This window comes from Balaenoptera acutorostrata, chromosome 3 (assembly GCF_949987535.1).
Source record: "Balaenoptera acutorostrata chromosome 3, mBalAcu1.1, whole genome shotgun sequence".
Taxonomy (NCBI): domain Eukaryota; kingdom Metazoa; phylum Chordata; class Mammalia; order Artiodactyla; family Balaenopteridae; genus Balaenoptera; species Balaenoptera acutorostrata.
This window is the reverse complement of record NC_080066.1, coordinates 37,647,282-37,935,639: the sequence shown is the minus strand read 5'-3', so window position 1 is coordinate 37,935,639 and position 288,358 is coordinate 37,647,282. Positions and strand designations below refer to the sequence as shown.

Below are 288,358 nucleotides of genomic sequence, written 5' to 3'. Positions count from 1 at the left end.
ATCAATATAATGCCATACCTGTGCTCCTGGAGAAAGGTGAACACAGTGAAGATCGTGTTGCAAAGATTGTATGTGGTGGCAAAACTGCTGAGGTATCCCATGCCTGGAAAAGGTATCTTGTGTCCTTTCAGAAGTGAAGGCAAACTGCAGCTGAAAGGCTGTTGAAACAGGCATGCAAGAGAATGCTTTTAACCAAATTTATAAGAGCAAAATATTTATTAGCTGGATAGAGTCTGTAATTTTAATAGTATCGGATATTGGGTATGGGGGCCCTAATGGCTGGGACCAGAGCATTAATGTTGTAGTAATCCACCATGAGGCACCTGTTATGGACTGAGCGTTTGTGTCCTCCCCAGATTTACATGTTGAAGCCACAACCGTCAATATGACTGTACTTGGAGATAGGGCCTTTATGAAGGTAACTAAGGTTAAATGAGGGCGTAAGGGTGGGCCCCTAATCCAAAAGGACTGGTGACTTTAGAAGAAAAGGAAGAGAGAAATACCTCTTCCTCTGTCAACCATGTGCAGTCATGGCAAGAAGGCTGCTATCTACAAGCCAGAAAGAGAGGCCTCACCAGAAATTGAATCAGCCAGCACCTTAACCCTTGACTTCCCAGCCTCTAGAATTTTTTTTTTTTTAATTTATTTATTTTTGGCTGGGTTGGGTCTTTGTTGCTGCGCATGGGCTTTCTCTAGCTGCAGCGAGCAGGGGCTACTTTTTGTTGTGGTACGTGGGCTTCTCATTGTGGTGGCTTCTCTTGTTGCAGAGCACGGGCTCTAGGCACACAGGCTTCAGTAGTTGTGGCACACGGGCTCAGTAGTTGTGACTCACGGGCTCTAGAGCGCAGGCTCAGTAGTTGTGGTGCATGGGCTTAGTTGCTCCATGGCATGTGGTATCATCCTGGACCAGGGCTCAAACCCGTGTCCCCTGCATTGGCACCAGCCTCTAGAATTTTGAGAAAATAATTTTCTGTTGTCTAAGTCACCCAGTCTGTGGTATTTTGTCTTGACAACCCAAGCTAACTAGTACAGCATCCTTTATTTTTTCCCAGCAGAAACAGGCAAAGTTGGGCTATCAAACGGAAAAGCAGTGGGAACAATCACATCTTTATTAATTAGGTTTTATATAATAATTTTTAATCCTTGAAGGCCCTCTTTTAACTTACAATGGGCCATATTAACTATTTTAACTAAGGGGTCTGTGGAGTCCCATTGTATCAAGCCAATGTGCAATGGCCAAAGATTTAATTTTAATTCAGTATTCATTGTGTTAGAGTGTGTGTCCCCAATGTGAGATATTTTTAGAGCAATAGGTATTATGACTATGGGAAACTTGGGTAAGGCTGTAGATAAAGGCTATTTTTTTCTCTATTTTATGTTTAGTCCCTTTTCTAAGATTATAGGGGGTACAATGTTGAAATTTAGTGGGATTCCCCAGGTATAATTTGAGCCCCAGTATTGATTAAGTCTATAAAGTTTTCTCAGTTGATACCTTTTAGCAAATGCTAAAGTTAATTTAGAACCAAGGTTGCAGATGCACAAAAGCCAATCAGCACCCTTTTTTATCTTTTTGTGATAAATTCTTTTAATATATACATTTTTATATATAAATTTTGGATTTCCAATTGAGTCAAATTAAAGACCTGTTTTAATTTAGTTAGATGTCATATATACATATATATCTATTATGTATTAGTTAAAATATTTTATATATATATATATATATATATATATATATATATATATATATATATACAAAAATTTTTTAGTAATCTTTAATTTTCTCCTCCTGTTGTCTAGGGTTTTGTTTTCTTTTCTCTATTCCCTGCTCACCCTTTTTTCTCCTGTTTTAGGCTTTTAGCTCCCTGAAGCCAGTGGGTTTTAGTTTCTGCTTTAAGGGGAAAGAGGGAGGGAAAGGGCCCAGTGCCCCTAGACAGCAGCCTCCTCTGTCCCCTTCTCAACATCCCCTACTTTTTCCCCCTCTTAAACAAAATCTTTTAGAACAGCTGAACAGCTGTATCTTTAGGTGGATAAAGTCCCACTCGCCATGCTTTTCTTTGTCTCCTGTCTCTGACCATTTCCCCCACTTTTTTTGAGTGTTTACCTGATAAACTCCTGGTTTGAATAATTCCAGCAGGATTTGGGGTGTAGGGGTGTCCCTAGATGTCTAGGGTACCTGGCCCTGGGTTGACTCAGGGAAGGGGAAATATTGACATGGTGTGTGGGATTACATAAAGGAGGTAGTTGTGGGAATGGATCCGGGATTGGTTGGAGGATTTGTTATACAACTTTACCTGCTCGCAAAAGCAGGATCCCAGGGCAGATGTAAAGAACTTTGGCTGTTAGTTTGGCCCTGTGGTTAATAGACATTAAATAGACAAATACAGAATCTAAGAAAACAGAGCAGCCCCTCTTCACCTTGCGGCATTTTCCAATTGGCCAGTGCTAGGAGCCATGTGTGGCCTCAGCTATACACGTGTTAGGCATAAAATAGCAGCTTCCAGGCATGAAAGAGCCAAAAAAACAAAAACAACAAAAGAGCACCTTTTGCAGTAGACATCTGCTGCTTTCAGCTGTGAAGGACCTTCCACTCATAGCACCTTGATATCCCTTTGGAGAACCACCCTGCTTCCCAACTCCTGGTCCATGTGACTCACGCCATTGTCGGACTGACTTCTCTCAGCCTAGGGATCCAGAGGTGGTCATGTGACTTGGACCTGGCCAATCAGCATCACCCTCCCAGCCTGGCCTCAGTGATTGGTTCAGAGATGGGTCTGTGATTCCAGCTAGTCCAATGGCAGCTCTCCCTAAGACTTTTGCTAGGGTTCACTGGGAACATGGCCGGTACGCCTTATTTGGTGGGGTTATCAAACTGTCAGGATGTCATCCTGAAGCTGGGACTGGGAGGGAAGCACCATGTGGAAGAGGGGTGGATGCTAGCCTGAGAGTGAAGCCACCACAGAGGAGAGTGCAGGCAAGACTGGGAAAGAAGCTGGGTTGTGATATGATTGTCTGAGGCCCTGGATACTGCAGTGCTATCAGCCATGGACTTTTCAGTTACACGAGCTGACAAATTCCCTTTCATGTTTGAAAAAAAAAAATTGCAAAGTGTAAAATAGTAGGCATAAGGCTTCCCTGGTGGTGCAGTGGTTGAGAATCCGCCTGCCAATGCATGGGACACGGGTTCGAGCCCTGGTCTGGGAAGATCCCACATGCCGCGGAGCAACTGGGCCCGTGAGCCACAACTACTGAGCCTGCGCGTCTGGAGCCTGTGCTCCACAACAGGAGAGGCCGCGATGGTGGGAGGCCCGCGCACCGCGATGAAGAGCGGCCCCCGCTCGCCGCAACTAGAGAAAGCCCTCGCACAGAAACAAAGACCCAACACAGCCAAAAATAAATAAATAAATTAATTAATTAAAAAAAAAAAAAGAATTTAGGTGAACCAATTTAAAAAAAAATAGTAGGCATATTATACTACTGTTTGTGTAGAAAAGGAGGGGGAAATTGTGTTTATATGTATCTGCTTGTGTATGCATTTGAACTTTTCTGATAAGTAAGAAACTAATAATCATGGATACCTGTTGGGGAATGGAAACCGGTGGATGGGGGAAGAAGTCATGGGAATGACTTCACTATATATCCTTTTATATCTTTTTACATTTGCACATTTGGGATTGTTACCTATTCACAGTATTAATTACATAATTTTTTAAAATTTTATTTATTTATTTATTTTTGGCTACATTGGGTCTTTGTTGCTGCGTGCGGGGTTTCTCTAGTTGCTGCGAGTGGGGGCTACTCTTCGTTGCAGTGCATGGACTGGACTTCTCATCGCAGTGGCTTCTCTTGTTGCGGAGCACGGGCTCTAGGCACATGGGCTTCAGTAGTTGTGGCACGTGGGCTTAGTTGCTCCCCAGCATGTGGGATCTTCCTGGACCAGGACTCGAACCCATGTCCTCTGCATTGGCAGGCTGATTCTTAACCGCTGCGCCACCAGGGAAGTCCCACATAATTTTAAAAATACAAAACACTAGAGTTGCAATGGTATTTTATAAGCCTTAGTAAGAAAAAATCCTATTATACCAAATACATTAAATTTTCAAAGTATGTAAGATAAGTATATTTACACTCCTAACCACTCAGGAGCAAAGTAAACAGAACACAGTCAAGAGACCAGGTAGATGGGAAAAGATCTCAATTAAATTTAAAGTTATGCATAGTCTGTCTTTTGTTATGTTTGCTAAGAAGATGCAAGAAGCTTTCTGAGATATCCAGTGTTAACTACAAAGTTCTTTCTAGAATATTCAATGTAATCCATAAAGAACTTCTGCTTCTGGGTAGGATGTAGTCAGTATCAGTAGGTCTTCATTTGTGCTGCAACAATTGGGGGAAAAAAGGGATAAATTACAAAAACTATATTTTAAAGGACATCAGAGAGCAGTGGGAGCAGAGAAGGAAGAGCTCATTCAAGGTGAGCTGAGATTGTTGGTCATTTTTTCCTTGGGTCATTTGTGAAGTCTGGGCATAGGCTGAAGATTGAGCTTAGTTTACAGAAACTGTTGAGGCCACTCAAGCTGCCATTATAGACTAGAATCTAGATGCGAGGCTCATTTTTCCTATGGGATACTTGCTAAGTGCTGGGGTAGACTGAGGGGTGGTGATGGAGGGGGTAGGGCCTGTCTGGGGGCCTGGGCTGGAAAGGCAGCACAAGATCTACATCTTTTGGTGTTTGGAGGATGGAGTCTCACTGGGGAGAAGGGCCTGCAAAAACACAAGATAGATCTCACTCTCAAGATAACTAAAAACAGAGGTGTACTGAGTCCAACTAAAGCTGCAACTCACCTCAACTCAGCTCAATTCCTGATTGGATTGAGGCATCATCCCTTTAAGATATATGTCTAACAGAGGATAAGTAAACCCTCTAGGGGAAAATATGACTAACCTCAACATCTGTGATTCTTTTATACACAATATTTGGCATATGATAAAAAATTACAAGTCATAGAAAAAGCAGGTATGGTAGCCTGAACAATATCCTCCCAAAGATGTGTCTGTCCTAATTCCTGGAACCTGTGAATGTAGTGACTTTGCAGATGTGATTAAGGATTTGAGATGGAGAGAGTATCCTGGCTTATCCAGGTGGGCCCAATAAAATCACAAGGGTCCTTATGAGAGGGAGGCAGGAAGGTCAGAGTTAGTAGTAGATGTAAGGATGGAAATGAGAGGTAGGAGTTATGTGAAGAAGGGGTCACAAGCTAAAGAATGCCGGTGGCCTTTAGAGCTGAAAAAGACAAGGAAAAGGATTCTTCCCTACAGCTTTCAGAAGGAACCCACCCTGCTGACACCTTGACTTTAGCCCAGTGAGACTGATTTTGGACTTCTGACCTCCAGAACTGTAAGATAATAAATCAGTGTTGTCTGAGACCCCTAAATTTGTGGTAATTTATTATAGCAGTAGTAGGAAACTAATATAACAGGACAATGTGACTGATAATCAAGAGAAAAAAATGAGACAATAGAAGCAGACCCATACCTGATTTGGATGTCAAGGACTTTAAAATAACCATTTAAGGAAATGTAAACTGGTGCAGCCACTATGGAAAACAGTATGGAAGTTCCTCCAAAAACTAAAAATAGAGTTGCCATATGATTCTGCAATCACTCTCTTGGGCATATATCCAGGAAAAATATATAATTCAAAAATATATATGTACCCTGATGTTAATTGCAGCACTATTTACAATAGCCAAGACATGGAAGCAACCTAAATGCCCATTGACAGATGAATGGATAAAGAAGATGTGGTACATATATACAATGGAATATTACTCAGCCATAAAAAAGAATGAAATGATGCGATTTGCAGAAACATGGATGGACCTGGAGATTATCATACTAAGTGAAGTAAGTCAGAAAGAGAAAGACAAATACCATATGATATCACTTATATGTGGAACGTAAAATATGACACAGATGAACTTTTATTGAATAGAAACAGGCTCACAGACATAGAGAGCAAACATGTGGTTGTCATGAGTGAGGGGAGGGTAGGAGACAGATGGATTGGGAGTTTGGGGTTAGCAGATGCAAACTATTATATAGAATGGATAAACATCAAGATCCTACTGTGTACCACAGGGAACTATATTCAATATCCTGTGATAAACCATGATGGAAGAGAATATGAAAAAGAATGTATATATATATGTATAACAGAATCACTTTGCTGTACAGTAGAAATTAACACGTAAGTCAACTATACTTCAATAAAATAAAATTTAAAAATAAAATAACCATTTAAATATGTTAAAGACAGTACTAGGAACAATGAACAAATGGTGACAAAATGTGGAATTTCAACAGAGAATTAGCCAAATGAACATTCTAGGATGAACAGATAGAATATCTGAAAGGAAGCATTCAGATGGGCTGAGCAGCAGACTAGACACAGCAGAGGCAAGAGATTAGTAAACTTGAAGATGGGCCAATAGAAAATTCCCAAACTAAAGTACAGAAAGGTAAAGGAATAGAAAGAACAATGTTAACTACAAAGTTTTTGTTTGATGTCTCCCCAGAATACAATATTTAGCCAAGAAGATTATTCATTTCATCTTAGAATGTTTGTTGTAGCAGATATAAGGGAATTTGTTTATTTAAATTGTAAGTAAGCTCACTTTGTAAATCATATTGCTGATGCTCCTATTAGACTCTTGGATCTAGTTTTCTCCCACGGATTGCAAGAAATACAAAGTAAAGCTTCTAGTGGGTTTGAATCTAAAAACCACAATCATTGTCTAACTCTGAAATTCAGCTTCCACATTTGTAAAATGGAGGTAATAATATATATCTCATAGCTCTAAGTATGAGGATTAAGTGACAGAAGGCCCTTAGCATAATAATGCCTGGCACAGAGTAAATGTACATTTTTATTACCATTTTTTCCTCAGGCAGGTATAACTGTATGTTAGAAGAATCATCAGAGGGAGTATGAGGTAATGGACTTTCATTCAATGAGATGAGCTTAAATGAGATAATGGATGTAAAGCTCTCCATAAAGAGATATAATGGTGCCCTTTACTATTATAGCAGGAATCTCAGTTTACTAACTCAGGTGTACCATAAATAGTATTTTATTTTTATATAATAATTTATTTTTTGAGCTCCCAATCTGCTAGAGTGGCAGCAAGTTAATCTCGGTAATTTGAGGTTTCTTTCCTTTCTGCTGGATGGCGTCTAAGTTCTAGGGGCTCACATTGTGCAAGGTATGGGTTGGATCTTTCCTCATCAGTCACAGAGGAGTACCTTGTTCCTGCACCTACTTCAGGTCAGTGGACTCTGTCCTCAACTTCCATTCCCAGTTTGGGGGCCATGGGAATCTTTCTGCTGCTTCATTGCCAAACAAGGGCATGGAAATCTTGGACAGGCTGGGACATGGCTTGCCTGGACACCCTAGACAGTAGTGCCATCTCTACGACCATGTTCCCAGGGATGCTGCCCAGGAAGCAGGGCCCCAGGCCGTTCTTTCTTGAACCCACTTCATCACTGCTATTAGAAATCAATCTTTCATTTCTCTGTCTCCTTGCTTAAGGGACTTTTATCCAGTCTCCTCAGAGAACGCTACCTTCTTAATAGGCTTAGGTTTTTGGAATTATATTTTGGAACTATTGTTTTTCTACTTTCATTACCACTTCATCTCTCCTCTGAACCAATAAACACAGAAATGGCTTAAGTGGATGAAGAGGAGGGGAAGGGAGGATAACAGAAAGAAATAAAAGTATATCAGGTAAGGAAGGGGTCCAGCTATGATGTAATCCTTGGGACCAGATTGGCCTTCTTGCCATAAACAACCATAAAACTGGACAAAAAAATGTGAGCAACCATTCTCAGGCATTGGATAATAGGCAGTACATGACAGTGATCCTTGAGAGAAGGGGAACTCATGAGATGTGCCCCAGATTATTTTGGCTTTCTGCCGGGGAACAGTTTTCCAACCATAGCACAGCAAGCTGGAGTTCTAGCAGAGTAGGGCTGACTTGCTGTGTGGAAGAGGCAGAGATCAGAGCTCAGGGCTGCTGAAGCAGCTGCAATCTACAGGTCATGGCACTGGAGAGGATGCAGCTGCATGTGTGGGAGGCAAAAATCTATGTGGGAGGTCCCCTTGTGAATCTTTGGCTCAGGGCCGGGATGCACACGTATAGGGGAAGACCACCCAAGGCTTTCCACAGAGAGGCTGCTACAGAGTTGAGGGTAAAATAGATACCAGAAGTCAAGCAGATAACAGAATCTAGAGCCTCTACAATGTATCATCCACAATGTCCATTAAACAATCTAAAATTCCTACATATGTAAAAACAACAACAACAACAACAAGGAAATGTATCCCATAGTAAAGACAACCACAACAAAGTGTCAAGAGTCAATAGAAACTGACCTCAAGATGGTCCAGATGTTGGATTTAGCAAAGACTTTACAGAAATTATTATAAATATGTTCAAAAATCTAAAAGAATATGTGTTCAAAGAATTAAAAGAAAATATGGCCATAATGAGTAAAGTAATGGGAAATGAAGCCCAAAAGTATGCAGCGGGTAAGGGGATCTAGGGATTTTTCAAACTGCTTTTGCCCAATCCTCATTATTTTATACACTCCTTTACTCCCAACTCCAGAGATACCTGGTTCTGTCAGTGGTTGTGCCTTTTTAAGATTCTGTGGTATAAACTGGGATGGTTTTCACTTTTGCCCACTACTGGCTCAGGAAATGTCTCTTCTTGGATCTGCTAAAAGTCAACATTCCTCTTCTGCTGTCTGGCTTCCAAAATTTTGTTAGTGCTGTCTCCTCTGTTCTCTCATTTTTGTAGATTTATTGTAGTTTTTAAAAAATCACTTTACTATGGTTTTAGTAGGAGTTTTAGAGGGAATGAATCTAGATGTGCATGTGTAATCTGCATTTTCAGCCCAGAACTCCTGTACTAATTCTTAAAAGTGATTTAAATAACATAACATTTCCTGGAAACTGTTCTCATCCAATATATTAACAGCCTTCTGTTGGCCTCCTCACTAAAAGGCCCAAATGAGATTTCTTAATCTCCCTTTCTTCGTGTGCCCTCAAGGGCCACAAAGCCTCTAAAATAAATTACAATTATGCCTGTCGTAAGCCCATTAGTTGGACATGACAAATCAGTAAAAAAGAGATACTCATTTTCTTCTATGGAAGTAGGTTGCCTCAAGGGACCTGGGCTCACCATAATCTCACAAATGCATACCTTCTTGGACATGTCTGGCTTTTGCCGACAGTAAATATTAAATTATACCTCAAATATAAAACTTCTACTGCATCTAATTCAAGCTAACCCCATTAAATGATTACCTAGGTCTTAAAATCTAAAAGGCTTTTTCTTCCCTTAAACAAGTCCTGTCAGCCCCAACATTAGGTACCCTTGCTTCTAGTAAGCACGTCACTCTTTTTTGCCATTAAAAAGCAATATTTACCTTTGCTGTACAAAGACTAATGGAGACAACTCCCCATTGCCTATTATAATTCTCTTTGCAGTTGGTAGCACCAGATGTGCCTCCAGCCTGTGTTCTGTGGCTAGGACATCTATCTCATTAGAGCCTTCTTCTGTTTTTGTCTTGGCTGCCCTCTGAATGGGGAGCGGGCTGCTCCTCTTCAGGTATAGCACTCTTTCTAAAAGCCAAAATACAATTCCTATCTACAGTCCAAGTATATTAGTATTAAATTTTACTCATCTTGGATGGTCATATTACCCTTACACATTGTCCCCAGGTAAACCCAGCATCTTCACTTTCAACTCCAACATACTAAAAACCTCTTATCTGTCTTCCCGTTTTTGCACACACCCTTGTTTGCCTTCATACAACCTTTCTCCAACTCTTTTTGTTAACAGAATCTTGATTTCTTGCAGATGTCTATACACATCTCTCCTCCTCTAGAGGCTGACGCTGTCCCTGGTTCAGGGGCAAATCTTGATTAACTGGGTACCATTCCCCTGAGCTGAGATTGGTCCAGTATGGATACAGTTCTGCCAGTGAGGCATGGGGAAAAATCTCCTGGGGAAGCTTCTGAGAAAAGATTCCTCATTCCCCAAAATAGACCCCCCCACAGAGTCTTTCTCTTTTGCTGATCACGTTGGGCCTGAGTGTGGCTCCTGGAGCTGCAGCCAACTTCTTGTGATTGTGACAGAATCTAGCCTGAGGAGGGCAGATGAGAAAGACGGAGGGACTTTGGGTCCTCCATGACATCTCTGAATACACCAACCATGGAGCTGCCCCACCTCAGGATATCTTGTTAAATAAAATACTCTTAATTTTTTAAAGACAAATTGAAGTTGTGTACTAGATTTTTTTCCATTTCGCCCTCCAGATTCACTCTCCACACCTCTCTGTGAACCAGGAGGTTGGATTTGGTCAATGACATGCATCAGCAGTAGATCAAAGGGTGGGAGTAGAGAGCCAGGTCATGGTTCAATAGTGGCTGCATCCTTTAACCAAGGCCATATTTCTGAGGTTCTAATAGCCACTCCTTCCCTTTGCCCTCTCAAGCATGGGGGTAGCTTTCCTCTGTTGCCAGTTAGTTCCATGAACCCTGCCCATACTTTTGTAAATAATCCCTCCATTAACCTCTCTGAAATGTCCCCCCTTTTTTCCCTTCCAGTTTCATTGAGATATAATTGACATATGGCACTGTATAACTTTAAAGTGTACAGGATAGTGGTTTGATTTACATATATCATGAAGTGATTAGCACAATAAGTTTAGGGAACGTCCATCCTCTCATATAGGTACAAAATTAAAGAAATTAAAAAAAATTTTTTCCCCTGTGATGAGAACACATAGAATTTACTCCCTTAACAACTTTCATAGATAACATACAGCAGTGTTCATTATATTTCTTGTGTTGTACATTACATCCCTAGTACTTATTTATCTTTTAACTGAAAGTTTGGACCTTTTGACTGCCTTCATTTTCCCTCCCCCCACACCTTGCCTCTCGTAACCACAAATCTGATCCCTTTTTCTATGAGTTTGTTTGTTTTTGAAATATAATTGACCTACAACACTGTGTTAGCTCCTGGTACACAACATAGTGATTCAATATGAAATGTCCCCTTTTGAGTGTGCCATCTCTTTTCTGCCAAAACCCTGACTGATACATTGGGTTTTCAACTGATGGGGTTCCTCTCCACTTGACTGAACCTGTATTGGTCTCAGACATCTTACTGTCATCTTTTACACAGATGGACCTGTTCATTGGTTTCAGTGTTTGTGAGGTAAAGTAATATTCCTCTTTGGTGTCTGACATCTGCATAGGTGATGAATTGATTGCTTTCTTCAAAACACATACCCTTCAAATAGATCTGCCAATATTTTTATTGGTTCCAGATGACTTTTGGGTTGTTCATATTTATGGCCAACTGGAAAACAGTGAAGTGAAATAAGTCTCCAAATGTCTTTAGATTAATGACTTTTCATGTCTTATAACTATCTTCTAAAGAAGCCTTATGAGATACTCCAGCTAAAAATGCTTTGGCTACTGCAATCATTTTCTCTCTTCCCAGGCCATGGCTTTATTTTCCTCACCCATCAACTAGGCTCCTCTGACAACTTTAACCTTCTTGCATGTTGCTCTGCTCCAAAACCAGGCCCCAAATTTAGGGGGAAATCTGTAGTGGCCAAATGGTCTTCAGCCAGATTACCTTAGGTATTCCCCAGATGGCCACTTGAGGGCGCCCAAGGATCTTCTTCACTTTACTCACATGATGGGTGGGATGGCTCATGTGAATTAAGCTGGGTATGATAAAGGAGGTCTGATAAAAGTTATCGATGTGTTCCAACATGTTCCATTGTGGGTCATAGTACTGTCATGCCGGCCACTTTTTAAGCATATAATGGGAGGGCACAATCCACAACAGGATTATTTTGTTTAATTTCATCCAGATGAAGAAATACTGATCACATAAATAGAAATGTATGTTCACAAGATATATAGAAATATCACCAAATGCAAAATATAATATACTACCATCATCAAAGAGCTGTGAAAAGTTTTCACACTCAGATTTGAAATACCGTTACACTTTAACATAATGGGACACACACTTTATAGGTCAAACTGGAAGTCTCTCAGAAACAGCAAGAATTTCACTGTTGACTTTCACTGTAGATTCATCAAGGGGGTAAAATGATAAAATAGAATTTTGAAAACTAAGTTGGCCAAGATATATGCAGAAACATGAATCAAATGGCCTAGATCTTGCCCTTAGTTCTTGCAAGTATAAGAGACAAGGCTTTCTCATCTTGAAATATTAATAGGTTGGCCCATGAAATTTCCCACTATGCTCCCAGAGGCACTGACTTAAAAGAAATCGTGTATTAACTGACATTCTACTAAAGTAGTACAAAGCACTTTTTTTTAAGTATGTCAAGGCCTTCCCTTCATAACTGTCCTACCAAAGCAAATGCTGTTGATGGTTCACGTATATCCCCTTTGATCCCTCTGATTCGGATTCAAATTCTTATGTTTTTTTTTTCCCACACACCAAGAAATTCTCCCACACTAGCTGTGTGTCCTATAATTCAACTCAATTTTGATACTACCTACCTGGACATAGATGACCACAGGTTAAGATTTAATCTTACAAGACTGCTCCCCACCCCAGATGCCAATCACAATTTCAGGTTGTCACCTGGGTTTCTGCCCAACCGTGATAGATTGGCGGTTCCTATGACCCCCTCCTTGGATGTCATTAATTTGCTAGAGCAGCTCACAGAACACAGAAACATTTTACTTAGTAGATTACCAGTTTATTATAAAAGGGTATAACTCAGGAACAGCCAGATAGAAGAGATGCACAGGGCAAAATATGTGGGAAGGGTGCAGAGCTTCCATGCCCTCTCTGAGCACCTCTCTCTCCGAATTTCAAGATGTTCAACCAACCCAGACGCTCTCCAAACCCTGTACTTTGGGGGTTTTATGGAGGCTTCATTACCTAGGCATGATTGATTAAATTATTAACGACTGGTGATTGAACTCAATCTCCAGTCCCTCTACCCTCCTTGGCGGTCAGGGTGTGGGACTGAAAGTTCCAACCCTCTAATGACATGGTTTGTTCCCCTGGCAACCAGCACATCCTTAGGTGACCCAGCAGCTTCCCAAGTCACCTTATTAACATAACTTTATTTTTTTACTATTATTTTTTATAAATTTATTTATTTATTTATTTTTGGCTGCGTTGGGTTTTCATTGCTGTGCATGGGCTTTCTCTAGTTGGGGAGAGCGGGGGCTACTCTTCGTTGTGGCGCGTGGGCTTCTCATTGTGGTGGCTTATTTTTGTTGCAGATCACAGGCTCTAGGCACGTGGGCTTCAATAGTTGTGGCTCGCGGGCTCTAGAGCACAGGCTCATTAGCTATGGCGCACGGACTTAGTTGCTCTGAGGCATGTGGGATCTTCCCAGACCAGGGCTCGAACCTGTGTCCCCTGCATTGGCAGGTGGATTCTTAACCACTGCGCCACCAGGGAAGTCCCATTAACATACCTTTAAAAGACACCTTTATTGCTTTCATCACATAGGCAATCCCAAGGATTTTAGGAGCTCTATGCCAGGGTCAGGGACAAAGACCAAATATATATTTCTCATTATAAATCACAATAACACAATCCCTTTCGCCATTTCCATTTTGTCATCCTCCAGCTTCTGTGCCCTGGGTTTCCAGTGGTTTATAACTGTGACTTTGTTCAGAGGCTCTCCCTTGGGCTGCTGGGGCTACTTTGCACACCAGCACGCAAAGGGAACTGGAATTGCCTGGGAGTTTGTGTGCCCCTCCTCCCTGGATCTGTGGCTGCTGACTGGTTCAGGAGTATGGAAGCCCAGGTCCCTTGTTTAAGGAGGGATGAACTACAAGTTGTAATTTACCCTTCAGAACTCCCCTCTGGATCAGGCTGAGGTTGGGGCTTGGCCAACATCATACTCTTCCTGGCTTCTTACCTTTTTATACTTCTTTTCCCCATTCCTTTCCTTATTTTTCCCTGGAGCACTTCCTTAATAAATCATTTGCACATGATTCCTGTTTCAACATGTGCTTTTAGGAACCCAACTTAAGAAAGCAACCATCCCTGATAAACCATGCTGCCATGTAAGGCTGGGATACACATCAAAGTTTACCAGCAAAAAAAGTCACGGAAACGTTGCTAAAAGGCTTTGAATTCATTACTGCAAGAAGAATTCTGCTTCAGCTAGGCAGGGAGGGGAGTGTAGGGGCAGAGTAATGGTTCTTACAGCTTTGCTCCTGACAAAGATACAGGAACTGCCTGGGAAATGCTCTCTGCAGCCATTTGTGCTTTGGGAGGAGCAGTCACAGGGGCTGTTGGTTGTGACTGTCCTTCCTGATTCCTATGGAATGGTCCTGGGTCTCTGTTTTAACTTCCTATTCAGTAAAAGATCTGCAACCCCAAAACAAAGATATTTTGCCCATCCAAACAGGTTTTTAAAAACCCAGTGTCTCCTGAACTATTGGCCATTCATAATAACTATAATTTTCTCACTCATCATCTCACCAGAAAGAGAAAACAATGCTTTTCTTTGACTGACATACCAACATACTAAGGACTTGTGCATCTTTTCTTGTTGGTTCCCCACAGTTCCTCCTGAAAGCCATGACATGAAATATAGACATTTGCAGATAAGCAAAAACTGAGAGTATTCATCCTTAGCAGACTTGTACTACAAGTACTAAAGGTTGTTCATCAGGCTAAAGGGCAAGGATATCAGATAGAAACTTGGATCTACAAGTAGGAATGAAAAGCATCATACATGGGTAACAATAAAAGATGATTTTTTCTTATAATTCCTTTAAAAGACAACTATTTAAAGCAATAATAATAATAATTTATTATAGGGTTTAAAACATGTGAAAGTAAAATATATGACTATAATAGCACAAGGACAGGGAGAGTAATAGAATTATTCTCTTTTTAGGTAATGAATTTTACAGGAATTGGTATAAATTAATTATAAGCAGAATGTAATGAATTAAGAATGTACATTGTAATCCCCTAGAGCTAAACTGATAATATTATACAAAAAGGTGGAGGAGCTTCCCTGGTGGCGCAGTGGTTGAGAATCTGCCTGCCAATGCAGGGGACACGGGTTCGAGCCCTGGTCTGGGAAGATCCCACATGCCGTGGAGCAACTAGGCCCGTGAGCCACAATTACTGAGCCTGCGCATCTGGAGCCTGTCCTCCGCAACAAGAGAGGCCGTGATAATGAGAGGCCCGCGCACCGCGATGAAGAGTGGCCCCCACTTACCACAACTAGAGAAAGCCCTTGCACAGAAACAAAGACCCAACACAGCCATAAGTAAATAAATAAATAAATAAAATTAAAACTTAAAAAAAAAAAAAGGTGGAGCTAAAAAGCAAATAGAGGAAATAAAATAAACTACTAAAAATATCTGATTAATTAAAGACAGAAAAAAAAAGAAGAACAAAAAACAGGTAGGACAAACATAAAACAAATAGCAAGATGGTAGATTTAAACCAAATCATGTTAACAATTACATTATATGTAAATGAACTAAACACTTCAACTAAAAGGCAGAGATTATCAAATTGGATAAAAATGACCCAAATCTCTGCTGTCTTAAGAGATACTCTTTAAGCATATGGACACTGATAAAGCAAAAGTAAAAGGATGGAAAAATACATTATGCATATATAATACAGGTAATAAGATGAAATATATACAAAAATAAGAACACACAGAAAACTGGTGGGGTCATGTTAATATCAGACAAAGTAGGCTTCAAGATGTGGCATACTACTAGACATACAGAGAGAAAAAATGTCATATTGATTAAAGGGTCAGTCCATCAAGAAGATTTAACAATCCTAAATACATGTACTTAGTAACTATGTTAATTTGCTAGCACTGCCGTAGCAAAGTACCTCAGATTGGGTGGCTTAAACAACAAAATTTATTTTCTCACAGTTCTGGAGGCTGGGTGTGTGATATCCTAGTGTTGGCAGTGTTGGTTCCCTCTGAGGGCTGTCTTCCCTGTGTCTCCACATTGTCTTCCTTCTGTCTATGTCTGTGTCTAGAACACTATGCCCAATAACTGCAGAACACAGATGTTTCTTTTCAAGGACACATGGAACATTCCCCAAGATAGACCATATGCTGGACCATAACATAAATAAATATTAAAGGACTGACATCTTATGGAGTATATTCTAAAAGAAATCTAGAAAAACCCCAAGTATGTATTTGGAAATTAAACAACACACTACTAAACAACTCATGAGTCAAAGAAAATATCATAAGGGAAATTTTAAGATATCTTAAACTGAAAGATAATGATAGCACAACATCTCAAAATATGTGGGTTGTAGGTAAAGCTATGTCTAGAGGGAAATTTATAGCTTTAAATGCTTATATTACAGAAGAAGAAAAGTTTTGAACAATAATCTAACTTTCCACCTTAAGTAGCTAGATAAAGAAGAACAAATTAAATCCAAAGGAACAGGAAGAGATTGACATATACACACTACTATATGTATAAAATAGATAACTAATACAGACCTACTGTATGGCACAGGAAACTCTACTCAGTACTCTATAATGACCTATATGGGAAAAGAATCTAAAAAAGAGTGGATAAAAAAATACATAAATAAAAAAGAGTGGATATATGCATATGTATAACTGATTCACTTCGTTACATACCTGAAACTAACACAACAATGTAAATCAACTAAACTCCAATAAAAAGAAAAAGAAAAAGAAAAAAAAAAAAACAAAGTAACAGGAAGAAAAGAAATAATAAAAACAAGAGCAGAAATCAGTGAAAGAGAAAGCCCACAAAAAATAGAGAAAACCTAAAGTTGGTTCTTTGAAAAGATTAATAAAACCGATAAAATTGGCAAGACTTAGAAATAAAGAGAATGAGAGGGAAAATAAAAGTGAGACCAGGGTAAGGGCTATATGGTGGTTCCTTAACACTGTTCTTACAGGTTTTCTGTACATTTGAAATTACGTCAAAATAAAAATTTAAGTAAAGTGAGCGAAATGTACAAATTGATAATATTGAAAGATTCAGATTTTGGTCAAGAGAGATTGTCTTTTTCTGCTGAAATAAAGATAGGAGTGGGGAAGGTGTGGGAAGGAATAAAAGTTATGGTTGAAGACATGGGAGGGCTAAGTTCTTAGATGCATCAATGATGCCCTTAACTGATTAGGCTCTAGTGCACTGCCGTTCTAACCTAGATCCCTGTAGAGGCTGTGCAGTGTCTTTGTCATATGCAGTTTTCTGAGCTGCATCAGGTTTCCAGCCAGTTTGCATTCTCTCCTTGATGTTACTTGCACTCGACACCTAAACTCCTCTTGCATCTTTAACCTAAACACCATTGTGAAGCCAAGGTTTTTTTCTACAGTGTTATGGGGAAGAGGATTAAGTTTTACAGAGGGAGAAGACAGGCATTTAAATTTAGACGTGGATGAAAGCAAATTTCATACTGCATCTGAATCAGAAACGAGGCAGTCACTTCTTTATTCTAAAAGCCAACAGCTGCTCAGAGACAAGCAGACTGAACCACTTCCTCCTTGCTCAGAAATTCTCAGAGAGCACACACACACACACATTTATATACACATATGGTTAGAAGAACAAAGAAAAGGAGCACAAGGAAAAATAATTCATTGATGATGTCATTTGCAACTTCAGCGCACAGTTATATGTTTCATATCACATGATTTCCTGCAAAAAGCATGTTCATGAGTCCAGGCAATTCTCTCAAACCAGGAGGTTAAGGATTACATTCAGATAAGCACTAACCAACCAATTAAGACAGACTAGTTTTTTTTTTTTTAAGAAAGAGATATAATTTCTTTTTTAGATTTTTATTATGAAAAATTTCAAAAATACACAGAAGAATAGTGTAACGGTCCCCTCACATACTCATCACCCATACTGGACAACCCAATTACACTGAGTTGGAAGAAATCATAAAAGAGGAAATCTGCAGTTTGGGATACAGAGCGGGGCACAGTTAAATTTAGCTTTACTGGGAGCTTGCTCCAACTTGATTAATCAGCTAATCAAAGCTCTTTGTTTAATTTCAGTTTCCTTATCGTCATAAAGAAAGGCTATTCACAACTCACCAGCTGCACCAAGTTTCTGTAGATCTGGGTCGAATACTCAAGCTCTGTTAATTGATTAATTAATTAATTATATTTAATTAATTTATTTTTTGGCTGCGTTGGGTCCTCGCTGCTGCGGACGGGCTTTCTCTAGCTGCGGGGAGCGGGGGCTACTCTTCGTTGCTGTGCGCAGGCTTCTCATTGCGGTGGCTTCTCTCGTTGCGGAGCACGGGCTCTTGGCACACAGGCTTCAATAGTTGTGGCATGCGGGCTCAGTAGTTGTGGCTCGCGGGCTCTAGAGTGCAGACTCAGTAGTTGCGGCACACAGGCTTAGTTGCTCGGCGGCGTGTGGGATCCTCCCGGACCAGGGCTCGAACCCTTGTCCCCTGCATTGGCAGGCGGACTCTTAACCACTGTGCCACCAGGGAAGTCCAGAGACTTACATTTTTTTTTTTTTTTTATAAATAGCATGGTTGTTAACCACACTCAGCTATAACTTTTATTTATTTATTTATTTATTTATTTATTTATTTATTTTTGGCTGTGTTGGGTCTTCGTTTCTGTGCGAGGGCTTTCTCTAGTTGCGGCAAGCGGGGGCCACTCTTCATCGCGGTGCGCGGGCCTCTCACTATCGCGGCCTCTCTTGTTGCGGAGCACAGGCTCCAGACGCGCAGGCTCAGTAGTTGTGGCTCACGGGCCCAGTTGCTCCGTGGCATGTGGGATCTTCCCAGACCAGGGCTCGAACCCGTGTCCCCTGCATTGGCAGGCAGATTCTCAACCACTGCGCCACCAGGGAAGCCCTGAGACTTACATTTTTTAACTACAATCTGCCATGTTTGAGATGGTGGCAGGGTGTCTGCGTGGAGATGACCATTGGGCAAATGGAACTATAAACCTGGGTGTTGGGAGAGAGTTCTGGGACTGGAGATCTGTTGGAAGTGGGAGCCGACGTCAAAGAAGAAGTGGGTGGGGAAGGGTGCCGAAGTCCCTCGGAAAGAGGCAGGAGAAGGCCACGGCACAAAGACTATGAGGCAGAGATAAAAATCTAATTTCTATTCAGCACGTCTCCCCCCTCTCCCCCCAACCCCTCCCAGTCTCTTCCACTTCTGGAACGCCTGGTCTCTGGGGGGAACATTGTCCTTACTCCTTTCCCCCAATGCTTTTATTCCCTTCTTCTTCCTCCTTCTTCCTGGACTAGCTAATTCCTACCCATCAATTGGACGTCAGCCTCAAATATATCTTTTCAGACCTTCCAGTGAGATCAGATCCCACCATCACACACTGTGTACTTTTCCTCTATAAAACATCTAGATTGTCATTGGGTACTTTCACGGCTCTTTGACTAATTCCTACTTCCCCAAATAGATGGGTAGCTCCATGAGGGCAGAGACCATGCCTGGGTCCTTCAAAGTGTAACACAAGTGTCCACCTCCGGGCCTGGCTCAAGCTGTACTCAATCAAGACAATGAATGAATGAGGGCAAGGAGGTGGGGGCACGTTCCCAGGACTCAAGGCCAGATGTTCTTTCTGATACAGCTCAGAAGTTCCATTCTATCATCTGCGGTTCCCACTCACAACTCCGGGTAACGCCAACTGTCACCATCCCCTGCCGCTGCTCCCGTGGCCAGTGTCCTGAGTGGGGTCAGGCCAGCATCCTGCCCTCCAGCCTCAGCTCAGCTCTGCAGAGATCGCTGACCATGTCAGTGAGAGCTGTTTCAGGGGACTGATAAGGGTGGAAGCCAGACTGGAAAGAGTGGGAGGTGAGGAAAGGGAGACGGTGGGTGTAGAGAGCTTTCTCACTAGTTTGGCTTTGAAGGGGAGGAGAGAATTAGAGTGGTAGCTGCGAGGAGCTTTGTGGTCAAAGCAGTTTTATTTTATTTATTTATTTATTTAAATGGGAGCGATTTAAACATGTTTAAATGTCAGTGGGAAAGTTTCAATCAGGACGAGAGGTTGAATAAATCGAAGTGAGAAAGGATCCTGAGAGGAAGAGAGAAGGCAGTTCTAAGGGGCACATGGATGTGAATACAAGCTCTTTCTGCCTCACAGTTGGCTGAGGCCCCCGCCAAGAGAGGCAGCCACTCCCCGATTCCAACGTGGGATCCTAGACCACCTAAGCAGGACTGGGAAGGGAAATGTCTGAGAACTAGTTCTGAGTCATTGTATTGACCGCCCACCTCCAGCTTATAAAGAGGATGGACGGAAAGCCCAAGAGAGGACCAGAAACTATAAAGGAGATTTCTGGAGGAGAGGCTTGTACCATGGAAAGAAGGGGTGTGGGGGGTGCTTCCTATTTTCTCAAATCAACTAGGGGGGCCAAATAGGGAACTCAAAGGGTGGTCCCTAGAGCCAGGGGAGGAAATCTACAGGGGAGGCTTGGCTGTCTGTCAGTGGCTGGGCTTTTACAAAGTGCTCTATTTGAGAGGTAGGTGAAGGTTGGTCCCATGTGTGCACTTCCCATGGATCAGATGTGGGCTACAAGTTTGAGACAGAGCGGCCAGAGGTTGGTCTGGGTCAAGAGTTCTCACCGGTAGGGACTTCCCTCATGGTCCAGTGGTTAAGACTCTGTGCTCCCAATGCAGGGGGCCTGGGTTCGATCCCTGGTCAGGGAACTAGATCCCATATGCCGCAACTAAAGATCCCACGTGCCACAACTATGACCCGCGTAGCCAAATAAATAAATTAATTAATTAAATTAAATTAAAAAAGAGTTCTCACCGGTGACTTTATACACCAAGGGACATTTGGCAATGTCTGGAGACATGTTTGATTATAATGTCTAGGGGGCATTACTAGCGGGGTTCATCTAGTGGACAGAGGCCGGGGATGTTGCTACACATCCTACAGTGCATAGGTCGGGGCAGGTTAGAGGGCAGGATGGTGTAGGTTTGGTGTTGGGAAGTTGAAGGGGTCCCCATATGATGGTCTGAACTTTTTCTGTGGCATAAGAAATTCACCTTCTGCTGGGAGTGAGGGGGATGGGAGGGCCATGGAGATTTCAAAGAATGAAGAATTGAAATAGTCATTGTAGGAGTGGGGGAGCTAGGCCACACATAGTAGGGTTGCCAAACAACATGTAAGAGAATGGAGGGGTCCAGAGGCACAGCCCAGACAGATTCCTGGGGGCCACCCAGGGGTCCCGCAGCAGAGCCTGCATGCCCAGGCCCCTCCACAGAGCACTGCTGAAACCTGGAGTAGCACCGAGGGGCTCTCTGTTAACAGCTCCATCTTCTTTTGGTGCCGTAGGGCTTAGCTGTCCATTAGTCCAACTTCAGCGTCCCTCACTGGATCCACATTGATGATTCAGTTCCTTTTTTTTTTAGGTAGAAAAATCTTGACGAATATTTTTAAAATTTTTATTTATTTATTTATTTTATTGAAGTAAGTTGATTTACAATGTTGTGCCATTCTCTGCTGTACAGCAGAGTGACTCAGTTATACATATACAGACATTCTTTTTAAATATTCTTTTCCATTATGGTTTATCACAGGATATTGAATATAGTTCCCTGTGTGATACATTAGGACCCTGCTGTTTATGCATTCTAAATGCAATAGTTTGCATCTACCAACCCCAAACTCCCAGTCCAACCCTCTCACTCCCCTCCTCCCCCTTGGCAACCACAAGTCTGTCCTCTATGTCTGAGTCTGTTTCTGTTTTGTAGATAGGTTCATTTGTGCCATATTTTATCTTTATTTTTTAAAGCATTTTAGAATTAATTAATTAATTTATTTATCTTTGGCTGCGTTGGGTCTTTGTTGCTGCACGCGGGCTTTCTCTAGTTGCCGCGAGTGGGAGCTACTCTTCGTTGCGGTGTGCGGGCTTCTCATTGCGGTGGCTTCTCTTGTTGCAGAGCACGGGTTCTAGGCGCGTGGGCTTCAGTAGTTGTGGTGCATGGGCTTAGTTGCTCCGCGGCATGTGGGATCTTCCCAGACCAGGGCTCGAACCCCTGTCCCCTGCATTGGCAGGCGGATTCTTAACCACTGTGCCACCAGGGACGTCCCTGTGCCATATTTTAGATTCCACATATAAGTGATATCATATGATGATTCAGTTCCTTGATCAGTGTTGACACAGTAACTGCGGGGAGCTCTTGGCCTCCATTGCTCCCATTTTGCCTTTACTGAGGGGAGACCTGACTTGTACCTTGTGAATATCATCGAGCAGGGCTCTGCAGCCCGTCTTCCCGGGCTCCTGCAGTAGTCTGTGAGGTATGGAATGGGACACGCAGCTCTCAGTGCCTCTGGCAGCAATGACTTGGTGCTGAGGTGCGAAAACAGACACTGACCTTGTCGCAAAGGAAATCCATTGGAAGGATAGGGAGTCCCTCACGCAATAAAGGGGAAACTGGAAGAACCTAGTCTGCAAAGGACAGGAATCAGGGAGGCCTTGGGGACCCAGAAGCAGGAACCAACCGCAAGACTCATCCAGCCACTACGGGGATGTGTCAGCCGCCATCTCTTCTCTGCTTTTGCTTCCCTCCATTCAAGGGTCAGAGGCCAGGAGAGAGTGCCTAGGTGGGCCCACCCCCTCCCACCCCAGGGAGGACATACACCATTTCTGACTTCCATAGGTAATCGGAGTGCTGTTCCCAGCAACTGGGGAGCAGAGGCAGGACTGAGAAACAAGTCTTGGGGATCTCCCTGGCTCTATCGGGAGAAGATTCTGGATGCTTATTTTCTGGAAGAGCCTCCACAGTTCCCAAGAGCCCCTCCTCCACAGTAGAGATTCCTAAACTCTGAGTCTCAGATACCCTTGCCACTCGCATGGAGGAGGATTGCATAACAGTTTCAGGGCATCGCTGGACTCCCAGTCTAGGGCCCCTGATGTCCAAGTCTCACCTCCTCTCGCCAGCCTCTGTCTGGCTCAGCTGCAGGCCTCATACACTGTCTTGCTGAGGACACGCAATTTAACCACCTCATGCCCACAGACACGTGTGTTACACAAGCAGGGCCTGAAGCCTCGTCTTAACCTTGTAACTTTTTTTTTTTCTAAAAGGGCAAAACACTATTTTAGTCACTGTTTTGTGGGGAGAAAAAGTCCTGTTTGTCCTTATGATTCATTTTGGTGGTTTTTGGATGATGTTATATTGATTCATGACGACTCACTCAGCATCTGGTATGAATTGAATGGGACTTTCTCTTGGTGACAGTAAAATGAAAGCTCTTAAACAAGGCTGACACTAAAAAGAGGCCTGGTGGGAACACGAGAGTTTGAGTAATCTTCAGGACTTGAGTCAGTTCAATCAGAAGCTGTACCATCTCAGCAGAGTTAGCAAAAACCGACATGTGGCTTCGGTGTGGTGCTGCCTATGACGTAATGTCTGCTCCTCACTTTCACGCCGATGAGTCTCTGCAGGTCAAATTGCTTCCCACAATGTGCTGTTTTACCCTGTAGCCATTGTCCCAATAGACACACAGGGAAATAGAGGCAGGAAGCTGTCAAGGATGTTGCATCATGGCCAGAGTCTCTCTGGTTTGTTCCAGGATGTTTTCCACAGAAGCCACAGGCCATCCAGTGGTTCTTAATGGGGGATGATTTTGCCACCCCAAGGGGCATTTGGCAATGTCTGGAGACATTTTTGGTTGTCACAGCTGGGAGGGTACTACTGGCATCTAGTGTGTAGAGGCCAGGGACGCTGCTAAACACCCTACAAGGCTCAGGGCAGTCTCCACAACAAAGCATTTCCCAGCCCCAAATGTCAACAGTGCTGAGGTTGAGAAACTGCTTTAATCCAAAACCACCCTAAATCCCAAGTGACCTGATGATTTCGGGTCATTAACTGACTTGATGAAAAGGCCACTAGTTACGGTAAAAACAGATCTTTTGAAAACTCATGTAATTTCTGTGTTTAAAAAGTGTATCTATCTTGCCTAGATCTTACTCTCTAAATATCATTCTCTGCTAAAAGGAACCAGGGCTCCTGAGAAACGGCCGTTCCAGGGCTGGGACAGATGAACAAGGAAGGTATCAAAGTCCATGGGGTCAGATTAAAAGGACACAGGAGCCGACCTGAAGAGGTTCCCTGTGGTCAAATATGGGATGATTTGAACATCGAAAAGAACAATGCAAATACGCAAAAATTCATATCTGCAGTTGTGTAGCTTTTAGAGGTTTTCTTTATTTAAAAAATGGTATTTCCATTGCTTATTAAACCTAGGTGTTCTCATTTTTCTTGAGTGTTATCAACAGTGGAGGAAAGGAAGTTTGTATCATCTTGGCTAAGGTCCTGTAGTAAAGGGAGCCACAGTAAGAGTACAGAGCGATCACACAGTCATCATCAAACAAACCATGGCCCTTGTCTGGGATGGTTGCAGCTTTTGTGTGGGAAAGAAAGTGAGAAAGAGAGGATAATGTGTCAACAAGTGATTGCAGAATGGATGGATACATCTATGGTAGGGTGCTTCAGTTGGAATCATCCTCTCATAACCGAAAACCCAACTCAAGTAAGTTTAAACAATAAAAAGAAGTTATTGACGAATAAGCAAGAGATCTAGACAGTGCTACTCAAAGCATGGACTTGAATGGTCCACAGTGAGACAGAACTACACTGCTGAAGCAACTACATGCATGATCATCTGTTTGGCTGCACCCCACAGGCCTGAAAGTCTTGTAATTGGCCAGCTGCAAGATTGAAGAAAGACCCCAGAGACAGTGACAGGGACATCGGTGATAGGTTGGACAGGGGATCTTACATGTCCGAAGCAACATCCTGGAGTGACACCCCACCGTGTACAGCAGACGGCAAGCAGGACACAGCAGCAGTCTTCGCAACTCTATGGGGAGAAGGACGTTACCAGTTATAGGGGGAATTCACATCAGGTTGGCTCATCAGTTACCAGGGGAACCAGCGGCTGGGGCGGGTGGGGGCGAGCACGTCGGCAGTTACTATTAAAGCCCTATGATTAAGAGGATTGGACAGTCATGTGAGTAGGGTGTAGGTGAACCAGGGACTGGTCAACAGGGGATGTACAGAGAGCAAGAGAACAGCCATCTTGAAAGGCCTGACCCTACATCATCTTTCTACAAACTTCCTTTCCTCCATTGTTGATAATGATAAAGAATAATGAGAACACCTGAGTTTATGAGGCAATGGAAACACCACTTTTTATAAGGGAAACTTCTAGAAACCATATGGTTCATTTTCACTGTATTTTACAAAATGTTACGGTCAATGGGATAATAGAAATATAAAACTGGAAATGAAAACCAAAACTGCCTTTATCAGTTTGAGAAACACTGCCCTAGTGTGGTGATTCAAAATCCTGGCTACTCCTTAGACTCACCTGGTGAGTTCTGACAACTAGTCATACTGGAGCTCATTCCCAGAGATTTTGATTTAATTGGCCTTGGGTGGGGTCCAGGCACAAGTATTTTTAGAAGCCCTCCAGGTGGTTCTAATGTTGAGAGAGTTGAGAACCGGTGGAAGGACCTGTGTTCTCATAGCACTAAATGCTTATATTAGAAAAGAAGGAAGATCTCACATCACAGATCTCAAACTTCTACACTAACAAACTAGAAAAAGATGAGTAAATTAAGTCCAAAGTAAGGAAATAAAAGGAAATAACAAAGATCAAAGAGGAAATCAATGAATAGAAAACAGCAGAACAACAGAGGAAATCAATGTAACCAAAAGCTGGTTCTTTGAGAAAATGAATAAAACTGATAAACCTCTAGCCAGAGTGACTAGGAAAAAGATAGAGAAAACACAAATTACCAATGTCAAGAATGAGAGAGGGGACATCACTACAGATTGTATAGCTATTAAAAGGATAATAAGGGAATATTATGAACAACTTTATATCAATAAATTCCATAACTTAGATGATATGGATAATTTCCTTGAAAGACTCAAACTATTAAAGCTCATTCAATAAGAAATAGATAACTTGAATAGCCCTATATTTATCAAAGAAATTGAATTTGCAGCTAAAAAAACCTTCTCACAAAGAATACTCCAGGTCCAGACGGCTTTACGGGTGAACTCTACCAAACATTTAAGGAAGAAACAATGCCACTTTTATACAAACTATTCCAGAAAATTGAAGAGGAGGGAATACTTCCCAGCTCATTGTTTGAGACCAGCATTACCACAATACCAAAACCAAAGACACTACAAGAAAATATATAAAAATCCTGAAAATCCCAACATCTACTAAATAGACACCCATTCCTGAGATATTCATCACTTGTTGCCTGCCCCTCCATAGTTCTTTTGAAAAGAAGTTATCCTAACTCAGGACCTAGCTCTTAAATGACCTTGAACTGTACTATGGCCTTCTTCTTCCTGGTTCCAGATGTTTGGACCCAACGTTAGCCATTTAACTTGCACCTGGAGACTGGCTTAAAGAGGTGTGCTGGAACCCAATCAAATGCCCTTCTCAGGAGGCTGACCTAAGAGACACAAAGGGAAGGAATAGTTCATGGTGGAAGCTGAGGATGGAGACTCATATTGACTAAGCAGCTGTGGTACCCATATTAGAACGATGAGGAAAAAGGAGAGGGAATGGATCCAAAGAGTGGAATGGGGCAGATGCATAGGCATAGGCAGAAACTGCAAAAGAGAGAGAGAGAGAGAGAGAGAGAGAGAGAGAGAGAGAGCTAGTAATGAGGGAATACCCCAAGTTTCTGTCCCTTGTGAGGCCTAGCTCTTCAGATTCTTTGGGATTCATATAAGACACTTTATACTTGACACATGAGTGAACTTCTGTTTCTTATAGCCAGAACCACCCTGACTAACCAAAATGCTCAATAAAAGTTAAGTTCCTTCTCTTCCTACAGGTTAAGTCCTTGGTGTCACTTAGCCTAAAGACATCAGAGGCTACCTTCTTCATTCCCAAAGGCCTCAGAACCTTAATTGGATTCTCTTTTTTGTGTGTGTGCTCATTAAACAAAAATGTTTTTATTGAGGCATAACACAGTAAAGTACACAAATCTTACGTATATACATCAAAGAATTTTTACACACACACACACACACACACACACACACCCCTTTATATAACTACCACCCAGACACAGAACATTTCCAATGCTTATAGAAGGTTTACTTTTTCTACTCTCTGTGGAGTCGCAGATCAGATTATGAGCAGTTGGTTGGGTGTCCATGTGCTATGAACTGAATCGTGCTCTCCCATAATTCATATGTTGAAGTCCTAACCTCCAATGTATGTATTTGGAGATGGGGTCTTTAAAATGTAATTAAGTTTAAATGAAGTCATAGGGTGGGGCCCTAATCTGATCGAATTGGTGTCCTTATAAGAAGAAGAGACAGCAGAGCTCTCTCTTCCCCCTCCCCCTCCCATGCACACATAAAGAAGAGGTCATGTGAGTACCCAGGGACGTGGTGGCCATCTACAAGCCAAGAAAAGAGGCCTTAGAATGAAACCTACCTTGTTGGAATCTGGATCTTGGACTTCTAGCCTCCAGAACTGTGAGAAAGAAGTTTCTGTTGTTTAAGGCACCCAGTCTATAGCATTTTGTTATGGCAGCTCAAGCTGTCATACCATGTGACCTATATCAAGAACAAAGAGAGGAGAAAGAAGTTTTGAAAAGAAAACTACCCTTGGTAGGAGCTTGGGCAGTTGACCCTACAATGCAAGCAGGAGGCCTGTGCCCAGCACGGGACAGGGTTGGGGGGGGAGAGTGCTGGCAGCACAGCCTGGAAAACAGGCAGCCCCTCGGGCCTCCAAGTCCAGTCTAGTTCCAGGCTGATGTGGACATATTGCAAGGAGACGTTGACAAATTTGGAACTACAGTTAAATGTCAACCAACAGCCTCTCGTTCATCTGTCCCTTAGGAAGTGCTCCAAGACGGCCCAACAATCCATTTTATTTTCCTGATCCAAATGTGAGCCTGGTGGGTAGAACCATCTGATCATTGACTTGATAAGAAAAACTAACCCCTCAGCACAGAATGGACTTAGCGCAATTTAGCGGCCAGATCATCCTGGACCACCTCTGAAAAGCCAAGCTGTGCTGCCACTTCCTTCTGCTATTAAACGGTCGCTACTCCTCACCTGGATATTGGGGAACCCTTGGCCAGGAGTAGCTGGGAGGGGTCAGTCCTGGTCCAAGCTCCCTAACTTTGTCATTGCCCTGTGGGTTGTCCCCTCATAGGCTTCTGTGTCCTCACATGGCCACTCACTAAAATTGTCACTCCTTGTGTCAGAGCTTTTGTATCAGTGACAGAGAGCTTTTGGTCTCTGCCTCTGAAACTACTCTATTTCTATCTCTAAAGGAGAGTTTTGTTGCTTCCATAATTTATCTTCCTATTTGTGATGGCAACGCCGCAATGCAGCCCCTTCACCCACCTGCAACGTGACCCGTCACAGACGGCTGTCCTCTCTGGGCTCCCATGGTGGGGAGCAAGGGAAGGATACACCCCAAACTCGAGGTAGCCGGTGCCTCGAGGCAGGGGGAGGGGATGCAGTCAGAGAGGGACACTGGGGGATTCACCTCTGTTAGTACGTTTGTTTTTTTTTTAATCAAATTATCTCATTTATTTGATTTGTTTCTTTATTTCTGTGTTCCCTGCTCTATGAGAACAGTGACCCCAGTGAAGAGTGTTTACTGGTGTATCCTTGCCATCTAAAACCGTGTCTGGTAAATGGTAGTAGGTATGTGATATTTGTTGAATGATCTTGTTAATCCAGGAGCAAGGCTGGTTCTCAGCTCTGAAAGGGAACACGATCTTTGATAATAATCATGAAACCAAATGCAAACACAAGGAAAGACATGGATTCCAATGGAGATCTCTCTGAAATCAAACCTGACAAGCAATCTCCTTTTCCCATGATTATCTTTATAGCTCAAATACCATAAAGTCTCTGCAGCAACTGCCACCCCGTGAAGTGCATTTAAAGAGGGATAACACAGAGGGATACATCTATTTCTGCAGACGAGGGGAAGTCTGTGTAGTCTCTGCCAGGCTGAAAGGTGGAAAAGGCACTAAGGATATACATCCACTTTCTCTACCTCTTCTCTGTCTAGCTCCTACTTGGCTTTCAGGAGTCAAGGGAGCCTCCCCCAAACCTCACATTCAGCCGCATCTCCCCTGAGCTCTCACATCTCCCGGGCTTCGCTACCCCAGAGTAAATCCGGCTTATATTTGTGGGGTTACGTGGCTGTCTCCCTTGACACACTCTGGGCTTTAGGAAGGCAAGGGCCTGGTGTTGGTCACGGCCATGTCCTTGGCCCAATTCATGGCACAAAAAAAGCTGCCGGAATGTTTGCTGACTGCATGAGGGCGGCAGCCGCACACCACCTGCCCCGGAGTGCCTAGAATCCCACCGTCTGTGACCCTGACGCGCAACACGGCACAGAGGCCAGAGAGCCAGTTGGGACCCACAGGCCCAGGTTTCCCAGAACACTTTCTCTCCGGAACGTGGGTCTTCCACCTCGCTCAGAGTAACGGGGCAGGGCCTAAGCTTCTGAGACAGACGCCGGCCTTAAGAGAGAGGCAGTGCGAATCCTCTGTTGGCCTCTTTCGGGAGGCCTGAGTCTGTGAAGGCGCCAGTGAAGCCGCCGAGCAGCCTGGAGGGAGACTCCCCGGGTGGGAGCTCTCTCCAACTGGTGCGAAGGGGGGGGCGAGGGCCTGTCCCCCTCTCGGAGGGAATTCCCTTTCTCTGGACGATGGGTTCTGGGGTACTCCCCTCTAAATTCTGGGGGTCAATACGTTTAGGGGTGTTCCGCAGTGGGGGACGCTCCGGGGGTTCCCCCCCCGGGGCCCCGAGACCCCGGGACCAGCCGTACCCCTCGGACGCTCCCCGCGGCCGCCCTTACCTGCCGCCCGAGGAGGAGGGGCCGCTGCCCCCGCCCCGCCCCGCCAGCTCAGCGCGCCCGCCGCCGGGCCGCCCGCGTCCCCCGCGCTCCGGACCGACCCCGCCCACCCTCCCGCCCGCTCGCTCCGCGGTCGCCGCGCAGTCCCGCAGCCCCGCGCCCGTCCTGTTAGTATGTTTGTGTTGTTCTCCTAACGCCGGGTGACAGGGCCGTGGGTGTTTTGTATTTTTAGGCCTTGTTGTATGTCCTGTTTCAGAAACGCTGTGTAAAAAATATTAACACAAAGGAAAGTCGGCATACATGAATATTACCAACAGAGTGTGGAGCAAAACTCGCCTAACGGAGCTGAGCGGCCTCCTTCCCTCCCAGCCGAGCCCCGAGTGGCGCCTCGCAGGCTGGGCTGTTGATGGTGCTGGAACCCCTGTGTAAGTGGGTGCAGGGTCCCCGTAAAGCCTGGATCGGTATTTAATGCGCACTGCTCGGGCTGCAGACACCAGTCTCTCTCGGAAAGTGTTTTGGGGCTACTCCAGGATCTGGAAAGGAGGTGCGTGGTGGACATGGTCGGGCTAGGGAAAAAACAAACAAGCAAACACACAGAAACAAAATCCCAACCCTTGTTTCTGGCCCTTGGGTGACCATTTAATCTACCACCGTGAAAGAAGGGGGAATGGTTGCTGGGGGCCCCCAACTTCCTATCCCGACACCCCAACCTATCTCCCTGGTCAGCTCTTTTCTCCCTTTGCCCACATCGGCTTTTCCAAACTCCACCTCCACCTCCACCCCCATCTCCCCGCGGTGGCTCTGAGCACACACCCTGCCTGCCTGCTGCACGGAGCAGAGAGCACGCCTGCCTCGACAGGACTTCTTTCAACCTCCTTCTCTCCTTCCCCCAACCCCTCACCAAACTTCGCCACGCCCACACCCAACTTTTTCTCTCTAAGGCCAGACCTCCCGAGCTCTCAATCCATCCCCTTCCATTGGTTCTGCAACCTCAAAACCTTTCATCGTCTTCAGCCTCTTTCCTCTCAACTGTGTGCTTCTCATCAGCCTTTAAACAAGCTCAAGTCCTTCCCATCGAAGTCTCCCCCTTGCCTCCCCTTCCCCCTCCGGCTGCTTCCAATCACTCTGCTCCCCTTCTACATAAGCAAGAAGGACCTCCCTTGTCTATGCTCAGCCTAATTTTTAGTCCTGTTAAAATGAGAAATGAGGTGAAAATATCTAGACACCAAGAAACCTAGAGACCTGTCCAAAAGGTTTATTCTACATTCTCTTTTCTCTCTAAACAACATCATGCAGGTTTGGTTGTGACCACACTGGTTTCCGTCTTCTCCCTGGTGTATTTAAAAAATAATCCGGGGAGAATTGGATCCCCTAACTTTTAGGGTAGCTGCCCCAGAGTGTCCACAACCAATCAACCTGTTTCAAAGGGAAGGGGGAGGTCACCTTCCGATCAAAGCTCCATTTCCTCCTCAAGGCAGGCCCCTCTCTGTTGAGTAATTGGCACAATTTTGGGACGAGAATTTCCCTTGGAACTTTTGAAAACGCTGCATACTCATTGTATACCAATGATATAAAATATGTCTTTGTGCGAAAGGGAAACACAGATTTTGGTGAGACTTTGAATCATAAACCGTCACAATTTGCTTTGTTTATCTTTTTCTCCAGAAAGAGAAGAAATCAATATGGCTCAATGGTGGTGTTACAGGGTTTTCAGGCCTTTGGAAGAGAATTTAACCACGGGGCTCCTGGAACCTCTTTGAAGCCAAGATTCTGGAAAGCATCGTCTACCTATGTGCTTTACTTTCTCGTTTCCTGGTCCGTGCGCCTCTTTTCTGCCGGGCCTCAGCCCCCACTGAGGCAGCGCTCTCTGGGGCCTCCCCACCTCCCTTGTCACTCCATCGCTGGAACCCATTCAGTCCTCAGCATTCTGGCTGCTTCTTTGGTTCCCCGACATTTAGTCACACCACACTGTGCGGTTCTTGGGCTTTGCCAAAGGGTTCGGTGGGGGTGTTGTACTAAGTCAGGGGTCACGTTAGCCTTGCCTGGCCTCCCGCCATCTTGCTTTCTCGCCATCAGCTCCTCATCCCCTTTACCTTTCATTTTGCCATGGCAACAGCGAAACCTACCTCCCCGTCATCTGAAGCCTCTCCCCCTCCTTTGAATCTTGAGATCTACTGACACCCAGGCCCTCCCGGGAGTGGGTGTTTCACCTTCTAAAACAAGCCCTCAGCACGATTTGTAACAGACATGCTGGAGCCAGCTGTTAATTAGAAAGTATTTATCCACCTGTTCCAGCGCTGCTTTCTTCTCCTAGCTCCAGACTCACGCAGCCCGTAGGCACCTTGAACTCAGTATGCCCAAAGGAGAGAGAACGCATCACCCTCCCTTCTAAGCCAGCTTCTCCTTTTCTCTGCTCTCATGATCGGCGCCCACATCCGACCAGGTGTCTGTGTTTTTCCAGACTGCTTCCTGCAGGCCAGTGCCAGCTCTTGCCCAGATAAACGGCTTCTGGGCACACCCCTTCCATCCGTCCTCACAGGGCAGCCACAGGCATCTTCCTAAAATGCAAATCTGATCCCGACACTACTCTACATCAAATTCCCCAGTGGCTCCCACTGTCTGCTGACATCGCAGCTCATCTTCCACTGCTCCCTACCCCTCACCCCACGCTGCAGTCCACTGAGCTCTATCGGCTTCCCCAGTGGACTACACTCTCCCTCCGTCTCTGGGCCTGTGCATTTCCTATCCAGGCTCCCCTGTCCCCTTGCCATCTTAGGCTTCATCTTCAAGTCTCGCTTTTATCTATTACTTCTCCCAGAAATCTTTCCCTGATCCCTAACTTGGAGTTAGGTGCCCTTCCTATGATGGGCAGGGCAGTAATAGCCTCTTCTATACAGCCACTATGGAGAACAACATGGAGGTTACTTAAAAAACTAAAAATAGAACTACCATACGACCCAGCAATCCCACTACTGGGCATATACCCTGAGAAAACCATAATTCAAAAAGAGTCATGTACCAAAATGTTCATTGCAGCTCTATTTACAATAGCCAGGACATGGAAGCAACCTAAGTGTCCATCAGCAGATGAATGGATAAAGATGTGGCACATATATACAATGGAATATTACTCAGCCATAAAAAGGAACGAAACTGAGTTATTTGTAGTGAGGTGGATGGACCTAGAGACTGTCATACAGAGTGAAGTAAGTCAGAGAAAAATAAATACCGTATGCTAACACATATATATGGAATCTAAAAAAAAAAGAAAAAAGAAAAAAAAAAGGTCAGAAGAACCAAGGGGCAAGACGGGAATAAAGATGCAGACCTACTAGAGAATGGACTTGAGGATACGGGGAGGGGGAAGGGTAAGCTGGGACGAAGTGAGAGAGTGGCATGGACATATATACAGTACCAAACGTAAAATAGATAGCTAGTGGGAAGCAGCCGCATAGCACAGGGAGATCAGCTCGGTGCTTTGTGACCACCTAGAGGGGTGGGATAGGGAGGGTGGGAGGGAGGGAGATGCAAGAGGGAAGAGATATGGGAACATATGTATATGTATAACTGATTCACTTTGTTATAAAGCAGAAACTAACACACCATTGTAAAGCAATTATACTCTAATAAAGATGTTTAAAAAAATAGCCTCTTCTGCAGTCATAATAATATAAACACTATTGAGTTAGTTAAAATTGTGATGAACTGTCTTGGGAAGATAAGGAAGGAAAAGGAAAGTATAAGGTGTGTGGGTGTGGGAGCATACAGGCAGAGAGGTGTGTGATAAGACAGCTTCATCTTCATCTTCTAGAATAGAAAGTTGGAAATCAGCAGATGATGGTTCAAAGTGAAAAAAAATCAGTCAATAATCATATAAGCATATGATTGAGAATTAGGGAGGTAAATACCAAAGGAACTGGCTTAAGAGTTTGAACTTTGCAGGGCTGGATTACGGGACTGTTGCTATTTAACCAATATTTATTGTACAACTGACCATATAAAAATTAAATTAGGAAAATAAATAAAACAGGTCAAACCAGAGCCTCTCTGCTTGCGCTAGGATGGCAGAACTCGGCTCCAGCCCATCCCTGGCACTCTCACAGCATAATTCGAAACTAGACAAACCATGGTTTCAAAAAATTCTCAGGAAACAAGAGAGAACCGCCAAATGACTTGGATGAGAAACAGCTACTTAAACAACAATTAATCTCTCTGTGATTCAGGAGGAGAGAATTTTGCTGTGTTTAGTTTCTACAGAGAAGCTAATGCAGGCATCTCCTTTCTGTAGTTTATTCAGCACGCAAAATCTAGAAGAAGCTAGAGTAACCCCCGCCCCGAAGCTAGAGTCTCCCCCGCCTCCCAAGCTTCTCCTGGCTGAAGATGTGCCTTTCTGGTCCTTCACAGAGATGTGAGGAGGTCTTGATAAAGCAGGTAGGGAAAAGCCCTGTTCCCAGAGTTGTCTCTGACAATGTGTAGAATTTTTCAGACACAATCTCGGCCAGTTTAAATCAAGGAAACTGCATATTTTGGTTAAGTCCTTCCTGGGCCAAGTTTTTAGATAGATTTCCAGCAATGTCAATGCACGGTATATAATTATAGTATCTTCAAATTAGGAAGAGGCTGCATGAAGATGCTAATGCAACCTACTGCATTTAGAAAACCTTTCAGCCTGAATCACGTAGAACAGGGATGTATTTTTCACTATCTTATTTCACAGTCACATGTGAAATATGTCTTTTTTAAGCATTAGGAATTTATATATTTATAACATCTGCATAAGAGAACATTACACGTGGGGTCTGCCCCGAGGATTTCCAGGAACACCTCTTTCTGTGGGGTTTGTAACACAGAATAATTTTTTGAGGTGTGTCCCCAGGGTTTGCCTCTTTATCTGAGAACTTTCACACCCGTGGCCATTCCCAAGAATGGGCCCTGCCCTACACACACACACACACACACACTCACAGAGCCACAGAACAGAGAGGTGGCCAACCCAGAGGAAGCACTCCAGAGGCGGCTGAGCCAATTGCCCTCCCTGGCCTGGGGATTAGGAATTGGGTCACCTAGAGACGGGTCAGTTAGTATAGGCACCAAAGTTTAGGGTCATGAAAAGACCAGCTGTGTTTCAGCAGAGATGAGAAAGCCAGTCTGCAGGGAGAGAGAAAGAGAGAAGGGAAAAAGCAGATGTACTGGGAAGCAGAGATGAGAGATCTCGTGTTCTGAGAGAGACAGGTCATCGGGCAGAGACCAACAGAGGCCAGGAGACAGTGACCAAGCAACAGAGTGATGGACAAAGACACAGAACACAGTAGGAAAAAAAGAGAGACAGAGTCATAGACTGAAAGACAAAGGGACAGGGCGATGGCACCGTGGCTCCCCACATATCCCTCCACCCCTAGCCTGGCTGCTCCTCGGCCCAGGAGGTAAAGCACCACTTTCCTGTCCTTTTCAGAATAATCCGAAATCTGGGTGATTCAGTCACCAGACAGTGCTTGGGATTGAAGGGAGCTCGGCTGAGGTTTTGTGTCTGTTCTGATGATTTATTTTTACCCTTTTCGGGGGAGGGGGCATTCAGTGCTTTTTTTTTTTTTTTCTCCAGAGGGAAGGGAATTAAGCATGACAGTCAGTATAACAAAACTTGCTAAATATGTCTCTGTTCACACAACGGTATTTTTTCTCTAACTGCAGTCATTAAGTCAATGCTGCTGTAGGTGTGACACTTAAGTGACTGGTTTTTTATTTTCGTCCCCAAGGTAGAAAACTCTTGCCTACTTTCTTACTGTGCACTGGTTGGGTGAGGTGTCCAAGATTGTTCTGCAGCTTCAGAGAGCCAGGAACGGTTGATCCATGTAGGGCTCTGCCTTTGTCATCCCTGTGGAGTAAAAACCCCGCAACAGCAGGTTTTGAGACTGTTCTGTCCACCAGCTTGTAGTGTGTAGGAGGTACTCAATAAATCCTAGAATGGACAATAAATCCTGGAATGGACAAGGGACACACAAACAAGTGCCCATGGGTATAACCAGGGCCGAGGAATGGGAGGAGGAGAGCACAGGGTGCCGAGGTCCTGGGCTTCCGGGGTCTCCCCCATTTCCAGGTGGGCCCCAGTGGCCCCTTTCCTGCCGTGGGGCTGGCTGTGACGCTGCCTGGATGGAGTCAGGGCGGGTCCTGGGTTATGCCTGCCCTGGGACAGCTGAGGCTCAGGAGGAAGTGGGAGCGAGCAGGCTCACTTCCGGTCTGGCTCACGGCAGAGGAATAAAGCCGGCTCCAGGGTGGAGCTCACGAGGGTGGGAGCCACAGGGATCTGAGAGAGGGACCTGGGCTGCCCTTTTCTCATCACAACGAACATGCTAGGCTGGGCTCCGATGAGGCCGCTGCCATCTCCCCCACCCGCTCCATTTCTTCCTGTGTCCCTGCCTCAATTCTGCAGGGGCAGGGGGGAAGGGAGGGTGCCCAGCCCAAGCCCATCCCGGCTGTGCAGAGGGATTGCAGGGTCTGGGAAGACTGCCCCTCTGGTCACCACCCAGGTGACCTGAAGTGTCACAGAGCTGCAGTTGCCAGTGGTGGGCTGGGCTGCAACCTCCCCAGCTGTCCCAGGGGGAGGGTTGAGGCTGCCCCCTCCAGCCCCGCCAGCCCCACCAGCCCTGCCAAGTTAAGGCAGCAAGGCCAGCGCTGCTCTCCCAGTGTTGATTCAGTCGTTCCTTCACTTGTTCATTGACTGACTGCCTCCTCCCATGAGAACCCAAGGCCCGGTGGCCCACAGAAGGTGCTCCACAAGCATCAGAAGCAGGACGAAGGGCTCTCCCTTTTCAGGTGTACTTTAGTCTCTGCATTTCACCAAAGGCTGGTGAGTCCATTTTCCTGAGTTTCCAGGTCCGAGATTTCCTTTAATTTTCTTCCTGGCTTCGGGAGTCCTGGGGGGCCCTTGTCCCCTAAGGATTCTGTAGTTTTCACTCTATTGTCTCAGGCAATGACTGTTGCCACGTGAGGTTCAAAGCTGTGCTGGTTATCAACACTTTTGAAAGTCATCTGACTTTGTTTCCTCTGCTTGAAAGTTGGGAGAAGCCTTTATTTTTTCATCAAGTTTAGGAATTTCACCAGAATATATCTTAGGCTCTGGTTGGCTTCTCATTTGAATTGGTACAAGATGACCCATCTTAGTTCATTGTAACAATTTAGCAAATATTAAGGGCTTACTATGTACTAGGCACTGTTTTAAGTTCTGGGGAGACAGCAGTGAAGAAAACAGAAGAAACTCTCTGCCCTTGTGTGTGTGTACCTGTGTGTGTGGGGGGGGGGGGGAAGGGAGGGAGAGGGAAATAGGAAGAGAGAAAACGAACAAGTTTTGATTACTGATTCCGTTCCATTGATTTATTTAGAAACTTCAGGAACTTTTCCCCCCCATATTAAATCTTCACACTTTATCCTAAATGTCCGGCACTTTCCCCGAGCTTTGCTTCCATCTCTCCATTAATTTCCCCCATTTGCCACAGAGGTTTCTCTTGCCTATCTCGTTTAATAATCCAATCTCCTCTAATCCTATTAATCACAGCTTCCAGTGACAAGCTAATGTGACGGGCACCCACTTGCCCTGCACTGTCCTTGTCTGATCACCCTGAGAATTGGTAATAGCTGTTTTCTAAAATCTTCTTTCATTTCACATGAGACATCCTTTTCAGAGAATAGGATTATCAATACAATTTCACTGCTTCTTTTACTTCTGTGCTCGGGGCTTTCTTACTGAGATCAGATTAGTTTTCTTCCTCTTATATTCAGACTTCCTTGCAATTCATGTGTAGATCCAATGAGAGCAAGTGGATTTTTTTTAAAATCATTAAACCTTGTAATATGTATTCGTTCAAAAGGGAGAAGAGAGAGGAAATCGGGAAGGAGAGGAGGGGAGGGGAGAAGACAGGACGATTTAAATAGGGCCTCCCCTTCTACTCAGAGAGCACATGCCCCGCAATGAGCAGAGATCGGAGATGTGATGGGAACCTGTGGTTCTCTCCGTGGTCTAGGGTCCCACCTGCCCCTTATATGTGAGCATCTCATCATGACTCTAATATCTAAAGATGTGTTTTTCAAACAACAAGACCCATAAGGTAAACCAACTACTTCATCTGTTCAACCAAAGAAACAGCTGTCTCTTCCCAACTGAAGGGAAAACTGGCTGAAGTGGATTTTCAATAGATGGTACTATACAATAGAGAAATTTATGGGTAATTTAAAGGGTTTTCATGAGTGACTCTGACTATATGGGATAAAGTCTTACATGGAGATTTTCGAATCCAATCCGCAGGTAAGATGTGACCCCATTGTACTAGACGTCTCAACCGCAGTGTCTGGGATGCCATAGCCCTTTCTGATGGCCAAAGTGGGCAGACCCCTCTCCTCAGAGACCCCAATTTATAGGCACCCCCCTGACAATCTATGGCTTGGTACAAAATAGGCAACATGAGCCAATCAGATTCTCCCTCTCTGAACCCTGAAATTGGAACCACCAAAGAAGGAGGCTGCTAGCCATGGCAGCTGAGGCTTGAAAGTCACACACTGCCACTTCTGCAGTTCCCTACTGGTCACACAGGTCAGCCCTGTTCACTGGGAGGGAACTTCATGGACACAATTCACTAACTTAACATTTGTGGGTACCTGTGACGTGCCAGGCACTGTTCCAGGTTGTGAGGATATAGAGATGAACAAGGTCCTGGCTCTTATAACACTTACCCAGAGGGCTGCTCTAGGCAAGCAAGAAATAGGTACATGAGCAAGATGGTCAGAGAACAGCAGCAAGCCCTGAGTTTTGGAGTGAAGCCATGAATTTTCTCTGCAAGTAACTATTTTCTTTTTGAGGAACAGCTCTCAGCTTTCTATTGGGTTCTGTTGTTGTTTGTAAGATTAAGTATGGAAGAAGGGTTGACGATGAGGTTAAGTAACTAAGGGGGTAGACTGTGGAGGATAAACGTCATCAACTCACTTTGGCTTCAAAACCAAGGAACACGCTTCCTATATTTTGAGAATTCCCCACCCAATGAACTCACACCTCCCCATGGCAGAAGCCAGATCGTTTCTCAGCCTCACTTGCAGACGGGGCAGAGCGTGTGACTTAAGACACCACCAATCTGATGCACTTGCATGAGGCTAAGTGTCACTGAGAAGCAGGTGCCAAGACATCTTCTCTAGAGAGGATGACAGCAGATCCAGCCGGCTCTCAGAGGCAGCAGGAGCAGGCACCCCAATGGTGGTGTCCATCATCAAGTGCACCCCCAGAGCAAACGACGGTGTGAGTGCAATGGGGGTTATCCACACAGATGGCCTCCATGCCTGGTTCTCTGTTTTCCTGGAGATTTTATGAGGTACCTAATATCCTTTAACAAATGCCTTTCTAGCTTAGACCAGCTAGAGAGGAGTGTGTTGCTGGTACAGGAAGGGAGAGCAGCAGTAAACGAGATAATTTCAGAGAGAGGTCAGTGCTAGGAAGAAGTTAACACACAGTGATATGGATGGGCACCCCCTAAGGAAACGCAGCATGACATTGGAACTGACTGCGTGGCAAACCATAAAATGCAAATTATGTATCATCACTCACGTAGTATCTACAAACATGTAACAGTGAACAACAACCAAAAACACAAGGTGATGTGAAAGAGAGTGACAGGCTAGGGCAGGGGCTATTTTTGATAAGGTGGTCAGGGAAGCCTATCTGAGGAGGTGAAATTTGAGCTGAGACCTGAAAGATGAGAAGGAACCAGGCACGCAAAGATCTGGGTAAGGAGAATTCTAGGCAGAGGGAGCAGAAAATATAAAGGATGAACTTGGGAAGTTGAGGGATAGATGGAAGGTTGGTGTGTTTAGTGGGTAAAGAAGAACATGATGAGGGACTTCCCTGACGGTCCAGTCATTAAGACTCTGAGCTTCCACTGCAGGGGACACAGGTTCAATCCCTGGTTGGGGAACTAAGATGCCACAGGCCGAGTGGCACAGCCAAAAAAAACGAAGGACATGATGAGATTGGACAGTAGGTAGGGGCCAGTTCATGCCAGGCTTTGCAGGCCATGGCCAGGCATTTGTATTTGATTCTAAGGGTGGTGGGAAGCCATCAGAGGCTTTAAACAGGTAGTGATATGGTACTGTGGTAGCCAGTCTCCAAAATGCTCCCATTGATCCTCACCTCCTGGTATTTACACGCTTGTGTAGTCCCTCCCACACAGAATATAGCTGATGAGTGTAACCCTAGAATACTGCAGAAATGAGCATGTGACTTTCAAGGCTAGGTCATAAAAGACATTGTGACTTTGGGACTTCCCTGGTGGTCCAGCGGTTAAGACTCTGCACTCCCAATGCAGAGGGCCTGGGTTTGATCCCTGGTCAGGGAACTAGATCCTGCATGCCGCAACTAAATATCCCACATGCTGCAACTAAAGGAGCCTGCACACTGCAGTGAAGATCCCTTGTGCCACAACTAAGACCGGTGCAGCCAAATAAATAAATAAATACTAAAAAAAAAAAGACATTGTGACTTTGTCTTGCTCCCTGAGTCACTCCCTCTGGGGAAGCCAGCTGCCATGTTGTGAGGATGCTCAAGCAGCCCGATGGAGAGGCCCACTGGTGATGCACTGAGACCTCCTGCCTACAGCCTTGTGAGTGAGACACCTAGGAAGCAGATCCTCCAGGCCCGGTCAAGCCTTGACTTGACTACAACTCCAACCGACATCTTGACCACAACTTCATGAGACACCCTGAGCCAGAACCACCCAGGTAAGCAGCTCCAAATTCTTGACCCATACGTGTGAGTGATCATAAACATTTGTTGTTCTAGGCCACTGAGTTTTGGGATAATTTGCTACCTCTACCCATTGTTATGGCTGGTGTCTGTTCTGCTTGGCAGATGCCCATGCTTTAGTAGTTGTTAGGTATCTTGACTATTAGCCCTGAGTAGGAGTAATGACACAGAGAGGAGGTAGAGTCATGAGTGAGAGGAGACCAAACGGTGGAGGCAGAGAGAAGGGCAGCACCCTGGGGAGGGCTGGGTCACTCGTGCTATTTGGGGGAGGACAGAGCAAAGATCTGCATCCAGGTTGTTCTCCTGGGTTCCCAAGTCTGTGTCCTCACTGTAAATGTCCCACGAGTTCGGGTGATACGGGTGAGCTCTCTTCCTTGTTCCACTCCAAGCAATTTCAGACCTGAGGCTGGAGGATGGGGCTGTTGTCCTGGTTCCCTCTCTTGGGCCGCGTAGAGCGCTCAGTCCAGATATGGGCACCGGCCACCGGCCAGCTTCCTCCACACAGTTATGACCGCATACTCACCGCACGTCAGCCTCTCCAGCCAGGTGGGAGAGGGGCTGTGTGAAGGGAATCCATTTCTTCATCTCCTCCCATTAGGAGGGGCTGGATTATATGGACTCAGATTCTGAGCTATGCTCCTCTTTAAAAAAAAAAAAAAAAATTTGTTTATTTGGTTGCGTGGGGTCTTAGTTGCGGCAAGCGGGCTTCTTGGCTGTGGCTCGCCAGCTCCTTAGTTGTGGCACTTGGGCTCCTTAGTTGTGGCATGTGAACTCTTAGTTGCAGCATGCATGTGGGATCTAGTTCCCTGACCAGGGATCAAACCCGGGCCCCCTGCATTGGCAGCGTGGAGTCTTATCCACTGCACCACCAAGGAAGCCCCTGTTCCTCCTTTTTTGTTCTGGCTGTGCCTGAGGGTTTGTTGGGGTTGATTTCAAGGACATTTTAATGGGATTTAGGGATGGGAGGTGCTGGAATTTCAGCTCACTCTAAATAATTTCTTGAAAATCAGACACATGGCATTAATTTAAAAAACACTACATAGAAAAAGTTCAAACAATACAAAAATATAAAAAGTGAACTCCCCTTACTCTTCCCACTCTCTGATTATTTAGATTATCTTTGGTTTTTCTCTAATACAAATAGTTCTGTGATACACATACTTGTTCACATTTCCATTGAGCAAGTATTTCTAAGGAATAGATTCCTAGAAGTTTATCTGCACATTTTACATATGCTGATGGGTTCTCCCCATGGTCCTTCAAAAGACTGTACCAGCACAAAAGCCCACACTCTATAGGAGCACGCTTTTCTTCTTTCCAACGTTAGATATTATCACTTTAAAAATTTGCATTTCTCTGATCCCTAGTGAGCATAAATGTCATTTCTCAACTAGTGGCCATTTGAATTTCTTCTCTTGCCAATTGCCTGTTCTTGTCCTTTGACCATTTATGTCTTGGAAAATAAAGCTTCATCCTTTGATATGAAGGGACTCTGCATATTTCAGGTTATTATGCATGTTGTACCTAATGTCTATCATTTGCCTTTTATCTTTGATATGGTCTCTAGCCCTACAGAAGTTTTACATTTTTATGAGGTCAAATCTGTCCACTTTTCCCTTTAGGGCTTCTAGATTTTGTCTTGCTTAGGAAAGTTTTCCCCACTCCAAGAATATAAAAAATATTTTATCATATTTTCTTCCAGTGCCTTAATAATTCTGTTTGATGGCTGATGTCAAATTGTCCTCCAGAAAGGTTTACCAGTTTACATCCCATCAGCCGTGTGTGTAAGCCCTTCCCCACACCCTCACCAGCCCTGAGCATCCGCAATCTTTTCAAATCCTTGCCAGGAGTGAACAGTTTGTATCTTGTTGTTTTAATTAGCATTTCTTTAATTATCAGTGAGATCCAGAATCTTTTCATATGGGTATTAGTTATTTGTATTTCTTTTTCTGTGAACTGCCTGATGGTATCTTCACCCTGGTTTTTCTGTTGGCTGTCAGTCTTTATCTTCTGATAAAGGGCTCACTGTTCCTTAAGGAAACGAGCCCTGTGTCTGGCCCCGTGTGGTAAATAAGGCCCCCCAGTTTGTCCTTATTTCTCTGCTGTCTGCTAGCAGCATCCGTTGCCAGCTGCTTGGTGCAGTGGGGTGGGGAGGAGCCACACGCCCCCAGTCACCTTGTCAGCCTGGGCCTCTCCTGCTCCCTGTGCCCGCCTGCCCTGCCCTTGGTGCACCCCAAAGGCCAGCCCCTCCCTTTACAGAATCCTCTTCTGAACATTTATGGCTAGATTTTCACCTTCAACTCAATTCCAGCTATTTGCCTTTCACTCTTCAGCATCCTTTACTCCTCATAATTTCTGATAATGAGGATATCCCTTTGTAGTTTCTAGCCCTATGATAGATTTTTTTAAAATATATATTTTTTAAATTAATTAATTAATTAATTTTTGGCTGCGTTGGGTCTTCGTTGCTGCGCGCGGGCTTTCTCTAGTTGCGGTGAGTGCGGGCTACTCTTCTTTGCGGTGCGTAGGCTTCTCATTGCGTTGGCTTCTCTTGTTGTGGGGCACGGGCTCTAGGAGCATGGGCTTCAGCAGTTGTGGCACGCAGGCTCAGTAGTTGTAGCTTGCGGGCTCTAGACCGCAGGCTCAGTACTTGTGGTGCACAGGCTTAGTTGCTCCATGGCATGTGGGATCTTTCTGGACCAGGGATCAAACCCATGTCCGCTGCATTGGCAGGCAAATTCTTAACCACTGCACCACGAGGGAAGTCCGTTTCTTCTGGTTTTAAACTGTATTTTCTCCAAGATTTCAGGTCTAAAATCATTTGGTAAAATGTTTATTTTACCCAAGACATTTTAACAAGCTTGCATTGTCAAGCCACACTCTCATTCACACAAACCAGATGACCACGGAGACCTTTTTGAATTGATTAAATGAATGAATGAATGAATAAAATCACCTCTAGACCAGAGGCTGCCAATCAACCCATCCTGGGCTGGGTGCCCGGTAACCCTGACCACAAGGAGGTGGAAGAACACCAGGGGGCGCTCTTTACACGCCACAGCCCCTTCTCCAGTTAATACTAAAGTCTCAGGTGTGGCTTCTTGGGCAGTCATTTATTTGTATTAATATTGGCCATCAATAGATGTAATAATAATATCCCTGAATTGGTCAGAGGCATCTCTCAGGCTTCCCAGAACCTGGGCCCACTGGATCTTCCATGTTGGAAACCCTGGGTGCCCTCTCATCCTTTTCTTGTGCTCTTTTCTGTGCTCCACCCTTTCCCTTCTCCTTCTTTGGTCCTCTCAAAGTCTGATTCTCCTGCTCTCATCCATCTCTACCTGTCTCCATGCCTTTCCCTGTGTGTTCCACAGAACATCAGACTCACAAGATGGTCCTGACAAAAAGGACTCAGGGGTCGAACACATTTGAGCAATGCTGACTTAGTCAACCTCTTGGAGGCGGGTTGGCACATGAGGGCCCCTTGTGAAGTCCTTCAGTGAAGACAGCTTTTCACTGTGCTTAAGCAGCCAGCACCCCAGGCCTGCAGGAGCACTGCTCTGTGCATCCCTTATCAGCATTCTGCAGAACTAGCATTTGCCAGACCTTGCCATGGGGAGCGCTGGTTCTCAGGCCCCCGGGTGGGAAGTGATTAAACAGCGCTGTTTGCAGTGGCTAGAGGTGTGTGCTGGTGTAACCGTGGAAGCCCAGGGAGTTCTTTCTTCAGAAAGAACCTGGAGCCAGAAGTGACACGTTTCACCAACTCCCACTGCTACCGGCTGATCTGAAAGAGAAGGCAGAGTCAGAAGCAGGAGCCCAGATGGCAGACCAGTCCCCCGGGCCGGGGAAGACACAGAGCTGCAGAGATTCCCAGGCTGCTTCTTGGGGAGTTCAGCCTCACAAGCTGGTGAACTGAAGCAACTCTTCGCTCCAGGGGACTTATGAGAAAGTTAGTGGGGCAGCACACAGCCTGGGAGAACTGCTGAACAACCAGGCCTCCCGATGGCAGAATAATGGCCGCGCAGGGGCCTGGGGAACCTTCTCTCCAAGGCACTGCCATTAATGTGGCTCAATTTCACTGACACCCCACCCCCACCCGGCTCTCCCATTCAAGCTTCAAAGTCCTGGGAGGGAACATCTGATTGGCCAAGTGGATCAAGCAAACATGCCAGGGGACCCTGTGTGCGCTGACCTGGCTTCTGGGAGGGGAGGGCCCAGCAGCCTCCAGTTTGCCTGGCTCCTCCTGCAACCAGTAAATGGGCCCCTGGCAGTGTGCCAGGCTTGTTGGAGGGAAACCAAGGCCCTGCAGAAAGCAGCTGAGGAAGATTCAGTATTTACAAGGCCAGGTTTTGAGCAGGTGAAGAATAAGCATCATCTGAGGTTAGTCCTGAGGCTCCTGAATCAGGAAAGCTGGTGCGTCCAGAAGATTCAAGTTTGGCTGCGGGTGCCCTGGCCAGACTGGTCAGTGTCAGTCACACCAGCTCCTTAGAGAGGAGGGTGGAGACTCCATAGGAGCCCTCTGTGCGTGGTGAAACTATTCAGGGCTCCTTTCAGAATGTGGGCTTGCTCTTAAGAAATCCTTTTGTTGTGTTTCTGAGATCTAGCAATAAAGGACCCATTTAGTGAAAAGAGTAACAGTGAAAACAATAGCTAACATTTAGGAAGTGCTTACCAGGAGCAGGCACAACCCCATCGTCTCTATTTTATAAATCAGGAAACTGAATCACACAGAGGCCACTCGCTTGCCCTGGCTTCAGAGCCACAAAGAGGCAGATTTGAACCCAGGTCTCTTAACTCTGGAGCCTACACCCTTGGCCCCTGAGCAGTACTGCGTCTAGGTCTTAGTCCTATACACAGGCTGACCATATGTCCCTGTTTATGCTGGTTGCCCTGGCACAATTACTAACAGTGTCTCCTTTCACTCACCAAAGTGTTCTGGTTTGGATGACAAATTTTAAGGAAAGTAGGGTAGGTGGAACTAGGATTAGCATCACAAGATGCTGATGGGCAGAGTTTGGAAAACCCAGTCCACAGCTGCTCTCACTGTGCCAGAACTCTGGCTCTCCGTACTCATTCTCCCAGGGTGGGTCTGTATTATATTAGTGACATGGCCTTCACTGCCCCTGGATACTCGGGCACTTTGTAAGGAAGGCTTCCAGGATTTCCATACCCCAAGGCTCTTTGTTTCTATTTGGACAAAGAGCTTAGTTTTCTCCCTGCTCCCACACCCCTACATCTACTTACCAGGGTCTTCTCCCTGTTTTCATACATTACCTGCCTAGGAAAGCAGCCACTGTGGTCCCTGGTGCTCCCAGGTAAGGGCAACTATGCCTGAGTGTTTTCCCCAGCGGTGGGTACCGAAGATTAGGGCTTTGGAACCTTCTTGTCCATACTTGCAGGTGAGTCCTGGAAGCATAGGCCTGGGCTCTCCACTTGGACTTGGCTATCCTGGACAGAGTGCCGATGGAAAGAATGATATTGGGTGCCATCTAGCTGGGCACTGGGGAGTCAGAATTGAATGAGATGCAGTCCTTTCTTCAAACTGTTCACAGGCCAGAGGGAGGGCAGACTGCTACAAAATCAACCCTACAGTTAATAAGTAAAGCTGTGGGCACAAAGTGCACTCAAGCACAAAAGAGGAAATGAACAGAGAATGTGTATCGGTCAACTATTGTCACAACAATGCTGCATAACAAATGACCCCATAATTCAATAACTTACTGTTACAAGCATTTATTTCTGGCTCATGTGTCTGCACACTGACTGGGGCAGCCCTGACAATTTCAGCTGGGCCTGGTTAGACTGGCTCCTGGGCATGGATTACATGGAGGTCTACCCTGCCTCTCATTCTCCTGGAACCACTGGGCCATGCAGGGAAAGATGTGCTCGTGGCAATGGCAGAAACACGAGTGGGCGGGCTCTGCCACCAGCTCATGACAAGGCTGTACTCCAGGTCTCGTCTCCAAATATCTCACTGGCCGAAGCAAGTCACATAGCAGAGCCCAAGAGCAAAGGGGCCTGGAGGTATACCACTGCCAAAGTGGGAAGGCAGAGAAGTAAATATTTGCCAAGCAATAATCCAGAACATACAAAAGGCTTCACAGAGGAGGTGTCGCTTGACCTTGGTCTTGAAGGAGAAGTTGGGTTTTTCCAGGTGAATATGGACTAGGGCACTGCTATCAAAGGGATGAAGTGTGTGTGTGTGTGTGTGTGTGTGTGTGTGTTGGGGGCAGGTGCTGTTAAGGTAGTGGTGGTGGCCTGGTCATAGAGGCCCCCTGAGCCAGAAATCTGGCATGTCCTTTCTTTGAAAACAAGGGACTTCCCCGGTGGTCCGGTGGTTAAGACTCTGTGCTCCCAATGCAGGGGGCATGGGTTGGATCCCTGGTTGGGGAACTAAGATCCCACATGCTGCGTGGTGTGGCCAAAAAAAAGAAAAAAGAAAACAATACTCTCTGAGTTCCCCACCCTAGTCATTTTCTTTATTTCCAAATTCTAAGACTTCAACTATGTGCCACCAAATACAAGTTGAAGACTCTTTTCAGCAAGGAGTCATACTGGAAAGTATTAGCGCTTGTCCCTACGTTGGGGATTTATGCCAGTTTCACTGGGCATAAATCAGCCAATTTTATAGTCCGCCTACCCCCTTTTCAGAATTGAGGTCTCCAACTTTGCTCCTAGCAGCCACCCCTCTTGGCTGTGACCACCAAAGCCCTCCCTGAACAGACTTCTTGGGGACAAGTCAAGTCAAATATGAGGTGAATCAAAGTAAAGAACTCAAGAATGGAGGGCTGGGAAACCCACTCTAAAAGGACTGGCAGTGAGCAGGGGACCCGCGCACGCACAGAACAGGGGCCAAACAATGGTGGGAAGGATGGTTACAGGACAGGATGCAGGTAGTTACAAACCTTGACAATGTAAAAATAAGAACTCACAACATTTGGGAGGGGGGAAGAGATAGGAAGTGGGTGAGCTCATTTCCTCATCCTAAATCCGCAGGCTGTCAAGAGATGCCATCTACAGTTGAAGCATATTTAAAGAATGAATTCAGCCTCTGGATATTTTTCTTTCCTTTTAATTATTTGCAGCTTGGCAATTTCTTTAGTTACATTTAGGCTTCTTCTTTTTTTTTTTTCCTTTCTGTTGAACACTTTTTCCAAAAAGAGCATGCACTGTGTGAACACTTTTTGGTAAAAATTTCCATCAATCTACCTGTCCTTTTCTCTGAATAGGTGCATAGACAGATGTCTCCATCGATGCTTCTGGGGGTGCTGGCTTTCCAGAGCACTTGAAAATTTTCTTTTTTGTGCTATTCAGTGTTACTGGAAGTTCTTTCTTTTTATTTATTTGGCTGCTGCTGGGTCTTAGTTGCAGCACGCGGATCTTTTAATTGCTGCATGTGGTCTCTTTTAGTTGCAGGGCTCTTTTAGTTGCAGCATGTGGGATCTAGTTCCACCACCAGGGATCGAACCCGGGACCCCTGCATTGGGAGTCTTAACCACTGGACTACCAGGGAAGTCCCTTGAATTTCTTATAATGTGCGTGCACTATTATTGTAGAAGCAAAGCCTTTTATTTAAAAACTGAAAATACATTTCTGGAAAAGAGAAAATCGGGCGCTCCTTTCTGGTTTGTGCTTCCTGCGTGCGCTGCCGGACAGTCTGGTTCCCGGGTGGGTGAGGGGGGCGGTCCAGCCCCTGGGAGGCGTGGGTGCGTGGCCCTGGCACAGGAGGCCCGGCGGTGCCGCTTCCCCAGCTCCGCCAGCACGTTTGAACCTTGGGGACCCGGCCGCGTGCAGGGTCTGTGCTCCACGTGTCACCGGGTGACTCTGTGCCGCTCTGGGCCTGCTTCCTCATCCAGAAACCCGAGAAGCCATCCTTGGCCTGCCTCACGTCCAGGTTGCTGTGAGGGATGTGTGATGTGTAGGGTCTGAGTGTCCACAGTGGAGCGGTCACTAGAGAGACATTAATACACTCTGCCATCATAGGATTCAATTCTAAGCCACGGTGCTGCCACCCCAGGCTAAAGGTTAAATTGGAGAGGAGAGGGTCAGGTGGCACTGCCGGCTGTTTCCAGGTCCCAACAGCCACTCTATGCTGCAGCTCCATCTAGTGTCCACATGGGGACACAGGCCCATATAACTGGCTTAGGGTAAAATTTCCATACTTGCAAATGGTAAAGGGCTCATTAGGCAAGCAGGACCTAAATACAACCAGTTTAAAACACTCCTCCCCATACTAAGGTTTGGAATTTCAAAGCAAGCATTATACAAATTCAGCACTTATAAAGATGTGTGCATCCTTTGTTTGAAAGGACAGCGAATTCGTGCAACAAATGATATTTATAATATTTATTTATTTATTTATTTATTATTTATTTATGGCTGTGTTGGATCTTCGTTTCTGTGCGAGGGCTTTCTCCAGTTGTGGCAAGCGGGGGCCACTCCTCATCGCGGTGTGCGGGACTCTGACTGTCGCGGCCTCTCTTGTTGCGGAGCACAGGCTCCAGACGCGCAGGCTCAGTAATTGTGGCTCACGGGCCCACTCGCTCCGCGGCATGTGGGATCCTCCCAGACCAGGGCTCGAACCCGTGTGCCCTGCACTGGCAGGCAGACTCTCAACCCCTGCGCCACCAGGGAAGCCCTGATATTTATAATAATTGACATTTATTGAGTGTTTATGATGTGCTTGGCACAATTCTAAGTGCTTTCATTATGAGTTCATTGCACCCTCTACAAAGCTGTGAAACCAGGGTGGGGTTGGAAGTACTTATTGTTTCGCTTTAAGATAAGAACCCTGGGGCACACAAAGATAAAAGTAAAACCTGTCACTCTGCTAATTTCTGAGGGGAGGCAGAGGCTGCCTAGTGGGCCAGAGAGGAGGAGGGAGCCAGATGGGAAGCTACTGCCAGGCTCAGGAGAGGGAGAATGGGGGCTGAGACAGTCCTCCGGGACTCAGGCTGGACCTGAGGGGAGGAGGAGAGCTATGCGGAAGGGCTCGCTCTCCAGCTTGAGCTTCAGGGTAGTTAGAGGCTGTGATCCGAGAGGGCGGACAGTAGTTAGCAGTTTGAACATATTTACAGTAAGTCCCCTACATACAAACCTGCAAGTTGCGAACTTTCAAAGATGCGAACGTGCATCCGGTTGCAGCAAGGAAGCTGTGCCACCAGCGTCAGGCGTGAGTGAAACTGCAGCTCGCCCTCCGTCTCCTATTGCTGACGATCCTTCAGCTCTACCATCTCCCACCTCCTCTACCTCCTCCAGTCAGTAACTCTTCTTGCCTGTTCACTCGATGCCAGCCCCTGGGTGCCAGCTGTTGTACTATACTACTGTACTTCTCAAGGTACTGTACTGTAAGATTAAAAATGTTTTATTTGGGCTTCCCTGGTGGTGCAGTGGTTAAGAATCCGCCTGCCAATGCAGGGGGCACAGGTTCGAGCCCTGGTCTGGGAAGACCCCACAGGCCGCGGAGCAACTAAGCCCGTGCGCCGCAACTACTGAGCCTGCACTCTAGAGCCCACGAGCCACAACTACTGAAGCCCGCGAACCACAACTACTGAGCCCGTGCACCCAGAGCCCGTGCTCCACAAGAGAAGCCACCGCAGTGAGAAGCCCGTGCACCCTGTGCTCCGCAATGAAGAGTAGCCCCCGCTCGCTGCAACTAGAGAAAGCCCGCGCGCAGCAACAAAGACCCAAGGCAGCCAAAAGTAAATAAAAATTTTTTAAAAGTTCTATTTTTGTGTGTGTTTTTAATGTATTATTTGTGTGAAAAGTATGATACACCTATTACAGTACAGTACGATATAGCTGATTGTGTTAGTTGTGTACCTAGGCTAACTTTGTTGGACTTGTGAACGAGCTCTCGGAACTCGTTCGTATGTAGGGGACTTACTGTATTGAGCACCTACTACATGCCAGGCACCGTGGCTATAGAATTCAGGTAGAAGACATGGCCCCTGTCCTCGTAGAGTCGAGAGCCCCGTGGAGAAGGCTGGTGTCCAAGGTGATGATGAACGCTTGCCGGTGTCCACAGATCTGTGAAGGATGGTGCAGCGGGCCGCACAGGGTGGAGTGTGGGTGGGCCTGCGCTGACAGGCAGGTGGGGTAGGAGGCTGGATGTGGGAGGTCATCAGCTTGGAGGTGACGGCCTGGGGACAGTGTGTCTGAGAGGAGATGGCAGTGGAGGAGGGTACGCATAGGAGATGGATATGCCCTGAGAGAACAAGGGGAAAAGGATTTACTGGAGCCGGAGAGAGGACCTGGGGGGAAAGGGAGCGGCCACAGGGCTCAAATGTCAGGGGAGGGCCAAGGAGGAGAGGGACTGGACAGGCCAGAGGAATTGAGAAGGGAGCTGAGCGTGAGCGACTCTTCCAGGAAGGGAGGGAGGGAGGCAGGGCTGTGGTTGGAGAAGAGTGTGGTTCCACTGTTTGTTTTTAGCAAGGAGGAGACCACCTACAGGCTGAGGGGAAAGAGCCGCTGGAGAGGATGGGAAGGAGGCGTGGCGGAGGGCAGGGAATCCTTGGAGGGAGCACAGATCAATCACACATGAAAAATGAGAACCAGGTAAGGCAGAGGGGAAGGCGGGAAGGATGGGTATAGATTTGGGCAAGTTTACCAGGAAAAAGGATGGAGTGGGGAGCAGGTGGGAGCCGCTGGGACGCGGAGGGAGCTGCCCCCTGAAGGCCTGGAGCTTCTGGTGGTGAGGAGAGCAGGGCCCTGATGAGGGCCTTGAGGAGAGGAGAGGTCTGGAGTGCCCCTGGATGGCAGGAGAGGGATGGGGTTAAGGGACAGTGTGTGGTGGTTGGTTCTGGTGGGACTCCTGGCAGAGAAACTTTAAGGGTCAGAGCAGGAGGAGGGCTGGTGAGGGCGTCATCAAGGCCTCTGACCCAGTGGGCTAGGCCGGGGAAGGAAGGGACAGGAGAGGACAGGCAGGCTGAGAGGAGGCACAAGGAACAGAATCCTCGGTGGGGTCAAATAACAGGGTGTGTGTGGACCAGAGTAGAAATGGTGGCTCAGGAAGTTAGGGTCAGAGACCGGATTTCTAGGATTTCAGAAGAGTCACCTTTATGACAAGCCCTGCGTGTGGCTGGGGAAGTGGGTCTCTGAAGGCAGCTGAGGCTGTTTGCTGTTGGATAGGCCGGGGCTGTGAGCCCTGCTGGGACATGGGGAGGGGCTCTGGGGGTAGAAAACAGAGTCCAAGTCTTTGGTGAAACGGGAGAAAGGGCTAGAGACCCGGTACATGAGGCAGAGTAGCTGGGGGAGGAGCATCAGTGGCCTGAACCTCAGAAGGGGAGGGGTTTTAGGGGAGGGCAGGCGCGGGGTCTGGAAGGGGCGCCAGCAGGGGGAGCAGAATCCTGAGCCCCTACAATGATGTCTCTGTCCTGGGTCCACGCGGCTTCAAAGGAACAGCGTGCCTCCACTTCCTTCTGAACTTCTCTCAGGACTGGGCGCAACAGCAAGTATTAAGAACACGTGAGAAGCGGGCCACGGACCAGAAATCTCTAACTGCAGGCTGAGCTGAGCGAGGAGGGCTCTCCGCCAGTTCACCTCACCCGAGGCTGAAGAAAAACACCAAATGCACATACAACCTTATTGTGCTGCTTTTAATTACGAAAGATGTAAAATGATGCAGTATAAAACTTGGAAGCTACTTTATACAAATTCCAATCTTTAAATATTGTTTAACAAGGGACCTGGGAACTAGGATACTGGCGGGAAGTCTGATTAGTTGCTGTGATGGTTCCATCACGAAGCAGTGGAAGACACACGCTCGGAACCGTCTGTGCATGAATCAGAAGAGCCGATGAGAGGCGGAGTTGGAAATGTCTTCAAATATGCAAATGGACTGGAATATAGATTTCAGCTCGGGTAATATACAGTAGACTTAGGAGAAATGAAACAGGACAATGGAGAATTCATGTTGATCTTGACATGATCAAAGTTTCTCCTGACACTGTATGTCCTGAAAACCACAAACGTACAGAAGGGAAAAATAGAAAATACAGATAGGTTTTTAGTGCTATGCTGTTTAACTGCTAGTAAATGAGAGTAGTACAACCATCGATTTCTTGTGAAAAACTAAATATTGAAAAATAGTTTACTCTGAAGTCTGCAGCCACTTCAGATGCCGAGGACCACGCCTGCTTTGTTGCAAAGGCAGCAGTGAGAAGGTCAGGGCGACCCCTGTCCATGGGTGTCCTTGACACCATGTAAGCAACGTGGGTTATATAATGCCCAAAACCTTTTCACAGGAAAAGATGGGACGGATGGACCTCAGGACAAATTGAATTCAGTGCTAAACCTCACTGTCATCATTATACTACCCCAAACAAGTCACTTTTCCCAGGAGCCTCCATTTCCACGAGTCCCTGGCGAATGCCCAGGGGGAGCACACTTCGTCCTGTAGGTCTCGGGGTCTCCAGCTGTAAGACTGCGCTGCTGTGCAAAGAGAGTTGGGACCCTGACACTAGTGATCCCCATGGGTAAGGCACTGTGTAAAAAGCAAATTATCCTGGAACCTCCATTTTTCAAAAAAAACCTCCCTGTCTGAAAGGCCAGATCAGATTTGGGGGTCTCTGACACAGGAAAGGCAGCCAGGATCTGGCTTCTTTTGGCACACTGGGGTGCTGTGTACGATGAAAGGCCCTTTTACTTTAACAACAACTCACTGCCCTCTGAGATCGGGAAGTTTAACTGGGAATATGGCTTCGAAGGGGAGGCCAACTGCCTCTCCCTGAGCCAGAGCTCAGGCAGGGAGGACTCTGGTTTGACTTCCTAATTCAGTAGCAGGGGTTCAGGGTGAACGTGAGGTGGGAAGCCTTGGGCTCCACAGTGAAGATGGAGCAGTGCACGGTCGAGGTAACTGGAAAGACTGGAGGGAAGGGATCCCCCTGAAGACAGAAGGAAATGGGACAAGGTCTGGAGAGGTTAACAGCCCAGGACCCTGTGACAGACCCCTCCGGCCACCAGGCACACGTGTCAGATTCAGACCCACAAGATGCAGCCTTGCTTCTTTGGGTGGGAGCAGTCTGGACCCTTCAGCAACACCCCTGGTGTCTCCTGGAAGGACACCGGCTGTCTGGGCAAAGGCTCCGGCATCTTCATCCCTCCTTCAGTGTGTCTGTCCTCTCTGTGCTGTCTACCCATGCCCGCATTCGGCCCTGTTGCCCACCCTCCTCCCCAGACGGCTTCCAAACCCACCCATCAGGTTTCTGGTCAAGGGCTGGCCTGGACTAAGTCAGAGGGGGCAGGTGGTGGTGGAAATATAGTAATACTGTTTTGTGCTAAGAAACTGATGACTAATGATGGTTTCATAAATTAGGCCTTCATTTTACTATAGACTATTTCTTCAACCTCAGAGAATGAATCTCTTCCTAACGCAATCGATAGCAAAACCTGGGTCTGAGAGGGAAGATCTTTTGAGGTGGCCAGGACCCCTGAGGTCCCGGCAGGTGGGAGGCCTCAGTTTGCTGAGCCATTCTGGATGCACTCAGAAGACAGTTTCCACCTACCTGCATACTCTGGAGGAGAACAGGGCGTGCAGTCTAACCGTGGATTTGGTCACCTAGTGTTAAAAGCATATTAAAGTGCGTGCTTAACTTAACCACAGGCACAAGTGTTAGAAAAGCTGAAGCTCTGAGAAGATTTGGTAAGGAATAGGAACAGTGAAAGATTAGACTGCCTCACAGCAAAGCAGATTCATTCATTCGTGCATTCATTCACTCATTCACGTGTGCATTCAACGCACGGTTCTGCAGCACCTGCCCAGCGCCAGGCACTTGTTAGGTGCTAGGGGTTCGATGATGACTAAGGCACAGTCCCTGCCCTCAAGGAGCTTACGGTCTAGTGGGGTTACATGAACCACCTCCATTCCACAGAGAAACAGCTTCCCTTTGCTGCTGCGCAGCTGCTGGGTGGGCCCGATCCAGACCTCCAGCCACTCCCTCCAGCTGGTCTGTAGAGAGGGAGGCCGGTATGGTCCAGAACTTGTCTGGAGGACTTCGTGTGTCTCTGAGATACCTGCAGCCCCCTTTCTCTCTTCCCCAGCCTCCAAGAAGAAGCACCGTTCTCTTCAGGCTCATCTATTACCAGGGGATTTTTTTTTTTTTTTTTCAGTGACTGAATAAAATAGTCTTCCTTTTCCTCTTGTCCATAGGAAAAGGGGTTCTGAAGCAGCAGAAAAGAGATTACAAACTGGGGCGGGGGGGGAAACAAATTAGAATTCAGTTTGCTTAACTCAAGTCTGTTCTTGGACTTGTGGTAAAAAGCCCTCTTCATGTTAGAATTGAGGCCTCTGAGAGAGCCCTGGCCCTCCGCTCTGCCCTGGAACATCCTGCCGCCGCTGAGGCACGACGGCCGGATCAGAGAAGGCATCGTGGGGCTGTGGTACCGTTGCTGGATGCTGAGCCAACTTCTGAAGGCCTGTGGCCCCTAACCGCCCCCCACTCCGGGTCCTTTCTTCAGTGTTGATTGAGATCAGTGGTTCTGAGCACTACACAAGGCTACTGAGGCCTCTCGTTATATTTTTACACATTGACCGATTAGATGACCAGTAAAAGATGTAACGGTTGTGGTGACGACCAATTCATCGGAAGCCCCAGAGCAGCCTGCCTGCAGCAACAGGACCTGTGCCGCAGGCCTGAGGGGCGGCGCCCAGCTCTGTGGTCTAGAATGAGCCACGGCGTCTGAGATGGGACCTCGTCTGAGAGCTGGGAGCCAAGGAATTGGTTCCTTCCGTGTCAGAAGCCCGAGATAACTAAAGCCCAGGGGTGTAGCTGGCTCCGTTCTATTCCGTTCTGTTTCAGCTGTTTCAGAAATAAGTCCTCCTGTTCCGTTCCCTTCTGCTCACAGTCGGTCAGCTCGAAACGTCTCTTCAATAGAGGGGTCGAGCAGGCCCAGGCTGGAATCACTTAACATGCTAAGTCCGTCCAGGCTCAGGGGTTCGATCTGGAGCTCTTCTTCCAATGGAAACGGAGTGTCCACATTTAGGCTGACCTCGGGCATGCCTGCCAGAGCACTGCCGAGGTCTTTGAACAGGCTGGTGCTCGAGTCTTCTGGAAAGAGCAGTGGGAGGGGAAAACAATGCGGATTAGGAGGTGTGAGGGCCCAGGTCACTAAGAGGACACAACTGATGACAACCCCCAAAACGCCGTTCCTGTCACCTTCCCAACCAGGACAGTCATCACCTGTGTCCCAACCACTCCTGGGCCTACGGTTTTGCTCTGGAATCTATGTTCTTTTCAGTCAGTCCCACAACTCCCAGTTTTGCAGGTTTTCTCCCTTGGAACAGTTGTCAATCACGGGGAATTAAGTAGTTCGGAAAAGGCTTGGGTCACCAGGCCCCTTCCCCACTGCCTCACAGTCTCTGGGGCTGGACACCTGCATCTCAGAAAGGTAAAGTTGAGCTGCAGGACTTTCATTTTCTGCTTTATATAATGTTATGTTGTTTAAACTATCTTACAGTGGTATCTGTAGAAACACAGTGAAATAAAAGCAGCAGCACTCACCTGTCAGGATGGTGTTTGGGAAATTCCCACAGTTGGAATACAGGTTTGGTCTCAAATGAAAGGAGTCCTGTGGTTCTCGGGGACCTTGCTGCACCAGGGGCACCTGGAAGCATCAAAGGTCACGTTGTAAGGGACGGTCTCTATTTCCCAGAACAGAACAGTGCAGTGTGCTCCCGGGGCAAAACCAGACGTGAATGCTCTCTTACAGCCCCTTCTCTCTAGGATCCCAGAGTGCCCGGCCGCTGCGACATCTGCTCAGGCAGGGGGTGCTGCGGTAGAGGAGGGGTCCCTGAGGGCCACACCTGTCCCTGTTTGCACACTGCCTGGCCCTCTATGCCAGCCCAGGAGACACCACTGGCCATGGTTTCTGCGGGCCCTCTGGTCTCAGCCACCTCCCCTGAGGCTCAGTACACAAAGGCCTCTGGAAACGACCACCTGTGGAGCCCTTCAAAGGCCCTGTCTGTAACCAAGGAAGTGATGGGCTCTTTTCCTCTTTGGTTTCTAGAAAAACGAGAAAGCAGAACCTTCTCCTTCTCTCACGCAGAGGGAGGAACCACAGGCAAGCCCCTCTCTGCAAGAAAGCCTCTGTGAGGGTGGGTTAGAACTGGGACCTACTTTATTTATTTTTATTTTTTTGTTAATGAATATTTATTAACTATATAACCTTTGAGTACCAGAGAAACTCCAATATGTACAGATCACCATGAAGTTCCCAGTTTCTGGAGCCTACTTTAGGTGCCGTTCCTGAAATTATTATTATTTTTTTTTTTCTGAAATTAATTTTTAAACCATTTAAAAAAAATCTTTCAAAAGTAGGAGTTTCCATCATTTTTTCAGAAACACACTGACTCACCTAGACTCAAATGGCTTCTTTAGAAATTGGGGAGGCAAGGACTATTGGTTCTTACCACGAGGCTTCCCCATGGCCTATTCAGGAAACATCTGTCTTTATTTATTTTACTGTTATTATTATTATTATTATTAAGTTCTGGAAAGTGCTCTTTCTTCTCTCCATAATATATCCTGGAGCCCAAACCATAATTATTGAATACTATTAAATCTAGTGATATTTAAAAATGGTCTGTGTTAGGGAGAAACTAAAAAGAAAAAGAAAAAGGCTGAATGAAAGTACCTTCGGGATTGACCCCTGCCCCAGCCAGGACGAGCTCCCAGGAGGCCACACACTGTGCAGGGCACAGCAACTCAGGCCGAGGCAAAGCTCCTCCCTGGGTCTGAGTCTCCTCAACACGATAGATAGATCTGTGAATTGCTACGGTTCCTTTCAGCATCCGTGACTCTACAATTCTATGGCTAGAGTGTCATCACAAGTCTTCTACCACTTGTTCAAACAGGTCCTCTGCTGAGGCCTGACAGTTAAATAAGGCAGCCAGCACCAGCCTCTAGGGCTTGGGGCAGTGCCAGGCTCTCCTAGCCGCTGAGCACACCGGAGGTCAGAGAAGTGCAGTACCGAGTCTGTTTGGTGTGGGTTCCATGCACGGAAGAGGCCTGACTGTGGCAGTTCCTGCTCCGAGGAAGAGGCAGGCCCCGGCGACCACTCACCTGCTGAGTAAAGGCTGGGCCTGGCCTCATGGACTGCTGGTCAAAGCTCACATCTGGGAAGAAGTTGGTCAAAGATGAGCCCTTCAGGAAAGAAGGAGGGGACCATTTAGCTTGGAACTCGGGGCGACCTAAGCGTTCCCTCCTCCTGGTGTTCCCGGTGGGACTCACCTGGGCTGTGAGGAGCTGGAAGTCGGACTGGGGCAGCGACGGGGCTGCCTGGGGCTGCTGAGCAGCGGGCTCCTGGGCATGGGGCTGCTGCAGCAGAGGCTGGGGGAGGTCCTGGGGCGTGGGGTAAGGGGGCGGGGGTGACACTTGGGCTTGAGCTTCTGTGGGCAGGAAGGAGAGCGGGCTTCGATCTGAGGACACCATCTGAAAAACAAAGCCACCAACTACTTCGCTTCTGAGTTTCTAGTAGTAAGTCCTTTATGATTAGGAAATGTCAAAGTGAGGAAAAACCCTGAGCTTTTCCTCACCCTGATAGTCTATACTATGCTCTGAGAAGCCCAGTTCTGTTCCTTCAAAGTATATCTCAAATCTCACTTCCCCACAAAACATTTTCCATTCAACGACAATTTCTATTGTCTTAAAAAACAAACAAAACAAAACTCAGCCAATTTAACCAGTTTCATCTCAGTTTTCTCAGTGAAAATCATGTTTGTTTTTTCACAGCCAAAACTTCTGGTTAAAAATGGAAGACTGAAAAAAGCATTTAGCTCTGCTGTCTCCCAAAACTCTCCTAAAACCCCTAAAACAACATTAAACAACCATAAACATTAATAAACAATACTAAAACATAAACAACATGAAAGGATAAGTAACAACACGAGGACAAAGATAATGAGAAAGAAGGAAATGGCAACAAAATTTGGAAAACGAAAAGCAGATGGACAAGTAGTAGCTGGCTGAGCAGAGCTGAGAAAGCCAAATGCTAAGCTGGCAGCAGGGAAAGTCAAGAGACACTCTGGTTTACATCACAGAATCCCTAAAGGGGTCTGGAACTGGGGCAGCAGGCAGCAGCGGGTGAAGATGGAGCTAAACCTGGAGGAGCTCGTGGGCAGCAGTTAGGCTCCAGAGCCCTTGCGTGGCGGGAGACTGAGGGCTGTGCTCTGGAGAGAGTACAGCTCAGGGTCTCTGGATGGGGTGCACCAGACCCTAGAAGGCGAGGCACTCCTGAAAACACAGGGCTTATGAGAAAGCCCAGTATCGCATCTTGAGTCCTCCACCTCTCTTTCCCAACTCAGCTCTCAGAGTGCTGGGATCCAGGCACATGCCAGGAGCAAGATCGGGATAGCATCCTTTGGGGATCTGACCAGGCTGGGAGAAAATCCAACTTATGACACCAGAGGTTCCCTAAGGAAATGGCTGAGCTAGATCACTCTACCATGAAGACCATACTCAACAAGCCCACCCACCTACACAGAGCTTCCAATCAGTTTTTGTGTGTGTGTGTCCTGTTCATAAACACGAGCAGGGTGCCAAGGATCACCAGACCATGAGGAAAGCATGTGAATGAAAGTCAGAGACCCAAGGAGACAAACTGAGAAAAGAAACTTGGAGAAGTCTATGTAGGAAGAAGTAGTCATGAAAAACAACATTATCATTATAATATTTAGAGCTATTAAAAAATCCTTATCTGTTAGAAATACATATTAAACTATTTGTAATATGTACTTCTATATACATTTTTTTAAAGTAGGGATATGGAGGACTTCCCTGGTGGAATGCAAGGGGCGTGGGTTCGATCCCTGGTCGGGGAACTTAGACTCCACGTGCTGTGTGGCACAGCCAAAAAATATATACATATAAAAAAAAAAGTAGGGATATGGATAAAACAAGATTATAAAAACGTTGATGATTGTTGAGGCTAGATGATGGGTATAGAGGATTCATTATATTATGTTCTCTACTTCTATGCAATTTGGAAAATTCGTATTACAAAAAATAAAAATAAAAGAAACTGGAATAAAAATTACCACTAAAAACCTCAAAGAGATCAAAGATGATATGGTGTCCATGGAATAAGTATGACACTATAAAAAAGGAACATTCAGAGAAGAAGAAGAAAAAAATTCTTGGCAATTTAAAAGTATGAGAGCAGACATGAAAACCTCAACATAAGGGTGGAAAATAATGGTGAGAAACTCTTCCAGAAAGAAGAGAAAAAAAACAGAGAGAGAAAAGAGGAGAGAAAAAATAAGGACGTTAGAGGAAAAGTACAGGACATCCAACATTCATACATTCAAGAGAAAACAGAGAAAACTGAAGAGAAGAAATCGTTGAAGAAATAATTACGGAAAATTTCCCAGAAATGAAGGTAATGAGTTTGCAGACTGAAGAAACCCACCAAAGAGGCAGACTCATATCAAGCCTCATTATCTTGAAGTTTCAGAACACTAGGGACAAAAAGAAGATCCCACAAGCCTACCGAGGGGAAAAAAAAGATTTAATTCAAAGTATTAAGAATCAGAATGGCATTGGATTTCTCAATAGCAACTCAAGAAACTAAAAGGCAATGGATTAATACCTTCAAAATTTCAAGAGAAAATTATTTCAAATTTGAATTCTATGCTTAGCCAATTATTAGTTAAATGGTGGGCAGAATGAAGACACGGTGAAGTCACGCCAGGTCACATGTACTCTTTCTTGTAAAGCTACTAAAGGATTCATTTTTAACTGTATTGAGAGGAGATCTACCCAACCCTGAGAGTTTGGGATTGAATAAGTAATACATACAGAGAAAAAAGTAAGACATTTATTAACTCCCAGGAGAAAAAGATGTTCATTTTGTTATTTCATAGTAAACTATGGTTCAACTCTGATTGCATTATTATAACCATGAAAACACTAAACACTGAGTATTGCTCTAATCAAAACTATAATAAACCACATTGTGAAGATGAGGAGGGTGAGTAGGAAATACATGTGGGGAGTGGGGAGTGAGGGGATTGGGGGAGTTGAAAGAGAACTAACCCCTAATCTTGCATGGTAGGATGTCATTAGATAGTACCTAACACTAAAAATCTAGAACAAAATAAGCATGAAATAATGCTGATATACCAAAGAGAGTAGCTAAAATGGTCAAAAGTAGCCATCTCCAGGCAGTGAGAAATATGGCTAGTCGGGGAGGGAGGGGAAGACAACTGTAATTTCACAACAAGCCCTTTAGAAGTATTTGACTTTTTAAATTATGTGCACGAATAACATTGATTTTTTAAAAAATATTTAAAAATATTAAGCAAACAAAAAATGAAAATATCTTTAAAAGGATGCTTTTTATCTCTCCTTAAAATGTAACTAGAAAGCAGGAGTAATATTTTTATATCCTATAAAATAATCTTGCAAAATAGAATTAAAGGCAATCCAATAACATAAAAATAACCATTAAAAAAACAATTATGAAATACCCTCTTACCCTCTCCCGAAAGGGATTACTCATATAATAAAGATCCCGTAGCTACTAATTGGTAAAGAGTGACTAAAAACTGGACCTGCTAACTCCTTCCGCTGTGCTCTGTCAACTCTTTCTTGCTAAATCATTACTCATTTATAGTGAAGTGGTGAGTAAGTGATGCTATAATGTATCTAGGGAGTGACCAACAGGTTAAAAACATATTCATTCATGACGGTAGTAAGAGCCACCCTAAGAACTTAGAATAGAAACAAAGTCAACAAGTCAAAATATGACCTTCCCACCCTAAATTTCTGTAACAGGCTTGTGACCTCAAAATGTGCCTCTTTCTAAACAGATTTATTTGGGTCCTTTTACAGAGATATGATCCTATTGTACCTAGTATTTCATCAACAATAGAAGTATTGTTAATGAAATCTGTTGTAATTAGGGAAGAGGTCTAACCCAATATCAAAGCTTCAGGAAGGTATTTAAATGTCTTCCTTGGCTTTCCTCTGTGGCTCAAAGTTCTCATAGAGTCAATTATTGATCTTCCATACCAAATTTAAAATCCCAACCTCTCTTCCCTTAGCTATTTCAGACATGCCTGGGTTGCACCCTCTACACCCGACCCTTTCCTCCAGCTCCAACTTCACCAGAGTACTGCAAACTGTTCAGCATTTGCTTAAGAGCAATCAACACAACAAATCTACTGTTGGAAAATCATTAGTGCATTCTGAACCATTTGATTTCGCACAGAAGTGAGAACTAACTGCATTTCAGACCTCACAGTGCTCGGTGTGAGGACCTAATCCAGTTCCTAACTGCTTCAATCTGTTTCGCTGTTCGTTTGCTTTTACCTGCGAGGCAGGATACGGCTTCAGTGGGCTGGTTGAAGAGAGCTGTCTGCTGAAACTTTGATGTGCTTCGGGGCCAGGAGAAAGCGTGAGAGGACTGACGGGAGGCTGCCTACGCCGAGAGGGGCCGCTCAGGTTTGTGGTGGAAAGAGACGGGTTGCTAAGGGAGAAGAGACGGAGCGAAGGGTGAAGAGCAGAGGCGTTGGGAGCAGATGCCTGTGGGCGGCTGTTTAGGGAAGAGGAAAGCGCTGTCTTATTGAGCGTGGCCTGGATGGAGGGGTTGCTTCGAGAACTCTGCAGACCTAGAAGACAACACATTCACAAGTTACTTGTCGTAATTTCAGACCAAATCTTCTGTTTTCCAAAGATTAAAGAAAACTCGACTTCCTACTACTTGTATTTGATGATGATTCTGTATGAGAAGGAGCTCTGGGCAACTCTCCTACTGAAAATGGTACCAATGGCAAAGAAGAGGTACACTAAGACTGAGAGGGACGAGGCCATCAAGATGAGAATGGCTTTTTCTCAAGAAGAAGACTGTGTAAACCACACTGGGAGAGCTGGACTAGGTAAGCGGGGTGGGGGCAGCAGAGGCGAATGTTCAGTGTACTCTGTTCCCACCCAAGGAACAGACCCCAGGGCTGGACAACCAATTCCGCGCAGGGCCCCTGGAAGCCTCTGTCCCAGGCGCACAGCCAGGACCCTCAGCTGCCTTCACTGAGACTCGTGGCTCTTGGGGAACTGCCTCACTGGGCCCGGCCCTTTAAACACCCTGAGCACAGCAGCTATGGGACACTCTCCCAGGTCTCCTGCCCCAGGGCTCCTTTCTCTTTGTTTTTCTGGCTCCTGAGAAGTTGTTCATCACGGTCTAATCCAATTCAGGGAAAAGGAAGCTTTTGTTGGTGCTTTGTTTTATTTGAAGGGGAGGGGTGTGAATTTTAGCAAGAGAAAGAGAGTTTGGGAAAGGCATTTCCATGACACATGCTGCAAGGGCACAAGCTCCAGGAGGCCAGGGACCCTGTCCTATGCCCTGCTGACTCTTTGGCACCTGGCCTGGGGCCTGACAGAGTGAATTCACTCCATAAATGAATGCTGCTGCTGCTGCTGTGCATCTCAGCGGGCGATCCCCATTTTTCAGAGCTCGGCCTACTATTCCTGTACCAGCAGCTGGGGTGAGCAGAACTGGGTGTTGTTTCATGTCGGTAAAAAGTTAAGTATTAGATTAAAATTATGGAAATGAAGAAATGACAAAATAAAGCATTTTTAGCTGGCAAGTGATTTTTAAAAGGTAGGAACGATGTCTCTTCGACCGCTCAACTCCCCATGGAAAGGTCAGAGATGCACCTGGCTCAGATAAGAATTAAAATTAGAGCTAAAGATATGAATTTAGACTTTTTAAAAACCCACCCATTCAGAAAGAAAGCACACACATCTTAAAAAATGTATGTGCAACCTTGCGTACCATGCATTTTTAAGGAGCGCATAGAAACTATAAAAACTTAAGCACTGGTTCTGACATATTCTGGACAAAATAATGCTTGTTTGAGGAAAATAAGAGCCAGCAATTAAACACAGGATTTTCAGCTGAAGCAGTGTCAAAGGCTGTACTGGAGAATGCCAGCTTCCCCAAAACCCAAGGGAGCTAAGTGCCAATGCTGCTTTACTCATGTGACCTTGGATGTCCTTGTTCAGAGACTTCACCAAGGTCACATAAGTAAAGCAGCAATATAATAAAATGACCCCAAAGACCCCAAAATAAAGATGGTCTCTGGGGCTTCCCTGGTGGCGCAGTGGTTAAGAATACACCTGCCATTGTAGGGGACACGGGTTCGAGCCCTGGTCCGGGAAGATACCACATGCCACGGAGCAGCTAAGCCCGTGCGCCACAACTACTGAGCCTGTGCTCTAGAGCCCGTGAGCCACAACTACTGAAACCTGTGTGCCTAGAGCCCGTGCTCCACAAGAGAAGCCACCGCAATGAGAAGCCCACACACCGCAGAGAAGAGTAGCCCCCGCTCGCCGCAACTAGAGGAAAACCCAAGCGCAGCAATGAAGACCCAAACGCAGCCAAAAAAAACAACAAAAAAAGATGGTCTCTGAAATCAATTCTTCAAACCTAAAATTATGTAGCACAATGGCAGCATTGCTGTAATCATCAGAGAACCTTCCAGGTGACCACACTGACAGACCATCACTGAGGATCCTTTCTAAAGGAAATGGTCTACACCATCATTCCTAGACCCCTTACGGCCAGGGGCTGTAATACCTGTCCTAGACATTGACAAGAGTGTCCGTCAGGGTTCAAGCAAAAGTAGTCATGTTTCAACATGTGGTCTGAGCTGCAGGCACTCAAACTCATACAGTAACAGCCAAGTCACATTTTGGGTAGCTTTTTAGTACAGTTAGATGCTACATCTTTAAGCACTTCTGAAAATCTGAACCAATAATTTTGAACTGTGGTAGATTTCTATTTAATATACATATGTATTAAGTATAAACATTTTCCTTGTATCCATTGTAAATTTTCTAAAATTCAAGATATTCTCTTTTGATATCCAATGGGAAGTTGGAGGGATCTAGAGAGATATTTGCAATGATTAAAGATCATCATATGTTGATAAGAGCTACAAACATTGTTCAGCTAACACAGAATAGAATGGACACTTATTCCTTGACTCTCAAATCTTATTCTCCAAGTCCCCGGGACACACAGGCTGGTGAAGACAATAAAGAATGAGGTTTCACAGAGCTCTCCAGAGCTCATCAAATCCAGCAGAAATAGAACCACCAAAGTGAAATGTCAGCAGGGTTGAGAGCTACAAGAGCTAGTGAGTTATTATCTCTAACTCATATGCAGTCATTCTCATTCTATGATTTACTAACATGCCACCTGGCCAGGGACCACCTATGGTTAAGCCACCAGGGGACACAGACAAGGTCCTTATGGAGTGGGGAATACTTACCAGAAGAGCTTCTTATGCCCAGGTGAGTCATGGCAGCGGGAAGGTTGCCCACACTGTTCCCCACACTCATACTACCAAAGAGGTGGTCACTGGTGTCCAGGGAGGTGGGCAGGGGCGCTGAGTAGTGGAGGTTGGTTAGATCTGGCAATGACCCCCCAGTGTTCAGGGTTCCCAGAAAGGGTGAGAGGCCCATGTTTTGACCACTGTGTGGAAAAGCGCTGAAAAAAGAAAGATAAGTATTACTTTTTAAAATGCATTCCGCTGCTCTGGGGAATAGGACATGTATGATACTTTTCCTTGTTCAATAAAAGCAGTTGGTACCAAAGATCTAAGTCCTCGTGTAGACTCTGCCTCTCCCTTGTTCTGAAAACTTGCATCCTTGGCTTAACCTCTCTGAAGTGCGATTTGCTTACCTGGTATGTTGGACTAAGGATGCCCACGTTACAGGAATATTTTCCGAGATAAGAGTATATTATTGATGCAAAAGTACTTTGAAAATTATAAAGCACTATATAAAATGTGAGGCACTGCTTTGTATTTATTCAGTTCCTTTTGCTACATTGCTAAATTATCTTTCCTACCAAAAAAAGTATCTCTGTATCAACCAGATGCCTTCCAAGATATATTTTTTTAATTACAGTTTTCATAAACTTTAAAGTGAGAAAGAGATGTGACCATTCCTTCGTCAGAATCTGTTGGGTGGTCACTCTGTGCCCAGGCACTGGGCTAAGTGCTGGAGGTGGGATGATGAATGAGCAGAGTGTGTGCAGGCCTGGAGCAAGAGTACAAATGGAGGCCTAGTACACCATCTAGTTTAAATTTTTTAAAGTTATAAATCAATAAATCTTTAAATTAATTATGTTCTATGTTTCTGTCTTGACAAATTGTACCTTTGTAATAGCCTGGAAGGCCAGATTCAAGTTTAGAATTCTCCGACTCCTTGGAGATCCACACTAGAACGTGCAGAGAGGCAGCCCCGACCCTCAGTCCACGCCACTGTCTCTCCCCGCAGCCCTGTTCTGCACTGCAGGGCATGCTTATGGATATCCCAGCCTAGGGGCCAGCTCTGGCCAAGCTCCACATCCCCTGTGGCTCCTTGGACTCCTTACTCCACGGGAGCAGAGACCTCTGAAGTGTGGGCCCAGGGAGGGGCCGCGTGGCCCCGGGCTGAGGGGGCACTGCTCTTAGAGCTCACGGGCAGGCCAGAGACAGACCGGTAAGGCAAGCGATTGCAGTACGGCAGAAAGCTCACTGGGCCAGGTCTGATACAAGTGATGCTGGGAACGCAGAAGCAGGAGCTGTGGTTGTGAGGATGGGTGGGGAAGGGAAGCCTTGACCAAGCACATGACCCTGTGCACATGGAACTGCAAGCAGCGCCGCATGGCCAAGGTGTTGGGACAGAGTGGGGAACAGGGGACAGGAGATGAGGTGGGGGAGGCAGGTAAGGGAGAAAACAAGGGCATGATGACACGCTGCTCTGAAGAGTCTGGGTCAGGGACGGCAGGAGACAGGGAGCCCAGGATTAAGCTGGAGCATCAGAATCACATTTTAGAAATGCCACTGTGGTTGCAGCGTGGAGGATGGCTTAAGGGGGCAGAAAGAGAGGCGCGGGGAACCAGTCAGAAGCACCTGTGTGGTTCAGGTCTGATCTAGGAAGAGAACAGAGAGGCTGAAGAGGAGGAGAATGGTTGGAGGAAGTGCCGTTAGCCAGGAATGGGACGGCGGGGAGAGATAATGAATTCCCTCTTCTATGATTGAGGGCACCGGACTCAATACAGCACACACCAGCAGAGCGCCTCCCGGGTGCCAGCCACTGGCATTAGGGCCTCAAGAGACTCGGACAGAGCAGGGAGAAAGAGCCATAAAGAAAACAACTTGCAACATAATACCATTCAGTAGTGCAGTAAGTCCCCTACATATGAATGAGTTCCGCCCTGAGAGCGCATTCATAAGTCCAATTTGTTTGTAAGTCCAACAAAGTTAGCCTAGATACCCAACTACCACAACTGGCTATATACCACTGCTTTTACGCTTGCTTCCAGACATGCTGGGCTTGAAATAAAGACACTGTAGTACTGTACTCTATACAGTACTGTACAGTAAAGAACACAAAAGCACAACCACTTGTAGAGGATGCACGCATGTGACCATGTACACCAGATATGTGAACTAACTTACGTGATTGGACATGTGAACGCACGTTCACATCTTTGAGAGTTCGCAACTTGAAGGTTTGTGTGTAGGGGACTTACTGTACAGTGACAGAACCTGATGGTATAAGGTATGGAGGGAATGACCAGCAGGCTGGAGGGGGCTTCCTGGAGGACGTCTGAACTGAGTTGGAAGGCTCGAGAATTCAGATGCTCTAAACAGGAAAATCATTTCAGGTAGAGTTCCCAGCACAGGCATGTGACTATATTGTATGCCCTAGGAACTTAGCTGCCACAGGAAGGTCAAGTTTAGGAGGGGTGGATATGATGGGAGATGGGCCTGGAGGAGGAGGCAGAAAGCACATGAGGCTTAAACTGACGCGTTGCTGACAAGAAGCCAGTGGAAGGTTGAGAGCAGGGAAAAGACATAATCATTCTTAGGACAGACTTGGGGGAGGGAGGACAGGGTGTGAGGAGCAGAGCCTGGAGGCAGAGAGGTGAGTTATGCTGCTGCTGAGAAGTCAAACAAGACATAATGAGAGCATGGAGGTGGAGAGACAGGGAGGGGTTCTGGAGATATTTAAGGAAGTACTCAAGAATGACTCCCGAGTTTCTGCCATGGAGATTGGTGGAACCACCCCTACCAGGACAGGGAACACAGAGGCACACCAGTAGACTGGGCATGAGGGTAGGTGGTGGGGTCAGACAACGAATTCTGTTTTAGACACTGAGTTTCTGTAATACGGGAGGACATGTCATGGGATGTGTCCTGAGGACAGCTCCATCGGAACAGTGCGGGTGGAAGCCCGGCCACAGTGGGCTGAGGAACAGACAAGCAGTGAGGGGGCCTCGAGAGTCAATACTCTTTCAGAAAGTGTGGCTGAGAATTCTGGAAATGAGAAGGAAGTAACTAAAAGGGAATGCAGGGTCACGGAAGGACTTTTTAGTGCAGAATCCTTAAGTATATTTAAACGCAGAGAGAAAAACTTGTAGAGAGGAAAAGGCTGAAAACATAGAAGAGGGAAGGATAAGCAGGAGAGAGAGGCCTCAGGAAGGGTCAAGGACATGGGTGAGGCTATCAGTCTTGAACAGAGGGTCACCTGTGTCCTTAAGACTAGAAACAAAAAAGGATGGCGAGGGGGGAAGTAGGGGCGGGAGGGAAGCTGAGCATTCATTCCTGATGGTCTCTCTTTTCTTAGTAAAAGTAGGACTGGGATAACTGTGGAGGCTTGAAAAGAAATGGGGAAGCAGGAAAGGTGTCCGATTTGATGGATGAGGAAGAAGGATGATTATGGTTGTAGAAAAACTGAATGTGATACTTTGTCTCTCGGATGGCTGGTTGCAGTGTTAAGGCCAAGGACTAGGAAATAAACTTGAGAACCCAGAGCTGCTTGCTATGAGGGCAGATGGGCTCTCTGACTGAGAGAAGAAAGCTCCATGGGTGCTTAGGTCGGAATGAAGGCAGGCGGAGGCGGGGGGAAGGCTGAACAGCATCTGGTGGCACAGAGCAAGGATGGAGAAGGTAACTGTGACAAACAAGACCCAGGTCGTCAGTGACATTCAAAGCAATTTCTCTCCAGTTGAGAGGAATACAAGTTGTAACTTTCCAAATATAGTTGCGACCTGCTGGAGTCATCTCTTGGATCTGATATAAGGCAGATTATGCTCTCCCTGGTTCAAAACCCTCTGATGATTCTGACCTTACTCTGAGTCAGGCTACACCAGCCTCCATATTCTGCAGGCATGTTCCCGCCTCAGGGTCTTTGCACTCAGGGTCTTGCTGTTCCCTCTGCCCTTCCCTCCCCTTCATCCAGGTTCTGGTGACATATCATCTTATCAGAAAGGCTCTCCCAGACACCCATCATTGCCTCTCCCCTTACTGTGCCTTTTCTTCACTGCATTTACCAACACATGACATATATTTATTTGCTTAATTGTTTTTGCCTATTTTGCTCCACTAGAGCATTAGCTCCTTGAAAGCAGAGACTTGATCTGTTTTGTTCACTGCTCTACCCCAGTGCCTAGAATTAGGGGGTCAATCAATACCTGAATGAATAGGAGTCACTGAATAGAATTCTATCTCTAACATAAGAACAAGAAAGCAACTTTCCTTATCTAAGAAACAGCTCCTTCAAGATTCTCGGGGGTGGGGACAAGGGGTTTAAAGTACCGTAGCCTCCTTCTGAAATGTAGGCCTTCTGGGCCTCCATCACTCACTTGTCTGAGGATTGAGCCAAAATGAGCTCTTGAGAAGAATCTCAGCCCTATCTGTGGGGACATCCTACACCTCTAGGGGTGCTGGTCTTCTCTCCAGGCATGCGTCCTGGCTGGCTTTTTGAATTTCCGATCATCTCGGCTCAGCAGGCTGTTAATTACATGCGTTCATATTTAACTAGCCAAAAAGAATGCCCGCACTCCAGCTACTGAGTATGGAGTGCCCTGAACTCACTGCAGTTAGATACCCAGAGAAGGCTTTACTGGGGGGAATGATAAACAGGATGGCCTGATGTAGATTCAGTTCCTCTGCAGACCCTCTGAAATGCGTGCTTGCACTCAGCTAGGTCAGGCAAGGGTCCTGATTTCGAACCACATGATCTTGGCCCCGGAAAGAGTTGCTGCTTCTGAGCGGGTTTTGGTTCCAAGCCCGCGGGGCAGCCCTGAGGGATGCTGTGGTCAACAGCCCCAGGTGGCTCCCCCGGTGCTTTCGGCACACCGCCGTGCATCCCAAGGGCTCGGTCCTCTCTGTGAAGACCCGCGCGAGAGTCGCCCAGCGTCTGTGTCACTCAAGTGATGGCACTGATGGGCTCTTTCTTCGCGTCTTCACGGTGTCTGTCAACGTGTGGGTTTCCTTAACTGTCGTCTCCGTGTTCTTCCTTGGTCCCAATTTCCTCAAGAACGTCTTAATCTTTTAGTACTACACATATCTTTGAAAGCTGTCTCAAATCTTTCAGGGAGTAAAGTTGTATACTCCTAAATACGTTAATTAATTGTTCCATAGAAATTCTTTTTATATTGCAAATTTTCCTATTTATGCATCTTCCATTAGTTTAAAAAAATTGTGGTAAAACATAGATAACATAAAATTTATCCCTTTTAAGTGTACGGTTCTGTGGCATTCAGTACATTCATACAAACTCTCTTAGTTAACTTCTGTGTCAGCAAGTTGCCAGGGCCCCACAGCTGCCAAAGGTGAGAGGCTGGTGGGCCCCTCTCAATGCGGGCACGCTTCTGCTTCTACCCGTGGAGTTGTGTGTTTACTGAGAGTCAGCTGTGTTATTCTCTAATATATTTATGGCGGTTTTATTTGTTATTGCAATTATGTAACATAATTACTTTAAATGAAATATGAGTACCAAAAGGGAGCTGTTGTTTTTGTGAAAATTCAGTTGACTTTCAACTTATGTATAACAAGTGAAATTTCTCAAGAGTTCTCTGATGAAGCAGTAACACTTTCCTTTTGGGAAAACCTTCAGGATGGCCTCCGAGCCAAGAACTGAAAGAACATTACTTACCTGCCACCTCTGACATCACAGGATCGAGGGCGCCCTGACAGGGACTGGATCTGGGGAGAGACACAGAAAGCTGGGCTTACTCATTGTCAAGCCAAATTCAAGGTTTTAAAAAGTGTCTTTGCCGGTATCTTGGGACTCTAGTCAGTGCAAGTGAGAGTCAGCACATATAAACAGCATCCCCACAAAACATCCATTTAAGCTTTGACTAGACTTTTCCAGGCATAACGGAGGCATAATATTAACAAATTTTCTTAATTTGATGCTTTCTTAATTTATCTTCTAGATGAATATTATTTTCTTATAAAAGGCCAATATTTTTCATACAGAGCTTTTAAATAAACATTCATTTTCCAGTTGGCCTGAGAGGAAAAGAAGAAAAAAGAAAAAGAAAACAGGGTGAAGAAAGAGGAAATTAATGTCAGAAGAAAAAAAATATTTCAACGGGAATCTAAATTCCAGGATGGGGGGGATTTTCATTTTGTTTTTTGCTGTATCCCTGCACCCAGGATGCCTGGCAACAGGTGCCATATATATATATATAAAATGAATAAACCTATTGACTCAACTCTTTGCCCAGAAATGATTTATGGAGAACTGCAAATCCATAAGAACTAAGAGAGATGAGGGGAATTCCCTGGCGGTCCAGTGGTTAGGACTCGGCGCTTTCACTACCATGGTCCTGGGTTCAGCCCCTGGTCGGGGAACTAAGGTCCTGCAAGCCGTGTGGTGTGGCAAAAAAAAACACTAAAAGAGGAGACGAACACCTCTTCCCAGAGAGAGCACCTCTTCCCTGGTACTTGGGGAAGAGTGGATGCCACTGCCCCCTTTGTGGGGAAGACACAGTTGTCCTCTGATAAAAGCCTCCAAAACCACCTGAGCCTCCATAGCCAAAGACAGTGGGCTGCTTCTCCTATGTTTAAGTATGTGAATTTTAAATCTCCTTTTTTCCCCAAAAGACTAAACATCAAAACATCTTGCTTTTACAAAAGACCATTCAAGCCCACCCTAATGCTAATGATGACTTTGGTAGACTTGGCAGAAGAAACTGGAACTGACTAAAGGCAGCCTGAACAGGCGGCGATGGTCAAGCACGAGACAATACAAGCAACTGCAAAAGCACATCTCAGGGCCAGGGCAGACGCACTGCTTTCTTTCAAAGGCAACGGCTTCTCTATGGGAAGAAAGGCCAACTCAGGTACTGCTGGGACCTCCCTCTCTTCCACAGCAGGTGAGTTTACAGAGAGAGCCATGGTGGAGACAGGGACAAGTACTCGAAGGCTCTTAGAAACCATTTAACAGAGGACTTCCTTTCTGACTTCTGGAGGACTCGGGTCAAATGGCCTTGATTAAAGAAAGTAATATCTGGTAAACCAGCAATTCTGGACAGAAGCTGGTGACTGGCAGGCGGTGTTGGCTACAAAACAGAAAAATCTGCCTGTGACTTGTAACCAGGTTTCACTGCTTCTTGTAATACAAATGAGATGTGAGGGACCAATAGGTTTTTCTGAATGAGTAAATTCAGAAAATTAGGAAGGCAAGAGATCACTGTACTAATTCATCAACACAACTATGATAATTTTTATTTGAACCATCATTCCCTAGTACATTCTTCCTATCTCTGTCCCCAGACATCCGCTCTGCCTTTTTCCCCAATTCCTCTTGTTTTCTCCTCAGCAGAATGTGATGATGACCTCTGAAGTACAAATATTCAGTGACAACAAACATAGCTGTCCACCCACCTCCTTGGTCTCCCACAGCTGTTTTGGCAGTGGCTTGGGAACGTTTAGCAGATTCTCTTCCTTCAATGGGCTGGGGAAAGACACAACTACAGGGGAGAAGAAGCACATTCACTGTGTTAGAAGGAAGCCAACCCACCTTTGGCCAAACCATTATCTTTGTAAAAATGATTGATTTAACACATATTTATTGACTGTCTACTAGGGAAGGTGTTTTGAGCGTTACTACAGGGGTTGCATAGGTGAGTAAGACATGAATTCAGCCCTTGAGGACTTTATACTCTAGTCAGGGGAAAGGACAAAATGTGAATACCCATGTCTGGAAGGAGAAGCCGGGGGAGGCCCACAAGAGCGAAGGCTCAGTGTTGCTCAAGGGTAGACCAGGAAGAGCCCACGCCGGCCTCTGGGGCTTGGCACTGGGGCGAGCCCTTTAGGGACACAGGAAATGAACATCCCCAGAGAGGGAGGAATAAGAACAAAGGCCTAGAGAGAGAGGAAGTGGTGGACGACTACTGAGCAGAGCTGCTCTTTTCAACTGGAGTGTAGGGAAAGTAAAGGAGAAGGGTAGGAAGGTCGAGGCCAGATCAGGAAGGGCCCTGCAAACTTGGCGAGGAGAGGATGGAAGAAAAGGGATGAGGTGAGACCCACAAAAATCCAGGAGAGAGGAAATGAGGAAGATAACAAAGAGAGAAGAGGAATATTACACGGCAGACATGGTGGCAGTAAAGCTACCTGGTCATAGGCTGGGAGCGGGGGATAAAGAGGAATTGAGAACCCAGAGGACTGAGGCTGGGCAGCTGAAGGGCCCTCTCCTGGCTCTTAAAGGCTGTAAAACAGCCTGGCTTTGTATCAAGGGACCAATCCAGGGCTTTCTGTTTTAACATTCTGCCAGGTAAAACAGGAGTGTTGAGCCATAAAAAAGGGAAAACTTCTTGTTCTCAGAGAGAGACAAGAAGACAAAGGGCCAACTCTCAGGAATTAAGGGATCTGATGTTAGGAAGGGGATTCATTAGACAGACGGGTGACGCTCAGAACTACGAATGCTGTTAGGTTCTGGTGACCATGTAAGCTCCAGGGTGACTGTCATGACTGTCCTGTCTTAGCCCCACACAGGATGACAGACCCCAGAGAGAAGCCACTTCAAACAGACTGAAATTTCAGAGTAAATTCTGAGAATGAGGCAATGCTCTTTACAGGTGACCTACTCAGCACCATCACAACAGCAGTCATTTCTGCTCAAATATTCCAGGCTTTATCAATGATCCCAGGTGTGTGAATTAATCCTGATAGTCAAACAACTCTCTTTGGAAAAGCTTATTTTGTCAACCTTCTTGTTTTCTTCCTTTTCTTGGCTTCCTTGTTAACTTGTCTAACTGTCAATGTAAACTGCTTCAGAAATGTAAGTTCCATGATGGCAGGGCTTTTATTTTATGCACTGGTGGGCAGTGCTTAAAATAGTACCTGGTAAACACTGGCCCTACAGCCCTCTCTCAACAAACTGGAGGACAGGAATAATAGGTTTGAGAGCCTTTATAAAGCCATACAATGACTCAAGAATTAAAAAAATTTTTTTGTAATGTACCGCTAGATGATAGGAAAAGTTTCAAGGGCTGAGTGAGGTAGATTCATGACTCAAGGCTACTTCTTGTAAGAGTTTGGTCACAGGAGTATGGCTGGAGTGTATTCCAGCACTGTAAAGGGGATTGTTTCCTTAGAGTAGATCATTGTTTTTAGTCTCTTCATATCCAAGATTGGTTAGGAATTCTTCAGAGAACTCATTGGGGGAATGCAAACAACCTTGAAGCCATTTCTTTATCTCTGTCCTAGTGGATTAGATATTTATTGCTGTTTCAACTTTCCATGGTTTTACTCATGGCCTAAAATGGCTTGCCCAGAAACGAGTATATAAGATGATGAAAGAGAATTGTGCCTCTGGCGCAAGATGCTCCTCATTTATCATATTCCCCACGAGTCCTGACCGCTGCGATACATAAACCTAATTTAGTTGTTCACTTCTAGATTATGAAAATTAAATTCCAGATTATAAAATTTGAGGGAAAAGAAAACAGTGCCTGGTACTGAATGAATAAATGAACTGTGTCAGACCCTCATTTGTCAATGGCTTCGAGAGTCATTTAGTAGCTCTCCAACATTACTTTTTTTTTTTTTAATTTATTTTATTTATTTATTTTTGGCTGCATTGGGCCTTCATTGCTGTACGTGGGCTTTCTCTAGCTGCGGTGAGCAGGGGCTACTCTTTGTTGTGGTGCATGGGCTTCTCATTGCAGTGGCCTCTCTCATTGCGCAGCACGGGCTCTAGGCACGCGGGCTTCAGTAGTTGTGGCACGTGGGCTCAGTAGTTGTGGCTCACGGGCTCTAGAGCGCAGGCTCAGTAGTTGTGGCGCACAGGCTTAGTTGCTCCGCGGCATGTGGGATCTTCCCGGACCAGGGCTTGAATCCGTGTCCCCTGCATTGGCAGGCGGATTCCCAACTACTGTGCCACCAGGGAAGCCCTCCAACATTACTTTAATCAGCTTTATGAAACTCATTATCTTCTGCAAGATCTGCAATTTCATTCTGCAATCAGTTTGCGTCTTCCTCACATTATTTATATGTCAATTACTGACTCACAAAACTTTCTAAACAGACAGAGAAAGACAGCTGAGGAAGAAAGGATACTGGAACAACTAATGGCTTAAGTGACCAATTTATTAATATTTTCATGTGATTACAACTTTTGCTTCCCTGCACAACCTTGTGACTGTGGGACTGTGGGACTCAGGTGATGAGGAGTCTTGTAATCTAACCATACATTTCCTTTCTCGTGGCCTTGATCATGGCTAGCCTTAATTTTACAGGGCATCTCAGGAAAGTAAACCAATCAGCAGTTGTCAGGATTTTGGGAAGTCCTGAAAACATGAGTATTAACTAGTTCAGATGTTGAAAGAAGGTTATGAATACTAAAGTCAGTATCCCACTCAGCATAGGTAGGTGAAATCAATTCATACCTTCCCCATGTACGTCGTTCTCACCATCACAGAAACCTAGTGGGAAAGAAAAAAAAAAAACACTTTTATGTGGTGCTTTCACCTTTATTTATTCATGAATTAGTAAGTCTTTCTGATTCAAAATAGAATTTTGAAAATTCCAAGGCAATTTTGGTACACTGATGGTCAAATCAGTGTACATTAGCATTTATAATAAAATTAAAATAGATATGGCTAATTTAAGTCTAAAGTTGGTGCCTATCTACTTTTCTTTAAAATTATCTCCATCTTAAAATTTTTTACTGCCTCTGTCCTGAAAGAAGAACAATTTACAAAGTCTGAGAACCTCTAACCAAATCACAAAGAAAAGAAGTATATAGATCGAAACTCTCTTCCAAATGCTTTATTGTGGGGGGAAGGGGAGGTAACTAAAAAAGTCTACATCACTGTTTCACACTCACCATGCACGTCTAGAGAAACAAACTGGAAGTTCCATGCTGAGTACTGTTATTTATATTTCTAGCAAACAGTCATTTAAAAAAGAAACTTGGGACTTCCCTGGTGGTCCAGTGGTTAAGAATCCACCTTCCGATGCAGGGGATGTGGGTTTGATCCCTGGTTGGGGAACTAAGATCCCACATGCCGTGGAGCAACTAAGCCCGAGCGCCACAGCTACTGTGCACGGGAGCCAGAACTAGAGACTGCGTGCTGCAAACTACAGGGCCCATGTGCTCTGAAGCCCGCGCACCGCAACGAAGATCCCGCATGCCGCAACTAAGACACCCCGACGCAGCCAAAAATTAAATAAATATTTTTTAGAAAGAAACTTATCTGGAGTCTCAGTCAATTTAAATAGTATATATGATAGCTATTCACAAAGTTTTAAAAATTTGACTTGTAATTCCTCAGCCATAAAAAGAAATGAAATGGAGGTATTTGTAGTGGGGTGGATGGAGTTAGAGTCTGTCATACAGAGTGAAGTAAGCCAGAAAGAGAAAAACAAATACAGTATGCTAACACATATATATGGAATCTAAGGAAAAAAAAAAAAGGTCATGAAGAACCTAGTGGTAAGACGGGAATAAAGACACAGACCTACTAGAGAATGGACTTGAGGATATGGGGAGGGGGAGGGGTAGGATGAGACAGGGTGAGAGAGTGGCATGGACATATATACACTACCAAATGTAAAATAGATAGCTAGTGGGAAGCAGCCGCATAGCACAGGGAGATCAGCTCGGTGCTTTGTGACCACCTAGAGGGGTGGGATAGGGAGGGTGCGAGGGAGGGAGACGCAAGAGGGAAGAGATATGGGAACATATGTATATGTATAACTGATTCACTTTGTTATAAAGCAGAAACTAACACACCATTGTAAAGCAATTATACTCCAATAAAGATGTTTAAAAAAAAAATTTTTGACTTGTAAGGAATTCTGATCCATAAAATATATTGCAGATGACAAGTAGAGTATATCCTATTGCTCTAAGCTAAAACCAAAGAATCGTGCCAAGAATGTAATACGTTAGTATTCTCTGTGGAGTAATCAAATATACCATATGAGTTTTCAGTATAAGATCAGGACAAATTTTTAAGTTTTAAGCCTTTAAATATAACTTACTTCAGGTTTAAATATGTTTCTGAATAAGCTTAACCTATAAGTTAACCTGATTAGTCTATAAAACTTAAGCCAAATGTCTAATAACCATACATTGAACATAATTAAGTTCCTGCACTGACTGCTAGGTGTGGCCAGACGATACAGTGTAGGTGAGAAGATAGAACACGGAAGCAAATTCTGTAACACAGGCAGAAGATGTAAAATTTTAGTGGCGCCCTGGGGCTGGGCAATACTGAGAATCCCCAGAAGCACTAAAATTAAAAATTAAGAACACTCATAAAGACAGCATTTCTTTCAGGCCCACAGAACAGAATCCAAGTTAGTGATTTAAAACTCTGTTTAATGCACATATAGACTATTTGGGTAAGCTTGCTAAAATGCAAGTTCATGGGCCCAAACTGCACAGATTTTGGTTCAGAAGCTGTGAGAATGGGCCTGGGAATCTACATTTTTAAACAATCAGCTCAGAGGACTTTACTGCAGATGGTCTCTTAGAGAGACTTGGACTAGGCTGTAGCTTAGTCATGATCTAACACGCCTACTAAAGACAGGCAGTGCGAACAGAACACTAGGAGACAGGTGTGGAGAGATGAAAAGGTGTGGCTCTACAATCAGCACATCAGAAGGAGGGGGAGAAGCTTCTGATTCATAGTTTGGTTTCCCTGGGATGCTCATATTGGGAACTTGACCATTCAGATCACTTAAAAAGTGACAATTCTATTACAGATAAAAAACGAAGTTTGATACAGCAATCTGGTATAGTATGTTTAAGCATCTCTTTATCATTAAGGCACCAATCACTCTGGGTTTAATAAATAAGGCCAGTTTTCCATTTAAGTAGTAAGTCTGACCTGTCCCTGGAACAGACTCAACTGATGGCTACCTTGTGGAACTGCCTGAGTGGGGAGCAGACACCCCACATAATATCCTCTCAGACTGGGACAGAAAGAAAGCCTCGTGGAGTAGGTGGCACCTGAGTTAGCCACTGAAGGACAATGACGAGGATGATAATAACAAGGGCCACCGTGACTGTTCTCTTATTACGTGCCAGGCACTTACATGGATGATCTCAGGTCATCCCCACAGCAACCCCATGAGGCTGGGGCTATTATCACCCCCAAGATCACATGCTAGGAAGTTTGAAGCAGAACTCCGGCCTGTGTGCCTTCAGAATGTCCAACTTGCTTCACCTGGAGGAGTTTAGACACTCAGGAATGAGGATGAAGGGGATGCCCCAGTGTAAAGACAGAAGGAGAAGGAAGAGGGGGAGGGTACAGCAGGGGCAGAGAATAGTGTAGTCTGGCTGGAGCTCAGGATGGGAGGAAGGGGAGATGAGGCTGGATTGAAGGTGTCTGTGAGTTATCTGGCTTGATGCAGGGAATAGAAGGTTTTGGTTAGAGAAGTGACATGATTATAGCTAAGCTTTAGAGAGATTGTTCTTGCAGCAGTGTGAGATGGATTGAAAGGAGAAAGCCTAAAGGCAGGGAGACCAAGTGGAAAAACCACTGTAATAGTCCAGGCAAGAAGGAAGGAAGTAGGGTATTAATTGCCAGTGAGGACAGAAAAGAGGCGGCAGATCTGGGATACCCTGCAGGGAGAACGAACACAACTCGGCTACTGAATGGGTGTGAGAGGTATGGGAATGAGAGTAATTAAAGACAACTAACTCCTGGTTTAGAGTTTAGGTAACTAGAAGGATGGTGGTGGCAATAACTGATATGTTAGAATCAAGCTAATGTATAACCAAAATATCCACAGCTGGATTTTTACTACTGGATAAAAAATATCATATGATACAACTATAAATAAAGGGATAAAAATAAAAAGGAACGAGTTGTGACTGGATATCTAGAAACAGAGGAAACTCATATCAGTTCCACAGGGCATGGAACAGCCATGACCAAGGCTGTGTCTGTGTTCCAAGAAACCTCGAAGTCTCGGAGCCGCTGAGGGCTGACCTCCTAGTGTAATGGAGACCATGTTCCCTCTCCCCACTGCCATGCCTGACAAATCTAAAATAACTCCTAGCACAGCCTTGATTTGCTGAATAGAGGCAGAGGCAGGGGGTAGATCCCTTAACCAGAGTGTGTCCTTTAAGAAGCCTCTGGCTTCAGCCTCCCCATTCTGGGCCCTCCTGTCATCTGGGTGACACTCTCGCCCCGCTTTAGATCTGGGATGCTTTTGCCATCCCCCTCTTCCTCCTATCCGTGCAGTCAAGCTTCTTTCAGGGTTACTTGCATTTTAAACATTAAATGAAATTGAGTTATTTGTAGTGAGGTGGATGGACCTAGAGTCTGTCATACAGAGTGAAGTAAGTCAGAAAGAGAAAAACAAATACCGTATGCTAACACATATACATGGAATCTAAGAAAAAAAAAAAAAGGTCATGAAGAACCTAGGGGCAAGACAGGAATAAAGACACAGACTTACTAGAGAAGGGACTTGAGGATACGGGGAGAGGGAAGGGTAAGCTGTGACAAAGTGAGAGAGTGGCATGGACATATATACACTACCAAACGTAAAATAGCTAGCTAGTGGGAAGCGGCCGCATAGCACAGGGAGATCAGCTCGGTGCTTTGTGACCACCTAGAGGGGTGGGATAGGGAGGGTGGGAGGGAGGGAGATGCAAGAGGGAAGAGATATGGGAACATATGTATATGTATAACTGATTCACTTTGTTATAAAGCAGAAACTAACACACCATTGTAAAGCAATTATACTCCAATAAAGATGTTAAAAAAAAAACAACAAAAAAACTTTAACTGCGCTGGTCAAAGGTGCTGCCTCTGGCAAGGTCACTGAGGTGGGAGGCAGGCCTCTTTCCCTGGGGAGGAGCTCAGGGCTGTAGTTCTCAAAGCTGGTGACACTCAGCATCTACCACTCTGGGTGCAAAGACGACAACCCTCATGCCCTCTTCTGCCCGTAGCTCTAGGCTGCCCCCTGAAAGGACAGGGACCACCACAGCCCCCTCCTCCACTCGCTGGTGAGGAGTGGAGGGGAGATAGGGACAGTCCTAGGCTATGGGACAGGGCAACGGGGCAAGTGTCACAGAGTGCCCTCATGCTTACCCATTGGGGGGTGTGTGTGTGGGTGTGGGTGTGTGCCTGTGAAATGGTAATTAAACTGCACATGCTGCCAGGGAAATGATCAATATTTCTCTTTATAAATTCTGGATAATTAAACAAGAAGAGAGAAATTATAAAAATCTTGTTTGGATGTATAAAAGTTTATTTCTAGCATTTACATCAACTGCTTACCATGGATGCCTAATTGCCGTGCAACTCAATAACCATTATGAAAATTACTAACTACGTATCAGTCTAATGGCTTTGTTTTCTTGGGACACAAACCTCTGCTCATGAATGTATCATAGTTTATTGTTTATGTAGTTAAGCTGTGAGCAGATGCTCCCTTATCATCTGGTCATTAAAAAAATAAATAGATAATGGGAACATTAACTGAGGTTACATCATTATGCTCAGGAAAGATTCCCAGGGAAAGAGCAGTTATTGCTTCTGCTATGGAGCCTAATTCTGGGCTTCAATTATATTTTCCCATCACTTTTTAAATCTTTACTTTATTTGGTTGGTCCAATAATAAGAAATACCTTTTGGAAAGCTAGTTGATATTTTTAAAGTCCAAAAGGAAAGAAAATGAAAAACTTTAATGAATGACAGGGGGAAAAGTACATGAAACTATTTAAAATAGCTCCCACCAACAAATATAATTCTCCAGAAATAATTCCTATCCTTGGAGACTTGAATAATATTTTAAACACACTGGCTTTCCCATGTAAACACATCCATATTTGGATGTGTTTCTGAGTTCTGCTATACTTGCAAGGCAACTTTGCAGAAGCATGCACACAGTTGAGACATTCAAGCTGGAGGTCGGCCCACCTTCCACGGTTGAGAGATATTGGGGCCCAACGGTTTCTAACTGCTGATGTGAAAAGGAGTAACCCAGGAATTCTGCTCCAGGATTTCTTTCTTTCTGCTTTTTGTATTGCTCTGTCTACTAGGATCAACACTGACATTCTTCTGCTTTTCTTATTCATCCTCACTTACACCTTCTGACATTTCTCACCTCTTCCCTCAGAGGCTACATCACTCTTGGCATAAATACTTCACTCAATTAATCACTTTCTTTAGTTTTTTTTTTTCTCTCTCTGCATGCAGGCCTCAAGATCTTGTTACCTGTGATTTCCTTGTTCTCTCTAGGCCTTTGGCCCTTTCTAGAGAAGCGTAAACTTTAAACAGAGGGTGACACGAATGAAGGAATGGCAGAGGCAGAAATGCAGCTCTTTTTTGGGGGTTCCAGGTTAAAGCCTATCAGTCTGGTTCCCTCCCAATCTGGGGAGACTAAGCGCTTGCTGCACTTTGTTTAGGCTTATACATGCCTATAGTCTACCTACAACCCTACCTATACGGAAGCTAAACTACTGCATCTTCCCGTATATCCTACCTCTCTAAGTGGTGAGCAGTGGACCCATATCCAATTCCAACGTAACTGCCAGCTTTACTCTCATATCCCCATGTGTGGAAACATAGCTAGACGGTCCTAACCAATTCTAAAAGAGCTCATACTTGACAAACTGTTCGGGTAAATGTGGCATCCCTGAATTTCACCAAGGGAACAAATGCAGCATTATTACAACAATACAGGGATTATTAAATCCCATCCCTACTATATGCAAGGAAATAAGACCCGGAATATTCTCCTCAGAAGGAAAAGAGACTATTTAGGGTTTAAACTACCTAAAAAGTAAAGAAAACTAGAAAAGCTAGCATTATCTTGGGCAAAGATTTATTTATTCCCATTTCAAGACCAAACACACAGCCCTATTTATGGACAAGAGTCAATGTGCATAAGGAATGGATAGTTCAGGACCATTGTTCCTACTAGATTATAAGCCCCAGAAAGGCAGGCTTGGTCTGTGTCTTAGTGAACCAGACTTGGTTCACGTGCAGGTTAGATTCAGCAACTAGAGTGTGCTCTGTACGCATAAGCCACTGAGTAATTTCTCCACACTCTCCGTCACTGAGGACTCCTCTGTGCCAGGCACTGTGCGGAAGGTAAGACCATAAGACGCTGACTGTAAGAAATCTCCTGGGAGCAGAAGGAGAGAAGCACATCCACGAGAAAGGCAGTCAAGTGACACAGGTGCCGAGATGGCCATCTATAGGTAGGAGCTTTGGGATGTTAGGAGGACATGGGGAGTTCTGGGCTGGCAAAGGGAGGAAGGTCAAGGATGGCTCCACAGACGTGGGGACAAAGCTGAGGGCCCTGGTCAGGTGAGCCAGGAGTAAGTTAAGAGAGGAGGAGATGGGAAGAGGATGGAACATTAATAGAAACTGAAGTAGTTCACCCACTTGGGGGGAGGGGCTGGTGAGTGAGGAGAGAAGGGAGAGAGGTGGGCAAGGGCCAGATCCTGGAGTTCGCGTCATTCCAAACTGAGAGATTTGGACTCTCTCTGGGAGGTGAGGGGGTGGCACTGAGATTTTAAGCAGGAGAGGAATATGATCAGATGTGGGTTCACTCTGGAAGCAGACAGCATGAATCTTTTCCCCACTCCTGGTCCCCCCTGGCCTCTCTCCACTCCTTTACTCACTCTGGCCCCAGGGAGGTGGAACGATGACCTGCAGCAAAGAGGGGAACAAGTGAGCAGGGGTGCCGCCTCCACTCCGGCTCCCGCTCCTCCTGGCCAGGGGCGCGCCTTCCCTCGGAGAGCAGCCTCCCTGCCGGCCCTGCCCTGCAGTCTGACCGCGGTGCTCCTGCGGGGGGCGGGGGCGGGGGCGGGGCGCCCTGGGCCAGTGCTGCCGGCCACTGGGGGCGTCAGTCTCCCTCTGGGGTTCAGTCTTAACAGCCACGGACCCACAGAGAGAAGTCACTTCCTCTTGTCAGGAAGAAAGGTGGTATTTACCTCCACCCGTCACTTCTACTTTTATTTCTCAGTTTGTCCAGATTCTGGATGGGAAAAAAGGACTTTCAGAGAACCCAACGTAAAACTGGATTGGGAGGACATAAGACTGGAAATAAGGAGACCAGTTGGCAAGTTGTTATGTGTCCCTATAAAAATGATGAGGGCCTGAAAATGGAAGAGTGTGGAGTAGAGGAAGCTGGAGGGTCAAGAGATGCCAAGAAGAGAGAATTTGCAGAGGAAGAGGCAGGAGAGAAGCTCCATTCTTATTTCATCATGAGCACACACACATCTCCCCTGCCAGGAGTTTTTCCCTGAGGACGACGAATCGGGGAAATGCACTCGTGGTTTAAGCTTTTCTCTCTCCCGGTTCCCATAGGACAGAATGAGAAGGCACAGATGCTGTTAGCATCAGGCCTGCATGTCTTACCCATGTATGAGGCAGGCCAGGCCGACTGGCCCCCTCCTCCATAGGGGTCCTGGGGCTTGGTGCTCAGAGCACTCGTGTGAAGAGCAGAGTCAGAATTGGTCCTAATGGGGGGAGGAGAGAGTCTGGCTGAAAATCCATTTTTCCTTAGTGAAAATGCAATGTTCTTTGCTGAAAATTACCAACAGGAGAGAAGGCAAGAATAACAGATTTGCAATCATCCATAAAATGAGGGGTCTGGACCTACCTGAAGTCCCTTAGATCAGTAACAGCCTCTGAGGATGGCCCACACCCAAAAGACTGTAATTTGTACTTGTATGATCTTTTCCTTTGAAGCTAATGGCATAATGATCTGGTTCAACAAGGCAGACCCTGGATTCACGGCTTCCTCCAAGAAACTTCCCAGTTTTCCTCGCAACTCAGAAGATTGCTGTGATCAGTATATTCTCTGTGGCTGCACTAGCTTTTCCCCATCTGAGAATAACTCCTCCTATACGAAGGATCACCTATAGCAGTGACTCTCAAACCCTTCCAGGGAGAATGCAAGGTCAAGACAACTTTCAAAATAACCCTAATGTGTCCTTTGCCCTTTCACTCTTGCTCTCTCATGAGCACAGTAGTTTTCCAGCAGCCTCGTGACCTGTGATGTCACCGCAGGCTGAATGCACAAGCAGCGAATCGAGCTATCTTCAAGAGATTTGTAAAAGGTACAACAGTGCCACTCTTCTCAGTAAATTTTTTTTGTTTCAGAAAATATAACTGTGCTTCTTAAAAAAAGATATTTATTGACATGTAATGAGTTTATTATTGTTATTTTGTTATTTCTAAATGCATTAATAAGCATCTTCTATATATCTCTCAATTTAATTTCCAATATCAATAGCGAAATACAAACAAATATACTCACACAAACAAACACTGTTTGAGGGCCTCAATGTCTTTTAAGATTGCAAAGGAGTCTTAAGACAAACATTTTGGGAACCGTTGAACTATAGCAAATTTCTGGAATTCTCCCAGACAGCTCCAATTTATATTTAGCTTCGACTCCAAGAGATATTATTTACTTATCTCATCCAAGGGTCAAACTGTCTGCCATAAAAAGAACTTGTGAGAGACTTGAAATTAATCTAAAATGTTTCTTTGTGGGCTGTTCCAGGTGATGGCCTCCTGTGGCCACTAAGCCATGTGGCTTGACTGTGCACCATGGCTGTGTTGTGTTCAGACAAGGGAGAGGCGGTTCAGAACCTGCATGAAAAACAGGAAGAGTGTGGACTCTGGGATCAGAGAGCCCTGGGTTCAGATTCTAGCTCCTTTACAGATTCAAAAAGACTCAGGAGAATATCAATCAAATGCAGAGAGACAACTGGGAAAATCTGAATACAGACTGGGTATTAAATAATGTTAGAAATTACTGTTAATTTTGTTAAGTGTAATAATGGCATCGTGGTTATGTTTTTTTAAAAAAGGTTCCTATCAGGCTTATACTGCTAGATATATTTACAGGTGAAATACTTTATCTGGCCGGTGGTGGGATGGGGGTGTGGGGGACAGTGGGGTAGAAATAGAAGCTGAAGGATGGGCACACGGAATTCTTATAACTATTTTCCTTTCCAACTCTTTTTTGTATATGTTAAAATTTTGCACTAATTTTTTTTTTTTTTTAAATCCCAGTTCCATCACATATTAGCTAAGTGGTCTTGGACAAGTCGTTTATAACCTCTTAGAACAGAAAATACTACTCATTCTTGTAGAATGTTATCAGGATCGAAAAAAATGACCTATGTAGAACACTTACCACTGGGGTCCAGCTCAAAGTGATCATTTAATAGCTAATGTATATTGAATACTTACGATTCCCAAGTTCCTTATGTATCTTATTTAATCCTCACAACCACCCCTTGATGTTGGTACTGTTATCTCCCTTTTCCAGATGAGTAAACTGAGGCATAGGGAAGCTACCTAACTTGCTCAAGGTCACAGAGTAAGACAGGCAGACTCTGTTATCCACTCAGACCTCATGTTCTCACACTGCTGTAGTGTCCTGAGCAGACGTTCACTACCTGGTGGGAGATTTGGGTTCCTTTTTTTTTTTATATATACTTCATATAATTTTTATATACTTCACATAATTTTTTTATATACTTCATATAATTTTTATATACTTTTTAAAAATATACTTCATTTTATATACTTCATATACACTTCATATAAACACAACTGATATAAACGTACTCTGGCAAATGGATGATATATTAGAAAACATCAGGACAATCAAGGTGACTGGCTTAAAGTTTATTTCTACTAGAAAACAAGCCATGTACCTGTTAAGTGCAGATGTTAGCCTGAACCCAGGGTGCTTCTCTTCCTTCCAAGGAGGCTGCTGCCTTTAAAAACCAGAATAACATACAAAGAAAAAGAAGTTCAATCCATGGGGAGCAAAGGAGAACCTCCGGCCTGGGTTTGAGAACTGGCTCCTCTATTAACCCAGCTGCACGGCTGACCTCTCCAGTTCCTGTGATTTCTGATTTCCATGATAAAAACTATCACAAATCCATGGGAACAGGAGGAGCAAATGAGATAGCTGGGCACATAACAAGGTTTTTGTTTTGTTTTTTTTTTAAAGGTCAAACAAGCACCTTTGAATGCCTTTTGAAATGTTTCAAATCTATGACCAGTTCCTCTCTGGGGATGTGAGGTCTTACTCCAGATGTGTGAAAAACTACCCCTTGTCACATACCCCGAGTGCGTGGAGTGTGCGCGTGCGGGTGCCTGGCTGGCCTGGAAGCAGAAATGCTGCAACCCCACACAGACGCCCATAAAGAGGAATATAACTGTTACAGTAGCCCAGTTTATGAAACTATGAATCTGACTAATCCTCACGCTCTGGAAAGCCTACGACAATTTTTCTTGAATACAAATTTTTAAAATCTCAATTTGGAGGTATCCTTTTATGATTTAAAATAAAATATTGTCCTTGTCCTACAATCGTGGATCCCAAGATTCTTAAGCGCTGCTGAAAACCTACTTGAGGTAGGGACCAGCTGTCACCCATCTTCATATCGACCTTTTCCAGGTCCTGACTACATTATCCACAGTAAGTGCTGCCAGTGTTTGCCCCGAGAATGGATGGAGAATAGATCTCAACCCAGAGAGCTAAATTTTCTCAATACGTACATTTCAAATGCCTCTTAAATCTGACTAGGTGATCTGAAAATACCATGCATCCATCGGATGTAACAATCTTTTCAGTTACTTTTATATTCTGTCACCCTCAGTATTCAAAAACACTCAACTTTTTGGTATATATTCTCTATATACAAAAATACTCAGAGAGACCCTAGGTCAAATCCACTATGCAAATTAGCTTTAGGAGCTTACTAAAGCCTTATGTTTCTTTCAGTAGCTTACCAAGACACGTTATATATTCAAATATAAGAATACAAAATCAGAGTATTATGTTGGTAATTGTATTCCAAATGTGTTTCTATTTGGTCTTTAAAATGAAGATCTAGATTGATTTAAATAACTTAATTTTAGACTTTCATATAAGTCTATGATTATACATGGAAAGACTTAAGTTTTATAAGAGAAAACAAGAGTCTGTGCTTTAGATTAGAAATTTCTAAAACAACATTCAAGGTGGATACAATAAAGCGAAACCATCCAAAAATAGCACATGCCCATCATATCTTTGAAAATAAGGCTTGCTTACCTTGGCCAACTCTCATCCGGGGGCTGCGAGGCGTAATTAGCTCCAAATGTACTACCATCAAAGTAGAATTTTCAATAAAGGAAAAATATAATGAATGGAAAGTTGAAGCAGAACTAAGAGGCTGGAATCGTGGGGAGTTCAACAACTTTTCTGGTTCTTATCTTTATCTCTACACCCGACATCTCTTCCTCCATGGTTTGTCTTATCAACTTCCTCTGGAAAAATCTATTCTATCTTCTAACCAGTGCCATCTTTGCATGATTCACATGGGGTGTTTCTTATTTTTTTTCTGCTTGCCCAACATCTTTTACTTTCAAGAACTGCTTCCACCCCGACCCGAAACCTGGTAAGGCTGTCATTCTGTGTGGGCCTGCCTGCCACACAAAATGTACCCAGACCCAGTATTTCCAGTCAAGGTAACTTATCCCCCTGTGACTGGTTCAGGGATGGGCTCATGATACAAACAAGGGGGAAAAGGAGTGCCCCCAGTTGAGGTGGTGAGCCCGAGGACTACATGGACCTGGCTTTCTCTCCCTGGAAGTCAATTCAGAGGTAGCACCTCACAGATACTGAATCTCGATGCTATTGTACAAACCCCTGGATCTAGCCCCTTGGGCTTCTAGTGACATAAGCCAATAAATTTCCTTTTTTCCAAGTTGAGGGTTTCTGTTTCTTATAACCAAAAGAGAGCGGCATTAGGTTTGTGGAGAAATGTGAACCTCCTTGGGTTGTCAGGGGCCCCGTTTTATAATTTCTGTATTCTTCACTTGGTCTAGCCTGCCTTAGAACATATTCCAGGTGAAATGGAAATATGGAAAAACAAATGTGATGCTACACTATACATGCTGAGCACAGTAGAGCCGTTTTGGTTAATTTAGTTAATTATACATATAGACTAGCCTTCTTAAAACATTTTATATCATATTATTCTCCTGCTAAAAAATCTTCAATGATTCTGTATAAAAGAAGCCATCATCAGCTAGGGCTCAGGAGGAAATGGGAGCCAACGGAGAAGGACCCTATCCTACAGACAGAATCTGGCATTAGCAAAACATGGGCACTAATGAACTCTTTATGAAATATTTCCTTTGCCAGAAGCATTAAGATCACAAGGTTCACTTCCTGTGTATTAGTTTTGTCATGTCTAGTTACCTTCATTCTTAATCTGAATCTTAGTCAAGGCAATAAAACAGAGATATTTTCAAAAGAGAGACCAGACATTTCTTCAACACCAAATATCAGGCTTAATGTATGCAAAGTACAGATGAGAACAGACTGCAGAAGGAGACAGAAGAGGAAAAGGTGATAAAGAAATAAGAAGGCCCTCTGAGAGGAAGCACATCAGTATCTCAGTTGGCAGAGCCATTAGGGAGAAGGCATTGAGCCTTTCTCTTTCCTGCAGAGTTTGATGAATCTCTGTCCAGAAAAGATAAATTTCAGAAGCAGAAGTTTACCACTTCCCTCAGGACATTGCCACCCTTAAAGTCCTTAAGTCCACTTATCTGGAACCTGTAATACAAATTAGAATGCAGTGGTGTAATAGTAGTGCAATGATCAAACATCGATTATTTCAATGTTGAGGTATAAGTCAGCATTTTAGCCTTTCTGATGTATATTAACAACACGGAAATGTAGTAAATTCCTGAAATTTTAATATGAGTAGGCTGAGGCATCAAAAGTTAAAAGATGTGACCTCCGAGCTCTCCCAATTCTCACCATTCACATCTCACTTAATGGATATTCAAAAACCCAACAATTGTTAGCACCAAGAGAACCACTAATGTTAGTAACCACTAATGTCAATAGCTTACAGCTAAATTCAACAGAAGAAAACCTAGAAAAGGTTTATTTGTTCTTCTGAAGATTTAAGAAAACTTTGTTCAGGTGGCTTTAATTACTCTACAACACTAATATGTCCTAAAGAACATCCTAAAGACAGAAAAAATACCCTTATTTGTAAACTTGAATTTACCATTTAATTCAACAAACATTTCTAGAGTGCTTGCTAGTTGCCAGCAAACAAACAGAACAGCAGCAGAGGTGGCAGGGTTTTTAACAAGCCAGATCAGCTCCTCACCCAGTACCACGTTAGTTAAACCTAAGTCAAAAAACAGTCCCACAGGGACTTCCCTGGCAGTCCATGGTTGAGACTTCGCCTTCTGGCGCAGGGGGTGCAGGTTCGACCCCTGGTTGGGGAGCTGGGATCCCACATGCCTCGCGGCCAAGGAGCCAAGGCATGGAATGGAGGCAGTACTGTAGCAAATTCAATGAAGACTTTAAAAATGGTCCACATTTTTTAAAAAAATCCAAAAACAAACAATCCCACATTATAATGGGCCTTTTTATTTATCCCCCTGTGCACTCCTTTTCTGGCTCCTCCTCTTCTGCCTTCAACCCTGATGGTCCAGAGTTTCTGTGGCCTCACAGCCTCTTGGCCCACATCTGCTTACACTGCTCTCAAAAGGACAGGATGGGGAGAAGGGTCTCACAGAGTGAGAGCAGGGTGAGAGGCTGGAGACTCCGGGCACAGCCACTTTGGGAAGAGTGTCCTGCCTTCCATGCTCACCTTGGTCGGTCCCACCCATGCCTTTGGCTCCATCCATCATCCATAGTCCAGTAACTCATAAATCCATGCCTCCAGCTCCCAACAGTTCTCATGAACTTCAAGCCTAGATTTCCAACTGCCTACTCAGCTTCTCTACCAAAAGTACCTCAAATTCTACCTAAACCCCCACTCATCATCTTGCCTCTTGCCTGCTAGTCTTGTTAGGAGTCCATCGTATGTAACGGAGGGTGCCATCCGCCCAGGTGCTCCAGGTGGAAATGTCAGTCATCCCGGGCTGTTCTCTCTCCCCAAGTCCCTGCAGTTCTGTAGCGGAAAATCCTTCCCCTCGCGTTCCTGCCTCAGTCTATCGACAAGGGGACTCCCGCTCCTTCTCAGCTCGGGGAGTGTTAGAGGGAAAGTTCTCACTCACTCTTTCCCAAAGGAAGGGGAGTAGCCCTTCTGTTGATATGACAGGACATCTGCTGGCCCATTTCCCCGTGGGTGGGGTCACTGAGCCTCAGAAGCTCCAAACAAGTCCGACCCTGTCTCTTTCTTGTGCTGCCTGCTCGTGGCTGGTGAGCACAGCCGGGTTCTTCTTTCGGCTTCCTGTTCCCATGCGGTAAGGGCACCTGGGGCAGGGCTCAGGAACTGCCTTCTTGAGCAGCCTGGGGGCGACCATGTTCTCTCTTGCCCTCTGCAACTCCGTGTTCTTCCAGGCACAGAGTTTGTGGGGCAGGTTCACGATGGTCCACGCAGCCGGTGGGGTACGTGAACTCCAGGTCTGGTGGGTTAATAGAACCCATCCACCCACCAAGACAAGTGCCAGGGTCAGATTTAACATATAAAACTGACCACAATTTGGTTCCTTCCTAATTTCTCAACCATGTCTTCACCATCGCTCAACTTCCTCTTGTCCTTTTACCTCCAACTATGTCCTGCCAGACTACATCTAAAAGTCAAACATGAAGGGAGGTACATGAGTGAGATCTTTTTTGAGTCCCTGTGTGTATGAAAATGTCTTCCTGTTTACCTCAGCACGCAAGTGACAAATAGGCGGCATGTGGGATTTTGAAGTCTGACTACTTTCCCCTTAAAACTCTAAAAACTAGCATTTCCTTATCCTCTGAGATGTAAATCCTTAATGGGTGTTAGGTAAAAACTAGGTTTTGTGATCAAGTAAGTTTTGGAAACCCTGGATTAAAGACAAGAAGTTTCTTAACTGCCAGGCTTCTCAGAGCCCTAATATAAACTCTGAAGCTTCAAGAAGATACAGAGAGCCCGACATTTCTCAAATATAATAGGCAGTGCATTTCAAAGAAACGGTGTTCTATAAACCGACGTCCTAAAATTTTCATCTCATTGTGTGAAAAGAATCAAAGCAAGGCCTATTCCAAAGAGGAAAGCCGTTCCTAGCTTTGGCGGGTCTTAAGGCCTCTCTTCATGACTGTTCACCCTAGTTTTCTGGACACAATATACTCTCAAACCTTGTTGGGAGTGTAAATCAGAAAATTTCTAAACGTTTGTTTTCCTTTCTTCCTAAAAACACATCTCTTTTAGAGGAAGGCGCTTCTTATGATTCTTCAGTGTGTCCCCCTTTTCTTCAATGTATTACCCACAGGTCTGAGATAATATTATATTTGCTGTAAATTTATGTTAATAGTTCAGAAATTCAATAGGATGGTGTTTGGGATACATGCTTGCTGCCTTTGAGGAGTGAGAAGGGCTGCTGAAGACACGAGCAGCTGCAGGAAGGTAGGAGAGCCTCTCCTCCGAGTTCTCAGGCCCAGGCCCCCAGCTGGGGACCAGGCAGCGCCTCTCTGCTGCCCTGAGTGCAGCCCCGGGCCAGATCTCAGGTGGGCAGTGCCCTGGTCTCTGCTTGTGGTGGCCCCCATGCCAACAGCAGAGCCCAGAGCCCACTGTGCCAGCCTTCCCTGCGATGATGGCCGCCCAATGCCCACCGCGGGAGGAATGCCCTTGTGCCAGATCTCCGCTGCTTGTGGCTGCCCACACTGTTAACAATGTTCATTTGAGATCATAGGACTGAACCCTTCTCTAAGCCAGTGTGCGCGTTCTAAAATAACACCCAAGCCAAGAAACAGCTGGAGGAAGAAAATTCTGAATACATTTCTTCTCTTTGTTCTAGCAAAGATTCAAACCGGTGTTAATACTTCCGAATAATAAAACTTCATTAAGGAGGTAATAGACCGGTGAGAAAGGCAACCATTTTAAGCAAATTACTGCAAAATCAAATGAATGCAGGCCAGGAAAGGAAAGATGGAATTGCAGCCCTCTTCCCCATCTTCTCCTGAATTTATTCATATCTTCGACATAAAATCATCCCACTTTTATATTTTACTAGGAGCTCAAGGTCCCTTGATTCTTCAAAAGAGACTCGCTGTTTATTCATGGGCAGGCCTACGCTAAAGAATTCTTTTGAGTCAGCAGATGTCAGTCCCAGGACCCCCGTTAGGTGCTTCAGAGAGACATCTCATGGTCTGTGAATCACACTTGTACTGTCTGATGAACAACTTTAATTCATCTGTATATTTATTTGGTTCTTGCTTCTCTCCTGCCCTTAGGAGTTGATCTGCTTTGTTGCTGCCCTCATGAGTTGACCCGTATACACAGGCAAGTTCTAACCTATGACTTATTACCTGAAAAGAGATAGAGTCACCTGAACACACAGTGAAGTCTTCCCTCTGGCACTTTGCACAAGCTGTTCCCTCCGCCTGAAACATCTCCTCCTGGCTGTCTTCCTCCCTGCATATCACAACCACCTGAAGTTATTTTCCTTTAATAATTTTTTCTTTTTTCTTTTTTCTTTTTTTTACCTGTTTGTTGTCTGTCATCTCCCACAGGACTGTAAACTCAAGAAGGCAGGGACACGTCTGTCTCATTCACCTCTGAGTCCCCAGTGCTTAGAACAGTACCTTGTACAGAGAAGGGGCTCTGTGAATACCTGTTAAATAAATAAACATGCTATCCCCTCACTTGTTACCCATCCTTCAAGCCTCAGATTTTCCTCTGGGATGCCTTCTCCATCTCCCCAAGACTGGTGTAGGCTGTGCACCTCTGAGCTTGCACAGCCCCTAAGCTGCATCACCTGCAGCTCGCCACACTGTGCTGACACTGTTCGCTTGCCCAGCTGCCTCTCCCACTGAACTACAAGCAACTTGAGGGCAGGGACTACGTTATGCTTCCCATGGTATCTATAGTGTCTAAACGGTGCCTAACACTAACTGTTGTTAACTGAATGAACATTTTTCTCTGTTGCTTTTCTTCAATCTCCTCCTCTTCTAGATAGTCCTCTAGTTTAAAAAGCTGTGAGTACATGCATATATTTAGACTATACTTGCTGCAAAAAGGATTTGAGATAGCTATAAATATATCTATATGTATTATAATATTTAGAGAGAACACCTACAAGGGAAAGAGGGAATTAGGAAATTAGAAAAAGATATAATGTTAGTTACATCAAGCAAAGAAACACTCTTACTTGAAAATTCCAAGCAATTTAGACAATGGTTCCAGGTACTACTCCACCGGCACATGTGTGAATTAGCTGAAGTACTGCCTCAATTCGCCTTTCCTTTTGCATTCTATGTAAAAGTTATTACACATTCCAGAAAGGAATTTGAGGGGTATTGGTGGTTAAATGGTAGAATTCTCACCTCCCAGAAAGAAACTGGAAAAAATCAGTTATCAACTTCATTTTGCCTGATAATGATCACATAATATACAAAATTAGAAGTCAAGGTATCTCAGTGGACCAAATGTGGTGTGTCCCTGGGGGTGGAAGAGAGGAGAAGTAAACATTCATTGGGGTCATTACCCTCGCCTCACATTGACAGAAAACTGCAAGAAGCCCGAGGGCAAGAGAAGCAGTGGTTTCCTCTGTGTATCCCCCCTGCCACCGCAATTCCTCCCAGGGGGTCTCTCTTGAGTGTGGTCCTGGGGACCACTGAGTGCTGTAGTGAGGGAGGGGCTCAGGCTGGGGGGTCAGCTTGACCTGGGCTGAATCTGGGACCCTCCAACCTCAGCAGTGGAATTTTGGGCAAGTTACTCTGACACTCAGTTTCCTCATTGGAAAATGGGGGTTAAATAAAGTAAACTGCTCAGTAAGTACTGAGGACTAAATGACATATGAATTGCCCAGCACAGTGTCTGGCATGGGTAGGTGCTCAGTAAACATAATCGCCTTCCCCCCACTTCCTGGTTTCTAGGCTGGTGAAGCCAACTCTACCATCACTGCCAGGAATCCAGCTCTGCAGTAAGACTTACCCCGCCTTTCTCGTCTTCCTCCACCCCTGCGGGTGAGAAGAGTGAAGTGAGAACGCAGGCCCTCCTCCCACAAAATCCAGCTCAGGTCTGTTTCCAAAAGCCCTGAGCACAATGCTGGACCCCCAGCAGCACACCCCACTCTGGCCTCATAAATAAAATTGTCAGATGAATTCACAATCTCCTTTTCTTTCTTCCTACTGAATAGCATAGGATTTGGTGTGAGTGAATATCACTACGTAAGATTTTCCTAAATACCAGCTTTATATTTTCGATGTCATCTACCGAGTTTGAAACTCCATAAATAGAAAATCATATAAAATTCCTTCTGTAAGTTCTAGCAGCAGGTCAGTGGGTCAACAGAAATAAAAACAAATCACCTATCTGTCTGTTTGTTTTAGCTAGACAGATTAAATCTATCTAACCTGATTCAAAGTCACGTTTAATTCTGACTTTGCTGATTTCTGAAGAAAATGATGAGAAGGCTTTGCAATGGGGCTGAAATACATGTTGTTTATGTTCAGTTACTTCATTAAACTGAACTTTATTGATACTTTCATAAAGTAAGCATCTACAATGATCCTTCCAATTTTTACCTGTGGAGATGTTTCTGGTTTCCAACTCACTCATTTTTATTGCCTCCGTTCATCAGATAAAATGAAGATTTTGAGGCCAAAGGGGAATGACAGGAAGATACATCCTGAAAACCTTTCAAAAGTTATCCTCTCCTCAGACAATGAAAAAGGATATTTGTCGTCCCGGCTTGTCCCCAGACCGTCGGTGGAGGGGGTGGAAGCGGGTCCGGGACGGCCTCTCCACCAGCCCGTGGTGGCGGGTTCCGCGCACACTGTCAGCTGGGTGGAACGCCGGCTGCAGAGAGAAGGAAGAAGAGTTGGCCTGTGACCGTGACATTGCCACTCACCCTCAAGAACACCAACTGATCACAACAACAGACGACAAGGCTGACTTTATAATTTTACTGGTGTCTATGACTGTGCCTTGAGTCAAGGTAAATAAAATGCAGCACATGGAGCTGTTTCTACATCATTACAGAATAATTTAAAATAGTCTTTAGTGTGTGAAGATGAAAGCTGAAAGAATGATATATTAAAAGTTGTCACAATTTGGAGACTATGGATTCATACATCAAATCCCAGGAACTAGGAGATAAGCATGAAATGTAAAAGAGGTATACTTAAGACAGAAACGAACTGAGTACCTACAGCGTGCAGTGTGCAGAAACATAGATGTGGCATCCAGAAATAAAACGGGATACCTACTGGGGACTGGGGACTACTTGCTCTATACGGTGTCTTTTTATATTTTTGATTGACTCGACAATGTTTAAAAATTCACGTTTAGGGCTTCTAGTGAAAAATCTGAACATCTTGGCCACACTGGTCCCAAATTCCCACTTGGCAATGGGGACTGAAATTGAGAGTAGCTGCTCTCTGCAGGTGGGACACCAGACCACTCAAATGACTTCTTACGTTAGACATCTGAGTTTGTGACCCCTGAGTCAAGGAGAGAAAAAAGAATACTACCTGAATACAAGTGGGAAACACACAACTCTTTATCAACTCATTATACCCCAAATGGCACAAATGAAAATACAAACAGATTCAAGATAAATCCATGGTCAATAAATACAAAGTCCTTTATTAAAGGAGGCTTGGGTGACATTCTTAACATTTTTGAATTTGGCATCATAAAAGGCAACCTTTTTTTTTCTTTTAACATCTTTATTGGAGTATAATTGCTTTACAGTGTTGTGTTAGTTTCTGCTGCATTACAAAGTGAATCAGCTATATGCATACGTATATCCCCATATCCCCTTCCTCTTGCGTCTCCCTCCCATCCTCTTTATCCCACCCCTCTAGGTGGTCGCAAGCAAAAACCAAATCCTAGGCTGGACCATTCTACCTCACATAATGGGGCAATGTGTATACAATATTATGCCAGAGATGTTTGTGAAATACATGAAAACAGATTTTCTTTTATGTAAATTGAATCATATGTCAAATACCTAGCTTACTATGAAAGGAATCCTTTGACGGAGTATGTCTTTCTGGGGGAGCTTCTTTTAGTTAAGAATTGGTCGCTAAGTTTTCTTTGTTAAACACACAGATTTTCTCATATTGGATTTGGGAATGACTCCTATTTCTCCCGAGTGGACTGATAAAATGTCTGGACTAGTTTAGTTGAACAGTTCTGTCAGCAAAGGGTCCCAGGTCCCAGCCTGTCTCAGTTCTTCTCTGTTTTTACAATCCAAATCTATTAACTCCTAAAATAAAAGAGATCTTACTGAGGAACAACTTCTGGTACTGGAAGAAAAATATCCATTGTGATAGGTAAGATGGATGTTGATCTCAGACAAGAGAGCACACTAAACTAGGGAGTGATAAATTGAAACACGTTTGTTAATCAAGAGGATGAATACCCACGGCACACTTTATCAGGACCTGCTTACATAATAGATATAATTTTAAGAGACAGATTACTTTGTTCCAGGATAAAAGAAAAGGGAGGACTCTCTGGTAATAAAATCACACGAATGTTAACTGTACTTGAAAACAACATTTTCATCTAGGAGTCTTAGAGCACAACTACTGCCAGACTGAGCTCCCAGAGGCCAGCCTACAGAAGGGGCACTGAGGGTCTTTAGAAGGGGATCCAAGGGGACTTCCCTGGTGGTGCAGTGGTTAAGACTCCGTGCTTCCACTGCAGGGGAACTGAGATCCCGCATGCCGCACGGCGTGGCCAAAATAATAAAATTAAAAATTAAAAATAAAGGGGGGGGGGAATCCAAAAAGCAGAAAGCTCTTGGAATGTCTTCTGGACTTCCTATTACACATATATTTTCTATTTACACTTGCCTCTTTTGCCTTAACCCCTGCTGGCCCAGATCCTCTATTATTACTTGGACTCAGTGTGTGTGTGTGTGTGTGTGTGTGTGTGGAGGGGGGAAATCTCTGGCCACATTTGATATTTTCTTCTCTTCCTCACCATGGCACAAGTTCAACTCTCTGCCCCTGTAGTAGTTGATCTTCTTCCAAACTATATTTGACTTTAGCCCTCTCAACTCACAGGGCCTTGCCCATCAAATGAATTAGAGCAGTTCAGTCCAGGAAGCTGGAACTGGAGGAGGTTTCACAGTGAAGGAGTCTGTTAAACACTATGGTGTTTGGTAGTTGGCCTAAGTCTCTGGCTCCCAAAAAGCTAGGGACAAACAGACACACAGTTCTCCTGTTCCCACCAACTTCCAATCTCATCCTTGATAAGAGCTAAAATTCTGTTATTTAAAAATGTGTTTCTTAAGCTAACTTTAATACAAAAAAGAAATAAAACCCTACCACCCTGAAGGCCAAGTACTTCATTTTTTCTGTTCCTTTTCAAGTTTTATCCATAGTTTTTACATGGTGGCACCCATAGCACATTTATTTTTTGTGATCTATTTTCCGTACTTAACATTTTGTAAACAATCTTCCATATATTATGTAATCCTTACAGTTATTAATTCAATAAGCATACAGTATTTCATTTCCAACGTTCAAAAGGCCAAAACTCCATTATACAGTTCAAAGAACTTGTGGTTTGGAATCAAAGAAAACAGTCTCAGTCCAGAATCTTCCACTTACTAACAAGTTACTTCGTCTTCCTTATCTGTAAAGTGGAAATGATCATCTGATAACTTCCTCACAGGCTTGTTGAGAAAACGAAATTAGATTATGTGTGTGAAAGCTGCCTTATCCCAAGGATACTGGGTGTTACAGACTGAATTGTGTCTCCCAGAATTTGTGCATTAAAGCCCTAATCCCCAATGTGACTGTATTTGGAGATGGGCCTTTAAGGAAGTAATTAAGGTTAAATGAGGTCATAAGGTAGGATCTAATCCATAGGACTGGTGTCCTTTTAAGAAGAGGAAGAGACGCCAGGAGGACACGCACACTGATGAAAGGCCATGTGAGGACAAAGCAAGAAGGCAGCCATCTGCAAGCCAGGAAGAGAGTCCTCAATAGAAACCAACACTACCAACACCTTGATTTTGAACTCTGCAGCCTCCAGAACTATGAAAAAATAAATTTCTGTTGTTTAAGCCACCCAGTCTGTGGTATTCTATTAGGGAAGGTCAAGCAGGCCAATACACTGGGCATCAGAAGGAGGATGGATATCCAGGTGGTGGGACACTGGAGAGCATCTTGTTAAAGGTGAGGCCACCCTGCAGAGCCCTTCTGTGGACAGCAGGAGTGACATCATCGTTAGGGGCATCCCCCAGCATTCTGAGCCTCCCACACCCATCTGCTGCCCGTGCCATGTCACCTCTGAAAGCTGCAATCTGGGATGAATGCCTGAAAAGAATGTTGGCAGGGTCTTGTGACTTGCTTTAATCAATGGATCATGAGCACACGTGATATACATCTTGTCCAAACAGAAACTCTCACACCCTTCCTTCTGCCACGAGAATGCCATGTCCCAAAGAGCGGATGCTGCTTCAACCTCAGTTGCAGAAGGGGAAGATACAGGGAGGAGAGCACAGCAGGGAATATGAGTGAAAAACAAAGGTTTGCTGAAAGTCCCAGAGTTTTTGAATTGGTTGGTACTGTAGCAAAGCTGACTGATACGGCAGTGATGGCAGAGAGACTGCAGTGAGATGGAGAGTCCTGCTTTTCACGAAGAGCAACAAGGGAAGTGTAAAGTCAAAAGATCCTGCAAATTGGTGCCTACATGTTTTGAGGAGGGCCTCAGGCTCAGGTTCTGACAAGCACCACCCTATCTGAAAACGTGGGACCCAGACACTGAGTAGAGAAGAGAGGACTCCTGCGCACCCGTATACAAAAGCTCCTCCACACTGATTATCTGGGATCCGGTGCTGGACTACCCATAGGTAGACCGAGCACATTCTTAGGATACAAGCAAGAAAAGGGCAACACAGAAGAGGAAGACTCTATTTGAGAGACTGTCCAATAACATTCAAAGTATTCATTGTGGGAAAAATCAAAATTTAGCTGGATTTCCTTATTTTTTTGTTTGTTTGTTTGTTCTGGATGGCTTAATAGTTTTTATTCTGAAATACATAGGGATGGGAGGTCCAATAACCTCTTCAAGGCCCGGGCCAGCATTGGTCTTACTGCAGGGTCCCAGGCACTAGAAAGCGGATGGGAATGGCACATGGGGAGCGGCAGTGTCCTTGCTGGCTGCCTGAGATAATGCAGGGGTGAGGTTTAGCACCAGGAGGCTCAGTAGGAACCTGAGCAGTGAAGGGGTGGCCAGAGAATTCTGTTTCACATTGTGACTGAATTGCCAGGGGCTGAGCAGGGAGAGGAATGACCGAGTGGTAACCCAAGGCAGGGGAAAGGTGGATTCTGGGCTTAGGTCCCCAAATCTGAGAGAGGGTAGACTAGGTGGAGTACAGACCAAACACCAAGGTTCCATGAACCTCAACAGTGAAGGACAATGAGGCCGGGGTGGGAGGGTACAGGTGCTTCCTGAGTTGGCAAGTAGCTAGCCATAGGCAATTCTTACTTAGTTTCTGTGGCTGGGCTTTGGGGGGAGGAGGCGAATTCAAAGTGGTTCAAGGTACTTCTGGGAATTGAATGTCCACTTGCAGAGAGCCCCCGTCTCAGGCTCTCCCCGCTTTGCAGGATTGCATGCTCCTGATTGTTTCTGAAAATACCTCTACGTGGATGGCAAATTGGTTCAGGTTTCTAGGTATCAGGGTGGCTGATAGGGCGGGGGTGACATGGCTAATGCTGATAGCAGAACTCTTTCCGAGATGAAACAGGACACGTGAATCCTCCAAAAGAAGCAGCGTTGTGGATTTGCAGGGCAACGGCAGACAGGACCACACTCTCAGAGCACTCCCCCCAAGGACCGAGACCTCACGCAGGTGTCTTTACGTGTAGCACCATCTGCAGTCACCTCACATCACCTGTGAAAGCTGCAGCCTGGGGTGAATGGCTGAACGTGGCAGCTGGATTTCCTTACCTTTCCTGGGGGGAAGATTACTTCCTCTAATTAGACACTATTGATCTATCAATGTGATCTACATTTGCATTGATTCTTTTAGCAGATGTACCGCATCGCTGGCAGATCATTAACTTTGTGGCTAATTAGAAACCCCAGATCTTTCTTACATGACTAATAAACCACAAGCAGATTCCTACTACTAAGCCCATGTTTAGTCATGAAATGAGCTGAAGTTTGAGAATTGGAGAGTTGCTTATTGCCAACTCAAGGAGACTGTCATTATTAAAGGTATATACGCTATAGCATATTCTTTATACGTGAATGACCAAGCCACACTTCTTTCTTGCAGCAAAATCAATTCTCGCTTACAGCTGTATTTCTATACGATGTTATTAAAAGCAGGAGAAATGTAATTTGCTACTTCTCTCAAGTGAAATATAGATTTCTAAATGCTAGTAGGATGACCAAGTACATTCCTGCATTGTAAGAAGTTCTACTGAGTTTTTAAAAATATATTTAAAACATTTGAGAAGACAGAGATTAAGCATATTAATGGTTCCTTTGAAAAGTCTTGATCCAGAATATCATAACCTCAGTATCTATACAAGGGGATGCCCAATCACTGTTCTCAAACAGAAGCAATTCTACATAAGACAACTCTCAGTAGCTTCATTTGTAGACATTATGATAACTAAAGCGCAAGAAAAAAAAAATTCCTGTCAGAGCAACAGATATTTTTCTGGAATACCACTGTCAATACTAGAAATACATACTGACAGGAGTTGCACTGGATGTGATGATACCATTATTTTACGGTATGAGGACAGTGTGCTAGCCTGAACCAGGGGTCATTTATGTGACAACTTCACCCATCTCAGCAGCAAACCAGGAAGCAAAGAGAGTCTCTAAGCAACAAAAACAGAACCTTCCAGGAGAGCACTTGGAAGGGAGCCCCTCAGGTTCTCCATTACCCCTTACCTGAGCCTAATAAACTGGACCACCTGGCTTTTCAGCCCAGAGCAGGTGAAAATAAGGTGGGGATGAGCAACACAAGGGAACAGGGGCTGCTGGCTTATCAGAGTGATAAGCAAAAGGACTGCTGACCATAATGGAATCCAGCTCCGTGCTCTCCTTCTACAGATGAGAAACCAGGACCCAGAGAGATGAAGTGATTTTTCTCATGGTCACACAGCCTGGCAACTGGAACTCGGGATTCTGAGCCTCCTTCAGGGTTCTCTTCACCTCACCATTTTGCCTCCCTTGCTCAGTCGCCCACATAAAATCAGTTATTTTTGAGATTGTAAGTGGATTTTTGCTGACATATACAGAAAAAATAAAAAATATTTTTCCAGAAATGTTCCAGACAAAATTTTATTATGTTCTAATAAATCTACTGACGACCCAAGATTCAATTAAAGGGTAAGAGCCCTGCTAAGGTATCTGGCTATCTTGCAGTATAAACAGCATATCTACCTTTTAAACTGGATCCAACAGTCTCATTTGGGGTAGGTGTCCGACAATATTTTATAAAGGTTAGCTACAAGTCCCAAGGCTATTTATTGACCTTCCCATGCTTCCTCCTATAGAATTAAAATGCTACCTCAATCCTTCTAAATTCCTCTATAGATTTGAGCTTCCATCTGTTTCCCTCCTCCCCAGTAGAGCAAGAGGTGGAACAGGAGACTGGGTAGAAGTTTAACAAATCATAAAGGCACTACTAGACATGGTGTGTTGATGCTTGGCTCTGAGGTCACCCTCGCACTCACTAATTTGCTCTACAGGACCTCCAGCCCGCCCACAATGCTGTTCAGCTCTTCCTTCGTTCATGAAAGTCTGACCCCTGGTTCTGAATACCTTTCTCTGGGGAGAAGAGTGGAGACTTTAAAAGGGCAGGAAGGCAGATTCCCTGAGTTTGCAGCGCTTCTTATTTATATGCAGGCTATAGTTAATGGACGATGTTATAGGTCCCCTCTTTTAAAAAGAGTGAGTCTAACAAAGGGACAACTGTGCCTCTCTTGGGAACCCAGCTGGAGATCATTCCAGCCACAGTCAGGGCCTCCTTTGGTTCTCATGATGAAGGGAGGGAGGGAGTCAGGAAGACCTGCCCACTGCAAAGAAGAGGCTATTAATTCACTCCCTGGGGGCTAAATGGAGCATTTTAATTCTACCTTACAAAATGAGCAGGATAAAAAGGATTTCATAGCTTGGTTAGGGACTCTATTATATCACTATCAAAACAAAACAAAACAAAACTAAACAACCTTAAAATGAAATTCAAAATACTTTACAAATCTCCAGGATCAGACGTGCCAGCGCTCTGCCAGCCGTCCTTGACCTCAGCTCCCCAGCCTCCTCCTTTGCCCTCTGCAGTGTCAGAACTGGGCAGCAGCTGGTGCTCAGCCACGCCAGAGGGCTAGATCTTGAGTTCACAAAACTGTAAGGCTCCTAACTTCTGGGAATAAGGTCAGGCTTTTCTCCCAGCAGTCGGCCAGTGCTACACTATCTTCAGGCTGGTCTTAGTCCAGTCTTACACGGTACTTTGACTCTCAGAGCCCCTGAATCACCTGAGTGGGTAGTTTTTATTTTATTTTTAACATTGAGACTATGCCTTTTTTGCCAACTGAATTTGGGATCCAATCTTCTCCCAAGGACCAAATGAGTCCTGCTGTGAGGATGAAAAGAAGCTACAAAGAGCAGAGCAGAGAAGGTGCTGGCACCCAAACCTACTGACCTGTGACCTGGCCTGTCACCATATCTGTATCCCATGTGTTGCCCCTTCCTAGTCCTTATTTTTAAATGAAAGGTAAAAGGGAAGGAAAGTTAATAAGATAAACTAAGCATAAAGATTACTCTAAAAAATGACAGTGATAAAACAGTTTGTTTTTTAAGGCAGCAAAGGTCCAAACAGAAAAAAAAATCAAAGCAGTCAAAATTATCTCAGAGGACCAGGAGGAATAATCTGTAAAAATAAGAAATAACAACAAAGCATAAACCATGCCCAGAGTGCAGGGTTTAGGGTTCATGGTGGGGCTCCTGTTCCCGGAAGAGGCAGTTGAGAAGGTCAATATCCCAGATGGGGCTCGCACAGGCATCTCACCTGGAGAGGTTGGTGGGTGACATTCTGCTGACCTAGTGGACTGCAAGCGGTGAGACCTGTTATCCTGCCCCAGCACCTTCCCTCTCGGCCCCCACATGGTGTCTGTGACAGTGGGTTCCAACACACGTTTGATGAATTATTATTATGTTTCTAAATAATTAGGATCCAAAGCAGAGTGTGTGATGTATATAGGGTGTAGAGAAGATATTAGAAGCCTGTTTCCACCACTCAGTTTTCTATTTTTTGTGTAATAATATAACAGTACAGGGGTATGTATATATAACTGACAAACAAAAACGTAACCAGATTGGGGATACAAAACTCTTTTTTACTACTAGGATGCATGATCAAAAAGTTTAAATGACAAAATGTTGAGAATTATTGAAACTGGTGATGGCTATATGGGAGCTTAGTATTCTATTCTTTCTACTTTGGGGGATAGCTAAAATTTTCCATAATAAAAAGAAGAATTTCCACTTCAAATCCTCAGGGATGGGCATGGGCATGGCAGAGGTTAATGCAGACCCCAAGCCCCTGCAGGCATATTACTGTCTTTACAGGAAATACCACACAAGTCCCCACAGAGGTAGAAGTTTTAAACTGTCCATTCCCATCCCCACCTTCCTGCCTGGTGCAATGTCTTCAGTGGGAAGAGAGGACTTCTGTTGAGTGCAGTTCCCCTTTGGCTCCTAATATGATCATGACTAGAGAAATTAGTTCTGGGTAAATTGGGTCTGCCCATTTATTTCCTCCAGAAGAAGCTGATTTGCTTCTTATGTGATGATGGAATGATGGAAAGGAACTGTGGAAGGGAGGAACTGGTTTTTGTGAGCTAAGACTTGAGCAGTGACAGGGCAGGGCAGCAGGAGCCTGGCCTAGAGGCAGGTTAAACAGGAAAGCAACTGGCCAGTAGAGTAAGGCCAATGGTGTCTTGTCCTCAGAGGCCAGAGGGGTCAGATAGGTATTTTAGGTCCGGGAGCAAAGGAGTCAAGGCACCTGAACGTGGCTTCACCCTATCACCTGCCTCTTCCTGCCGTATGAGACAGAGGTGAGGAAGAGTCATGTGTGGGCACGGACTGCCCTTCTTCCCTCTCCTTTCAGTCTCGCTGCATCCTGAACCACGCCAGATACACCACTGTGATTAAACTTGGTAAAATACTTCACTGAGTATAAAAGAGATCTGTAATTTGGAATTAAAAAAAAAAAGTAAGGGGGATAAATGCAACAAAATTGACAAAGTGTTGAAAATTACTGAGGGAAATGGGTGAAGGTGGTCAAAAGGCACAAACTTCCAGTTTTAAGATAAACAAGTTCTGAGGATGTAATGTATGGCATGGTGACTAGAGCTAATAACACCATAATACATATTTGAAAGTTGCTAAGATAGTAGATCTTAAAAGTTCCCATCAATGAAAAAAAATATTTGTAACTGTGCGTGGTGATGGATGTTAACTAGACTTACTGTGGTAATCATTTTTTTAAAAATCACATACATATTTAATTAAGAAACTAATAATGCAATATTACCCAAATAAAAGTAAGCACATGCTTAATTATCATGTTCCATATTTCAGAGAAGAGGCATTAAGGATTTATGCCATATGTTTATTTACAAACATATCATATCTAGGATGCTGAGTTCAAGAGTTTGATCCTTTTATCAAAGAGACTGCATATCTTAAAATGCTCCTCTTCATATCTGTCTCATGGATTATTTTTTAAGCAGTTGGTGTCTTACTATAAAGAAAGGTGCAGTAAATCCAGACCCAAAGTACAAAGTCATCATAGCTAGTAACCACCACTTGTTTTCCACTGAAAATGGTAAATTCTTCCCTGGACCCTCCTCATAGTGGCTCCTACGGACCACTGAGGTTGTGAACCTCCGAATGCTCTGTCCCAACGCAGTGCTGTTGGAAGCTCGGCGAAAGGCGCAGAGACTGAAGGTGGAAGAAATGGCAGCAGCACACCAAGCCCTCCTTTCCTCATGACCTTGTTCCCCTCTGTATTGTGGTAATCATTTTTTGCAATATATACACAGAGCAAATCATTATGTTGTATACCTTAAACTAATACAATGTTATATGTCAATTATACCTCAATAAAACTGGAAAATATTAAGACTGGTGATGAGTATAAGGGGGTTCATTATTCTGTTCTCTACTTTAGAGTATATTTTACATTTTCAAATAAAAAGTTTAATTTTTAAAATTAAAATTGTGACACTATAATAAATTAAGGGTGTCTTTTTCAGCTTTAACCCAATAACTTACAGACATGCAAAAAAAGAGATGAAAGCTAAGTGCTTTACCATATGGCCTGCAAAAATTATTACTAAAATACTTTTCTTCACATGACTTTAAAGGACAAAATAAGTGTATAATTTCACAAAGGAACTAGGAAGGTATATCATAAAAGAAAATGTTTCTAGAGGGAATAAAATAATCTGGAATATTTAGTTAGATATAACAGCACATGGCAATTCTAAACAAAGCATATTGAGTTTTAAAAAAAACAACAAAATGTACATCCTGTTTTTGATTTAAAAGAGCCTTGGGGGGCTTCCCTGGTGGCGCAGTGGTTAGGAATCCGCCTGCCAATGCAGGGGACACGGGTTCGTGCCCCGGTCCGGGAAGATCCCACATGCCGCAGAGTGGCTAGGCCCGTGAGCCACAACTACTGAGCCTGCGCGTCTGGAGCCTGTGCTCCACAACGGGAGAGGCCGCGACAATGAGAGGCCCGCGCATTGCGATGAAGAGTGGCCCCCGTTTGCCGCAACTGGAGAAGGCCCTTGCACAGAAACGAAGACCCAACACAGCCAAAAATAAATAAATTAAATAAATAAATAAATTTATTTAAAAAAAAAAAAAAAGAGCCTTGGGTACTTTTCCTCACCCGACCACTTGCTCATGAAGAGGCACACATAGTGTCCTTTCTGTTCCTCCTGGATTCATACAGTCAGTCACAAGAGTTAGGAACGCCCTTACAGGCCTTTCAATCCCACTACGCAGCACCCTCGCCGCGGCCATCCAGCCTCTACTAGACCCCACAGGAGATGGGACCCGATGACTTTCCCAGGCAGGCCACTCCTTTTTCATACAGCCCTGCTTCTGGTATATTTTCCCTTAGGCTGAGCTGTAAAGTATCCCTGGGGGAATCTCTTGGGGGAATCTGCCCAGATGAGAGGTTTCTAAAAATTCATCATTATAAGGTCATTCTTCTCCATGAGGAACCAAGTTACCAAAAGTAGGAGGATTGGTCTGTGGGACCAGGTTCTCCACTTAATTTGAGTTCAAACTGCAGATGAGTCTGGGTGCTTGTTTGGAGATTCCAAGTTAAGTGGGTTTGGCATTCCTTTTGTCACCTAATACAAAAACTGGCAGGGCTCATAAGGAGGGAGTCTTTTTTTCTCACCTGCAAGTGTCCCCCTCTGCCTACAGGCAGGGGAGAGAAATCCAACCACTCAGATGTGAGCTGGTGAGAGCTGCCATCCTGAACCGGGCCCCTCCTTTGGATGGGTGAACGTGCTACTGACAGCTTCTTGGTTCCCAACAGTAGGGCAGGGTCTCTCCCTTACAAGGAAGGTGGGCCTTTCTCCAGCTCTGGCCTGTGACTGGTGAGGTAAGCCTGGTCAGCCCTGCCTACGCAGGCGCAGGTGGCCTAACTTCCAGGAAGAGGGAGGCGTGAGGAGGGATGTCCCATTTTGATCCCAAAGCCCCGCCCAAAAGGGCTCTGGGAGCTACCCAGCAGCTAGTAATAAAGCTAATAAAGCTAATGATCTGATCCTCCATCGGCTCCCTGAGTCAGCTCCCCACCAGTGAGAACCCAGAAAAGGGAACGGTAATCAATCAGCTTCCTCAACTGCCAGAATGTTATGGTTCAGCTTCTCAGATTAGGCACCATGAACACAGCCCTAACTAACTACTTTACCTGGCACCCTAAAAAATGGATAAGGAAAATTATCATCAGTGAATTTGGTTATTTTTGTGGGATTTCAAAGTTCTGAGGTGACTGTATTTCATCTGATGCTCCAGCGGTGGAGGTGTGCAATCCGCATGGAGCATAAAACCAGAGATTAAAAGTAAAATGTTTCATCAATGCAATAATTCAGATGTGTCCTCTAAAGCCACCAAGAAACTTATTGAGAAATGCTAAAAAAAATTTTTTTTTTCATTTTCTGTGTATTTTACTTGTTTGTGCTTAGGGAATTTTTGACACGTTTTGAAAATTTCTGGAGTTTCTGGAAATAATTTATGGTAACGGAGAGACTGACAAGCCATAGGATTACCTGTCAGTGGGATGTGCCACAGCAGGGAAGGGGACAACCAGTGGGAGACTTCTGCCTGCGTCAGGATAATGACTGCCCCCTTTCTCCTTTCTCTTCCCTATAAACCAGCTTTACAGCTGTGGGATTGTGACTTTTAATAAGGAAAATATATTTGGTCTTCCTCCTCATTTCTGGCACAGAGCTCCTTTGGAATTTCCTAAGTGATGAGAGCAGCAAAGGTGTTTTTTGTTATGTTAATCGGGTGACTTTTGGAACACACCTAATGGTAAGGGCTGGTTGTCTGGAGAACCAACCCTGTGATTAGAGGGTTGAAACTTTCAGTGTCCCCCTCACCACCACCAGAGAGGGGAGAGGGACTGGAACTTGAAGCAATCGCCAATGGCCGATGATGTCATCAATCATGCTTCTGTAATGAAGCCTCCATAAAAACCCAAGAGGCCAGGGTTTGCAGAACTTCTGGGTTGGTGAACACATGGAGATTTGAAGACAGTGGTGTGTCCTGGAGAGGGCACAGAAGCTCTGTGCCCCTTTCCCACATACCTTGCCCTACACATCTCTTACATCTGGATGTTCATCTGTATCCTTTATCATATTCTTTTATAATAAACTGGTAAGTGTAAGTAAATGTTTCCCTGAATTCTATGAGCTGCTCTATTAAATTAATTGAATCCAAAGGAGGAGGAGGTCATGGGAACCTCCGATTTACAGCCAAGTTGGACAGAAGTTGTAGGTAACTCGGGGACCTAGACTTGTAACTGGTGTCTGAAGTGTAGAGGCGGGGCAGTCTTATATAGGACTGAGTCCTTAACCTGCGTCACTTGATGCTGTCTCTGGGAAGATGGTGTCAGAATTGAGCTGAATGGTAGGAGAATAGCTTGTTGGTGTCGGGAACACCCTTCTGCCCATGGTGGAATTGGGTGCAGAACCCTTAGTAGCCTACTCAGTCAAACTATGGATAGTAGGGCCAGGACATGCCAGGCCAGGGCACAGTCCTTTTCCCTAAACCAAAATCTAGGACTGCCCACTTCCCCAGGGCTGCTGTTCTCCAGTGGGGAAGAGTAGAGAAAAGGCAAAGATCCACACCTCACAGGCATAAAGCAAGAACTTGCTTCTTGGTGGTTCTTAGATATGGAAGAACAGATGGATCCCACTTAGAGCCATCAGTAACTAAGAAAATGCAGGCTCTGCTGGAACCATTACTTTTAAAGACAACCAACCTGCTTAGATCAAATTATTTAAATAAGAAATATATTTACATTCTTAAATAAAAGATGGACAGTGAAGAGACAACCTCCACCCCTTGTTCCCCTCTCTCCAGTTCCCACCTCCCAATGGGTAACCACATTATTAGTTTCTTGTGACTCCTCCCAAATGCTGATTATGCATGTACAGCAAATACATATTATTTCTACCCCCCCTTTTTTACACAAATGGTAGCACACTAATACACTGTTCTGTACCTTTTTAACTTAATTGCCAATTAAATTTCTAAACCTGGTTCCAATTTCTTAGAAGTTCTTTCTCTAAATTCTCAAGATATAAAAATAGCCAAACAGGGACTTCCCTTGTGGCACAGTGGTTAAGATTCCACCTGCCAATGCAGGAGACACAGGTTCGAGCCCTGGTCCAGGAAGATCCCACATGCCGCGGAGCAACTAATCCCATGCGCCACAACTACTGGACCTGCGCTCTAGAGCCCGCGAGCCACAACTACTGAGCCCGCGTGTCACAACTACTGCAGCCCATGCACCTAGAGCCTGTGCTCTGCAACAAGAGAAGTCACTGCAATGAGAAGCCTGTGCACCGCAATGAAGAGTAGCCTCCGCTCGCCACAACTAGAGAAAGTCCGCACGCAGCAATGAAGACCCAATGCAGCCAAAAATAAATAAAGTAATTAATTAATTAATTTTTAAAAAAATAGCCAAACAAAAATATTAGAAAACTCAACAAAATTAAAAGTAAAAACCATCAGAGAACATATACCAAGGCTATAACTGGATCACTCCCTTCTAGACAGTTCATCTTGGCCAATTTCTCTAAGCCCTTATATCTATCTCAGGATTACCTGGTCCTCAAAGCCTAGGATCACTACCCTCTTCCCTTTCACTGCCTCCCTCTCATCTCCATTTAACCACAGTCAAGCCTCTCCCCTGGGGGGTGGGGGTGGTGTTTGAAATAGAACTTGATGCTCTGTTCTTCTCCTCTCACCCCTGTGTCTCTTCCCTTCTCCACAGCCAAGTTTCCTGATGAAGGAGTTGCCTCAACTACCTCCTCAACTCCCACTCACCCCTCAGCCCCCGACCCCTCTACTCCACTGAAACTTCTCTCCCCAAGACAACCATTGACTTTCCTTGTTACTAAATCCAACTGGACGTTTTTCAGCTCTTAAGTTACCTGACCTCTTAGAACCATATGAAATTACTGACAATTCACTCTCTTTTGAAAATGTTCTTCTGGCTTCTGCGACTCCATGCTCTCCAGTTTCCTTCCTACCACTGTGGTGTTTCTTTCCAGTCTTCTATGCTGACTCCTGAACTTCCCGACCATCCTTTAAGTGCTGGCCTTCTTCAGGACTCTGTCACATAACTCTTTATCTTCAGCACGGACCTCTCACCAAAGCTTCAGACTTGTAGTTCAACAGCCCACTGGACAACTCTTCTAGGACTACCTGGCAGGCATCTCAAACCCAGCATGTTTAGAAACGAATCTGTCATCTTCCTCCCGTACCAGCTCTATCTTGTGTATTTCGAATGTCTGGCAATGGCACCACCCTACAGCCGAGCCCTGGAAGTTTGGGGTCCTCCTTGAGCACTTCCTCCCAGCCCCACCCCATCCCAGGCATCTCCATGTCTGGTCACTCTGACCTTCCAAACACTTCTCAAACCTGCTACTATCCTCAATTTCCCATCTACCCATTCCCCGGAATTACTGCAACAGCCTTAAAATTGGTCTTTTTGTCTCTAATCTTGTTTCCTCCGATCTAGCTTTCACAATGCAGTCAGAGTAATCTTCCTAAAACACAAATCTGATCACATCACTTAGCTACGTAAAACCCATTAATGACAGGATTTTTAAAAATAGATCCTAACAAGTCGATTTTAAAGTTCACCTGGAAAAATAACCATGCAAGAATAGCTTGGAAAAATCACTGAAAAGAAGCATGAGAGTGAATTAATCCTACCAGAATTTTAAAATGTAATATAAAGCTACAGTAATCAGTTAAAACATTGTGATTCTGGTGTATGAATAGACACATAAATCAATAAAAGAGAATGGGAAGTCTCGAAATATAAGCAAACACATGTGGGAATTTAGTATATGATAAAAGTGGCATTTCAAATTAGTGGAGAAAAGATGATTATTCAATAAACAGTGTTGGGACAACTGGCTAGCAAATTGAAAAAAAATTAAGTCAGATTCACACTGCATACCCTACGTTAGCATAAGCTCCTGATGGACAAAAGATTTTAAATCTAAAGATGAAGGCACAAAGTATTAAAAGAATCAAAGCGAAGAAGACTTTTTACAAAGCCCTAGAAGCCATTGAAAAACATTAAAGTTTGATACATAAAAAAATGTAAATGTCTGCATGGAAAAAAAAATCCCATCACAAAAAAAGTCAGAAGACAAACGGCAAACTGGGAAAATATTTACAACTTATAACACAGATAAATGTCTACTTTTTTTAATATATAAAGAGCTCCTAAAAAATCAATTAGAAAAAGATCAACCACCCTAAAGAATTAAGGGCAAAAGAGATGAATAGTTTGTTCACAGTAAAGGCAATACATAATACATAAACATAAGAAAAAATGTACCTCACTCATAGTAAGAGAAATGTAATTTAAAAGAACACAGAGACATGATTTTTCATCTATAAGATTGACAAAGATCAGCTGATAAAACACTGAGCTGGGGAGGATGTGGGCAAACAGGCACTTTCATACATGGCAGGTAGGAATGTAAATTGGTGCAACTTCTATGGAGTGTGAACTGACACACCTATCAAAGCTATAAATGCATATACTCATTGCCCCAGCAATTCCACTCCTGGAAATTTTTCTTGCAGTTATATTTGCATGTGTATAAAATCATATGTGTATAAGGTTGTTCATTGAAACTTAGTTTGTATTTTTTTTTAAAGTCTGTAAATAACTTAAATGTTCATCATTGGAGAACTAATTGAACAAATTATGGTAAATCCATGCAGTAGAATACTGTGCACTCAAAAACAAACAAAACAAAACAAAATAAGAATAAGGATGCTCTTGGGGAGCTGATATAGAAAGACCTTTAAGATATATTAGTGAAAAGTGCAATGTATAGGAATGTGTATGGTTAGCTACCTTCTGGGTAAAAGGGTGGGGTGAAGTGAATTATATATTCACATTTCCTAATACTGCATAAAATATCCCTGAAAGAATAAACAAACTTGATAGTGGGGGTTGCCTGTAGGGAGTGAACTGGGTGACTAGGACAGAGATGGAAGGGGTATTTTCACTGCACACTCTTTTGATTATCTTTAATTCTGAACCACATGAATATAAATACATATATATTCAAAAAACAACTAAAATTAAAATTGAAGAGCATATTACAAAGCTACAGTAACTACACTGATATGGAAATGGACAGAGGAAATGGGCAGCCATATCAATGTAACAAAACAAACAGAAAGGGACTTCCCTGGTGGCGCAGTGGTTAAGAATCCGCCTGCCAACACAGGGGACACAGGTTTAATCCCTGGTCAGGGAAGATCCCACATGTCTCAGAGCAACTAAGTCCGTGCACCACAACTACTGAAGCCCTCACACCTAGAGCCCGTGCTTTGCAACAAGAGAAGCCACCGCAATGAGAAGCCCGTGCACTGCAACGAAGGGTAGCCCCCGCTCGCCGCAACTAGAGAAAGCCCGCGCGCAGCAATGAAGACCCAGTGCAGCCAAAAATAAATAATAAATAAAATAAATAAATTTAAGAAAACAGAAAGAATCATATAAAAAATAAATTATTCAAGAACTGAGACAACAGGTTGGACACAGAAGAAAAAGGGTGGGATCTCTGTCTCAAGGCTCAAGACAAAATAAATCCCAAAGTAATAACAGTATTAGAATACTAGTATTAGTATTAATATGGGTTAAAAAAATTGGGTGAGTGTTTGAGAAATCTTGACATGATAAAGGCCATTCTAAACATACAGATTATAACACGGAAGTCACACAAAGATCAATACGTTTGCCTCATAAAAATCAGAACAGAAAACTCCCCCCCAAAAAAACCAAAAACTCCCAAACAAAAAAAATCAGAACAGAAAACTCCCAAACAAAAAATGGAGATAATAGGGCTTCCCTGGTGGCGCAGTGGTTGAGAATCTGCCTGCTAATGCAGGGGACACGGGTTCGAGCCCTGGTCTGGGAAGATCCCACATGCCACGGAGCAGCTGGGCCCGTGAGCCACAACTACTGAGCCTGCGCGTCTGGAGCCTGTGCCCCGCAACGGGAGGGGCCGCAATAGTGAAAGGCCCGCGCACCGCGATGAAGAGCGGTCCCCACACCGCGATGAAGAGTGGCCCCCACTTGCCGCAACTAGAGAAAACCCTCGCACGAACCGAAGACCCAACACAGCCAAAAATAAATAAATAAATAAATAAAGTAGCTATAAAATTAAAAAAAAAAAAAAATGGAGATAATATTTGGAATATATATGGCAGATTGTGGTGGACAGACTCTAAGGTGTCTCCTGATGATCGCCACCTCCTGGTTCATGCCTTTGTGTAATTCCCTGCCCTTAAGTGTGGGCAGGACCTGTGACTTTTTTCTCACCAATAGGATATGGCAATGGAGTGATTCCGTTTTGATATTTGAAAGCCTCTGTCTTGCTAGCAGAGGTGTTGGAGAGACCCCTCTTCACTGGTCTGGAAAAAGTAAACTGCCATGACATTAATGGCCATGCTGGAGAAGCCCACGTGCCAAGGAAGTGTGGGTGGCCTGTAGGAGCTGAGGGGAGTCCCAGGCAAGAAACTGGTGCCTCAGTCCTGCAACCACAAGGAAATAAACTCTGCCCAAGGGAGCTGGGAAGCGCATTCTTGGTTCAGCCTCTGATGAGCCCACAGACTCAGCCAGTAACTGCACTGCAGACTGGTGAGACCCCGAAGCAGAGAAACCAGATAAGCCGTACCAGGCTTCTCACCCACAGAAACTGTCAGATAATAAAATCCGTGTGGTTTTGAGCCAGAAGCTCATGGTAATTTGTTACACAGCAACAGAAATCCAATACACAAAAAGCCAATTTCCTTAATACATAATAAAGAAGTCTTAAAAACCAATAAAAGGACAGAGTACTCAACAGAAAAACAGGCAAAAGACTTAAAAACATAGTCTACAGAACAGGGTATACAAACCGTCAAAGAAACATAGAGATGCTCAACCTGTCTTTTGTGTTATTGTCCTTAGCACCTCAGAACAGTGCCAGACAAGTAGGGGCTGCTCAATATTTATTTGTTGAATGAATGAATAAATTTCACTCATAATTAAAGGAATGTCAACTGAAACAATGAGATGCCATTTCTTACCCAGTAGATTAGCCAAGATTAGAAAGATGGATATAATTTGAATAGATGTTTCTCCAAAGATAATATACAAGTGGCCAGTAAGTACATGAAAAGATGCTTAACATCACTTTTCATTAGAGAAATGCAAATCAACTACAATGAGATATCATCTCACACACATTAGGATGGCTACTATGAAATCCACAGAAAGTAACAAGTGTTGGAGAGGATATGGAGAAATTAGAACTCTGTACACTGTTGGTGGGAATATAAAATGGTACAGACAGTATGGAAAACCATATGGCTGTTCCCCAAAATATAAAACAGAATTGCCATAAGATCCAGCAATCCCACTTCTAAGACTATATTGGAAAGAACTGAAAGTAGGATTTCAAAGAGATATTTGCATACCCACGTTTACAGCAGCATTATTCACAATAGCCAAGATGTGGAAGCAACCCAAATGTCCTTCCCTGCATGAATGGGTAAACAAAATGTGGTATATACATACAATGGAATACTATTCAGCCTGTAAAAAGGAGGCGATCTTGTCACATGATACAACATGGATGAACCTGGAGGACATTATGCTAAATAAAATAGGCCAGTCACAAAAAGACAAATACTGTAAGATTTCACTAACTTGATCTCGAGTGGTCAAATTCACACAGAGAGAAAGTAGAATGGTGGTTACCAGGGGCTGGGAGGAGAGGAAAACAGGGAGTTGTTATTTAATGAGAATAGAGTTTCTATTTTGCAAGATGAAACAGTTCTGGCTACTGATTGCGCAACAGTGCAAATATACTTGACATTACTGAACTGTATGGTTAAAAATGGTATAGATGGTAAATTTTATGTTATGGGTTTTTAAATTTTTTACCACAGTTTTTTAAAGTAGGTATATTCTGTGGTGCAGACAATATGAAGAAACAGACACTATCATAATGCTGGTGGGAGCAGAAAGTGTAACTACCTCTATAGGGACTATTTTGGTAATATCTACCTTAATTGTAAATGTACACATCCTCTTACCCAGCTATTTTACTTCTAGGAACATATCCTACAGGTATTACCCTTACATAAATACCCAAAGATACATATAACAAGAACATTCACTGCAGTTTGCTTTTTAATAGTGAAAAACTAGACAGTCTAGGTGTCTAGACCTCAATAAGAGACTGGTTAAGTAAATGATGGGATAGCTATGTAAAAGTATACCATGCAGCCACTGAAAAGAATACGTATCTTTATGTACGGATATGATGTCCAAGACATTCAAGTTTTGCCTTCAAGGTGGAAGTTATTTATTATGGCATGGTTCCATTTGTGTAAAGAGAAAGTATATATATATATATACACACACAATACATGCTTGCATATACACAGAAAACTCCTGGAAGGGTGCAAAAGGAACCCTTGGCAATAAGTACCTCCGGGGATTAGACTGGGGGAGAGTGTCAAGGAGAGAAAGGGAGACTTTTACTTTTCATTTTATATACTTCTATTTTATTTGAGTTTTTGTAACAAGCATGTATTACTTTTACATAAAAATTAATTTGGAAGGATAAATAAGTGAGCAAGCAGACAAGCAAACAAAGAAATATTTCCCCAGTATCTTTACATTGCCCTTAGGACAAAATCTAAATCCCTTAAAAAGAAAGTAAAATCCTTCGTAATCTGGTCCCTGTTTTACCCTCCAGTCTCACGTCTCACCACCCCCACCTCACACGCAATCTATGCTCCAGTCTCACCAACCTCCAGTTCCTCAAACAGGACACGTTTTCTCTCGCCTCCAAGCTTTGCCAGATGCTGTTTCTTTTGCTTGGAACACTCCCCACTCCAACCTTCAGTCACATGGCCCTCAAGTCCCAGCTCAGACATCTCTTCCTCCAGGAAATCTTCCCTGGAGCTCCCCCTACCCCCAGTCTGGGGTAGGCACCCCTCAGATGTGTTCCAGCCGCTCTCTAAACCCCTCCGTCCTGGGTTTATCACATGGTCTCACAATGACTTGTAAAATCATTTGCAATTTCCCACCGGACTGAAGTTCCTCCAAGCAGTGACCATGCCTGTCTGGGTCACTGTCCTATCTCTGGTATCAAGCACAATGTCTGGCACATAGATGGTGTTTGATACATATCTGCCAAGTTGGACTTTCATTGCAAAAGAACTATAACCACATTATAGACAAATCAGGAACACAGAAGAGGGGAGGTGGAATTATAATCCTACCACCCAAACACAAGCACTGTTTCCACTCAGTGTTTTTGTTCCCTGTGCATGTTTTTTCATAGCTGTATTCCCAAGCTGGACATTTTGACAAGACCCTCCTGACACAGACATTTTGGTTGGGGAACATTTTGCTACACCCTGTGGAAACATGAGACTTTTATCAGCCAAAGTAAAGATTGCTGTTTTTATAATCAAGTAATGTGCACAAGAGATCACAGACATCCCAGACTCTTTCTCACCACTAACCTACCTCTCATTCGCCAGGACTTTTATTTTGTACCCCATTAATTACTGGATTGTTTGAACTCTTATGAGGATGGATTACTATTATAATTTTTTTTTTTTTTTTTATAATTTTTTAAAAAGCAGTGATTTGGGATTTCTCTGGTGGTCCAGTGGTTGAGACTCTGCCCTTCCAGTGCAGGGGGCGTGGGTTCGATCCCTGGTCTGGGAACTGGGATTCCACATGCTGCTGCGGAGCAGCCAAAAATATAATAAACAAATAAATTAAATTAAATTGAAAATAAAAGTTAAAAAAAAAAAAGCAATGATTTACTTACAGCCTACTTGGTTAACTTCTAAAATTTAGTACTCCTTCTCCCAAATAATCACTATAAAGAAGTATTAAAACATCAATATAATGTATGCGTGGCTGAAGAAACTGTTAAGAATTTCACTGAGGATGTCCCTGGCAGTGGTGAGGTCAAGAATAAGAAATCACACTAATGCCCACACACCCTTCTCCCCACCTCCCTCCCCAGGTCTATAAAGAGAAGTTTGAGAATCTGAGAAGAAGCCCACATAAGACACAAGTGACTCCTCAGAGCACCTCTGAGCCCTGCCTCAACCCTCACTATCCTCCATCATTTACCCTCAGCCTGAGATTAGAGGTTGGCAACAGGGGAGAAGACTCAGACATGAGATTCGGTTCTATGTTTTGCTCATTACTTGACTTTTTTTTTTTTTGCCACGTTAAAAAAACAAAAACAAGAAAAACTAATGTCTCAGTGGGAGTGTCAAAAAGTCCCTGGGGACAAACCAGTTATGTCCTAGCAGCTGTGTAGAAAGTTCATATACTCCTCTAACCATCAGTGCATACAATTTTGCACCTCCTTTTAAATTGTTCCTTTAATATAGTAATACAAGTATTTTTCCATGTAGCTGCAGAGTCTTTACACTCATAATTTTAATACTGAGCAGATGTATCATATTTTATTCAAGTCAGTTATTCACTATGACAAATAATACTGCAGCATTATCAGACCTAAAGTTTTCTTTTCACACCTTGGATTACTGTCTTAGCTCGAGTCCCAAAAGTGGAATTCATCAAAGAATATGAATATCTTAACACTTCATGCATATTCTTAAACTGCTTTCAAAAAGATGTACACTGGGACTTCGCTGGTGGTACAGTGCTTAAGAAGCTGCCTGCCAATGCAGGAGACATGGGTTCGATCCCTGGTCTGGGAAGATCCCACATGCCACGGAGCAGCTAAGCCCATGCACCACAACTACTGAAGCCCGCGCACCTAGACCCTGTGCTCTGCAACAAGAGAAGCCACCGCAATGAGAAGCCCGCACACCACAACAAAGAGTAGCCCCCGCTCACCACAAGTAGAGAAAGCCCAGGCGCAGCAACGAAGACCCAACACAGCCAAAAATAAATAAAATTTTTAAAAAAAAGATGTATACCAATTTACAATGTCTGTAATAACATATACAAGAACAAATTTCATTACCCCTTCACCAACATTGAGTATTAACTCAAATTTTTTCCTAATTTAATGAGCAAAAAGGCTAAATTATTACTTCGATAATAATTAACCTTTATTGGCATTTACAACATTCCAGGCACAGTGCTATATGCTTCATATACATCATCTCATTTAATTTTACAACAACCTTTTGAGATGGTACTAAAATGTTATCCCCATCTTATGGATGAGGAAACTGAGGCGTAGAAAGCTTATGTTCTTGAGTGCAAAGCTCAGCAAGGGTGGAAGCAGGCTTTGAACTGAAGCTGTCTAAAGCCTGAGTCCATATGCCAACCACTCCTGCCCATGGTATCTCATTATTGTTTTAATCTACGTATCATTGCTTATAGTGACAAGCACACTCCCAAAGATCTCTTTGCTGGGTGAATTTCCTATTTCCTGATTTTTCTATCCATGGCAAATACAGACAAGTCCAAAGGGTCAGAGGTAGCTTAAAAGTCAGGGTTTCAGGGCTTCCCTGGTGGCGCAGTGGTTGAGAATCTGCCTGCCAATGCAGGGGACACGGGTTCGAGCCCTGGTCTGGGAAGATCCCACATGCTGCAGAGCAGCTGGGCCCGTGAGCCACAATTGCTGAGCCTGCGCGTCTGGAGCCTGTGCTCTGCAACGAGAGAGGCCGTGACAGTGAGAGGCCCGCGCACCGCGATGAAGAGTGGCCCCCGCTTGCCACAACTAGAGAAAGCCCTCGCACAGAAACGAAGACCCAACACAGCCATAAATAAATAAATAAATAAATAAATTAAAAAAAAAAAAAAAGAGGTAGGACCTTCAGATCTTGCTCTCTTAAAAAAAAATAAATAAATAAAAGTCAGGGTTTCAGAGCCAAAGTTTTGACAATGGGCAGGACAGGGTCTGTAATAAAGCAGATCGGAATCAAGAGAAGACTGTCTATAGTTACTGCAGGGACTAGACGTGGGGCCTTTGCCATCTGCCTTTCCTCAGTGGCTGGGATGGTAAGGCTTCAAGGGCCGGATATAGGGCAGAGAGAATCAAAGAGGCGGGTCGAGCTTCTGGCCCTCCAAACCGCCTCAGAAGTTCCTTAAGAACTATCTCACTCCATTCTGGTGTGTGAAGGCAAGAGGGTGGCTAGTACCAGCCCTAATGATGTCACAGGGTTAACAAATGAAGAAATCAGGAAATGGTTTCTTTTTTCTTCAGAAAATACTCTGGTTGAATTTCCTCAACAGGTTTCAACTTCTGCATTTAGAGAAAACAGTTCTGTTTTAGTAATCCAACAAAAGAATAAAAAAACTGCCGGAAGGATTGCTAGTAGCTACAAGCACAAACTCCACAATCAAACAGCCAGGACTTGAAATCCGGTGCTACCATTTATGGCTGTGAGATCTAGGGAAGCTTCGTAATCCCTCTTAGCCTCCTCTGTCCCCCCCCTTAAATAGAGACAGTAACAGAACCCCCCCGGGGTTATGGGGAAGAGTAAACAATGTATGCAAAGTACTTAGCAATAGTGCCTGATGCCTGGTACAAATTCGGTACATTTTCACCAGGAGAGGCAGTGGTAGAAGTGGTAGCACTAAAATACTAACAGTAGTAATCTTGTTTGGAAGGAAGGAAGGAAGGCAGGGAGGGAAGGAGGGAGGGAGGGAGGGAGGAAGTAAGGAGTAAATTTCCTTTTCCACTGCACTCAGAAATAAAGGGTAAATGTGCTGGTCAAATGGTATGGAGTGGCTAAAAAACTCTAGACGAAGTAAGAAGAATTTGATTCTGGTATCAGCTACTTACTAGATGAGAAACATTAAGCTAATCATCTACTCTTTCTTGCTTTCAATTTTCTGACCTATAACATAAGTGTTACATCAAAAGAGCTACAGGGTCTGTTCCGGTTCTAAAAATTCTGCTTCATCTGCCAGGGCAAGCAGTCAATATGGAAAGATCTCTGTTCCAAATTAGAGGCATCCTTTATTGGCAGAAGCCCAGTCAAGGCTATGCTTTGCTTCCCATAAATGTTTCCCTTTTAATGTCCTTCTCTCTGCTTCATTTTGAGTTACATTTTAATTTATAAACTGCTTCAAACCTTTCAAATGATAGTTCTTCCAACCTTTCAAATGATAGTTCTAAATTAATTCATTCTAAATTAACCCTGAAAACTACTTAGAGACCAACAGGCACAGACTGGTAGAAAGCATGTCTTGAGCAATTTCATGAACGACAAGATGGTGGGTGAGAGATACTGAGAAGAGATAAGCACAGCCTCTAATGCAACAGCAAGTCCCTGAGCTCTTTAGGTCACAGGCATCCTGGCAGATGCGGCAGCCACGGCAGCTGGGGAAGAGTCACGACCTGTGTGGCCATATCTGCTTTTGCTGACCACCCCTCCCTCCTTCCTCACTAGCTACCTGATCTTTCGGACCCCGCTTGCCTTTGGTCTTGTGCTTTTTTTTTGTTATCTGAGCCTCCTTTTTCTTCGTGGCTCTAGCCTCCCAGTTCTAGCTTTTCCTGACCAAGTTCCAGTATGAAAATCTCAGTTCAGGGGAGACTTAAGGCTAACCCAATGAGATATTTCCTAGATAGTCAAGGGAAGGGCAGAAAGTAGGATTCAACTAGGCAAAAGACTTCTCAGGTGGCTGACAAGTGAACAAACAGATATAACCTAAGAGAAGGAACCAAGCAAAAGTCACATTGAAATGGGCATCTGTTGGCCCCCGGGGACTAGAAAAAGGCATCTACCCAGATGAGAAAAAGAAAGAATAAAACACTTTCCTGGGCTTCCCTGGTGGCGCAGTGGTTGAGAATCTGCCTGCCGATGCAGGGGACACGGGTTCGAGCCCTGGTCTGGGAAGATCCCACATGCTGCGAAGCAGCTAGGCCCATGAGCCACAGTTACTGAACCTGCGCGTCTGGAGACTGTGCTCCGCAACAAGAGAGGCTGCGATAGTGAGAGGCCCGCGCACCGCGATGAAGAGTGGCCCCCACTTGCCGCAACTAGAGAAAGCCCTCGCACAGAAACGAAGACCCAACACAGCCATAAATAAATTAAAAAAACAAAAAAACAAAAAAACCACTTTCCTAACTGAAAATGAATTGATTTAGTGTGTCCATACTTGTTTAATTTGCAAAATAAAAGCAAAAGCCTGGGACAGATAAACCTGGGTTTGAGTCCAGACTCCAACACTTAACACTTTGGTGACCTTGGGTACGGTTACTGTTTAAATGTCAGTAAAATGGGGATAATAATGCTTATCTCAGAGGGCTAACGAGAGGATTAAATGATACGGGGTTCACAAAGCACAGTCAGGTACTCAGTAACTGTACTCTTCTCCTCACCACCGCTAAACTTCTATCTAATTAACGCCTGTGGGCAAGTGTTTTCCCTTGTACTCAAGCAAACTAGCATAAAAGAAGGTAGTTACCATGGTGACTGTCTCTGCCAAGGTTACAGGAGAACATGGATGGGGAGAGCCTTCTGAAGTCACGTCCCCAAGAGGCTGGGGGTAAAGACGGAAGAGGGCTGTTAGTTAGCTAGCTGTTGCTGAGGCAGCCAATTTCTATATCCAGGGAGTTCCTTGAAGCACAGACTATTGCCTTTGAACGGGGAAACCACCTTGGTACCTGACATCAAGGCCTGTGTAGAATCTTCTACAGATGTTATCCTGACTCCTGGAAAACATCCAAAGTAATCATAAACAACTAAAGCTTCATTTTTAAAGTCTAAAGTATAAAAACTGGCTGTTTCATAACATAGGGACCAATTCTGACTCCTAACTATTGTGAAACTTTGCAGGGAATCAGAACAAAACTTTGGCTATTTCTACTGCCAAAAAGTGTGAGAATTTAAGTTTAGTTGGAGACAATCACTGCTTTAAATGTAGTGCCTCTTCTCACTTTCTGTTATGATTCAGCAGTCAGAGTCTGGAACAAGGAGAAAGGTAAGAGGATTACTTCATATTAATACGATATGAACTTAACATGAAATCAAAATGCAAGGAAATCCAGAGACCTGGGCTCTGTCCTGGTGCTGGCTCTGACACCACCCAGGTCTGTCTTCTTTATGTGGATATTCCCTTTACCTTTCCTGGAAGCTGCACTGGGTCAGGGGATCAACACATAGCCTAGCTGACCCCACGAGAGGCCAATGAAGACTTTCCACAAAAGTGTTTTCATCTAGTCAGTGAAGAACAAGTAAGACGTAACTAGCCTGTCCAGAATTTAAGCAGCTTTATATAAACAGCAAAAATTCTTAGTTCTCTAGCCCTAGAAAGGGTACTTGCAATGAAAGAGGGAAAAATGATACCAACAATTTATTGAAGTTAAATTAGAAGGCTGGTATGCCTAGCTTCTAGTATTTCACTCAACAGGAGAGTTTGTACCAGGAACTTTGCAACATTTCTTGAGCAATAACTATGTGTTGGGCATTGTTCTAAAGACACATGTGTACTAACTAATTTAATCCTCACAACGACGTTATAGTAGGTACAATTTTTTAATTTTATTGTTATTTTTTTAATATTTATTTTATTTATTTGGTTGTGCCAGGTCTTGGTTGTGGCAGGCTGGCTCCTTAGTTGCGGCAGGCATGCTCCTTAGTTGTGGCTCACCAGCTCCTTAGTTGCAGCACGCACGTGGGATCTAGTTCCCTGACCAGGGATCAAACCTGGGCCCCTACATTGGGAGCGCGGAGTCTGAACCACTGAGCTACCAGGGAAGTCCCTTAGGTACTACTTAGTAGCCACATCTCAGACTAGTGAACTGAGGCACAGAGAGGTTAGGGATCTTGTCTAAAGTCCCAGTGACAGTTAGTGGGGAAACTGGTAATCAGATCCCCAGACTGACTCCAAGGACTGCACTCTTGACCGCACACTGAGATACCAAGACAGAGCGTGAAAATTGTGTTTATTTTGATGCACTGGATGGCAGGTTGTAGAGATTTATGGAAGAGATTTACTGAAGATGCTTTTTTTCAAAACAAGGACTTTTGTATTATTAAAGGTTTCTGAGAGACCCATTTGTTTAACCCTCAAGAGGCTCACAAGACAGTTCTTGTGTGAGACGTCTCCACAAACTAAACCTGGACTGGAGGGTGAAACCAGGAGCACTGGTGACTCATTCACGGGACATTTACTATTCAGACGCACCTAGATCCGCAGCTGGGGTGGGCGGTATGTGGCTGCTGCCCTCAGTCCCCACTGCTGCACCACCCTGACCTTCGAGGACCTGCAGAGCTGGCGGCCTGATACTATGTCACACGATTTCAGAAGAGCCTCCCAGGTTTTGACCATATGAACTATGCATCTAGTTTCTGAGGCTGCCCTGAGCTCACCCCATAGGGCAAGTCTGAAGTCCTCGTTATCTGCTCTATTCATGCCGCAGAGTTGCAGGGGGAAAGAAGACTCTGCCCACGGAGAAGACAGCGTAGACCGGATCATTTGGAGCCACACCCACAAATTCCAAGACTCTTGAAATTTCTGATTATGTGGCCAAAGTCTGGGAAATGTTTGGGTCTACTTAACTCAGAAAACACATTCTCTTTCAAGAATCTGCTAAAACCAAACCTGAGAGCCACCATCAGTGACACAAATTGAAAGGCAGGATTTAGAGCTGTCCTAACTGAATCCCACAAAGTCCTAGCACTCAGTCAGTACTTGTTGAATGAATAAATCTGTATTCTCATTAGCTTGATCAATCACTAACACTCGACCGCTAACTACAGGTACACCTTGCTTTTATTGTGCTTCGCGGATATTGCATTTTTTTTACAAATTGAAGGTTTGTGGCAACCCTGCATTGAGCAAGTCTATTGGTGCCATTTTTCCAACAGCGTTTGCTCGCTTTGTATCTTTGTGTCACATTTTGGTAATTCTCGCAATTTCAAACTTTTTCATTATGATTATATACGTTGCAGTGATCTGTGATCAGTGATCTTCGACGTCACTATTGTAATTGTTTTGGGGTACCATGGACCGTGAACATATAAGACAGTAAACTTAAGCAGTAAATGTTGTGCGTGTTCTGACTGCTCCACTGACCAGCCGTTCCCCCATCTCGCTCCCTCTCCTCAGCTTCCCCATTCCTTGATACACAACAATATTGAAATTAGGCCAATTAATAACCCTACAATGGCCTGTAAGTGTTCAAGTGAAAGGAAGAGTCTCATGTCTCTCACTTTAAATCAAGAGCTAGAAATGCTTAAGCTTAGTGAGGAAGGCATGTTGAAAGCCGGAAAAGGCAAAAAGCTTGGCTTCTTGCACCAGTTAGCCAAGTTGTGACTGCAAAAGAAAAGTTTTTGAAGGAAATTAAAGGCGCTACTCCTGTGAACACATGGATGATAAAAAACGAAATAGCCTTATGTGATATGGAGAAAGTTTCAGTGGTCTAGACAGAGTATCAAACTATTCCCAACATTCCCTTAGGCCGAAGCCTAAACCAGAGCAAGGCCCTAACTCTCTTCAACTCTATGAAGGGTGAGAGAGGTAAGGAAGCTGCAGAAGAAACTTTTGAAGCTAGTCGAGGTTCATTCATGAGGTTTAAGGAAAGAAGCCACCTCCATAACATAAAAGTGCAAGGTAAAGCAGCAAGTGTTGACGTAGAAGCTGCAGCAAGTTATCCAGAAGATCAAGCTAAGATAATTAATGAAGGTGGCTACACCAAACAACAGACCTTCAGTGTAGATGGAACAGCCTTCTATTGGAAGACGATGCCATCTAGGACTTTCATAGCTAGAGAGAAGTCAATGCTTGGCTTCAAAGCTTCAAAGGACAAGCTGACTTTCTTGTTAGGGGCTAATGCTGCTGGTGACTTGAAGTTGAAGCCAATGTTCATTTACCATTCTCGAAATCCTAGGGCCCTTAAGAATTATGCTAAATTTACTCTGTCTGTGGTCTATAAATGGAACAACAAAGCCTGGATGACATCACATCTGTTGGCAACATGTTTGCTGAATATTTTAAGCCCACTGTTGAGACCTACTACCCAGAAAAATAATAAAATAAAAGATTCCATTCAAAATATTACTGCTCATTGACCAGGTAAATGGTCACCCAAGAGCTCTGATGGAGATGTACAATGAGATTAATGTTGTGTTAGCAGGTATGAACCTGCTAACACAACATCCATTCTGCAGCCCATAGATTACGGAGGAATTTCAACTTTCAAGTCTTATTATTTAAGAAATACACTTCAGGGACTTCCCTGGTGGTCCAGTGGTTAAGACTCCGTGCTTCCACTGCAGGGGGCACGGGTTCAATCCCTGGTCGGGGAACTAAGACCTTGCATGGTGCACATGGTGCGGCCAAAAGAAGGGAAAAAAAAGAAAGAAATACACTTCATAAGGCTATAGCTGCCATAGACAGTGATTCCTCTAATGGATCTGGACAAAAGTCAACTGAAAACCTTTTGGAAAGGATTCACTATTCTAGATGCCATTAAGAATATTCATGATTCATGGGAAGAGGTCAAAATATCAATGTTAAAAGAAGTTGATTCCAACCCTCATGGATGCCTTTGAGAGATTCAAGACTTCAGTGGAGGAAGTAACTGCAGATATGGTGGAAACAGCAAGAGAACCAGAATTAGAAGTGGAGCTTGAAGATGTAACTGAATTGCTGCAACCTCATGATAAAACTTTAACATAAGTTGCTTCTTATGGATGAGCAAAGAAAGGGGTTTCTTGAGATGGAATCTACTCCTGGTGCAGATGCTATGAAGATTATTGAAATGACAATGAAGGATCTGGAATATTACATAAACTTAGTTAATAAGACAGCAGCAGAGTTTGAGAGGATGGACTCCAATTTTGAAAGTTCTACTGTGGGTAAAATGCATCAAACAGCATTGCCTGCTACAGAGAAATCATTTGGGAAAGGAATAGTCAACTGATGCAGCAGACTTCACTGTTGTCTTCTCTTAGAAATTGTCACAGCCTCCCAGCCTTCAGCAGCCACCACCCTGATCAGCCAAGCAGCCATCAACACAGAGACCCTCCATCAGCAAAAAGATCACCACTTGCTGAAGGCTCAGATGATGGTTAGCATTTTTTAGCAATAAAGTATTTTTAATGAAGGTAAGTACATTGGTTTTTTAGACATAATGCTATTATACTTAATAGGCTACAATATAGTGTAAACATAACTTGTATATGCACTGGGAAACAAAAAAAATTGTGTGACACGCTTTATTGCAGTGGTCTGGAACTGAACCTGCAATATCTCTGACGTATGCCTATATATGAATAAAAGAGTATTCCAAAAACATTATCAAAAGACAAATGACAGTGTGAGCAAAATTATTTGTAACATATAGGACAATGTGTATATCTAATATTCAAAGAACTCCTGCAACTTGATAAGGGGAAAAAAAAGGAAAAGAAGGAAAACTGGGCAAAGGTTATAAACAGGAAATTCCCAGAAGACATCTGAATGGCCAATAAATATATGAAAAACATGTCAACCTTACCAGCAATCAAGAAAATACGTATGAAAATAACATACCCATGATCTCATGCAGTCCTTCTACCTGAGAAGTAGAATCATTGTCCATTTTTTATTAACAGAAAATTGAAGCTTGAAGAGGTTTTAACTCAACCAATAATTGGCAGAGCTGGGACTTGAATGCAGATTTGTCTAGTAAAAAAAATCTGTTTGTTCTAACATGCTGCCCTATGCAATTATTTGTGTGTGCTCACATCCTCTTGGTCAAGTCACTTAACCTCTCTAATTAGACTCACTTCTCTCATCAGCAATATGGGATTCACAAAAGTACCTTCACATAAGGTTATTGTGAGAATTAAATGAGATACTGCTTATGAAATGCTTGGAACAGCGCTTACGCATGGCAAATATTCAACTACCTAATTCATTCATTCAACAAATATTTAATGAACTCATACCATGGCCAGGCACTGTTCCAGACTTTAGAAATACAGCAGTGAACCAAAGTGCCCTTGACCTCATGGAGCTTACATTCCAATGGAGGAAACAGAATACAAATAAGATAAATAAATAGAAATATATAGTATGTTGGATAATGAGAAGGAGAAAAAAATAAAACAGGAAAGAGGGTGAGGGGTTATGATTTTAAAGAGGGAAGGCCTCACTGAAGGGAGATATTTGAATAAAGAGCTAAGAGAAGTGAGGAAGTAAGCCATTCAGATTTCTGGGGGGAGAGCGTTCTTGGCAGCGAGATCCTAGGGAGGGTCCAAGGAGCAGAGAAAAAGGCCAGAGCAGAGCGAGCGAGAAGGGGTGCTGGACAGATGTGCAGCAGGTAAGAGCAGAGAGGTAATGGGCCTTATGGGGCAGTGACTGCACTTTGCACTTTGGTTTTACACTGTGAGATGGGAAGCCACGGGAGGATTCTGAAAAGAGAAGTGATATAATCTGGCTCATCTTTTAAAAGGATCACTCAGATGGCAGTGTTGAGAACAACTGAAAGGGGATCAGGCAGAAGCCAGCACACCAGTCAGGAGGCTCTTTGTAAGAATGCAGGGCAGAGAAGACACTGGTTCAGACCAGGGTAGTCAGAGTCTGGCTTTATTTTTGATGTAGAACCAAGAATTTGCTGAAGGTTCAGATGTGGGATGTGAGAGAACGGGAGGAGTTAAGGATGAGTCCAAGGTTTTGGCCTGAGTGACTGGAAGAACACAGTTGCCATTTGCTGAGATAAGTGTCCAGAACAGAGGCTTCCTGACTGCAGGCACTGTAGGACAATGAGAAATCTAGGGCGCTCTGGAATCCAACCAGAAAGGCAGAATGGGTGGCTGACATCAGGAAAGTGCATCGGTCACTGTTTCAGGGCAGGACTTCAGTCCCTGGGAGAGAGGCTGATAAAAACAAGGCACAGGGATACAAGGCAGGTTACCATGGGATTCTGGCACTCAGGAACCAGACAAGAGTCCAGTTATCAGAACCGAGGCACAAGGCCAACAATGGTGACTTGAAGCCAAATTACAGAGTGTGAGGCAGCCTCAGTCCCTCTGCTCAGCTCCGGCTGGGTCTTAGAGACGGCAAGAGGCTGGCTAGCCAGAGGTCACGTAGCCTCCAGAGCCTGGGGAAGAAGGCTACACCAGAAGCCAGAAACCGGACAGACGTAACTCCATCTCTATCCACAGCTGTATCATCAGGGAGATGTCGGCATGTTACAGACTGATTCCAGTCCTTTAACATACTGTGCAGGGCCACAAGGCCAGATCACTATATGAAAGGTGCAGAAACACGAGTCCCTCCAAGAGGGGGCCCCATTTCGCATATGTCTGAGACCCTATCGGGGGAGGGAGGAAAAGGCTGGTCCTAGGATGGGAAGAATTGGGGATGATAGTTTGCCAAAGGATTGTGAAATAAAAACAAGAAACATTTTGGAGGCCAGATAGGAAGCAACTGTAGCTACCACCACCTCCCTGTCACCGAAAGGAGAAAAAGCAACCTCAAGGGGAATAGTTCAAACAAAGTGGGTAGGGGGAAGCTGCTCTAGACTGTGATGCTGGGGGCTGGCAGGGTCGGTGGTTCCACTTAGAAGTACAAGATTAAGCAGAGATTAACTTGTGATTGGTCTAAGCAATGTCTTGTGTGTTCTCTGACTCCTTCCTAGACACTGATTAAATTGTTTTCCACACACTTTCTTTCCTAGCTAGAGTATAAGACATTCCCACCAAAATACAAAGAACTTCTTTTAAAATTAATGCAAGGGGGGAAATATCTGTTGCAGCTCATTGTCTGATGACTTCATTAATGTACTTATTTTCATATTTTATTATAAAGATATATATAACCATCCCATGACTTATTATAAAGACAATAATTTCTTCAGTTGGCACTAAAAATGAAATTGTATTTATTTTCTAGAAGTGACAGGTTAATACACACTATCAAACAATTAGATAGTAAATCTTCAATTTTCTAATATGAAAATATCTGTACAAACTTGTTTTTTCTTGAGTTACATTTCTCTGACATAGATTTTCTATGCATGTTTGTATACTATAAATTAATGGCTTTTTCAGTGTTCACAAAAGTTCTCTATGTTTAAAAAAATTACTTTTTAAAGCAATATACGAGAGGTATTGCAGAAAGAACCATGAAGCCCCAGTGAAATGTGCTAGGCAGTCTTGGTCACTCACTAGTCAAGGGACTCAACTGTGTACACCAGCCTCAAGGCCCCTATGATTAAATTTTGTGTTTCAGTAAATATGCAAACTACTTATGTCATGAACTTTGGAGTCATTCCTTTGTTTTTTTAGTTTTTTTTTAACCAAAGTATAGCTGATTTACAATGTTGTGCTAGTTTCTGGTGTAAAGCAAAGTGATTCAGATACACACACACACACACACACACACACATATATGTATATTTCCCCCCCTCCTTTGGAGTCATTCTTGAATAGTCAATACTTGGGATGTTAGATCTGCAAAGGCTAAGGACCTAAGGTAATAAACATTCAGGCTAAGGCAATAAATATTCAAATTAGAGTCAAAATTTTTGTTAGGTTAAATATCTTTGCCAAAAAGCAACAAAGCCACATGTATTAATAACATTACAAATATTTCTACTCTTTGAATAATTCTACCTATGGGAATCTGTTTCAGAAATACAGATGACTCACATACCAAGATGTTTATTACTATATTATATATAATAAAGAAAAATCAGAATCAACCAAAATATCCAACATATAGTGAGAGTGGTTATAAATTATAAGTCATATGTGAAGAAATATTATTAAACTATTAAAATTATACATATAAAGTATCTTAACTTAGGGAAATAATGATTATATAATGGCTAAAATTTTTTTTAAAGGATATAAATACAGATAATGATTTCACCCATATAAAAGATGAAAAATAACTAAAATAAAACATTCAAATGGTTATTTCTAGTTGATGAAATATAATGTTTTCTGTTCCTTTTTCATTTTTATATATTTTCTAAATTTTATACAATGAGTATGTATTACTTTTACACTGAACAACAAAGAATTAAGGACCAAGCTGTAAACAATGTATTACTTTTCCTGAATTTAAAAGTTTAAAAATGGAAGCTAAAAAAGAAAAAGAACACTAGAGCCAATGTTTTTCTGCTACAGTTCTGTGTATACAACCTGTCTCTCAAACTTGATTATAAACTTCTTAAACGGACATTCTCTGAGTTATCTTCATAAGCCCAATAATAGGTTTCTCTTAACAGGCACTCAGTAGATATTTATTAATGGGTAAAGTCAGGGCAAGTCACAGTAACTGTTTAATGTATAAGGAAAGTGATTTTAAGAGTCAAAACAAGTATTTCTTTGGTACCTACATATGCTTGGACAGGATAAAAATGGTTGGGTTTGGAGAGGGTGGCGCTTTGGTCTGACAAGCACAGGAACAGAGGTTTGCCATGAACATGGAAGACTGTGAACAGTACCCTCTATGGCAGAAAGGCCAGCACCCCCAGGCCAGCGGTTCTCGAGCTTGCTTTCTGCCTCACACAAAGCACTCAACTTTCAAATGCAGGACCCGTGTTCCAGCAGGTATACCCGCGGTGTCCCCCACCCTCCAAGCGCTCGCCCACTTCTCAATACAGAAGCAAACAGCAATGCTATGTGGGGATACCCTTGACTTAGTTCCAATTACCTTTTAAAAATAATACTCAAGCACTGACAGCTTATTAATAAGAACAAATTGCTTTTGACACAACTCACCACGGAGCCCAGTGCTCTGTGGGTGACACCTTGGCTGCGAGACACCACAGTAACGATAAGACAGCAACAAGCACCGATGGCTCCAGGCACGGGCACAGTGCCCCACACGCACTATCCCGGTGTCACCTTCACCAGGACCCTGGGAAGCACACTATTAACACTGCTATTTTACAAATGCAGACACGGAGACTTTTAGACTTAAATAGTGGCAGAGCTAGAACTCAACCCAGGCCGATGCCAAAGCCCGAGAGGTAGCATGGCCATAGAGGTAGCCATAGACGAGGTGGTAGAAGTAATCAGAGTGGTGGTAGCGGCGGGATGGGGGTGGGGGTAGGAACAAAACCAATAACAAGAGGAAAGACGTGCAACGTGCTCACCTTGTGCCACGCGGTGCTCTAAGAGTGTTCTATATATTAACTCACTTATTCCTCACGACAAAACTCTGATATCAGCATTACTGCCATCCTCACATTACAGGTGAGGAAACTGAGGCTGAGATGTTAAGTGACTTGTCCCAGGTCACCCGGCTGGAAAGTGGCAGAGGCTGGATTTGAAATCAGAGTCCTACCTTTTGGCCATCATACTATGCAGCCTCTGTGTTGCACTAAAGCTTTCACTCTAAAGCAAAATGTCCATTGGCACTTCAGTCCTCGTGGTATTTCTTTTCCAACAGACCCCTGATTTTATCCAATAGATGGACTTCTCAGGAGAAATTCCCATCTTTTCCTACTTTTCTGGCATAAAAAATTTAAATTGATGTAATACAGTTCAGTCTTTAAAGCACTATTTGGAGTATCCACGCTATTTCTGACCCTCCATTACATGAACACTTAGGAGCACGTGAAAGGCAGAATGAAAGTGGCAATATTCCAGGTCTCTTGTTCAAGTTCTCATGGATGCAGATGTTCCTAATTCAGTGTGTGGAGCCAATGTTCCCTTGCCCCTTACATAATATCAAAGGCCTTTATTCTGGATGACTAGAGATTCATGAGTTGTCTACTTTACTCTTTCACTCTTAAGTTTTCTATTCAACACATATGGTTAGATAAAAAGGGGGAAAAAGTACTACTCAAATCTGTATTAAAAATATGACAACCATATTCTTGGTCACAGTTCCTATTTTGGGACAGATGCACATTCCAAAACTATTAAGTAAGCCCCTAACTTTCTGTGCTTCTCACTGTTTCCTTAGGCAGAAGAGAAGAACATCTCGTTGTAGTCAAAATCAAAGGCAAACCAGGGAGCAAATCAAGCACAGAGATAGATAGTAAAAAAAAAAAAAAAAAAAAAAAAAAAATCACAGTTGTAAAGTGCACATAGTTTGGGAGGTACAGACTCCTAAATAGAGTTTAGGGGCAAATTCAGAAATATAACATTCGCTAAAAAGGAAACTAAGACATAACATAAAATAGATATTAGTAATCAGTGAAAATCTTTCCTGGAAATAACGCACACTAAAATAATTAGTAAATGTGGTCTTCTACATCTCACGCAGAAGCCCAAGGTCACTGCCCTATCTCATTATACCTAATAGTATTTGGATAAAAGGGTATTGTTTCGGGGCTGACAGAGACCATGCTGTGCCCAAGAGCAGGGCTGGCTAAGGTTTATGACCTTGGGAACAAAATTCCCTCTCACTTTTAAGTTTTGAGCAGATGACTATGCCACAAAAGCCACAAACTCTGATGAAGGAGCATACATAAACAGAATTTAGTTAGTGGCTTGGGAAGGAGTCAGTTATTTTTACACCCTAGTTCCCTTAACTCACTCCAGCTCCCAAATCCCCTGGTCAGTGCTTCCATGCCTCCCATTATCTCAGCTTATCTTATGGATAATTATTATTATCCCTGTTTTATATACCAAAAAAACAAACAAAAAAACACTTAGAGAGGTTGAGGGAAAGCCCAGGATCACAGATCAAAAGAGTGACAGAGCCAGGACTCAAGCCCAGGTCGGACGGACACCCAAGCCATACTCCTCATCACACCACAGCCTCCTCCTGCGTGGTACCCAGAGGAAGCAGAGGCTTAGGGCAAGTTCACCTTGCAAGTCACTGCCAAAATTCCAGGAGAGAGAACTAGAGGAGAGACGGTCAGGAAATATGAGGAGCTGGGAGGGAGGTGAAGGTAGAGATAGACAGAATTTCTGAAGACCAATAGATGGCACAAGAGGCTGTTCTGAGGTCTCTGCGGAGACTCTTTCATCTGTGACTCAAGCCATAACCATTTTGGGATGGTCTCTGAGATTCCATGATCACTTTTTTTTTTTTTTTTTGAATTTTTGAATTTTATTTTATTTATTTTTTATACAGCAGGTTCTTATTAGTTATCTATTTTATACATATTAGTGTGTATATGCCAATCCCAATCTCCCAATTCACCCCACCACCACCACCACCCCCACTTTCCCCCCTTGGTGTCCATACGTCTGTTCTCTACATCCATGCCCCCATTTCTGCCCTGCAAACCGGTTCATCTGTACCATTTTCCTAGGTTCCACATATATGCGTTAATATACGATATTTGTTTTTCTCTTTCTGACTTACTTCACACTGTATGACAGTCTCTAGATCCATCCACATCTCTACAAATGACTCAGTTTCATTCTTTTTTATGGCTGAGTAATATTCCATTGTATATATGTACCATATCTTCTTTATCCGTTCATCTGTTGATGGGCATTTAGGGTGCTTCCATGACCTGGCTATTGTAAATAGTGCTGCAATGAACATTGGGGTGCATGTGACTTTTTGAATTATGGTTTTCTCTCGGTATATGCCCAGTAGTGGGATTGCTGGGTCATATGGTAATTCTATTTTTTGTTTTTTAAGGAACCTTCATACTGTTCTCCATAGTGGCTGTATCAATTTACATTCCCAACAACAGTGCAAGAGGGTTCCCTTCCCTCCACACCCTCTCCAGGATTTGTTGTTTGTAGATTTTCTGATGATACCCATTCTAACTGGTGTGAGGTGATACCTCATTGTAGTTTTGATTTGCATTTCTCCAATAATTAGTGATGTTGAGCAGTTTTTCATGTGCTTCTTGGCCACCTGTATGTCTTCTTTGGAGAAATGTCTATTTAGGTCTTCTGCCCATTTTTGGATTGGGTTGCTTGTTTTTTTTTTTTTTTTTTTAATTTTTTTTTTTTTATAGCTACTTTATTTATTTATTTATTTATTTATTTTTGGCTGTGTTGGGTCTTCGGTTCGTGCGAGGGCTTTCTCTAGTTGCGGCAAGCGGGGGCCACTCTTCATCGCGGTGCGGGGACCGCTCTTCATCGCGGTGCGCGGGCCTTTCACTATCGCGGCCCCTCCCGTTGCGGGGCACAGGCTCCAGACGCGCAGGCTCAGTAGTTGTGGCTCACGGGCCCAGTTGCTCCGTGGCATGTGGGATCTTCCCAGACCAGGGCTTGAACCCGTGTCCCCTGCATTAGCAGGCAGATTCTCAACCACTGCGCCACCAGGGAAGCCCCGGTTGCTTGTTTTTTTAACATTGCACTGTATGAGCTGTTTATATATTTTGGAGATTAATCCTTTGCCCGTTGATTCGTTTGCAAATATTTTCTCCCATTCTGAGGGTTGTCTTTTCGTCTTGATTATAGTTTCCTTTGCTTTGCAAAAGCTTTTAAGATTCATTAGGTCCCATTTGTTTATTTTTGTTTTTATTTCCCTTACTCTAGGAGGTGGATCAAAAAAGATCTTGCTGTGATTTATGTCAAAGAGTGTTCTGCCTATGTTTTCCTCCAAGAGTTTTATAGTGTCTGGTCTTACATTTAGGTCACTAATCCATTTTGAGTTTATTTTTGTGTATGGTGTTAGGGAGTGTTCTAATTTCATTATTTTACATGTAGCTGTCCAGTTTTCCCAGCACCACTTATTGAAGAGACTGTCTTTTCTCCATTGTATATCCTTGCCTCCTTTGTCATAGATTAGTTGACCATAGGTTCGTGGGTTTATCTCTGGGCTTTCTATCCTGTTCCATTGATCTATATCTGTGTTTTCATGCCAGTACCATATTGTCTTGATTACTGTAGCTTTGTAGTATAGTCTGAAGTCAGGGAGTCTGATTCCTCCAGCTCTGTTTTTTTCCCTCAATACTGCTTTGGCTATTTGGGGTCTTTTGTGTCTCCATACAAACTTTAAGATTTTTTGTTCTAGTTCTGTAAAAAAATGCCACTGGTAATTTGATAGTGATTGCATTGAATCTGTAGATTGCTTTGGGTAGTATAGTCATTTTCGCAATATTGATTCTTCCAATCCAAGAACATGGTATATGGCTCCAACTGTTTGTGTCATCTTTAATTTCTTTCATCAATGTCTCATAGTTTTCTGAGTACAGGTCTTTTACCTCCTTAGGTAGGTTTATTCCTAGGTATTTTATTCTTTTTGTTGCAATGGTGAATGGGATTATTTCCTTAATTTCTCTTTCTGATCTTTCATTGTTAGTGTATAGGACTGCAAGAGATTTCTGTGCATTATTTTTGTATCCTGCAACTTTACCAAATTCATTGATTAGCTCTAGTAGTTTTCTGGTGGCATCTTTAGGATTGTCTATGTATAGTATCATGTCATCTGCAAACAGTGACAGTTTGACTTCTTCTTTTCCAATTTGTATTCCTTTTATTTCTTTTTCTTCACCATGATCACTCTTGGCTTAAGGCAGAGCAGCCCTCCTTCCAGGGGGGCAGTGGCCAAATGCAGGCTACTCAGACCTCAGGAGCACAGCTGAGGGGTGTTCAACAAGGAATAACCGGGCCACAATCTTCTTCTGTGGAGGGGCCAACTTACTCATTTCCATCTTTCCTCTGCTTCACATAGAAATATGTTTCTGCCACCACAGTAGGTGCTCAAGAAATTTTTGAATTTATTTATTGATTATCTATCTATCAATTAATGAGAAGTGAAAAAGAAGTGTAGTTAATCCTCTCTTAGAGGAAGTAAGGAACAGGAGAACACAAAGCCCTCCCAGGGTCAGTATGCTCATTCAGATGTCCACCTGCGTGCATACACACATGTGTGTTTGTGTGTGTGTGTGTGTGTGTGTGTGTGGTGCGTGTGCATGCAGTAATTTAAGGATAAGCCCTTCCTCACAGCCTTTCAGATTAACTTCCATCATTTATTGTGTGGAATTCTGCCAACTGGAGATGTGATTTTGCAGGCATCCTCTTTTGAAATATTGATAAATGTGCTTCAGAGTAGTGAAGTGGAAGCTAAAATTTTTTATTTTTTTAATTGAAATATAGTTGATTTAAAATGTTGCGTTAGTTTCTGGTATACAGCAAAGTGATTCAGTTATACATATGTGCACATGTATATTTTTTCATATTCTTTTCCATTATGGTTATTACAGGATACTGAATATAGTTCCCTGTGCTATACAGTAGGACCTTGTTGTTTATCTATTTTATTTATTATTTTTAAAATAAATTTATTTTTAAATTTTTTTATTTTTGGCTGCGTTGGGTCTTCGTTGCTGCGCATGGGCTTTCTCTAGTTGCAGCAGCTTCTCTTGTTGTGGGCTCTAGGCACGCGGGCTTCCTTAGTTGTGGCACATGGGCTCAGTAGTTGTGGCTCGCAGGCTCTAGAGCACAGGCTCAGTAGTTGTGGTGCACAGGCTTAGTTGCTCCGAGGCATGTGGGATCTTCCCGGACCAGGGCTCGAACCCGTGTCCCCTGCATTGGCAGGCGGATTCTTAACCACTGCTCCACCAGGGAAGTCCTTATCTATTTTATATATAGCAGTTTGTATTTGCTAATCCCAAACTCCTAATTTATCTCTCCCCATTCCCTCTCCCCTTTGGTAACCATAAGTTTGTTTTCTAAGTCTGTGAGTGTGTTTCTGTTTTGTAAATATGTTCATTTGTATCATATTTTCGATTCTACACGTAAGTGATATCATATGGTATTTTTCTTTCTCCGTCTGACTTACTTCACTTAGTATGATAATCTCTAGGTCTATCCTAAAATTTTTTATAAGAAATTTAATCAGAATACTTTTCTTTTCTTTCTTTCTTTCTTTTTTTTGGCTGCACTGCGTGGCTCGTAGGATCTTAGTTCCCAGACCAGGGATTGAACCCGGGCCCTCGGCAGTGAAAGCATGGACTCCTAACCACTGGACTGCCAGGGAATTCCCCCAGAAAACTGTTCTTGTCATCCAAACAAACACTTTAGCCAAGACACAAAAATCTCACTGACTGATGAAGGAAAGGAAGGAGGGGAAGATCACCTGAAAGCACTGGGTTTTTAGGGGCAGGTGAAGCCTTAACCCAGTGCTGAAATGGGGACTCGGGCACAGCATAAAGAGGGCCAACCACAGGAGCAGCCACCCACCACGTGGCACCTACTGACACCTTAAGTGTGGCTAGTGTGAGCGAGAAACTGAATCTCTAATTTTATTTCCTCTTAATTAAAGATGTAAATCTGGCTCGTGACGACCATACCGGACAGCACAGGTCTCGGTGGGGTGGAGAGAATGGGAAGAGCAGAGGAAAAATAGAGGTAGAAAGTGATAGATACAAACTTCCTACTTCAAAATTGTTCCTGAGCACTATTTGTGTTAATAACTGATGGTTGTTTCACACTTGACAGTTCCCAAAGCTCCTCTGCATTTTATTCTGCATTCACTAGATGCTCATAACAACCCCATCAAGTGACTGTCATTATCATGATTCACAGATGAGGTTTAGAGAATTCCGTGGTTTGCCTGAGGAGGCTCAGTAGGAGGATGGGCTGCAGGCCCGCCGGTCATTTAACTCCAAGCTGACAAGGTAGCATCCAGGAACCTCAGCTCTTCCTTCAGGAAAAAAGAAGTACAAGATGGACAGATCCCTGTCATCTCATCTTTCTGCCCTGCACAATCTGCGAGGATATTCAGTGAGAATCAGCCTCTCTTGTTTCACTGCATAAGCTTCTCACCTTCTTGGAATTCAGCTCCTCGAAGCTCGGAGTGTTCCCTGCGCTGTGTGGTGGGTGCACAGATCTCCACCCTTCATCCAAACCTGCTTCTGCTGCCCTTTCCCCTGTGTCAGGCCCCATAGCCCACAGTGAGGAGGACAAGGGCCTGGAGGAGCTCTGAGAGATGCACTTTGACTACAGAAATTGGAGGTGTTTGGGATTATCAGGGTGGAACATTTTTTAACTTACTGAGAAATTCTTTGGCCTAGTATATGATCGATTTATACATACAACACATACACACACACACATATATCCTATGAATAGTGAAAACAACCCAAATGTCCAACAATAAGGGAGCAGTTCAATAAATTGTGGTGCATCCATGTGATAGAATATCATAAGTCACTAGAAATAATGTTTTTGAAGACCATTTAAACATAAGAAAGTGTTCATGATGTCAAAAAGATACAAAACTATACATGCAGTATGATGTTGATTTTGTTAAAAATATTTACAGTCACAACAAAACTATTGAAAGAAAAGAGCCAAAATGTGAACAGGAATGTTAACTGTTTTCTATAATAAGCATCACTTTTACAATCAGGAAAAAAAATGTTTTTTTAAAACTTGTCTCTGAATATCTAAAAGGGGTTATCTTACCTTTTTAGAGAAAAAAATTATAGAGAATAAATTTTTGAGCACAGGGAACTATACTCAATATCTTGTAATAACCTATAATGGAAGAGAATGTAAAAAAAGAATATATATATATTTATATATGGGTAAATGAATCACTTTGCTGTATACCTGAAAGTAACATAACATTGTAAATCAACTATATTTCAACAAAAATTATAAAAAAGTATTTCAAGGACCAGGGTTTCACTGGCAGAAGGCTGAAGAAACGATATAATATCTGATTTTACATATTTTATATTGAGTAGAAAATAAAAGGGACTTTTATCAAAAAAACATTTTGTATATAGTAATCCTCATTTGCTAATGATATCACTCTATATTTTGAGTACTGACTCAACTGTTATAGTGAATTAAAAATCTACAATTGAAAAAAAAAATCTACAATTGTGCTGTCACATTCTCCTCATTTTACTAGTTTTTGCTTTTTGCAATTTGTTGCTATGTTATTTTATCATGTACAACTCAAATAATGCTATGACAATTACCAAATACATACACCCAATAGGTTTTTGTGAAAATTAAATAATCTATGTAGTGAGCTTAATGCAGTGTCTGGCACATAGCTCATACTCAACAAATGTTGGCTATTATTAGCAGTAGTATTTTGAGGTTAATATTGCTACTTGTGTTTTCCATTTGTTTGAATTTAACCAATGTACCTTGCCAATCTTTTTTTTTTTTCGGCTGCGCCATGCAGCTTGCGGGATCTTAGTTCCCTGACCAGAGATCGAACCCGCACCCTCAGCAGTGAAAGCGTAGAGTCCTAACCACTGAACCGTCAGGGAATTCCCTGCCAGTCATTTTTTAAACAATCTTATAAAACTTTTAAAGGAAATTCAGCAAAGGAAAGCCATTAAAATTGAACTAGGAGTCAAAGACTTGATTTTTAAGTTCTGCTTCTCCGACATACTTGCTATGCAAACTCTGGGCCTCACTATACCCACTTGTATTGGTGGTGGGTCTCAGAAAAATCACCATTTTGCATCTGGCCAAGTCCTTCTGCTTGCAATAGGGCTTTCTCCCTTTGGCCGCCAGATTGTTCCCTAAATTATAAACTCTCAGTTATAAACAAGATGACCCAATTTTTAAAAAATGTAGTAGTCAGAAATGTAAAAAAGTGTGATTAGTTTTTAGTGATATAATTTGAAAGGACTAGGGGGGTTACGTGAAGGCTGTGAAAGGCTACAACTGTACCCAGAAAGCACTATACAAAGAGATGCCCTCTGTCCCTCTCTCTGTAGCTGCCTGACAATTAGGCCGCACAGCCAAAAGGTGCCCTCGCTGTTACGCAGGCTGCAACGCACCGGAGAACGGCAAGCCCTCCCCTAACCAGAAGAGACAGCCCTAGCCCTCAGAGAAGAAGATAATGCCCACTTCCTCTCTCTGCCTTCACTGTACACACACCAGGCCCTGCCTAGAAATAGGAGGGCTGTAACCCTAGCCACCCCTGACTGATGACCTGTCCCTTGCTAAGGATTATCAGAAGGTAGCCTGAAAAGCTTACTTTGGTTTACTCATCTGGTAAGTATGTGTTCTCTGAATAAGGGCCCAATGGGTTAGATGAAAAGAATGTACTTTTAGATCCTCCATTAGGATAGAAAATTGGTCTTTAACCAATATTAATATAGTGCTATGCTTACCAACTAATGTATTAAGGATCAAATAGAATAAGTTGTGAAAACATTTTGTAAACTCCAAAATGATCTATAAACATAAAAGGAAGTGGACTGTGTTTAAATAAATAACTATAAGCAACTTAACTTGAATCAAAAATCTCTGCTTCTGTTCCATGTACATGGATTAGAAAACTCAGTATTAAAACATCAGTTCTCTACTGAGCCTGGGCTCTAGAGCCTGCGAGCCACAACTACTGAGCCCGTGAGCCACAACTACTGAAGCCCTCATGCCTAGAGCCCGTGCTCCACAAGAGAAGCCACCGCAGTGAGAACCCTGCGCACCGCAACGAAGAGTAGCCCCCGCTCGCCACAACTAGAGAAAGTCCGCGTGCAGCAAACTCCAAACCATACTTTGCACCACATAAAAAAAAAATAACTTGAAATTACCGAAGCATAAAACCTAAAACTATAAAACTTCTAGAAGAAAACAAAGGAAAAAAAATCTTTGTGACCTTGAGTTAAGCAAAGAATTCTTAGATAAAACATAAAAGACACAAATCATAAAGAACAAATTTGATAAATTGGACCTCATCAAAATTTAAAACATCTGCTCTTCAAAACTTTAAGAAGGGCTTCCCTGGTGGTGCAGTGGTTAGGAATCCGCCTGCCAATGCAGGGGACACAGGTTCGAGTCCTGGTCCAGGATGATCCCACATGCCGCAGAGCAACTGAGCCCATGTGCCACAACTACTGAGCCTGCACTCTAGAGTCCGTGAGCCACAACTACTGAGCCCGTATGCCACAACTACTGAGGCCCGCGCACCTAGAGCCTGTGCTCCGCAACAAGAGAAGCCACCGCAATGAAAAGCACGTGCACTGCAGCAAAGAGTAGCCCCTGCTCGCTGCAACTAGAGAAAGCCCATGCACAGCAATGAGGACCCAACACACCCCAAAATAAAAAACAAATAAATAAATTAAACAAAAAAAAAGAAAAAACCAGCAATTATAAAAAAAAAAACTTTAAGAAAATTAAAAGATAAGCCACAAACTGGGATAAAATATTTGCAAACTACATCTCTGATGAAGAAATGGTATCCAAAATATATAAAGAACTCTCACAACTCAATAAAAAAAAAAAATGAACAACTCCATTTAAAAACTGGGCAAAAGATTTAAACAGACATTTCTCCAAAGAAGAGATAAGAATGGCAAATAAGCATACACAAAGATGCTCAACATCATAAGTCATTACAAAAATGCAAATTAAAACCACGAGATACCACTACACATGCACTAGAATGACCAACTTTTTAAAACTGATAAACCGGGGCTTCCCTGGTGGTGCAGTGGTTAAGAATCTGCCTGCCAATGCAGGGGACACGGGTTCGAGCCCTGATCCAGGAAGATCCCACATGCTGCGGAGCAACTAAGTCCATGCGCCACAACTACTGAGCCTGCGCTCTAGAGCCCACGAGCCACAACTACTGCAGCCCACATGCCACAACTACTGAAGCCTGTGCACCTAGAGCCCGTGCTCCACAACAAGAGAAGCCACTGCAATGAGAAGCCCGCGCACCGCAACGAAGAGTAGCCCCCGCTCGCCACAACTAGAGAAAGCCCATGCACAGCAATGAAGACCCAATGCAGCCAAAAATAAATAAAAATAAAATAAATTAATTAAAAAATAATAATAATTTAAAAATAAATAAATAAAACTGATACACCACCACCTCACACCCATTAGGATGACTACTATAAAAAAAACAACGAAAAACAAACAAAAACAGAAAATAATAATAACAATGTGGAGAAATGGGAACCTTTGTACACTGTTGGTAGGAGTGTAAAATGGTACAGCCACTGTGGAAAACAATATGGGGGTTCCTCAAGCCATTAAAAATAGAATTACCATATGATCCAGCAATCCCACTTCCGGGTATGTATCAACAAGAATTGAAAGCAGGATCTCAAAGAGATATTTTCACACCCGTGTTCAGAGCAGCATCGTTCACAATAGCCAAGATGTGGAAGCAACCCAAGTGTCCATCAATGGATGAATGGATAAACAAAATGTGGCATATATATATACAATGAAGTATTATTCAGCCTTAAAAAGGAAGGAAATCCTGTCACATGCTACAATATGGATGAGCATTGAGGGCATTATGCTAAATGAAATAAGCCAGTCACAAAAAGACAGGTATTGTGTGACTCCATTTATATAATGTACCTAGAATAGTCAAATTTATAGAGACAGAAATTGGAATAGTGGTTGCCAGGGGCTGGGGAATGAGGCAGTAGGGAGTTGTTGTTTAATGGGTATGGAGGTTTAGTTTTATAAAATGAAAAAGTTCAGGAGACTGGTTGCACAACAACGTGAATATACTTAACACTACTGAACTATACACTTAAAAATGGTTAAGATGGGAGGGAGGAACCAAGATGGCGGAGTAGAAGGACACGCTCTCACCCCCTCTTGCAAGAACACCAGAATCACAACTAGTTGCTGGACAATCATCAACAGGAAGACACTGGAACTCACCAAAAAAGATACCCCACATCCAAAGACAAAGGAGAAGCCACAGTGAGATGGTAGAAGGGGCGCAATCACAGTAAAATCAAATCCCATAACTGCTGGGTGCGTGACTCACAGACTGGAGAACACTTATACCACAGAAGTCCACCCACTGGAGTGAAGGTTCTGAGCCCCATGTCAGGCTTCCCAATCTGGGGGTCCAGCAACGGGAGGAGGAATTCCTAGAGAATCAGACTTTGAAGCCTAGTGGGAATTGACTTCGACAGGACTGGGGGAAACAGAGACTCCACTCTTGGAGGGCACACACAAAGTAGTGTGCACATTGGGACCCAGGGGAAGGAGCAGTGACCCCAAGGGAGACTGAACCAGACCTACCTGTTAGTGTTGGAGGGTCTCCTGCTGAGGCGGGGGGCGGGCTGTGGCTCATCGTGGGGACAAGGACACTGACAGCAGAAGTTCTGGGAAGTACTCCTAGGCATAAGCCCTCCCAGAGTCTGTCATTAGCCCCACCAAAGAGCCCAGGTAGGCTCCAGTGTTGGGTTGCCTCAGGCAAAACAACCAACAGGGAGGGAACCCAGCCCCACCCATCAACAGTCAAGTGGATTAAAGTTTTACTGAGCTCTGCCCACCAGAGCAACAGTCAGCTCTACCCACCACCAGTCCCTCCCATCAAGCCTCTTAGATAGCCTCATCCACCAGAGGGCAGACAGCAGAAGCAAGAAGAGCTACAATCCTTCAGCCTGTGGAACAAAAACCACATTCACAGAAAGACAGACAAGATGAAAAGGCAGAGGGCTATGTACCAGATGAAGGAACAAGATAAAACCCCAGAAAAACAACTAAATGAAATGGAGATAGGCAACCTTGCAGAAAAAGAATTCAGAATAATGATAGTGAAGATGATCCAGGACCTCAGAAAAAGAATGGAGGCAAAGATGGAGAAGATGCAAGAAATATTTAACAAAGACCTAGAAGAATTAAAGAACAAACAAACAGAGATGAACAATACAATAACTGAAATGAAAACTACACTAGAAGGAATCAATAGCAGAATAACTGAGGCAGAAGAACGGATAAGTGACCTGGAAGACAGAATGGTGGAATTCACTGCTGTGGAACAGAATAAAGAAAAAAGAATGAAAAGAAATGAAGACAGCCTAAGAGACCTCTGGGACAACATTAAACACAACAACATTCGCATTATAAGGGTCCCAGAAGGAGAAGAGACAGAGAAAGGACCCGAGGAAATATTGGAAGAGATTATAGTCAAAAACTTCTGTAACATGGGAAAGGAAATAGCCACCCAAGTCCAGGAAGTGCAGAGAGTCCCATACAGGATAAACCCAAGGAGAAACACTCCAAGACACATAGTAATCAAGCTGGCAAAAATTAAAGACAAAGAAAAATTATTGAAAGCAGCAAGGGAAAAATGACAAGCAACATACAAAGGAACTCCCATAAGGTTAACAGCTGATTTCTCAGCAGAAACTCTACAAGGCAGAAGGGAGTGACATGACATATTTAAAGTGATGAAAGGGAAGAACCTACAACCAAGATTACTCTACCCGGCAAGGATCTCATTCAGATTCAATGGAGAAATCAAAAGCTTTACAGACAAGCAAAAGCTAAGAGAATTCAGCACCACCAAACCAGCTCTACAACAAATGCTAAAGGAACTTCTCTAAGTGGGAAACACAACAGAAGAAAAGTACCTACAAAAACAAACCCAAAACAATTAAGAAAATGGTCATAGGAACAGACATATCAATAATTACCTTAAACGTGAATGGATTAAATGCTCCAACAAAAAGACACAGGCTTGCTGAATGGATACAAAAACAAGACCCATATATATGCTGTCTACAAGAGACCCACTTCAGACCTAGGGACACATATAGACTGAAAGTGAGGGGATGGAAAAAGGTATTCCATGCAAATGGAAATCAAAAGAAAGCTGGAGTAGCAATACTCATATCAGATAAAATAGACTTTAAAATAGAGAATGTTACAAGAGACAAGGAAGGACACTACATAATGATCAAGGGATCAATCCAAGAAGAAGATGTAACAATTATAAATATATGTGCACCCAACATAGGAGCACCTCAATACCTAAGGCAACTGCTAACAGCTATAAAAGAGGAAATCGACAGCAACACATTAATAGTGGGGGACTTTAGCATCTCACTTACACCAATGGGCAGATCATCCAAACAGAAAATTAATAAGGAAACACAAGCTTTAAATGACACAATAGACCAGATAGATTTAATTCATATTTATAGGACATTCCATCCAAAAACAGCAGATTACACTTTCTTCTCAAGTGCACACAGAACACTCTCCAGGATAGATCACATCTTGGGTCACAAATCAAGCCTCAGTAAATTTAAGAAAATTGTAATTATATCAAGCATTTTTTCTGGCCACAACGCTTTGAGATTAGAAATCAATTACAGGGAAAATAACGTAAAAAACACAAACACATGGAGGCTAAACAATACGTTACTAAATAACCAAGAGATCACTGAAGAAATCAAAGAGGAAATCAAAAAATACCTAGAGACAAATGACAATGAAAACACGACGATCCAAAACCTATCAATAAAATTAGAAATGAAAAAGGAGAAGTTACAACAGACACCGCAGAAATACAAAGCATCCTAATAGACTACCACAAGCAACTCTATGCCAATAAAATGGACAACCTGGAAGAAATGGACAAATTCTTAGAAAGGTATAACCTTCCAAGACTGAACCAGGAAGAAACAGAAAATATGAACAGACCAATCACAAGTAATGAAATTGAAACTGTGATTAAAAATCTTCCAACAAACAAAAGTCCAGGACCAGAAGGCTTCACAGGTGAATTCTATCAAACATTTAGAGAAGAGCTAACACCCATCCTTCTCAAACTCTTCCAAAAAATTGCAGAGGAAGGAACACTCCCAAACTCATTCTATGAGGCCACCATCACCCTGATACCAAAACCACACAAAGATACTACAAAAAAAGAAAATTACAGACCAATACCACTGATGAATATAGATGCAAAAATCCTCAACAAAATACTAGCAAACTGAATCCAGCAACACATTAAAAGGATCATACACCATGATCAAGTGGGATTTATCCCAGGGATGCAAGGATTCTTCACTATACGCAAATCAATCAATGTGATACACCATATTAACAAATTGAAGAATAAAAACCATATGATCATCTCAATAGATGCAGAAAAAGCTTTTGACAAAATTCAACACCGATTTATGATAAAAGCTCTCCAGAAAGTGGGCATGGAGGGAACATACCTCAACCTAATAAAGGCCATATATGACAAACCCACAGCAAACATGATTCTCAGTGGCGAAAAACTGAAAGCATTTCCTCTAAGATCAGGAACGAGACAAGGATGTCCACTCTCACCACTATTATTCAACATAGTTTTGGAAGTCCTAGCCATGGCAATCACAGAAGAAAAAGAAATAAAAGGAATACAAATTGGAAAAGAAGAAGTCAAACTGTCACTGTTTGCAGATGACATGATACTATACATAGAGAATCCTAAAGATGCCACCAGAAATTTGGTAAAGTTGCAGGATACAAAATTAATGCACAGAAATTTCTTGCATTCGTATACACTAATGATGAAAAATCTGAAAGAGAAATTATGGAAACACTCCCATTTACCACTGCAACAAAAAGAATAAAATACCTAGGAATAAACCTACCTAGGGAAACAAAAGACCTGTATGCAGAAAACTATAAGACACTGATGAAAGAAATTAAAGATGATACCAGCAGATGGAGAGATATACCATGTTCTTGGATTGGAAGAATCAATATTGTGAAAATGACTATACTACCCAAAGCAATCTACAGATTCAATGCAATCCCTATCAAATTACCAATGGCATTTTTTACAGAACTAGAACAAATCATCTTAAAATTTGTATGGAGACACAAAAGACCCCGAATAGCCAAAGCAGTCTTGAGGGAAAAAAACAGAGCTGGAGGAATCAGACTCCCTGACTTCAGACTATACCAGAAAGCTACAGTAATCAAGACAATATGGTACTGGCACAAAAACAGAAACATAGATCAATGGAACAGGATAGAAAGCCCAGAGTTAAACCCACGCACCTATGGTCAACTAATCTATGACAAAGGAGGCAAGGATATACAATGGAGAAAAGACAGTCTCTTCAATAAGTGGTGCTGGGAAAACTGGACAGCTACATGTAAAAGAATGAAATTAGAACACTCCCTAACACCATACACAAAAATAAACTCAAAATGGATTAGAGACCTAAATGTAAGACCAGACACTATAAAACTCTTAGAGGAAAACATAGGAAGAACAGTCTTTGACATAAATCACAGTAAGATCTTTTTTGATCCACCTCCTAGAGTAAGGGAAATAAAAACAAAAATAAACAAATGGGACCTAATGAAACTTCAAAGCTTTTGCACAGCAAAGGAAACCATAAACAAGATGAAAAGACAACCCTCAGAATGGGAGAAAATATTCACAAACGAATCAGCGGACAAAGGATTAATCTCCAAAATATATAAAGAGCTCATGCAGCTCAATATTAAAGAAACAAACAACCCAATCCAAAAATGAGCAGAAGACCTAACTAGACATTTCTCCAAAGAAGACATACAGATGGCCAAGAAGCACATGAAAAGCTGCTCCACATCACTATTTATTAGAGAAATGCAAATCAAAACTACAATGAGGTATCACCTCACACCAGTTAGAATGGGCATCATCAGAAAATCTACAAACAACAAATACTGGAGAGGGTGTGGAGAAAAGGGAACCCTCTTGCACTGTTGGTGGGAATGTAAATTGATACAGCCACTATGGAGAACAGTATGAAGGTTCCTTAAAAAACTAAAAATAGAATTACCATATGATCCAGCAATCCCACTACTGGGCATATACCCAGAGAAAACCATACTTCAAAAAGACACATGCACCCCAATGTTCATTGCAGCACTATTTACAATAGCCAGGTCATGGAAGCACCCTAAATGCCCATCGACAGACAAATGGATAAAGAAGATGTGGTACATATATACAGTGGAATATTACTCAGCCATAAAGAGGAATGAAATTGAGTCATTTGTTGAGACGTGGATGGATCTAGAGACTATCACACGGAGTGAAGTAAGTCAGAAAGAGAAGAACAAATATTGTATATTAACACATGTATGTGGAACCTAGAAAAATGGTACAGATGAACCAGTTTGCAGGGCAGAAGTTGAGACAGAGATGTAGAGAACAAACGTAGGGACACCAAGGGGGGAAAACCACGGTGGGGTGGGGATGGTGGTGTGCTGAATTGGGCGATTGGGATTGACATGTATACACTGATGTGTATAAAATTGATGACTAATAAGAACCTGCAGTATAAAAAACAAACAAACAAAAAAAAACAACTAATACTAAACTTTCTTTGGGTTATTTGTATGGAAATACGTTAATATAAATGTTTCAGACATTACATGAAATTTCTAAAAATCTTATATGTTCTGGTATAATGTTATAAGTCATAATTCTAGTTATTACTTTAAAATGTATATCTCAGAAATAACTAAAGTTCCTTGTCAATTGCATTATTATGAACTTTCATCAAATATTTAACCGTGGTCACTTTTAAGTCTTTTGTCATTTACAGACAGTTCTGGGCGTACTCTGATGCTTTCGCAAAAATGTTCCTATAAAAGGGTTTCATCTTCAAGGAATTCATGGAAAAGACTCTGACTATTACAGGTTTCTGGTAACTGACTGTACTGCTGAACTGAATGAATAAGCATTTTCAGAACTCTAATGGAAAACTGATGAATTCATAAAAGTGCTAACAAAAGATCAAGATAAAAAAAAATTAATTACATAGGACTGAGTGAACTGATGAGGATGATTATAATATTTGTGACTTTCTGTTTGAATAAAAAAAAAGAATCCCACGTGGACTCAGAGGCAAAAAATATATAAATCAATTTTCACTGCAAAGTAAGGGCGCTGTTACAGTGGAGGATTACTGGACTGAATGTCAATATTATGACATAGTATGAGGTGTTTCGTGTCTGATAATTGCAATCATTGTTGCTTTTGTTGTGGTCATCCATTTACAATGCTTGGTGTCAGTTTATTTATCTCTTGTAAAAATAAAATACAGTGTGTGTGTGTGAAAAAAATAAAATTAAATTAAAAGTAAAAAAAAATGGTTAAGATGATAAATTTTATGTTGTGTTTTTTTAACCGCAATTTAAAAAAAAAAAATGAAATACCAAGGGCTGGAGAGAATGCAGAGTCACTGGAACATTGCTGGAATGTGAAATGGTATAGCCACTTTGTAAAACAGTTTGGCAGTCTCTTACAAAGTTAAATATACACTTACATTTGATCCAGCAGTTCCACTACTAGGTGTTTACACAAAAACTGAATGTGAATATCTTTATTCACAATTGCCAAAAGGTGGAAACAATCCAAATGCTCATCAAGTGATGAATGGATAAACAAATTATAGTACCTCCATACAATGGAATACTACTCAGCAATAAAAACAGTCAACTCTGATAACTGCAATGTAGTGGGTTGAATCACGTTCCCTCAAAAAGATTTGTTCAAGTCCTAACCCCAAGTACCCATGAATGTGACTTTATTTGGGAAGAGAATCTTTGCAGATGTAAACAAGTTAAGATGAGGTCATACTGGATTAGGGTGGGCCCTAAATCCAATGACTGGTGTCTTTATAAGAGAAGGAAGAGGGAGATTTGGACACAGACAAACAGGGAAGAAGGTCATATGGAATGGAGGCAGAGAGTAGAGTGATGGAGCTACAAGCCAAGGGACACCAAGGACTGGAGGCAACCAAGAGAAGCTAGGAAGAGATGAGGAAGGATTCTTCCCTAGAGTCCCCAGAGAGCACGGCCCTACGGACACCTTGATTTCACAATTCCAGCCTCAGAACTGTGAGAGAATAAATTTCTGCTGTTCAAAACGTAAGCCACCCAGTTTGTGGTACTTTGTTATGGCAGCTCTAGGAAACTCATACATGCCACAACATGGATGAGTCTCAAATGCAATTGCTAAGTGAATGAAGAACTATACTTCTGATTCTGTTTATAGGACACATTGGAAAAGGCAAAACTACAGATCAGTGGTTCCAGAGGCTGGAGGTAGGGGATGGGAATAGATTACAAAGGGGTATTAAGGGAACTTCTGGGGGATGATGAAACTGTTCTGTATCTTGATTGTGGTGGTAATTATACAACGTAACCTGTAAATCTAAAAAAGGTCAATTGTATTGCATATAAATTACACTTCAAAAATGTTTGCTTAAAAAAAAATTTATGCTCCTGGGATTCCCTTTTGTTCTCAGTTTGACAAGAATCCTGGGAAGGAGCTCCTATTGGCCTAATCAGGGATAATGTGAGGATCAAAATAACAATAATAGTTATAGATTATAAACCATGGAAAAAAATAAGAAATCACAAAACCACATATATAGAAATAAATAAATAAATGTATAAATTGAAAGTTTGATGAGAATCAGGATAAAGTATCTCCTCACAAAATACCTATTAATTACAAAGGAGAAGAGTAACTTCAGAGTGGAGAAGACTGACAGACACCACCTTAACTACGTGATAAAAGTGAACATCATGAAAATGAAAAATCACCCACTTAATGGGATACAATAACAGAACCACTTTTGGCTATTCCTGCCAAAGATGCATAATCTGAATCCAATCATGAAGAAACATCAGACAAACCCCAACCGAGGGATATTCTACAAAAGAACTAGCCTGTGATCTTCAGAGGTGGCAAGGTCACGAAAGTCAAAAATAATTTCTTTAATGTCAAAAATAAAAGATTGAAAAATTGTTCTAGACTGAAGGAGACTAAAGACAATGTATGTGCTCTGAACTGGATCCTTCTGCTGTAGAGGACAGTAATGGGACATCTGGTGAAACCTGAATGGGGTCTCAGGATCAAATGGTAATAATGCATCACTGTTAATTTCCTGATTTTGATGGCTCTATTCAGGTTATGTAGAACAACGGCCTTGCTTGTAGGAAATACACGGTGAAGCATTTTGGGTTGATAGGGCATTAAGTCAGCAACTTATTCTCAAGGGTAAAAATACAGTTATTTTTACTGTACATCCCACTTTTCTGTAAGTTTGTGATTGTTTCAAAGTGTAAAAATTACTCAGAGAAAGAATCCTGGGAAGCCCTGGGGCTGTCACTTCATCCCATCTGCCAATACACAAGGAAAAGGACACTATAGCACATTCTATATTCCTCTAAAGTTGACAGGAAAGTACCACAAAATCGGGATTTCAAACACAGCATATCTTGACAAAGTTCTATTTTCTGAAGCATGAAATCCAGCATAAAGCAGAGACCTACTTTATTTGGATACTGAATGACCCAATGGCCAACATGTAAGATAGTTTGATCTATAGAGGTAGATTTCTAATATAGGCAGTATTATAGTGAGATTCCAAAGTCATTATATTAAAGACAAGATTCCAGTGTACTAAGGTACAAATACGTTCATATAGTACTTTTTCTAATCACATTACATTTAAGAGTTCCTATTAGCACTCCCAAATGGAAGTCTCCATTTAAATAATATTTCTGCTTTACGGGACATCATCAAACAAGTGAACCAGGTTTCACAACAAAGAAAGAAGATAGTACTTTTAAAATGGAGAGGCGTCCAAATGAATAAACTTCATCTTAAAGTTTACATCTCAAATTTAACACTGAATCTTAAATTGTATAATTAGAATGTCAGGCTCCTAATTTTTCAAAGACTAGGATATCTAAATCTAATTCAGATCTTAAAAACAGTATCATATACCACTGTCTAAATCACCAATTCCACATTGTTTTGAACAAGGCTTTTCACTAATATGAATGATTAAAGCACCCTATGACACTGCACTAATCTAAATGCAATATAGGGACTTCCCTGGTGGCGCATTGGTTAAGAATCTGCCTGCCAGTGTAGGGGACAGGGGTTCGATCCCTGGTTTGGGAAGATCCCACATGCCGCGGAGCAACTAAGCCTGTGCGCCACAACTACTGAGCCTGTGCTCTAGAGCCTGCAAGCCACAACTACTGAGCCCACGCACCACAACTACTGAGCCCACATACTGCAACTACTGAAGCCCATGCGTCTCGAGCCTGTGCTCCACAACAAGAGAAGCTGCTGCAATGAGAAGCCCACGCACCTCGACGAAGAGCAGCCCCTGCTCACCGCAACTAGAGAAAGCCCGCGTGCAGCAACGAAGACCCAACACAGCCAAAAAAAAATTAATTAAAAAAAATTTAAAAATAAACGCAATATAGACCACTTATCTGTGCTGTAGATTTGTCCTGTCCAGAATGGTAGGAACTAGCCACATGAAGGTAGTGAATGGCTGGTACAAATTAAGATGTGCTTGAAGTGCAAAATACACATCAGATTTCAAAGACTTAATTTAAAAAAAAGAAAAAAAGAATGTGAAATATCTCATTAATGTTTTTTAATATTGATTCTATGTTGAAACAATAATATTTTGGATAGATTTGGTCAAATAATTGTTTAAATTATTTAAATAATATTAAAATTAATTATACTGGTTTCTTTTTCTTTAATGTGGCTACTAGAAATGTTTAAATGACATATGTGGCTCACATTATATTTCCAATGGACAGTGCTGCCTTAGACCATTTGTGAAATAACACTATCTTATGCTGCAGCAACTAGGAAAAAGAATAACAATGGACTTCCCAGAAGAACACTGAACTGTATCTAAGCCCAGTTTATCTTCAAGATCTAATCTTTTTTTTTTTTTTAATTTATTTATTTTTGTCTGCGTTGGGTCTTCGTTGCTACACGCGGGCTTTTCTCTAGTTGTGGCGAGTGGGGGGCTCCTCTTCGCTGCGTTGCGTGGGCCCCTCATGGCGCTGGCCTCTCTTGCCGCGGGGCACGGGCTCCAGGCGGGCTCCAGGCGTGCAGGCTTCAGTAGTTGTGGCTCGCGGGCTCTAGAGCGCAGGCTCAGCAGCTGTGGCGCACGGATTCAGCTGCTCCGTGGCATGCGGGATCCTCCCGGACCAGGGCTCAAACCCGTGTCCCCTGCACTGGCAGGCGGACTCCCGACCACTGTGCCACCAGGGAAGCCAAGATCTAATCTTTTCAAGGAAAATTTTTGCTTCTCTTTTTACACTCCACTCAGCTCAAAGAAAGTAAGTATCTCAGGTACCTGAAACTCGGAGGCACTGTTCCGCAGCTGGCTCACATTGGGTAAGGATCCTCCATGGTACTGTGTAAGGCGCAGTTGCTGAAGCTTCTGAAATTGAACCTGGGAACAAAGACATTTCAAAGCTGTTGAGAGATGACAGCAAAGATCTGAAAGAAGCATCAAAGTATGGTGTTGTGCAGCGAAATGGTTCAAGAGTGAAAGTCTTGGCTTCGATTTCTTCTCTACTTAAAACCTTTCAGGTTTCCAGTGCTTTCTGGGTTTTGATTAGTCTATTTTTGGAAGGAATTTACCCCTGTGCTAAATGTCCCAGCCATGACAGTGAGGTACTCTTGCACGGTCTTTGAGTGTATGTGTGTGGAGGCACAGCAACAAAAGAATTTCTTATAAAAAACTAAGCCACTGTCCATGACAGTGGACAGTGTCCACTCTAACACACTGACTATCTTCCCTTCTCCATGCTCTTTTCCAGTCTCCTTTTACATTTATGTGTAATAACTCCACGGTGGTGATCACAACATAGGTACAGTCTTGCATGCTTACATCATAACTCTTTTCTATGATATTACATAAGCATTTTTAATGGCTATATAACATTTCTTCTTCTGAATTATTTCCTTAGAACACATTGCAAAGAGTGATTACTAAGTCTCTGGGTTTGGGCCTTTTGATGGCTCTCCATACACACTGCCAAAATGTTTTCCCAGAGGGTATACCAATGTATATATGACAAAACAGTTTGACCAAAAACTCACTAACACTGGATATTAACATTAATTGGGGAAAAGAAGGAGGCCAACTGAACAGGTATAAAATGGTATCCCACTGTTTTAATATGCTTTTCTTCTGTAAGTTCTTCCTTGCTTCATTTTTCAAAAGGCAGTAAACTGGTTACAGTTCTTGTAAACCCCAGAGTGGTCCAATTTGGTCTTTAAGAGTTCTGCTTCTAAAATAATAAATTACCTCTGTGGTTATGTAACCCTTGGCACTTGTAATTCATGTAGGGAAGAAAGGGTAGATAGGAACTCCGAGGCAGATTTTTACCCTTTCATTACTCTCTTTGTCTAATAATAATAAAAACTACCAGATATGAGCCCCTAAGATGAGCCAGATGCTGTCCTCAGACGCTCTGCCCACTTTATCCCTAACCCTCTCAGCAATCACCAAGGGAGACCACATGATCCTGCTTTTACGAACGTGGAGACCCAGACTCAGGGAAGTTCAGACACCTGCCCAAGGTCACACAGCTAGAGGAGGCTGAGCTATGGCTAACTCAAAACCCACATTCTTATTTCTGCCATGTACCTTTCCTTTGTTCCATTTCTCCCTCAATGATCATACTATTCACAAGCTCAGAGGAAAGTGAAGTTTGGTTGACCAAAAGCATCGCTGCACCTATGAAGCGCTCTGATTTTTTGTTTTTACATTTATTATGAACATTTTCAAATACATACAAAATAGAGACGAGTACAATGAAACCCCATCTCTTCATCTTCCAGCTCCAACAATGATCAACTTACATCCAATCTTGATTCATCTTTACCTCCTCCAAAACCCACTGCACTCCACTGAAAGAAATCCAGGCATCCTAGCATTCCATATTTCAATATGCATCTCCAAAGATAAGGACTTGTATCTGTTTGGAAGTTTTAAAGGCATATAAAACCCTTTGGCAGCCTTAACTTACTTATACCCACAGTACTTGATTTCTCAAACATACTGCACAGTAAAACTCTATTAATCAAAACCCAGATCTGAGAGCCAAATATGAGAAGGAAGCCATGATGAGCTTTTCCCATCTATCAGCTAAGTTATAAAGTCTCAGCTTTTGATCTTGACATTCTCAACCAGAAGCATTTGACTCTATCCTTGAAAGTCTCTCGACAAAATTCTCAGCCCCCTTGATCTAAAGTCTTTGATTCCTTCTTGCATCAATCCATCCACTTAGTCACTTACATAAAAACGTTTAACTGTGTCAGGTACTGTGCCAGGCACTAGCTTACTAAGATGAATACGTGCCAAATTCCTACCTGCAGGGAGTTCTCACAAAGGCTTCAACTCTTATCCAAAAACCTTGACACTTCAACCAAGCTAAATTCTAAATCTAGCTAGAGATTTGCCTTCAACTGAGCTTGAGGCCCTCTCACGGTCGTCCATATCTGCTGTCCCTACCGAAGTGCCCATTTCTAGAGTCTTCAGAGATGGTCGTGCTATAGTAAAAAGAGCACTGGCTTTGGAACGGGAAGACCTGACTTTGTAACCCGGAGCTCCCATGTGGTTGCGCAGATTATTCTGCTGCCTACTTCACAAAGATGATGGAAGGATTAAAACAGAGAACAGACATGACAGTGGTGTGTAAAGTGTACAGGTCTGGACAACTGCTCAAAATATTATCATTATTGCTGATATCCTCAACTACCTCCTAAACCCTTGAGTAATTCTGACACTTTTCTCCTTTGAAATTTAGAGCCATTGAGCTAGAAAGAACCTTAGAGACTGTCTTCAATAGCGTCATGCTTACTGATGAGGAAAATGAGGACCAAAGGATGATTAGCCTGAGGCAGAGGTCATGGACTGGCAGGCAACAGGACATGGTTAGCCTAGAGAGTTCTGTTTGACCCACATGCTACTGACCCACTCAGTGTTTTAAATTTTTAAATTGCAAGAAGCCACAAAAATCTGGATCTCCATCTTCTCTTGATTGAAAGATCTAATGGCACTGAACCCATATTCTTCATGGCAACAATGCGTGGAGCTGAGAAGTGCCTGCCCCCTTAGACAGGGCTTGGGTTCTCCAGTTTGCCCGTGTCCTCACTGTACCCTGTTACTCCTCCACTATGGCCCAAGATCAGCTACCATTTACCATCTCATTCCTCGCCCCTCCACTCATTTTCCTGATCTGCCTCACCCAGTACCTTGAGTTAGCAACTTTTAGCCTATAGTCACACACTTTTAGTGGAATTTCCTCCAATGTCTATATGAAATGAGATCTAAGTCTCACTAATTCCTTTTTGAAAAAGTCTTGTAATAGTCAACACAATCCCAGCAGGCCTTTTCACAGAAATTGATAATTCTAAAATATGTAGATGTGCGAATGACCTAGAGTATCCAAAGCAATTATTAAGAACAGTAAAGGTGGAAGACTTGAGTTACCTCATTTCAAGACTGACTATAAAGCTATCATAATCCAGGCAATGTGCTATTGTTCAAAAGAGAGATGAACAGATCAATAGAACAGGAGAGAGTCCAAAAATAGACCGACGTATACATGGCCAGTTGATTTTTGACAAGTGTCAGAGCAATTCAATGGAGAAGGAAAACTGTTCTCAACAAATGCCGCTGGTACAATTAGATATCCTAATGGGGGAGAAAAAGCAGTTGAGTATATAGACATTCAGTGTGACAACCATAATCAAACCCCAGCTCTGCCTCTTACCAGCCATGCAACCTTACGTCTCAAGTCTGTTTGCTCTCCCACAAAATGAGGATCGCTCCAGATACACAGTCCACAGGGTTACTGTGAGAACTACATGAGATAATGAATGTAAAGTGATCAGCACAGTGGCTGGCAAAGAGATAACGCTCCATATTCAGCCCAAATCTAATCTTTCTAGTCTCCTCTATTCCTCTCGGAGGCCTCACTATGCCATAACGTATCTATTGTTTGTTTTAATATAAAAGTAATAGTTTTTCCCAAATATTCCAGCAAAATTAACACTCCGGGTTGATGTGCTATTGATCATGTGGTTTCTCAACACTACCAGTTGTCCTTCAAAGCCAAACTTCTTGAACAAGTTCCCAACCCTGTCCCACTTCCTCCATTCAAGGCCTCAGTGCCTCACAACCTCCCTTCCACCCAGCACACTGTGGACACGGTGGCTCTCACCAAGGTTACCAACGACCTCCACATGACTGGACCAAAGAACGCGTCCTTATCACACCAGACCAAGTCAGCAGCACGGGGCTCGGCTGGTCCACATCCCTTCCTCTTAACCATAATCCTCCTGGCTCTTCTCCTACCTCTCTGGTTGCTCTTCAGTCTTCTTTGCTGGCTCCTCCTCCTCTACCTCCCCTTTAAATGGTGGAGCTCCTTGGGCTTCTCCTAGGCCCTTTCCATGTTTCACTCTATGTATAGCAGGGGTTACAAACTCAAAAGCCTACGGGTGCCAAGTATGGAAGATAAGTAAGTGAAGCGGCCTAGCATCACTGTGAGGAAACCATAGGAAGTGACAGGGACTGTGGCAAACTGAAGGACACACCCGTGCCCTGTCTAAGGGGGGCAGCGGCTATGCAACTCCAGGCAATCGCTGCCATGTGGAAATGTAGGGTAAGTGTTGTTAGATGATCTCTTTTTTCAAAAGAAGCCAGAGTCCAGATTTTAATGTAAAATCACAATATTCACTGTTGGCCCTAATTGAAAAACAAAAAAAAAATCAGAGGGCCAAATTAGAATTTAGGCCACCAACTTCTAAGATCTTTTCTAGAAATTCTTCCTAGGCAGCAGAATCTACTCCTGCTGCTACACACCAAAGATTCCCACTAGTCTAGACTTCTCTCCTGAGCTCCAGGACCATATATACAACTATCTGCTGGCCCATCTCTACTTAAATGCCTCATAGGCACCTCAAACTCAGCCTCTCCTGACACTGAGTCAGCTCTCGCCTTGCTCCTGCCAGTGCTCCCTCTCTTAGCGGAGGATACCCTGAAATGGCTCAAGTCCAAAAGCTGGGGATCATCCTGAGTCCTCCCTCTCCCTCACCTCCCTCATCCATTCACCAAGTCTGGTCCTTTCTACTTCCTAAGTATCAGTCTGTTTACCTCTCTGCCTCCCTGTTGCTACCACCCTTGCCAAATGCCACCATCACATCTCCTAGACTCCAAAGGATTTCCCTGCTACCTCCTCCCCCGATCTATCCTACATTCTGGAGCTAGAGGCATTCTTTCAAAATGCAAATCTCCCCCGGTTCAACCCCTTCAATGACTTTCCATTGTCCTTAGGATCAAGTCCCAAATCCCCATGAATGCCTCATCTCAAATTACCCTCCTCATCCCCTTGCTGAACCTGTCCCCTGTGCCTAAAACACTCACTCTTCCTCAACACACGAGCATATACCCTCACATGCCTTCCCCACTCCCACTAACCCTTTATGCCACTAGAAGAGGTGAGGACTCCCTACCATACACTCCCAACTGTTCCCCTTTCGTACTATTCATCAAAATATGTCCTGACTTGTCAAATGAATGTCTTCCCCATTAAACCCTAAAATCTATGACGAGACACTACTATATCCCCAGTGTCCATCCTAACCCCCAGCACATACTATAGACTCAAAAAGTATTTGCTAGACAAATTAATAAGATCTTTGAAGCAAGGTACCACGTCTTCACCTCCCCCCACCCCTACACCCCCCACTGGGGACTCAAGTACCAACAAATTAATGAATGAACAAAGGAACAGCCTCTTTCCAGGCATATCTGCCTCCACTTTTTTCCTTCTCCTTATCATCCCAGGTACCACCATGGAACTGATCCTCCTAGCATTCTCTTCTCAAAAATTTTCCATTGCTTCCAGGTAAGGCTGAACCCCTAAAGCTAGAGTGAAAAATTCTCCATAATCTAATCTATCCCACCAACTAAACAAATAGGATTTAACTCCAACTCTGAAGGACTGACTCTGATTATATGGAGAAAGAGTCGAAGCCCAACACAGACTCAGAAAGGAAAGAGTACCTAGATTGATTAGCGATGTCTGTTCCATTTATAAGCATGCCCACCATGGGCTAGTAATGGAAAATCAGTATGTCTGCCATCTGGTTATCAATAATGAACTGGATAGATTCTTCTCCATCTGAGATCTTTGGACCCTTGGAGGTTCAGACATATGCTTGGGGATCTACGAGTTCTCTACAAGAAGTGTTTCAGTTTTATAATTTCATTATGAAAGTTACCCTTAAAATTTTAAATAAGCACACATTACTAGGCAAATTCAGTGTTATCGTTTGCCTTTGTGTTTATGAACACAGTGGAGCCAAGTAGTATTTATTATTTTACTTGCAATTGGTAGAGAGCAGAAAAGAACATACGCAGAATTAACATGTAAATAATGCCCTGTACAAGGTGAAGGACAAAATGACATCATAATTTTATAGCAATTAGAATAGAGAAAAGTGGTGGCTGAATTGAGTTATCATATGGGGCAGAGCTGATCAGGCTTGCTAAACTCAAGAGAATCTGAGCTATAGGGTTTAGCACTATCTATATATATTTCTTCTCATCATGATAGAAATGTAAGTACAAGAGGTATTTCACTTTCTCCTTAACCTCGCTAAAAAAAAAACACCATCAAAAATATGATATGGGGGTGGGGGGGAAAATATGATAAATGGCAAGTGACACCTAGCCTCAGGAGTGGGGGACCATGACAGGGTGTGGGGTGAACTGTGGCCAACCAGAGAATACATGCTCCATTTGAGGGGGCAGCCATCACCCAGCTCCAGCCAGTTGGTTGTCACATGGGAAATCAGGATGAGTGTTATCGGGTCTCCCAATTTTAAATGTATATAAATATATTTTTAAAATAGAGAGAAAGAACGAAATTTTGATTGTACACTAAAATCTCCAACTTTGATTTCTATGAAAAATCTCCCAATTCTGGCAACAGACTCCAGAAGTTTTCCCAAGCACCAATGGCCAAAAAATATTGCGTCTGCTGCTCAGCGAGCCAGGGGCCACCAGTTTGCGACTCGGCTCTCAATTCTCCTTCAGGCTGCCCCCAACCCCGCCCCCGCTTCTGTACATCCTCCCCCATCCTCCTGACGGTCCTTCAAGGTCAGCATTCAGGATCCTCAAGGCCTGCCTGCCCCGCTCACGCTGACCCTCCTTCTCTGCAGTTCTGCGCGGACACTCCTGTTGGCTCTCCATCCTCCACTGCCTCCCTCGACAGTTACCTAACCTCGCCGGGTGTTTGTCCCGGCTGGCGCCTTATTCCTCCTGGACCCTCCTCCGTCACCAGCAACGCTGTACACCTTCCCAGTTCTCATGAACCATCGGGGCTGAAGTCAGTAAACCGGACCGATACAGCACCTCCATGGAGGAAGAGTAGCAAAGCCCCACACTCGACATGGAATCACATCTCGATACCCAGACAGACCCCAAACCAGCCCGGGGCCGGACCTGGATTCACTGGTGCGCGGAGCTCTCCCGAAGGAGCGGGTGGGAGCCTCGGGCCCTCCACGCCGAGCAGTCCGGGAGGACTCGCGGGCGGTGGATGTTCGGAGCAGTGAGAAGCCGCACCGCCCGCCTCCGAGCTGTTTGTGATTTCCTCCCCGGGCTCCCGGTCACCCTCCCCCTTAGGCCGCCCTCACTCGGCGGCCCGCCTTCCCGGGCTCGGCCCCTTCCCATCTGCCCGTACACACTGCCCCGCGACCCTGCCACCTCCGCGGCAACAGCAAACCGCCAGCGGGTGTCGGAAGGCGGGCAAGCGCCGAGGCCGCGGCCGCGCCGGCCCCGCCGGCCCCGCTCCCGGGTTCCACTCCGCGGGCGCGACCCCGCCCGGCCCCGCCGTCGCCTCGGCCCCGCGACCTCTCACCCGCCGCGCGGGGCCCGCCCGCGGCCGTGGCCGCCCGCCCGCGCCGGCCCGGGCCCTCACCCGCGACAGGGTGAGGTCGGTCATGAGCTGCTCGAAGGCCCGCGTCTCCTCGGCCTGCCGCTGCGTGTGCAGCGCGATCTTCTCACTGAACTTCCGCGGGTTGGCGCTGCCCGAGCCCGGCGAGGCGGCCATGGCGCGGGCCCGGCGCCGGCAGGAGTGGGGAGACGGCGGGCGCGGGCCCTGCGCCTCGGCCCACCCGTCCGTCCACAGGCCGCCCCGGCCGCCGCCCGAAGCCCGTCCTCCGGCGCGACCCGGCAGAGGAGCCGCCGCGGCCCCACCGCCAGCGAGCGGCCGGGAGCGCGCCGAGGTCCGCCCCCGCGCGCCCGGCCCCGCCCTCGGTGCGGCCCGCCCGCCGCCCGGCCCAGACCCGGCTCCGCGCCAGCCACCGGAGGGCTTTCCCCGGCGTCCCGAGCCAGGCTCGCGACCCGCCACGCAGACACCGAGGAAACCCCGTCAGCAGAGCAAAACGCATCCGACGTGAGGGAGCAGCTAGGGTACCATTCTACCAAAACGCTCCCTTGTAGGGACGTCCTGGCCTTTGGATTTACGTTACAATTTTAGAACAGTTTTAACATCCTTCTCGCCCGTCTTCCTTCCAGTTATGCTGATTTCCTTCAGTGGGTGAAAACGGGGCGACCTACGCTTGAGCAATCCTCTCCCTTAGTTCCCACACTCTGGGGCCTAACGTCTGCCCTCCGTCCTCCGCCTCCCAGCCCGCTTCCTCCCTCGATTTGTGTCGCTGACAGTCCGCTCAGGCCCACCCAAGAAAAAAGTTACTAAATCTGGATCTCAGTTTCTAAAACCATCTCCCGGGTTGCCCGAACTTGAGCCGGGGGCACCCTCCTCGCTCCTCGGCCCCGGCCCCTTTTCCAGGCTCTTTCTGAGCATCCGTGGCCTCTGCAGACTCCAGCTCCAGTCAGACGTCAACTCCCCGTTTATAACTAGCTTCTCAGCCTCAACGGTTTTCTCCCTCTCCTGCAGCCCAGAAGCTCCTCTCCGTATAGATGTGGCTGTGTGTAAAGATGTCCTGGACGGCTCTGAGAGTGTGTCTGCGTTTTGTAAATTAGGAACTATTAGGGACACGCAGAAGAGTGCAGAAAATGATGTTAGCGACACCTACGCCCTCCACTATCAAGATTAAATGTATCAAAACATTTTGCTTCAGTTACTTGGTATTTATTAAAGAAATAGAAAATTAGACAGAAGTAAAACCCGACCCTTATTCTTTCTCCTTCCTCCCTAGAAACTGTCACCGGGCTCAAGTTGGTACGTATCACTCACATTCATGTTTTTACACTTTTACTATATACGATGTATGGCTCCACCAACTGCATATGAAATACCAAATTTGGCTTTAAACATCATGCTGAATAACCTTTTGCAACCTTTTCCATTTACTATTGTTTTTGAAATTCATTTGCGTTGATTCATTTGTTTTAATTACTGTGTAGTATTTCATTGTATTTTTCATATGTCTCATAGATTTTTTTAAGAAAATTTAATATGAGAACATATCTCTATTAGCTAGAGGTTAGCTTGTTTTATTAAGTATAACTGGATTTATTTCTTCTGTTTTATTTCGTGCCATCTACCATGCTTTTTCTTTATATTTTATTTTCTGCTTTCCTGTTACATTGGGTTCAGTTTCAGAGAACAGAATTCATTCTAGATAGTTTAAGTATAAAAGGGTATAGGGTATAAAATGGCTTAAGGACTTGTTTGGAGGGCTGAGGAAGCAGACTCCAGGTTGAACGGTTCAGAAATGACCTTGAGAGACATGCTGCAGAACCAGGCCACCAAAAGAGTCACTGCCTCTTCTAAAATCTGGAAGCCACCTACTGAATTGGAGAGCTGTCACTACACTTGCCACCTCCTGAACCATATGAGAAGAAGCCACTGTAGAAAAATCTGACAGTCCTCACCAATAGAAACAGCACATACACAGTCTCAGCTTCACTTCCACCTTACAAATCCAATAAGAGAGAAAATTGGCTTGGAAGTGCCAAAATTGCATCCAGAATTCTAGCTGCAATAACATCTAGGAAATGTAGCCTTTCAGCTTCTGAAATATAGGAAGGCACAGGAGGACACTGGAATGGGTGTTGAGCTAAATCCTCCATTTTCATCCACCAATTCACCAATGCAAGGATCTATCATATCGAATTCTATTGCACTGAATGACTGTTTTTTATTTCCATGTTTCCGTTATCTAATTTGGAAGATAGTCATCCTACTTCTATTCTTATTATGGTTAATCTAATCTTTTTCCATTTAATTTTTTAATCAAATAAATACATGTGGATTTTTTTAACAATTGTTTTACAAGGCATACAATTTTAAAAAGAAGTAATGCCCAATCCCACTGTAATAAGTTTTTCCTGCTGTTTTGTGATTATTTTTCAGTTTTAGATGCTGACTATTCATTTTCTATTATGGGAAAGGATGCTTTGGCTCTTTTGTGCCCCCCACAAAAATATGATTTTCCCTGCTCCCATTCCTTCAATGTAGTTATATGATAATTCTTGGTAAGTCAATATTAAGTGTTTACACAGTATACTATAGTTCCATTTTTATACAACTTTTCTGAGTTAAAAACTGCCTTTGTTTTTTATTTGCTTAGATTTCTCTCAACTCGTTAGAAATGCTTTCCCAAACTCGGATTTATAGTATTTGGATTTTCAGCCCTGTTCCTCCCCTCTTCTGGTGCCTCTGGTCTTCTTTCTAAAAAGTTCCCAGAATTGTGAAAGACATTACTGAACCCATGAATGATCAGTTTTGGGGGGAACTTCTCTCCTAGAGCACTTTGCCTTCCTGCTCCATCCTGGACTGGTTGCTCTCCAGGCCTGCTGCACTGCTATCTGCTGGCTGACCTCACCATCATCCTGAGGGTTCCCTTCATCTGCTGTCTTCTGACCTCTGCCTCCTGTGTCCCAAGTTGTCCTCTTGCTCCGTGTACTGCTTCATGTTAGTGGAGGACATTCTCCAATAGTTTCCTAAGAAAGAATACATAAAAGATAAAATCCTTGAGAATTTGTGTGTATGCAGATGTTTTTATTTTTCCCTCAGACTTAATTGATATTTTGGCTAAGAATAGTCTTCTTCATCGGAAATCCTTTTCATTTAGTTCTTTGAATGCATTGCTTCACTGTTTTCTCACGTCCAGTGTTGCTATTGGGAAGGCCACTCACATTCTGTTTCCCTTTCCTTTGTAGATGACCTGGTTTTTCTGAGGGCTGTTATTGTTTATTTATTTTCATTCCCCCTGCCCCCCATTCTCTGAAGGCTTCGTGTTCTGATATTTTATGATGCTGTGCCTTGGTGTGGGGATTTTGTTGTTTGTTGTTCATTGCACTGGTATTAGGTACGTGTGTGGAACCTGGACACTCATGCCCTTTAGTTCTGGGAAATTGTCTTATCTTTTTGATAATTTTCTTCTCTTTATTTTCTTTATGTTCTCTCTTTCTGGAAATTCTGTTGGTCAGTTAATGGATCTCCTAGATAGCTCTTCTAATTTTCTCATCTTTTCTCTCCTATTTTCTATTTCTGTCTTTTGTTGTTGTTGTTCTATTTCCTGCTAAATTTTCTCAACTTTGTCTTTCAACCCTTCTGTTAAACTTTTATTTCTGTTAGTGTATTTTTAATTTCTGAATGCTCTTTCCTGATTTCTGAAATTTTTAAAAATAGCATCCTGTACTCATTTCATGGGTGTGCTATTAATTATAGGTTATTTCTGTTTTTACATTTTCTTCTACTCCTTGTATTGTCTGTCTCTGTTTTGTCTGAGTTTTTCAGTTTGTTCATTTTGGTCTCCATCTAGAGGCTTTCCTCAAACCTCTGGTGATCCTGACTCCATTCATAATTAAGACAGAGACACTAAATATGTATAGATTCCTTGTTTCTGGAAATTAAAATGTTTTAAAATAAATATTTTTATATATTCTGTAGCAGAGATTGCTGATTGTCTCCCAATATTCATTCTTCCCTCCTTCCTTTATTAAAAGAAATACTGAGCTTTAGCTGGGTGCTTCACTGCCCAGCTAAAGTCAGCTAAAGACTACATTTCCCATTCTCCCTTGCAACTAGGTATGGTCATGTGACTGTGTTCCACCCAACAGATGTTAGCAGAAGAAATATAGGCAACTTTGGGATCATGCCCTTAAATGTAAAGGAGAATGGCCTTTTTCCTCTTCTTCTCACTGGCTGGAATATGGATGTGGTAACTAGATCAAGAGCAGCTATCTTAGACCATTAGATGAAAACTATGTGTTCAGAATGACAGAATGATGGTAGCAAAGGCACCTGGGTTCCCAGCCCTGGGGAACCACAATGTTAGCTCTAAACTGCTTCTAGACTATAACATCACTGAGAGATAACCATTGGTTTTGTTTAAAGCCCTGTTATTTTGGCCTTTGTTACAGCAACCAAACCAGTACCTGTTATACTTAAATAGAAAAAATTTTGTAAACATATCAAGATATGGTTAACAACAGTTGTCTTTGGGGATGTAGGGACTACTGGGAAACTTACCTTACACTTTACACATTTCTAAATTATATGCAATTCTAAAGACAAGTATGTATTACTAGTAAAATCAGAAAAAAGAAAGATGGTACAAATATCAATTATTTTTATTTTTTAAAATTTATTTATTTATTTATTTTTGGCTGCGTTGGGTCTTCATTGCTGCGCACGGGCTTTTTCTAGGTGCGGCAAGCGGGGGCCACTCTTTATTGCAGTGCGCGGGCTTCTCATTGTGGTGGTTTCTCTTGTTGCGGAGCATGGGCTCCAGGAGCGTGGGCTTCAGTAGTTGTGGCATGTGGGCTCAGTAGTTGTGGCTCACAGGCTCTAGAGCACAGGCTCAGCAGCTGTGGTGCACGGGCTTGGTTGCTCCGCGGCATGTGAGATCTTCCCAGACCAGGGCATGAACCCATATCCCCTGCATTGGCAGGCAGATTCTTTTTTTTTTTTTTTTTTTTAAATTTTACAGCTACTTTATTTATTTATTTTATTATTTATTTTTGGCTGTGTTGGGTCTTCGGTTCGTGCGAGGGCTTTCTCTGGTTACGGCAAGTGGGGGCCACTCTTCATCGCGGTGCGGGGACCGCTCTTCATCGCGGTGCGTGGGCCTTTCACCATCGCGGCCCCTCCCGTTGCGGGGCACAGGCTCCAGACGCGCAGGCTCAGTAGCTGTGGCTCACGGGCCCAGCTGCTCCGTGGCATGTGGGATCTTCCCAGACCAGGGCTCGAACCCGTGTCCCCTGCATTAGCAGGCAGATTCTCAACCACTGCGCCACCAGGGAAGCCCTGGCAGGCAGATTCTTAACCACTTCGTCACCAGGGAAGTCCCTGGGGAGTTTTTAAAATTTGTTTTGTTTTGTTTTTTCTCTTGGGCAGGTCAGTTTCTCCTGCCTAAAGAATCTTCCAGTTGACTATCCAGGAGTATAAATAAACTGCTGGCATTCTGAGAGTCATGTGGGAAAAAAAAAGAGCTAAGGGTCTCACTATTTGATGTGTTGACTTGCTGTTACTCTCTCTGTTTTCAGACAGCACCTCACTCTAGCTTTTTCTTTGCCTCACCCTGAGTCCAGAACATCTCTGGCTCTGCTTCCCCAGAGTTAACCTCCTGTCTACACTCCTGGTGGAAAGGAGTCATCAGGTTGCTTTGAGCAGTTGGGGAGGGGATCTGGGTGTCTAACTGCTCCTCGTATACACTTTTGACCAACATTTGTATTTTCAGCTCTATCCCTCCCCTCTTCTGGTGCCTCTAGTCCTCTTTCTGAAGTTCTTTGGTGTAAATCATCTTGCTTCTTATTAGCTTTTCCCCTTTCCCCTGGTTCTCAGGCACTTTGGTTTCAGCTTTTTATGTTCTGCTTTGTCAGTTACCATTGGTCCATGGGATGGGGGGAGGGGGGCATGGCTAGGCCTGCTACGGGAAAGCCCCTAGCTGGACAAAACTTAAAAGTTATACATAGAAGTGCTGGGAGGGTTTAACAAAAAAAAGTTAAAAGTAAAGGCACAGGCAAGGAGAGATTGCATAAGTTGGACACACTAAGAATTTCAGGACCATGAACCTAGACCCAGAATCAGGACCCAAGTGACCTGGCTTGCAGAGTGGCAAAATTATTTCCCTATGTGCTACCGTAACCTAAGTTGTTTCCAAGCACTGATATGGCTGCTCTGGCAGGAGTAGAATTTAAAACTGGGAGCCTTATATTGAAGCTCCTCAGGCCTGTTGACCATTGCTACCGCCATCTGAGCATCCCCTAAGAGGAATAGAAGGGAACTGGGAATCCACACTCACTGAGATGTATCATTTGTCTAAGTCAGGGATTGGTAAACTTTTTGCTGTAAAGGGCCAGATAGTAAACATTTTAGGTTTTGCAGGTCATCTGGTCTTGTCGCCTTGTAACTCCTCACCTTTGCCATTGTATCATGAAAGCAGCCATAGACAACACATAAATAAATGGATGTGGCTGAATTCTAATAAAACTTTATTTACAACAGCAGACAGTGGGACAGATTTGGCCCATTGACTATAGTTTGCTGACCCCTGGTTGTCTAAGTTGTTCTCATACCTCTTCATTCTTCATAGAGATTGTAGGACTTCCCTGGTGGTGCAGCGGTTAAGAATCCGCCTGCCAATGCAGGGGACACAGTTTTGATCCCTGGTCTGGCAAGATCCCACATGCCACAGAGCAACTAAGTCTGTGCGCCACAACTACTGAGCCCACACACCACAACTACTGAAGCCCATGTGCCCTAGGTCCCATGTGCCGCAACTACTGAGCCTGCGTGCTGCAACTACTGAAGCCCGTGCTCATAGAGCCCGTGCTCCGCAACAAGAGAAGCCACTGCAATGAGAAGGCCGCGCACCGCAACAAAGAGTAGCCCCTGCTCACCACAACTAGGGTAAGCCTGTGTGCAGCAACAAAGACCCAACACAACCAAAAAATAAAATAAAATTAAAAAATAAAGATTGTAAGAGAATTGCTCATTATCTGTGAGTATCAGTTATTTTCAGGTCAAACTCAGAGTTGTTTTTTTTTTGGTCTTCTGGTCTCTTTTGTTGCTGTTGCTCTTAGCTTAATTTCTGTTCCTTTGTAGATAATGTCTCCTCTCCTCGGTTACTTTGCAGTTTTGTAACAATATGTCAAGATATGGATTTTTTGTTTTGTTTATCTTGTTTGGAACTCAGTATATTTCAATCTGAATACCTATATCATTTAGAATTAGGTTTAGCTGTAACAGAAAACCTCCCAAAAAGTAACCTTAAACAATACGAAAATTTATTTCTCTCTTGTGTAAAAGTCAAGGTACTATCCTGTTGCTCTGCCATTCACACCCTCACCTTCATGATACAAGATGGTAGTATCTCCACGCTAAGTAGCAATACACAGGAGGGTGAAAAGAAAGGGAGAAGGGCACATGCATTCTGTCTCTTTAAGGAAGGTTCTCATAAGCTGCTACATGAACTTCCTTTTATATCCATTCCATTGAACAGAACTTAGTTACATGGCCATTCCTAGATACAAGGTAGACGTGTCCAACTAAAAATCAGGATTCTATTATGATGGAACAGTGGTTCTCAAACTTTAGCATTCATCAGAATCACTGGGGAGCTTCTTAAAACACAGATTGTGAGCACCTTCTGAGGCTCAAATTCTTCTGAGCTCAGAAACCTCTGAGTTTCTGACTCAGTATGTCTTGGATGGTGGGGAGAATTTGCATTTATTTAATATAAATTTATTTATTTAATTTATTTATTTTTGGCTACGTTGGGTCTTTGTTGCTGCACGCAGGCTTTCTCTAGTTGCAGCGAGTGGGGGCTACCCTTTGTTGCGGTGTGTGGGCTTCTCACCGTGGTGGCTTCTCTTGTTGCAGAGCACGGGCTCTAGGCGCATGGGCTTCAGTAGTTGCAGTATGTGGGCTCAGTAGTTGTGGCTCGTGGGCTCTAGAGCACAGGCTCAGTAGTTGTGGTGCACGGGCTTAGTTGCTCTGCAGCAACTAAGGGGGATTGTGGGATCTTCCCGGACCAGGGATCGAACCTGTGTCCCCTGCATTGGCAGGTGGATTCTCAACCACTGCGCCACCAGGGAAGCCCAGAATTTGCATTTTTAACAAGTTCTCAGGTGATGCTGATGCTGCCTGCTCTGGGACCTCACTTTGAGGACCATTACTTTTAGATGCCAGGAAAACAGATACTGAAGAACAACTGGAAGACCCTGCTACATGTCTTCCAAGTGTTCCAGAAATTTTTCTAAAAATCTCTTTAAATATTGCTTCTTCTCCATATTTGTTCTTTCCCTGTAGAAGTTCAGTTAGATGCATATTAAACATTTCCATTCTATCCTTCATGTCTTTTTACCTCCCTTTTATATTTTTCTACTCTTTGTGTGTGTGTGTGTGCTACATTCTAGGTAATTTCATCAGATCTATCTTCCACTTTACTAACTTCTCTTTTCAGCCATGTCTAATCTGCTGTTTAACCTATCCATTGAGTTTTTTCTTCCTCAAGGACTGTTTTCCCATCTACAAACTCCATTTAGTTCTTTTTCAAATCTGCCTACTCTTTACTCAGAGTCCTGTTCTTTTCTTATCTTTTTATTCCTTCTTTTATGCCTTTAGTTATACTAATTTTATATTTCCTTTCAGCATGTAGTTCTATTATTTCAAGTTTGGGGAGCTCTAATCCTGTTTGTTGTATTTGCTGGCTCTTATTTATGATGGATTGTTTCCTAATGTTTTTAACTATGCTTTCATCTTTAGGAAGGTTCAATTATCTTACCCCATGGGTATCCTGGGTAGTGGGAATATGACTCAAATGTTGTTTTGTTTTGTTCCATGAGCTGCATGGGAATCAATTACTAGACCTGGGAATTTTATTACATAGAGACCATAAATTCAGCCCCTAAACCCATGTAGGGCCAAGTTTTTGGCTTTGCAAGGGGCTTCCCACCCCCGCCCCCAGAGCCCAGCCAGAGATAGTCAAGCTTCCTTATTAACTTTGCCTGTGGTAGAGTTTACCCTTTCAGGCTGGGATTTTACCCTACTTACAAACTAGTACATTAACCTGTTACTACTTCATGGATGCTGGCAGGAGGCATGAGATGCCTGGGTCAGAAACACTGCACAGCAAACAGCATGAGCATCATTTTTGTGTCAATTCCTCTTGCCCACCAAGTCCCACAGCGGTGATGCAGAAGGGCCCAGATGGACGCCTACACATGCAGTGGCTTCTGTCACAAGAGAGGAACCAAACTGCTCTTTGATTCAGAAGGCATTGCCTCATCCCTCAAAGTTGCTTGCTGCAAACACAACCCTGAGAAATGCCCCAGTAAAGAATGATCAGAGCTTTGTATTTGTGGCATAACCAGTCAGAATGTCCAGGAATGCTCAGGGCCTATAGAAGATCAAAATCACAGAAGGTGATTTTTATATAGGTGGTTTATGGGTCAAACCTTAGGAAATGCTGCCATTAAGAATGAAATCAGAGTGAATCAAAGAATTACTATGGGCTATGGTTTTCAAATGGAAAGTAATCGACTTCTTGGTATGGCAAACCCTCCCTCCACTCTTCTTTCACAGAGACCAGAAAGGCAGATGCCACTTCCAGGGCTCCCTCACAGATGGGCCTGGCCACATGACCAGCTTGGTTATTGAGACTTAAGGAAAAGCCAATTGGAAAGCTTCCCAGAAAACTTTGGTTTTCAGATAAAAGGGACATATTTAGCTGCAGCTAGCCCCTTTCTCCTTTATACTTTGAATACAGACATGCTGCCTGGAGCTATGGAGACTTCTTGCAACCATGAAAAGAGAAAGCGTAAAAACAAATTGAGTATTCACAAAGATAGAAAACAACCTGATCAGTGTTAGTATTGTGCGTAGCTAAACAAACACTTGCAACTGTTTTCTTCTAGACTTATGTGAAACAAAGATAACCCTATTTGTTTAAATCACTGTAAGTCTGTTTTCCATTTCTTGCAGCCAATTCCTGATGCACTTCGGTAAAGATCCTCATTTCTTCTTTTTCCTTTTTTTTTTTTTTAACTTTTAATGTTTTCATGATTTCAGATTCACAGAAAAGTTGCAGATATGTAAAGAATTCCCATATACTCTTTACCCAGATTCCCAAATATTAACATTTTACTGCACTTGCTTTATTATTTCTTTCTCTCTCTATATGTTCATTTTTTCTAAACCATTTGAGAGTAAGTTGATATGATGCCCCTTTATCCTTAAATATTTCAGTGTTTATTTCATAAAAACAAAGGTATTCGCTTACATAACCACAGTATAATTACCAAATCAGGAAATAATCTTTGATATAGCACTGTTATCTAATCTGCAGATATTATTTAAAAATTTTGCAAACTGTCCCAATATAATATTATGGCAAAAGAAAATCTAGGATCACTCCCAATATTCAGTTGTCATGTCTCTTTAGTATCCTTTAATCTGGAACAGTTGTTCAGTTTTTGTTTGTCTTTTATGACTTTGAAAAGTTTTGAAGTGACAGGCCAGTTATTTTGTGGAATGTCCCTTAATTAGGGTTTGTCTTGTATGTCCTCATGATTAGTTTCACATTATGCATTTTTGGTAGGAACAGCACGGGAGCAATGTTGCATTCATAGTTTATCAATCAGGAGGCACACGATGTCAACTTGTCCTATTACTGATGTTAAGTTTGGATCATTTAGTTAAGATGCTCTCTGCCAGGTTTCTCCACTGTAAAGTTTCTATTTTTTCCATTAGTAGTCAATACAACTCTTGAAGGGAGACAGTCTGAGACCGCATAAATATTTTGTTACTCAATAAACTTGCACCCAACTAGTTTTAGCACTCATTAATGATTCTTGCCTTTTCCCCATTTATTTGTTTATATTAGAATGGGCTCATGAATTCTTATTTTATCCAATTAGGTTATAATCCATTACTATTACTATTTTTATATTTAAATTATCCCAGCTTTAACCTTTAAGCTGGCTTCTGTGGCCTTTTAATATGCCCCCATCCATTTTTTAGTATTTTTTTCTTTTGGGGCACAAGATATTCTGGCCATCTTGTACTTTTTCTTCCCAGCCCCAGATCCAGCCACTTCTCCAAGCAGTCCTGGTTTCTTTTAGTGGAAAAGGGTGTTTGGGCACTGGTTCTTTTAATTTTTGGAACCTAGTCTTTCTGAGTTGGCTTTTTATGAGAGGAATTATCCTTTAATTTCTGTTACATCATCCTTTCAATTGTGTGCCTTTTCAACCCCTACCTCCAGATTTCCCCTCACCATCCAGATCTCAGTGCCTCTGTACCTATAGGAACTGGGAATGTGTTTCTCCAGGGACAAAGGCCAGTGACTGTGAGCAATATAGTAAGTTTAGCAAGCATACATTTTTACATAATCATATCAAATTTATTTTCTAGAAAATAGGGCAAATTTTAGAATAACTGCAATTTAAGGCCAAAAGTGTTTCACAAATAATTTCACCAAACTCATATTGTTGAATGGGATCCAAAACTCTTTAGCAAAGGTGATATACAAATAAATATTTTTGATTTTTTGTTTCCTAAGTAATATTTAACAGTTATTGAGAGCTTAAAGTCAGGTTCTATTCTAGCCTCCTCTTTCTCCAGCATTTCACAGAGTGTGTTCCATGGAACATGGGTGTCATAGATGGCTAAGAGGAGCTTCCTGAAAAGTAGGAGGGGTGGGACTGCATAGTCAAATACATTTGGGGAAAGCTAGGCTGCACAAAGTAAAGCTGGTCTCTTGGCTGTGGGATTTCTCAAAGCTTTTTTATTTTTATTTATTTTTATTTTTAAAATTTTGGCTGCTCTGGGTCTTCATTGTGGCGCGAGGGCTCTTCGTTGCAACGCGTGGGCTTCTCCAGTTGCAGCGGGCGGGCTCCAGAACACACGAGCTCAGTAGTTGTGGTGTGCGGGCTTAGTTGCCCCACGACATGTGGGATCTTAGTTTCCTGACCAGGGATCGAACCCACATTCCCTACATTGGAAGGTGGATTCTTAACCACTGGACCACCAGGGAAGTCCCCTCAAAGCTTTTTAGTACATTCATGTGTGTTTTGACTTCTAAGTAGAATGGTGGGATACAGCACTTCCCAAACTTTCTTGATCATAGAATATTTCCTATAGAGCACTGGCTGGCCCAGTGTTCCACAAGGTTCCACTCTTCCAACATCCAGTAAATCAACTCTGCTTCCTAAATATCTCTAGAATTTACCTACCTCTTTTCATTCTAACAACCACCATCCAATTCAGGCCACCAAATCTCACTAACTGAGACCTTAATTGGTCCACCTGTGTATCAGTCAGGGTCCCAGCAGGAAACAGATGGCACGCTGAAACTGGCAATTTGAAGAAAAGTTAATAAAGAAACAGGGCAGGGTTTATGGATAATGCAGTACCTCCCGGGCCTAGTTACAGCAGGAATCATTAGCACTCTGGGCCTGAAGGGACTTGGGGAGGGATTGCTTACTGCAGTAGGGAGAAGGTGCTTATTTGGAGAGAGCAGCCTGATAGGAGCTCTGGCCTTTGGTAGGGAGAGGCAGCCAATTCACAGTGACCTGAAGGAATAAATCTTAACCTCACCTTATTTTAGACCTTTATTTTCCTTGTGGTGCCTGTCATTGGCCAAACCCAACCAGAAGCTAGAGGGAGACAGTGATGCAGTCCATGAGGCCAGCTTCCCAGGGCACAGAGAGAGTGGAAGGTAGACGGTGGATCTGGAGGGACAAACAGGAGATAGCTAGCACAACCTGTCTTGAGTTTTGACTCCTTATCGCCATCCAGCTCCACATTTCTAAGGCCCAAATCTGATCATTTCTTGCTCTTCTTAAAATCTATCAATTGCTCCCTATTATTCTTGGAATAAAATCAGTAGTTTAGCACCAGCTCATGAGAGCCGCTGGTTAGCATCTTTTCCCAACTCTACATTCAGTGACCAATGGCGTCAAGCTTGAAATCAGCTATGGGGAGGTATTTACACCATGGAATTGGCAAATGCTACTAATCATTACTTTTTTCTTTCATAGAGCTGCATATATTAAGATAAAAGCATTTTATTAAAAGAAAATAATGAATTCAGGAAATGTTCTTAAAAAACTATCTCCATTGAAAACAGTCAGAAACAATAACCAACCTAATAGTGATGAGGGCTCCTAGCACCCAGACTATATTCTCTAAATACCCTTTCCCACTAAAAGTAACCAGGGATCCTTGGAGAAATAGCTGATTCTGGGGTGATGGGGGTGGGAGGAATTGGGAAGTTGGGACTGACACACATATACTATTGATACAATGTATAAAACAGACAACTAATGAAAACATACTGTACAGCGCAGGGAAGTCTACTTAATGCACTGTGGTGACCTAAATGGGAAAGAAATCCAAAAAAGAGGGGGTGTATGTATATGTATAGCTAATTCATTTTGCTGTATAGCAGAAACTAACACAACATTGTAAAGCAACTGTACTCCAGTAAAGGTTAATTTAAAAAAAAAGAATTCTGGGGTGAGAAAAGTAACAAGATGTGGCTGGAACACTGGGGTCATGACAAAATAACTCAAGGGTCACCACTGAAGGTATTTCTACTGGCCCAAGAGGGGACAATTTGAGCATGTAAAAAATTAAAAATTAAAAAAATATATGTATATCTGCCATGAGTGGATTGAAAGACATCAAATACATCAAAAATCTAGGGCTTCCCTGGCGGCGCAGTGGCTGAGAGTCTGCCTGCCAATGCTCAAACATGGGTTTGAACCCTGGTCCAGGAAGATCCCACATGCCATGGAGCAACTAAGCCCGTGCACCACAACTACTGAGCCTGCGCTCTGGAGCCCGCGAGCCACAACTAGTGAAGCCTGCATGCCTAGAGCCCACACACCACAACAAAAGCCACTACAGTGAGAAGCCCGCGCACTGCAACAAAGAGTAGCCCCGCTCGCAGCAACTAGAGAAAGCCTGTGACCCAATGCAGCCATAAATAAATAAATAAATAAATATTTATTTATTAAAAATAAATCTAGGAGTCATGTGATTGAAAAAAAACAAAACCTCATTGGTCAACTTTAGAAGATGTTAGGGAACAGTCTTATTCTGAAAACTGGTAAATAAAGGGAGAGAAACAGCATTCATCATCTTTCCTGTATAGTCTTCAAGGTAACCAAATAATTGATGATAGGACATTCTTTTTAGAAAAATTCTGATAAATGAAGAAGGAATGATAGAATATCACCATTTTGCAACCCCTAATGAAATAAAAAATCTAGTCAGTCATTATCAGTGGCTGCTGAATCCATGTGATATATGATGAAAAGCTCATGGGAAACTTTATAACAAATGGGTCAAGCTGACATTTGAACCTAATGATCAGACTTTACGTCTCAAAAAGATAAATCCCTGATGTGCTGTAATAGGAATTCTGAAATATTTTTGCCAAAAGGTTGAAACTGAGTCCGATCCACAACGTGATAAGAAACACCAGAATATAGAAATTCTATAGGATCAATATCAAATACAAGACTCATGAAAAAGAGAGAATTCATAGATTAAGGGATTTAAGAGACCTATCAACTAATAGATGTAATGTGGGGATCTTGTTTGGCACCCGACTCCCATATATGAAACGTTTAAGCAATTGTAAGATGTCTGGGGAAATGTAAACACTGACTGCACAGTCGATATTTCAAATTTATTTTTTAGGTGTGATAATGGTTTGGGGATTTTTTTTTTTAAGTGTAAGAGTGTGATTTCTCACCCTTGGTACTACTGACATTTCGGACGAGATAATTTTCTGTTGATGGGGCTGTTCTCTGCATTGTAAGACATGCATTAGCAGGAACCCTCGCCTCTACCCACTAGATGCCAGTAGCACCCCTTAATAAGGACAGCAAAAAATATCTCCAAATATTGCCAAATGTCTCATGGGGGGGACAATTGCTCCCTATTGAGAAACGCTGTGTTAGAGATACATACCAAAGTATTTGTGGTTGAAATGATACTGTATCTGAGTTGTCAAAATAACCCAAGGGAACGTGGGTGACCGTAGAGAAAAAAGTTTGACCCTGTATTGGTAATTGTAGAGGCCAGACGGTGGACACGAGGGAGTTCATTATACCATTCCTTCTGTTTGTACGTTAGATGTTTTCTGTAATAAAAGTTAAAAAATTGTAGTGCCAAAGGAGTATTAAAATATTTCTATTTTCCCAAAGCATCATTAGCATATTAAGTTAAATAAGTTGTCTCTAAGTCAGAAGATTTATGAGTATAGTTCATAGTCATTTAATAAGTCTTAGTAAAGCCCCTGGCCTACATCCCAAGTCCCGAAGAAGTGGATGATCTAAAGACTGGATAATAAACTCTTTTCCAAACTAGGTAACTTTTTTTTTTTTTTTTTGGCTTTCAACAGAACTAGAGGACCTCATCATGCTGATCATGTGATAATTTATTATTATAATTCATTGAGATTTGGGAGCTATAACCAAGGAGTCCTAAGAAATGGGTGACATTATCACAAAACACCTTCCATTCCATATACTTATTATGACAGCAAAGGTTCTCAAAGCTTACATTTATAAAAGTGAAAAATAGGAAGAGAATTGGTCATGAGCCCTATCTCATTATAGCAAGTAATAATACTTATCCATAAGTTTTTTAAACCTTCACTTTAAGAACTTTAATTAAGAAATGCATTTCAAATGTCTTAGAATTCTTTGTCAAGACAATATATAAGATTACTTTGATCAAAAATGCATTAACAATAATTATAATGCAAAGTATTTTTCTGGATTAACAGCCTTATGGTCACAGGAAATAAAACATTTTAATTTTTATTACACATAATGACAGGATGGTCAAAAGTAAGACTTAAGCTCAAAAATATTACATTAGAATAAAATTCTGAGGGAAGTGGAATAGACACATGAGTTTTAAAGAGAAAAAAAGATGTCAAGTTTCCAATTGACGAAGGGCTTTGTTCATGTGCCTTTTAAAATAGGGGGTTCCATTGCAGTGTTCTACTTAAGAGTTTCTCCTCATACACAGTGAGGTGCTATCTGCAATTAATAATAATAACACACAAGTATTAAAAAATAAAATAGGGGGTTCCATTGGATAACTTTAAAAGTTAGGTAATTTTTACCTGGAAATTCACAATATGTTGGCAATTACACACTATACAATTTAAACAAAATATTTGGATGCCAAATTTAAAATGTGTGGAGGGGTGTAGTCTTCTCAGATTCTCTTCAGTTTACACAGGTTTACACGGTGTCTGCAGCACCGCTGAGGCACCCCAGCTCCTTTCTGCGAGGTCTCAAGGTGGCCACTCTCTCCCAGCATCACCCCAGGTGCTATCCACCTTCCTCCTCTTATTTTCCTCTCATCCTGGTCTCCTTACTTAACATCGTTATACTTGATAAGCACCTTCCTAACTCCCTCGATTTCTTTGCAGGCCAATGTAGAGCATAAGTTGTTAACGTATATTTCAGGTTTCAGTAACACATGTACTCGATGGCATCTCCCCATTTCGGAAGGAGGAAACAGCCTCCGAAGGGGTAACTTCCAGAAGGGCCCACTGCCAGGAAAGCCCAGGTTCTGACCATGTCACTCTTCCTCAGAGGCCTGTGGGATCATCTCCAGCCACCCACACAAACCATCACCTCCAATTTTGCACTTATGTTTACTTTAGAATTATTCCGTTTCCCCCCTTTTTTCATATTGTCACTGATTTTCCAATATAGCCTGGCCATAATTTAAAAACACAACAGGATGGGACTTCGCTGGTGGCGCAGTGGTTAAGAATCCACCTCCCAATGCAGGGGACATGGGTTTGATCCCTGGTCTGGGAAGATCCCACACGCTGCGGAGCAACTAAGCCCACGCACCACAACTACTGAGCCTGCGCTCTAGAGCCCGCGAGCCACAACAACAGAGCCTGCATGCCACAACTACTGAAGCCCACGCACCTGGAGCCTCTGCTCCGCAACAAGAGAAGCCCCCGCTCGCTGCAACTAGAGAAAGCCCATGCATAGCAACGAAGACCCAATGCAGCCAAAAAAATAAATTAAAAACAAAACAAAAACACAACAGGATGCTTCCGTATGAATTTGTATTTTAAGTAAGGGTGCCTCCCGGGGCCGTACTTAAAAGGAAACCATTTTTCCTCCCTTTTGCTGCTGTTTACTTTTTCCATATCCAACTTCCCCTAGTCTTTTCTGGTGACTTGTATGTAACATAGAAGTCCCCTGAGGGACACACTATGACCTAGGGTGCTACTGTCATAAAACAACATTTAATGCTGCTGTAATTTGAAACTTCCAGCCATTAGCTGACGTTGAAGTGTTCACTAATAATGATTAAAAACAATTGTGGATTATTAAAAAAGAACTAAGTGACATTATGTTAGTTCTCCACCTCCCCACCCCCCCACAGTTCTTTTTATGTGGAGGCTACTTCAAGCATTTTACATTTAAGAAGGCTGAACTCACGAGTTAAAAATTGCTTTGAGATGGCTGACTTGGCATTTGTTGGTTCAAAAAGACTATGAAGGGGTTGTTTTTGTTGTGGTTTTCAATTATTAAATCTCACTCTAGTTAACACTGTTTTGCAGGAACTGCTAACAATGACACTGAGAAAAAGAAACACAAAAACGAACAAATGGCCCTTTATTTCATACAAAGATACAAAGGCAATTGTGTGCAGCAACAATTTGATGGGCAGTCCAAATTCTTGAGGGAGGAAATTCATGGTAAATGTCACGATGGCAGGTTGAAGAGAACATCAAAGAAGGAGAGAGTTGAGACAGAGACTGCTATAGCTAATAAATTAAAATTAATAAGAGCTACAAGGTTTCAATGCCATGACTTGGGCTCGGCTGGGCATCCTCAACGCTGTTAACACCGTTAATTCTACATAGTTACCATCAAAATTCTTGAAGTGTATTTTGTGCTGTTTTGCATTAGAAGTTGCGTCAAGGGAACTATGTCCTTACAAATAATTGAAACATCATATTTTGTTAAAGGAGTTGTGAACTTTGCTCACTGTCTGTCATGGTTGTGGCCTTTGGGGCATGACATGCATTCGGGATGAGTATCATCTTTTAAGGTAAAAGGGTTGACAATTTGGTTGGTCCCAGTTTTTGAGGCAACGCTACTTATAATGGCATCTTCTTCTAATCTGAGGAAAATATTTACTAAAAAATTGTCTTCCAAAATACAACAAAAAACAAGGTCAAGGTAGTGGAGACTCCTTCTGTGGCACTCCACACCTCACCTCTTCAGCTGCCTGTGGGCTGCCTGGAGTGTGTAGACTCCTACAACTATTACATTTGCACCTGTGGACCTGACTGAGTAAACAGTCTATTATGAAAACCACATTTCCAACACTTACATTTGTAATTGGGACACATCACGTGATTTGTTATTAATGAAACAGTTTACTGGCTTTAAATACACATCAGTAAATTTTTATATGTTAGTTTATGTTTTACGATAGAAGAATACTGAACCAAAACATCAGAGAAAATAGAGGCTCAGTAGCATGATTTCAATATATTTTCCTGAATAAAAAGATTTTTTAAAAAAGTATATGACTTAATCTAAGAATGAAAGCTTCTTAAGTTCAATGTTTAGAATTGGATTGTTTGTGACTAAATTAAAAAACTGCAGTTCATAAAATAAAGGCACAGTGTGGGCAGCAAGAGAAAAGAAAAAGAAAGAGGGAAAAATAGATTTTAATATCAAGTATAACATCAGTTGGCTGGTTTTGTTTGTTTTTGTTTCAGTCTATTTAAGGCAAGATTATCTCTCTGCAACCCTGCAGATAAATCCTAGTGTTTTAGCTATAAGAAAGTTTTAAGAGTTCAGATATACAGATAAGCCAATTAAAAAAAACCCTTTTCTTACAGTATTCTAAAGGCTTTTGAAGCATTATATAAATCTTTAAAATTCCTATCACCCACATTTTAAGAAATAAATCTACACTTTAATAAGACACTCTTAAGATATAAAATAGTTTTGAAAACAATTACATTCTATGCTAGGGCTTATCCATTCCTTTGCCACAGGGACAGTGGACTGTCTGCCTGAATCTAGTCAATCTCTACCAACACAAATGAGCAGGTGCTCAGACCATTCCGAATTTACCTAAATAGCTTAATTTTAACAGTGGGACTCTCCCATCCACTGAGGAGAGAGTTACACTAACAGAACTGCCCAAATTTAATGGTGAAACTTAAAAACAATATCCCCCTCTTTCTAGAAATGCTTCCTTTGAACATAGAACAGTGACTTCTATTAGCTCCCGCCCATAAAGGAAAACAGAATGGAAGAGAACCAATGACTCCCCGTATCCTTCCATTTTACTGATGGGACAGAAATATAAGGAACTTTACTTTTAAATGACAACCTAATAACTATGGATAACCTGACATTTTAATTATATGTCTTATATGTATGTATGTTATTGGTGCTAATGGCTTCCACTTCTAAATAACAAGAATTCAAATCCCACCATCCCTATTGCTAATTGAAACAAACAACAAAGCTTACAATATAGTAATGCAACCTCTAAGACTGTAACAACATGAGAGATTTCAGGGGAGTTCCCACTCTTTCCTAAGGGACAGAAAAAAATGAAGGAATAAGAAGGGTCAGACTAAGCCTGAAATACAATTTCCCTATGAACAAGGGGCAACAAATGTCCCATTGAGCAGGAGGAGTTGAAGACGTGGCACTGGGGGTGTATCAGATTGAGGCGATGGTGTGGGCTGGGTGTCTGCTTCCTATGAGTTAAGGAGGACCCCTAGAAAGGTAGGCGAGAGGCACTTCTTTCTTCATCCTTCTGGGCTGGCAGCAAATGATCAATTACTTCCCGTAGAACTTTTTGTTGAGAAGGAAGATCAGGAGGTTGACATTTACCTTCGCTCTATCAAATAATTTCATGACTGCGACGCCTTCATACTGTAGTTGCAGCAGGTCCTGTTCAAAAAAACATTCTGACAGTTAATCAGGTCTGTGGAACAACACAAGGAAGGACACAATGTAGGGAGGGATCCAGAAGGAATGAGGCATGCCTTGTGTGCCAGATATGAACTGGGGTGAGAAACAAGTCCCCAGCTATGGAACTGCCTGCCCGCAGCCTAGTTCATCTAAGTGATGTGTCACCTGGAGAAGGTGACGGCATTTCAATCCGTGATGAAATATACTAACAATTGAAAACAAGATAAGGCCAGTAATGTCTCAACACTATCTACTAGAGTCTTAATTTCTATTTCAAATGACAAAGCTTTTATACCCTGAACGCACGGGGAAAGAGAGGACTAAATGTTTTTTACGTGTTTACTATGTGTTCCACAATGTGGAAGCACGTTAGATAGTGTCTTTTTAAGTCCTGTCAAAAATCCTACCAGGTATGATTATCTCAAATTTAAAGATGAGGCTTCTGAGGCTCAGAGATGTTAAATGACCTGCCCGACAGTACAGAGATGGATGTGGTGAATCTGGATCTGACTGCAAAGCCCCTGCTTTCCCCACTACCCTCCACTGTCCAGAACAAATTGAGGAAATCTGAGTGGTCGCACCCCTAAACTTTGGAAGAGTGGTGATGAGAAAGCAAGAGTCAACGGGCTTGAAGGGATCCCAAAAGTTCAACCAATTCATCTTTTGGAAAAATCTTAGCAGCTCTATGAGGACGAGGACCCTGGTGCATCACCTGCACCTAACATAATACCTCGCACCTGGCAGTCATTCTGCAGTTAATGAATTTGTGCATGGAGGAATACACTACCTGAGGCAGACTGGGTGGCCTACATGAACTTGGTGAAACTGAGGGAATAATAGGATCTTTTCTGTGTAAGGACTTGAGTTAGCTATGTGCGTCACAAAATCATTTCACATCTGTACAGTTAACGTGTTTTGAGGGTCTACTGGTCACTGAGAAGGAAACAAAGAAATACTACCTGTCCTTAAGGAGTCTGCAGTTTGGAAGTGAAGAGGAAAATAAGTCAATGCCTGTGGTGAACAGGGGTTGTCTCTACAGGCAATGGAAGTGAAGGAGAAAAAAACTGTGGCTTCGCTGGTGGGGCAAGCTTTAGGGGTTGTAACAACGTGAAAGTCCTCAATAAATGATGGAGGAATAAGGGGTGGGGAGGGAGAGCCCCCATTTAAGGGAGATCAATGTGTGCAAGAGCCCAAATGCACGTTCAGAGAAAGGCCCCTGCCCAGCTTCACAGAGTGCAGCCCTGTGTGGGTACCAACGATGCAGCACTGTGTTCATAAAACTAACAGAGGCTGGACATTACCTAGGAATCCTTCTGATGCCCTGACATTTTTCAATGCAAAAAAAAGAGAGAGATTTCAAAATAAAAATTAGGGATAGTTTTGTTACAAAATGATTCACTGCAGAATTCTTTCTGAATTTAAAATGGGATTCAGGAGAATTCCCTGGTGGTCCAGTGCTTAAGACTCCACGCTTTAACTGCCAAGGGCCTGGGTTCGATCCCTGGTTGGGGAACTAAGATCCTACAAGCCATGCGGCATGGCAAAAAAAAAAATATCATATTGCATAATAGTTTCAGATTGGAAATCCAGGTCCATCATTTCTTTTTTCATTCTGATGTAGCTCACGCTGTTGTTATTTGTTCTGTGATCCCTATTTATTAAGTCAGATTCCAGTAAAAAGTTGTTTTCTCTTAAAAAAAAATCCTCAAAAAATATATAAATAAATAAAATGGGATTCAGTTTACAAAGATGCAATTTACACACATCTTGTCAGAAGTACACCTTTAAGCCCCTATATCAAACCAAAATGAGAGGGAAAAAATATATATAAAATTTCAAGCTACTGAGAAGGTTTATAATTTTGTACTGTCAAGATATGTACCTAAGCATTTTGTTCAAGTCCAAGGTATCAGCTCAATTTAGTGGCAACCTTAAGTGTAAGCTTCAGATATGCTTTCTGAAGATTTACACATCTGCAAAAGCTCTCCAGCCTGTGCCGCCCAAATCAGACACACAAAACTCCTCAGCTCACTCACTGCTGACTGTGGGCAGCTTTCCCCACATGGGTCTCCTTTACATCCATTCTCCTACCTTGACAAGAACACAACTACCTCACACCCAGAGCTTTCGGTTTTACCTGGTGCAAACCCACCTGATAATGTAACATAAACGTCTCCATTTGAACTCCCATGAATTTGGCTTTCACTTCAAAGTCTCCAACTTCTTCTGTTGGACTGATTTCAAAGATAACATTTTTAAACCTGTTGAAACACAACATCGTAAGGGTATGATTTCCGTGTTCTCATGTAAAAATATTCTGTGAAACGCAGAAAGGAGATGAACAAAGTCTTCAAGAGTGAAAAAGCATACAAAATAAAGGTGCAAAGTACTCCTGCAGGTGAAGCAGCGTGGGATTGCTACTCTAAGTACCATCTACTTTGGGATCTGGAGAGAAGGGTGGCAGCCTCTCCTGGCAGCACTTGCTTTCTACTGGAAGAGGAACCATTGAGGAAGGCCACAAATGGCCTCTGAAGGAATGATGTCAAGAATTCTCTTGGCCTTCCATGTGGCCACTGCTGTAACCTAATGATAAAAGGAGAATCAAGAGGAAATTGGGGGCTTCCCTGGTGGTGCAGTGGTTAAGAATCCGCTTGCAGGGGACACGGGTTCGAGCCCTGGTCCGGGAAGATCCCACATGTTGTGGAGCGACTAAGCCCATGCGCCACAACTACTGAGCCTGCGTGCCACAACTACTGAAGCCCGCTCACCTAGAGCCCGTGCTCCTCAACGAGAAGCCACTGCAATGAGAAGCCACGCACTGCAATGAAGAGTAGCCCTGGCTCGCCACAACTAGAGAAAGCCCGCGTGCGCAGCAACAAAGACCCAACGCAGCCAAAACAAAACAAAACAAAAGTAAATAAATAAATAAATAAATAAGAGAGAACTAATTATGTTCTGCAAGTAAAATGTTAAAAAAAAAATAGGGCTTCCCTGGTGGCGCAGTGGTTGAGAATCTGCCTGCCAATGCAGGGGACACAGGTTCGAGCCCTGGTCTGGGAAGATCCCACATGCCGCGGAGCGGCTGGGCCCGTGAGCCACAATTGCTGAGCCTGTGCGCCTGGAGCCTGTGCTCCGCAACAAGAGAGGCCGCAATAGTGAGAGGCCCGCGCACCGCGATGAAGAGTGGCCCCCACTTGCCACAACAAGAGAAAGCCCTCGCACAGAAACGAAGACCCAATGCAGTCGTAAATAAATAAAAAAATAAAAAAATAAAAAAAAAATAAAGAGGAAATTGGGCTAGAAGGAGGAGGAAAAGATGCATGTTTGAATCCATGCGTGTCTGAGGACTGGAAGAGGTAAGTAAACAAAAGGCGGGGGCGGGGGTGGGTGGAGTGGGATGGTCAGAAAGAAAAGAACCAAGAGAGGAGGTTTTCTGGAAGGAGTAGGTGCTACAGATATAAACATACAGAGTACCACCAAATATAAACTGCTATCACTGAAAATATTTAGGGTATCACTCACTCTGGACACCTTACATGCCCAGAAGTTTTAATGCACCAGAAGGTGGGAGTATGCTGTTCCCCAGGTGATCAAAGTGTGTCACCCCAGATTTCCAGAACTCAACTACAGAGCAAACTGATCTATTGTGAACAGAGCTGAGAACCATGAAGGATGCAAGAGGGCCACTAAGAAGCTAAACGAGAGGTTACAAAATCCATGTACTAAAGCACATGCATTTTACTCAATAGGAGACCCTTTATAAAGATATTTATTTTATGTGATAAATAATTTTATTTTAACTGGTTTGGTTTGTCATCTGTTTCCTAAGCCCATGGTAGCAAATTAAAAAGAAGAGTCAAATAACGGCAGTCACTTGAACAGTAGTGGCAAATAATGACAAAAAAGAAGGGAGGAGATAATAAATTATAAAACAGATTTGAAAAATGGCGTAAAGTGGTCAACTAAAAAAAAAAAAACCCAAAAGACCAAGGTCCCCAATTGAAAAAATGATCAGAGAAAACATAGATAATATGCCCTGTTTAAACACACACACACAGGGACTTCCCTGGTGGTCCAGTGGTAAAGAATCCACCTTCCAATGCAGCGGATTCGATCCCTGGTCGGGGAACTAAGATCCCACATGCTGCAGGGCAACCAAGCCCGCACGCCTCAAACTACAGAGCCCACGCGCTCTAGAGCCCCTGCTCCACAACTAGGGAAAGAAAACCAGCATGCCACCACTAGAGAGAAGTCCCCACGCCGCAACTAGAGAGAAGCCCTCGCACCGCAACGAAAGATCCCGCGTGCTGCAACTAAACCCAACACAGCCAAAAATAAATAAAATAAATAAATATTAAAAAACAAGTAAACACACACTAAAAAACTCAACCAGAATTCTAAAAAGTGCAAAATTTTAAAATGCTACCTTTTTATCTATTAATTCAAAAATATCCAAAACTGTTTTATTACTCAATGATGGCAAAGAAGTAGTGAGGTAAGCACTTTCATACACATTTTAGACACTGCTAGAAAATACTTTGCAATATATATGAATTAAAAATTTTTTTCAACTGCTATGGAAAACAGTATGGCAGTTCCTAAAAAAATTAAAAATAGAGTTATCATATGATCCAGCAATCCCACTTCTGGGTATACATGAGAAAGAATTGAAAGCAGGGTCTCAAAGAGATATTTACACTTCCATGTTCATTGTAACATTATTCATAATAGCAAAAAGTGGAAGGAACCCAAATGTCCATCAGTGGATGAATGAATAAGCAAAATGTAGTACATGTACACAGTGGAAAACTATTCAGCCTTGAAAAGGAAGGAAATCTGTCACAGGTTACAATATGCATGAACCCTGAGGACATCATGCTAAGTGCAGTAAGCCAGACACAAAAAGACAAGTATTGTATGATCCCACTTATATGAGGCACCTAGGGAGTCAAATTCATAGAAACAGAGAGGAGAATGCTGGTTGCCCAGGGCTGGGGGGAAGGGGAAATGGGGAGTTGTTATTTAATGGGTATAGTTTCAGTTTTGTAAGATGAAAAGGTTCTGGATTACACAACAATGTGAATATATTTAACACTACTGAACTGTACACTTAAAAAATAGTTAAGATGGTAAATTTTATGTTTTGTGTTTTTTACAATAAATAAATATTTTTATACTCTGACCAAAAATTACATTTTTAGGCATCTATCATACAAAAAAATAATAATCTGAGGTAGAATCAAAGATTTACATATAAAGGTATTATCACATGTGTAATAATGTAAAAAGTAAAATCAACTTAAAATGTTCTACAATAGGTAAATGGTTAAATTAAAACTACAATATGGAATATTATGTGGTCATTAAAAAGGATACTTTCAAACTATGTGAAAAATGCTCACAATGTTATGAGCAAAAAGCTGGATACATGACTATAAACAGTATCATCCCAATTTATGTTAAAAAAAAAAGTAGGAAGGTAAGTAAGTAATCATAGATAATCTTTATGTGAATAGAGGCACAGAAGAAAATATACTAAAATGATTTCAGTGGCTATCTTTGGCTTGTTGGATTATAGGTGCTTTTTCTTCTTCTTTATGCTTTACCACATTTTCAAAGTTCAACAGTGAATACATATTATTTTACAATCAGAAAAACATAAAAGTTTTTTTAAGCAAAATTAAAAAAAAAAAACAGACACAGTAACAGAAAGCTCAGCTGCCTGAGATCACAGGGTTAACTGAGCAGGTACTCAATAAATGCTTGTTAATGGCAGCTGGGTCAGCACCTGAGGGAGGATGGTCAGGTCAGGTCAGGTTCATGAACCACATGTAAAGCAAGCTGGTGGTTCCCAGAAAAGAAGATGAGGGTAAGCCCCTGGTTCATGCCTCAGGTGGAATAAAGTACACTCCTCTTCTTGTTATTCTTTACTTATCCTTGGTTCGGACACAGAAAAAAAAAAAAATGGAAGGAATGGCTTCCTGCTTTAAAGAGGAAAAGTAGGATGTCCTGAAACAAATGTTCCACAAACAAGGAAAAGAAATACCTCCCTTCTATGACAGGCAAATTAACTCTGAGTATTAGGCCAAATTCTGCACATAATTAATTAATTACTTATTTAATTAATCAATTATAAACACACATAAAATGTAAAAATAATTATCCAGATAAGAGAAATAAAGTCAATAAGAAAAAGATATGACAAATGCAGAAATAAAAAAAATCAATATATAAAACAAAGTTAAAAAGCAAATACTCACTGATTCACTTGCAGGTCCTCAATTTCCAGAAGAACTCCTTTTTCATGTAGTCTTGCTGCTGTGTATTTTAGAGAAATCTTTTTGCTTTTCTTTCCTTTCATTTCCCTAGGCTTTTTGGAGACCCTGTAAAAATCACATTATGTCACTTTCTATAGGTAGCTATCTACTATGAATCTTTGTTAGTAACTCAAGGATATGAGGTCAGAAAACAAACTTCCCATACACAAGCGTTAAGTAATAAATCAATTCTAAAATAGGCAAATAAATGCTAGGATTTGCCTAAGCAATATCTCTGCAAAACAGGGAAACATTACTAAATTGCTTTTGTCTTTGATTTAAATTATACATTTGAGAACACACGATGAATTTGACAGTGTCTGAATCCTTCTATGTCCCTCTCAGAACCTAAGCACCTAAAGTAAGTGTGAGGGCTTCTAAGGCCAACCTGAGGGAACAGTACTGAATCCCAAGGGAGTCACTCTAAGCCCCTTGGCTGTGCAGAGAAAAAATAAAAATATTTTAGAATACGAAATTTTTAAAAGCATTTAAGCCAGCATAGCAATTACAGAGGAATGGGAGCAAGGAAAAAGAAACAGATGTCAGAAGGCTGTTGGGATAATCAAGGCGAGAAACGGTAAGAAGAGTAAGCAAGGGAAGAATACAGATGAATGAGAATGGTATCTGGGACTCTCAAAGGAAGGGTCTCAAGAACTGGGGCAGAAAAGCTGGTAGTTGTGTAAAAGGTAATAATCCCTATGGCTGGCAACTGAAATATCTATCAAAATCACAAACTGCACAAAAATCTTAACCCAGCAATTACATTTCTAGAAATTTATCTTCAAAAACATGCCTACATTTGCAAAATGACTTATGTACAGGAGGTTATTTGTGGCAGAACTTTTTATAATAACTGGAAACAATGTAAATGTCTATTAATGGAGAATTGATTAAGCAGTTATCTTTATCTATACAATGGAATACCATGCAGCCATTAAAAAAGAAACGAGAACCTAGCTCTGTCTGCTTAGAAGGCCTGAAACAAAAATGATTCTGTGGCACTGAGCACATCCGGTGCCTAAATTTTGGTTTCTAAATACCATTCTTCACTAAAAGGAACCAGGGATGCTTGGAGAAATAGCTAATTCCAAGCCTGGGGAGGGAAAAGTACAAATTGAACCAGAGACATCTTGTGCCACAAAGTCAAGAAGTGCTCAAAGAATGATGGGGACATTTCAAAAGGACACAGGCACCAACTCTGCAAGCTGGGTTAGGTGGACCTGATTTTCACCACAACAGCCCTGCCTCACTCCATGAAGCCTTCAGGGAGGGAGAGGAAAAGCACAGACAGAAGAGTAAGCAAGCTATAGAGAGGGCAAGCTGATGTGGCAAAATGTTAAATACAGGTGAATCTAGGTGAAAGGTATATGGGTGTTTATTGTTCTATTCACTGAAACTTTCTGGGGTTTGAAAATTCTCAAAATGAAAAGTCTGGAGTAAATAATAAACTAACTCTTCTAATAAGCAGAACCTGTGCTTAATCACTTCACCTTTCTGGATTTTCAATTTCCCTCCCTATAAAATGGGCAGGTTGAATGGTTTGTGGCCAGCAACAAGGAGGCTGCATCAGATCTTCCTTGGCAGCTGAAAAAAAATCATGGTCTGGAAGCCTGTGTCCAGGAGGTGTAGAGGCCAGGGAATCTAATTGTTTATGATGTTCCTTAAGTGATTTTTGAGGCACAACCTGGTTTGGGGGCCACTAAATGATCCCTTTCCAAGATTCTTTAATTTCTAGGGCCAAGAAGATATTTTGGAACGCAGGATGCTTAGAAATAGGCATCCTTGAAATCCTCCACACATTATTTATTTACATCATACCATAACAAATGGAACTAGGAAATTACACAAACGATTAGAAGACAAATAAAGGACTATTGCAATAAATAGATCCAGTGTGTTGTAAGTAAAATTTTCCTATGTGACTTCAGTTGCCGCTACTTCTTTTTCCCCTGACATTGATTCTTCAAAAAAAAAAGTACTCACTTGCCCTTGCTGGCTAAGTTATCCAAGCAGGTTTTGATGTAGCTTTTATAGTAGTCCACCTGCTCTCCATAAAAGGTGGCCTTAGAGTTCAGAGCAGCGTACGTCTGCTGCAGTTTCACCAGTTCAGCCTTCCTCCTCTGTCGGTATCTCCGCTGATTCCGAATATCCTGAGACATAATTATTAAAATTACAAAAATAATATCATGTGCTTCTTGAATCATTAACACTAGAACCCAACAGTGCTTAACTTTGCCTTGCTTGACCACACATTTTTAACAGACAGCAGTTCTTTTTTTCTTACTCATCTCGAAATTTTTTAAAGATTTTTGCCCATATATCTGGTGAAAACCATAATTCAAAAAGACACATGCACCCCAATGTTCACTGCAGCACCATCTACAATAGACAGGACATGGAAGCAACCCAGATGTCCATCAACAGAGGAATGGATAAAGAAGATGTGGCACATATATACAATGGAACACCACTCACCCATAAAAAAGAACGAAATAATGCCACCTGCAGCAACATGGATGGGCCTAGAGACCATCATACTAAGTGAAGTAAGTCAGACATAGAAAGGCAAACATCATATGATATTGCTTATATGTGGACTCTAAAAAAGTTAGCAATTTTATGTTCAAAACTTAACAAAGAAATTCAGATCTCATCAATTTTTTCCCCATTTCTATTTAATGAGGCAGGGAAATGTATTACTTTTACAGACCTCCACATTCTCAGAATCGACTTGCAAAGCTGGTTTAAACCTCTTAAATATGTTGTCAGGAGAGGGAGAAAAAGATAACTTTAATATAACAATTACCAAGCTTCCAGTTGTGCATGGTGTGATCTTAGGGCGACAGCAGAGAATGCCTAAACTTCTCAGCCTGCGCCAGAGCCCCTTGCTTGAGAAGATTCACACAAATCAAGGACTTGATGATCAACTTGAGGTCAATTTATATTTCACAGTAATCATTAAAAAGATCTGGAAAAATTCTTTAAGGCCAAAGACAAACTGAGACATAGGAAGCTCTAATTAAGGTCTTCTCCCTACTAATTTAGGCCATGGAATAAGCCATCAAAGGGCAGGCTAGGACCTCATGTTGGAAGAGTCAGAAACGACTCCCCAGAGGAGAGGACTCTAATCTCCTCTCCTGAAGGTATGTTGTTACCGGAACAGCTACTGTCTCCTCACAAGCCTCTGAGACAGCTTTAAACGTGGCCAGGCCATCACTGTCCCCCAAATGCCATACCCTGGCAATGTCGTTGATCAGTTCCTGGTATCTGTTCTTTGGGTCCACGGTGCCAAGCTCTGTTAGCTTCTTCAAGCCTGACTGGATCTTCTCCTTCTTCTCCTGAAGAGTGAGGTTGCTGTCTTCCTTTGCAGATTTTGACTTTTTCATCTTGTCAGGAGTTTTGGCATCACGGATAGCACGTCTCTGCATGGCCCTCTGGTGTTCTGCTTCCTACAGTAAGAAAAAGAAGTTCGTGGCAAGGTCTCCACACTGAACCACACCTGAATTTATAAAGCTCTCAAACTCTATTCTGGGGGACTTCCCTGGTGGTGCAGTGGTTAAGACGCTGCGCTCCCAATGCAGTTAAGATGCTGCGCTCCCAATGCAGGGGGCCTGGGTTCGATCCCTGGTCAGGGAACTAGACCCCACGTGCATGCTGCAACTAGGAGTTCACATGCCACAACTGTCTGACTCCAGTTTATGCATGCAGCAAAGGAGCCTGCGTGCTACAACTAAGGAGCCTGTAAGCCACAACTAAGGAGCCCGCCTGCCACAACTAAGACCCGGCGCAAGCAAGCAAGCAAATAAATATTTTTTTAAAAAACCCAACAACAAACAACTCTATTCCGGAAATAGAGGGGAACAAACTTACCCCCACCCCCGACAACTGACAAAGAAACTGCATGAAGCAGAGGCAGCTCTCTTTTCATCTAGAAGAGAAACATCTATGAAGTCAGATGTTGGCTTTTTAGGGCTTCTTTCCTGGACAGGAGATTGGACTCCACTGGGTACAAAACCCCTCGTTTCTTCCCTGTCACACAGGGGACATGGAAATCATTTAATTTTATTTGAAACCCGGCTTGATGAACGTTATAACCACACCAATGCAACACCAGTGGTCAGTAAATTCTTGCTAATCCTTTTTTTTTTTTTTAATTTATTTATTTATTTATTTATGGGTGTATTGGGTCTTCGTTTCTGTGCGAGGGCTTTCTCTAGTTGTGGCAAGCGGGGGCCACTCTTCATCACGGTGCGGGGGCCACTCACTATCGCGGCCTCTCTTGTTGCGGAGCACAGGCTCCAGACGTGCAGGCTCAGTAATTGTGGCTCACGGGCCCAGTTGCTCCGTGGCATGTGGGATCTTCCCAGACCAGGGCTCGAACCCGTGCCCCCTGCATTGGCAGGCGGATTCTCAACCACTGTGCCACCAGGGAAGCCCCTTGCTAATCCTTTTTGCTACCTCGTCCCAGCTGAATCACACTCAAGCCTTCCCTCTGCTTTCAAACATGCTGCAAACGCCAGTAAAGAGACCCTTCTCATATCTGATCTCTCTCCTAGTCACCAACCAACATTTGTCTGTTACGTTCCCACCCAACAAACGATCCACACTTGCTGTTGCATTCTTTCAGCACTTTCCTCGCAGTCTGGCTTCTCTCACCACCAATTCTCGTTACCATTCTGCCCATCCCCAATCCAGTGCCTTTTCTTAGTTGTTGCCTTGATCATTTTCTGCACACTTTTTCCTTGCCCTAAGCATGGGCTGGTACCTCCAAGTGGCCCATGGTCATTTCTTTGTAAGTGTTCTCTCTCAAAACTTCAACGATCACCTCTATGCTGATAGATCCCAGCATATGGCTAAGGCTCTGGTACCATATTTTGAACTGTTTGTACTGGGGATGTTTACATTTGGAAAGGTTTGTAGTTCAGACTTGTAATTTTTCCCGAACTGGAGCAATTCCTTTCCCAATATTCCCTTTTCTTCTAATGTCAAAACTACTCTTCATCAGATAATGCAAAGAGCATAAACTGGAGTCAGACAGAACCCGATTCAAGTTTGGTTCTGCCACTACAAGTGAATGATCTTGGGCAAGTTATTTAACCTCTAGGGGTCTTAGTTTTGTCATCTGTGAAAGGAGGATGCAAAGACTCACCTCATAGGGATAGTGCAAGGATTACAGGAAAGAACACAGGTGAAAGCACCAAACTAATAGCAGGTTCTCAGTAAAGACCAGTTCCTTCTTCCCTACTTCAAATTTCCTTCCAAGTTAAACCAGTTGCAGTTACTGGTTATGCCTCTTTTCCTGCCCCTCACACACATCTAATGAGTAATTAGTCATAGCATCTAAAAGCTGACAATTCATTTAAAACTGGTTTTCAAATAGTCCTCCGTGCAGCCTTAAGGGCTTCCCAGGGATGCCACGAGTCCTGGAGGGTGGGCTTCCAAGGGCCCATCCCTGGTGCTGCCAGAGTAGCTCCAATTTTATCTCTTTTATATGTTGGGCTTTCAAATACCTTGTTACTTAATGAAAAGGATTCCCATGCTCAAAAAACTGAAAACGAATGACTTGACTTACTTTTCTCATTTTATAAACATGAAACAGGAGCCTTAAACATGACCCATCCGTCCCTCCCCACTGCCGTGCCACCCCTCACCCAATTGGACCTGGAACCCTATCACACACACAGATGACTCAACTACCATCTGCTCTGACAGCACTGCAAAATTAATCAATATCAAATGGTCCCAAAGGTTACAAAGGCCATTTACTCCTATCTCTCTGGTGCCAAATTCCTAAGTTTTGGGTTCTACATAATTTGTCCTCACGTTTAATTTCTCACTACTCACCCTCACCCACACCTTCATTCTAGATATGTAGGTCTGGTCACATCATGCTCTGCCCTCCCTTGTGCCTCTGTTCACGGGGACTCCCCTGTCTAGAACATCCCTCTTGTGGTACATGCATGTTCTTTGTAAGCTTGGTTCAAGTCCCATACCTCCCTGATGCTTTGCTCCTCACTGGCCTCTTGCTTTAATTTCTAGCATTTTTAGGGCCAAAACCACAGCAAATTTTCAATGGTTTTCTAATTGTTTCAGGGACATACGTCACACGTCTCCAGTTAAGTTCACGGAACTTAGGAGCCACATTCTATTCTTTTCTCCTATCTACCAAGGCACTTAACAAAATTCTAACTATACAGTATTCAATAAATTACTGGGCAGACTCACTGATTCTGCCTCAGGTTACATTAAAGCACACAACACAGACTGCATGTAAGTGCCAGTGAGCTTTGTGCCCTAGAAACAACCACCTCGGGATTTAGGAACCAACAACTTTCTCAATAAGCCCTAAACGCCACCACATCCAGGCCCACCTTCCAGTGACCACCTCTTGCCACCTATGTCCCACCTCCTCAGCCCTGTCATGTGCCTATCACAGGAGCACCTATGCATCTTACTGTGGTACATGGTAAACCCCCAAACTTTACCTGTTCACTGGCGGCTGGTGTTTCTAGGATTTCAGTCAAGGTCTCTCCCGGCTGGAACCGGATGACATCCACAATCAAACGTTTTGTGCTAAAAGGATATGTGGGAAGCATTTAAACATTAGCAGGTGTCCTACTTCCTTCGAATGGACCTCAACAGGAGCAGAGCAAACACTACCTCACAGAGTCCCACTGGGCAGCCCTAATGCAAGGTACGCAAAGTCCTAGGCTTACTTACACAGCTATGACAGAGTGGGTACCAAGGTTAGGATTTCCAAAATACAAATTCATTTTAGCATCTTATTAGCAAATAAGGCAAGTAAGCCCTGTGTCAAGTATAATACATGAGGTGACTGGAAATGTATGAGGTTTAAATGGCTGAGATGATCATTTTAGGGATGAACAAGAGGACTCATTCACCAAGACCAAGGGATAGAAGGGATCACTGGGTTACATTTACTCCGTTCCTCCTCCTTCCAATACTCACTTCAGTAAGATGGTCCGAGCGTCCATTTCTGCATTCTCATCTCCAGGCACATCAAACTTGTTGGTCAGTGTGAGAGACACTTCTGTCTTAGCCAGTGCCTCCTTATTTGGGTCATTAAAATTGCCAGAGCCTTCTCCTAAAGTTTTGGGAGGGTAGAAAGAATCAATATCGTAAACAGAGGAGACATTGGAGAGCAGATAATAATTCAAGTAAAAGATAATGCAAGTTTAAGAAGGTAGTTGAATAAGCCTATATGTACACTGTGGTGAGGACACATTTTACTGAGAAATAAAATATTATGCCAAATGATAAAGGTAAAGGATCCATAACAAAATAACAAATGTTTGAGAAATCATTTCAACACTGTAACATTTCTCTCTCAAAATACTCTGTTCAGGGACTTCCCTGGTGGCGCAGTGGTTGACGTTCCACGCTCCCAATGCAGGGGGCCCAGGTTCGATCCCTGGTCAGGGAACTAGATCCCACATGCATGCTGCAACTGAGAATTCGCATGCCACAACTGAGGAGCCCGCCTGCTGCAACTAAGGAGCCTGCCTGCCACAACTAAGACCCAGTGCAACCAAATAAATAAATAAATATCAAAAAAAAAAAAAAAAACCCTGTTCATTTCCTTTATGGGACTTATAAATTTCTAGTTACATGATTATATGTATCTATGCATTTAAAATGATCTCTTCCACTGGACTTCAGTTCCTAACAGACAGGGATCACATCTGTTTTCTTCCCTGATGTGTATTCAGAGCTTGAACAGTGTAGAAACAGAGGAGGTGACAATTACAGCACTCCTGCCAAGCTCCCCTCTCAGCTTCTGGGCAGTTAAGTCAGAACTTTACCTATTAGGGATTCGATGGTGGGCACATCGCCAAGGTCATCCAGCAGCTCATGGATTGGATCGTTGTGCTCCGGGGCAATGGCGTCCTGGTGATCTAACAGGAGCTGCATCCAACATCCAGGGATCAATTCCATTCACACACTCAACCCACTAGCCCCCATCCCCATCCACAATGCCTAACAGCACAAAAGAGGTTAGATAGCAAAACTCCCATATTCAAAGAACTGAAAAACCAATCCTCAACAAACTAACCCATATAAACAATATGATATATAAAGCAACACACTGGCCCATGATGAATGACATATGTTACGACATATGAAGAGGAAGTACTGGTACTCTCTCAACCTTACAGATACAAAGGATTTAAATGTACCCTATATAAGAAAGAACAAGGAAACTCACAGACTTCAATATCCAAGTCATCAATATTCCCTACAACCAGTTCAAATGACTCACATTCATACTTTTACTTAAAGTTTCCAATATATAATATCTTTTAATTCAGAAAAAAAGTGCATCAGATCAACATTATCATTATTTTAGGAGTATTCGGCAAAGCCTTAAGAAGCTATTACCCCAGGTGACGTCGTCAGAAATGACAATCCCTGAAATTTCATTTTATTTCCTTTCCCCCTTGGGGAGGAAAAAAAGGAGTACCCAAGGGAAAATCACTCAAAGGTGACATAGAGGAAAAAGTTGGTATTCTAGATCATGTTAGAAAAGTAAGACAGAGGGCCAGGGTAAAAAGAAGGACCAGTAAAAACAGTATTTTATCAAGTCACTATATCAGAGGTCACAACGGAGATTCTGAAGCCCAGCCATGGGGATTCTGATTCAGCTGGCCTGTGGTGGGGTTCAGGAAACTTCATTTTTAATAACTAGCCCAGATGATTCTGATGCAGGTGGCCTGGGGATCACTTCAAGAAAGTTAAGAATAATAAGCAAAGGAAGATAAACAACAGGGCAGATGTGATGTCAGTAAGCTCAAACTGAGATCTCTGGCTTCCAGAGATAGTAGGCAGCAGCCGGAGAAGGCAGTTAAGACAGAGCAATGAAATTAAATCATTAAAGAAAAATACTTACAGTGTGGGTGTTGATGATTTCACCAATGGAAATGTAGATCACAGGTTTGGTGAGGGTCACTAAATCAGAGTACTCATCCACATTAAATTTATCCTGAAGCTCTGGGACATCACAAGCAGTTTGGAAAAACCGTCTGAAAATAAACACAGAAGCCAGGCCCCAACAAGTGACACATGTGTGAGAAGTTGACAAAGGACATGCCACAAACCTCTGGGGCAGTGAGTTCAAACAGAAGCCAGTCAAGACAGTTAATTCTAGAGAAACTGCTGCACGTTCGTTGTGCTTGACAGCCTTGGGACGTTGGTTCTCTTTCCACTTCGTTTTAGTTCTACCCACGAGAACTGCTCAACCATAATTTAAAACAGTTCTCAAACACCTGCGTTGTTGGCAGAACCAACTTTCTAAGACAACGTCCCGAACTCGAACTCGCAACTGAATGTTTAATTTACAAATATTAAAAGCACTCTCCAATTCTTCTCTGGTTACAAAGTAACATGTGCCTAACGTAGACCATTGTTTTTACGTTAAGTACAGTCTATTTTATAGGAATACATTTTAAACATCCTCAAACATCCTCTTCATCATCGCCTGGAGCTCTGAGCACATGAGATGTATACCCTACAACACTGCAGTCCAGGGAATGCTGGGTGTGGTATTTAATCTTGTCTTTACCTTCAGAGTTAGAAGCACGCCCACAGAATCTTTCAAGTACCTTGTCCCTTTCCCCTTACCTGAATTTCTGGTAGGACTGGGAAAGATATTCGTTAATGATGCTTAAGTGAGCATTATCTCCCAGAAACATCTTATTGGAAGCTGCATGCTGAAGCATCTTTGCAATGGAGCCAAGATTTCGGCGTTGGTCTGTGGTAAGCTGGCCTCCTGCTGACAGGTCGATGATGTCAAAGGCATCAGGAGCAACAATGGCTGGATTCATGTATCGATAGTAAAGCAAGTTACCAATAATCTGGGAACAGAGGAAAAAGAAATGGGTGTTAAAAACCATTCCACCAAGTAAGCCATAAATGACTTTGCTAGCAAAGAAAACCAGAAAATATGGTCCTATGAGAAAAAATTATACACACACACACACATACTTTCTCTCAAGGCCTGAAACTAAAATGACCAAACATCCCTTGGCTGGATGCAGAAAAAAAGAAAATGAGAACAGAACTGAAAATCATGACAATGAAAGAGCAGATTCAGAAGGTAAAAATGATAGACTTAAAGTCTGTTATTGAGCATTTTAGGGCATCCTTTGTTCACATACCATGGCAGCAAATAAGGCTGCTGCCAACCACATGCACTTTTCATTTTCAGGTAGATGGGCTTTCATTTTAAGAAGCTAATGAACATAGCTAAAATAAATCCTTGAACACGACCTAATTAGCAGAGCATAACCTGTCCAACCCCCATCATCCTCATGCTGCGGACTTCAAAGGTGCACAAGTTCATGCCTCTGAAATTAAAGTCACTCAACACACATCTCTTCCACAGAAGGATTCAAGGACAGTCACAGCATTTCCCCTAGAGTTTCATTCAGAAAAAAATAAAATTAATTCACCTGAACAGAAAGTCTAGAATCGAGGCCTCACTGTAGGAAAGCACAGAACTAGGAGAGAAGAAAAAAGCGTTCAGATTAAAAAAAAAAAGAAGAAGAAAAAAAAAAGGAGGGAGTATAGCTGAGTAAGAAAGAGTTATCAGCAACAGCCTTAGTGGAAACAACTGTGCTTGCTACCATTCACCTGGCCACCAGCAGAGGGAGCAATTCTTCAGCGAAAAGATAGGACTCAAAGAAATGTATCTCAAGACAGGAAAATCCATCTCTACTTGTTTGAGGTCTGTGTGCCATTCAAACAACATAGGAACTATATAGGAACTAAATGAGGTAGCATTTACTATTTACAAACACTTTCAAAATCTCACAATCAACGGCGAGCTACTGACAAAATCTAGGTTAAGGTCCTTAATGAAAGTCTAAGGTCACGCCTAGTCTTAAAACTTTTTCCTCAAAGGGCTATTATTGGTAGGGCAAGAATGTGCCAGCTTTCAGTCTTACCTTCAGCAGCTCATCTTCACCAGCATCAGGGAACTTCTCATGTAACGAGTCCTTCAGCACTTTGGCAATGAAGCGCATCCCATAACTGCGGGGTGGACAAAACGTAGTGAGAAGGGCCGGGGAGCAGAAGGCCACTAATTCTGGGCTCAACAGGGGGTCACAGCTGACAGCACTCACGGGATTTTGTCCACAGAGCTGATGATGGCTGACAGGAACTTGTCCGTCACGGCCCGCATGTTCCTGATGGAGTTGTCTAACCGTGTCCTGACTTCTTCATGAGCCAGAGCCTGCTCTGGGGTCACATCATAGGGTAGTTTGCTGGGAAAGCAGAAATTATCCCCAAGTATGTTAGACCAAGAGCCAGGAACAGCCTGAGGTGAGACTGTGTCTTTCATAAACAGAAAGACCCAGAGAGACTAGGTAATTTTGTTGTGCTCGTAGAGCTGGTAAATGGTGGGGCCAGAACTGGGGCTCAGGTTTTCAACTGTGAATTGGGTGCCTTGAACTATGTGCCAGGCACTGTGACAGGCACTTGGGATAAAAGGTATTGGAGACATGAAAGCTCCTCAAGTCTCTCACAGTCTGGTGGAAGAGACACACAAATAAGTATCTGTAAACACACTGCACTACAAAGAAGAAGCTGACCAGAAGTGCTACAGTGCCGCAGAGAAGAGGCTTCTATTCAGACTGGAGGAATCAAGGAAGACTTCCATAAGGAAGGGACATATGAACTCAGGAAAAAGGGAGAAGAAAGGTCTTCTGGGAAGGAAGATCAAATGCAAAGAAAGGGAAGAGGAAGGAGAAATGAGGGTGGAAAAGTAAACAGGGGCCAGATCATAGAGGGCCCTGTATATGATGCTAAGAAGTCTGGACTTTCCTAGAAGTCAGGGAGAGCCATTAAGAGACAGATCTGAATTTTGAGGAGGATTGCTCTGATCCACCACGAGAAATGGTCCACTGAAGATGGACAGTCACAGATGAAAGAGCTAGAAGACTAGTGCTACAGCCTGATCAAGAAATGATGAGAGAATGGGACTTCCCTGGTGGTCAGGTGGTTAGGACACTGCGCTTACACTGCAGGGGGCGTGGGTTCTATTCCTGGTTGGGGAACTAGGATCTTGCATGCCACGCGGCATGGCCCCCCCCCCAAAAAAAATGATGAGGGCATGAACAAGGATGCAAGCAGTGGGGACCAAGGAGACAGATCTGAGAGATATTAAGGAGATACAATCAATGGGACATGGTGACCCTTTAGGTACTGGTGAGGGAGCTAACAGTTACATATAGGAACTGAAGCCAGAGGAGCGGACGAGATCATTCAGGAGAAGGCCCTGAGTCAGAAGAAACTGACAAGAGAATAGATGTGCTAGAACACTGGGCCTAGGCTTAATCAGTAAGGAAACAAGGACAGGAGGGAGCTGAAAGACAAAAATGAATTGCAGGGGTCCCAGTGTGGTACTTTCAATGAGGTCAAAAAGCAGTAATGATTATCTTGGTGGCCTAAATCCAATCACAAGCGTCCTAATAAGAGAGAGGCGGAGGGAGATTTGGTGCACACAGAAGAGGAGGCAATGTGTCGACGGGGGTGGGGCAGAGACTGGAGTGATACAGCCACAAGGCCAGGAATGCCAACAGCCACCAGAAGCTGGAGAGGCAGGGAATGGATTTTCCACTAGAGCCTCTGGAGGGAGCACAGCCCTGCTGACACCCTGATTTCACCCCTTTAATACCAATTTCGGATTTCTGGCCTCCAAAACTGTGAGAAAATAAATTTCTGTTGTTTTAAGCCGTCAAGTTTGTGGTAATTCATCACAGGAGCAATAGGAAACTATCACAGGAGCAATAGGAAACTAATACAAGCAAATAAGGACACAACTCCATTCGTCATACGGTGGCTGAATTACAAACACTGGTAGACTATGAACACAAAGATTCAACAAAATTAACAAAAGCATTCTGTCTGAAACAATTAGCTGTATTGAGTTTATAAGGGCATTTATATTTTGTAAGTTATGTACTTTACATCTTTTATATCAGTAAAATATAACTGTATACGTATACGACATTTTAAAAAAGGTAGCAATGAGCAAAGAGAATGAAAGTGTTAAACTAAATGGGTGTAGTCAGAGAACAGAATATTAAATTTCTAAGATTTTAGAGGTGAACACTACCAAGAGGGACAACGTCCCGGTTTGCTATGAGTTTCGTAGCTGAAGCTCAAGGATCCGTGCTGCTTACATGCTGCATGGGCTCCCACCACATACCACTACACCTCCCAGTTATCCATATTAAAAAAAATGTGTTAAAATCAATTTCCATTTTATGAAAAGCAAAATAAGACACGTTTCTGATAGGCACCTACAAGAAAAAAATCTTGAAATACCTACTGGAATTTTGATCTAAAAATGACCGACTCATGGACCGGCAGAGGAAGTATCTTAGTACCCCTGAGCCAGTGTCCGTGGGGCTCTCATCTAGGGATGCCCTGAGCTTCAGGCAAACCTTCCCAGTCAACTACTGCAGCTGGCTGACCATATTCCAGGATTTGGGCCTCAGATGTGCAGGTCAAAACAAAAATGGATTTTCCATCACACCCAGCAATGATCTGACTCTTGGGTGACAGGCTGACACAAAGCAGAGAACCAAATCAGGGTTGGTTCCCACACGATTCCCAACAGGGGATAAGTCCTTTGTAGGAGTGAGCAGAATATTCTGTTCTCTATGCAGGGTAACCTCCCCCTTTGCCTGGTGTCCAGGTACGCGGAAAGCAGCATTATTCAACATGTGGACCATTCTACCAATCAGTCCAAGACAGGATAAGGAGCTTGAGCCAGAATGTAATCAACTTCAGAATGGATACTTCCTTCATTGAGAAAGTCTTGCTATGGAAAAAAATGTCAGCTGAACTAAACAGTGTGTTTAGCGACACTGATGATCTTCAGTTACTGGCCCACAGATCAAACTCTGAGTAGCAATCATATGGAGAGCTACTCCCCTAAAGCTCCAGAGAACTTCATGTATGATCTAACCCTACTCTACACCAAAAAGGAAAAAACCAGCATAGACTAAACTGCTCATATCTCTATTCCTCACCCCCCTCTGTCCTCACCCAAGCTGGATAAAAATATTTTAAACATTTTGGCTCTCTGAACTGTATTTTCCCCACATTTCCCATATTCTACTGACACATTTTTGCTTTGGATGTGGTAACACTGGTGGTGAAAACTACCGCCCGGGCAGAGAACTCTCCTGGATTATGTTAATTTAGTTAGTCCAACTCTCAGTATTCCAGGGCAGCTCATCATTCGCCCACAACAGCTCCTCTTCCCTTTAATGAAACACAGTGATCTCACTCAGATCTGTGCGAGTCTTCCCATCCAACTGCATCTCTGCTGATGCCCAGTGTCCTTCCAGGTCCTAGACTCTCCCAAGCTCCTTCCACCTGACAGCATTCAGACATGAAGACTCTGCACCTAGCTCTTAGCAAGGCTGGCCCCACTGTACCCTTCAGGCCTCCACCATGTGAGGTTCACCTTCTCAGGGAGGCTCTCCCTAACCCCTCTAAGTTAGCTCCCTCTTGAATTCTCCATTACAGTTCCCTACAAAACATTACGAAACTCCCCTCAGTTTGCAACTTTATTTCTATGTACCTGTGTGTCATCTCTCCCATGCAATAAACTATGAACACAGGGCAGGGAGCATGTCTTCTTCATTCATTATTGTATGTCTCATTCGTTACCGTATTATTGTAGGTGTATCTAACACAGTGTCTGGCACTTAGTAAGTACTCAATAAATATTTGCTAAATAAGTGAATAAATTACCAGGTCAACTACTTAAAGAAGGGGTTTCTAAGGAAAACCTATTTAAGCAATTACTAATTTATAAATCAAAGAAATGTTAACTGCTTAAAAAAGAGAGAGAGAAAATAATAAAAACTGAAAGAAAAGGTGTTGTGGTTATCATACCTTGCCTCTCCTGTCTGAGACTCCATCTGATTAACCCAAGATTTGTAAATATCCACAGGGTCGGTTTTGATATTGAGAGATTTGTCATCCATAATCTCCTTCACCACTGGGGCCAAGATCTGTCTCAGCGCATTCTGGCCCCGGGCCCCACGGTTGAAACTTACAACCATCTTAATAACTGTAGGATTTCCTGTCACAATCTCTTGAATCTGATCTACTTTTGACCTATAAAACATAAAATACAAATTCAGTTCAAACTAATCCCAAATCTACCAACCTAAAGATCCTTCCTACTTAAAGATCCCATCTCCTAAAAACAGAAATACGATAGTTGGAAGGAAAGGGGTACATGCTCTTTCTCTAGAAACACTCCCCAACACTCATCTGAACACCGGACCTTCCTGCTGTTGCTGCAAACTCAATCATAGGAACATGATCAGGTCCTTCATTAGCTAAAGATGTGAAATCTTCATGTTTGGATCAGCTTTTAAAAAATTCTATCTTAATACGGAATATTCCTAAAACTAATTTAGCAAATCTCTATCACCTCCCCAGAAACAGCGACACTTTAGTGTTTACTGTATTAGCTTATAATTAGCATATTAGTTTACATTGTGTATATATTATTAGTTTATATTGGTATACAGTATATGTATAATTAATATATATAATTAATTTGTATTTTTAGTATAATTAGTTTGCATGAGTGCATAATCTATATTATTACATTATAAAAGGTAAATGCTTCTTTAGAGTAAGTATTTCACACATGTCACAGTATTGAGAAAAGGCACAGGCAGGCCTGAATCTCAAACTATGGGCACCTATGACGGTGGGGAGGGGTCCCATGTATGCCCTGCAGAAATCTGTCCATACTTGATTTCCTCCTGCAGTGCTGTCTTAAAGAGCCGCAGGAGCAGGTACTCCTCTCGCTGGTTGGATGCGTAGTTGTAGAGTGTGAAGATTACAGAGTCCATGAACTTGGTGGACTTGTTCTGGGGCATCTGAAAAATCAGCTTCGCCAGATAGGTGGGGTTGGTCTGAAACGAAAGCAAGGGATAAGTAATTTCTAGATGACATGAAGGCTGGCACAAATATTCAAGACTTTTCAGCTTGAAGGATTAGAAAGTACCTGAGTAATAAAGAAAAATAAGACAGTCCTTTGCTTATCTCTCAGTGGAAATCAGAAGGACTTCCACAGAGATCTATGCATCAGGTTTTCTTGAGGAAAAGTAAACTAACTAAATTTTGCAATACTAATTCCAGGAGCCACTCACCTGCAGTAAATAAAACAGGTGTTGATATGCTTCCAACTTCTCTCTCTTCTCCTTGCTCAAAGCCTTGAGACCTCCCTTCTGTTTATTTAACATCATCATATCAGATAACTGTTCCTTATTTTTTTTGGTAAGTTTTTTACTGTGGGAAACCACGTCCTGTAAACAACACATATACATAAATCAAAAAGCTTTCAAACATGAAACTCTGGGCATTATGGAAAGGTCTTTTAGCACCTAAAAACTTTCATGAAGGTCTACTGCACTGGCAGATCCCCTAAATATTTTAGAATCACTACACTGTACCTTATTTTCAGTACATCAGTCAAATCTATTCCTACTTCCATCTTCCTATAAAGAACCTCATCTATAAAAATGTCCACTGATTCAGGAAACCAACTTCTAGGAATCTATCTTACAAAGTCTTAAACACAATTAAAGCTACATATACATTGAAACATTAACTGCAGTGTTATTCCGTAATAATAAAAGTTGCAAATGTCAAATAGTCTAGAAAAAAAGAGGTAACTCAGATTATTTCCTGATAAATTATTACACTGCCACTAAAAATAATATTTATGATGACTTATCATATGGAAAGTATCTTATCCTCTATATTAAATAAAAATGTAGGATATAAAATGATTGTTAGGGTGGTGGAATTATGGGATGATTTTTATCTACTTTTCTCTATTTAAAATTCTGTGATTAAATCATTTGATTTCTTATTTAACTTAAAAAAAAAATGTATGGCGTTCACTGAGAAGAAAGCCAGCCTCCTACCCCCTCCCTGCAAGTTACCTAGGGAGAGACAGGGGTACCAAGCAGGACGATGTACCCCAAGGCCCTTACTGGCACTGGACCATACCTGTAGTGTAATTTTATTTTTCACTAGCAGTCCAATTTTGATATCCATGAGATTGAGGTCATTCTCCAGCTGCTGGTTAGAACGGATGAGGGTAACGACCTCTTCCCTCATCTTCATAAGATCAAGCTCCTCCTGAAAATCCTGGTCACTTTGGTCGAGCAGGTGGACAAATTTTCGGACCACAACCATAGGGGGATCCTCAGCATTGACTGACAGAAAGAAAGCATGTGTCAGACGAGGAATGGAACCGTCAATAAAAGCTCTGTGTCTTGGAAAACATCAGCACTGTCTTAAAAAAAAAAGCTCTATTCACACGTAAGATATTTATTTTTGAGATGTGCAAAGACAACCACCAAGTGCAGTCTTCCCAGTCATGCTATTGCTATGTTGTTATGTGGAAGGCGAATACAGCAAGCAACAAGACATCAAGTCACAGGTGAGCAATGGGGCTTAAGTCACAAGCAGCACCCTACCCCCCAAGCCTTGCCTGCAGGACAAGAAAAGAGATCCGTGGAGAATACTCAGAACCTGACGGCTCTCAACCACTGCCTCAACTGTCCTCTGCTGAGCCACAGTTACTCACTGAGAGTCTTGTAGTCATCACGAGCTTTGTTTGCCCGAATAAAAGCCTGGATTTTGATAATGTCGTTCATCTAAGGAACAAAAAAAAGAAGAAATTCCTTTGTTCTTCTGTCCACCACAAACACAACAAAACTAACTCTACTGGTCCTTGTCACCCAAGGGTACTCACATGGTCTCGGAAATACTGTAGGCGATCTCTGTAGCGCTTTCTAGCTTGATGCATCCTTGCCAGGGACTGAATCTGTGGAAAAGGAAAAGGGGTTCCTGGAAATTAGAAGAGCCCTTCATCTCAACACATGTCATGCTCACGCCCCACGTTGAGAAACCCTGCCTGGGCTACACACCTTTATAACTTCATCTTTATGGGAGCGCAGGTAAGCTAAGCGGTCCTGATACGCCTTCTTCTGCTTGTATCCTCGCCACTGCGACTGAAACCATCAAACATTACATGCGACGCATTATTTCCCAAGGGTCGGAGGAAGTTAAAAGACTTTGTCTTGAGATACCATCCAAGTGCAATTCATGACGCAGCTTTAAAAAGGATCACGTCCACCAGTGACAGGGGAAGGGGAGCCTGGGCTGTACCTCCACCAGGAGAGCACACTGGCTAACTTCCACCTCCCTGATGTGAGCACAGCACTTCACACCTTAAAGTGAATCTGCACAGATGCTCTCATAGGCTCCTTACAACAAATCAGGTGAGGAAGGTAAGATAAATATTAGTATCCCCATTTATAGATGAGAAGAGGTTTACCACTACCTGGCAGTGCTGAAGCCATAATTCCTAACCCAGAATTCTTTCTGTGACATTGTGCTTCCCTGTCATTGAAGCAAAATCGCAGTTGCTTCTCTCAATATTCAAATCTGACACAAAGGAACAGTCTTAGAAGACAATGAGGTGCCCAAGAAGAACTGCCACTGAGCTGCACAACTCACCACACTAAACAGCATTGAGCACACGTTAATTCCAATGGTAGTAGAGGAAGTGTTTGTCAGAAGAAGGACAAGACTAAGAGGTCAGAAGACAGAGGACACACTCAGACATTCGATCGTAGGAGCTGACTGTTTATTACCCCTGCTCTAGAAGCCCACTTGCTGTCTGTATAATAGGCTCTGAAATACCTGAATGCAGGTGATGGCAGGGATTTGTTTCTTTAGGAAATTCATCCTGGATCGGAATTCCTGCCGAACTAAGTATCCCCTGCAGCAAGCCTGCAGCTTGGTGATCAAGCTTTCGTTGGCCAGCCAAAGCTGTTCTCGGTTATACGCAGCAGTCACCCCAGAGATGGAACTCTGAAAAAGCAATGGTCACATGAGAAGACAAACATAGGTGAGAATGGACACAAATTTTACATAGTATCACACAAACTAATGCTCAAGGCTTTCCAAGGCTATACTAGATCTTTAGCCAAGAAATGGGAATGCAGACTTCAGATCTATTTTTCAAGGCCAAGTTGTCCTCACATCCCCCCAAAAAGTCATAAACAAAAACTTCACCTTCTTTTACCTCATATGTTATTTCCTTTACTCACCTACCTAACACTGGCTGTGCCAGGAACTGTGCTTGCTGATCTGGGGTCATTGCTGACAAGAAGACAGAGTGACAGGTGACAACACCAAGGCCCAGAGCCCCTGGAATGACACAGAGGAGGGCCCTGCAGGGGAGTGGACAGACTACAAATGGTCTTGAGAAGTAGCCTAGAGTGTCTGAACTGTTACTACAAGCACTGGAGAACCAGCAAACTTTCAAACAGGAATAAAACCATCGGATTTGTTTTTAGAAAAGCAGCACTGTTAGCAGAGTAGCTGACAGATTAGCCTGAGTGGGTGAATTAGAATGCTGTTACCGTATAATCCAAGTGGGAGAGGACCTGGCTTGAATGAGGGCAGGAGTGGTGAGAATGGTTAGTGAGAACACCTGGTTACCCAACTAATATCCATGGTATATGAACATACCATATATCCCCCTGTCCTTGGTATCAGAGCCTTGATTTTTTTTTTTCCCCTGGGCAACAACGTGTGCAGTTAAAGACTGCACTAAATTCTGGAAAGCACTGATCTAGGTTACATATTAGAATAATCCAAAAAATGAGAGGAGGTGGAGTACAAGGTCTGCAAAGAACTGGGAGAGAATAAAATCAAGAGACAAGATAAATGATAAGTTTGGGAAAAGAGACTTCTCTTTTGGGAAAAGAAAATGAAGGATTCAGTGAAAATCCAGATTCACTGAAAGGGAGGAAAGTGGAGAGTGGGAGAACCAATTTGATGGTCACTATTTTTTGTTTTGTTTTGTTTTCAGGGAGGTAGGAGGTTAGGTAATGTGCTGAAGTGAGGTAACATCACTCCTCTGTTTAAAATTCTTAGGTCCAGGGCTTCCCTGGTGGCACAGTGGTTAAGAATCCGCCTGCCAATGCAGAGGACACGGGTTCGAGCCCTAGTCCGGGAAGATCCCACATGCTGTTGGAGCAACTAAGCCTGTGCGCCACAACTACTGAGCCTGCGCTCTAGAGCCCGTGAGCCACAATTACTGAGCCCACGCGCCTAGAGCCCATGCTCCACAAGAGAAGCCACTGCACCGCAACGAAGAGTAGCCCCCGCTCACTGCAACTAGAAAAAACCTGCACACAGCAACGAGGACCCAATGCAGCCAAAAATAAATAAATTAGAAAAAAAATCTTAGGTCCATACACAAAACACTAAGTAGGAGTGTCTCTGTGGAGGTTGGTAAGATTCTCAAAGGTGTACACGACCCAAAAAGAGTTAAAAATCACCCGGCTGGAAGATCACCCTGGCTTCCTTCAAGTGGCCCGTCAGGTCCTTGCCTCTCTTCTCTGCCTCCTCCACTTCGCATGCCAGTCAAAGGACCACTCGTCCTCCCTGAAATGGCCCATGTTCCTCCAGTCCTTGATGTCCTTCCCCACACTGTCCTTTCTGTCCAGAATAGACTTCCCTCTGTTCTCATCTGCTAAAATGTTATCTATGCTGTCTTTTTCCAGGATAGAATTAACTGCTTCCTTAACATTTCCTCTATTTTACTGTTATTAGAGGATCTATTTCTCTCTGCCTTACGCTGCAGTACTCAGTTCTGTGCCTGCTGTTTTTACCACAATATTGTTAATAACTGGAAGGTAGAGACTCTGATACATCTTTATAGCCTCTCAACGCCCAACACAGAGTTCAATGAGCTTAGTTAAATTTAATCACCTGTGAAACCATTAGCAGTGAAGGTGAAACACTGGGAAGGTAAGAGACTATAATTTCCCTGAGGAGAACTTTAATAAACACAAGATAGAAACTCATTCCTCTGATAGGTGAGTTCTGAAGAAAGGGACTATTTCAGTTTCTACATATGTGAACATTCCATTTTTTTCTACACAGGATTTGGGAATAACTGTCCAATGGAAGTAGATAACCTTTTAAAAGTCCTTTACTGTCCCTTCTCTCTAGGAATCTTTGTGCCTATTAATCATGTGTCTAATCATGACCCACAGGAGCTCACTGAACAACTTCCCTCAATATATTTCCCTCTCCTTTCATATACGTTAGACAACTCCAGTTTGATAACCACGAGTTCAGCACCAGGTAACGTTGGAAGTGCTCAACAGCCCGTCAAGGACAAAGTAAGTGACCATTACATACAAGGACTGCAAACTTAGTAGCTCACCTAAAAACTAGCAGTGGGCATAAGGTAAGTACACACACGACTGAAACAAATCCAAGTTGGTTAAATTCTAAATGAATACAGAGACTATGGGGGGGGGGCTTGAAATGAAGATGGAGAAGGGAAGGAAAAGGAATTTCAATAAGAGTCGTAGAGGAGGTGACACGAGATGGGTGTGCCTGGAAGGATAAAATTTTGACAGATGTAGATGGCAGGGGAGGGACATCTCATGACAGCAGGAACTTTGTTTCGTTCATGACTATATCTCCAGTGTTTAGAAGAGTGTCTGGTACACATAGGAGGTATTCAGGAACTGCTGAATGAGGAAATTCTAGTAAGAGTGAACAGCATAAGCAAAGACACAGGATGGGAAAGAAGCACTTTAAAAGCTGCTGTAAGAAAAACTGCTAACTTTATGTGAAAGTGCAGGTTATATTCTAATATAGTATAGTTGGAATCTGTGGAATAGTCAGAAGAGATTAAAAATGTACATTGGGAAAGATTAAGAGTAGTTGCATTTAATGAGAAGTCAGAGCAACTTTTTTTGTTCTTTGCTGGATCATCCAGTTTTCTTTAAAAAGCACACAACTTATCTGACTTAATTCTATAATCTAGATGTTTTACTAATTTAGGCCTTAAGCACTCCCACTGGAAAAATTACTCTAGTTTGTTATGTAGCCTTAATTTTAGTCTAGGGCTTCTGACCACATGCCCTGTTCCTCCTAAGTAATATTACCTCTAAAATACAGGTACTTTCTCTCAGCTTCTTCTTTTGTGAAGAAATGTGACCTACCTGGATCTCCTCCCGAGAAAGCTGCATAGAATTTTGCACAAAGTCGGGGGGTTCATCCCATCCTCCTTCCAGCGTCTCCAGATTGTGGTAATAATAATAGCCACCTTTCACCCAGTGCTTCACCCACTTGCTGTTATAATCTCCTGGCAGAAAATAAAGGAAAGATGAAAGAAACCCAGAGCCACACTTCCCACATTCACATGTCTAATACCACAGGATTGTTCTGGTAAGGCTTAACAAGCTGAATGAAGACCATTCCAAAACCTGTCCCTGGGTTTATGAGAGTAAAGAGCGATCCTAAGTCCCTCTTAAATTATGACTTTGTAATGTCTCACTTAGCTCATTCATATCCACAGTATAAAAAGAAAATACCTATGAAGTCCAAACGGGGAAATCAACCTTGACTGCCTCTGTTCCTTCCGAAGCCTATACCTAAGTAAGACCTTGTGTGTCAGAAAACTATTCTGATAAAACACGTACAGCCATTCAGCCTCTCTAGTTAATTTTAAAAAATGGGCCATGAAACGGGATGAAAAATCTTATCTTTATTCCCCTCTTTTTGCGGATAAACTACTTTTAAATATCTACAGGCTTAGGTAATCAGAACTACTAACACCCTATGAAAGATAAACGTTTTCAGAAAACTGACCTTTTTATTAACACAGCCACCCTCAAGAGAAAGAAAAAGAATATTTTCAAAAATAGGAATATTATCTCCTTGGGTCTTTAAAATAAGCCTAATACTGTATTCTGAAGTACCTTTCCCTATAGCTTGTCCCTTTGCTCTACATCTGCCCTATGATATTTTCAAGTTCTTACTTTCAGGGCACATATCTATTTACCCAAACTCACCTGCTGCCAGTTTTTTCTTCTTGGCTTCAGCAAGGTCACTCTGGTAAGTTTCACCACATTCAGGGATGACGCCATACAAGCCGACATCAGGGGAACGAAGGGCACTCAGTGTTTTTCCAACATCGCCATTCTCCACTGCTTCATTAATGGCAAAGATTCCTAAGGCAACTATCCCAGAAGAGAATTGTTACTGGAATAGTATAGAAGGTGTCTAGATTCACCTACTAGCAAACTGTTCCCCCTACATCTTTCTATCTTGGTCAAGCTGAGTTCTAAGATACGGAGCACCTCACTACCCCCACTCTCCACCAGAGTAGAAATGAAACAACTGATACATACACCTCTGTGCTTCTTGGGTGTCTTTGTTGGACTGCCAGATTCCACCTTGAATTTCATCCAACCATAACACAGCTGACTCATCCTGGGTTTCCTACAAACCATTAAAAGCAAAACAATACTGGAGTCATCAAATCAGGGTACATATCATGATGGCAGCTTCTGAGACTCAATTAGAGATAGAGGAAGAAGTTTCCAACATACAAGACACATGAAATAGTCAACTGGAAGAAGCCAGGCACCAAAAAACTGGTAAAGGGTTACAAGAGAAATATCACAGATGTAGGTGATGGATGTAAGAAGATGGATTCAAGTTGTTTAGGAGGACAAGAGCTGCTAGAAGGGGCAAAAGGTCCCAACTGGGAAGGGGCCCAGGGACTTAAATACTGTGACAAGCACCATGACATGAAGTACTTTTTAGAAAGCCTCCTTTGCCAACAATATTCAGAGGGAATTAATATTCTCTATGACTACTGTTTTTAGGACTATCAAGACATTATCACATGTGAAGCCAGGAGTCACTATAGGCAATTTAACCTTATCACCAGCTTATACTCTAAAACTTGAAAGTTGTATCAGTTGTTGGAAACTTAAAAACACATTTTCACACATAATAAAGCAACTGGGATAAATAGTAGCTCAAAAATCCATCGAGACTGCCTGATGTAAATATAATTTGCCAAGGCACCAGTGAGGCAGCTGGGATCAGTAACTATAACTGTGTTGCCAGGTGAGGCAGGGTCTGGGCTGTGGGGCAAAATGGAAAGTTTCACTGCCTTCTGCAGGCCCAGCAGCTGAAGTGCAAAACCTTCGAGGAGGCTTGGTTTTCCTCCTGTGTTACTGGGGAGAGATACACAATATTTCACTCAGCAGAGCCAAGCAGTCACAAACCCGTGCAATTTATAAAGTGCCTTGGTGACAGGGTAAGGCCAAAGGAAGGCATCTGAGATCGAAAACTTTCTCTCTAATTCAGAGTTTTAGAAAGATCATTTAACTTACAGTCATAAGAGGCACCGTCCCAATTTAAGAAGCTCATAGTCTTGGGAAAGGAAAAGAGTAACCCGATAAATAGAATGCAAGAACAAGTCACCTAATAGCTGCAGAACTTAGCACTTTCCTACCACTGGTCAGCTTCTGTTACTGAAAATAGAAAATGGCCACACACAATTCCCTAGAGTCATACGAATAAATACTGGCAATGCTAAGCAACAGTTTCAATATGAGACGATACAATGAGTCAGCAACAACTTAAACTGAGAAGTCATAAGCTAGACAGCTGAAGGTGCAGTCTCCAAGAGAAGTGGCATAAAAACCCTTGCACCCCCAAAGCAAGTATTTCCACAGAACCAGGCCACTTCTGGCTCAGTTTTAGGCTAATGCACGCGTCAGCCGGCTCTGAGCAGAGTCTACTGTAAGCAAAGCTTGGGGGCTCGGCACACCTTTCTTGCATCCGGAGAATGGCGCAGCTTATCATGATTTCTGACCATTCAGAGTTTTGTCTTCTCTGCCCCAGGCAGACTAAAGCAGAAGGATTAAAACAAACACTTCCATACTGAAGGAGGCAAGATGGGGGACATACACCAGCTCATCCCAGTGTGAGGAAAGCACAGGCTCTCTCTGCTCCAATTAGATCGAATAAGATGACAAAACCCAACATCCTCCTGTTAAAGTTTGCTCTAAAGATTAACTCAAATCACTCAGTAGAGAGTTAAAACCCTGAACCAGATGTTGTGGAGAATATTGAGATAAAATAGATTTAATGTGAGAATGCTATATAAAGTATAAGGAAATAACATCCCCTAACAACTGTGACTGACACTTAGAAGCACACTGACTGCATTTTAGAAGAGGTAAAGAGATAGGGACCAGAGATAAGAATCAAACGAGTGGGGGCTTCCCTGGTGGCGCAGTGGTTGAGAATCTGCCTGCCAATGCAGGGGACACGGGTTCGAGCCCTGGTCTGGGAAGATCCCACATACCACGGAGCAACTGGGCCCGTGAGCCACAATTGCTGAGCCTGCGCGTCTGGAGCCTGTGCTCCGCAACAAGAGAGGCCGCGATAGTGAGAGGCCCGTGCACCGCGATGAAGAGATGGCCCCCACTTGCCACAACTGGAGAAAGCCCTCGCACAGAAACGAAGACCCAACACAGCCATAAATAAATAAATAATAAATAAATAAATAAAGACTTTCTATAAAAAAAAAAAAAAGAATCAAACGAGTGGGCAATGACTGGAGGTAAAAGAGGTGGAGAAGCCACAAGATACGGCGAAAATAAAGGGAAAAGAGATGAAAGGATGGCTACCGTACATATATGTGTGAATATATACGGAAAGCACAAACACACACACTTGCAAAGGGCACTTCTCACCCCTTAAAACCTCCTTAAAAGTCTCTCCTATTATATGTGGCATGGATGCATGTGTCATGATTGATAAAATATTACACATATGTATTGATAATATATATGTAACATATTATAGATACATATATGTGTAATATAAATGTAAGGTTTTATCTCTCATCACATATGTAAACTATGCTATATATACATATAAACCACTCCATACCTACCCATATACACATGTAAACACACATACATGAATCTATACAACATATTTATCAACACAAGCACTGATCAATCAGAGTGGAGCAGAGATCTTATGGCCCCTTGCTGGTTTAGGTATTAATCCTCTAGTTGCTCGTAGCGGAAGTTCAGGGAAAGAGCTAGAACTGGTGGTGGAACACATTTGGGAGGCCTGGGACAGGAGCAACGTACCAAACAAAAGTACTCAATACTCTAACAACTGGTACAGCCATGTCAGTGCACACCAGCTGATTTTTAGCTACATGCATGTATGCCTGTCGGTCTACACTCAGACTGTGGGGTGGGGGAGGAGAAGCCAGACTTAAAAATCATTCATATTTGTAATTATAAAATGAGTTCCTTGAGAATTCCTGATATCTGTGTCTTGGCATTCAAACAATACTACCCAGTGACCAGTAATCTACTTTTAGCAAGTATTCCAAAGGCACTAAATTTAAATGAAGAGAGAATTGACAATGGTGAAAACAGTAGAGGAAGGACCTCTGAATATCCCCTCCTACATAAAAGCAACAAAAACACTGACAAAAGTCATCAGAATCAACTTTTTCAAAACTATAGAAATTAACCAAAGGCTTGCAGCAATCAGAGTTTATTCAAGAAGAACAGTTGACTCTCAGTAACAACAGTGAGGTCTATGGCACTTAAATTGCCCTATTCCCATTTGTGCTCTGCCCACCCCCCTCCGCCCCCACCCCATACACACCTACCTCCATCAAAGCCCTATCTATTCCCACAGAACTGTCATTAGTTAACATGTTAGGTAGTTCCCTGGAAGACCACAGCTAGGCTGTCTTTATTTGACCTGACTTAGAGCTTGCCCAGTGCAAACAGCCTTTTCTCCAGGGGTATTTGTCCAAAACAGTAAGAAGTAATTGCTTCACATCACAGATGCCTGGGGCAGTGGGTAAAAACTTAGGCAAATAATAGGTTAACCAAAAAGCTTAAAAGGAAAAGCTAGAGAATGAGATGTCCACAGAGAGCTTTGAAAAGCTCTGACAAATTCCTGGGATGGGAATTTAGAAGGTCATAGTGCATTATGGGCTATGCACATGCTCAGAAGAGATCTGATAAGGCTGTAAGCTCTGACCTCTGGCTGACCTTGAGGCTCTGGGCAAGCATGAAGTGAAGGGTAAAGCAAAATTGTAAACTGCCTGGCCGTGAGTCGAGGGCATGCCCCAACACACGCAAAGGCCCTCAGCAAAGGCTGGGAGCTTTATTGGTTCTACGCATTTAAGGAAATTTCTGACTAATCATTAGCTGACCACTAGCTAACCAAGCAGAGACTTCAGTGGACACACATGACAGAGAATACAGACTTGAAAAAACTGAAAATCACTAAACAAACAGGGACAACCATAAACCCTGAGGAGGGGGTAGAATCTGATTTCCAAAGTTGCCCCATTATTAAAATGTCCAGCTTTCAACCAAAAATTACAAGACATGCAAAGAAACAAGAAAGCATGGTCCAAACAGGAAAAAAAACAGACAACAGAAACTGTCCAAATTGAACTTAGTAGACAAAGACTTAAATCAGCTATCTTAAGTACGTTCAAAGAACTAAAGGAAACCATATCTAAAGAACTAAAGGAAAGTATGAGAACAATGTCTCACCAAATAGAGAATATACATTTTTTAAAAAAGAACCAGATTAAATTATGGAGTTGAAAAATACAATAACTGAAATGAAAAATTCACTAGAGGGATTCAGCAGATTTGAGTAAAGAGAAGATATATGCAAAATGGAATTCCCTAAAGGCAAAGAGAAAGAGGCAGTTTACTTGAAGAAAATCTGAAAAGACCTATAACAAATATAGAGATAGAATCAGTAATCAAAACATATCCCACAAAAACAAAAACAAAAATTCAGGACCATATGGCTTCATTGGTGAATTCTACCAAATGTTTAAAGAACTAATATCAATCCTCTACAAACTCTTCTAAAACATAAAAGAGGAAGGAACACTTCCCAATTCATTCTATGATACCAAAACCAGACAGAAAGATATTACAAGAAAAACAGATCAAATTTAAATTAAGATCTTTCGCTTGCTAAATTTGGAACTCAGATGATTATTTTTAAAACTACTCCCAAGAGGAACTTAAAAGCTGAGCTCAGGCTTAAAAAAAGACAATTACACCTAAAGTATAGTCTACCCATCTGAGCATGGCAGTGTTAAGCACATTTTCCTCTAACTCTCCCCTTCCTCTGCCTTTGATGAACTCTGAAAAGCTATTCCACAGCAAAAGGAAATGCTTCAAACTCTAGTCACATCCTCTAGAAGTTTAACTCCTATGACCCGAACAAAAGGAGCAGTAAGGCCCATCACATGAGTGAGAGCTGGTACAAATTATATACTCAATCTACTTTCCTTTTTTAGACATGGACTCAGACCTAGCTTATTCTTTCAAAACCCATTCCTCTGTCAGTCGGATCGGATATATAAGACTCTTTTTGGACTAATAAGGCAGCAAAAAATAACACTACCACCACTGGCCTACGCAGAATCATTGCAGCCAGGCCCCAGGTTAGAGATTCTGAATTAGCAAAAATAGAATTAAAGCTTAGGAATCTGTATTTTTAAAATGACTTTTCAAGCGTTCTAGTCATCAGTCAAGTTTGGGAAGCTCTGAGCCAATAAACTGATATCAAAAACAGACCTCTATTTACAGCTTCCCTACAGCCAACTGCTTCTCACTTGAGTAAGTAAAACCAGTTAATGCCTTTGTCTCCTCGCTACAAAATGGGGGTTGTGATTCAACCTTCACCACAAGGATCAACTGACATGCATAGCAATGACCCTCTTAAAAGGAACCTGGTACTTGCTACACTTATATGTTTAGGACACAGTAATGTCGACTACTCTCATGACAATGGAATCAAAGGAGATCTATCAACATTATATTATCCACAGCTCCTCCCCCACAACCCAAACTTCTAGACCCCACAAGGCTGTCGGTGTACAATAGCTCCCTTAACACAAAAGCCCTGATCTGTTTTACTACTTTTGGCTTCCCAGAAGGAATGTGACCCCCTGAATTAAGAATTTCTTTTAGCTCTTCTGCTTGCTGCAAGAACCTCACCATAGGGATCTTCTAAGTCAGAAAAGAAAGCTGTGGTCCTCCTTATCCAATTGTTGTTAGTTAGGAAGAACTCAAAAGGAGGTGAATCACAATTCCGAAAAACAGATGGTCATTATGCTTTCATCACAGAACAAATATCTGAGGGCCTACTAAACACATGGCAACTTCCTATTCAGCAAGAGGACTAAAAAAGGAGTAAATCTTGTCCATTTCCTCAACAAACTAGCTGAGAGGCAAGACAAACTTTTTAAAAGATGGGTTTGTATTACAATTACTTTGGAGAACAGATTCATAGCAGCATTATCCCTAATAGCCACAAAGTGGAAACATGACCATCGACTCATGAATAGATAAATAAAATGTGGTACAGCCATACAATGGAATATTATTCAACAATAAAAAGAAAATACTAATACATGCTACAGCTTGGATAAACCAAGCTAAGAGAAAGAAGCCAGTCACAAAGGGCCACACATTGTATGATTCCATTTATATGAAATGTCCAGAATAGACAAATCCATAGACAGAAAGTAGACTGATGGTTAGCTAGGACTGCAGAGATTGAGAGAAATGAGGGGTGACTACCTACAGGTACCAGGTTTCTTTTGGGGGTGATGAAAATGTTCTAAAATTGATTGTGGTGATGGTTGCACAATTCTGTGAATGGACGAAAAACCACTGAATTGTACACTTCAAAACAGTGAGCTGTATGGTATGTGAATTATATCTCAATAAAGCCATTATTTAAATTTAAAAAAAAAGAAACTTTATGGCATTACCTACTAAAGCTTAATATATGTATTCCCTATGACCCACAAATTCCACTTCCAAATGTATACCTAATAGAAATGCATACATATATTTACCAAAAGACATGTACTAGAATAAATCAGGATAGTGGTTACCACTGTGCTGGGGGGCGGGGAGGCTGGAGGTGAATAAGGATGTAAGGGGATATAAGGGGGTTTCTGTTAATGCTTTTTATAATCCGAGCACCAATTACATAGGTATGCTCAATTCTGAACATTTATACAACTGTATACTTAAATAACTGACACATTTTTCTGGATCTTATATTTCAATAGAGAATTTCTTTAAAGAGACATAAGAGATGTGTCTACAACCATAACAACAAAGAACAACAAAAAAACCAAATGTGTAAAATAGCTTAAGCTTCTGGAAGGCAGAGTCTATGACTCTTACATCGTGTGTCCCTCCAGTGCTCTGAATATAAGGGTGCCCAGGAAATAGTCATTGAGGGAACACCCCACCTCTATCTCCGTTCTAGGAGGGATGAAGTTCTCGGAACAAAAAGGAACAATTTAGTGCCACTCACCTGGGCTTTCTCTCTCTTTGCTCTGATCAGCGTGTCTTGGTAATGCTGGGCCACTTCTGCAAGGACCCCCTCGAGTTTAGCTGCAGGAATCTGCAGGGCCTGCAGAGTCTTTTGGGCATCACCTTCATCCAGGGCTTCATTAATTAAACCAATGGCTAAAATCCCTAAATATGAATGGACAAAAGGTTATTTTTTAGATTAAGAAATTGTATAAATAAATCAGTCTTTAAACATGCTAAGTGACCATAAATCCTCTATCCTAGAGTTACCATGATTCAAACTACAATTTGTCATCCATAATATTAAACGGCATTTAAATCTTTTTCCTTTAAATTTAGTGGTTTTTTTCATCTAAGTAAACTCCCTTATATCCATATTCCTATTGAAATCTCAAGTCATTTTGTTTTATTTTTACTTGCTCTAACTTAAGAGTGATGAGGATTTTGATGAAACTGGCTTTATAAAGGATAGCTTTCAAGTATACTCCAATGTGTGATCAAAACCATTCTTGATTCACAAAAAGTCAAGAGTTCAAGGGATCTTAAAAGTCACCTAGTGGGACTTCCCTGGTGGCGCAGTGGTTAAGAATCCGCCTGCCAATGCAGGGGACACGGGTTCAAACCCTGGTCCAGGAAGATCCCACATGCTGCACAGCAATGAAGCCCCTGTGCCACAACTACTGAGCCCGTGTGCCACAAATACTGAAGCCCGTGCCCCTAGAGCCCATGCTCTGTGATAAGAGAAGCCACCGCAGTGAGAAGCCCACGCATCACAACGAAGAGTAGCCCCCGCTCGCTGCAAATAGAGAGAGCCCGCACACAGCAACGAAGAACCAACGCAGCCAAAAAAAGAAATAAATTAAATAAATAAATAAATAAATAAAAGTCACCTAGTTCAACATTTTTATAGGAAAAAAAAGATGAGCCTTAGGAATCTCCTCTCCAACACCACACAGCAAACAAGTAAGAGACGGAGAATCAAAGCTCAGGGCCTCCTACTCCAAGGCAAGGCTCTTCCCACTAAATCACTGAATATTTCTCACAGGAAACACTAATTAAAACTAGAAATATTCACTCCTCGGGTATCTCAGCCAACTGGACTACTTTTGTAAAGACTCTGTTGTATAATAAAAAATTTGGCTGGTCTTTGTCCCTGGTTTCTGGAAAGGAGGCTCTAAACCCTTGGAATTTCCCAAATGATAGGAGTATCTTCATTATCCATAGTGGGCCCCTAGGACCACACCTGAGTTTATGCCAACCAGGTGACTCCTGGTGCGCCCCTAGAAACTTTTGGGATAGGGGCTGGTCATGCTGGAAAGACCAACCATGTGATTAGAAGATTGGGGCTTTGAGCCATGTGATCTCAGAATATCAGCCCAGCTATTCCAGGGAGGAGAGGCAGACTGGAAATTGAATTCAATTACTTGGCCAATAGTTGGCCATAATTCAATCAATTATTTGTATGTAACGAAGCCCCAATAAAAACTCTGGATATCCAAAGCTCAGGTGAGCTTCCCTGGTTGTGATACTCATCAATGGGCTGGGAGGGCAACACACCCTGAGGATACAGAAGCTTCGAATTTGGGACCCTACCAGACATTGCCCTACTGGTCTCTTCTTTTGACTCATCCTGATTTGCATTCTTTACAATAAAACTATAACCATAAGTATAGTGCTTTCCTGAGTTCTGTGAGCCATTCTAGCCAATTACTGAACCTGAGGAGATAGAGGGGACCCCTGAATATATAGCCAGTTTTTCAGAAGTGTGGTGACCTGGGAACTCCAGAGATTAACTCTGGTGTCTGAAGTGAGAGGAGTCTTGGGGAGGACTGTGCCCTCAATCTGTGCAATATGACCCAACTCCAGGTAGTTAGTGTCAGAACCACTTCTTATAATAGCATTTAAAAATAACAGATCATGTTCAATTCACCTCCTGAAAATTTTAGTTCTTATTACATACTTATCTAATTATAGCAGTTGCCTGGTGTTTTGAAAACAATATACAACTGTAGCTTTTTGAGACAGATAAAGAGATAGATTTTTTTTTTTTTCCAATTTCCAAAAATCCTCCCAGGAGTAGTGTTTAGAACCAGCTCATGGAATCACATTATCTGTAACTGTGACATTATCTGGAGGGATGGGAAGTAGATTACTCACTCTCATGTTCCTCCTGCACCACAAGATTCACATGGTCCACACAAGCTTGGATGTCATTCCACGTAATAAATTCATTATTCTCTGCATGTGCTTGAGCTTTCAGTTTCATCAGCTCATCGAGATATCTGCCCCATTCCCCCAACAAAAGAGACAATGAAGTGCAACATAAGAAAAGGGACCTTCAGGATTATTTTGGTTGACAGGAATGAGAAGACATGGGGGCAAAGGATCCAAGGAACAGAGATAGCTAAGGAACCCCAACAGCTTTAAGTATTCTAGAGGTCAGCTTTGGGACTGAGGAGCTTCCTTGAGCAAAGTGTAAAAATGCAAGGATATCACTTATTCTTAATGGCCTATTTATATTACATGTTCTAAATTCCAAGTAAGACCAACTCTGGAATCAGAGGCAGCAGCTCAAGGAATCCCTCTAAAGACAAGGAAACAAGGCCATACACCAGCTAACAAACACAGAAGGAATGACAGATCAACAAATCACCATTCAGCAACTTTTACTGAAAGTATATGGATTTAGGCAAGGATTATCAATTGCGGTTAAAAATATTAGATGAATGGTTAATGGGGAACTGGACATTTTGATGGTGCAAAAGGTACAAAAAAAGATTATGTTCTGGGGCTTCCCTGGTGGTGCAGTGGTTGAGAATCAGCCTGCCAATGCAGTGGACACGGGTTCGACCCCTGGTCCGGGAAGATCCCACATGCCGCGGAGCAACTAAGCCTGTGTGCCACAACTACTGAGCCTGCGCTCTAGAGCCTGCGAGCCATAGCTACTGAAGCCCGCAGGCCTAGAGCCCGTGCTCCGCAACAAGAGAAGCCACCTCAAAGAGGAGCCTGTGCACCGCAACGAAGAGTAGCCCCCGCTTGCCACAACTAGAGAAAAGCCCACATGCAGCAACGAAGACCCGATGCAGCCAAAAAAAGTTACATTTAAAAAAAAAAAAAAGATTATGTTCTGGTGATAAGGGAGAAAAATAAATATGCGATGGAGGGATTAGATGACTCCCTAATCAAGGATCAATCTTAGTATCTCTAATGGTGGGGACAAGCAGATTTTATATGCCTCTTGATATGAGAAAATATGAAACACACGTCGCCAAAAATATTTAATTGAATCTTGACAAGACTTTAGACCTAATTTACAATTTACAGGAATAAACCAAATATTAGGAAGCAACCAGAACTGAAGATGGGACATTTTATTCGACAACTGGCCCCATCTCCTTAATAAGTCAGTGTCATAAAGAAAGGGACAATGCTAGATTAAAAGATACCAAAGGGACACAATAATCAGATGTTAACATGTGGTCCTGGATTGGATCCTGGTTTGAACAAACCAGCTGAAAAAACAAACAGTTTTGGAACAAGAAGTATGAAAATGGACTAGGTTTAGAAAGTATTAAAGAAGTACTGTTGATTTGTCAGGGTGTAAGAGTGTTATTTTGGCTATATAATATCCTCATTGTTTTAAATAAGCATACTTATAAATTTAGGAGTGGAATGTTATGATATCTGGAATTTACTACAAAACCTTCAGCATAGTAAAGAATAAAATGTATCGAAATAGAAAAAAAAAAAAAGACAATCACACTGAAGTCACAATGCCTGCAAAGAAAATAAGAGTGCTGGCACACGAAAGACAGAGGTGACAGCTACCTAATGGATTCAACCCAGCACTCTGGGCACCCACCTCTGGCAGTTTTCTTCTTCAATATTGGTAAGGCCTGTAACTGAACTGCTCAACTGTTTCCACACTGTATTCATGTCTCCGGATTCCAGCGCCCTGTTGATTAGGGCCACCGATGACAACATCTCCACTGCAACAGAGAGCTCAGGATGGGTGAGGCTATGCTGTACAGAAAGCGAGGGCGGACAGAGTAAGGAAAGATATTCTGGAATACCAAGGGAGGTCAGAAGTTTAATAAAACCGTAACGAGTCTAAGTTTCCAGTAAAACAAAACAAACAAAAAAAACCCCTCTACCTAACTACACCAAGAAGTGGGTATTAAATTTTAAATTCAAGTCCACTCTGTTTTGCTCACAAACGGCACAGGTTCAGTTAACTCACCTCAGGACTCTGTTGCTGCAGGGTCGCCAGCTCCTTCTGATAAAGATCGGCAGCAAATGGAAACACCTGGGGCAGCTGGGCTTCGGGATTCATTAGCTCCATAACAGTCTTCTCGGCAACACCCTTCTGGATTGCAGCATTGATCGCTGCCACGGCTGCCAGTCCTGGGTAGAAAACAAGGAGGTCAGAAAGGCAGCTGGCTTTGAGAGGCCCGAGGGGAAGCAGATGCCAATTTTCACAGAAGAAAGTTATATTCTGTGGATAAGCTATTAGCCATGACGTTTGAAGTAGAACTTTCATCTTTAGAAAACAGCCTCCTTTGTATGAGGGTGAATTGCATGGTATGTGAACTACATCTCAATAAATCTGTCTTTAAAAAGCAGCCTCCTCTTCTCCTCACCCCTATTTTCTTTCCACTCCAAATCATTCTGCCTGCCACCACTACGCTCTACCTAAAACATCCTTCCCCTACAGGGGGGAGCCTGGAAAAGTACTAGGTTATTAAGCTGCCATTCAAAGCTTTCCACAATCTTTCCAAGCCTTTATCTTACACAACTCAGCCTAAAACATCTACAAAAATTTTATTCTAGCCACTGTTCCTTAATACATCTTTCACCTTCTGTCCCTCTGCTCACACTTCCTCTTCCCCTGTTGCCCCATATTAGGAACACCCTTCTCTCCCGTCTCTCACCATCCAAATCTTGCCAATCAATCCCTAGTCCTGTCTCCTCCAGATGCTTCCCTAACCAACCACGTAAGCACGAGCTTACTAGCCAAAGTGAGCCTACGCTGACTCCGGTTCTACTTTTAAAACTGGAGGAACCTTTCTGCCACCAAAGGTACCTGGTAGTTGACTGCAGCTAGTAGCCTTGGGGTGGGGTGAGGAGTGACAGAATCTAACCTCAGGCCCCTCAATGGCACAAAGCCACTCTCCTCCCCTACTCAGGATCTCAGTGGACACGCAGCTGAGAGGACTCTTACTTCTCTGATACTGCTGGGCAGCAGTGTTTGCGGCATCCACTCCAGACTGTAGCTCCTCCTTCTGCAGGGCCTCAGCCTGACCACCCTGAGAAAAGCCAAGAACACTTAGGTAAAGATGACTCCTGCCTAGGCCTCCGGGCCTTGTAGTTCTCATATCTCAACAGCAGTCACTAGGGACAGAGAGCCACAGGCATAAGAGACAGCTTCAGGCTACACACAGCCAAAGCGGCAGCCTGAGCGAGAGCTGAATGCCCTTGTCAAATCTCAGGTAGAGTGACTCTCCTGATATAAGCACATTAAAAAAAAATATTTTGTAAAGAGCATCAAAATGTTCTGAGATAAAATGTTTGTAGAATCATTAGTACATTAATGCTGCTTTCTCTGGCCAATGCTGAGGATTTGTAAAATCTATACTTGTCCTTATTTAGAAAAAAAAAAAAAAAAAAGAATCCCTTCATATTTGTTCTAAAAAAGAAAACCATAAAGTACAATCCCACACAGTCCACTCTTACTGCACATTAAGTACTTTCCCAGTGTTGGCCAGAGGAAACTCGTCAGGTATGGTTTCTTAAAAGTGGAAATTCCTGAAGTAAGAATATAAAATTTCAGGTTCTCCCCAATAGCTTTTAGTTGGGGATTTCAAGTGAAGGGGTGGTCAGATTCACTTGCCGGGATGGGCAATGTTTATTTTAAAAGAGGATTTACAACTCTAAAAGCAAAAGCGAGCTGAAGACAATGTGTACTTTACCTGAGGATATTAAACAGCCTAATTCATCTGCAGGAGAAAAAGTTATATTAGTGGGAAAAAAAGGCCCCATATATATCTTGACACAACAACATGGGATTCAAAAGGATGTATATAAACTCTTGCAGGTGCAACTCAGGGTACTTTTACCTCTCTCTTCTGCTGTCTATCACTGAGGAGCTGCTTGAGGTACCAGTCACTATTCTGCTGCTGCAGTCCTCGAAGGCCCAGCGCTGGTGACTGCAGAATCTTGAACAAGGCCAGTGCAGATCCCTGCTCCAAAGCCAGGTCTATATTCGCTAACGCAGCCAACACTGAGGAGGAAAAAAGGCAAACGCTTAAGAAAAAACTATGTTAACATTATAGCCTAGAATATTTTTTCCTTCCTGAAAACCAATAGCAGTTCCAGATCAGGGAAATATAATTAGATAGCTTTTATTCTGGAGTATCACAGAAGCATTAGACTTTGGGGTTGGAAGAGAACCTTAAAGTCATCACGTCCAGGGGTTCCCAGGTTGTTCAGATTTAACAGATTCCTGGACCACACCCCAGGCCTACTTAAAAGCTTCTAGATGCAGAGAGCCTGGCACCAATATGGGCAGCAATATAAGAGGCACCAATAACACATGCCTAAATTCCCTCTAAAATGCCAAGTCATTATCCAGACTAAACTACTACACAGGAGAAGGTATCCCGCACAGCAATTTACTACATCTCTGGACAATTCTGTTTAAAAAAAATTGTTAAAGCTCCCACCCTAGAGTTGATACTTGAATACATCCAACCCCCTTCCCTGTGACTGTCTACTCCTGACTAAAGAACCTTAGTTCCTTCAACCATTTCTTATACAGCATCATTCTGAATCCCTTCATTATCCTGGCGTCTCCTGAATGTACTCTGCCCAAAGCAGTGCCTAGACATCAAGGCTGGTCTGACTGCGTGGAGTGGAAGGGGCTCTCTACACCGCCTCAATATTCTTTACTTCTAGTCACAGAACCTGACGTCACACAAGGGCTTTATTATCCGACAGTAAAAATGCAGATTTTCCTTCATCTGAAAATGATAACAAAGATACCCTCCTCATAAGATTAAATGAAATCAAATACATGAAAGTACTTTTATATTGTAAAATAAATAAGGTATTATTAAGTTGAAAGTCAAAATATCGTATTTTCTGATTTCAGAAATGACAGCCACTGGAAAATCATAATTATTGTATTATTTTCAGCTTTCCTATTTTAGAAGAGAATATAGAGTTCTCCCTCCCATGTCCCACCCAGGAATGACCATCTGATTTTATCACCAAAGTAGCAAAAAAAGTCAATAATAAAATACTAAAAATAAAAATATTTGGGGTATAGCAGTACTTATCAATTTTAACTGTTTTCATTAGTAAAGAAACAAAAAGAAAATTAATGTAAGCTGTTATAAGGAAACAAAACAGTGCAAGAGAAAACAAAGTCTCAAACTAGAACCAAAAAATAACACCAAGAGGTAAAAGGATGAAAAGGTTAGATTCCTAAGAGACTGTTTCCTTCTTCCCAACATTCCCCTGCAATTCAGCTCACTGATCACCACACGAAGGAGGTGAGCAGCTCCTTCAATCACGGCTGCAGGTCTATGTGGCCATTAGCCAACTAAACAAGCATTCTTCAACAACACAGAGCATGCACCTGCTGCAAACACAGCCATGAACAGAGCAGACAGGTTATCTCCATCCTTAGGGAGCTTTTGTAGTAGTGGGGGACAGAAGACAAAAGCAATATAGGTAACAACCAGGTTTCCTCTACGTATGCAATGCAGAATCTCAGACTATCCATCTGCAAAGGCATCTAGTCAATTATGCTTTTACTAGAAATGTAAACTTACTACTTAAATATGTAAATATTTAAATGAACATTTACTAATACTATAAAGTTTACAACATTATTTAAATACTTTCTCCCACTATGCTTTAATTACCTAACTCTAATTTTCCTTATCCTACTTAACAAAAAATAAAAACTTTTTCTCATTTTTAACTATCTGGCCTGCAGCTTTCTTCTGGGCCAGCATGAATGGCTTCTCCAGCCCTAGGGAAAGAATCTTATCTATTATTACATTAAGATGATTCTCGGGACCTAAAGTCCCTCTATCTTCCTACCATACAACTTTCCCTTGTCTCAGACTTTCTCTACTATTAGGAAAAGCTTGCCCCCCTATGGGGAATTCTGCCTTATCCTCACCTTCTTACCTACCCTAAGAATCCCAGTGAAGGTTCAGATACAAACCTCGAGGAAAAGTCATCATTCTTTTCTTTATTCTATGACTGTACTTCACACACCTTTGGTTGCCTTGAAATTACTCATTGTATTGTTCTAACCAAGTTGCTCTGAAATTATTCATTTGACTATTTACCTTCCTCACTATAGTGAAAACTATTTGAGGGAATTTTTACTATTTTGTTCCTCTGACCACATGAGAACAATATGCATGGAACACTTTAAATATATATACATATGTTTCTCTCCTTATAAGTTTATAACTGACTCTAATATAATTAGCCAGGTAGAGCTATAAGGCTATAAAATCCCAGACAACACGGTAGAGAAAAAATCCCTTAGTAAATAAAAGAGTATTTTACGCGGTGTATGCAGCAGGAAATGTGCTGGACTTTCCTCTCACACAGAGAACTAACTACAAGGACATTCTGGTTTATACTTGCTGACTTCAGTAGTATTCATACAGATACAGCAAAACAAATCACCCATATGTGAATGGAACTATTACTCTGTTCAGAAAGCTATTATCCTAAATGAGCCAGAATGGAACAGAATACAAAGACTCCTGGTCAGGATTTAGAACTCCCTATCATATGGAGTTGGTAAAATCTTATAAATTCTCTCCAGTTATTCAGAGTATTAGTTCAAGTGAGAAATTAGGATCTCCAAAGGAACAAAGAGGACACTGATTACTATTACTATTATTATTATCTTGATCAAGATAAGATCAAGTCTGGTTGAATCAAGTAAGGTTTTTTAGTTCTTTTGGTGAGACTAACCCTATGCTAGGAATTCTGAGGATTTGAAAAGAAGCAGAACTCAGAAGTAAACTTTAAGTTTATAAAGATGTCAGAAACAAAAAGCAAGCAGTTAAGACAATACATAATTAAATATAAAATTGTGTGGTTTAGCATATAAATGCTGTAGGAGATTTGAAAGGCACGTATATTATGAGCTAGGATGGGCACTGAGGTGAGAACTGAGCTGAATCTTGAATGATGGGTATAATTTGGATTAAGTAAGAGACAAGGCATGAGGGCATTACAGTGGCGAGATTACATGATTAACAAAAGTGATAATAATATTGTTTACTGAGTGCTTACTAAATACCAGGCAATTTACATACATTATCTCATCATTCGTATAATGATTCTATGCCACACGCACCCAATTCCCACAGCTATTAATACGAGGGCAAGAGATCAAATCCCAGTTCTGAACAACTCCATAGCCATTTTTCATGAGTCATGAAATAAACACGATGAATATGGGAGACAATTAGGCACATGAGTTTCTATAGAGAGTTATATGCATAAAATACTACATAAAGAACTCCACCAGGCTAGGGATCTGCGTTTTGTCTGGCAAGTAATAAGGAACTAATGCAGGTTCTTTTGAAGAAGAGTAACAAAATGATACTTTCAAGAAATTAGTTTTTCAAAAGTGTGTAACATACACAAAAATCAATATGAACAGTACAATCTCATTTTTGTTTAAATATATGTTTTGAAGGATATGTTAAAAACATCAAGAGTGGTTATCCTAGGTGATGGGGTCTAATTTTTTGTTTGTTGTTTATTTCTGGATAACTTGTATTACTCTTTAAAAGAAAAACAAAACTATATAGGAAAACAGGGACTTCCCTGGTGGCGCAGTGATTAAGAATCCGCCTGCCAATGCAGGGGACACGGGTTCGATCCCTGGTCTGGGAAGATCCCACATGCTGCGGAGCAACTAAGCCTGTGCGCCACAACTACTGAGCCTGCGCTCTAGAGTCTGCGAGCCACAACTAGTGAGCCCGCACGCCACAACTACTGAAGCCCGTGCACTCTAGGGCCCACATGCCACAACTACTAAGCCCGTGTGCTGCAACTACTGAAGCCCATGTGCCTAGAGCGCGTGCTCTGCAATAAGAGAAGCCTATGCTTCTGTTCAGATTTAAGTGTCTAACACAGGGTGAAAGAGTGAAACTGTAGCCAAAAAATCCAGTCTGTAAGTTACAATAGATGAGTAGATGGAGGAGTGGGGGCCTGTCTGAGGACAATGGTAGCCCAAAGAGAAGACGTATGAACACAAAAGACAGTAAATCAGCAATAGTTCCTAAGCAAACCCATGAATGTCTGAAATAAGCAAACTTAAACCATGCCACAGGTCCAAGAAGAGATCAACAGCCACATTATTCTGTAACATTCTTTTAGATGCCTGATGTGGGGACATACTTACTGTTGACTTTATTTATATTGCCTTGAATTTCAGCTTGAGTGAGCAGCTCCTCATAAACGTCCCTTTCTCTCTCAGAGCTTTCTGTCTGAAGATGAGTAAGAAAGTGTAACTAAATTAGCTCAGGTCTCTAAGAAGACCACAGAAATACATTTGTGCTCCTCCCCCACCATTACAGAACCAAGAGCAAGTAAGGGCGTGGCTTAAAATCCTTAATAAAGAACAAAGCAGAATGCTACACAACTGTAACTAAACACATAAAAAGCAGATCCACTTGTAAATAACAAGCCCAGGGGTTCTTCCAGCGTCAAGCAAGAGAAGGAAGCACTGGTGAAGCCTGCCCTGCGCACTTGTGAGGCTGCATCCTTGCCTCAGACCTGAGCAGAACAGGTACATCCAGGGACTAGATCGCAGAGCCTGTCACTGGTTTGCACAAAACTCAAGAAGGAAGTAGAAGTCAAAATAGAATCTAATACCAAAAGACTACATACTGGGTGACTCCATTTCATTTATATAGAATTCTAAAAAAATAAACTAAAGTGATCGAAAACAGACTGGTAGTTGCTGGGGTCAGGGGTGGGGAGTGTGAGGAGGTACAGACTGACTGCGAAGGGGAGATGTGGGCACTTTTGGGGTGGTTACACACCCATATACATTTGTCAAAACCCATCAAACTGTACACTTTAAACGGTTGAATTTTATTATATGTAAATTAATACCTCGATAAAACTGATTTTTAAAATGGAGTCATATCAAACAGTGAAAGAATATAAATCAGTTAGAAAGAACAAATGTTCCATTTTTACCCTGTTTTTAGCATTTGTCATTTTGTCCTGCTTGGCCTGGTAAAGTACATCCTGGTAAGTGGAAGCCAAGGGCTCTTCAAGGTTCACAAGCATGGCATTGGGATTTTTCAAAGCTGCAAACGTGTCAGCTGGAATTCTATGGTCAATAGCTTCATTAATGGCAATAACGGCAGCATGTACTAAAAAAAAAAAAAAAATTCAAAACATAGAACACTGAGGTTATACAAAGTAAAGGATATACATTACACATTCAAACACTGCAACCCCCTATCACAGAAAGAGGCTCCTTTTCATAGATGGAGGGGTTAGAGGACTCCCCAGATCTTTAAGCCCAGTCTTTTCCCTCTGATGCACAAACCCACAGCTCTGCCTGTGACCCACGTCTGGAATGCTGAATCTGAAATCTTACAGGGAAATATTCATAAGAGACTCTGAAAGGAGCCTTTGAGCATTTGTTATGGAAATGTTCACCTTAATCATCATGTAAACACCATCAGAAAATAAGAAACTCCAAAAGGCACTGAAATGTAGAATTCACTTTCTAGTGCTTCTATTTTAATCAAAATCACTCACTTATTTCCAAATAACAATAGCATAGATAACTGTATAGCAGTGTTTAAATCTATATCTACTGACCTAAACTTGCTAGCAAAATTCCTAATGTCTAAGTCCATCATTACAGTATTAATCATAGAAAGTAGTAGCAACAACCCCATTTGAACCCACAAAATTTCTCTCTTCTTACATGCGGCTTCATCCACTGATAGTTCATTAGCCAGAATGCCCCCGATCTTGCTAAAGGCAGGCATCTGGATCCCATACTTCTCCAGTTCAATCTTCATGTTGTTGATTTCTTCTTCTACAAGGAAAAATTAAGACCCAAACAAGCAAGTTAAGCACCTTTCCATAACATAGAGAAGGAAACACATTCCTCAACTACAAAATGTATTGGATAAAACGACATCTACCTCCTAGGGTTGTTAGAAGGATTTAAATAAGATAATATATGGAAAGCACTTAACATGATACCCGGTACATAACATGCACTCAATAGACACAGTATTATTAGTATTATCAAGAGCATCAGAAATAACTATAACATGAGACTGGCTCTATAGAAAATAGTTCTTCCAAACTGCTACTTATGGCATTCCCTATAATGAACTTATGAATGGAGCAGCTTTAAAGGCAGCTCGAACAAGAAGTGAATCACAAGCCATGGCATTCCCTATAATGAACTTACGAATGGAGCAGCTTTAAAGGCAGCTCGAACAAAAAGTGAATCACAAGCCAGTTATCTGTCTTTACAATCCAAATCACTAGCTACTATTACACAATTTCGTTTCTAAGGCAGAAAGCTAAATGATAAAGAAAACAACATGTAAGGTTTGGTCCTTGACCCAAGTCTGGGGAACAACTTCCCTGGAAGGAAAAATATCATAGATAAAAGTTTTACTTCCAATTTTTAAAACTCCCTGGCCTACAAAATAATCACCAGTTCAAAAGATTTGAATCTATCTTACCCCTAACCAATATGACCATTGTTCTTTTTCTCCCCAAGCCCCCATCTCTTCAAGCATCTGACTATAGCAAACACCCACCCAAATAAGCTAAAGTTTTAAAATTAGTAAATTGTCATCTTTGTATCATCTCGCTCCCCTTCCTTTGGCTACAACTGGTGCTCACTGGAAGGGAAGGGGCAAGACTGTTATAAAGATTTTTCACTGTACATGAACCTTTAATGTTACATGTTAATATTATATTATTTTTTACATATATGTTAATATTCTTTCTAATTTACATATAAGAAAACTGAGAATTATCAATCATACCCATGTCATAACTGAGAGAACAGAGCTTGAAATTCCAAGTTTAGTGGAAGAAGAGGAGAAGCAGGAGAAGCAGGTTACTCATGCTTTTTTTTAAATCTCTGTTGGCACAGTGTTTTTAAAGCCATACGTCTTTAAGATTTGCACTGTTGACTCTCCAGGCTATTTCCACATAAATCAAGCACTTCCTGCCAAGCTTGTAACTTCTTACCTGTGAAGTCAACCTTTCCATATAGGTCTTGAATCTGAGGAGCCAGGCCTAGTTTGAACAGGTACAAACTAGAAGACATAATATGCAAAAGAGTCAGGCCTCCCAGCTGAACCTCCCTGGTGCTCTAAGTTCAAAGGGGAAAATCAGCATAAAGAACAGAAACACTCTGAACACAGAGACTCCCAGTACTCTACCATATTCCACTTTGCAGTTACAATACTTCACCTCAGAGCCTTTTTTTAGTTTTATATAACAAGGAGGTCCTTAAAAAGTCACATTAATGTAATGCAAAAAGCACTGGACTGGGAATCAGTGGATGCAAGTTTAAGTCCCAGCTCCAGCACAAATCCAATGTGTGATTAGATGTTAATATAAATGTTAACATAATGAATATAAGTGAAGTCTCTTCACTGTTTACCTTCCTGTGATCAATAAGTTTTAAGTAACAAGACATTTCAGAAAAGTCTCATAAAAATGATTCAGACAGCAAATCTTACTTAAGCTGAATTCATATTACTGATGCAAAAGTTTAATTCAGGTACTTTAAGAGTTTTAAATAAAGTATATACTATAAATCTTTACTCTTTAAATAAAAATCTCCTACACTCTAAGCTCCATGAAGGCAGGGAAAATGAAAGTCTTATTTACCAATGCCTACCCAGAGCCTGGCATATATTAATAAATATTAATCAGTATTTCACAAATGGATGGAAGTCCATAAACATGAGTTAGATTAACTGGATTCTAAGGCTCTAGCAGGTCAGAATCAATAAATTAGAAGAGATCAGAAGGGGGACTTCCCTGGCGGCGCGGTGGTTAAGAATCCGCCTGCCAATGCAGGAGACACGGGTTCGAGCCCTGGTCTGGGAATATCCCATATGCCATGGAGCAACTAAGCCTTTGCGCCACAACTACTAAGCCTGCGCTCTAGAGCCCACGGGGCACAACTACTGAGCCCGTGTGCCACAACTACTGAAACCCACATGCCTAGAGCCCGTGCTCCGCAACAAGAGAAGCCACCACAATGAGAAGTCCGCGCACTGCAATGAAGAGTAGCCCCCGCTCGATGCAATTAGAGAAAGCCCGAGCGCAGCAACAAAGATGCGACGAAGACCCAACACAGCCAAAAATAAATAAATTATTTATTTATTTATCTAAAAAAAGAAAAAGAAAAAGAAGAAGAAATCAGAAGGGCACTCCACAGGGATTAACGTGAGCAAGACACTGACAGCCTGTCAATAAGGGAGGAAATAAAATATCTAAGAAATAAATCACAGAAACTCAATGGAGTAGTCTACAGTTTTTGCAGATAATCTATAACCTCAATATTATCCAAATACAAATATGTATCACGCATATTGCATTCACAGAACTGATCAGAACCCAAACTGCATATAATAAACCCAAATGCATAATCTAAAAAAAAAAAAAAAATCAAGTGTTCTAAAAACACATTAGAATATATACATCCACAATAACTAATCACTTTCTCAGATAAGTGCAAATATAAATCATATGTATATGATTAAGGGCTTTTCTTTAGAATAAAATGCTCAAGATGGAAAAACATGAAGTTCCTCTCTGCAAAGATTTTACATCTATTCAATAAAGTTTCCAAAGCCAAAGAGCTAATAACTTCCTATACACGTTTTACCTTATATACTTTCCCCACACAATGTTCCATCTGCATTCTACATTAGTAAAAATATTTTTCTCCAGAAATTTCTTCCTCTTTTATTCCTACTTTAAAACAAGAAAGTGGTTGCCACACTTTAACAAAAGCTTGGGCATGTCACTTTCACAGCCCCAAGAACAGTGAGTTAGCTTTTAATGTCTTTCAACAGTAAATTAAAGGTGTTACAATGATATCACTAGCTGCTATAAAAAAGTAGAGGAGAGTGGTAAGCAGAAGGCAGATCTTTCTTTTATCTCAGTTTAATTATTAGGAATATTTTAAGGATATGCTGGAGTTTTAAATGGAATCATAATGGCCACTTGGATCCTCTTACCCAGCATCCAAAGTATTTAACCTCACAGCTAAAACTTAAAACTCCTAACAATAAACATCGCTTTCAATCTTTGTTCCTAGTCTCCTATGTCTGCTTACAAAGCTGTTAGGTACCTATAATAGTCAGCCTGTAATTGAGCTCAGATTTCTTTTTCTTTTCTTTTTTTCCTATCTAAGATATACTTTATAGCAATGAGGAAAAGGAGGTTGTGTTAGCCTATCTGGATTCCAATTACTGTTACTGATTGTAGAGTAACCTATGAAAGAAATCACTACGCTAATCTCAAAGATTACCAATAAATGCTCTTAAACACAGCAGTTGATTAGGAAACAGAATCTAGTACAGGCCCACGTCCCTTACCTAAATTCTTTGGGCCAAATATTAACTTAGGATTTCTCAGATATTATATAAGTTTTACAGTGTAAACAGCATTATAAAACACCCCCAACAAGCCTTGGGGAAGCACCCCTAATCAAATACATTACTTTTCTGCAGAGAGACATATGAATAATATTAAGTAGATAAACATTCTAAGTAATCTCAATTAATACTGATCAGATCTTGCCAACAAAGGAGTTTGAACTAAACCAAAACTCATTTTTCAGATCTTTCAGCATGTTTTTTTGAATTTAGGATAAAGGATTATGGGCCAATTTAATCCCAAAATCAGTTCTTAGAAAGATAAAGCATCAGAGGAAATGGAAAGGAAGTATACAAATATATTTGAAATAATGGAGAATTAGGGTCTTATCTGAGAGTGGAATGTAATCTACACGAGTAATTTAGTCTGACTAAAGTACAGTCACTATCTCTGGAATAATGCCAGTCAAGACTGAGGGAGAAAAAAAAAAAAGATGGCAGGAAGGGAGAAAACAAGGAGATAATGCTTCTCTATCACTGTTGATCCAAAAGGGAAACAGTGCCTCACCCAATACAGGTAAGTGAAGTGAGGAACCTGCCTTGAACACTGTCGTGTAAAGGTAAAGAAGAGGCTCAAGCAGTTACAAACACTTCCTACATATTATTCCTACATACCCTTCAGGAAAAACACTGTAAGGGAGGAAAGAAATCATAAATCACCAACCAGAACACACTGCTGTGTATATACTTTCTAAGCACGAACTGCATATTGAACAGAAATGGAAAACAGTAGCAGGCTTCCTGCCTTTCTCATTCTGACTCCATCATTAGAAAGGCACAGTTAATTCTTCAATCTCTCTTCAGAGAATTTGAGGGCCTGGGACTCAGGTTACATTGCAGAGAGTAGTGGCTACAGAACTAGCAGAGAGGAATTCTGCCAGCTTAGCTGCTGTGCCTGCCAAGTTCAGATATCCATTGTAGGTACAGCCTTCACAAGGTTATCAACATAGACAGACTTCACAGAACACTAAGCCAATCACAATACTCAGAATTAAGCTGATTTTGGCTCAGACATATGCATCTGAAATTGCTACATTCTGAAAATTCTCCAATACATCACCTATTCCTAAACAATTTTTTAAAATTCTCATTTTACCATTGTTTGTCCAATGTTATGCTATGTACCTTGGAGGGGGAAAAAAAGTAAGGCATGACTTCTGTCCCTAAGATGCTAATAAATGTAATAGGGAGAAAAGATATGAAAGAAGCAATACATAACAAACAAACAACAAAACAAAACACATACACACACACACACAAAAACTAAACCAAAAAAAAAAAAAAACAAACCCCGGAGGTTTAGAAAAAGGAATGAGGTGAGGTCATGGAGAAACTTCACCAAGAATGTGGGAACTGAGCTAAAACTTGATTGGATAAGCAGAGACAAACATGAAGAGCCCTTTGATAAAGACAAAGTACCATTTCCTTTTTCATTTGTAGGACAGAAAGTACTCCCTTGAGCTAGGGGAGGGAGAGGGAGATTTATTATAATGTATAATTTTGACACACATTTATTGTGATTATACACTAGGCATCTAAGTGTTGATACTAAAGACACATGGATAAAGAACAACGGAAATACTTCTTGTCCCTAAGGAATCCACAAGAAAGCAAGTTATAAGAACAAACAGTAACCAGAGTACAATGTAACAAGCACTATGCTTGAAGTAAGAGGTATGTCATAAAATACTAAAGGAGCACAAAGATGGTAAGTAGCTAATTCTGCCCAAGAGGGAAAAAGTAAGAGAACATATTAATGGTAGCATTCTGAGGTGGCACCTGGAGAAGAGCATACGTTAAACCAAGGAAAAAAGGCATTTCAGGGCTTCCCTGGTGGCGTAGTGGTTAAGAATCCGCCTGCCAATGCAGGGGACACAGGTTCGAGCCCTGGTCCACGAAGATCCCACATGCTGCGGAGCAGCTGAGCCCGTGTGCCACAACTACTGAGCCTGCGCTCTAGAGCCTGCATGCCACAACTACTGAAGCCCACGCACCTAGAGCCCGTGCTCCGCAACGAGAAGCCACCGCAATGATAAGCCTGCGCACCGCAACGAAGAGTAGCCCCCGCTCGCCGCAACTAGAGAAAGCCCGCGCACAGCAACAAAGACCCAAAGCAGCCAAAAATAAATAAATAAATAAATAAATTAATTAATTTTTTAAAAAGGCATTTCAGGCACAGGAAACAGCAAAACCAAAGGCACGAGAGTACATAGCCTGTTTGTTGAAAATACTAGAACATAGGTACACAGGAGAGAATGGCTGGAGGTGAGGCTAGAAAGGAAGCATCAAAATATTTTATGAAGCGTCTGATACTATTAGGGCTGTTTTGGAAAGACAGCTCTGACAGCAGCATGGCAGATGGATCAGAAGGGAGAGAGCCTAGCGAGGGAACCCTCTAAGGAGGTTAATGCATTCATTAGTCCACACAAGAGATCTATTAGTCCTCAGTTATATTCTCTCTTTTATGGGTTTCACACTGATTCCAGTGATACCAAGGATCTGGCAAACATTTGATCCAGAAACTGGAGACAATAGGTTTCTTGTGGGTCAATATTATACATACATTCATACATATAATTAACATTTATTAAGTACACATACAGGATGCTATATAAAAAGATCAGCCCAAGCAAAAAATTCTCATCCTCATGTCCCTTCTCATACTTACTTCTATCATCTTCTGCTTTAGGCCTACGGCCATCAAGTAAATTTGCACCACTCTGAAATACTATACTACTAGCACCTACACCTCTCCCTTCCCATCCTCCATCCAGACATATCACCTCTTCCTTCCAATTTAGTACTTTGTTCATTCTAAGAGCTGAGGACCTGAAATTAAGTCATCTTCCAAATTTACTACGAAGCTGTGATAAAATTATACCTTGTTTCAGTTCCTATTTATTATATTTGCATTGACATAAAAATTATTTAATGAACAAATGACTTGTCAAGGTCCTAGATAACTTAATAAATTGTCAATCAACCATTTGATATTTGCTGGTATTATTTGAAGATGTTGCCAAAATTTAACTGTACTACCAAAGAGTATCAAGACATAGTGTATTTAGTAAATCAGTTTATCAGCTTGAAACAAAACGAGAAACAATAAAAGTTTTCAAATGTATGTAGTTTTTATAATTTTTAAGAGACTTTAAAAGAAAGGGACTACATCTCAAGAGAAATGCATAGTTCACTGAAACACTAGATCAATAATGAAAGATTATATTATGTTTTTAGAGCAAAATTTTCTGTTATTATAGGAATAAATAAATCCTTTCTCCCTAGAAAAACACAGCTGTTTCTCACCATTTTGTTAAGATAATAGTGCTCTATTCTATTTGACAATTCTGAAGCAAATGCAAAAACTTTTTCATTATACCCTGGACAACAAGCTACACACTCAATTCAGATGTGACTCCTAAACTTTTTTTTTTTAATTGAGATATGACTGACATATTATATTAGTTTCAGGTGTACAGCATAATGATATGATCACCATAGTAAGTCCAGTTAACTTCCATCACCACACACAGTTACAAATTATTTTTCTTGTGATGAGAACTTTTAAGATCTACTCTCTTAGCCACTTTCAAATACATAATACAGTATCATTAACTGTAGTCACCATGCTGTACATTACATCCCCAGGACTTATTTATTTCATAACTGAAAGTTTGTACCTTTTGACCACCTTCACCCATTTCGCCTACTCCCAAATCCCCGCCTCTGGCAACTACCAATCTATTCTCTGTATCTATATACTGCTTATTCTACCAAGAAAATCTGATTACCTAAGTGCATGGATACAGTAGATACATCTTGGCATGTTCTTTCGATCATAGATGTCTGTAGTTTCTGGATAAAAAATCTAAAGAGAAATAAAAGAAGTAGAGTAAGGCATCCATCCACTAGAGTTCATTTAATCATTCACCAATCATGAATAATACAAGTAAAACTTTGGACAATTAGAAAACATTGTCAGCATTCGGCAAATAACCTCATTAGGGTGAACAGACATTTCATTTTAAGGCACAAAATGCTACAATACATAGTGAAAAGCACTACCTGGAAAAGACTTATTTGGGTCAACCCACTGAATTTTACTAAGTATGTGAGAGTGATTTACTTACTGCAGACACAGACATGCGCAAACAAAACTCAAGTTCCAGTCCAGCTTAAATCAGTGGCAAGTGTATGAGGCTCTGAAGGATTGCAATCTTCTTAGTTGCTATCTAGCAGGCCTAGATTGAGTAATAATTAGCTCAACAATGAACATTTACTAAGTGCTTCAGTATGTGTAAAATCACTACATTTAGACATTGAAAAAAACTACAAAATATTAAAATGTGTTATAATGCTTGGGGGAAGTAGAAAGATACACAGATAAAGTAGGTAGAATAGAAGATGTATATGGGAATGAGAGATGGGGAGTTTTCCTTGGTAGCAGGTACCACAATTAATCAACTATGTGTGTTGAAATTATCTGTTTGACTCCTCCAACAGACTATAAGCCACATGAAGGCAAGGACTAGGTCTCTGTTGTTCACTGCTGTATCTTCAACGCTAAGCCCAGAGTCAAGGTCATGGAAGGAGCTCTCTATGTTTGATGAATTAACGAATGAGGTAGGATAGGAACAGAGTAGGTTTAGATGGAGAATAGCCTTGGATTTCAAGACCTTTTCTCATGGTAATGTGGTACCATACAATTCAATCTGTAATTCAGAGGAAAAAAGGGGTAACAGTGGATCAGAGAAGTGAGACTGAATTATGAAGTGATTAGAGGAATTTGGATGAGCAATAAAAGGCAGTGAGAAGAGTACTACAGCAATTTGTATCTAACTCTATTATAGCACTTAACACATTGTGTTTAATTACTTGTTTTTATGCTTGTTTCCCCCACAATACCTATTGCTCCCGATGAGGAAGAACTGTGCACCCCCAAGAGAAATGGGGGTCTTTTTTGATAATTTTTCAAATCATCTTTTTTGATAATTTTGCAAACTTTCCATGCTCATTTCCTAAGATTGAAATGTCCTCTCCTGAACGGTGAAAATCATGGTCAAAGTCAGTCACCCTCCCAAAAACAGTACAGAATACATTTTAGAAAGTAATAGAAAAAAAATAAGGTTGGGAGGGAGGATAGAGGCAGATTATGAGGACCTTGAAAGTCAGACAAGTTTGAACTTGATATTCAGGCTTTAGAGAAGTCCTAGCTTTGGAGCCAAGGCTAAAAACAGCCTCAGGAAGATCTGACTGGAGACAAGACACAGGATACACTGAATAGTGAAGAGATCGAAGCTGAGAAAGCAGGCTGGGAGGTTGTTTCAACAGATAAAAGAGACATTGCAAATAACTGAGGAAGGCTTGGGGAATGACTGCATTTAGAAGTCCAAGGTAAATCCAAGGTTTTGAGACTGGATGACTAGGAACATGATGACATGGTACCATTTATGCAGAGGAGAGGAGGTTCACTTGGGGGAAAAGGTAGGTTTAGTTTTACATATGAGAAACTCTAGAAGATAGAAAGCTATCCAAGGGGAAATGTCCAGCAGCCAATTGAAGAAACTGTGTTTATCTTATAGCAAAGAGTCTTCAAAACAACTGAAACCATGAGAATGAGAGAATGTAGCTAAAGTAAGAATTGCATCTTAAGGAATGCCCGCCACTAGGATATAAAAGGCAGAATAATTGAAGAAAACAGAGGACTATTACGCAGATTAAAAACAATTTTAAAAATCAAAACAACAAAATGTTTCATGTAGGAGTTGGCCAAGAGCACCAATTATAATAAAGAGTCAAATGGATAAAAACCAAAAAATTATCATATTAAGTCTCTATAATTTGTATGTACCATATAAAGAGATTAGGGAAGATATCCCAATAAATACTATTATTGTCAATTATCGATCACACGTTATATTATGAGCAAAAACACATTTTTAGGCTAAGTATCTTTAGTCTACATTACTCAGAAGTCTTCTGGACTTAAATCATATAGAGCAGACATTTCAAGGGTAATAGCCATAATAATAATCCTATTGTTCCTGACAGCCTCAACAGTTTGTTGAGATTGTGGTCCAGGACAATGCACTACTGTTAGTAAACAAAAAAGGTAATAAAATTAAATTATTAAAAAGGCATTTTGTAGTAACAGTACTATTAGCAATAGCAAATATTAACAAAGCTCTTAGTACCATTCAAAAGAGGTTAAACTGTTATTGCCCATTGGGCATACTATATAAAAATCAGGAGCAGGAAGTTACAGGTGCATAGAAAGGCCAAGTAGCTGTAAGAACTTGACGTATTGCTTTTCCTGACATTTGTGGGGCTTAATTCTCAAACATACCAGTGCAAGGAAGAGAACTTCAGCACTCTGCTCTGAAAAAAAGAGGACACAAGCTAATCTTCTGTAAAGACTTAGCTCTGAATTTACTCAGTTCAACAGGTATGTATGCAACAGTGAGCTGAGCACTCTGCTAAATGCCAAGTGTTCATTTCCAAGTGGTTTCAGCCACTTTCTGATACTCCACATCTCATTTCTTTTTAATCTTTCTTTGGTTACAGAAATTTAGACTCCACAGAAACGTAAAAAGAAAATAAAAACCACCCTTTTACCCCATCACACAGAAATGAAAACTATTTCTCCTTGCAGATTTTTCCCAAGAATACCCACTTTATTTTTAGACAAAAATAGTGATCTCATCTTAGCCAGAACACAAGCTCGTATAATCGTAGCCTGTTTTTTTTTTCACTTAACACATCACTGTTATATATATATAGATTGACATCATCCTTTTCAACGGCAGCACTAGTATTTAACTGGCTGTAACACAATTAATACCCTGAGTGAAGGAATATGTGGTTTGCTATCAATTTTTTCTATCATATGCAATGCTGAAAAATCCTTACATATACATTTTTTGTGCTTGTCTAATTTTTCTTTTTTTTTTGAGCCAGTGGGGTAGGAGTGGGGATAAATTCCTAGAAGTAGAATTATTAGGTCAGAGGATAGGGGGGAAAAAAAGCTGTCCATGCCTCTAACAGTGACACTGTATCAGGGCCTCTACAGATTCAAGGTAGGACTAGGTAGCTAGATGTACGATCAGGCCACCCAAGATGGCTATTCTCGTGCTCTCTGTACATCTCCTGCTCAACCAGTCCTGCTTCACCTATAGCCTACTCATGTGGCTGACATTCCCTCTTAATTATATAGCCTAATCAGTAAATGTTAGTGATCTTTAGATCAGAATGGCTCCACTATGATAGTTTATCAAAGGGAAGACCTCTGCCCAAGGGGCTATGAGGGACATGCCCCTCTGCTGCCTTCCCTGGTAACTAACTGATGAGCCAAACTGACGTCAATTCCCCCATAACTGGTAAACTCCTCCTCCCCCTCATCCCCACCCCCAGTAGCAAAGACTGCTGCCGTGTTCTGCCTGCTGTCTGCCGTCCACGGTAGGGTGTCACTCCAGAGCCTTGATTCGGACAGCTGAGATCCCCTATTTAATAAACCAGTGATGTCTCTGTTGCTGTCTCCGGGCTCTTCCCTCAGTCTCAAGGCAACTACAAGGCTTGCACGCCTGCAAGGTGCAGCCCAACACTTGAGATGGCAATTTCACTAAGAGCAGCACTAAATAAACTCTTGAGCAAAACACTCAAGGATGGAAACTCCCATATCAAAACTACAGCCATCATTCCAAACTCATTAAATTGTATACATTAAATATGTACGGTTTTTCTGTAATCAATTACACCTCAATAAAGCTGTCAAAAAAACAAAAACAAAAAACAAACCTACAGCCATCTCCAAAACCAGATAAAAGAAGTAAATCTCATTATACTGCCTCTACAATTTGAAATATAAAATAAACCCTTCATATTACCTACAAATTTGGTTATTCTGAAGCTGGAAGATGACATTTCTAAAATATTTCCTTATGTTTCCTAAAGTCAAACTTGAATGCAGCAACTATGTGAATAAATAAAATCCACTGAACTGTACACTTTAAAATGGTGAATTTCATGGTATGTGAATTTGTTTGTTTTTTTTGGGGGGGTCACGTTGCTCAGCTTGCAGGATCTTAGTTCCCCAACCAGGGACTGAACCCAGGCCCTGGCAGTGAAAGTGCCGAGTCCTAACCACTGGACCACCAGGGAATTCCCTCATGGTATGTGAATTTTAATGTTTATAATTTGTTGTAGTAAAAGTAAATGACATCATAGGGAATTTCTCTAGGGTGAGGTGAAGCAGGGATGAGAAATATAAAAGAAAAAGAACAAAGCCATTTCCTAAAACAAACTGAAGAGATCCTTTAGTATTAAAATAATGTATATATATATTTTTAATACTAAATATCTATCTATCTATATATATATATATATATCACCAAAGAATCAATTGAGAATAATTTTACAGGTAGAATGAGAACTGTTATGCCAAACAGCCAGAACTAAGCCAGAACTATGAATATCACATAAATTACCTTAGGCAATCCAATCTCGCCCATGGCATTCAACCACTGAATCACATTATCAGTGTGTCTAAAGTGGAGGCCAGTTGCCTAGAACAAATAAAAGACCATTAGGCACCATTTGGCAATACTGAAGCAAATACTAAATAAATACTTTCTTTGTATCAATAAAAGTTTCCCTGTAAGACTTTACATGGTCCCCTTAAACTTAAGGTCTGTCTGTATCATTACACATTCTAATCCCAAAAAGCCAAATCCACATCTCAGCTCTTCTCAGTTAAGAACCATCTGGAGAATCTTCCTGTGTACAGTGTGCTCAGCAGAACATGGTCTTTGGAATTCAATTATGTTGGATTCAATTCCTGACTTGGTTATCTATTGGTGACACTGCGCAAGTCACTTCACACTACTGATTCTGAGTTTCCCCATCTTTAACACCTACTTTATGTTTGTTGGAATGATTAACTGAGAAAATGTACCCAAAGCACTCAATGTGGTGTCTGGCAAGTAGAAGATACTCCCAAAATGAGGTATTTTCATACTACACATATAAACATCCCCCTCTTAACCTCTACACCTGTTGTTTTTTAGGAAGGTTTACCCTCAAGATGGGTAGAGGTGTAGGCTATTGTCTTTACTGTTGCTGGAGACTGCTCTGTCTGCCTGTTCTGCACACATTTTTTAGGGTCAACAGAACAGCTCAGGAGGTGTCTTCAGAATAACCACTTATTTAAAACCCAACATATAAGTCTTTGCTTTTTGATGAAGAAAAGTTTCTATTTGGGATGTTAATTTTGGCTTAAGACCTATACTTTCCTTGTTTTCCTTTGAATTTAAATATTAAAAAACCAAACAAACAAAAAAACCAACTCTTTTGATTCTGTCTTCATCCTTAACTCATTCTGAGCTCTTGCCCAATTCTTACAGTTGACCCCTCTTACATTTGCTCTTGGTTTTGCAATCTTCCACTATCTTCTATACTCATCCTTTTTTCAGATAAGAGCTCTTAGGAAAGCTCCCCACAGAAACTCTGTAAGCAACGGGAATTTGGTCCTTGTCAACATCCCAACTTAATTAAAGCAGTCTTCTTTTTAAGGGCCCTGGGCCACAAGAATCAATCACTTATCTCAATTTTCTGAAATCGGATCACTGTCCCATTTTACCTTAAACTTTAATATCATGGGGTAATTTTCTTCCCCCAAAGTTGCTATTGCTTTCAATTTGCCAACAAATCTCAGAGTTTGGTTAAAATTAGATTTAAAGTAGTAATTCCCCTAGTTACTTCCTCTACCTTCTAAGAAATAAAAAATTCATCAAGGACCATGAAAATTTCTAGATACAAATTACTCATTAGAATTGCGCCAGAAATACGGACAGCTGAAGTTCTTTTACTACTGTATCTTTACTTTGCACTAAATATTCTCCACTCTGCCAGGTATTTTATTTTGTTGGAACAAACACACTTACACATATTTCTCAGTAACTCTTTCACAGGATAAAGTATGCTAAACTTCTCTCTCAAGTTTACAGAAATTTAAGCACCAAGCAAGGAAGGACTCACCTTGTATCTGGTCTGCTCTCGATCATAGATTTTCTTCAGGGACACCACTTTAGGGGAGAAGAAGTTTCCTAGTTTGGCAAGGTAGACCCCATTCCGAAGCCCCTCTTCCAGTTCTGTGGTGGGAGGCAGGTCTTCCCCCAGGCATGCTTCCATCCACCTGCACAGAAGGAGGGAGGGCATGAGAAAAGAGAGGGAAGGTATGAACCCCTCTTCAGAGATTTCAAGCTTAATTTCCATTCTCCTTGGACAAGTTTAAGTTGAACATAAGCAATAGTATTTGAAGACTCAATTTCACACACATCCTTGTTCTGGCCCAGTCAGATCTCAGAGGCAGGGAACTTAGGAAAATTCCCAAGTATAAACGCCACCCTCTTCTCCACTCTACTTTCCTCTCCTGCAGCAAGAGAGCCAGCTGGCTCCCCAGGTCCTAAATGCCCCACGAGCCTCAGCCCAGACCGTCTCCCTTACTTCTTCAGTTGCGCCTTAAGAATTCCTAAGAAAAACCTTTTGTAACTGAAGCCACCATCTCTCAACTGTTCAGCAACTTAAATTTGCAGCTGAAGTTCTCTTCTGGTTTAAGAATTCAGCATCCATAGTGAATTTCTAGGTTCAGATTTTAAAGTTGTTTTGGGGTTACCAAAATAGTCAATCATCTCACCTAAAATACTTAAGGAAACTCCAATGGAAGCAGTACAAGTGAATTCTTATGTGTTTTTTTAGAGGGGAAAGGAAGTTGTAACGGAAAACTATATTGTCCCCCTCGGACACCTCTCACAAGATTTCAGGGAATCCCAAGATAAACCAAAGCCAAGTTTATTTGCATATATTTTCTACCAACAGAGGTGTAGTTAACTAAAAAAGTCATTTAGGGCAATGGTTCTAAACTTTTTTTTGAATCACAGAATCCTTTGACTATCTAAGGAAAGCTACAGATCCTTCCCCCAAAAAATGTATATATACTTAAATTTAATATATAATTTCAGAGATTTCATTGACCTCAGATTGAAAACTCCTAATTTATAAGTATGCTACTCAAATTTTACAAGGCTACTGTTATCCCCAAATTCTTTACGGGGGTTGGGGGGGACCACTAGATGATGTCTGGTCTGTTTCCCTAGTAATAAATCTTTGAAAAGCCAAATGCAGAAAGAAAAAATCCAAAGATACAGCAGACTGAAGTAAAGACTAGATTTACTGACAAATGGGACAACATAAGAATGAAACATTTATAATGTTAATTGATACCTAAAGTTTAAATTAAAAGACAAATAAAACTGTAAGCCACATTTAAATATGCCAGATTTTATACACACACACCCCCATGAAAATTTATAAGAAAACTCTAACATACCAATAGAAAATAGACCAAATAATATATAAATGTATTTATAATCCCATTTGTGTTTCTATATAATTCTTCACATTAATAAAATTGCTTGAAAAGATATACAATAGGGCTTCCCTGGTGGCGCAGTGGTTAAGAATCTGCCTGCCAATGCAGGAAACACGGGTTCAAGCCCTGGTCTGGGAAGATCCCACATGCCACGGAGCAACTAAGCCCGTGAGCCACAAGTACTGAGCATGCGCAACTGGAGCCTGTGCTCCGCAACGGGAGAGGCCGCGACAGTGAGAGACCCGCGCATGGCGATGAAGAGTGGCCCCCGCTCGCCACAACTGGAGAAAGCCCTCACACAGAAACGAAGACCCAAAACAGCCAAAAATAAATAAATTAATTAATTAATTAATTTTTTAAAAAAAGATATACAATAGAGCTTGAATTTACATACTTTTAAAATTATTAGTTTTATAATTCAGAATAAAATTTCTTGTATTAAAATTCTATCTTTTCAAACTGAGATTACCACTCAGAATCTTTAAAAAATAATGAGGGAATTCCCTGGAGGTCCAGTGGTTAGGACTCAGTGCTTTCACTGCCGGGGCCCGGGTTCAATCTGTGGTCGGGAGCTAAGATTCCCGCAAAAAAAAAAAAAAAAAAGGAAAAGCAACAATGTTCCTGTTTTTCTCAAATTCTATAGAATAGTTACTCAACCTCACTTTCAAATCTATTCTACTTCTAAAGCAGCTAGCATACTGTCTGACACATAGTAGATACTTAAATAAATACTAGCTGGATAGATGAGTGGGCCAGAGAATTTTCTTTATTTCCTACAGCCAATGATATTAAGTTTTCTCTTCTGGCTTTTCTTTTAGGTAGTAGAACTGAAATGTCAGAAGGGTAAAAAGAAGAAACAAATGAATTTTCCAGAAGAGTTACCATAGTAACTAAATTAGATATCAATTTGTAACAGCTACAAAATCCAAACTGTGCTTCTCCAAGAGCCTAAGACCATAGGGCAATGTGGAAAAGAACATAGGTCAATGGTATGGAAAATAGTTGTAGTCTAAGGACACATCTCATATAATCGTCCATCCAATATTTTACTGCTAAAAAGGATACAGCAAACAGCTCCTGGCAATCCCTGCTCTCAGGGGACAGTCTAACTTATGTTCTCATTAATAGGGACAAACCTAGAATAAATCTTAAGCCCAAAACAGCCCTTTACCACATCATAGTATGAAGAAAAAGTTACTTATTTTCCTCTCAAAATGGGGAAGACTGTGGATAAACAACACAGTAGTGCTTTTGCCTTGAATCAGAGCCAGCTACCAGGGCTGTTTAGGTTCCTCTCCTCTGAGATCACTGGATTAAAATCAGAGTAAAAGGAGGGACCACAGCCACATCTCCCACAATCCTTTACCTTTGCCTTCTCTTGTCTAACTGCTATAAAACAGTCCTGACTGATGACAAGACTCACAAGCTTTCTATAGCGGAGTAGAATACCCTAAATATCACACAAGTGTCAGGCCTGAAGAAAAGCCACCTGTGATCTGGTGAAAAGGGATAAGCAGAGAGGGAGAGCTAGAGGAAACAGGCAAAGCACAGAAGTGTCTCTAAACAACCGCCGCAAGCCCAAAACTGCCCTCCAGTTCCCTGTGTGGCTCACCCTCCAATCTAAGCTCTGCTCCACAGCAGAGAATCACCTGGTTTGTTTATAAGAATAAAGTTAGTTAAATTAGGACCAAACTGCTTTGAAAAATTAACAGCATTAAGCAGGGTGCTATATTCTTAATCTTAGCATCAGTTTGGATTCTACTATAATTCTGAGAAGACGCAACAAATTCTCCTGTCCTTCTCTACAGCCCATCTGAGATTCCCCCTCTGCCACAAACTCACAGCATCACAAAATGTGAGAGCAAGGAACTGAATGCACTTCTAGGGCAAATCCCTTTGGGGTTTTCCCCCCAATATAACACATATCCATTAAAGAAAATTACAAAACATTTCTCAACATTTTATGAATATTTTCCATGTTACTATACAGTTTCTCAAGACTTTACATTAAAATTCTACCAAGTGCTAATCAGTCACCTATGTTGCACATTTATATCATTTCTAAATGTTTTCAACCATTAAATAATTCTGCAAGGAACGTCTTTGTACACAATGTTCTTCCATATTTAGAATTAATTCCTTTGGAAACTCCAAAACAAAAAATGTTATTGCTCAAAAGCTTACCCAAAGGCTGTACCTATTTGTACAACTCTCTCATTTTACAAATAAGTGTAAGGCCTATCAAAGGTTACCTGCTAGCTAGTGACAAAGGTGCGATAAGAGGACCCTGATTCCTAATTTAGAATCCTTCTCACTAAACCACTATTGCTCTTACCACATCACCCCAAAAGCCTAACAGAGCTGAGCTCCACAGGGCTGTCTAAACAGGACAAAGTTTCAGATATCCCATGCAGGAAAAAGGCTGGTATCTCTCCAAGTTCTGTCCACTTAATAGGGTTTTAAATATTTCAGTTTAAATGTAAGACCACCAGTAATTCTCAACTCAGACACAAAGCTTCCTTATAAAACTTAGACATTTAAATTAACTTTATAAATACATTTAAGAATAAATCTATGCATTGATTCTTATCTTACACCAGGCACAAAAATCCACTCAAAACGGATTAAAGACTTGAATGTAAGACTTGAAACCATAAACTCCTTTAAGAAAACATAGGGGGTAAGCTCCTTGACATCAGTCTTGGAGACGATTTTTTTGGATTTGACACCTAAAGCAAAGGCATCAAAAGCAAAAATAAACAAGGACGATTATATCAAACTAAAAAAATGCAAGACTTGCAACTATAAACTCCTTTAAGAAAACATAGGGGGTAAGCTCCTTGACATCAGTCTTGGAGATGATTTTTTTGGATTTGACACCTAAAGCAAAGGCATCAAAAGCAAAAATAAACAACGATGATTATATCAAACTAAAAAAAGCCTCTGCACAGCAAAGGAAACCACCAACAAAATGAAAAGGCAACCTATAGAATGGTAGAAAATATTTGCAAATCATATATCTGATAAGGGGTTAAATCCAAAATATACGAAGAACTCGTGCAACTCAATAGCAAAAAAGCCCCTAACAATCCAATTTTTAAATGGGCAGAGGAACTGAATAGTTTTCCAAAGAAGACATACAAATGGCCAACAGGTACCTGAAAAGATGCTCAACATCATTAAATCATCAGGGAAATGCAAATCAAAACCACAATGAGCTATCACCTCACACCTGTTAGAATGGCTATCATCAAAAAGACAAGAGAAAGAAAGTGTTGGTGAGGATGTGAAGAAAAGGGAACCCTTGTGCACTACTGGTGGTGTAGACAAAGAATGTCCTCTGCCATTTCAGTAAACAAAGAACGTTGAGGCCATCAAGCCATCAGCCACCGCAGCGGACGGTGCACGGTAAACGGAATTCAGGACAGAGAAAAACAGGTTGCCCGCCACCAAGCCATGAACCTCTACGTCCAGCCCCAATGGTATACCCTGAGGGGATTCAAGAGAGAGAAAAAAAGGATACTGGCTCTAAATAAGGTGCATATCAAAGGAATAATTTCAATAAGCCCAGACTCTCGCATCTTCCCGTAAGCAGAAAAGCACTTGATTAACTTGAGATGTCTGGGTTTTTTGTTTTGTTTTGTTTTGTTTTAATAGCAGTAATCTTATGATGTTCTGACTACCTGGTTTGGGTTTTGTTTTTTGTTTTTTTTCTTCAAAAAACTCTTATTTATCCTGGCTCCTCCCTTACCTCTTTGGAACAGTCCTTCAGAGCTATCTGAGAGGCTGTCTCCCGGGCTTTAAGTCCTCAAATTCTCAACTTTTAGGTTGTACATTTTTTTTCAGCCAACAGTGGGAATAGAAATTGGTGTAGCCACTATGGAGGCAATATGGAGGTTCTTCAAAAAATTAAAAATAGAACTGCTATATCATCCAGCAATCCCACTTCTGGGTATACAGACATCCCTGGGTATCAACAGGGGATTGGTTCCAGGACCCACGTAGATAGGTACCAAAATCCAAGGATGCTCAAATCCTGTACATAAAATGTCATCGTATTTGCATACAACCTAAGCACACTCTCCTGTATACTTTAAATCATCTGTAGATTACTTTAACACCTAATACAATGTAAATGCTATGTAAATAGTTATCAATATAATGTAAATGCTATGTAAATAATTGCTGCCAAGCAGCAAATTCAAGTTTTGCTTTTTGGAACTTTCTGGAATTATTTTTTCCCTGAATATTTTCAATCCACAGTTGACTGACTCCACAGATGCTGAACCTGCAGATATGGAGGGATGACTGTATAGCCAAAAGAAATGAAAACAGGATATCGAAGATAAATCTGCACTCTCATGTTCACCGCAGCATTATTCACAATAGCCAAGATATGGACACACTAAGTACCCAGGAATGGATGAATGGATAAAGAGCTTGTGGTATATGTCTACAAAGAAATATTATTCAGCCATGAGAAAGAAGGAAATCTTGCCATTTGTGACAACACGGATGGACCTTGAGGGCATTATGCTAAGTGAAATAAACCAGACAAAGAAAACCAAGTACTGTATGGTATCACTTACACGTGGAATCTTAAAAAAAAAGTCAAACTTTAGTGCTTGCCAGGAGGTAGGGCGTGGAGAAAATAGGGAGAGGTTGGTAAAAGGATACAAACTTTCAGCTTTAAGATGAATAAGGTCTGAGGATCTAACATAAACCATAGTGACTATAGTTGATAACACTATATTGTATAATTAAAATTTGTTAAGAGAGTAGAACTTAAATGTACTCACCAAAAAAAAAAAAAAAAAAGATAAACGTGAGGTGATGGATGTGTTAACTACATCCTTTCACAATGTATACATACATCAAATCAACACAACATACTTATTTTAAATATCCTATAATTTTACATGCTATTTATACCTCAGTAAAGTAGAAATTTAACAAATAAATCAATCTATGCACAAAAGAAAAGTCACTGGTCAACACAATTCTCATATGACCAATTCTCATGTTTAAAACTGTCTTAATACTCATAGAACTTCACAGTTGGAAGGCTCATTAAAGCTCTTCCAGTCTACCCCAACTCTTCCACTCCCCTCTCACCTCCCACTCCCTCCCCCACTTTAATGCCTGAATGCTTCCAAAACATCTTGGCCAAATCATGATGTAAGTTGACCCTGAACACTGATGCTGACATGGAATCACACATTCAAGTTAACCCATTTCATCTCAGGATTCTAGTAGCCAAAAAGTTTTTATTAAGCCAGCAGTTAGCTCCCCATTGACACCCTAAGCTGCCTTCTGGAGCAAGACAACATATGGAATTAAAATATAATGTGACCAGTACTGGCCAGGGACTTTTAAAGATGTGTATTTATATCCTGTCCCTGTTACTTATCAAGACAGCAAGTCACTTAACCCAGTTTCTTCGTTAAAAGGAAATAACAATATTTTCCAAGTAAGGCTGTTGTTGAGGATTAAATAAGATTACACGTGAAATACAGTGCTTAGCACAGTGCTTGGCTGGGTACTTAAAAAATGTTTGTGCTTTTCCTCCTTTCCCCTCATATGATGAGTCACATGCTGACACTTTTGTCAGTAAAATGATTCCAGTTCCTTCAAGTACTCTTCATGAAAAGAGAAGAACAGCACCTACCTCACAGGATGATTGTGAGGATTAAAAGAGATAACACACATAAAGAGTTAAGAACAGTGCCTGGAATAGAGTAAGCGCTCAGAGCATTAGCTGGTATGACTGACTAGTGTTAGACATGACTCCCTGCCCCTCACATCTTTCTCATTCATCTCTGAACACAATGCTCCAGGTGTGGTCTGACTGGCCTGAAATGGAACCGGAATATCACTCCTTCATTCTGAACACTCCAAAACCACAGACAAAGCCTCGATTAAATTATTTTACAACACTTTTCCACTCAACAGAGATTCTTAGTGTTTTTTTCCCCAAATACGCAGCTGCTAAACCCGATCTCTACAGCTCCATAGTAGAACCATTATTTGCACTCATCTCTACTATGTTTCTTCATGTTTGATTCAGCCCATTGTCCCGAATGTCAACACCTTTTGGGATCCTAATTCTGTTACCCAAAATACCAACTTTTCTTCCAGCTTCACATCATCCACAAATATTAATGTGTTTTAAAGAATGAGGAGGAGGAGTTCACCAAATGGCCAAGGCAGAGAAGGCCTCTAAGTAGAAGAAATACCATGTACAAAGGCAGGGAGGGCTGAGAAAAAATGGTGGGTTACAGAGTAGTTCAGCACTGCCATTGCTAGAAGGGAAAGTAGGAGGTGAAGATGAAAAAAAAGAGCAGGCTGGATGGTGCAAGGCCTGTCTGTCATGCTAAGAAACCTTTCCTTCTGTCATGAGAGACGCTGAAGGATTTTAAGTGGGAGGTGACCTGATCAGATCTGTTTCAGAAAATCACTTTGGCAACAATGTGGGGTTTTAAAATTTTTCTTCAAGTACAAATGTTTCTACAAGTACAAATGTTTTAACAAAGAAGTCACTTAAAAAAAAAAAGTTCTGAGAATATTATACCAAGTGGTGACACCAGCACACCCAATCTGTGATCAGGTCTCTCAGCCACAACCACAGATAGAACTCAGCGACAAAACTCTTATATGAAGGAAACGGTGAATAGAGTTGTTAGTCCTTCCTCCCACAAAAAGGGATTAAACTTTCAACATTTTCTCCTCCTCAAGTTTAACCCTAGAACTGCTTCAACAAATCTAACTCAAATGAAAATTACTAAAAAAAAAAAAAAAAAAAAAAAAAAATTTTAAGTGACATCTGATCTGAAACACAACTATTAAACAGGAAAACAGTAACATCTGAATGGCTCATTTTCTATAAATAATGCTAAAAAAAAATCTCTAACACCACCTGGCAGATATTAAGTTAAATACTTTACATGCATTATTTCACTTGATCCTTGCAAAAACCCCATAAGGTAAGTAGTATTACTATTCTTATTTTACTGATATAAGAAAACTATGGGCTCCTCAAAGTAAAGTAACTTGTGCAAGATTACCCATCTAGTAAGTGGCTGAGCTCACACTTGAACCCAAGATGGTGTGATTCTAAAGTGCAAACTCGGGTGCTACATTCAAGCAATTTATTCAAAAATAATAACAGCTACTACCCTCCTTAATACTCACTAATAAAAGCTCAAGTTCTGGAGCTGGGCCTCCTGAAGCACCCTAAACCACAGTGCATGACCTCATTAACAACACTTACTCTACCAAGGACCAAGAGAGAGACCTATAAAATATTAAACATTGAAGTTGACACAATTAGTGTGAAAAGTGCTTATATAAAAGTCTATCTTTAATATAATTGCATAATAATTGTTACAAATCATCCTGATATAGCTTTCATATCTAGCGTATTTTGATAAAGCTTTGTTTTATTCATATTTTAAATCAATTTTCCAAAAAAGATCTACTCTGACAGCTAAATATCCAGTTAGGAAACATTTCTAATGGCTCACTCTGTGCAACACTTATCAGTGGCATAAAATGCGCTAACTACCTGGAGATCACCCTCTGGGAACAGAGATGCTTAAAGTACTAGCTACAATAGTAGATGATATTTGAACTAGGCTTTTAAGATAAATTGTATTTAGAGAGGTGAAAATGGGAAATAAAGACATTTAAGATAAAGGAGAAGAGCATAAAAAAGAGGGCAAAAAGGCATGAAAACAAATGGCATATTTAGGGAATGACAAATCATTGTGGTAGAGGAGTAGGTGATGTACCTGGAACAATAGAATTTTAATCTGCAGGCAACGGGAACCACAAAAGTTTTTGAATAGAAGAGTAGCTTGGTCAGATCTGACACTTAGTATGGTAACTACGACAACAGCACGGAAGATAGATTCAACAGAGAAATACTAGGCAACTACTTCAGGAATCCAGGTGAGAGATAATAAGGTCTCCAACTAGGGCAATGGCAGAAACAGAAAGAAAAATGATGAGTAATTTCAAAGGAAGACTTGACCCCATTTGACAATCTGTTAGATGGCTGCGAGTGGGGGTTAGAAGGGCACTGAGGAAGATGAGGTTTAACAGACAATTGGAAAAGAAAAGAAAAACAAAGTTAGCTCCTGACCTCACATTTTGCTACTGACTTTAAACATCAAGTGGATTAGAGATTTTAAAACATAAAAAAATGAAAGGAGGAAAAAAATATAAATGAATGGTTGTATAATCTTGAAATGAGAAAGGCCTTTCCAAACAAGACTGTGAGGCAGAAATCATTTTGAAAAGGGGGAAATAAACTGTCTACACAAAAAGCAGTTAAACTTCTACAAGGAAATTAAAAAAAAAAAAAATTTTGAAAGATAAGCCGGAGAGAAAATTTGCAACCTATAACAAGGAGCTAATGATCTCTCATAATCTTCATTTTTTAAAATTTTTTTAATTTTTTGGCTGCACGGCATGCAGATCTCAGTTCCCCAACCAGGCACTGAACTTGTCCCCCACCCCTCCCGCACTGGAAGCGTGGAATCCTAACCACTGAACCACCAGGGAAGTGCCCTCTCCCATAATCTTTATTTATTTATTTTTTAAAATAAAGCGTTATTTATTTATTTATTTAAATTTATTTACTTATTTATTTATTTATGGCAGCGTTGGGTCTTCGTTGCTGTGCACGGGCTTTCTCTAGTTGTGGCGAGCGGGGACTACTCTTCGTTGTGGTGCGTGGGCTTCTGATTGTGGTGGCTTCTCTTGTTGTGGAGCACAGGCTCTAGGCGTGCGGGTTTCAGTATTTGTGGCACGTGGGCTCAGTAGTTGTGGCTCGCGGGCTTAGTTGCTCTGCGGCATGTGGGATCTTCCCGGACCAGGGCTCGAACCCACGTCGCCTGCATTGGCAGGCGGATTCTTAACCACTGTGCCACCAGGGAAGCCCTCCCATAATCTTTAGGTGCATATATATATTTTTTAATGCTTGAAATAAATGACAAATATTTCCCTAGGAAAATGCACTAGAAACACAAATAGGCAATTCACAAAAGAATATAAGTAGCCAGCAATTATGGGAAAAAAATCTTAATCTCACTACTAATCAAAGGAATGCAAATTAAAGTAACAATAACACCATTTTCAGCTAGCAGACTGGCAAAGATAAAAAAGAATGATAGTAACATTATTGTCCAGTATGTGGGGAAACTCAACGTTCTCACACTGTTCCACAAGAAAATCTGGCAACACATACCACCTATAGGAAACTTGCAAAAACTTCAATAAAAGGAAAAAGGTTGTTTTGTTTTTAAAAGATGATTTGGTGACTTGTGGCATGGATGGCTAAATAAAAGATTATGCCATTAAACAAGGCTGGAAACACAAGGAGAAGCAGGCCAGAATGATAAGTTCATGCCTGAAATATGTTCAGCTTGAAAGGTCAATGATACATTTAGGTAGAGACATCCTGCTGGCTGTTGGAAATACAAGTCTGAAAAACCCAGGAGAGAGACCAGGTTTGACCAGGGACCCAGATTTGAAAAGTGGCATCAGGACTTCCCTGGTGGCACAGTGGTTAAGAATCCGCCTGCCAATGCAGGGGACATGGTTTCAATCCCTGGGCCGGGATGATCCCACATGCCACGGAGCAACTAAGCCCGGGCACCACAACTACTGAGCCCGCCAGCCACAACTACTGAAGCCTGCATGCTCTAGAGCCCATGTACCACAACTGTTGAGCCCGTGTGCTGCAACTACTGAAGCCCGCATGCCTAGAGCCCGTGCTCCACAACAAGAGAAGCCACCGCAATGAGAAGCCTGCGCACCGCAATGAAGAGTAGCCTCCCGCTTGCCACAACTAGAGAAAGCCCACACGCAGCAACGAAGACCCAATGCAGCCAAAAAAAAGAAAGAGAGAGAAGAAAGAAAAGTGGCACCACAGGAGTGGACGAACTCCCTAGAGAAAGACTGTAGAGACAAATTTTAAAGCTCAAGGACTGTGCCTTGGAAAAACACGAACATTTAAGAGGCGAATATTACAGAGAAAGAACAGTTACTATGGTAAAATGAGAACTATGAGAGAATCACATGATGGCAAGCAAGGAAGAAAAAAATTTCAGGAAGCTGGGAGAGGTCACCAACTTCAAATGCTGCAGAGAGATGGGTGGCAAAGAGAAAAGGATATGGCAAATAAGGAAGAAGGTCATCTGGGACCCCAATAGGGGGGAGTCTCAGTGGAGTGATGAGGCAGGAGGATCAGATTACTATAACTAGAGAAGTCACTAGAAGTAGGGAACTAGAGACAGCAAATGTAGAGTTCTTTTTCAAGAACTCTAAGAAGGGAAGAAGAGAAATTGGGGGAATAAAGAAAGGGTTAGTCTGAAGTGGCGGCATGTCTCTGTCTCTTTTCTTAAATAACTGAAGAATAGGCACATATTTGCGCCCTGCAAGAAAAGAATAAGAAAGAGGGACTAAAGACACAAGAAATAAAGGAATAAAAAAGAAGGTTCTGAAGAACACAATGGGCAGTTATCTATGGAAAGGAACATACCCACTTCTTCCTTGAGAAAAGAGGGAAGGAAATAAGAATGAGCAAGAATGACATATCTAACTAATATCTTGAGCTTCAGTTTCCTGTCTGTAAAACAGGATTAGGAACAGCACCTACTCTCATAAGATTGTTGTGAAGACTGAGATAACGTAGACAAGCACTAGTAGGCTCTAAATAATGGTAGCAACGTGTTTGTGTTCGCGTGGGGGACAGCTAGATCCCAGAAATAAACCTACTTCTAGAGCCTGACACCCAGTAACTTGCGTAATACCTGTCTACTTTGTCTTATTGATATCATTCGTCAAAGAGAGCATATACTTGGCCCTACCCATTCCACCACTCAGCAAGACAAAGAAATGACTATTCAGAGAACTTTAGTGTGGTAAGCCTTAAAACAAGCCCAGACCAAGAGCGTATGGAGAAAAGAATCAGGGTGGGAATCTGAATTAGGGGTCTGTGAAACCAGTTGAACAAGTCCTGCAGAGCACATGACTTCAGTGGTTTCCCGGCTCTGTGCAATACAGAAGGGGAACATACCAATGCCGGAACTGACTACTCCAAACCACTGAGATTCAGTTCCTCCAGGAGCAGCTCCGCTGGCACCACACCCAGTTTGCAGAGCAAACGCCGCCCCCCACCGAATGTCAGCATTACTCACTGCTAAAAACCTCCCAAGTTGGGCCATCTTTCCTTGTAAATAGGATTTTACTAAGTCGCTAACACATTTGAGTACCATCTAGGCACTGGAAACAGCCTAGTAATTTCAATACAGTGTGGCAAAAACAAGTCTTGAGAAAAAAGAATGTTTATTATTTAATAAAGCATTCCTCACCATATGAAGAGGGAGGGGAATGCGAACTGGTTTCCCAGAGACTGACATTTATGCCTTGAAGGACGTGTGTGTGTGTGTGTGCGTGTGTGTGTGCGCGCGCGCACGTGCGCGTGCATGGGGGACAACATGTCAAGCTAAAGGAAGAGAATGTACAGACCTTTTGAAGGATTTGAAACAGGAAGGAAATGATTAGATCTGATTTAAAAGATCACTCCAAGCACAAAGGATTAGGAGGAGGGACTATTAAGGGGTGCAGAACTACTAAAGAAAGTACAGCAGTAACCCAGGCAAGAAATGACAAAGGCTAGTCTTCCAAGCGATACAAGCAAAATGAGAAATGTTGATAGTATCTGTTTTAAAAGAAACTTCTGAGTATGAATTAAACCAATCTGAACAGCTATAGGAATAGTGAGAAACAGAAGGGATTTTTTTTCTTCGTCTTAAGTTAACTTAGTTAACCTCTGTGTTTCTTGATACCTAAAAACAGACCTGTCCCTGAACAAATCATTTCACTCTGCTGAACTGGACAAGGTATGTCAAGTTTACTTGCCAATATTAAATGTCTAATTGTTATCATATTTCAAAAGGGTCCCTCGTCTTACTAGAGTGGTAGAAACTAGACTATGGTGATGGTTGCACCACTTGGTAAATTTACTAAAAATTGTTGACTTATACACTGAAAATCAGAGAATTGTATGGTATGCAAACCGTACCTCAATGAAATTTAAAAAGAAAAAAAAAAGTCCCTGAGTGAATAGGATTAACTTACTTCCAGACCAAGTATTCAGAAGCAGAGCCTAGTGAAACATTACTGTGTTCAACCTATCCACCCACCCACCTCTACTTTACCATATATCATGAAGCATGAAAGACCTTTTAACACTAAATGGAAAAAAAAAAAAAAAGACTTCAAAGTGAGCTCAAGTCTCAGCCTAGTCACTGCTGGTTGTGAGCAGCTCTTGAGAAAAAAAAACAGGTGAGAGTCCTCTACTAGGTGGAAGACAGGCACATATTTCTTTGCAAAAAACCAGTTCTCTGAGTCACTGCCTACTGCAGCAGCTGTCAGAGCCCAGGGGAACAAGGAGAGCCTGTAGAGCGAAAACATGTCAAAAAGTTAATTTTCAGATCTAGTCATTAGTGAGAAGTATCAGGAGGCGGGTTAACTGTTGAGTACGAAACTCACTAAAGACATAGCCCTTGCCCTCCAAGGCTCACAGTCAATTAGGGAAGAGAGAAAAATAAAGCACTTACAATATATTGTGAAAAGCTATACTAAAGATACGTGGGCAGGGGAGGGGGGATGATAGAGACACAAGAGAGGAGCATCTAACTCAGACCTGGGGTAAGGGTGGGTGTCCAAGGAAGCTTCTTGGAGGAGGAGCTGCCTGAATTTTTCTTAGATCGGCAATATATTGATACAGGTCAAAAATTTTTAAGTATAAAAAGATACCCAGTTAAAAGGAAGAAAATCTCATGAAGTGAATAGACAAGAGTGTCGTATGCTGCAGAGATTAAGTAAAATAAGTACTGAAAATTTTCCAGTGGGCACAGCAATTAGGTCACTGGTGATCTGAGCAAGAGAAATTTCAGTGGGAGAAAGGAGGGCACACAAATCGCATCCATGTGAGTTAAGATTTAAAAAGTGGATATAAGGAATAAAGACAAGTTTTCCTTGAAGGAAAAAAGAAGGGACAATAATCCTAGACCGGGTCTAGGATTGAGGGAGTATATCTGGAATGGGTGAGGATGTTTATGTGCTAAAGAGAAAGAACTGGCAGAAAAAAGCTCAAGTTATAGTTAAGAAAATAATACTGGACAAGAACCCTCGAAAACAAGGAGGGGTAGGATCCAGACCACAGAGGGAAGACTGAGTCTTAAGAAGAAAAATTGTTCTCCCGTTGCTACAGGGAAGGAGGTCAACATGGCATGGTAAACGAGATAAATTTGTTAGGGTCAGAAAAATTGAGGGAGTTTGTAGAGAAAATAGAGGTCATCAAGTTGTGATATGGGAAGCTAGGAATGGAGATGCCTACTAAGAATAAAGGTTGATAAAACTTTTGATCAGCCCCACCCATCTCTGACAATTCAAATGTTACTTCCAAAAGGCACCTCCTCCATGAACTCTTCCATAATCTACCACTGGAAATAATCTCTTCTTCCTCCTAATTTCCTCTAGACTTTCTTTTTAACGGTTTTGTTTTTTTGTTTTTGGCTGAGTTGGGTCTTCGTTGCTGTGCATGGGCTTTCTCTAGTTGTGGCGAGGTGGGGCTACTCTTCATTGCAGCACATGGGCTCAGCAGTTGTGGGCTCTAGAGCGCAGGGTCAGTAGTTGTGGCGCACGGGCTTAGTTGCTCCACGGCATGTGGGATCTTCCCAGCCCAGGGATCGAACCCGTGTCCCCTGCACTGGCAGGCCAATTCTTAACCACTGTGCCAACCAGGGAAGTCCCTCCTCTAGACTTTCTTACAGCACCTTGTATCTCTTTACCTCTTAATGTTATTTAAGGACATAAGGGTGGAATCCTTTTCTGACTTATATTTGAAGCATGGTGCTCAATAAATAACTGCTTAATGACACAAACCGTCCTTTCTCTCTTGCTTGAGGACCACAGTCCTGGTCTCAATTACAGCCAAATAATAAAAGAAAAAGAAATTACCCTAAACTCTCATCGCCATCAATACTGAAATTCTCTTAACCGCCACAGCCCCCACATTCCACACAACTTTTCACCAATTCAGCGGAACGATATTTCTGAGCATCTACTTTGTGAAAAGCACTGTGGAAGGAGCTGCTATGGGACACCAACAAGTAGAAAAAGATGGTCTCACTAAAGAGACTGTCTAAAGGAGCACAAAAGAGGAAGACAAACATACATATAGTTATGCTGTCCCTTCTCTGCCATACAATTTCAGACTATACTGCAAAACTCAGCCATAAAATAATCTCTCCCTTAGATAAACTTTCACACATTACTGTTTGCATCATTTCCTTGGCAATCTATATTGCCTTGTGACATTAGTTAGATCTTTCATCCTTCGATGTTGAGTAACTTTTCAAATGGTTATACCCTGACTGTCCAATTAATCCATAAGTCCCCTAAGGACAGGACTGGGTTATACTTTCACATCTTCTCCAGTTCTACCGAGGGTCCTGAACAATCGAGGAGCTCAAAAAATTTTTACCTGTTTTATTGTATTGGAGGTGTTTTTCCCAACTTTTTTAGCCATGTCAGGAAAAAAAAAAAAGAGCAATGGAATATTACCAAGTCATTCAAAATAAAAATACCTTTTAAAAACAGGAAATGAAAAACTATTTTAAGTAACTTGAGAAAGCACTTAGGTTAGAACATAATCTTCAATTAACCATTATACAGTCTATGCTTGAAAATATGCAACATCGGTTTTCTCAAAGCAAGTTTTTGGGGAATTTTTTTGGAAATCTCTTATTGCTATAAAGTTCTTCCTCATATTAAGCAGATTTCCATTGCCTAGTTCTGTTCCTCTGGTACCACATATGATAAATTGAACCCCTTTACCATTTTTCAGGAATTTTAAAATAATATCGGCAAAATATTAACAGTTGAATAAATTCCTATACTGGATGAGAGATTGATCTTCTGAGATTCTATAATTCTATATTCTCTCTAAATTTTTAAAATTTTTATTTATTTATTTATTTTATTTTGCGTTGGGTCTTAGTTGCTGCACATAGGCTTTCTCTCTTGCAGTGAGTGGGGGCTACTCTTCTTTGCTGCGTGGAGGCTTCTCTTTGCGGTGGCTTCTCTTGTTGCGGAGCACGGGCTCCAGAAGCACGGGCTCTAGGAGCACGGGCTTCAGTAGTTGTGGCTCACGGGCTAAGTAGTTGTGGCTCGTGGGCTCTAGAGCGCAGACTCAGTACTTGTGGTGCACGGGCTTAGTTGCTCCGTGGCACGTGGGATCTTCCCGGACCAGGGATCAAACCTGTGTCCCCTGCATTGGCAGGCGGGTTCTTAACCACTGTGCCACCAGGGAAGTCTCAATATATTCTAAATCTTGTTTCCATATTAAATGATCTGTTCAATAATTCCTCATACATCATAATCTCTAGACCCTTGTTAATCCTGGACATGCTCATCCAACATGCTCTAGTCCTGGAGCAACAACCAAGTCTCAGCTAGTGGACCAACACCCACTGCCTAGGAGTGGTTCCTCAGGTAAGGATTCTGATCTATCAGCAGTGCCTGCCATGGGTGGGAAGGAAGCCCACCACATATCTATCATCCCTGCTCTAGACTAGCAAGGTCCCTCTTAAAGTATGGCCTCCAGAACTGAAAACCAACTTCAGGTAGCCTCTGATCAGTACAGAGGACAATGGAACCATTGTTTCCTTTGCTGCATATACCACATTTCTATTAGCGAGTTAATAAACATCTCAGGTTTGATTCATTTTGTTTTTTTTCCCCACTAATCCTGCCCCTACTAATGCTACTTCTCTCTCTATCCTGTATTTAGACACTCCATTTTTTGAACCTCAATGCAGGATGACACATTTCTCACTATTAAATTTCATCATTAGATTCAAGGTATTTTGAAAGCAAAATCTTTCATGCAGTGTATTAACTATCCCAGCAACACAACTGAAGATTTGATCAACAGACCACTGATGTATCCATAAGTCCCAACACAAATGTTTTACCTGTAACATGTCCTACTGAGCTTTCTTTGAATTAAAGATCTAGCAGCTCCTTTTTCTGAGCTAAAATGTATGTAACATAAACTCACCATTTTTAACCTTTTTAAAGTAAGCAATACAGTGGGTTTTAGTATATTCACAGTGTTGTGCAACCACCATGACTATCTAATTCCAGAAAATTGTCACCACCCAAAAAGGAATCCTTCGCCCATTAAGCAGTCACTCACCATTTAGCAGCTCTTTTTGAATATGATTTACTCAACTGGCTACAAATCTTAATTACATTACAGTCTAGTCCACATTTATCCAATCTGTCAGCGAAAGTATCACAAGACATACTTTCAAATGCCTTACTGAAATCTAGACATTACTCTGTTTTCTGATTCACCAATCTGGTGACCCTGTCCAAAAGGCAATGATGTTACTGTGACAGGGCCTTTCTCAGGGAGTCCTGGTTGACTCTTACGCATCCCTTCGTTTCTCACCATAAGCCATCTATTTGACAAAATACATTCTATGGAATTTTGCCAGAAACTAGTTCACTAGACTAGAATTTGTGATATCTTCTCCTTTTTAATCACTAGTACATTTTCAATCCCCCATTTTTAAAAAACCACACTCTTGTTCTTCACAATGTCTTAAAGATCACTGGCGACAGTTCAGCAATTACACCTACCGAATTAATACAATAATGGCTTTAATTTAAGCTCTATCAACCAAGACCATGAGAACTCAATGGAGAAAGGAAAGAAACTACAGATAAAACATAAAACAGTTAATTTAAGAACTGACCATGAACAGGTCTCAAAGTCTTAGCTGAAATAGTCCCACAAATCCATTATTCTGAGAGAGCTCCCAAACAAGTATACCCTGGAACACTAGTCCTAAGAAAGAGGACCTGTGAGGAAAGAGTCTGATAGTAAACTAGGTTTGAGGAATATTGTTTACACTATCCTCTCCCTTGGAGATTCAGAATTTACAGCCCATGATAGTCTAAACAGTCCACCAACTAAATAATCTGTTTAACTTGGTTTAATCCAGTATTTCTGAAACATATTTGACCACCAAAACCTTTCCTCCTTAATGAGAGGAAATTAATAGAATACACCTCAAAAGTGGTTAAGAATCCACCTGACAATGCAGGGGACATGGGTTTGAGCCCTGGTCTGGGAAGATCCCACATGCCATGGAGCAACTAAGCCCATGAGCCACAACTACTGAGCCTGCACTCTAGAGCCTGCGAGCCACAACTACTGAAGCCCGTGCGCCTAGAGCCCGTGCTCCGCAACAAGAGAAGCCATGCAATGAGAAGCCTGCGCAACTCAAGGAAGAGTAGCCCCTGTTCACCGCAACTAGAGAAAGCCCGTGTGCAGCAACGAAGACCCAATGCAGCCAAAAATAAATAAATAAATAAATAAATTTATTTAAAAAAAAATAGTGATACAGATGTCAGCTATACAGTTTTCAAAAGTTCTTCAAAACTATACTCTCCTTTAACACAAAGAATAAATTGTTAGTTTGACAAGTCTATTCATCTCTTCACAGTATATATGTCAAAGTTGTTCATCCAAAACCTGTTTTCTCAATGCCAACTTCATTACACTATTAATCTTTTAAACATAATACAACTTGCTTGAAAGCACTCTGGGGACTTCCTTGGTGGTCCAGTGGGTAAGACTCCATACTCCCAGTGCAGGGGGCCTGGGTTTGATCCCTGATCAGGGAACTAGATCCCGCATGCATGCCGCAACTAAAAAAAAAAAAAGATCCTGCATGCCTCAACGGAGATGCCTCGTGGTGCCACAGCTAAGGCTCAGGGCAGCCAAAAAGGAAGGGAAGGAAGGGAGGGAAGGAGGGAGGGAAGGGAGGGAAGGGCGGGAAGGAGGGAGGGAGGGAGGGAGAGAGGGAGGGAAGAAGGAAGGAAGGAAGGAAGGAAGGAAGGGAGGGAGGGAGGAGGAAAGAACTCTGGAAACTTCTAGCTAATTTTTCTAAAAGAATATTTAAGCCGTATGTTTCAAAAATCTCAGAAGTTTAAGCTGCCTTGTTCTGAAAAATAAAAATAAAAAATTAAATCTCAGTTCATAGACCAGAGAGTTTGGCAAATTCCAGAGCACATTTCATAAGAGAGCCATTGCTGGTGCTCAATATTTAAGATACTATCCAAACACCAACTAGAGAAAAAAAAAATAAAGCAGGAGCTCTACCTCACTCTTCACACCAAAATAAATTCCAAATGGATCAAAGGGTCAAATGTTAAAATTCTTTACATCCTAAAAATACTAGAAGAAAGCCTGGGGGAATGTTTTTGTATAATCTCAGTATAGATAAGGACTCTCTAAAAATGATACAAAGCCCAAAAGCTAAAAATAAAAGGAATAGAGACATAGATGTAGAGAACGGACATGTGGACACAGGTGGGGAAGGGGAGGGTGGGACGAACTGGGAGATTAGGTTTGACATAAATACACTACCATGTGTAAAACAGATAGCTAGTGAGAACCTGCTGTATAGCACAGGGAGCTCAACTTGGTGCTCTGTGACAACCTAGATAGGTGGGATGGGGGAGTGGGAGGGAGGTCCGAGAGAGGGGATATAGGTATACATATAGCTGATTCACTTCGTTGTACAGCAGAAACTAACACAACATTGTAAAGCAATTATACTCCAATAAAAATAAATAAATAAATAAAAATAAAAGATTAGTAAAATCAGATATGTTTTAAAATTCTAAATTATTTTAAACACCTTAAAATCAAAAGTTAAAAGACAAGCTGGAATAATTATTTACTACACATAAATCCAAAGGATCAATCTCCTCAGTATAAAAAGAGCTCTTACATCAGTAAGACCAATAACACAACAGAAAAATGAGCAAAGGATTCTGCCAAAACAGTTGCCAGAAAAGGAAATACAAATGGTTTTTAAACATATGCAAAGATGCTCGGCTGCATGCAGAGTAAGATAATCTGAAAATGAAACTACAATTAAAATACCATTTTCACCTATGAAATTCATAAATATGAAAAAAAAACTTATGATACTCTAGGTCAGTGAAATCATAGGGAAAGCAGCCCTCTCATATATCACTGATGTACATATAAACTGGTACAACCTCCAAAGAGAGCAAACTGACAATATTTATCAAAACTAAATGTAGATACTCCCATTAACTTAGAAATTCTACTTTTAGAAATTCCACTTTTAGAAATTTATCCTACAATACTCACAAGTGCAAGATGGCAGACATACAAAGTTGCTAACTACAACACTACTGATAAGAGAAAAAGCTGGGGGGGAAATGTCCACTGATGGGTTAAACCCATACACTAAAAAAAAAAAACTACGCAACTGTGAAGGAAAAAAAATGAAGCACTATAACATATTCATGTGGAATATATTACAAGATGCAAAGCAGAATGTATAGTGCTATCACTTCTATACGAGGAAACAAAAGGGATTTGTATTTAGATGCACAGACTCTGGAAGGATATACAATCATAACAGTGGTTCCATCTGGGGAGATCTGGGTGGCTGGGAAACAGGACTAGGGAGACTTTTTTTTTTTCTTTTTTTTTTTTTTTTTTTTACTGAATATCCTAGCAGAGCCTCTGAATTAAGTGTCATATCCATATATTACCTATTTTTAAATGATTAAGAAAAAGTTTTAAAAGTTGAGACCAAATCCACCTAAAACACATTTTTGTGGGTAATTCTCAAGTTTTTAAAGAAAGACCCCCAAAGTCAAGCCATTGTCTAGCACTACCTCTTCAAACTAGCAATCATTAAAAAGCACTGTCCAAAGTAACGACATAGTAATATGTCTTCAGGGCAGAAAAACATTTTGTTGTAATAGTCATGTAAGTGGTAAGTAACTTTTTTCTCCTTTTAGCTGTTTTAAAGGTCATCTGAGATGTATGTTATTTGTAATAAAATGATCTGCTATACCACAAGACTTTTTCTATTTAAAAAAATTTTTTTTTAGCCACGCCGCTCGGCTTGCGGGATCTTAGTTCCCCGACCAGGGATTGAGCCCAAACCCTCGGCAGTGAAAGCTTGGAGTCCTAACAACTGGACCACCAAGGAATTCCCTTAAATTTTATTTTTATATCATTTTTCTATTTTTAATGATCATAGGTATTTTCCCTTTTCAATTTTTCCATTTCTAATTTTGCCCTATTCCCTCTTTTTACACTTTAGTTCCTCTGCTTCAATTTTAAAGGAAGACTAATTAATCCTATTCTAGAAAATATTCTTAGTTTTTTATGTTGCTGATTAATGACCCCTAGCAACAGGCTGATGCTTTATACCTTATGGATAAATACCTATCACAACAATAGTATTTCCTTCTACTACAAAAGTCTCCCAATTTTTCTTAAAGCCAGAGTTCTCTCAGTCCGCAGACATCTGCCCCAACAGAAGCCAAGCCCTGGGCTGGCAGCTGCCTCTCCAATGCTCCTTCTGCTTTTTGTTATGATTTCCAATGAGTCAACAGGAAGGTATTCAGAATAAGGAAGAAATAGAGGCCTTGAGGCAGGCCTTTCCTCCACCCACAACACCAAAAAATACAATTCTTGCCAAACAATCCAAGGCAATTTCCAATGCCACTCCTGTCTGCATGAGGTCACTACTGAAAAAACAAGCAATTGGGAAGAAGGAATGCCTTTCTAAGCTGAATCAAAAATAGGTGCCAGAAAGAAGAAAACCAACCAGGCGCTCTCTAGTCCCCCAGAGTCACACTGTATGTAACCATATAACCTCTACTGCATCCATATCCAACTCCAGGAGACCTCTTAGTGAGCAGGAGTTACATCAAAAAAGTTAAATATACACATTTATCACACACCAGTTATGTTTCTAGACACCTATAAAAATCACTTAGACTTTATGTTTACTGTATTTCTTGTAAGCATTCATGCCCAAATTTTTCATCAATCAGTTAACTGTTACTTATTTATGTCTATCACTATCTTTAGCTCTGCAGTGAATAATAAAAAGTGTAAGACAGAGTCCAACAATTTGTTAGATACAAAAATACATGAGACATGGGACTTCACTGGTGGCACAGTGGTTGGGACTCGACGCTCCCAATGCAGGGGGCCCAGGTTTGATCCCTGGCCAGGGAACTAGATCCCACATGCATGCCACAACTAAGAGTTTGCATGCCGCAACTAAAGGAGCCCGCGTGCCGCAACTAAGACCCAGCACAACCAAATAAATAATAAATAAATATTTTTTTAAAAATACATGAGACAAATCAGAGAACTGCCCTCATATAGGCAGAGTGGCAGGTAAAAGAGACTGCAATTAGAAGCAGGAAACAGCTCACATTCCCTCACCCACTTGACAGCTAGGCAATTGTTTAATGTCTCGGAACTAGCTGACTTAATTTTGGACTTAAATGCTGTCCCTTTAGTGCCTGTAGAGGTTGACAGCAGTAGTGATGGTGTCACACAGACCTGGGCTTGAATTCCACAGTTACATGACCTTGAAACACGTGATACTAACTCATTTTTTTCCTCCTTTAAAATAAAAATAATGCCTATCTACTACAATGTTGCATGTAAAGTACATCATCATTCTGTTTAATTACTGGTAGATACTGTTGCTGTAGTTTATTATTTTTAGAAGCACAAGTAGTACTGCAGTGACAGACTGATCCAGGGAAGAGCAAAGGCTTTGGAGTCTTTGCCAAGCCTGAAATCTGGATCTATCACTTAAGAGATGGGCGAGTCAATCTCTCTGAGCTTTGCTTTCTTTTCTGTTAAATGTAGATAAGAATAAGCACCTCATGGGACTTCAAGAATAGCTAATTAGACAATGCATACGAAGTGCTTAGCACAGTGCCCAGCACATGATAAGTGCTCAATAAATGGTACTGATGATGATGAAGGAGGAGAGAAGGGAAGGACATTGACCTTGGGTCAGACAGGAAATATTGTATATCATGATGTCCTTGCAAATCGCAGGGTTAGTTTTTGGTTTTGGGGGTTTTGTTTTGTTTTGCTTCCTCTTAGCTGGTGTAAAGGTATTTGAAGTATTGAGGTTTATATAATAAAATACCTTATTGAAAAATAATTCTTCCCAACGTACAATTATAAGAAAAAAAACTTTTAAACATTCAAACTTAAGCAAGTAGACTTTCTCTTTAACATAAACCATTAACCAGATCTTTCATTTATATGTTTAAGATTTTTTTTTTTTTAATTTATTTATCTATTTATTTATTTTTGGCTGTGTTGGGTCTTCGTTTCTGTGCGAGGGCTTTCTCTAGTTGCGGCGAGCGGGGGCCACTCTTCATCACGGTGCGCGGGCCTCTCACTATCACGGCCTCTCTTGTTGCGGAGCACAGGCTCCAGACGCGCAGGCTCAGTAATTGTGGCTCACGGGCTTAGTTGCTCCGCGGCATGTGGGATCTTCCCAGACCAGGGCTCGAACCCGTGTCCCCCTGCATTAGCAGGCAGATTCTCAACCACTGCGCCACCAGGGAAGCCCCTGTTTAAGATTTTTTGATTCACACTGTCAAAGCACAGGGATCAATGATATTACCAGAAGCTCTGCCAGAAGAAAAATCAAACAGCAGTCCTGATTTGATCAAGTAGGCAATGGGACCTCTGCATTCATGGGGCACTTCACTCAGCTTGCTCAAAGATATGGTCTCTAGGCAACCAAGTCCCAAATTAAACAAACAACACCAGTCATATGAATCACTTCCGGATGGTCTCACTTTGCCTACTAGCACTTTCTTACATAAATACTTCCTGTGAAAGGGTTTATTTAGCAGCCACAATTGGAAACAACCCTGAGTCCATCAAATACCACATGGCTTAAAAATGTTCAAAACAGGTCCTGCTACCAAAAGGTATCCCCATTGCTAAACTGTGAAACTGAAGGAATTATACAGAAATCAGAGACAGATCATCATGCAAAGCCAGAAAAATCACATTCCTAGAACAATGCCAACTTAGGCCCTCAAATATATTTTTACTGTTTTTTCAATTAGCAACATCAATATATATAAACAATTGTTGCTTTGACATTTAAGACTAGAAGAAATATATGCTAGATTAGGTCAAACTAATGGTCCACTTAGCCCACCCAGACTTTCCTAACCTTGACTGGTGGACAATCCAGTTAACACCGATTTCCTATGGTGACATCCACTCCAAGACTTAATGAAAATAAGGGGAATTGGTAAAGTAAACAACTCTCTTGGCTACAAGCTCCTTTTTTCCGTCTGAAAAGGATACTATATGTGTCACACTATTCTACATGAGCTAATCAGAGACCGTTTGATCTATTAACAAGAATAGAGAGGGAAAAGGAGTTAATAGTCCAAAATGAAAACTGCAATAGGACAAAGCAACTACCATTAACAGAACCAAAGAGGAAAATCAAGTTAGTCAAACAGAAGATATATATGTAGGACACATATCTAGAAAGCTGACTTAAACAAAATGAAGATCAGTCATAAAACACTGTGCAGATCTAACCTACCAACAGGCACCCCCAAGACAGAACTACTGAATTAGAACCAATTATTAAAGATTTAACAATTTCCTAGAGCTAAAATAAACAAACAAAAAAGATATGTCAAAAAAAATAAAATAAAAGTAAATAAAAGTCAAGCAGTATTAATAATTCCTTAAAAAAAAAAAGTTATAAGTCAAGAAGAGTCTCCACAGTACAGGCTAAATTACTAACCTGGTATCAACTCTAATATGTAACATGGGGAAACTTTAAGAAATAAGAATTTTTACAAGTTTCAAATTGTGAAAAAGTATTTTAAAAATGTTACTTTTCATGGAGCTAAAAATCAAACTAGTTTCAGATGTTGTTTCTCATTAATAAGTACAAAAAAATGAAGTCACACATTTCTTCAAGAAAAACGAAGGGAATTCCCCGGTAGGCCAGTGCTTGGGACTCTAAGCTTTAAGAGTGCTTTAAGTGCTTTCATTGCCGTGGGCCCAGGTTCAATCCCTGGTCCAGGAACTAAGACCCCACAGGCTTTGTGGTACAGCACTCCCTACCCCCCCACCCCCCCCAAATAAAGAAATACATTTCACCATAAAAGAATAAAAAGTCTAGAAACAGAACTTTATGTAATTTAATATTTGACATACTAGATGTCAGTTGCTAATAGGTAGTAAAAGATTATTTTTAAGTAATATAAGAATAATTTAGAAACACCATGAAATTTAAAGACTTAGATGCTTAAAAAATTAAATAACTATATCATAGGAAAGTTAACAGAATATAAAACTTCAAATTTTAGCAAGGCCTTACATAAATTAAACTATCTAGATAGATAGAAGAAATTACAAAGAGAAAGATTAACACTTGAACTGCATAAAACTTTAAACTTCCATACAGTGAAAGAATAAAATGGAAAATCAAGAGAAAATGTTTGTAGCAATACCACAGGTTGACACCCATATTATAAGAGAGCTCGCGAAAGTCAACATCATGACCCTAGATGACAGACAAATGTCATCAACAACCTGCATAAAATAAAGACGGTACACAAATATATGGGGAAATGTTTACTCTTTTCAGAAATCAAAGCAATACAACTTTTGGAATAAGCCTAAATAAAGTATGGACATTATGTATCCATTGAAAATAGTAATTAAGATGACAATACAGCAATTTAAAAATCTAAATTCATGATTATCACTAACTAAAAATTATATACTCAGACAGTTTTTCCTTTTTCTTATTCCATTCCTTTTTTATTATAAAATTCATGATCATTGTAAAAAGCATTTTAAATATATGGAAAAGCATTAAGTAAAAAGGAAAAGTCTTCTCATACCCTCCAATCCCTAGAGGTATCCTCTGTTTCTGGTGTTTCCTTTCAGACAACAGCTTAAGTATGAAGTGAAAAAACTAAGAGCTACCAACATTTAGAACCTTGAAAGTGCCCAGAAAATTCCCCAGAAAAGTTTATGAATGCCTCTTCATCTTCATATTAAATCTGCTTTTGCCCCAAGGACCAGGATAAAGAATACATTTATCGAGTGCCTACTGTATTTCAGACACTGTGCCAGGCACTTAACCCCCACAGCAACTCCCTAAGATGCACAGTATCTCCATTCTGCAAAGTACAAACTTAGGCTCTACTCCCTAGGTTAAGTAACTTGCAAAACCAGAATCAGAACTTACACCTGCCAAAACTGAAAGTCCTCGTTCTTTTCACTTTGCGTATCTCAAAAGTCAAGATTTTCAAAGACATTTTATTCAGGCTTTTAAAATTTGTTTGACTTCATTATAAGTGTTATGAGATTACAGTAATATGACTTTTCTTAGTTATCACAGCAGCTACTAACTAGTTGACTGCCTAATATATACCAGAAACTGCCCACATTTCTCAACTGTAAATTTTGCTAAGTGTCTCAGCTACACTGTAGAGTCGCTTTTCCTGGCTGCTAGGAACATATCCTCCCATTTGTAACATTGTAATAATATGAAAAAGCACTCTTGGTTTGAATCACTTTTATCACTTTTAAAGACAACCCACTTCTTACCATAGACTCTGTCCAAGGCAGTTGCACTAAGTTTCACAAAAAAGAGATTTTCTATTATTCAACATAGTTTTGGAAGTCCTAGCCATGGCAATCAAAGAAGAAAAAGAAATAAAAGGAACACAAATTGGAAAAGAAGAAGTAAAACTGTCACTGTTTGCAGACGACATGATACTATAATAGAGAATCTTAAAGATGCCACCAGAATACTACTAGAGCTAATCAATGAATTTGGTAAAGTTGCAGGATACAAAATTAATGCACAGAAATCTCTTGCATTCCTATACACTAATGATGAAAAATCTGAATGAGAAATTAAGGAAACACTCCCATTTACCATTGCAACAAAAAGAATAAAATACCTAGGAAGAAACCTACCTAGGGAGACAAAAGACCTGTATGCAGAAAACTATAAGACACTGATGAAAGAAATTAAAGATGATACCAACAGATGGAGAGATATGCCATGTTCTTGGATTGGAAGAATCAATATTGTGAAAATGACTATATTACCCAAAGCAATCTACAGATTCAATGCAATCCCTATCAAATTACCAATGGCATTTTTTACAGAACTAGAACAAAAAAATCTTAAAATTTGTATGGAGACACAAAAGACTCCGAATAGCCAAAGCAGTCTTGGAAAAAAATGGAGCTGGAGGAATCAGACTCCCTGACTTCAGACTATACTACAAAGCTACAGTAATCAAGACAATACGGTACTGGCACAAAAACAGAAACATAGATCAATGGAACAAGATAGAAAGCCCAGAGATAAACCCACGCACCTATGGTCAACTAATCTATGACAAAGGAGGCAAGGATATTCAATGGAGAGAAGACAGTCTCTTCAATAAGTGGTGCTGGGAAAACTGGACAGCTACATGTAAAAGAATGAAATTAGAACACTCCCTAACACCATACACAAAAATAAACTCAAAATGGATTAGAGACCTAAATGTAAGACCAGACACTATAAAACTCTTAGAGGAAAACATAGGAAGAACAGTCTTTGACATAAATCACAGTAAGATCTTTTTTGACCCACCTCCTAGAGTAAGGGAAATAAAAACAAAAATAAACAAATGGGACCTAATGAAACTTAAAAGCTTTTGCACAGCAAAGGAAACCATAAACAAGACGAAAAGACAACCCTCAGAATGGGAGAAAATATTTGCAAACGAATCAATGGACAAAGGATTAATCTCCAAAATATATAAACAGCTCATTCAGCTCAATATTAAAAAAACAAACAACCCAATCAAAAAATGGGCAGAAGACCTAAATAGACATTTCTCCAAAGAAGACATACAGATGGCCAAGAAGCACATGAAAAGCTGCTCAACATCACTAATTATTAGAGAAATGCAAATCAAAACTACAATGAGGTTATCACCTCACACCAGTTAGAATGGGCATCATCAGAAAATCTACAAACAACAAATGCTGGAGAGGGTGTGGAGAAAAGGGAACCCTCTTGCACTGTTGGTGGGAATGTAAATTGATACAGCCGCTATGGAGAACAGTATGGAGGTTCCCGAAAAAACTAAAAATAGAACTACCATACGACCCAGCAATCCCACTACTGGGCATATACCCAGAGAAAACTGTAATTCAAAAAGACACATGCACCCTAATATTCATTGCAGCACTATTTACAATAGCCAGGAAGCAACCTAAATGCCCATCGACAGACGAATGGATAAAGATAAATGGATAAAGAAGATGTGGTACAGATATACAATGGAATATTACTCAGCCATAAGAAGGAACGAAATTGGGTCATTTGTAGAAACGTGGATGGATCTAGAGACTGTCATACAGAGTCAAGTAAGTCAGAAAGAGAAAAACAAATATCGTATATTAACGCATATATGTGGAACCTAGAAAAATGGTACAGATGAACCAGTTTGCAGGGCAGAAATTGAGACACAGATGTAGAGAACAAATGTATGGACACCAAGGGGGCAAAGCGGCAGGGGGTGGTGGTGGTGGTGTGATGTATTGGGAGATTGGGATTGACATGTATACACTGATGTGTATAAAATGGATGACTAATAAGAACCTGCTGTATAAAAAATAAATTAAATAAAATTCATAAATTCAAAAAAAAAAGAGAGATTTTCATCTATGTCACCATTTTAAGAGTTAAGAATAAATCCCACCCCATACTTCTCCTTGATAATCATAAATACATGAATGCATCCAGCTTGTAGTCCCAAAGTACCATTAAAAAGCTACGTTTTTTGTGGCCCCTTAATCATACTGGGTCTCATGAAGCGATTAGTTTTCTCATTTGCAAAAGGAAAGCTTGGGTCAATCTAAAAATGATTCTCCTCAATCTCGTAGTGATATTCCTTCATTTGAGAATTCTAGAAGCTGGTGCGCGAGCTTCTAGTTAAACGTCTTTAATTTCTCTTTTCATGATCACAGTGTGCCAGCCTAGATATATCCAGATGTTACTGGAATTCTGATTTCACTTAGAGGAGAGGAGATCTGATGAGCCCATCCTGGAAAATGTTCGATGCCAACAACAAAGACATACGCACAAAAGAGAATTTGTTCTCAAGAGCTGATTTCTTTCCAAGATACTTTTTCAATTCCCCTAAATTACAGAAGGTAAAGTGCCTCTACTTAGTGTTAAGCTCTTTTTAACATCACATGGTTTTTGACAGCCTCCAGCCAGCCACAGCCTTCACTTTCCACCCCTTGTGGGGGGAGGGGTGTGCCCTGCCCGTGAACTGGGGTATGGACACTGAGCAGGAGGAAGGTGACCCATAACAGGCTCAAAAGGGCATACCAGCAAGCCTCTGAAAGAAGGAATCCTAAATTGTTAAACTCGGGGAGTGCTGGAATTAACCTTCCTCCTGTGACCTTTAACCTAACTCAATTTTCTCCCATTTCTAGTACTACTCATACATTCTCCTCCTCTGCAGACTGCCCTCTTCTGCCCTGACTGTTATGTTCTCTTCTTGGTTCTTTTCACCTGAACCTTCTTTCTTTTTTTCTTTTCTTTCTTTCTTTCTTTCTTTACTTATTTATTTTTGGTTGTGTTGGTTCTTTGTTGCTGCTTCCGGGCTTTCTCTAGTTGCAGCAAGCGGGGGCTACTCTTCATTGCGATGCACGGGCTTCTCATTGCAGTGGCTTCTCTTGTTGGGGAGCATGGGCTCTAGGCGCATGGGCTTCAGCAGTGGTGGCTCGCAGGCTCTAGAGCGCAGGCTCAGTAGCTGTGGCCCATGGGCTCAGTTGCTCCACGGCATGTGGGATCTTCCCGGACAGGGTTTGAACCCGTGTCCCCTGCATTGGCTGGAGGATTCTTTTTTTTTGTTTGTTTGTTTGTTTGTTTAAAGATTGATTGATTGATTGATTGCTATGTTGGGTCTTCATTTCTGTGCTAGGGCTTTCTTTAGTTGCAGCAAGCGGGGGCCACTCTTCATCACGGTGCGCGGGCCTCTCACTGTCGCGGCCTCTCTTGTTGTGGAGCACAGGCTCCAGACGCGCAGGCTCAGTAGTTGTGGCTCACGGGCCTAGCTCCTCCACGGCATGTGGGATCCTCCCAGACCAGGGCTCGAACCCGTGTCCCCTGCATTAGCAGGCAGATTCTCAACCACTGCGCCACCAGGGAAGCCCGGCAGGAGGATTCTTAACCACTGTGCCACCAGGGAAGTCCCTGATCTTTCTATTACTTCTTCCTGTCCAAGACCTGAGCACCTACCATATCTCACATATTTAAACCTCACCTCTTTCAATTGAGTGAAAATGCTATTTACCTCTACTATACAACTGCTCCTGAGCCAAAACAAATGTAAAGCCCAATCAGAACAAGCAAAAGGATAAAACTAAACCCACATTTAAGCATAAATACATAATTTAAGATGTCTTGCTTTATAAAGTCCTTGGTCTGCTCTGCAGCTCTTAGCATAAAACCCTGAATCCTTAGATGATATTTCATTAGACCAATAACTTAATTTCCATATTTAAACTACTCTCTAAACAATAAAGAAAAGCAGAATCTTTATATTTTCTATTTTGCAAGCATTCCCAAAGTGCATACTTTTATAGACTCACTCCTAAATTTTCCCGCTTAACCTCTTAGGGAAACACAAATTCACAACACATTCTCATTTCTCTACATACACTCTTACTTATACTCCCCGTCTGCACACATTTATATGCTCTCCCTCTCTACACACTCTCCTCTCTTCCCACAAAAGAGCTGTTACAGGTACAGGAGAAAATGGAGTGCCCTAGGATACACAATGGGGCCACTGTGCTATAAGGTGGAGCTTTTAGTGGGAGGAGTAGCAGTATTATAAATAGAACTAAAGAGGGGAAACTTTTCTCCCTTGGATCTCTGCGATCTTTCTTCCTGGCCTTGGAGTGGGTGTAAATTCCAGACCTTGGGACTCCTCCAACTTGGGAGGGGTGGAGGTTATGAAGGAAACAGGATGGGGCCAATCCAAAAAGGCAAAACGGACTTGTGCTAGAGGGTAAAGAGGGGCCCCAGAAGCACACAAGGTACAACCCAGCTCACCAGGGTAGAAGACACAACTGGGAGCTGAAGTTGCAGCTAATAAGGAAGAGCATGTGATTTGTCTGCGGTGCACCTTGAACACTTTTTTTTTTTTTTAATTAATTTATTATTTATTTATTTATGTCTGTGTTGGTCTTCATTTCTGTGCGAGGGCTTTCTCTAGTTGTGGCAAGCGGGGGCCACTCTTCATCGCGGTGCGCGGGCCTCTCATTATCGCGGCCTCTCTTGTTGCGGAGCACAGGCTCCAGATGCGCAGGCTCAGCAATTGTGGCTCACGGGCCCAGTTGCTCCGCGGCATGTGGGATCTTCCCAGACCAGGGCTCGAACCCGTGTCCCCTGCATTGGCAGGCAGATTCTCAACCACTGCGCCACCAGGGAAGCCCATCCTTGAACACTTTTTAGGGGTGGCAGCAGCCACATCAGGTGGCCAGGAGGGACCCCAGTCCTCTTTTTTCAGTATGACATTCCCGGGCTTCTTTTCCTAGCCCTGTCTAGTTGTAAAGTCTAAATAGATGCTTCCAAAGTTGATTTTCTAATCAAAGCTTTAAACAAAAACAAAAAAATCACTGCACCCAGATTTGATATGATTGCCTCCATAAAATAAACCAGGCACATTTCCTCGATGCGAGGCCAAAGTGCAGAGTGTACAAGGACAATATGCCGCTATTATGCTCGCCCTTATAACCAAAAGCATGGAAAATAAAGACTATCACAAATGTCTCACTGCCTTAGTCACTTCCTAAGTATGCAGAAGCACCCAACTAAAAAACGTCCCAGGGGATCATGGTCACTGGAAGGATTTTAATGGAAATGGGACATTCTTCTATTCTGGGAAAAAAACACCTGACAGAAAAGAATATGCTCTGGAGTAGATGGAAATGAAGTGCCCTTGTAGTGCAGTGCTTGAAGAAGGAAATGTGATAAAGGACATCATCCTATTCAGGCTATCATAACCTAGCATAAGGTAGAGTTCTAAAATGTTTTCAATCTCGTTTCTCTACTCGGGGGGACCATCAGAACCACTAGAAGCATTTAAAATATACAGGTATCTGGACCTTCCAGCCTAGATCTACTGAACCAGAATCCCTGTGGTAAGGCCCAGGTAGCCTTTTTTTTTTTTTTAAAGTTCCCCAGATGATTCTAAGGTACACACCTGGTTAAAAACCATTCTATAAAATGATGAAAACTATTCTTCAATTAAGAAAAGTACAAGTAGACCGTGGACATTCAGGCCTCAGTTTCCTCGCTGAAATGAGATGGCTGAACTAGATTAGTAGTGGAACTGGGGAATTCCCTGGTGGTCCACTGGTTAGGACTCTGTGCTTTCACACTACCGAGTGCATAGGCTTGATCTCTGGTCAGGGAACTAAGATCCCACAAGCCGCGTGGAGTGGCCAAATTAAAAATAATCATCATCATAATAATAATAGTGAAACTGGATTAGTGGTAGCAAGGGGATGTTAGCCAAGATACCCTTTTTAAAAAAGGGAATTTTACTGCGGAAACCCAATATTAAAAGCAGAAAAGCTTTTGACGGGGGGAGGAAGGTAGGTTGAAGCCCTTTTCTCTCACCCCTAGGTCACCCCAACAAAGACACCAAGACTTCACAGAGCCCAAGATGGTCTCTCATACCAGCTACAGCTTTCAAATTGTTTACCTTCCAAAACTAGATCTAGTCCATAACTTAAGTAGCAGAGGACATAATATTTTTGTTCACGGGATCCTTACAAACTTTGTATGAGAAACATCCCCCTTTCTACTAACACATTCACCTCCTTCGGTATAACCTTCCATTTAGAAAAACAAGTGTTATTACCATTCTCTCCACCTAAATCATCACTAATCCCCTCACAACCCTCCCCCAATCTAATGGAAGGGCTTTTAGCTCAGAAAAGAAGCCCAGATTCAAGAAGATGCACCAAATGCATGTTAGTGGTAGCCCCAGGAATGGAAAGGAGAATGGGACCAGGGAGGTGCACAAAGGGGACTCCAACTGTGTCTTTTGAGAGAAAAGGGAAAAAATCTGAAGGGCTAACATTTGCTAGTTTTGGAATACATGGATGTTTATTGTATTGCTCTCTGGACTTTCCTGTAGCGTTTAAGATTTTCAAAACTAAAAAGACAAAACAAGACAAAAAAGTCTTGTTTATTAGCACCATTTGAAACATCCTTGATTTTCATTAGACTTTAACCACAAAACCTCTCATTATCCCTTGCTGGCCTTTTCCACCAAAGCTCACTTATAGGATACATGATCTGTAATTACATCTATCTACCCTGGGACTTTGCAAAAAAACACAAGCACCAGAACAAAAGAAATGAACTACTGATAGCAAATCGACACTCTAAGACCACAAGGTCTTAGAGCATCTGAAAAAAGAAAACAGCAGTTGTACATTCACTTCACAAAGAATGCAGAGGACGCTGCCTTTGGTAAACAGACTTTGAATATTGCCGAATGGATGGATCCATACCCAGAGTACTACCAAGAGGAGAATGGACCCAATTCATATATAAATCAAAACCAGTGAAGAACCGGTGAAACATTAAGGCCAAAAACGTCAAATCTTAAAATTGTTTTTCTTCCCTATAGCTGGTTATGCCCAAAACATGCACCATAAGCATAAAACTGAACAACACAAATCTGGAAATTTTTCAGTATACGTAGGTGTCCATCAGACTGTTTCATGATAAACTGCCATCAAGGCTACTTGCTCCCATGAAAAAAATATCCTACCTATACTTACTTATTCCTTCAAACTACCTGCCTCTCACGGTCACACCTACAACACACTCAGAGATCTTTATCTTTGTTCACACCAGATCAGCTCCCTTCTCCCAATCTTCTCTCCAGCCAACCTTTACCTCTTTGCTTCTTCCAAATGACAAAGGTACTCATAAGCCACATTCTGACGTCTCCTTTCATCCATCTCCTCTGCAGTAAGTCTCTCATTATCCAGGACCGCTAAAACATGAAAGAAAGAATGTAAGCGCAAGAATCTGTACCCTTCCTGAGCGATAAAAGAATGCCATAGCATCAAATTCCTGCTAGTCACCTAGAGAGTCAGGGTAACGTGTGGACAGCCGGAGGTACTATCAATACAATGACTTTCCTAAAACAGGAACCATGGGGTTTCAACTATATTTATCCTAATCTTTGTTTAAAAGTACAATATTATGAACATGTACTAAATTTCAGTGTGACTTGAAAAATACTGACTTGAGATTCTGGTCCAAATTTGTGCTGGTCTATCTGCCAGACTCTCTCTAAATGCAGAGCTGTTCATGGTCTTTTTTTTTCCCACTCTTTTATGAATCACTAAAGCCAGCAGTCATTGAGAACAAAGTGGCAGCAACTGTACTATGCATTTTACATGCATTCTTTCATGGAAGTCCCACAACAATCCTGTGATTATCACTCCCGTTTTACAAATGAGGAAACTGAGGCTGGTTGACCTTTGTCCCACGGCTAATAAATAAATGGTGGGGCCTGAATTCAACCCCAGGCAGTCTGTCTCAAGAGCCTATAAGATTAACTTCAAAGCAATCTGCTTCCTTTAATGGGCACCCAGGATATGGAATAAATTCCTAACTCCTGGGGTTGGCATTCAATGCCTTTCCCAATTTAGCCCCAACTACTTTTGGTAACTCTTCTCCCTCTCCCTCCTCTCCCTCCCACCACTGTGCACTCCACACCACTCAGTTCCCAACACACACAGCGCTCTTCTACTCTTCAATACCTTAGTTCCTGCTCTTCCTCTCCACGTCCTGTCTCCTGCCCCAACCTGCCCTGTCAAACTACACAGCATCCTGCAAGGCTCTGATCAAATGTCCTATCTGTGTTCCTACTGCCTCCCCCAAGCCCCTCCTCCTCACCCACATTACTGTTTAAGCCTAGTTAGTTCACATGGCATCTTTATTTCTATCCCTCCTTATTATCATTAGATAATACACCTGCCCGCCTCTCTGATTAAAACGTTCTTTGAAAGCAGGACCTGCTCTTACTAATCTTTAATGTCACAAACGTGACACAATACCTCCCATGTAACTGCTCAGTGAAATTATCCTAAAACATAACATTATTCGCAAGAATATAAAATAAAATGGAAAACCTCAAGACTCTAAAGGACTCTCCTTTGGCCAGTGGTAACTATCCCGCCTGCAGTTCAGTGATGTCCCAGGACAGGGACAGAAAATGAGGTTCGGAAAATGAGGAAGTCAGAGGTTTGGGTTTTTTTTTTTTTTTTTTTTTTTTTCACTTTTGAGATCCTGACGAGGGAACTAAGCCCGAGAAAGCTGAAGTGACTTGTCCAGGGCCGCACCTCTCAGCTAGCCTGGGGTCGGGGAGGTCTGGACCCTGGGTCTACCTCGCAGGCAGCACTCGGGCAGCACCTTCCCAGGAAGCCCGAGCAGAGCCCGCGTCTCGGGTCTCCGGTCCCCGGGACACGCCCTGCACCGTCCTCCTGCCACCTCACCCTAGGCCATCTCCCCAGTCTCGGTCGAGCTGGGAGTTGGGAGGCTCTGGGTGGGGCCCTCCAGCCACCGCTCCCGGGACAAGGCGGGGAGGCCGCCTGGGTCCTCCCCGCCGCCTCGGAGACCGAGAGGGCGCGGGCTGCGGGCCTCGCCGCCCGCCACCTCGCCGCACCGGCTCTTCCGGGTCCGCGCGGCCCACAGCCGCCCTGCCCCACCCGCCCAGCGAGCCCCCGCGAAAACGGCGCCTCAGAGGCAGCAAGCCCGCCCCGAGACCCCAGCGCCGCGGAGCCCACACTCACAGCCATAGTGTGGCCGAGCCACACCCAGTCCGTCAACCTCGTCCGCTGCGGACATGGCGGCCGAGCCCGGGTCTCAGCTCAGGAAGCCGCAAAACCTTGGAGGAGCGGGCGGCGGCAGCTGCAGCTCCTGCAAACTGCGCGAGCTGCCCCGGTCCCTGTGGCCCCGCCCCGCGCCGCAGGCCCCACCCGCAGACCCCACCCCAGCGGCCCCGCCCTGCCGCGCCGACCGCAGCGGAAGGAAGGAGGCGGGGCCTGAGCCTCCCGACCCCGCCCCTAGCCCCGCCCTGCTCCCGCAACGCCCTCAGGAGGCGGAAGAAGGAAGGCGGAGCCTGCCCGCCAGTCGTGCTCGCTGTCAGCGCCGCCCGATGAAGAAGACCCGCCCCGGCCCTGGATCCTTGCCCTCGCCGGTCGCCGTCCCATCTGCACCTCTTCCCAGAGGCCGCCAGTGTCCGTAGCTTGAAATAAAAAACGTGGGCACTTTCCCTTACCCTGCCTGCCTAGCCAAACTCTTCTGCACCAAAGGGCTCAAGGAAGGCCTCTTTTGAAGTGGCCCAGTGTGTTCTTGCGGACACATACAGGACCCAAACTCCCGTAAGGGGCCGCACAGCCTGGCAGTCTGGACTCAGCCTTCTCCCAGATTCGCCAGCAGTCGCCAGAGTTGAACTGCTTAACCCCTCTAGCATTTGAGAGGTGGATATGCTAAAGCAGGAGAATTGTGTTTATCCAAACTTCCTTCCCTTAGATTCCTTGCCACTATTCTTTGCAAGTTCTTCTTTTTAGAGGACTCTTTGCCCCTTTTAGGGATGCGTCTTCCCCTTGCAACTTGTGGCCTGCCCTTAAAATATTGGTACTCAATGGAATTCTGTCCTCAGCCGTCTTCCGTTTTTTCTTTGCCCACTCTTTCTGAATATCTTTATCCACGCTCACCTTAAACTGCTGAAGAGCCCTAAAAATATATCTCAGACCAGACTTTCTAGAAGCCCCAACTCATTATTTTCAGCCGTGTAATGGACATTTTAAACCTGTGAATCCCGCAGACACATTAAAGTTAACGTGTCGAACACTGACCCTGTTCCCGTTATTATCCTATTAATAGTGCTCAGTTCGCAGTCGGGACACACCAGGCTCCTTGTCTCACGCCCAACGTGCAATCGGTATTATTACTGAAGTGTCTAGCTTTTGTGTCTGCCTCCACTGTGATTACATCATCTCCGCTCTCCCTTCTGCCAACCAACTCCCCGCAGTCACCCGCGTGTTCTTTCTAAAGTGCAAATACTGTCGTGTTCTTCCTTTTCATAGTCTTTTCCTAATATTTCCTTCAGGATATGGTCCAAATTCCTTACCATGCCAAATAAGCCACTTCACAACCTGACTCCAGGCTGTTTGCTCTAGCAATTTTCAGTTTATCCATTCTTCCTTCAAAATAGTAAAGTGAAATACTTGAAAACCTGTAAAAACAAAACACCCCCATTAAAAAATGGTCAAAGATTTAATTTGTTACAAATTCAGAAATTAGTTCTTTCTTAAGCTTTTAAGTTCAGCTTGCAAATGTTATTATTCTATTTATAAGTCTAGCATATTTTACCAATCACTTTGCAGAAACTTAGAATAATTTTTGGTCCCATTCACAAATTTAGTTCAACATCTTCCAACATTTAAAATTGTCTATAAACTTAATCTATTAGATTTTCTTTTTAATTTCTTCAGTTGTTTAGCCTAGAATCTTCTCAAGGCTTAGTAATCCTTATAAATCAAATACACTTACAAATATAACGAATTTAAAGTTTTCTTAGATGACCCAGTTCCATGTGTAAACAGTAAAATTTCAACTCAAAACCTTAAGTCTAAAACTAACTCAATTATACATTTAAAATAAGAGTTATAAGACCGTCACTCTAATAAGCCAAATTCTCTTAAACATTGCAAGTGCCTAAAAAGTGAAATATGCACACATTTCTTCTAAATCCCAACATATTAATCACATAGTTTTTACCCCCATTAAAGCCTTTTTGTGCTTAATTCTAAAGCTTCTGAGTTGAAAGACACAGAACTGCTAAGAAAGACAGTTTCAGCCTAGTTAATTAAGATTACTTTTTTTTTTTTTTTTTTTGAAATTCACGGTCTTTTATTTATTTATTTATCACTGTGTTGGGTCTTCGTTTCTGTGCGAGGGCTTTCTCTAGTTGTGGCAAGTGGGGACCACTCTTCATCGCGGTGCGCGGGCCTCTCACCATCGCGGCCTCTCTTGTTGCGGAGCACAGGCTCCAGACGCGCAGGCTCAGTAACTGTGGCTCACGGGCCCAGTCGCTCCGCGGCATGTGGGATCTTCCCAGACCAGGGCTCGAACCCGTGTCCCCTGCATTGGCAGGCAGATTCTCAACCACTGCGCCACCAGGGAAGCCCCTAAGATTACTTTTGATCAGACGTTTTTTTTGCTTCTTTGTGTCATTCCACCACCACCACTCCACACCGAGGGGCTTGTGGGATCTCAGTTCCCTGACTAGTGAGAGCGCTGAGTCCTAACCACTGGACCACCAGCGAATTCCCTGATCAGAGGTTTTCTACCAAACATAAGTTCTGGAGCTACAGACTTTCAGAGCCATTCTTCTCACTATGCCAACTGTTATTCTGAGCCCCTTTTTAAATTCTGTTATGGACTTCAAAACTCATTACCTCATCCTCTGACTACTCTTAGAAATCTGCAAATCCTACCCAGTTTATCTTTTGATTTTATTTTATATTTCTTGGCTTTTAAGATATATACATGTTTTTATTTTAATTCTAAAGACCTTTGTAATGGATGAAATTCAAATGTGTAAATGTATTTCCTCTCTAATCATAAAGGTTATGAAACTAATGGGCTCTTGCATTCTTTCTTATTCCTAGAACCATACAATTCTAACAGGTATTTAAACTAATATCCCATTGAGTTTCAGATATCTCAAATAGCTTTATCTGATTGTCACAAGTTAAGTCATTCTTCATAACTATAAAAACTGAAATGTACTGAGGCTTTACTGGACTCTGTGTTTTGTATTTATTTTCTCATCTGAGCCTTATAATAATCCAACAAAGAACTATTATTATCTCCAATTTACAGATGAGAAAATGGAGAACTACATAATTCAACTGAAGCCACACAGCAAGAGGCAGAGCTGGAACTCAAACCCAGGTCTGTCTAATGACAAAACCCACATGCCTGGTCAATAAATACAAGTTTCATAGAAATTCACATTAAGGTCATAACCGACATCAGAGTAGCAATGCGTTCTTTTGTTTTTTTAATTGATACTATTGGCAAGGGGGTGAAAAAGCAACCTTTCTCATGCACTGCTGGTTTGGCTGTAAACTGATACAACCTTTCTGAAGTCCAACCTTGCATCATGCAGCCATCCTTCAAACAACAAATTTTACTTCTTGGAATATATCGTAAAGAAGTTATTTTTTAGTGTGTAAAAATTAGTGATGAAGATGCTCTTTGGAAATGTCTTAAATGCCTGTCACTGGGTTGTTTTTCTTTGTTTGTTTCTTTGTTTGTTTTTTACTCACTGATGGCAACTCCACACAATGGAATTCTATACAGCCATAAAAGTCATGATTTGTGGTTCTGGTCAGGCTTGAATGGCTACAAGGAATAGAAACCCACTTTTCTTTTTTTTTTTTGCTGTCCCGCACGGCATGGGGGATCTTAGTTCCCCCACCAGGGAACGAACCTGTGCCCCCTATAGTGGAAGCACGGACTCCTAACCACTGGATAGCCAGGGAGTTCCAGAGACCCACTTTTTTACCTGTAGAGGAAAATAGGCTGGAAGGGAGGTATTTATAATAAAGCTATATATGGACTAGAACAGGAGCAAGAAAAAAACAGGACTAACTAACTAAAAAAACAGGACTAAAAACAGGAAGCCTGAAGGCATGGCTCTGTCCCTCTGGGCATCTTGGCTTCTCCACAGGTCTACTCTACCCTCCTCTCTTTGACAACCAGCTTCCTCCATTCTAATATTTTGTGCTCCCTCACAACTCTGGCTTCTATTTGATGGAAGGCCATGGCATCCTTACACCATCAGCTCCATTGAGGATATCAGTTACACAATTTCATAATCCAGTGGCATCTGATTGGATTAGCTCATCTTTTCACCCCATGAGTATGTCTCTGACCACCTACAGGTGGGCTGTCCTTGGATCAGATGCCAATCCTTTAGTTCAGTTAGTTGCGGTCAGGAAATCAGCCAGTTAAGAATAGAAAACTGTGAGCTGACATTATTTTCTTCAATGGGAGACTGGGTAGGCAAACAATGATCAGTATTTTTAATATGATGGTTAAGTGAAAATAACATTATGAACTAATAAATATATTATGATACCACTTTTGCTTTAAAAATATAGGTAGATAGATATAGATGTACATATAAACAGAAAAAAGGCTTGAAGCACATACACCAGTATAGTAACAGTGGTTTCTCCAAATGGGGAATTACAATGGATTTGTGGCTTTGTGTGTGAGATTTGTTTATTTGCTCTTTATATTTACCAAATTTTCTACAATGAGCTACTCAAAATATTATTTTGTCAGTAAGTATATATATGAATAAAGTTAGTAAATATGAAATGAATAAATAAACAAAAATTAAATGGCAAAATAATGAGCTAATGGGTCGCTTTGGAGATAGAATTGGTTCATGACCTCAAGGAATTTACAGATTCATGGGAGTGGAGCAATATTAACAGAATAGCTTCAGATAAGCACCATAATAGAGATTTCTCTTGGGCTGGGATACCTTTTAGCCTCTTATCTGCCTGGGAAACTCCTACTCAACTTCCCAGACTCAACTCAAATGTCACCTCCTCCCCAAGCAAAATTAACCACTTCCTCATTTATTCCCCATAACACTTAGAAAGCATATGTCTTCCAAAAAAATGTCCCATTTCACATTTTTATACTTCTGAAATCAGGATAGTCTTACAACCAGTATTAAAAGAAACTAGCCAGCTGCCAGGTAGAGAAGTAGATGGGAAAGTACCATAATTGTCATTGTAGATGTGTTAATTTAACTAATTTCTCAGAAAAGATCAGAGAATTTTCAGAGCTGGAATCGATGACAGATTCCTGCTTTAGGAATGGCTAAGTGGATCCAAATAGAGTTAGACTCTTCACAAAAAGCTTGGCTCCAACTTTGATTTAGAGAAGAGGCTAGTAAGTAATCCCAGTGATAAATGTACGCTACTGTCAATCAAGTTTTTTAAAACATATACATTTGATAAGATGTTCTCAATGTCCCAAAAAGCTGTTGGAATTTGATGGTGTACCCCACAATCAAAAGTATCTTCAATTCCAGGAAGTGTGTACCTTTATATGGCTCTATTATAGCACTTAACTCATAGAATTACAATTAGTTATTTACCTGTCGATCTTCCCAGAGAGATCATTAACTTCTCAAAGACAGAAATTTGGGTAAATAAACCCCGTGTGAATAGTTAACAAATGTAGCATCCTTACTGTTAGAGTTTTAAGATTTGCTTTTTATATAGTTCATATAGAAAATTTCCAGAAGGATGAATTCCTTAGGACAGATGGCAACACTTTGGACTGCTTTGGTTCCTTATCTTGTATGAATACATATAGGGCTTTGGATACACATAGCCTCCTTTATAAGAGGCTGGAAAATCTGAGGTTATAGCTTCTCAACACTCTTAAAGATCAAATGTTAAGGAATTAACTTGAGGGATAGCTTTTCAGGAGGTTGTAGCTATGCTGGGGTAGGCAGAATTTTAAGATGATGCCCAAGATTCCATCCTTGGTTATCCATTCAAACACTAATCTAGGTACTGTTTTGAAGGGCTCTTGCTGATGTAATTAAGGTTACTAATCAGCTGATCTTAAGGTAGGGAGATTATCTAGGTAATCACATGAGCCCTTTAAAAGCAGAGAGTTTCTTTAGGTGGTAGCAGAAGAAGTCAAAGAGACTCAAGGCACAGAAGGATTTGATGGGCAATTGCCAGTTTTAAAGATGGAGGGGGCCACGTGGAAAGGACCTGAGAGCAGCCTTGAAAAGCTGAGAGTGACCCCTGACCAACAGCCAGCAAGGAAACAAGAACTCCAGATCTACAAATTCAAGGAACTTTGATTCTGTCAACAATTTAAATGAGCTTGGGAGCAGATTCTTCCCCAGATCCTCAAGATAACCGCCCAGTTCAGAGAACATTTTTACTTTGGTCTTATAAGACTTGAGCAAAAAATCCAGTCAAGCTTCCTCAGACTGCAATAGAAAACTAATACATATGTCCTAGGACATTTGGGTGTATCGAGAGGGGAATAAGGTTGTTCAAAGGTAGTATTGCCAAATACGCTGATGATAAAATTTTGCATTAAAAGAACTATGAGCTAGCTGTGCACGCTGCTCCTCTCTGACAAGTCTGTCTCCATATATTCAATGAGTCTTTTGGGCAGAAGTAGCCAGTAATAAAGCGAGTACTCCACTTGACCTATGCAATCTCTGATCTCATTTCTCTGTATTCCTATAGACTGAACAACTTGGGTAAGTAAACTAAGGCTAGCACCAGAACAAAGGGGATAACACATAGCAAATTATAGAGTACCATGAAGTGGGTCTCTATTGAAAGCCAGTTTTCATCTTCATTAAACCTTGTGTTATCTATCACTGTTTAACTCTCCTTTGTCTCTTCATTGGAAGAAAATCTAGTTTGCCTTGTACTTCAAGTATTTAGATATCCTGGACCTTGTGTCTGAGCTTACCTCCTGCCAGGTATTTTGACTTTTGACACTTCTTCAACCTCACAGTTTTTCAGAAAGGAGCAAAATTTTTTAACTATGTGTTTATAATTGCAGCCATTTACCAACTATTTACCATGTTCTAGAACATGCTAGGTGCTTTATATTGTCTCATTTAATCTTCACAATAATCCTATGAGAAAGATATAGTTACTCTCATTTTATAAATGAGGAAACAGGCACAAAAAGGTTATTTGCTCAAGGTCATAAGATTCAGAATTGGGAATCAAGCCTAGGTCTTTCTGGTTCTAAAATCTCTGGCGAATCACCATTCAACACCAGCTCACAGTTTATAGACAGCATATCAATGAGAAGGTGTTCATTCACTTCTTGCACATGCCTAATTGCCTCTGGAAACCTTTCAGCAAACATTTCTGAACACCCAGGTCCTGGTCTAGGGACAGCTGACAACAACAGGCTCAGAAGTTGCAGGAGGAAGCCAGGAAGTCAGCCCAGAATGGAGTTGGGGCATTGGCTCCTGGGCTGGGGTTAAAATAAGCCACAAGGCATTACTGTGGTCTCAAGGCTATAGACAAAGGACAATACAAGGACCTATCAAGAGATATATTAGGATCCATGAGCTCAGGAGGTAGCCAGATCAAGGTATGGAGAAAAGAGAGATAAATGGGGCAAAGAATACGGGACTCTTCCATGGGACTGGATACTGAGACAAGCCTGCATGAGCAGGGTTCCCTCATGGCAAGCCTCTTACACATCTACAAGGATGACCATGAGTTACTAGTAACAATAGCTAACTTGTAATGAGTGCCCTCCAGGTCCACTTCTAAATGTTTGATATGCACTACCTTTTTGATCTTCACAACAGGCCTATGAGTCAGAAACTACAGTTGACCCTTGAACAGCATGGGTTTGAACTGCACAAGTCCACTTATATGCAGATATTTTTCAATAGTAAATACTACAGAACTACATGGTTGGTGGTTGGTTGAATCCTCGGATGCTGAGGAACCATGGAGACTGAGGGCTGACTACATATTACATGAAGATTAATCCAGGAGTTGTTCAAGGGTCAACTATAGTAGAATTCTCCAATTTAAGGATGAGGAAACTGAGACTCAGAAAGGTTAACTAATTTTCCAAAGATTACACACCTAATTAGTGACATAGGCAGGATTTGAAATGCGTTTGACCCCAAACCCATATATACTATATATAAAATAGATAACTAATAAGAACCTACTGTACAGCACAGGTAACTCTACTCAATACTCTGTAATGACCTATATGGGAAAAGAATCTAAAAAAGAGTGGATATATGCATATGTGTACTGATTCACTTTGCTGTACAGCAGAAACAAATACAACATTGTAAATCAACTATATTCCAATAAAAATTAAAAAAAACACCCATGTATACGAACACTATTGTGTGCTGACGTGCCAATCCTTGTCCATGGTAGGTGCTACCTAGTGAGCTGAGTTGAAAGATTTGTGAGGCCCCATTTGCCAAGAACATGATGCCCAGACATGGCAAAGCACTCCCAAGGAACTTTTAGACATCAAGACAGATTAGGGAGCACAGATCAGAGAACAGTTGATTTTTACTAGGTGATATAAGAAGATTTCCTAGAAGAGGTGTCATGTAAGCAAGGCTTCCAGGGAAGGCCAGTGGAAAGGATGAGAAAGCACAAGTTGGGGAAACAATGTAAACAAAGTCAGGAAATTGTGAAAATGTATGGTGTATGGGGCATGTGCATGTGTGTATGTGCCCTGCTTACTTCCTAACTCACTTCACTGCAGCCTCCTCAAAGAGCAGAAGCCACATGATGCTTCAAAAAGTCCAAGTGGGGACTTCCCCGGCGGTCCAGTGGTTAAGACTTCGCCTTCCAATGCAGGGGGTGTGGGTTCGATCCCTGGTCAGTGAGCTAAGATCCCACATACCTTGGGGCCAAAAAACCAAAAATAAAACAGAAGGGGCTTCCCTGGTGGCGCAGTGGTTGAGAGTCTGCCTGCCAGTGCAGGGGACACGGGTTCGAGCCCTGGTCCCGGAGGATCCCACATGCCGCGGAGCGGCTGGGCCCGTGGGCCACAATTACTGAGCCTGCGCGTCTGGAGCCTGTGCTCCGCAACAAGAGAGGCCGCGATAGTGAGAGGCCCGCACACTGCGATGAAGAGTGGCCCCCACTTGCCGCAACTGGAGAAAGCCCTCTCGCAGGGACTAAGACCCAACGCAGCCATAAATAAATAAATAAATAAAAATTAAAAAAATAAAAATAAAAAAAATAAAACAGAAGCAATATTGTAACAAATTCAACAAAGACTTTAAAAATGGTCCACATCAAAAAATCTTTAAAAACAAAAATGTCCAAGTGGAACCTCTTTGAAAAGAGGGTATGGCCTTCTCTTTCCTTGGGTACCATTGATTTTTGGTTGGGGAATGGGTAGACCCTTTTGGTGAGAGGGATTATAAATACCCTCTTCCTTTGTCACTCCTCATTCCCTCTGATCGGTATTCAGATGGCAGAATGCTCACCTCCTTTGTGGAATGCCGCTTTCCTATGGGTTCCTCCAGAAGTGGAGTATGGAAAAATCTTCCTGGGCCTCTCATGAGATTACAGGCAAACTGGGGACATTTATACTACCATTTGTATTTCCAGAACAGGGCAATGTAGAATACTGTGAGACTCCAAAGATATGTAAACTATCACAGGAAAAAAATGGGAGAGACACACACATATGTAGCCATGTTCCTTCCTCCCTAAGACAACAGTCAGTTAACTGACCCATGTCCAGTCTGGTAGGAAAATGGCCAAGTTGGAACTGCCTCCTCACAATACAGAGATGGGCTTTCCAAATCATAAGTACCAATCACATTGTTCAGTTCAGGAATC

The 288,358-nt window shown here is 42.3% G+C and overlaps 2 protein-coding genes across 5 annotated transcripts; both read right to left on the bottom strand.

The window, feature by feature from the left end:
• Positions 1-52,284: 52,284 nt before the first annotated feature.
• On the bottom strand, positions 52,285-160,360 carry CRTC3 (CREB regulated transcription coactivator 3). Of its 4 annotated transcripts, none has more exons than XM_057544018.1 (15): positions 159,991-160,360; positions 152,406-152,504; positions 94,615-94,734; positions 87,042-87,103; positions 85,651-85,713; positions 83,333-83,433; positions 75,383-75,418; positions 72,378-72,463; positions 70,639-70,688; positions 64,977-65,194; positions 62,017-62,315; positions 57,937-58,137; positions 57,769-57,849; positions 56,209-56,311; positions 52,285-55,755 (listed from the first exon to the last, which is right to left on the bottom strand). In XM_057544018.1, exons 1-15 carry the CDS (start codon positions 160,180-160,182, stop codon positions 55,547-55,549), a joined length of 1,920 nt encoding a protein of 639 aa, XP_057400001.1. In that variant the 5' UTR covers positions 160,183-160,360; the 3' UTR covers positions 52,285-55,546. The 4 variants fall into 4 exon arrangements, with proteins under 4 accessions (XP_057400001.1, XP_057400002.1, XP_057400003.1 ...); XM_057544019.1 differs by having other exon boundaries at positions 52,285-55,752; XM_057544020.1 differs by having other exon boundaries at positions 160,051-160,360.
• A 17,345-nt stretch (positions 160,361-177,705) lies between these two features.
• On the bottom strand, positions 177,706-278,877 carry IQGAP1 (IQ motif containing GTPase activating protein 1). The gene is made up of 38 exons (XM_057542890.1): positions 278,717-278,877; positions 276,810-276,909; positions 242,448-242,604; positions 240,899-240,976; positions 236,207-236,283; positions 229,987-230,054; positions 228,692-228,805; positions 227,947-228,125; positions 227,144-227,228; positions 222,810-222,973; positions 221,915-221,999; positions 220,934-221,097; positions 220,556-220,716; positions 218,851-218,975; positions 216,695-216,858; positions 209,674-209,764; positions 209,335-209,502; positions 208,483-208,625; positions 205,151-205,321; positions 204,373-204,456; positions 204,198-204,269; positions 204,030-204,099; positions 203,447-203,655; positions 202,582-202,737; positions 202,181-202,344; positions 201,305-201,529; positions 197,515-197,655; positions 197,338-197,422; positions 196,013-196,245; positions 195,282-195,414; positions 194,197-194,299; positions 193,343-193,478; positions 192,859-192,946; positions 189,610-189,822; positions 188,357-188,523; positions 186,317-186,439; positions 182,209-182,317; positions 177,706-180,035 (listed from the first exon to the last, which is right to left on the bottom strand). Exons 1-38 carry the CDS (start codon positions 278,769-278,771, stop codon positions 179,922-179,924), a joined length of 4,974 nt encoding a protein of 1,657 aa, XP_057398873.1. The 5' UTR covers positions 278,772-278,877; the 3' UTR covers positions 177,706-179,921.
• Between the last annotated feature and the right edge of the window lie 9,481 nt (positions 278,878-288,358).

Coding starts and splice junctions, on each gene's coding strand:
- CRTC3 (XM_057544018.1), bottom strand. CDS start 160,182: ATGGCCGCCTCGCCGGGCTCGGGCAGCGCCAACCCGCGGAAGTTCAGT. Junction 65,195..70,638: donor TGTGATGTCAGAGGTGGCAG/GTAAGTAATGTT, acceptor TTCTTTTTTCAG/CGCTTTTCCACACAGTGGTC. Junction 58,138..62,016: donor AGCCGTATCCTGCCTCGCAG/GTAAAAGCAAAC, acceptor TTTGTTTTTCAG/ATGGTGTCCTCAGATCGAAG.
- IQGAP1 (XM_057542890.1), bottom strand. CDS start 278,771: ATGTCCGCAGCGGACGAGGTTGACGGACTGGGTGTGGCTCGGCCACAC. Junction 203,656..204,029: donor TGATGACTACAAGACTCTCA/GTGAGTAACTGT, acceptor TCTTTCTGTCAG/TCAATGCTGAGGATCCCCCT. Junction 202,738..203,446: donor AAAATAAAATTACACTACAG/GTATGGTCCAGT, acceptor TGTTGTTTACAG/GACGTGGTTTCCCACAGTAA.